Below are 275986 nucleotides of genomic sequence, written 5' to 3' on the forward strand. Positions count from 1 at the left end.
AGACTCGTACAGCTGAAAGTGCCAACAATATGCCAACTGCTCCAAAATCAAAAGTGACATTTAAAAATTGCAGCTGTAGCAGTGAACTGTGAGTGGCACAGTAGCAGGATGACTATGTATTGTTGGCATGGCGATAAGTACCCGTGTACACACGCTGACCCCACTAACACACATAGTAGAAGAAAAGAGCTGAGACAATATGCTTGATTTTCGGGCACAGCCACACATAGAAGGCGGGCCCCCTGAATAAATCTAAATCTAAATCCATACAAAAGCCTCCTGAGATGCTCAATTTTATATTAAATAATATCAAAATGTTTTGTTAAGCTATTTGTTCACTTTCCAAGACTCTCAAATAAATGATTTGCCTAACTTGTTTACAATAAGCCAGCCTTGTGTTTTTATGCTGTATGTGCACGCAATATAGCCCAAACTACCTGTATTTTCTGACGTCTCATTACCAGAGTGACATTTGTGCTGTCCTGTCGAGCCATCTGGATGCGTCCCACACATGTGAGAGAAACCAGCCTGGGTTTAGATCTGACTCACATCAAACAGCCTCTCTGCCCACACCCGCCTGCACGGGTAAACACATAAACGTTTAATAAAGATGGCCCAGAAAGAGTTGTTTCCAATATGTGACATTTAAAAATCTAGGCAGGTGACAAAGAGATTGAGACAAATGTTGACAGAAGCTATTCTCAACAACATACTCTCCAATTAAATGATAGCAGCTGATTGAAAACAGCCTGCAAATCTTGCGGTGAAGTCGGCAAGTTGAAATATCACCGTGTTGGTCGGGGAAAGTCCCCAAAGTGGAAAATGAAATGAAAAGCACTGCTTAGAACTTCATTGTCAAAATAAAAGATGGTCTCTTCTTTGCTAAGATGCTAGACTAATATTGTACAAGCAAGATTATTTATTTATTCTACTGTTAATGAATAAAAAAACTGCACACAACAATACAAAAAAATCAACACACAAAAAGCTAGTGTGTCTGCCTCGCAGTCAAGTTGTACTGGGCTCGACTTTCCACACAGAACTCCCTGTTTAGTGTTTGCGAGTTGTTGTATCGTCAGGTTAAATGAGAAGTCTAAATCAATTCTCGCTCAAACATCAGCTGTAATTCTCTCTGGCTCTATCAGACGCTGTTTGTAAAGTGGCCCACAAGGAAAAGTGCTAAAATGGAGGGGTGATTGTTTTTAGCTTTACTATGCAATATTCTTGCTATTGATTTTTGTTTTGTTATTCATAATGCCATTTGATTATGACCATTACTACTGTTATTAGAACAATGACCCCATTCAAAAACACATGAAATCAACAGGATTTTGCTTAAACAGTTCCGTGATGGGAAAATGAAGCTTCAAATGTGCTTCATAAACCAATAGTTGTATTTTTTGACTACTCAGAGTGGTACTGTTGATTTAAAAAAGGGCTTTAAGAAATGTAAAGTTAGTGTGCTTTCAGTTCAATGTTGAACAGAGAGTACCATCTTGAGCATTCAAAAAATATAACAACTGCTTCATGAAGCAAATTTGAAACTTCATTTTGGAGTGTTTATTAAACACTCCACAATTCATTGAAGTTTGAAAAAGACTGAAAAATTTAAGCTTGACTTGGTGACATGAATCAATTGAAAAAAACTCCTCATGTATCCAGCCCACTTATGTCAGGTATATTCAAGAATTAAAGAGGCTTCTAAAACACTGCATCTAAAACAATTGAATATTCAGATTTCAGAGCGAGCAGTGACATGCTGAGAGGATGCTATGAATGTCTCTCGACATTTATGAGGAGACCAAATACAGTTTCGCTATGAGTGAGTCAGCGCAGTTTAAAAAACAAAAAAAACAAAAAAAAAACATAAGCGTACAAACCCGCTTCCCTTGCGTGGGTCTGTAAATTTACCATGCTGAATAAATGCTCCTGGTGTGGAGCATGATGCATGTACCCTGTTGGTGTCATTGCTTTACCCTCTGCTGGGAATTCCGGCCTTGAGAGCCAGGCCGAACAAATGTCCATGTTCATGCAGGTACTGGAGTTGAATGTCACTGCCACGTTCACTGACATGCTAAAGCTCTCCTGCATGCAAGGTTTCTCTTTATTCTCCTTCATCTCTCTCTCTCTCTCTCTCTCTCGCTCACTCTCCCTCGTTCTCGCTCGCTCTCTCTCTCACCCCCCCACACTTCTCTCATCTATATTTGATTGCTCCCACTGTACCAACTTCATTTGCTTTCTGTGAATTATGAATGAGGCACAGAGTGGAGGCGCTTTTTCCTCTCCGCTGGTTTGATCCCCGATTAGCAGCGAACAGTGTTATCTGCACTATTCGTGAGCAGGCATTATGCTTCCGATGTGTGCCACGCGGTGAAGAAACCATGCCATCAAGCACTCTGCCTCACTCAGAGGAGGAATGAGAGCGTGGAAATAAATGTGTTCATTAGCATTCTTTAAAGCAAAGACAAGCATTTTATATTACACGCCCACGGCACACCTGCCAATTTGGTGATAGAAACTAGACTAGGATTTAGACTGTCTAAAAGCAGGTCTAAATTGTGGTGCAGGAGTTGTAATACAATTTTGTTTGATTTGGGCAAGGCACAGGCTCACAGATTCTTTGCTCTGCTGGTATGTGTGGTGGATGTCATCATATTTCACTCATAGGAAGCAATTCGTCAAATATTTTTTTTACCCATCATTAGTTTAATCTTTTTTTTACAATTATTACTTTAATCTTTAATAGACAAATGTATTTTTACTGTTATTATTTTCATCTTTTTTTTAAAAAATATTATTAACTATTATTAACTGCGGCACCACTGATGTGTGTGTGTTGGGTCATACAGACGCCTGACATTGAAATCAGTTTCTAAGTGCTCACTTGGCAACGTTACATCCTCCGCAAATGAAGATCTCCTGCAAGGACTCCAGTGTGTCCATCATACTTTCATTTGCCTCCCCCGCGCGGAATTCAAAATGAACAAGGGGAGCCGCTTCAATTGCTTGCCAATCAAGTCGCCTGTGTTCACTCTCACAACGACACAAACGACCATTTCTATCTGATAGTGTCTACGGATACACCAAAAGAAAGAAAACGCCATCCATACGAGGTATATTTTGTGCTACACTTCTGCTGAGCACAAAACGAAGGACCTTGTCGCATGACAATGAACCCGATGACACACAAAAGGGTGCATATATTGTACTTTGCTCCAAATCTCAAATCCACATACACAGAAACAAATCTTAACCAGGGCGGAATGCATGTTTTGATGTGCATGCCATGCGATGCACATGACCTGCTCTGCACAGCTCAATGGACTTTTCAAGCCAACACGCACACTCGCTCACACTCAGCTCAGACTTTGCCAAGATTATTAATAGCGTGTTGCAGTCTTGCAATGCGCCCGGGAAGTGCAAGGCAAGCAGTACAAAAACTCAAAGGATGACGTTGGGGTTTTTGGGGTGGGGGTAAGGTTACATCATCACATGTGTCACACACAATTCCTGGAAAAGCAAAGCTGACACGAGTGTCGTCCTCATTTACTATGCCAACCTCACACACACGAGCCATTCATGAAAACATTGAGATTTGCTGACACAGACATTGCACACAAACAGATAAAAGAGACACATTGTTAGCAGTCTGCCTTTGGACAATGTTTCATCTAACAGAAGGGTCTCGGTGTGGGCAACAGAGTGCTGATGACACAAAAGCTGTTCAACTTTTTGCTGCCTGATGGAATGGGAGTGTGTGTATTTGGAAAGACCATCGTGGCACTGGCAAGCACGCTAGTGAGAATTTGGAGGATGTGAAGTGAGGACGGCGTCTCCAACTGGATCGCAGGTGTGAAAAGCAACAACATCCTCTTTCTTTTCTCTTTTCCTTCCTGCCACCTCCTCCTCCCGCCTGCCTCTTTTGCTGGCCTCATCTAATAGATAAACGAGACAGGCCTAACACAGAGAGAGTCCCTGGGTGTCTGAAACGTTTGTGTTATCGAGACTGTCTGAGTCAGAACGAGTCTTGAACTGCAGAGGTAGCGACACAAAAGCACGGTTCTAAAGAGAGACCAGAATGGACAGGAGGGGAGGGGTTGAGAAAAGACTTAGACACACGAGTGCATGAGAATGAGCGTTGTACAGCAGGGAGTTGATGGAGATGGAGGAAGCTGCAGAGAACAGACGAGCACGAAAGAGAGAGTGTGTGAGTGAAATAGAGGGAGAGAGGAGGGGTAGGGTGTAAACAGCAGAGGGTTCACTGAGTTCGGCGCGCCGTCGCTCTGAGAGATGGGCATCAGAAATGGAAGCCCAGGAGGCTGTATAGTGCTGCGTGACTCACGTACTCAAACATACATTCACTTTTATGGTACATATGCACGCAGCCGCTCCGCCATAAGAAACGTTTCAACGCCGTTGAACCATTAAACATGTCCCAGGAGAACATTTGACTCCTTACAGAAAATGGGGCTTGTCTTTTTTTTTTTTTCTTTTTCATTATCACCATTCAATACATTTTTGTTAGCTTTAAAAGATGATCAAATCACAGCTTCCCTCAAATGCAAATAATGGAAAATATACAGTGATTATCACATTATGAGCACTTGCGCAATATAAGTGTGATAGCTGTCTCAAGTATTCCGTCTTTGTAAAGGTCTTTACCTTCAGAGAGGTATTCATTTAACAACAATTTCCCATGTTGTTGGACCATGTTAAGTTTGTATGTTAATAACATTCATGAGACCTTTTATTATTATTATTATTTTTAATTTATTTTGTAAAAATAATTTGACACGTTTATTTGCATAGACTTATTTAAAGTTCTTATTAATATCTGGTGTCAGCTTTGCAATTGACTGTATCATCATGTCAATATGTCAACATGGAGACAGACAACCATCCGCATTGACATTCAGTCACTAAGCGGAAAACTGAATAGTTAATTATGCATGGATTTTTTTATTGGCAAAAAATGAAAAATTCTAAAATGATTTATCATTAAAAATCATCATGTTGACTACATGAATATTTATATTTACAACTGTGCGCTTCAGAGATATTGTGTTGACACTTTAAAGTATGAACTACGGAAAAAATCAAAAAGGAATTTTGCACTTGACCGATGTAATGAAGACATTTTTATTTGCTACCCCATCACATATCAATTCAAAACAATGTTCATGACCACTAAATACATAGTGCCTTTTTTCAAAATTAAAAAAAAAAGAAAAAAATGCTGTGATGAGTCCAAGTGATACTACTCATTTCAAACAGCTTGTTTCCCCCCCACATGAGTCACTAGATCACATTTAGACACAGAAAAACTTGCGAAACTGACGTAACAAAAACACATCACGCAAACCGTCTCTCACAGGATGCATCATGCTCCTTTATAGCTTGCCACGAAATCTAGACATAGAGTATCAATCGTCGCCACTATACAGACAAGGTCAAACGATGTGCTTAATTTTTCCTCTTAAGAAGCTGCCACTTACTAGTACAGCACTAAGAAAGAATGCTTCAGAAAAATTTGCATGTATAGCCATATACAGTGTCTAATTCATGCTTGCCACTTTTGAAGAACAAAAGCTCCGCCACTGTTGCTTCTCTGTCTTGCAACATTTAGCAAACACCACAGAGATACTGTCTGAGGGCAATCTCAGCAGCAAACACAACACTGTCAGGCAGCCGGAATGCATGTTCGCTCGCGCCTGTGGCACTGGGATGTCTGTTGCCATGGTGATTCCCAGAATAACCCCACACAACAGTGATGTTTGATTGAATAAAGTTTGTGCGCTTCGACTTGACTGTCTCTGAGTTGTCGTCAGAGTCAGGGACACAATTACCTCAACCACTCCCGCCTGCGACACCCCCAAGCGAAATGCGTATGAAACATATATTTTGTTAGAAAGCTGATATATGGCTCACACATTGAGTTATGGCAAAAATAAATAAAATAAATGGGCAGGGCACCGTGCACGATGGAACGTTCTTACATGCATGCGCGTATTTAACACAGTGATTCACGAGCCACAACAGAAGCGACACTATAGAAAGCTGAGACAACACTGTTTCCCAGGGTAAGCCAGCACTGAGACGCACATGCACACAGAAAATCTTCAGAATTGATTCAGAAATATGCTGTTTCAATTTGTGTCAGCTCCCGTAAATACACGTTTTTTTTCTCATTTGTCATGAAAATTAAGGCTAAATATTTTTAGTCTATTTTTATTTTGTTTAATGTATTGGATTAATTTTTTTTTTCAAGTGACGCTGGAGTGTGAGACACTACTTTAGCCAGTAGATGTCAGGACTGTGTCACAATTAAACTGAGGGAATTTCAAGTGCGTGTGAATAATTTTTTTTTCATCTCCATTGTTTTCGTCATATGAAAATAAAACAATATTTTTTATATTCAACGAGAGAAAACTGCACTCTCTGTATGCTGAATATCAGGGAAGCTATTGTATATTTTAAATAGGGAAATAACATTTGAATTTACCATTATTGTACAGTACTTTCTTACAGCCAAGGTTGTTGTGCATTGCTGTATGGATAATGTTGAATTGATTACTTCACTGGTTCTTCTATATCAAACAATTTTCTTAGGTTCATTTACCTGACATGTTTCGGCGGGTTCTTTCGCCTTCATCAGAGTGACACTCTAAGAAAATTGTTTGATATAGAAGAACCAGTGAAGTAATTGAAAAAGAAAAAACAAGATGAACCTAGTACAACAAATGTTGAATTGAGTTTTAACTAATCTTTCAGGCTACATGTGATTTGAAATAAGAAAAAAAAAATAATGTTTCCAAAATGCTAAAAGGAAACACAAAAGTCAAAGTCAAAGTCTGCTTTATTGTCAATCTCTTCACATGCCAAGACACACAAAGAAATCGAAATTACGTTTCCACTATCCCACGGTGACGAGACATAGTACACGATATACATACAAGTAAACACAAAATAAAAACAAGAAGGCACAAACAATGAATAATAAGAGTGATGAATAAATAATAAATAAACAAATAACACAATAAATAAGAGGAGCAAAAGTTACTGCAGATGGGGATTAAACTCCCACTGTTCATAAAACCATATTCTACTGTCCAGTGCACATGTATGACAAAAATGCTATTTAAAATATGAATAAAATAGAAGCATACATACAAATATATGCTTTTAATATATTTCACATTTGATCATACATTTTCTATATAATGCATGTATAAAAGATCCACTGTCCTACCTGACCAAAATATCAGGTACAATAATTCATTTTGTACATTTTTTCCACAAAAATCAACTCAGCCATCCAGTACTAGAAAGCTGATAGCTACACTATCGCACCATCAGAATAGAAACACAACACGTAATTTATCGTGTGGCCTTAGACCGCAAAAAGATTCCCAGAAGGTGGTTGAACAACAGAGCCTGTTCCATCTTAAGAGGGACATAATTGGCTGTTAGAGGCCTCTTATTATGGCAGAAACCTGTAGGGGTCCATGATGCTAAATACTTGTTAACACGCCATGTGTGACGGTTGCTGTGCATCATTGTAGCAATGCATTTGTTGGGATTAGTTCATCTTGGTAATGGAGCCAACCTGTGCATTCATACTGTAATTACACGCTTGAGTATCTGTACTGTTGGTTGTGATTAAATTAAAATACTGCAAAAAAAGTTTTTGATGCTATTTCTGAAGGCTCTAATTACAATCTCATAGGGCAAAGCAAGAGACGGTTCACACATAGCGATTTCTTGGATTTACACCCAGCAGAGTGCTGATACAGTATGAAACACAGCTAGTGCAGTCTCAATCTTGGCATGTATATTTATTTTTCATACCGAGTATGGATTGCAGAAAATAAAATGATTCAAAGAACCATTACATTTACTGAGGATCTAAATAAAGTTACACAAGAATGTTTATTTTCACCATTTTACACGTCCATCCCTTCATTTTCCAAATGGCTTGAAATGAATTGAGGCAGTTTGTTTGTGTCAGAGTTGTTTTCTTATATACTTATATTAAAATTTACAACTGTTGTCCCAGACTGTTTTCAGGATAATCTTAACACATCCAATAAAAAATAACTAAATCATGTTTATTGTTCTGATAAAAGTCAAGTCCTAAATGTATTTATTTGTTTATTTATCTATTTATCCATTCATTCATTTATTTATTCAATAATATTTCTTCTTCTTCTTCGTATGGAGGAGATGGTTCTTTGAAAGTGTAGTTGTGTTAGTTAGCCAACTGACTAGAGTGTCATCTATGGAGGTCAGACCATGGGCCCCATTAGGATGGCGGTAGATGGGGCAAGATGTTATAACATGGTCTGCAGTCTGGGGCTCATTTTGTTTACCTCTTCGTGGTGAGCCCTGGAAACTGGATACTGTCTGACATGTCCAGGCTGAAAACGATACTTTGGAGTGGCTTTCGGGGTGGTGAAAGGATAGACCCTTGGAAACGAAAGCAAAAAGGTGTTTTAATAATACTAAGGTGTTAATACTATACATTATAAATGCCTCTAACCATATTCCTTTTTGGTATGTTCCTAAAGATTACGTAAAAAGCCTCCTGATCCTATGACCCCCTCATTATTACCAGTTGGTACAGGCCACAATGCCTACTTTCACTCACCCTGTCTCTAAGCTGCTGCACAGTGTGCAAGATTGTGTGTGTGCTTGTGGGAGAAAAAGAGAGAGCGGAGAGAGGCGAGGAGGGGGGGCAACAAGGATGCAAGTGTGAAGCAGCGTGAGGGGAACCGAGAAAGAACGACTGGGGCGATCACAAAGGAGAAAGGGAATCAGCAAGAGCAGATTAATCGTGTAGTTCTAATAGCCTGCTGCTAAAGTGTAGAGATGCAATGACTAGATGATCTGCTGTGACGCGCGCCCGCATCCTGTCCTGCAGCCTTGACAGGAGGTGACAAGACAAATTGACACACGCCGCTCCAACACTGCATCATGTCATCTACAGGGTCAACCAAACACAACAAACGCCTGGCGTGTAAGTAACCAAATCATATTGTTTGATTTAAGTGCGAGATTATGCAATGTGCGCAATTTGTACGTATACCTACTTATTCACCATCTTTCCTTTATCTTGATTTATTCTAATTGAGCTGAGGCTACGTATGTTTGATGACTTTGTTTTGCTTGTTCCTAGCTAATGTAAACAAGAACCAGCTCTCTATGCGTGAAAGATGTCTGTTGAACTTTGGAGCATACAGATTGTACCACTGTTCTAGAAAATATTGATACATTTATTGACTCATCAACAATTTGCTGTTTATTGCCATAAAAGTATTATTGCAGTTGTTCTGTCAACCTTTCTTTATAGGAGCAAGACCAACATAAAAACAGAAGAGGCGACCAACGTTTTGCTTTTTGAGTAACCTCACCAGTCAAAATATCACTTGACTTATATTTTAGCCTCTTTAAAAGGATAATGCTGGTGCCTTATATTTAATGTGGAAGGTAGAGCACGTACATAAATGGAGCCTACCAAAAGCCCTCGTTTTTCAGATGGCAGTGGGAAAGAGAAGAGCTCTGTTGCATTTAGCTGGATTGATGATCCTTAATGGCTTTGGGAATGTGGATTGAAGTGGCCTGGGAATACGCATCATGGCTGAAGATGCAATCACAGTTTGGGGTTTGGCGGGGATTTGGAAATGGAGGCAAAGTGCAGTGGAAATATCAGTACACAGATTATTATGGTTTACATTCATTCTAGCGACAAAGACAGTGTTCACATCAAGGAGCGTGTGGTGTTGGGGGTCGTGTGGTGTCATGCTGCCGTTGTGCAGTGATCTCACACATAAATGATTCAGCCTTGATGGTCTGCATTGGCTGTTCAGTCAACAGGGGGGGGGGGGGGGAGTGATTGGCTAATAGCAGTAATACCTAAAGATGATGAGACTGTGCACTGTAGAGAGCTGAGTCTCAATCTCACTAATCCCTTGGGGAGAAATAGAAGCTGCGGGTCGTCTAGGCGGAATGGAGCTGGAGATGGATGAGCTGTCAAATGTGACTGGAGTGAAAATACAATCCCTTTTCCAAACAACAACATAGTCACTTTTCCATGAAAGCATAAAAGCAATCACGGGATTTCCTCTTACTCGTCACAAGGGGGATCGAAAGCCTTATCATGTGATTGTTGGGTTCAATAGGAACTTTTGTTCCAAGCTTGCAGTGGCGCAGTTCCTCGGGCTCTTGATCTATGACTGCACCAATAAAACCACCCAGAGCAGCCAATGACGCATGTTATTAACTGTTTTCATCACAGATACAAGTCAAAGACAGTAGAGAGACACACCAATACAGTCTGAATACTCCAGTGAACAATCAATGCTTATTTTGACAGTAGATCAGGAAGGCACACCAGTTTAGACCCCCAAAATCAACCTCTTGTGAAAGATGTTTATATATTGTGTCACATTCCTCTACGTAGTAAATTGCTAACAGGCAGATCACAACATAGACTTGTCTGAGGACATTTAATTGACAATAGGTCAGATTACATAAAGCTCCATATGATACTCTCATCAATTTGTCTCAGCAAACATGCATGTAGATAGGTCTTGTACGGCGATGCACTATAGAAGGGTGCAGCTGAAGAAGTGTACCAGCATTACATAAGAGTAAGCCTAAGGCTATTATGATTCACGGTGGGCTTAGACGGAGAAGGAACTTAGAAGCCATTGGTCCTGACTCAGATCACAAATGTCATGGGAATTATGTGTCTTCTAAAATATCTAGATAAAATAATGTAACAAAATTGTAACTATATATATATATATATGCCGTAATAATGTTTATTTAATCTGTGGATAAATTATTCAATAGCCAAACTGATTAACAATTGTTTATTTTTGTCTGCAACATGTACCTACAGATTATTGTTTCCAGTTGTTTGTGTAGCTAACGCAAAAGTGAAATCCACAACTTTTTGTTTTGAGGTGGGCAATGGCTGAGCTAAAGGATGTAATCAATTTAATGTTGAAGACGTGTGGATAAAAATCGATTGTTGCATACACTCGAACATTCCAATAGTGGATGGACTCAAAGCCAAGCGCTGCACCTCCTTTTCTAAGTAATGTCTTAGAGGCACTATATAATATATATATATATATATATAATGAGGCACTTGGACAATAGCATCACACTTCGACAGCAGCCATCACAGCTTTTCTCGCTTCCTTGACCTGCCACAGTAAATCCTTTCCATGTGACCTGTGTTCAGCAGTCCAGATCAGGATAAAGCAGCAGCCTAACAAGGAATGAACCAGTCGTACCCAAGTACTAGCAAAATGCACCGTGCATTCCAAGGAAACGTGTCTGCCTGCTTATCGATCAAATTCACCCAAATCTCGTTACACTGCTTGCGCCAATAGTTAGAGGTGGTGCCGGCAGGTTTAAAATTGAGTCTATTTTTAGCCACTGAATTGTCAGGTATGGAAAAGCTCTTGGAACACCCAGAATTGCAAAGACATATGAACCAAATTCCCAAACAAGCTTTAACACTAGTTTTAACTTTTAAAGACATATAAAAAAACAGAACTCAGCAGCAAAGGAGGAAAGCATGGCAGAATATCTACTTGTGTCTGTGCAGAAATTTTGAAACTGTCAACACAGAAGAAGTAAAGCAAATTTTGATGAAGGTTCCAGCAGCATCCATTTGCTTTGGACTGTGTAAATATGCAAGTCATTCATGGGCACTCACTCATGAAACAGTACAATGTACATAACACTGGTGCACAGTGCACACTTTCAGACAAGATCACACACACTCACACACACATACGCACGCACATACACGAAAACGCGCTCTTGCACAAACGAATAAGAGCACTGGTGACATGAATCAAAGTGTCAGCCCATGCAGCCCAGTGGGGGCAGGCCCAATGTGTCAAGAATAATTTAGCACAGTTACACAACCAAAGCTGGTCAGTTGGGCAAAGCATCATACTAAAAAGGTGGACCTCAGGACAGATCTTCATCTATGTACGGTGGGTATAGTAGAAGGTTCACACACCACTTCTTAAATAAGCCAGGTTTTTGTGATATAAAAATTAGGTTATGGGATTTTTTTAAATATGTGCATGAATCCACACAAGCATAAGGAGAAATGTAAAAGATTAGAATCCAGATCCCAATATGAGAAAGGTTGCTATTAGTGTTTGCGACATGTGTTACAGCTTGACTTATTGTCGTTGTTCAGCGGAGACAGACAACTCCCAGAGAGTGTTGGACAACGATTCCACGCAGCATCTGAAACTGAGGGACAGACAACGCTTTTTTGAGGAGGTCTACCAGCAAGATGTGGATAACTACCTGCCCTCGGCTCACCTGCAGATTGATAGCAGGAAACGTAAGTGACAGTCGCAACTTTGGTTTAAGAAGAAAATACGCATTGGAGTTTTATAACAAACCACATAATGTAAGTTGGTATTCAAGCGATAGAACATAAACAGATAAGAGCCTTAATGGAGCCATTCACATCACAATGCCTCTCACGCATCACACAATGTTGAGCACTTCATAACGCAATTTGTGTTTGCAGCCCCCATGGGAAGTATCTCATCTATGGAGGTGAACGTGGATGTGCTAGAGCAAATGGACCTGATGGACATTTCGGACCAAGAGGCCCTAGATGTCTTCCTCAACTCCGGATCAGGAGGAGAGGAGGGAGAGCTAACATCCCCTCTACCAGGTGCACAGACAAATTCCAAATAACACTTTCAAATAAATACATTCTCTATACATGGCAATATTTTTTGTCTCCTCTAGGTGGCACTCTCTGTTCAACTGACATTGACTTGCCAATTTCTATAACACTTTATTTGAACCAACAGTGTCATCTAGAGAGTCCAAATCTACAACAACTGGTTCATGATGCAACTTTGAAGCTTCGTTTTCCTATCATGGGCATTTAAGAGCTTTTGTTTACAGATGGGGAGGATGAAGAGGATGAGGCGGATGAAGAGGCCGAGGTTGTCTACAGGGTGTGTCCACCATTGCAACGGCAAAATGAAGTCCACAACGGCTCCAAGTCTCGCATGTCATCGACATCATCGAGCTCCAGCGATGCGAGCGGGGGCGGAGCAGACACACCTGTAATCCAGTCGGATGACGAAGAAATCCATGCTGACACCCAACTGCTGACCTCTGTTCCCCATACTAGGGATGAAGAAACAGAGGACGAGGACGAGGAGGAGACATGCCTTCTGACTAAATCCAAACAAAGACTGAAATAGAGACAACAAGCTGTCCTCTCATTGTCTCATTTCATTTGCAGAGAAAACCGAGCATGATTCACCTGCTGTGATTTGTCCCCTTTGAAAACTTGTCGGTATTTATGCAAAAAGTGTATTCTTTACAACTTAAAGTACACATTTTCCCTCTCTTTGTTAATAGGAAAAAAACTGTCGGTTGAAGTTTGTGCTCTATGTTTCCGGATATTTAATGCAAATTACACTGTAGGAGTTTTTCACCGCCCACACATTAAAATATTCTGGCTGCTTGCTGCCTGAGGAGAATCTTCCTCCTGCTCATTTTGACTTCAAAGCAGCCATGGTAAACAAGGAAGGAAGATGTATGAAAGTGCATCTTCACTTTGTAGGTTTTAAAAAAAAACAATATAGCAAATAACACAAAACCCAATCTGTGGTGGGTTCTTCAATAATGTAAATAACTTAAGTCAAGATAACTATTTTTTTTTATGACAAACATTTTGCAGGGTGTACTGGTTGAAATAGCTCCGATGTAGTAAAGGTTAACTCTATTCTTATCCCCTAGTCATAGCAGGTTTTATGTTGCCATTACGCATCATTTTGAAAAAGATGGGTATGTTTCATTCCTAACACTGTCACGAATGGCACTCATGGAAAGTTTTGTAGCCATCGGTATGGGCCGTGATTTCTATTTTGTTTCACCAAATTTGCTAATTCATTTCTTCTAAATTGCTGTTCAGAGCAGTTATTTTTCTAAATTCCCCAAAGGTTTGGTAAAATTTCCGGTTGCGACTGTAAATACAGATTTTTACACAAAATTATTTTTCAATAAATGTATTGGTGAAACTCAACATTTGAATCACTGCCAAAACACTCTGATGACTATTTTAGCTATACTTGGTTGGCTTTTGTTAAAGTGGTAAATACGGGTCCTGCAATGTATGCAATTCGATAAACCTAAAAAAAGAGACTGTTAATCATTAATGTGGTTAAACTGAGAAAAATGATAGAAGTCATCATGGAAAGCTGATAAGGTGCATTTGAGGCTCAGCATAGATTTTTCATTTGATTTTAAAGACTGAATATTGTCGTTCTAATCTGTACGGCAAAAATAATGATCTGATCATATTTGCATTATGCATGATTTTACATCTCCACCACAAATAAGCCTGACCCTTGCTGCCAAACAGCACAAAAATAAAATGTGCATCTGTTTAATGTATTAAAACTCCCTTAAACAATCTTCTGAGACAAAGTAGTATATCCAAAAACACATTTCATTGAGCGAGTGGTAAAACCAGTTGTGAATGCATGCCTTTTTGTGACTATATGCTTTTCTGTTGTGCAACATCACTGTGTTGAAAGACTCGACTCAACCGACACCTGTTATTAATGGATAAGTACTTAATCTGACATGTTGTCCCTCTCCTCTGTGTGAAAAGACTTTTGAACAAAGCCCATGATGTCAGTGTGTATGAATTTGAGTGGTGCAGGAGAATATGGAACCGGGGAGCTCAACTGGACTTCTTGTTCATACGTTGCCATCCATCATTATAGAGAATGTGACCCATTTCTCAACTGCACTGTTACTATGTGTTACAACTTGTGCAGTTATTGAAGGTAGACTTTGATGTCATGCTGCAATAAGTATGTGGTTGTGGATTTAAAGATGTGTATGAAAGTTATTCAACTCACCAAGTTGGGGCATTTCCCAACACTTTGCAATCAAATTTTATGTGCATGTTGTTTCCTGTTTGGATGTTTTGCTCTCGTATGAATAAAAATGACAGAAATTATAAAAATTAACATGACTATTGACATGTTATTATTATTATTGTTATAATTATTGTTGTCATTGCTTTATTAGATTTTTTTTTCGTGCTTCAGACACAGTTGCCGGTAAATGCTAGTCCTACAATTCTGCCAAAAAAAAAAAAAGACTGTACACTATGCAGGGGATGCAAGAATCTCCTCTCTCATATTAGTCCTACTTGCTTTAAAAGGCACTTAAAGGGACATACAAGTAAAACGCAATACCACATAGATAAGCATAAGCAGTCAGGGCCTAATACTGACCGCCGTTTTGTTTACTTTGGTTTTACAAGTTTGTAATAGTTTATTGTTATATAGTTTTATAGTATAGTTTTATTTCGGTATTATTGGCGCCACTGCTTGTTTTCACTCCACAGACGCATGAGGCAGACATACTGAGCATTATAGTAAAAAAATAAATAAATAAAGCATATATTTTTGTTACGCATAAATAGCCCAAAGCCTCTTTATAGATCTGGACCAGTTTCTCAACCAAGACACCTCTTCTAGACAGATGGTACTTTCCATGCCGAGTGTGAAAGACACTTTGTCATTGATATCCATGATCTACTTCACAAATGCACAACAGCAAAAAGCTTATATTTTACATCAAGCTTGGACACAAACTACTACTACTAAGCCGCGGGTATAAAAAACCACAGGTGCCAAATCACGAGTAATGCGGGGGTCCGCTGTAATTATTACTGATCATGTCAATCAAAACCGAGCTTTGCTTATCTGTATAATTTTAATCGAGAATGTGCTTTTGGTTAGAACGCGCAGCTTTTGGCTGTACAGTTTCTCAAACAGCTTGGAACGTTGACATCAGACAAACAAGCCTTGGCAATCAATTTAAATATATTTATGTTTCCACTAAACTTTTTTTGTGAACTCAGAGTAGGAAATAAAACATGATGCGACCTTTGCTCCGATATGATTCACAAGAATAAAATACAATTCAGTATTTGCCTATTTGTACAGCTGATACAGACCAGACACCTGGTTACCTGATCTGACCCGAATGGAGTGCAGCTGAGCTGTGAGTATTATTTCTCAGAATGAAGGTATACAGCTCAGTTAACATTAACATCAGCACATGAACACTTCTCAGATATGAAAAGACTCAACACACACGCATAGCCGAACGACAACCCCAACTACATAGAGGTGAGTGTACGTAGCAAGATCCCACAATAAATACAGCGCCTGTGCGCAAACACTCCTTTGTCGAGTGAAGCAACTGCCTGCCTGCAGGCGCAGTGTGTTCTTGTGTATCAACGCCGATTACAAGACCATCACAGAGGACATCGAGCAGGGAGGATCAGGATGAAGACCTTTTCCGTGCTTTTGCTGGTAGGCACTCTAATTTTATGAAGCATAATATTGATTTCTCTGAATTCAAAATATGTTTCATCAACAATGCCACCCTACTACTTTGTGATGAAAAATTCCAAAGTACCGCAAATCCATAGGTAAACTTGTAAAGATTGTTTTGACGCAGAAAGAATGTAATTGATTAAATGTAGTCGTGGAAATCAGATTTTCTGCATAGATGTGTGCATTATTCTTTGCTGCTAGTAAATTTTGAACATGTTCATAAAAATTTTCCATCAGGAAAAAGTGTTCGCAACCGTTTGCAACCTTTTAGGAACACTAACAAAATACCAATATTGGTATGCTTGCAAGCACTCGCGGCTTAGTGAGATATGGACTTTAATACGCAAAGCAATTTGAAATCAGGAAAAGGGAAAAATTATTTTTAAGAGGATTACTTTATTACTTTACCAAAGTGCGAACATTTTCAGGAGCATGAATTATTTCCAAGATGGCCTTGACTGAAGTCAGTTATATTTGGGTTCACTTGTTTCTGTAGACTTTCGTCACATCTGCAGCAGCCTCTCAGAGAGGAAACAACATCCAGCTCGGCAAGCGGGTAACTTTCAATTTTAGAATTCTGTAAAAAACAAATATGAACCATTTGGTGTTTATGTTAAATGTGTGTTCAACAGGACATTTTGGTACGTTCCAAAAGGAGGTGGGTTTTGACGACAATTGACTTGGTTGAGGAAGACCCAGGGCCTTACCCCAAAAAAGTATCTCAGGTGAACTTTGAGAACAAAACCAAATCAGCAGAGCCAAACCAACTGCCAAAGTCTCAACTCCATTTTTTTTCTCTCTTTTTTTCATAGATATTCAACGACAAGACATACCAACACAATAACCACAAATATGTTATAAGAGGAATGGGCGTGGATGAGGAGCCGCTGGGCGTCTTCACGCTTGATGAGAAAAGCGGAATCATCTACGCCCACAAAGCCATCGACAGAGAGGAGCTCAGTTTCTTCCATGTGAGCTCAAACTGCATCATGAATTTACTTGACTTTTAACTTTACGACACGTATTCATCTACAGATCAAGTTTGACATTTTGGACAAACAAACGGGTAGAGCAATAGACCGAGAATTAGCATTTGACGTTGCCATAAAAGACATAAATGACAACGCACCCAAATTTATTCTTCCGCAAATGAGCGCTGATGTCAGGGAGGACACAGCGGAGGGTGAGTTTCGCCTCCAGTCATTGAACTCATATTACAGTAACTGTATAGTTATTCTATTCATCTATTTTTTGTGTGTGTGTATGTCATCCCTAAAATCCCATACCAAGGCTACTTGCCAATTAGAATCGAGGTAATTGACCCTGATGAAGAGAACACCCCAAACTCTACAGTCACCCTGAGTGTGATATCACAATCCCCGCAAGTTCCTAAAATTGACTTACACCAGATTGATCCCCGAATGGCTCAACTTACATTTAAAGGGTGTTTTGACTACGATGTAAGTGTCACTGACTTTTTCTCCTGATAATTAGGTTCGAAAATACGCAGAGTAATTTCTCCAAGTGACATGTATATATTTGTGTTATTCATATTTCAGAAATTCAAGAAATATGAAATAGTGCTTCAAGCGAATGATCACGGAAAACCCTCCTTGTCCTCCACCGCTGTTGTCACTCTCAATATTATTGACGCCAACAATCATCCACCAATATTCAAAGCAAGGAAGGCAAGGATGTTTGTTAATACTATCACTAATCAATTCACAAATCATAAAAATAAACTTTGTATGCTAATGGATACAAATGTTCTTCCTGTTCAGTATCAAGGTGAAATCCCTGAAATGGTCGAACGGGGCAATGTTTTAAGACTAGCAGTAGAGGACAAAGACACTCCAAAAACTCCTGGCTGGAGGGCCAAATACTTCATCATCAAAGGAAACGAGGAAAACAATTATAAAATTGAAACTGACCCTGACACTAATGAGGGGATTCTGAGTGTTATCAAGGTACACACACACACACAAGTCTTCCTTCAACCTTCAGATGCACCAGATCTGATGACATTGCAACTGTGCGTGTCCTTCAGGGTAAAGATTTTGAGAAATCAACCATTACAAATCTGCAGATTGGGGTAGAGAACGAGGAGCCACTATTTGTATGTCAAGACGCAGCGTCCAAGAACAAAGGCGGCGTTGATTCAGTTAACGTTACGATGAAAGTGATCGATGTCAACGACCCACCTCAGTTTGACAAAGATTCAGTTGATATATACGAGAAGGAAGAGGAGGAGCCGGGAAAGTTGCTATACACTCCAAAGGTTCATGATGCTGATTCGGATGTATCCAAAATTAGGTTGGTGTCAATCAGCATGCCTTCTGAAATAATAATCACATTTAACACTGGGAAATAACTATTTCATGCACAAAAGTAAATTTGTACGTTTAATAATATTGATGCAAAAATGACAAGGTAAGGGGTAAAACATGAGCCGAGAAAAAAAACACAACTGCACTTTTGTGGCTATTAATTTTTTAAATGCTAATTGTTATTTCTGATACCGCACATAGTATATATATATATATATATATATATATATATATATATATATATACACGTATATATACACACATGGTATGTATACTTTTTTTTTTTTTTTTTAGGTATGTCTTGTTAGACGACCCTGCTGATTGGGTGACCATTGATAAAACATCAGGAAAAATCACAACCACTAAGAAGATGGACAGAGAGTCACCGTTTGTTCACAATGACATTTACAAAATATTGATTGCAGCAATAGATGATGGTATAAAGAAAAATGCAATTTGGTCTCTGGTAAAAACAAAAACCAATGAAACATGTGACTCTTTTTTTTTTTTTGCTTTAACCAAGGTGAGCCTCCAGCCACAGGCACAAGCAGCATCTTGGTTCACCTTGTAGATATCAACGACAACAAGCCAAAGTTGCGCAATAATAGTGTGACAATGTGTGGAAACAAGGCCATGCTTGCTCCAAAGGATCTGGACTTGGATCCTTACAGTGGGCCCTTCACCATCTCACTAAAAAGTAATGATGCAAGACAATTACAGCGATGGAAAGTGGAGCCTAGCTCGGGTAAACTATTCGTCTTGTTTAAAAAAAAAAAAAAAAAATTCAAATTGACATACAAGCGCATACTTGGCTTTACCAGGTGAGGAAGTCGGGCTACTTAGCCTGAAGACACTCGCTTATGGCAATTACTTGGTGCCCCTCGTGATTGAAGACCAACAGGGCATAACTGGAGAGGAGACTGTTGTTGTAACCGTGTGCGACTGTGAAGGAGGAAACGTGTGTCGTCATAAAAAGCCGGTCTCGGCAAGTCTGGGACCGGCTGGCATTGGACTCATCATTGCAGCACTGCTTTTGGTTTTGTGTGAGTATTTTCATATTTGGCTACAACTGTGCTTAAAATTTAAAAAAAAAATACTGAATGAAGTAGAATTGTAATTTACAAGTTTAATTACTTAGTGTCCCCCCCCATAAATCAATCAAGAGATTGGTCATAATCCAGCCTGTTAAATTCTAAAATCCATCCATCTATTTTCTATACTGCTTGTCCAGTTTAGGTTCACGGGAATATTTAAATTAAATCATTTTTGTAGGAAAGGCTTGGAAAAAGCCTTTTACTCTTCACACTTGATAAGCATGGAAAATAAAGATTTGCTTATGAGATAAATTTAGTATGGACACATTTCAGAGTCCTGACTTCAACTCTAAAAACGAAACTCTCGAAAGATCAACTACAACAGCGATAGTGAGCCAAACATCACCGGCAGCTAACATCACGAACGCTCTCCTGGATAAAAAAACAAAACAAAACACAGAAGTGCGTTATTTCATTATTTCTTGGATTCCTACTTTTACCAAGAAAAATGAAAATGACCCTGCATTTGCAAAAACAAGTTATGGAAATGATATAATTTGCAATATGCCGCCAGGCAGCGTCAGAAGTCCTTGCTATCGCTGAGCAACATGTTCTTCGAAAAAACAGACGCTTTGTCTTTTATGTCTGCAGTAATCTTCTTCATCTTGAAGTGCGAATGTGGAGAACAGTTCAAGCACTTAGACGAGATACATCAAGATGAAGGTCACCAGACCTTAATCAAGTACAACCAAGAAGCAGGAGGCGCAGAATGCAAGGTGTGTTTCTATTTTTGCCGATTGTGTACTGTGGCTGCTAATTAGTCATTTATTTTATGATGCGCCTCTACTAGACTGCGCCATCTTTGCTGCTGACACCTTCAAAGGATTTTGTGATAAATGGACTAAAACAGGAAACGATGCAGGTAATCGCTCATCTGTCCTACTATTTCCTCATCGACCAGCTCAGAGTTGAATAACGGGCCGCAGGAAAACAAATACGATCACCACAAATATTATTCTCAAATATTTGCTTTATTCTATTTTTCTTTTCATCCAGATGGCTAGGATGACTCCGGTAATGATTGAAGACAACTTAGGGATGGTGAGTAACAAGGCAAAACTACATTATACAAAATATTAGCACATTTAATGATGGTGACACAACAATTTAATGTCAAAATGGTATTGACCTAATTTTCGTTTCGTTTCGTTTCGTTTCATTTATTTCAAACATGTGAAAAGAGAATATTAATATATTTGCCCAACAGATGAACTCTGACATGGCATCTATGGGCCAACAATATCACAGAGAGTCTTTCCGAGGCAACAATGGGTGCAACATAGTGAGTGTTTACAGCCAGATTTCTATTATTAACTATATTGGTGTTTGGGACTGCAGTAAACAGGCCAGGTTGCATCATGTCAGATTTTTAATCTAAATCAAATCATTCTCCATTTTATCTTTTTTATTTCAACTTCAGACACAACAAATTACTTTATAATCACAAAATAATGATCCATAGTCTTTTTGATTCATGATTCATAGTCTTCAGCGGGCCACTTATGATTGATTTTATGAGACAATGCTTCGGGACAGTTTAAATTTAGACGCAGGCCGCATTTGGCCCGCGGGCCGGAATTTGGTCCACATATTCCACACACACCTGACTATAAGGCGGCTTTTGTGAAGATTTGAGGTTTTTAGGTGCGCCTTATAGTCCGGAAAATACGGTACACATTTCCAGACAGGGTAAAACCAGGTCAATGAAGACTGAATAGCTGAAGTATTGTTAATTTTCTTTCTTTCAGTACGCTACACAGTCTGCAAACCAGAACATGTACCAGGTAAGTGTGACATTAACAATCATTTGAAGTCTCTTGGGACCACATATGGACTTTTGTGATTAGAGAGGCTCATTGCCATATCAACGGGCAAGCAGCTGGCTGACCCATCCTAACATTTCAGATTACCTCAACAAGGTAAGAAAGATTTTTGCATTACATCACTCTATAGTAAATAAAAATGGCACACATGTATTTTAATTTGCATACCCACAGAGACTGCAAATAATTGACGGAAACCCTGTCGACCACCCAGAATATCAACCGCATGCCTACGTCTATGAGGGAGAAGATAGCAGGTGTCGATCATTGGATGAGCTGTCCTTCAGCATCCGTGGAGAGGACTTTGAGTTTTTGAATGATTTGGGACCAAGGTTTAAGCCATTGGGGAGCATATGCAACCAAATTATGCAGGAAAAAAGCATACACATTTAAAAAGGGCTACACTGGACAATTATGTATTTGTTTGAAGTAATTACTGGCACCTTAGCATGTGAAGCCCTGTTGCTGCCTGGGGTGAGCACACGTGGTTGACGTGGTTGAAAAACCGGTCACCGGTTGGGGTTGGGAGGGGGGATAGCTCGGAAGCTTGTTGCTGGTTGGCCTCGATATACATTACATCAGCCGTCTGTTACATTGTATGAAAATGTCTGAATTTATTTGTTATTGGGATGGGGTGGGTGACCCTTACCCTGACCCCCCACCCCCCCCACGCCCCTGTCTCACACCATTGTTGCGAATTATTTTGGTAACAAAATAAGAATTATTCTTTCCAAAAATGTACCTTTGCTCTGAAAAGAATTTCTTCATGAGAAAAGAAGACTAAATACACTTTTTGTATACTTTCCCACTTGATTTGCATGAGAATAGGTTGAATTGCTTGTCTTTTTATTTCGGGTGCTCATTTTGTATTATTTCTATATCTTGGGAGTTTGAGTTCTCTCCGTGCCGGTTCTCAAGACAGCAGTATTTTCAAGCATATATTTGTTTATAAAGGCACATTTAACTAAATTGGTGTTTATTCTGACCAACCCAGGGGTGTATGTACCCAAGGTGTGACTCCAGCACTCCCTCGACCCCAGTGAGGAAAAACGGCTCAGAGAATCGATGGAATTTGACGTGCTATAGAAATAATCAGAGCAGATTCAGGATGGTGGTGATTCTGATTATCAGATGGCCTTTCATATTGACACTGTCTTTGTTCAGTATACAAACGCACTCGCCACACCTCGCAGTTATGTTTTGAGTTCGCTGTTAATCAGCATGCACTCTTATCATCGTATCAAAACTCATTTTTTCAGATGTGCTAATTCCTTTTGACACTGGTATGCAACAAGCCCAACCAAAGGATTATGAATTGCACAAGTGGGTGAGGTTCTGATGCAGTTTCCATCCGAAGCATAGCCGTGCAAGAAAGAGAAAATGTTCAGTTGGTGTTATCGCATCTCACTCTAATAACTCATTTCATTCATTGCACCTGACCCATATCATGAATGTTTTTTTTAGAAATAACTAACTGCTGTCTATGGTGAAGGTGTAATAGATACATGTCAGAATGATGTCTGAGTCATGCCAATGTTTTCTTTTCACACTGTTTGAATAACACTGCTGATGACATGAAGGAAACTTTTATCTTGGATTAAAAATTAACAACTCTCCAGTACACTGACCCACCTTTCAGTTGACAATAAAGTTTTTTTTTTCATTGTGACAAAGCACTTGAGATTCTTTGGAAATTCAATAAAAATTACTTAAGTAATCAGTTGTTGACCTTTGTTGTTGTTGTTTTTACATATTCAGTCGTGCAACATTCAAACCAAACCTGAAAAGTAATCAATGAAAACCTCCCGATACTGTCATAAGTATTACGTAGTTACAGGAACATTTTAATATTAGTGCAGGATTAGCTGACCAAATAGTTGTTCCTCAAACTTTTAATCGAAATATTTCCAAACCAGGAAATACTATTAATTATTATCCATTCAGCCTGAAAGCCGAATATCCCTTTTTCTGAAGGCATATTGTTTGAGGCCAGATTTTATTTAAGTGTCATTAGAGGATTTTTTTTCATTAGCAGCTAGGGCCATAAAATATCCTAGGACTATTCAAAATTGAACACTATTATGTAAACTATTCTGCTGTCTCACTACTGCAGATTTTGCATGTTCCCACTCACAGGTTCTGCTCAGCCTAAAAACCTGCCTGGCATGCCACTGCACAATTTTGTTGAATTAATGGCCAATTCGCTGACGGATTAACTTCTACAGCCTCAGCATCATACCTGGATATATTATGGAGACTTTTAACCTCAGTATTTTATTGATGCTGGTAAGAATGATCTTAGGAAAGCAGGCCTTAAGTGTGTGTGTGTGTGTGTGTGCGTGCGTGTGATGATATATAAAGAATAGATTAGCAAGACAGACTTGTAAAATAAAACTAAAAACAAACCAAAAAGTACTTTGAGTGGCTCAAATTCATAGAGTAAAATTATGTACATTTTAACTGTGAAATCTTTGCAGTGTTTGGGAAGGAACTGTGATACTGCAAATATTTCGCAGCGACAAAAGAGGAACTGGATCATTGATTCCTTTACTATTGATGAAGGCTATGAAGGACCTTTTCCATATTCCTTGGGCAAAGTGAGTACCGTTCTATCATTCAACATGTTGTACCCTATAACAACCAATCATTTACATGATGTTGTAATATTTGACTTTGTAAAGGTAAAAGTGGATAGAAAATCGGTACTTTTTAGGATACATGGAGAGGGTGTTGATATGGAACCAAGAGACATAATAGAAATCGATGAAAACACTGGAGAGATTACAGTGCATGGCCCTGTGGACTTTGAAAGATTCAAGTCCATTAAGGTTAGAGTGACGATGCAGTCAAGTTACAACATCCTGGGCTTAATTAGAATGAGAGTCGAAGTGACTGATTCACATTTTTGGGCCTTTGCATTGCAGCCGATATTCCAGGCAATCGACAGGATCAACAATTTAGTGTACACACAACTGGGAATCCACATTCAGATTATTGATGCAAATGACCACTCACCAGAGTTTGAACACGAAATGTACGAGATCACTGTAAAGGAGTCGACGTCACAAGGTAAGATTTTTGTAAAGTATGATTTGAGCGCACAATGGGAAAAATAAACAAAAACATTCTCTCTTTTACAGGTACTCGATTGATTGCTGTTCAGGCAGAAGATGCTGACACCGATCAAAATAAAAAATTTGATTTACGAATACTCTCAGTCACGCCCAGACCCCATGACCTGGAGTTCTACCTTCAGACACCTGATGCTCAAACTGGAACCATTTCCTTTAAAGGGTGTCTGGATTATGAAGTAAATCGGATTATGTCTGATTTTAAACATCAATTTTCTGAAACAGTGATCCTCCGTTCCCTGTTCAGCACAGTAACTCAGTGGTTACAAAAACATTTTAAACTCTAATTTGTTTAAACTCTGTGTGAGGTTTTCATTTTCTTTACCCATCCAGAAAGCAAAGAAATACACCATTTTGGTGGAAGCCAAAGACCATGGAAAACCAATCCAGCTCTCCAGCTCATGCACCGTCATAGTCAATATCGAAGATGAAAACAATCACCTTCCTGTCATCACAGGACACACTGTAAGCAGTTTCTGTTAGCTAGTACTGTAATGACACTACAAAACAAATTTCTCCTTTTCTTTACCGCAGGGTTCGGGAAAAGTGAAAGAAGGACTGAAAAATGTTCTTATTTTACGTCTTCAAGTCACTGACAAAGATAGAAGAGGTACAGCAGCATGGAGGGTGAAGTTTAGGCTCCACGGGGAAGCAAACAAAAGCTTCAGAATCATGACTGATTCAAACACAAATGAAGGGTTACTCTATGTTGAAAAGGTATTTTGCTCCCATGCCAAGTGCAATTGTTATGTTGACTAGAACAATTTTGATGGTTAAAGGGAAGACAGCCATGTTTTTATTGCTATCATAACTCAACAAGCATGTTGTCTTTATTATTGGTGTACGGTACCAATGTTGGATTGTTTTTACTTTATAGCTCATGAAAAGCCATATGGTGCATAATTCACATGGGAAAATGAAGCTTCAAATTTGCTTCATGAACCAGTAGTTGGATTTTTCTCACGCATCTAGATGGCACTCTGTTCTGCCTTTTCTTAAAGCCCTTTATTTAAACTCATTTTACACGACTGGTTCATGAAACAAATTTGAAGCTTGATTTTCCTATCAGTACACAACAGTAAACTTATATTCATTATTATTTTGTCATAGCCTCTGGATTATGAGACGAGTTCTCTGCAGACTCTGACCATCACAGCACACAATGAGATTCCATTTTTCTCATGTGCTGTGGTGAGACGGAGTACCACTAGTCTTTGGACATTGAAGACTCAGAGAGGTGCCATGACATCTGGTCAGTCCACATACGGTGCAAATGTGATAGTAGAAGATGTCAATGAACCGCCCATTTTTGATGAACCCCACAAGCAAGTTGCAATCGGTGAGAATATCGCTGCGGGACAGTATCTGGAGAAATTCACAGCGAGAGATCCTGATTTCAAGAAGGCCAACTCATTTGTGTAAGTCTTGAGGATAGTCACCTTGCAGATCAACATGATTTAAAATTAAGACATATTCCAGATATATGAAAGGGGAAGATCCAGCTGACTGGGTTACAGTGGACCCTCTGACAGGAGCCATCACCACATCCAAAATTCTAGACAGAGAATCACTCTACGTGAAGGACAATATCTACAAAGCCACAGTATGCGCTGTTGACGACGGTATGACCGCAAACAAGTTATAGACATTGAATTCTTTATTCAAAATAAATGTGTTGCCTTATTTTGGTCACCAGGTGTACCTCCAATGACAGGCACTGCAACGCTCAACATCATTATAAGTGATGACAATGATAATGCTCCAACCCTGGCTGAGAACCATATCGACATGTGCCAATCTGACGGTCCCGCTCAAGCCAGTATAACAGCTTTGGACCATGATGAAGACCCACACGGTGGCCCATTCCACTTTAGACTACATGGAGATATTACGGGCAGGTGGAAGATTGACCCGAATAAAGGTAAGGACCTTTTTGGGTGCTCCACAATGCACAAGATGTTCATTGTTACTATAACATATATAACAACTAATATAATCTCATTGGATACACGCAGGATTTTCAGTACATCTCGTGAAAGAGAACATTGTTCCTTCCGGATTATATGTGGTCCTCTTGGAAGTGTCAGACCTTCAGGGCAACGCTGCTGTTCACAACATCTCAGTTACTGTGTGTACCTGCTTACTAAAGGGAAAGCCAAATTGTCGCTCGGGTAAAGCTTCGAGCCCCACAGTAGGAAAAACAGTTGGGATTATTTCTTCTTGCTTAGTACCACTCACAGGTGAGGGCCATCACACATACATATTCTGTTCAGATGTACTCCTCTTTAGGTTGAACGGTAACGGGTGTGTGATGTTTTTATGCAGGTATTCCATTAACGGCATTTCTGAGGTCTCGTAAGAAGAAAAGAGAAAAGAGAGACACCTCGGAAGGTTTGGATATACCAGACAGTTCTGGACATCTAATGCGGTCTAACGCGGAGAACCTCGGACATGATTGTGAAGTATGTCAGAAAACTGAATTGACCCTCATCTTTAGACTCCGCCCCCTGTAATTTCAACATTGATTTGAATTATCTAACTCATTTTAATTTATGTGTCCGTGTATTGATTTATTGACTATCTATCAAGTTGACTAATTATCCACTAAAATAATGGCAATGGAACTTCATGAAAAATCTCAACAGGTGCCTCTTGAACCATTCACTGAAGAAGAACACACCAGAGAACCACTGAAAGCAATTTCGCCAATAGCGAGACAACAGGTAGATATTGTTTTGGAAATACATCCATAACATAATATATGCAACCCTGTATACTGTAAAGTATTTTTCAATCTATAAAGATTTTACTTTGGAGCCATTATCAATGGTTAAATATGTATTTATTCACAAGCTGACATAGCGAGTGAATCATTCAGAAGTATTATATCTATTTTCCTTTCACAGAATTGGGTAGGACAGAAACCAAGCAGACCCTTCTCAACCGATTTGTCCTACTTTATAGATGAGGTAATGCAGGGGATGCTTTGAGAATAATTGTCAATTTTGTGTCTATGTGAAGCCCTTTGAGACTGCTTGTGATTTAGGGCTATACAAATAAACTTGACTTGACTTGACGAGGTAATGACAACCACTTCATCTATCATCAATCCACTTGAGCCAGGGTCCTTCTATTTTGATTTTTTATATTCAGTTGAACAAATGCCCTTTTGTGGCCTTGTAGATGCTGAACTCTCTCCAAACAAAAGAGGATCTGGTTGATGACGTACCTCGTGTGTATGCTGAAGAGGGAGACCTGTACAATACCTCTGACCTTGATGCAGTTTCTGTCCCTGAAATTCCCTTTGAGCCAGACTGGGATCTAGATTTCACAATCCCATCCCCGACCTCACTTCAAATGCCGGATACAAGCACGACATATAACATAACTACATCTCATGAAATGCATAACCTTCAAAACAATACAGTGTTCCCAGTTGTAGGCAATATACTGAAAATAGACAAGAACAAGAAGTATAGGAGAAATCCATTATATCTGTAATTTTTGACAGGATAGGGCAGGGTTCGGCAACCCAAAATGTTCAAAGAGCCATATTGGCCCAAAAATACAAAATATATACCTGTCTGGAGCCGCAAAAATCTAAAAGACTTTTATAATGCAACATAGACTGTCAATACATAAGTTGCATGCCTACTATTAAAATAATAAAAAAATAAAATAATGGTATCCATTTGATCATTTCTTCTTGCGGCCCATTACAGTTCACGTACCTGCATAGCAGAGCTGTCTGTTGGATATCGGTCACGTCACACGACTCATCCATCACAGGCAATTGAGAAAAAGCTGGAGCTGAATTCATGTCCTTGATTTGCTGATCGGTGATATTGTTTGTGCGGAGAGGCATGAATGATCTCGGTTTTGTTTTGGAAGTCCCAAAATACGCACTTTATTATCTCCCGGGCTGCAACAACACTTGCATCAGTAGAGAGTTTGGAAATGCAATCCTCTTCTTGAAAGTGTTTTTTGGGTCCTCAAATTTCTCCACCAGCACTGCAATTGCACGTTTCCTCTCAGTTGCAACTGGGTGATCGGCAGCAAATTTAGCATGCTTTCGCTGAAAATGTCACTCCAAATTCCTCTTCTTGTTATTTGACAACTTCTCATTGCAAATCAAACATGCAGGCAATGCTTCAGCGTTGGCAATGAAAGTAAATTCTTTCTTTAAGCCTCTGTTCTTTAAGCCTCTGTCACTCACATACCTGTTTTCAACACACCTGTACTGTGTCGCAGGTTATGACGCAATTTTCCCATTTGGCGTCATTCTTAAATTCGGTATTTTTAATATATTTACAACTTCATACATTTTTACAGCATAAGAATGGTTGTGTCATGATTACCATATAAAAAGCACATTTAAAAAAACAGCAACAACACAAAAACAATATATTTTTCCATTTTCACGCATTTTTTGCAAAAATTCCAGGGAGCCGCTCGGGGCGTGCTAAAGAGCCGCGTGCGGCTCTGGAGCCGCGGGTTGCCGACCTTTGGAATAGGGTCACCAACACGGTGCCCGCGGGCACCAGGTCGCCCGCAGGGCTGTTCTAAAATTAGCTCAAATAGCAGCACTTATCAGTGAGCTGCATCTATCCATCTATTTTATTTTAGCTATTCTTGTCTAAATCACACTTACATGTGAACTGGAAATGACAATTAATAATACCACAGTTAAAGCAAAATTGAGCAAATTGGCTATTTCAGAAGTGTGTGTCAAACTGCCCTCCGTTTAAGAAAGGTTGGTGACCCCTGGATGAGATGAATTCTACATACAGTGATAAAAGCCAAACTCTTGCAATGTTGAACATTTACAATCTAGGATCTGCTGCCCCCAAGTGGTCAAATGACGCCATGAGCCTTTTGACAAGTTAATTCCTTGAAGTTGGAGTTTCTAAACGTCTTATCAAGTATAGAAAACGAATTAAATACCTTCAACGTTAGGTAATTGGTACAAGAGGTGACAATTTAGATGCTCTTTTCTGCTTGGGCAAGTACTTTAGCTGGAAATGGGACGGAAAAAAAAACCAATTAGCTCGGAGCCTTGGAGGACACAGCTTGAAAATGTTCCTATGGTCCAACTATTTTCAATATTTTTAGGGGGTAACAATGTTTCGTTCAGGTCTGTTTCGAGTATGTTTTTTCCCCCCCAAATAATTCTGTTGAACCAAAATTCAAAAGCAATTCCATGTTTTCACTGGTTAATTTTTGACAAATGTTCTTATTCTTTTTGTCAGATCCAAGTTTAGTATTCAAGTTTATTCAAGTTTCTGTGACCACTGTGGGTAACCAATATTGTCTATGCATGTATGAAAATAATCCTTGAAGTATTGCATCAATACACAGACTTGATTTGCAACATGTGATGTGCAGCCATGACTTTTAAGTAGTTTGTGGGCTTTATTTAACTTAGCGGGCAATTTACTGTAAACTTGTACAGAAATGGTAACATAAAATAGGCGATGCAATTGATCCCAAAATGCTGTATCTTTAGCAGTACAAGTCCTGGAACTCTTTTGACAAAGCTTGCATGTCTCTTAGTACTATCTTGTGGCTTTTCCTTCTGCTGTACTAGCATCTCCACGGAGATTTCCGTCATACAGCTCTCGAAGGTGAAGGATGAGTTCTTCTGTGTTGTGCCCGGTGAGAGCTGACACAGGAATGACTCTTTGGGTAACACGGCTCTTCAAGATCTCTAAGTTCTCCCGAGCTTCGCGAAGGTCTATTTTGTTGGCCACAATGACATGAGGCCGCTGGGACAGACCAGGCTCATACTGGTCCAGTTCATAGCGTAGGTGCTGGAGCTGATTCCAAGGCTCTGGAGAGGACGCGTCCAGAACAAAGAGCAGGAATCTGCAACGCTCAATGTGACGCAGGAAAGAGATGCCCAGGCCTCGATTTAGATGCGCTCCTTGAATGATTCCCGGGATGTCAGCAACTGTATCAAGCAGAACAGATATTTTGAAAAGCATGGCAATGATAGAAGTGAAAAATATTCACCACTTTGACATTATGTTTCAGCCTTAATCCAAAATTCAATAAATGTACTGACAAAATGTACTTCTTGCATTCCATCTGGTCTTTAGACAGTTTCAAATTACCGTAATTTTCGGACTATAAGTCGCACCGGAGTATAAGTCGCACCAGCCATAAAATGCCCAAAAAAGTGAAAAAAAACATATATATGTATATAAGTCGCTCCTGAGTATAAGTCGCCCCCCCACCCAAACTATGAAAAAAACCGCGACTTATAGTCCGAAAATTACGGTACTTTTGGTAAAAAAAAAATAAAAAATGAAGGTCACAGTCATGCAAAATGTACAATTAACACGATTAGGAAACTGGATTTTGGCTGCAAGTACGTTTGTTTGTTTTTATGATAATGTGGCAAAATCTAAAAAAACAAAACAAAACACTTTTTTTATTTTCATTTTGGGGCATTGTGTGGAGGAAAAAATGATTTTAGAATACATCTGCTATAAAATGTGGAAAAATTGAAGTCCTGCAAATAGTTTCCAGATGCACCACATAAAAATACTAATAATGATGCTGTTCGCTTGTCTACCTGCGACTTGCTCGTGATCCCTGTACTTGACAATTCCAACATGCGGGTTGAGTGTTGTGAAAGGGTAAGCAGCCACAGCTGGCCTGGCATTAGAGATGGCTCTCAAAAGAGAGGATTTGCCAGCATTTGGAAAACCAACCTGATGGAATAAACGTAATGAAATAAAATCTTTGACAAATATGAACAAAATGCATTATCCAACTCTTACCAGTCCAGCGTGGGCCATAGTGCGCAACTCGAGATGAAGGACTCTATCCTGGCCCGCAGTTCCAGTTGTTGCTGTCATTGGAGCCCGATTCTCATTGGAGAGAAAAAACCTGTTGCCTTTACCTCCGGAACCTCCACATACCGCCAGATAATCTTGACCATGCTCAGAGAGATCCACTAGTGTACTGCCATGCTCCTTCACCACAGTGCCAACTGGTACCTTAAAAACAAAATCAGGTGTCCCAGTGACTTTACAGTGACAAAGCAAGTTCCTAACTTTCTAGAATTTGAGAATTTCCATCAGGGCTCACACAAATAAAGGTTGGGCGGCCATTCCGACCATAACAGTTCTTGCTGCCACCTGACTGACCATCTTCGGCCATGTAGACAGAAACTATTTGAGCCAGAGACTTCACAAACCGATCGGCTGAAAGGAAAGAAATGTAAAATTTGGTTCAAACACATCTTGTGTGCAATATTGTGATGCAAATTTGGTTCGTACTATTGTCTCACCCTTAAAGGAGATGCTTCCTCCATCACCACCGTTTCCACCATCCGGTCCGCCCCACTCTTTTCGAGGCTCGCTGTGAAAGCTGCAAGCTCCTTTTCCGCCCGAACCAGCCAGCAGCCGCACACATTTGTGGTCTACAAAGTGACGAGTCTGGGTAGAAGTCAAAACAACATTTCGACGTGGTCTTGTGTTTGCTTTGTGTGAAGCACATTAACTTGATGATGATGATGATTATAGAACTTTATTTATCCCACAGCGGGGAAATTCACTTGTGTATAAAATGTGCTATATAAATAAAGACCCCTCGCCTTGCCTTACATTGAGACGAGATAATTATTTCATTATGCAGTAATTATTAGAGGGTACAAATATCGATTCATCAGTGCGTTGGCAATCCAACATCGATTAAGCAAGTTTTCTGAATCGTAAAGCGAATCCAAACGAATGGTCGGGATCATATGCAACAGCAGGTTGAGACACTTATGCGGAAAGAAGTTGCGATTGTACATTTTTAAACATTTTCCACGGTGAAACAGATTAAGTGCAAAGACTGTCAGGCGGCGGTCCTATATACATACATTCGTGTGAACTGCGACCCTTTAATTGTGAGGGTTAAATCGAATGTCAGAGGGATTCCCACAGACCTACCAGCTTCTTTTCGGAAATATCCCCTTTCCCTTGTTTGGCTCGGACATTAACATGCAGTGGAGCCGAGGAGCTGACATCTCTGCAGGGTACTTGCCGTCTCCTCGCCGCTAGAAGCAGACAGCAAGCGGCCAAGGTGGGTTTCTTCTGCGCTAAAAGGCATGCGAGTCCACAAGTTCTGTCTCGGGCAAGCCGAAGAAGACCTTGAAAGTTTGTTAATGTCGCTAGCATTTCGACACTTGCATCACCGCGTTTGTTTTCTACGATTGCATTGCTGAAAAAAAAAAGAAACCTTGGTCGAAATTGTGACTCGAACGGAAGGAAAACATACGACGGAAAGCCAGAGGGTCAAATCCTCTAGTGTTTTATGGAGGTTAGCGTCACCTATTGGTTTGGAGTATAAACCATTAGTACTATGCTATTCAACCCACCTACAAAATTGCAAACTGCAAAGTTATGAGAAATTGATAAATGGTATAATTATGTTGCGATTCCTGAAAAACATTGACATTAGGTATTTTGATTTATACTCTGGTTAAATGTTCAAACTTGAAAGTTAAAAATTTGTTCTAAATTTGGGGATAAAGGATAATTATTCCAGGTTTATAATAGTTGGTGTTTATTTGGAACTTAATAGTGCATTGGGTGGAGGAAATAAAACTACTTCATGCATGTTGGATGGAAAACTACATTTCTAGTTATTACTTCACTAAATTATCCCATTTCCTTTAGTGCTATCTACAAATCTGTATTAATGCAGAATTGCTTTCGCAAGGCACTCGAGTTGATGCCTACTTAAGTCAGTAAATCAAGGACACAGATAAATTAGGTATTTGGCATGTTTTGTCCATCCCTGTGCAGAAAGTCATCACCTGAAGGTCGAATAACTCAAAATGCCCGTTGTCAACCATGTATCACAACCGTTACTTTATGCACACTGTAGGATTGGACACTCACCTCAAGATTTATCAACACAAACCAGTCACAGTTTAGTTTTTTGTTTTGCATTTTGGATGCCTTGCCTCACTTTATGAAACCAATGAAAACATCTCCCATAGGAAACAAGATTCTTTTATGTCTTCCAAAGCATTTGATTAGGCTGTTTACCGTCTCCATCCAAAAAATGTGACCCTTTGTACAAAATGTTTCTGTTGCTATGTTTTTCAACCACAGGTGATTGTTAATGCAGTTTGTCTGCATTTTTCCTCCACATTGTGAGATAAGCAGCAAATACTAGACATCCTTATCGTTTATTTACATAAATTACACAAAGCAAAACAAAATTTCATAAGCTTCAATGTCATGTTAGCCTAATAGTTACACCTAAAAGTATTTCATGACCAGAAAAAAAAAAAGCAAAAAAGCACTCAAATCAAATTCTACAGGTCAAAAACAAAAAAAAAAAAAAAAAGAAAAAAAAAAAAAAAAGACAATGTGGGGGGGGGAAAAAAGCCCCTTGGACAATTGAGGAAAAGGAATTTTTAGAAAAACATAATCGTGTACTCAATAGCCATGCAGTCGCAGGCAAAACGTAATCAAGCCAAATGAAAAAGCTAGTAGTATGGGAATAACATTGTTAGTGCATCAAACACCCCCAAATAAATAGCATGCAAAGATGATCCTGCATGCAACTATACTTTCCTTTTTGATGTCACAAAAATCTGAAAAAAATATACTAGGAGCATCCATCAACCCTGACCTTCACAGCTGTTCATTACTGCTTCTTTAAGATATTCGAGTACGAGGTGTGCCTCGTCCCCTTCTTCCTGCATACCCCCCTCTGAAGCCTTGGCCCCTGCGGAACCATCCAGGGACCCCAAATGTCTCCAGATTGCGCTTACGCTCCTCTGCCCAGGTGAGTCTGAAATGTTGGGACACAAAAACACATGATTAGTTTAAAGACGACAGGGTGGGTTGGATTTTACAGACACGTCAATACCTATGTTTATTATCAGAGGAGATATTATCAAAGAAAGACTTTGCTTTGTCATAGTAGCATTTTGGTCCGGAATGATGATGCTCCTCCCTCTGACGTTCTTCAGTGCTTTGTTTTTCTCCATTATCATCATGTCCATCTGCAGATTAAAGTATCCAAGTAATGCGTGACAAGATAATACTCCAATTTCAAACTAGCTTATTTGTGCATGACAAATAGAAGCTAAACTTGTACTAGGTTGAGTAACCTGAGGTGGAATGGGTGAAGGATGAACCAACCTTTAATATTCAACCTTTTCTGCATCTCCTGCGCCAACTCTTTAATGAATTGTGCATTTGAGTAGTCAAAATCAAAATCCGTGTCAAATTTGAGGGTGGCTGAAGGAACCTTGCCCACCATCAACGGAGCCCTACTCCGGTTTCTGCGTCTTCGGGCACCTATAACTCAATCCAGATCACTTTAGTATTTGTTGTCAGACTCTTCTGTCATTTTAGGAATTTTTACCTCGGCGTCTGGTTGGAGGCCTGTTTCCATTCTGCTGCTGCTGAGAGGATTTTTGGAGGGGATCGGGCACACCAGGGCCCGACCTCCCTTTCAAACAAAAATGCATGTTTGTGGCAACATTGAGTAAATAACAGCACATGTAGAAATAGACTTAATACTCACTGCCTGATCCAATGGCCCTTCCAGTTGTTTCTCCTCTCATCTTCTCCAAGTGCTGACCTTGCTCCTGGGCAGCAGCCAAACCTCTCTTTCTAAACTCTTCCCCACGTAGAGTTTGAACTGCTTTTTCCACCATCGGACCTTTTTGAACATGCAAGCCTGGAAGGATGGTCCCTAAATTGGAAAGAAATGAGAATTGGAAAGCCTTTTAGAGCAAGTGTCAAATTAGATTAGATTTGCCATTGAGTTACCAAGGCCAAGCGCTGCAGCATACTGCTGGTTAAGAAGTGAACTGGCAGCAAGTTGGCTGTAGGCAGGCATCTGAAGTGGACCATACGGTCCAAGAGGTGAGTAGACACCTGACGGTCCTACACTTGACTGGCAAAAAGATCCTCAGCGTATCAATCTGATACATGCACGTATATAAATCATTTTTCATTACTCGACTGGTGTTAATTTGTCTACTATATGTTGGCAGTTAAGCATTGTAGGATTCCCAATTAAAATACACAATAAGCCCTAGAACACAAAAACAAATTAAAAACAGGACAGTGTGTAAACAATTACCCACTTGCACTATTGCTGGATCGTGAGGTAGGCCACTGAGCTTTGGAGCTTCACACAATGTGATATCTTTAATATCATTTCCACGGAAGGTGAGAAAATCAAAAATATCATCTTTGGGAGGTGTAGGTCTATCAGTAGGTCGTCCCTCGGTTCCAAAACATTTGACTATTTAGAAAAAAAAGAAATCAATAAGGTTTTATTGTTCCGGAGTATTCAAAAGGATTGCAGCCATTTTTACTCACCTTTTGCCAGCACAACTGTGGAGTTCACTTTGTCAATTGTATACAAAATCCCCTCATAGCGATTTTGGGCTTTTGAAAGTAGCCCTATTTTGCAGCCGATGTATGGCTTTGCAGAACTCATGGCTGCTTTTTGAAGGCCTCATCGGTGGTTCACAAGCTCAACTCACATGGTGCATGCAACAATGTGAAATTTGAAAGGTCTGCCACCAGCCAACCATAAGCCACGCCCACTGTTGTCTCATCACACCTGCGAAGGATGAGCCGCTGAATTTCTCATCCACAAATTTTTAGTTGTCAATGAATCATTCCATGGGCTATATATAAATAAACTTGACTTGACTTGACTTGACCACTGGTAACATGAATATAATAATTGGAATCAGGTCACATCTATTTAATTATTGAAATCAATGCTACTACAGCATTTAAATTGGCTCAATGGGTACTTTGTCTTCCTTACGATTAAGGCAGGAGTGGTATAAGTTCTCATACACTGTCGTGCAGAATCAACTCATTCACATGAGTAAAAGTAAAATAATAAAAACTTTTTAGTAAAAATTTACTTACTATGTATAAAAATCAAAATAGGTTGCTACTGTCCAATTTTGATAACATGGTACAATGAAAATACTAATTTGCGCACAACATACTTTTCTTTTATTACATTGTGTGGTTCTCATATTGACAAGAAGGTGAAAAAAATCACAGCACCCATGACTTTTACAAACTAAATTGTGAAGGAATGAAAAGAACTTCATCAACAGATCAGGAGGGTCCTGCAAGATGAATCTCGCAATGTTCTTGTCAGTCAGGAACTGTCAGATGCTCAGGACGTGGTGGACCAGCCACAACCAAATGTCCAAAACGTCCTGTTTTCTGCAGGTAGTCTCCCTAGGAACGATCATTTTCTTTCAATAGCTTGCTTGACGTGAGTCTGTGTTTGGTTGAAAAGCTACATTTTGGCTTGTATGGAAACAGAAATGAACCTATAGGCCCAAGTGGAAGATTATGTCACTATTGGCCCTTTTTTTGTACCAGGATAACTGTTTCACCATTAGTGAGGTAATCCTGCACATGAGCACATTAAATTCAACGAAATGTAAAACAAGAACATCTCAATGTGAGGTGCAGGTGCCATTATTGATACTCTGGCTCTCTCTAGTGGCAGTAAAAAAATCACTGAATAAAATGTTCAAACAGTATGCAACCAGAACACTAAAATAGGAGACCAGGACAGATATTTAAATGGCTCATGAATACTCTGCTTTTTCTTCTTGCAGGTATGGTTTTGGTGAAAGTGGACAGCTTCAGATAACAGACCTTGGCTCAGATTCAACCTCAAGACGCAGTCCCAAAATGCCAAGACACCACAGCACTTCCCAGCAATAGTGTCCTCTTGTACAACAGCAAGCAAAGATGGAACTTTTAGGCTCCAACCTTTTCTTCTTGCTGGCAAATGTCTACTTGGGCAGATGTGTAGATGCTGCCTTTATTGCTTCAAAATAATAAGACATTTTAATCAAAGAACAGTTTGTTCTCCACTATACCTTATTTGCATCCTTCTCAATAGTCGAGCTGTGACCGGGAAGAGATAAAAACAAAACATTTTCCAATAGACTTGGGCAAAATGTTCTCCATTGTGAAAATTAGGATTCTGAAGTGTGTCACATAAAGTCATGGTTTACTAAATGATTGCAATATCTGTTTTCTGCCTCGCAGCTCTGATTCAGAAGCCTTGTACCTCTGCCGTGCACTCAACCTGCACTGGTGGCCTCCACGCCGGCCTTTTCCCCCCTGTAGGTGCCAGCTCCTCAACTACCAGCACTCCTGCAATCAAAAGCGCCATTATTGGTCTGGCTCACAATAAACCCAAAATGGTAGTTTGGCTGCGTGTTTCAATTTAGCCAATGGCACAAAGAGTACATGCACGCGGGGAACCTAACGTGCTTTTGCTTCATTTGTCTAAATGTGAGCAGATCGTAACCCGGCAACAAAGGACGATGGGGAGATCTCAAATGATGCTGGCGCAGGCTCCAGTCGTTAGTCTCAGAGGACCGTCGCAGCGTTTTTGGATTGCCGCTGATGGTCAAACAGCTCAATTCAGGTGTTAATTTGGGGGTTTTCAGACCATTATGTTTCCTAAACCCGCCGACTTTAAAATGCAATTGGGATCTTGTGGATGCTCTTGCTGTTCGATTGTATCAGTGCATGAAAATAAGCTTTGGAATTCCTTTGTGGTTGAATTGATTTTTAGTGTTCACGCAGAAATGATTATTTTGTTTTACTTTTTTTTTTTCTCTCCAGAATCACTGGGAAATGTTGACTTTGGAGGTAAAAGGTGTTCAAGTCGTAAGACAAACTCCTCTACAAATGGCTCTGAAGAACAGGCTGCAGGAAATGGGCGGAGACACCACCAGGTCTCATGTCAGTTTTGATTTATGTAAAAATGTCAAAATATGTGCACTTACTTATTTCTTTTTCGAAAACACATTTTTAGTGCATGTATAAGAGTTTTTATTCTAAGTCAATGACATAGGGTGTGAAGCAAAACCAGTTTTTTTTTTCCAGTGCCAAGGGCTCTCTCTCGCATAAAAATGACCATTCAAGTACGGTATTCAAGAACGACTGAGTACAAGAAGTCATTTCAGACATTTTCTTTCACAAAAAATCAAAAACAATTTTTTTTTTAAAATTTTTATTATTGACGTACTATGTTTGTCCTGCATATTATTACAACCCCCCACCCCCTCGCAATAAAATAGGCCCATTCACATTGGAGCATTGGGAAGTATAAAATATGCATGTCCTTGGATTTTTTTTTATCCTAATAATTTTGCAGAATTTGGATTTGTTTTCCAGTTGCAATGCTTGTGTGCTATTTAGAGCATTAACTGTTGTTGATAACTAGTTACTATGGTTTGCTGGGAAAATCACCGAGATGACTTACAGAAACCTGAATGAGCAAATGAGTACAGTAAATGGAACTAACCCGAGATTTGAAAATGATCCAATACAATTTATTTATCCCTCTACTTCCACTGAACAGTCTCGGTCGCGACAAGAAGACTCAGACTGAAACAAAGAGCCAAAGAGATTTGTCCTCTACAGTACGTCGCCATAGCCACGTAACATTCTTTTTGCGGCGTGACGATGAATTTGTCTTGCTTGTAATCCAGATGCAACAGCAAGAGCTGGAGCAGATCAGGCAGCGGGAAGCCAATTTAACAGTGCTGGCGGCCAGTGGCCCCAGGAAACAGAGGAAAACGCTTCTCAAGGGTTCCGGCGCCGAAGTAGGCAATCTTTCAATGTCAAAGGCTTGATGTGTCTTATTTGGAATAAAGGACATTTTGTCCATTTTATGTTTCAGGGCACGGGGGTCAGGTCACAGTCAACCCAAGGGCTGCAGCGGTGGTGGCTCCGTAGAGCTAACGCGGCAGTGCATAACCTGCGGGAAAGCGGCGAAGGCCACTTGCACCTGTTCTTTAAAATCTTCCTAAAGTAGCACTTTTAGCAAAATGACTAAGCTCACTTACCTCAGCTTTGTGGAGCAGAGTTGGACGACTTTCTCGGCTCGTCTTTGATCTCTCGCTGTCATAATGAGACATCCGTCAGCAGGAAGAGAATTATCCGGAACACTGAAGAGACGGCACATTTCAAAAGCTTCCTCCGGGCTCAGGCCCTTTGTATTTTGAGAGATGGCGCAAATATCAGCGCAGTGCCCTGATTTCAGCATTCCCTTCAGCTCACTCACTCTTCAGCCACACGGCACATTAAAAAAAAAAAAAAAAAAGCTCTGCAGAACCGAGCACTTCAGATGCCATAGGCCCTAAAAGCAGCAACGCTCCATTTTTCTGAAACACTGCTGATTTTGTGAAAGTAAATGCTAAACCTTTTATCTACCATCATAATTGGAGCCTATTTTAGATAAAAATTTCCATCACACCCCCCTCCCCTACCAGAGCTGTATTTGTCACTCTGTTGTCTGCTGATCTGCCGTCTAATCCGGTCCATCCCAGCAGGATTTGCGAATGTTCTTTATCTATTGTGTCCAAGATAAAAGATTTGCAGAAGGACAATAAGGCAGAAATTTAAAAAATGATGTTGACGTTGAAGGCTTGCAGGCTGATGTTGACGATTAGCAGAGATTGGGAACGTCCTTCTCATCAGTGTCAAAGTGCTGACAAATCTGCAGTTTAGTCATTTCAAAAACATTGTCCATTAAAATAATGGTGAGGAATATGTTTAAGGAAACATGGCTACTATTACTTGTTGAGATAAAATGTCAAATGTATTTTTTGCACAAACAAATAATGACCTTTTGTATCGAATGAAATGTCTTTGTAAAATGTATTTCAATGTTAAGTTGATGCACAGAGTTATAGGTACTATATAGATGATTCCTCTAAGTCTCTTGTGACCAATTTTAAATGGTGTCTTGCTAGTGTTATAAACATTTTAGACACACTCTTTTTACATGTCCAGACTTGTTGCCCTGTTTTAAATTGATTGAATGAAAGATTAATATTTTAAAGTGCATTGCAATTATGTTCAGACCACTCAAATACTGACTTTATTTGCAAAATTTGTATTATGTAAAAAGCAGCGGACACAACCTCTTTTTAACCCCAGGCTCAATTTGACTGAGTTCAATGTTTATCACTAAATTTTGCTTCATATTTAATGGCTGGCTAATTTAATGGAGATGACTGAGTAAACATAAAATGAGCAATGTATATTTTCACTGTCCTGAGTTCTTTTTGGTCAGTTTCAATAGCATTTATATAGCTGAGTTGGCTTTATAACACCGTGTAAGAAATATTTCTAGGGCTATTTAGTTAGTCAAAAAGTACTGTAACTGACTCTTAAAAAAACTGTTTAATTTACAATCTCTTTTATCAATTTTAAATGGCATTGAACACAAAAGAAATATTTTGTTGAAGGTAAAATAAATTGAAAAATAACAGGAGGGTCAAATTGATGTTCAACATTTCGTTGTCAACACCATACACCATCATTGGCTCCTTAATCGGGCATTTTAGACGAATAAAAAAACCCTCAAGATTCCGCGCAATACCTCCACAGGAGGGCACTGTTGTATCATTTTTGACATACGAGTTGTTATACAGGGTATGACCTGCGACACAAATTGATAAATATTCTTCATCCGCTTTAACATTAAAAACTAGGTGCAAATGTAATCAAATGATGTTTCCTAATGCTCTCCATCTTAGGTTCAGCTTATGTGGTCATGGAAGCAGTGTAGTTTTCAACCCGAGAAAGATATTTACACCCACGTGCAGATGGACATCTTTCAGTCGTAGTCCACAGCACTGCCTCTCACTGATTAAGATTTGTTTGGTTTTGAGGATCAGGCTGTTGTTTACTCGGTTCTCTCCACTGGCAAAAATTTCTTCCACTGACAAAAATTTCTTGCACGTGCCAGGAAGGCGTTGTGTGGATGTTCAGACCTAAGCAAACTTCTAAGTCCGCTCCAATATGACTCGTCAGGCTGTATTTGCTCAAGCTACTCTGGGACAGCAAACTCATTTCCACAGTCTTGTTTGAGTTTGCATAATGAGAGCCTGCTGGCTGCTAGCAGGATAACACCATTGAGTGACAGCCATGAAGATTAATGAATAAATTACATATTCAGATATGTGCCTAAAGTTTGGTCTAGTCAATTTGTCATAGGATGAATCAGGCAACATTAAGCCACTGTGAGTCTTGCAGAGTCTTGCGTTTTGTTTACCTTGTAAATTTCTTTTAAAAATATGTTTAATGCATAGGTGAACGATTGTTTGTGGGGAGGAATTGTATTTTCTGCCCCAATGAGGCAATAAGGTGTGTTAGACTCGGTGATAAGCAGAACTGACAGCCCATGTTAAAATATTGTGGGACATGCCTCCATAAAAATTAAATGAGGAGCTATATACGTATGCGAGTATATATATACAATAAATATATATACGTATATATATATATATATATATATATATATATATATATACATACACACACACACACACACACACACACACACACACACACACACACACACACACACACACACACTGACTTCCAATGTGATGTCATGTACAAAATAGATCCATCTTTTGTGCCTGTTGCATTGCTTATTTTTACAAAAATAAAACGTTCAGGAATTCCCACTGTGATATCTCAGAAGCTAGAAAAGTTTTCATGTATATGCTGCTATAAAAAGCAAACGCAGATCACATGGCAGAGATGACGTTTGACTTCATTAGCCTATCGTAATATGAATGGAAATGCAGTCATTTCTTCGAAAAGGTCACCCACCAACCAGTCGGGAAAAAAAAATTGCTGATAAATGAGTCAACTTATAATATCATCAGGTCTCGCTTACTGCTGCCTCCTCACAGGCTTGATGTCATCTCATGGGATCATTTATGAGCAAAGCTCCCCATCATGCAGCATTTCCAAGTGATCATTCAAAAATAATTATGTTGTCTGCTAAATGGTCATATTAGCCTAGGTGAAACGAATGTCCCCGTACGAAATCCCCAGACAATCGCTAAACCATGTCGGTGTTATTCATTTTGACCGTACATATGCTGGGTATCGATTACATTCTTCAGCTGATTCTGGAGACAAAAGGACAAGCGAGCCAAGGCCCCCTGAGGTCCAAGAATCCTTCTCCTCCTGAATCCTCTGTGCATAATTGAACAAATCAACAATGAACATCTGTTGCCTGTTACAATGACCTACTTTAATTTTATCACCACGCACAAGAGGTCTGACAGCATCAGCATGCCACATCTGTTGGCCTTTCCGATTAGCTCACCAATTCCAGCGCACACTATATCACAATGAACCTAATTACTGTCTCCCATCTCTTTTTATGGAGCCTACAAACTGCAAGGCGTACACGAAAAAGAAAAGGCTCAATCAGTTACTCTTTGCTCATGTGTCGGCTCGTCTCGACTCACATCAGCATAATATTTGCTTTGCTTCAGGTCTGAGGATATGATGATATACATCGCCGTTTCAACTTGATTCACCCAACCAAAAACTGTTTTATATTTAGTTGTGTCATAAATAGATAAGTCACAAATATAAGTGCATATTTATTGATATCTGGTATGAGAAGCATAACTGATGCTAATATGATCTATTTTGGCTAGTGGCTTTTTTGTGGTGGCCTTGGCCACCCCTTGGCGGCACTCCTGCTCCAAATATCTTCAAAAGAATCTTATATCTTTCCATGAATGACATTGTTTATGATCTTGACCTTGTGCACGTTTGATGAGACATAGCCATTTCCTCCATTCACCTTTCATTTCGCATGAAATTAAATTTTGCGGAGGACTAATACATCCCAAAGAGAGAAAAATAAGGATCAATTGCAAAAAAAAAAGAAGAGAACTCTCAAAGGATCATTAGGCCTTTCAGTTTCAAACAGCGTGTGTGATCTTTCTGCAATGGGAAATCCAAACAATGTCCTTCCCACGTCTGTTAACATTGCCCAACAGAGTTGTTGTGCACCAAAGAGATGCGCAGAGCAGGGGAAGATGTCAAAGTAGCTCCATCAGGACAACATCTTGCAGCCCAGCGGAGGCGAGTCCTGACAGATGGCAGGCTCATGTTGACGCTGGGTGTACGTGCGTGATAGATCGCTACTCTGTGAATAAGTGCGGAGCCTAATATGATTTGGATGTAAGAATGGAATCTAAATTTAATTGTAGACCGTTCTACGGGCCCAGAGCTGCACTCCTTTATCTCCATCCCTTGCCTGCTATAATGCGGTTGGATGGCTGCAGCTTTTTTTTCAGCGGTGCGGTCTCACTGACCCGCAAGGGAACATTATCACCCCTTTTTTTTCGTAACACTAGAACACTCATCCTACCTACTGCTGCCAAGCAAACTGTGCTTCCTTTCAAGGCTCAGTCAATATAGGATCTGCTGGAAAGTTTGAAGTTTGTTTCCCTGTGTAGTTTAGTGTTACTCTTGACTGTTTGAACCTGCTTTCATTCCTCTTGAGAATTCACTCCCCCCACGATGGTGCCGTTGCTCCCTGGGAGGATTAGACGAGGAGTTCACTACGGGGTCACTGGGCAATCTGCATAACAGCACCCCACGGTGGGCAAAAAATAAAATAAAAATCAACATTGATGTAAGACAATAAAACTGATACCGTCTGCCCATGTGGTTGTTTTCTTTGGAATAATGGCATTAGATTTTGAGGACTGGAGATGTTTTCCATCCATGATGTCTCACGTTGGCCATATCTGAGTCCCGAGGCTGTCCGGTCGTCTGCTAAAGCCGCCATTAGATGAAGATTCAATCAGACTTGGGCCATTCTGTCTTGTTTTTTTTCCCCACATCCTCGGGCCATAGGAGACAAGATGAGAGAGTTTGTGGACACAAAAATGTAAACTTGACCACAATATTTTTGTAAGGTTTTAACAATGATACTGCGCAAGTCTCAGCTTTCCATATTGTGTTCTTATTTGTGCAATTGTCTAATTTATAACTGATTCACATTCGGTACCATAGTCACATATTTCCAAGTGCTTCCACGAGTATCACTAACAAAATAAATATCTTGAGATGCAAAAGCAGACAAAAGCGCCTTTTTGAGTGGCGTTTGCCTGTCGTGGTTCCCCGTGGCTTCCTCTCGCTGTTACAAAACTTGTTTGATGGCTTTAGCAAACACTCAATTGTCCAAGTTGTGGATGGGAGTGTGAACGGCTGTCAGATGTCTGAATGGATGTCGTTTGGGAAAGATTCCCATTTCTTTATGATACAGAACAAAATAACTGGAACAAGATGGACCTGAAGGGGAAAAAACTTGGTTTTAATACTCTTTTGCAAAACACATTTTGAGTTCTACATTTTGACAAGTTGAGGTGTGTATCAAAATGAAAGTTTATTTTCATCCAAAATCTGCAGAAAGGTAATTTCTTGGATCATTTTACTGGCATAACATGCTTAAGAGTGTATGGAAGGAGAACAAGTAACAAGATTTGGATTATGCTTGAATCGTCACCACAGTACACCACAGGCCTCCAAAACCAATTAATTTTGATTCTGTTTTAAGCGAGATTAGTTTTTAAAAATGCAATTTACATGCCCAAATCCATTCCCCAGAAAAAACATATTCATAACTTTTTTTCAATATGACAGTAATATATTAATGCAAATATAAACTTTAGCCAATTTGTATTTAATTTATGCTAGATGTTAGTATGCAAGATCATTTTGGCTGTTTTCTCAAAATTGTTATTATTCCAATGTTTTCATTAATTAGAATTCTAATTTCATTTTTATCTCCAACATGGAGAAAACTATGTAAATGTTGGAATTTGATACATAAGTTCTTTGACAGTGATGTCAGAAGTTATAATAATATATATACTTTTTACAGGACGATCAATATAACTAACTTTGTGTTCTTTCACATGTGTAATGGTAATCATTATTTTCTTGAACAAGAGCCAATTCCTCCTCCAGTCAGTCATGTGTGATATGATTCAATCTCTATCACCGATGCATGTATGGATCCATTCAAAGGCAAAAAGCAGCATGGTGTAGCATGCACGCTAATGTAACGGTCAACTGGATTAATCCGATGTGACCTGTTTGCTGCACCCTGAAGTTCAACCCGTTAGGCGCCAAGAGGTTTTTTTTTTTTTCTCACTTTGCTTGTAATGTAGAATAGCACATTTTAGCCTTTGTGAAAAGTCAAAAGGAAGCATCAGTAGTGTCATCCATACTGGACCAGTAGTTTCAATTTGCAGTTTGTCGAATTGAATTTTGAGACAACGCATTTGATTTAAGGAAGACAAATGCGTACAAGTGGAGAATGAATATTAAAATGTATTTCCATGAAGGAAGAAACCTTTTATAGCTTATTTTAGGTTTGCCTGTCTGACCCTTGAATTTAAAAATGTTTTGGAGGGAGAGAGGGGGGATGAAATACACGATTTGAATGTCTTGAGGCTGAATTGGTTAGTCAGAACATTTGATGTGTTGCAGCTGGCAAAGAATTCACATTCCCTGCGGGAGGACTGCCCCATCACACCCAATTGACAAAACAACTGACGTGATTGTGTTGATCATCCTGGATGATGTTTGTCCACAAAAAACTAATTTGGCAACGCTGGCAACATCTGCACATTAATTCTGTGACAACACAATTGTGCCAGTATTTTTAATTCTTACTAATCTTGTCTCCAAAATGAATGAGTCATTTCCAAAAATACACAGTAACTTGCAGTGTGTAAAATGATGGAGTGTACTACCGTAATTTTCGGACTATAAGTCGCACCGGAGTATAAGTCGCACCAGCCATAAAATGCCCAAAAAAGTGAAAAAAAACATATATATGTATATAAGTCGCTCCTGAGTATAAGTCGCCCCCCCACCTAAACTATGAAAAAAAACCGCGACTTATAGTCCGAAAATTACGGTATATATGTTTACAGATGGCTGATAATGTACATTTTATGTTTAATTAAAATGAAAATAAAATACCTTTAATTTAGGTCTTCAAGTAGTACTTTGAAAGCCCAACTTTCCGAGGACTGCATTATTTTTCTTTAAATTAAAGAGGTTACAACTACTTTAATTTTCCTTCTCTGTTAAACAGGAATGAAATTCCAGTTCATAAATAATTCTTATAAGTACAACAGGATAAGCATTTTCAATTTACAAATAAAACAATTGAGTGATGGGACGCAGGAATGGAGATGCAAGGACGAGAGACGAAGCAGTGTTTTTATCAGGAGGGGGATTTTTTTATTTATAACACACGTTGCTGAAAATGCTTTTTCCAGCTCAGCATCTATTTTACAATGTTGATCTGCAAGGCAGCGCATGTATACTGTACGGTATTTGGAAACCAAGATTGCAGTGGCACTACAAACACACGCTTGAAACAACAATCTTTTTTTTCTTCTGTTTTTCTTTTTTTTTTCTTTTTTACAAAATGGGTACAAACACCAATACAAAATGCTTGTGCTGTTGACAATTTACAAAAACGTCATATTTTTTTTTAGACATTAGACACCTGTGCAATTTTTAATAATACCTTTTCATCTCAAACTATGTTGATATGGTATGCCAGAACTCCATTTAGAATGCAACTTCGGTCATGCGGGTTGCGACATGTTTTCACGTTGGATGGTTACTCTTATAGAACTCATATCTGGCCATCATAAAAAAGACATGCAAAAAAGCTCCAGTCATACATTAAACTTGGTCTGCTTGGCGAGCAAATACTACATTATTTACATTTGGACTTGAGCAAGACATTTCAAAGGAAGCAACAGCCTCTGTTGCTAACGGGTCAGATGTGTCCATGGTCACAAATTTGTTGTCTATCCACTCACTTCAGATATTTAAACAGATTATTTCCATACGGCACAGTTGCAGTTTTTCAACATGCAACATGATCAGCGCCTTGTAATGAAAAGTCAACATACTGCATGTGTGTATGTGACGTGTTGTGTTAGTCCCTTAATTAGATCTAGATGTCTTCTTAAGGATTATAAATATGTCAAAGAACATCCCTTTGACCTCTGAGCGTGATGGAACCAGCAAAAGGACTGTTCGGGCTTTGCAGTGGAATAGCACTCACATACTGTATGTACAGTAAGGCCTAGAGGAGTGTGTGTGTGTGTGTGTGTGTATGTGTGCGTCTGTTAGACTGTACACGTCAGTTTCGAACGACGGACGGCTTCACGCTTTGTTCTGAAGAAGCTCAAGCGCAGCGGCGACAAGTATGGCTGTGTGAGCGCTCGCGAAACCGATCAGGTTCTCTTCACCATGGCTTTTTAGTGGTGAAAGCGACCTCATCGACTTGTTGGAGCGAGAAGGAGAGCGAAAACCACCCAGTCACTCACACCCGCGAGTCATGTTGACAAATGTATAAAAAAGGTTCTGTATATACAACGTTTACGTGTCAGACACAAATCACAGATAGCGGAGAGTAACAGCTGTGTTTATTTTGTGAGGATATTTGCGAGGTGGAGGAGGAACCGGATAGATAAGAGCTAATCCGGAAGCGAGTGTCGTTGCTCCTTGCCTCGACTCTGATTGCACTTTAAGCTGACAGCGGTCGGGAAAATCATCGCTGTCAAGTTCGGCGCCGCAAAGTGCAATCGGTACCTGTTTGCCTTTGAATCGTGAGATTCTGACCCTGTTCACCTCATTGATTATATCATGACCGTCGACAGGAACGTAGTTTCTGTTATGTCCCTCGCCAGAACCGTTTAAAATCGACAAATTTAGTTTCTCTTGCAAATGAGAAAATGTTTGAGGAGACGCATCGTTAGAGTTTTCCTCCAGGAATTCATCAATTCACAGCAAATCCAGTCATCTAGCTTCAAGCTAACTAGCACCGAGGAGTATTTTCCACCCACTCGTTTCTCAATGCTTTTGTATATTTGAATAATTTAAGCATAGCATTTAGAGATCTTTATTTCACTCCACCCTTGGAGTCATATAAAATATGATGACACAAGCCCATAAGCGGAGCTGCTGTTTCATTAAGTCTAAAACAAAAATATGTTCAGATGGAAAATGACTTTTAAAGAGTCTGTTTTAACAAGTCACCCTTGATATAGTGCTTCATAACTTCATAAACTTTTGCTCGCTCTAACTTCTTGATGAAAACTCTTGAACTTGCAGCCAGAAAATTTCAGGGGAACATTGCAGATGAATGTTGAAGTGTGCCTAAAGAGAGGCAGATTGAGGGGCTGAGAAATCCCTGGCTGAATCAATCACAGTGAGCATCAACATTTTATATATTTATAGACATTGTCAAGAAGTAACGGCAACTCCATCCAAGTAAGAACAAAACGATAGGCAGGCATAACAATTAAATTCCTTTTCAACGTTGGCATTTTTCTCCTTATTTAGGAAATGGAATGTAAAATGTTTGCGTGTGTCGATAAATATGCAAACCTTTCGATCTAAAAGGCCAAGTTTCCTTCATCAATACCGGACACGTGATTGGCCGGGACCGGGTGAAAAAATAAGAAGCTCAAAACAAACACAGCTGCTAGCGAAGCCACAAGAAACAAAGACACTTCTCCACGACAGTCCCGTCTTGGATTGCTGCGATTTCTATCATCACATTCAAGTTGGCTGCCATCTGAGGACACACCTTTATGATCTGAACAATTGTGGAATTGGTCCATTCCGGCCAAGTGTAGTGTACACCTACATGAACATGCCCTCATTTGCCGGTTGCAAGCTCATCTGAAAGCAGCACTGGCGCCTCAGCAAATACCGTAGCCCATAAGACAATGGCAAGGTCTGAGTTAAAGGGTCAGGAAAATGGAAACTAATCCTGAGTTCGAGGGAGTCTGTTAAAATATGCACCACTGAAGGCACTTTTTTTGGGAAACAACAGTGCTTCTATTCTAAGTAATTCAAGTTCAAGAAAGAATAAACCAGGGCCCTCCACACAGGAGAGACTGTCATATCAGGGTTCTTGTTTTTTTGCCCCCCCCCCCCCCACCCCACCCCACCCCAAGACAAAAATGCTCAAACTTAAAGCTTCTGCAGGGAGGCAGGCAGGGGCTGACAGCGAGAGGAAAGAGAAAACCTTCCGGAACAAGGAATGACTCTTGTTGTGGAGTGAAAATAAAATACAAAAATAAACAAAAAGCCACAGGGGAACAAAGGCACATACCAAAAACAAACCAACAACCTGACAAACAATTGAAAAAAATTGGGCACGAAAGACTTATGATAACCCAGCAACTCAATAATTCTGTTTCAGTCCAACGTGGAACAGCGCCAGACTTCTGGAGTTCTGATTGGTTGATCGGTGTTGACGGGACAGAGCATGGCAGGCCAGCTGGCGGGACGAAGGTGTGTGAGTGTGTGTGTGCTCACGTGAGACTTAATCCTCTTCCCCTCCTCCGTACATGTCGGCCAGCTTTTTGAAGCGGGGGCCCCAGTCGTTGAGGTAGTCGTAGTCCTGCTCCCCCGTACTGGAAGAGTTGAGAGAACTGACCGATCCCGTGGTGGAGCCGCTGCCCTCATAGTCAAAGACTAGCAGAGAGTCATAAGGGGGTGCAGTGGGGTCATTGTCAGCTGCCCGTAGCCCCTATACACAGGGAAGATTACGGATGGTCAGATTGTTGGATAAAAACAGATTTTTAATCAACTGGATGCAAATAATTGGCATTCTGGAGTGCCAGCCAGCCTTAGTGGCACCCCCTAGTGGTCATGGTAACTTGCCGTTGACAAAGCAGTATACAGGAAATTAATACAAGACAATAAAAGTTTATCTACGTAGCGCATTTCCATGGGGCATTATTGGGTAAAAAATATAGAATTGTGCCAAATGTGGATTTTTTTTGTGACTGAATGATGAAATGAATTGCTCTGAACATTTTGAATTTCAAAAGGGAATGAAACATCTGATATTTTGAACGTTCTGTTCCCAAACCCTACTCCAATTTCTACAATTGCTACAGTTTGTAAAGAGGGTCGTTCTGTATTTTGGATGTAGAAAACGAGTTGTGCATAAATAGCACAAATAACATAGTAAATCTTGATTCAGTTCATGTTGTTCTCGATGTCCCGGCAACTTCATGAATTATCGATAAATTGTGTTTTCAAGCAGCGCTTAAAATCCACCTGCTTCTAAGAATGAAAAAGGGACATTGAAGAGAAGGCCCCCTCCGTGAGTCGTCACCTTATCGTGGTGGAGGGATTTGCGTGTCCCAATGATCCTGGAAGCCATGTTGACTTGGGCTTCATGTCCCTGGTAGGGTCACCCATGGTAAAAGGGTCCTAGGTGAGGGGCCAGACAAAGCACGGCTCACAAAAACCCCTTATGACGATTAACAAAATTGGATTTGGTTTTCCCTCGCCCGGACGTGGGTCACCGGGGCCCCCCTTTGGAGCCAGGCCTGGAGTGGGGCCTCGAAGGCGAGCGTCTGGTGGCCGGGCCTTCGCCCATGGGGCGCAGCCCGAAAAGGGAGCATGGGTCCCCCTTCCCATGGGCTCACCCCCTGTGGGAGGGGCCAAAGGGGTTGGGTGCATAGTGAGCTGGGCGGCGGCCAAGGGCGGGGACCTTGGCGGTCCGATCCCCGGCTGCAGAAGCTGGCTCTAGGGACATGGAATGTTACCTCTCTGGCTGGAAAGGAGCCCGAGCTGGTGTGCGAGGCAGAAAAGTTCCAACTAGATATAGTCGGACTTGCCTCCACACACAGTTTGGGTTCTGGTACAAGTCGTCTCGAGAGGGGCTGGACTCTCTGCCACTCTGGAGTTACCCAAGGTGAAAAGCGTCGAGCAAGTGTGCGTATACTTATTGCCCCACGGCTGGGCGCCTGCACATTGGGGTTCACCCCGGTGAACGAAAGGGTAGCCTCCGGGTGGGGGGACGGGTCCTGACTGTTGTTTGTGCCTATGCATCAAGCGGCAGCTCAGAGTACCCACCCTTTTTGGAGTCCTTGGAAGGAGTGCTGGAGAGTGCTCCTTCTGGGGACTCCATCGTTCTACTGGGTGACTTCAATGCCCACGTGGGCAATGACAGTGAGACATGGAAGGGCGTGATTGGGAGGAACGTCCCCCCCGATCTGAACCCGAGCGGTGTTCTATTATTGGACTTCTGTGCTCGACACGGATTGTCAATAATGAACACCATCGGGAGTACGGGGTGCCGAACCAACTGATAAGGGCAGTTCAGTCCCTGTATCATCGATGCCAGAGCTTGGTCCGCATTTCCGGCAGTAAGTCGGATTCATTCCCAGTGAGGGTTGGACTCCGCCAAGGCTGCCCTTTGTCACCGATTCTGTTCATAACTTTTATGGACAGAATTTCTAGGCGCAGCCGAGGTGTTGAGGGTGTCCGGTTTGGGGACCTCAGCATTGCATCTCTGCTTTTTGCAGATGACGTGGTGCTGTTGGCTTCTTCAAGCCATAATCTCCAGCTCTCACTGGAGCGGTTGCCAGATGAGGTGGCTCGAGCATCTCACCAGGATGCCTCCTGGACGCCTCCCTGGGGAGGTGTTCCGGGCATGTCCCACTGGCAGGAGACCCCGTGGACGACCCAGGACGCGCTGGAAAGACTATGTCTCTCGGCTGGCCTGGGAACGCTTTGGGATCCCCCGGGATGAGCTGGACGAATTGGCTGGGGAGAGGGAAGTCTGGGAGTCCCTCCTAAAGATGCTGCCCCCGCGACCCGACCCCGGATAAGGAGAAGAAGATGGCTGGCTCCATCCACTTCACTGAAAGACAACGGATAGAAATCGAAACTGCCTCCATCCCGTGGGAGCCAGCGGGTGGCGGAAAAGCTGCGCGTTTGTTGTGTTTGTGTTTTACCAGCCGGCTGGAACAAGATCAGGTGTGTGTATGTTTAGTGTGCGTGTGTGTGTGAACGGGAGACAAGGTTGGATGGATCAAAGCCGAACAGCTGCCAACACCTCTGGAGTGTGAACGTGCTGTCACGAGTCTGTCAATCAGCATTTTCTCACATCAGAGTGCCGACATTCAAGTTGCGTGAGCGTGTTGGTGTTTGCGCGTGTAAAAATATAAAGCTGGCGTGATGAAGGAAGATGTAAACATATTGGACGTGAGAAAGTAAGGTCGAGATCGATAGTGAGTGAAAGGCCAGGCTAACACGTACGGCTCACTCTCACCTCATGGATAAAGTCTCCGATGTCGCCAGGGTGCGGTACAACAGGCCGGATGGGGTATTGGGATTCTGAGATAATGGGCCGCTCGTCCACCCTGCGGACGCCGGGAGGTTTGCTGATGATGTGCTCCAAAGAATCCGGCTGCTGCAGCTGGCTCAGGTCATAGTCCTACACAGCCACAGAGTGACACAGAGCTCGTCAGGGCACGGGAGGGCGGTTTCGAGTGCGGGCCTGAATGTTTTCCCCTGGGATCTCACCTGGTCCTCTTCTCCCCCTCCCTCTTCATCGTATTTCAGTATGTTGTCCCTGACATCATCCTCGGGGTCAATGAGCAGCTGTTTGATGTGCCTCTCCTTCTCTCGCCGCTTAATCCACACCACAAACAGCAAGACCATGCCTGCAAAGACACACAAACGCACAAATGGGAGAAAATGTCACGTCTGTACCGGTATTGTATAACGCAATCAATTTGAGATGATGATTGTTATTATTATTATTGAATGAAAAGCACTGTGGGGAGCCAGGTGCTTGAGCGAGGTACACAAAACTAAAGAGCTCCAAGATGTATACAATATAAACCTGTAAAGAACAGTCATTAAAAAAACTATAAAATCATACACAACATAAAACTCAATATGCTTAATATGCTGTAATTATAAGTGTAGCATTTAAAAGCAGTTACAGATAGAGTTCAACAGATTTAAAAGCAAAGAAGTAAAAAATAGCTTACTAAAATTATTAAAACATACAGTGCAAGAACTGAAAATTAATTGATATACTTTGAATTTCTATTCATTCGTCTTATTGCTCTATTTATGATTCTGATTTCAGGAAATTTCAGAAATATGCATGCACAGTTTGATATCATGAATATTCAGATGATTCCGAAATAAGGTCATGCAGCATCACAATCACTTTTTAAACTTATTATTTTACTTACTTTATCTTGTGGAAGTATCAAACTAATGAAGACAAGACATCATTGTAATGTTTAGAATAGAACACATGTTGTGTTTTTTAGAGTGCAAATGGTGCATTGATTATTTTGAAACAGTGAATGGAAAAAAAATCATGTTTGCAATTTTTTTTTTTTTCAAATTCATCCAATAAAAATTGATTGATTTTCAAAGTATTTTGCTATTTTTGTCATACCCAAAGAAATGTGACAAAAAATCTGAGTCATCTTTAATGACTAAGGAATTTGACTTCAATACTAAAGCAAAAAGGATGGAAAATATGCACAATTGTCGATGACTGAGAATGTAAGGTAGCGTTTGCGGGTGAAATTATCAGAGCAAATACATTGATTTATGTCTACCCAAGAGTTACGAGTGTTGGCAAGGCAGCATGAGCAAAAAAGGACAAAGCCGAACCAATCACAATCTTCCACATTAAAAATGTGTGTTGGCATGTACGCCACGTCAAAGAGCTGCAAGGTGTTGTGCGATATGCACGGCTGACACTCACTGAGCAGAATGATGATGCATATCAAGATGGAGATGATCGCGCCGGTCCCCAGGCCGGTGGCCGCCACGGCGCCCGCGGTAGTGCAGTCTCCGTTTGGATCACATGGACACACTTTGACTTTGATGACCGATCTATTGGACAAGGTTGGGTTTCCCGAGTCGGACACAGTTATCGGGACCTCGTACATGCCTGGCTCCAAATAGACCTGGTATCGCAGACTGAGGCGGGCATAGTTGCCTGTGCAGAGGAAGGAGAACAAGGCCAAAGCATTTATATAAGAGAGTGCTGTACACTGCCTACTTCATTAGTTATACCAACATCCATCCAGTTTAGATTAGACGTATATTGCTTGTCTTCATTTTGGTCAAATGATTTTGGGCCTATAGATAATTTAGAATTCGGGGGTGTCAAACTCTACAGAATCCAGTAAAATAAAGTTCAAACATTTTTACATTTATTTTAAAAGTGGGGTTTTAATATTTTTTTGCAATATCGCACTGTTATTAAAAAGGAAGACAATCTACAGTTTTGGTATTTCAACAAAAACATTGAATTGTCACATGAGTTGCCCCCGGGCCTTGAGTTTGACACCGGTGATTTTGATCAAAGTAAGCATGTTTTTTTTTTTTTTTTTTTTATGGGGGAGGAGATAGAAGCATATTCAGACATATTTGGATTTCCACTTACCACTGATTCGTGTAATTGTCCAGTTGTGTTTAATGCTGGAAGGATAACTAGGCAGCTCAAAGACAAAAGGCCCCGCATTGGAGTCGGTGTCGGCGTCAGCGGCAGTGATATTGACGCCGTTGACATTCTTGTTCATCTGCTCACAGATCTGAGACTCCTTGGGTATGAGCGCTGGGGGGTTGTCGTTAATATCTATCAGATAGATCTGCAGTGTGCCTGTGCCACTGGCTGCAGGAGAGCCTGAGAGCAAGAAAGGAAGGAGGAGAAAATCGGATCAAGTCAAAAGGAAAAGATGCCTTGAGAAGATGTGTGTTGTGAGAAGGTGGGGGGGAGGTTGGTGTTGTTTGGCCCCAGCAGTTTAAGGCTGACGGATTGGAGGCAAATAGCAAAAAAAAAAGATCGAAGGAGTGCAGAGCCTCAATGATGATGTTGCTAGAACGCGATGAGAATTTTTCAGTGTGACAGAAATACTTTTGACAGTGGTGCTCTCAAACTCCTCATTTCGCCTCGCAGGCAAATCAAACGCATCGGGGTCGATGAAGATGCGGCCGCGGCTCTTCCACTTGCCAAAAGATGCACATAACGATGACTGTAACGCAATCAAACAAGTCCTTGCCTGCGTCTGTTTATGTAACGGGGATACCTACGATAAAGGCATTTCTGTCATGGAGGACGAGTATGTTCGGATTTTGCTTTACTACTCCTTTATTCTCACATCTTACACATAGGATTAGAAAAAAAAATCTGTCTCATGTCTGTGAGACTGCACACTGCTGCTATAGCATCACTGGTTTCTTTTTTAGTTGTTTTCTTTTCACTTCAAAATCGTACCGCAAGTAACACATCAACTACAGTGATGAAGCACAACGTTTTGCATAATTTGTTTCGAGGTCTTTGTCTTTGACGTCAGTTGGAAGATATGAAAAATAAATCAATACAAATTCTAAAAAGAAAATATAAATTCTAAAAAGATATGTATACATTTTTGTTATTTCTTGCACTTCATGCTTTTTGCCATTGGAAGAGCATCAAACACCAACACCATTTAACAATTGCTAACTCACATTAAGAACTGCTGGTGGTAAACAATCATTTTTTTGTGGTTAAAATAATAGCTATTGTAAATGCGTGAATTTGTAAACAATGTAATCAGCAAATACATGTTTTGCTAAATGCGTAAATTACAACACTTTTCATTTATTAACTGGAATCATGGAAGAGAATTCATTGGAAACTATTCATGGTATCAAGGTGCGTCAAACAGAAAAAGACAGAAACTGTTCTACACACTAAGAAGCAAAGACAATCATAGTGAAACACACGTTCACATTTCCCCATTCCGCCGCTTTACTAATCCCAGCCATGTATGGGGAACAAGACGAAGCAGCTTGCCACGGTTGATAGGAGAATTATGTGGGTTTTAACCAGCTAAATAAATAATTATGTTTGTGTAAGTTCCTCAAAAGGATTTGTATTCGGTCCTTTCTGTGACAGCGGCTCAGGCATGTTGAGGCACGGTGAAAAGATGAGCGCTAAGTCTGGCAAGTGTCCTGCAAATCACATATTTGCGCATAAACAAAAGCGCGAGAAAGAAACTAGTGTAGAGTATGTGTGTAAGAAAGTGTGAGCGAGATTTGAAATCACGAGGATACACGCGTACCTGACATGGAACTGTCACAACCTCCCCCACGTCTGCTTGTATTACTCACGGTCTCCTTCCTAATTCTTTCCTAATCCAGCTCACCTTGTGACGGCTGGCGCATCTCAGCACCGCCTACAAAGTCAACATGTGCATAACCCTGAAGTGTCGCCGGCTCGCATCTGTCTCTGGCCATATTCTGTTATCGAGATGATCAGGTGGTAAAATAGTCACTTTTGGGGGAAAATAATGTTGACATCCATCCAGTTTTGAAATTGTGGTGTTGGTTGGAAGGCTGACTGACCGCTGACTGACTGCTGTAAGAAGGGCTTTATACAAACATGCATTTTTAAAGAAGCTATTGTTGCCTCGAGGAAATGGCTCTGGCATTAATATTGAATGAACGGGCCGGCAAATAAGAAGGAAATATTAAATTGCCGGCAAATTAAATGTCTCTCAGGTCCAACCTATAGGTGGGTGTCAAAGTGGCCTCGTCAGCATCTTCGGTTAAACAGCAGCAGGAGGCGAATGCACTTGTTGCTGTCGGTCATCGCAAATACACATCTTGATGTATTCTCATATTCAAATGAGCGCATTCAGACATGCATGCACTTTCAAATGAACCAATATTTCAAAGTAAACTAAACTTAAGGTAAACAGCCAGCTGCACAGCACCGATAAGGCATTTTGGGGAAAAAAGTGAAAGCAGTTGGGGGAGGAGGGGCTGCTTAGTCTGCACTTCCACTTGAGAAAAGGGGCAAACATATTGGTTTGCTGTGATTGAGTTTGCGCTCGTTTAAGCTTGAGGTTTGACTCTGAGGCAGAACAAATGATATATATATGTCAAATGGATTGCGAGAGAGGGAAGGAGAGAAGGAAGGAAAGAGGAGAGGATCAGCTAGCAACATGAATCCAAGATTCACGCTAACTCCTTCCTTCCTCGTCCTGATAACCTACCCAAATGCTTGCATTATTTTCTTATTTTAGAAAAACAAAGCAATTATCCATACAAGTAGTGCCACCTCTCCATTTCCGCAGAATGCATTCAAGCTTAAAGGAAAAAAATCTAAGCAGATTGTGACTGCAGGAGGTTCCCAAATGTAATCATATTTATAAACAATGTTATAGATTTTTGCCATTACATGTTCAATACATCAAGTAAAAAATTGACTGCCTTTATCTTATATTATATTTAAAAATAAAATAAACATTATTTTTTAAATGTAATGTAATTCAAAATGTAATTCAAAACAGTTTCTCATTTCATTCAATAAAAACTCTTAAAGACAAGCTCTCATTCATTTTATGCCCGTTAAATATTTATACATCTTACCGTTATCTGTTGCCAGGAAAGTGGCTTCGTATATGTTGTTTTTCACATAGTCAGACTCCCTGTCGAGGATGGCCGTGGTCACCACCTGCCCGTTGGTTCTGTTGATAGACAACCAGTCTGCGGGGTCATTCAGTTTGGAGTACCTAAAACCACGGGCGCAAGTCGATGGGAGAAGTTAGTGTGACTGTTTCCGTGTTTACAAGCAATTATACATATTCTCACCCGTGTGCATGTATGGATCTTATTTCACACACCGCCATTAAGTCATGAGTCCCTAACCTTCACAGAGTTTAATTCCTTATTGACTTCCCTTCCAGTGCTTACAGCCTCCAGTCGATTTCAGCCCATTTCTCGCTCCTATATACTACACATTGTACTCAATTACCTTCCTTGTTAAGCACTGCTGCAACTGCTTGTGCGTGGGATGCATTTACAGCAGCTGAAGTGTTTGCTTAAGGTAACGCAGTCACACTTTGCAAAGTCTGGGCGACGGCACATTCCGATCTGTGTGGTGACCTCTAAACATGAAAACAGGCTCAGGTAGTGTCTCCCGGGATAAAGGGCAAAGGCGGCAGAGCGGATCTTTTTCCCTACAGCATCCCCATCTCTGTCTGATCTGCCTGTTATTGTTTCTCATTTGTCGCTTTTGGCTCATTCCACGCTTTGAATTCTCTCTGATGTCTCTCCTGCCTGACCTCATCTCACTCTACTTCTATATTCATACATTTTCTTATCCCTGCCGGTACCTTCACATCCACAATGCATTCCTTTTGTGATGGAGTTCATCATCTTGCACCTTTTTTGGGGGTTGAACTCTCACTGTAGCTTGTTGGGCATCTTGGCCTTTAACAGCAAGTTTTCAGCGCCAATGGAATTGGATTTACAAAACAGCAAATTGGGGACAAAGGCCGTGGTGCCATTTGACACACACTTCAGCTTTTAAATCCATTCAAATTGAAATGGATTTGACCTCAACCTCAGTTTGTGCTAACTGAATTATAGTATGTACACCTTTTGTGCAGGCCAATGGTGTATTTGTGTTCAATCATCGTGCTTATATACATTTCGGTCTCACCTAGCAGTGAATCACGGCTTGGTATTGTATATTGGGAAGTAGTGGGGGTGGACAGGAGAACCTAATCTCTATCCTGCAGCAAGAGAGGCGGGATTGTCCTAGCAGGCAGTGGGCCTGATCCTGAGTGAACTAGCATGTTTCAAAGAGGGATAACAGAGATGACATTCCCACACTCTGAAGGTTTTCACACAGACCAGGCAAGCCCGTGGACACTACCTGGCGGACTGTGAAATGCTTAGCTGGAGTAACGTGGATCTATCGCAGCAGGGTTGCAGGGATAAACCAGTGAAACAAGGGGAAAGGGCTATTTTCTAGGAAGGAAGAAAAGGGGCTAAAAAAAAGGTGCCACCAGAATTACCAACATGGCTACATCATCTGCTCGTAAAAACCTCATCAAGAGCTAACCTATCGAGGCTCCGGAATTCATGTCTCTGGGGTTTTCCGTGGCTCAGTGGAGAGCTGACACACCAGCTAACTTTATTCTGAGCAAGTGGGGATCACACATAAAGTAGTTGGTGTGGGCTATGCTACAAATGGAGTTTATAGGGCGCTTGTCTGACTAAAAAAAAATTGTCCCACAAGACCTTTAAACAAACTTAATTCCAGTAACAATAAGTAGTATGAATAAATAGGTAAAGGCAGCACAGCACAGCAATAAAGTAGTAAGCATGCCTGTGACAGAGGAGCGAATGCTAGTTTCATCCCATTTCAATGTAGGGAGATGACTGACCTCTATGAAAGAAAATTCCCTTTCACAAAGTGGACAATGGAAACAATTGTTCGTATTGAACAGACCGTAATTATAAACTCAACAGCAGACAAGTGCAAGAGCAAATGTGAGGATGATTTCAAGATCATGATTGAGACGCTAAAAATATGGTGCTTGCTGGTATTTCATAATTTTACATCTTTTTTATTTTGCAAAGAAATAAAACATTCCCAACAGAAATGTGATAAAAAAAAAAGAAGATCAAAACTGACTCCAAACTACAACTTTAACTCTGACAACACACGACAACGACTGATCTGCAATGTCGGAAAGTGTCCACAAAAAGCCATGGCCAAGTGTTCTGCAGGAGAATAGAAATTCTGTCCACCTGGAGGTTTCTCTCATTTGGGACTTGCTTGGTATGCTGCTTATGATATGATTAGTCCTGGCAGCCGAGTGATCTTAGCAAGCAGCAGGAGGAAACCTGACATTTATTTTTCAAACCCCTGACCCAGAGGATGAAAAATGTATGCCTCCAGCTTAGCCAACGTGGTTTGGGTAATCATTTATGCCCGTGTCTCTGGTCCCGTGTCTCGACCTCACTAGTTCGGTGTCTGACAAGTGATGCATGATGCCATACGCACGCTCCTGCCAAGTACAGTCCACACTGCCTTCCTCCCATCCCCAACAGGATGCTGTCAGCATGTCTCTTCTTTGATCAGCACCTGTCAAGTTCAAACCTTGACCCAGAGTCAGCTACCATGCTCGACTGGCTTCTCATTCCCTCGATCAACCTGTATTCCGCTTTACCTTGAGCTCTTTCAACACCTTTTAAATCCTCTTTTTGTCTCATGTATCTTCCACTGACTGAGACATTGAGTGCTTTGTCGTATGCAGACGCGTATTATGAATCACACATTATACGAAATGCTTCAAGTGTGTGTCATGGTCGGCTTGCTGTTTGATGCATACGCAGATCAGCTGTGTAATGAAACATCAAAGTTTTCTAGTGGCAGCACGGTGATGCATGAGCATAGCATGTCTAACAGTCAAAAGGGTTCAAAACTCATTTTTGATATTTCTAGCTGATTTCTGTGGATCCTCATATTTCCTGTCACATATTATCCAAAAGTGTAAATGTGAATAATTGTTTGTCTCAGCTATATTAGGCTCCAGAAACACAATGTCACCTGGGGTGTGCCTCAGGGTTCAATGCTGTGCCCCATCCTCTTCCCTTTCTATCTGCTCCCCTTGGGCAAGCTCATCAGCAGATATGAGGTTTCCTAATATTATTATGCTTGCGACACGCAGCTATATATAATGACTATCCCCCACCTCTTCTGCATTGTAGACGAAGCTTAACTCCCCTGAATTAAACAGCTTTAAGCACACCACACCAGCTGCGCTCTTCTACCATTCCCAGTATTATCTCTGGCCAACTCATCTTCCTTTTGACAAGACTCCCATCTCACTTTTTACGCATTAAATACCCTCCACAAAAGTTCACGATAGAATTACAGGAGCATTGCGAAACTGCATCCTTCACTGGCCCTGGCTGAAGCAGAGAAGTTCATCCACATCGTCATCCATCCCCTCTAGGTAAGACTACTGCAACACACTCCTCTTCTGGATTCCAAATAAGCACATCCAGAGGCTCCAATACGTTAGTGCGGCCAGGATCCTGATGATGGCAACATCACCCCCATCCTGAATTATTTCTCTAAATTGAGTTTCCTTCCTCACCCACCAGTGCATTCACGGACACGCCTCCTAGAACCTCAAAGTCCTCCTCACAAATCCTCCGCTTTGCAACAACAAACATCCTCCAAGCCCCCAAAACTAAGATCTTTGTACACCATGGGCGATCGGGCTTTCTCTTTTGCAGCTCCCACACTGCGAAACGCCCTCCCGACCGCCCGAGGGCCCCGCATTCTACTGATGCCTTTCAACAAGATCTTAAGAATTCTTTTTACAAAAGCCTTATGCCAGCCATTCTTCTTCTTTTTAAAACATATTTTACTCTAAAGCGCTTTGAGAGTGCTGAGATACAAATACAATTCATTATCATGACACGCAGTGCTAGAAAATGGACGAGTGGAATTTTCTTAGATAGCAGAACAAAGGTTTAACAGAACAACATTTTGTAGCTGTAGAAAGAACAAAATCTCAAGACCAATTTGACTTTACAGATTATGCGTGGTGTGAAACAAAATGTCACATCATAAATTTAACATTTAATATTGTTTTTATCAGATTGTTTCTAAAAATCTCTAAACTGCTTTGTAGTGTGCTACTTTCTGGTACAGTTTATTTGCTTTCTCTATCCCATCAAGTGCTGTTAGACTTTCAATGAAAAAATAAAAAGCTGACGACTTTGGTAATTCGCAGAATTTTAGTGTAGCCTGAAATCATCTTGTTTTTATCAGATTGTTTCTAAAAATCTCTAAACTGCTTTGTAGTGTGCTACTTTCTGGTACATTTTATTTGCTTTCTCTATCCCATCAAGTGCTGTTAGACTTTCAATGAAAAAATAAAAAGCTGACGACTTTGGTAATTCGCAGAATTTTAGTGTAGCCTGAAATCATCTTCCATGAAATTTGCAAAACATGTTGTTTTCCTATAAAAAAATTATAAAAAAGTATGCCAGTCAGAGAGGGGCGAAATTATTCTTCATCAACGTTACTGCTGCACGAGAACATGCCAGGAAAAGATCACAATTGAGGAGCCCCTATAAAGTGACTACGTAGCATAAAGGCACATTATGCAGTTCTGCAGCTCTGTGAGGTATTCATACTAGGCAAATATTGCACGACATTAGAATTTGTGAGGTCAATATAAACTGATAATGCAATCTGGACTAAATTTGGCTTAGCAAGATGAATGTTTATTGCTTGACATTATCATAGAGAGAAGTTGAGCACAAAAAAAAGACCACTGTAGGTGGACACATGCTGTGTCAACTGTTAGGGCTCAAACCAATAACTTCTTTTACTTTCCCTTCTGCCTATTTTTACCGCTTTCATTCCACCTCACTGTGTGTGTGTGTGTGTATGCTCTATGGACAACCTAAAGAGCAAACACACAGGCACCCACACACATCCAATTAGCCCAGCGGCTATTACTTCCTATTAACCTTCAGAGCATCCCGACTCAGGATTCTCCATTGGCTCATAAACTCTGCATGGTTGTCTCAGAGAGATGGATGATACCTTAAATATAGTCCCCTTGTTGAACTCTAACCCCAAACTACTAGCAGTGAGGCTTTTTGGCCTGGCGCTATTGCATAGGGGAGATTTTCACAAGATGGCTGCTCATAATGTGAAACCTAAATGCTAAATGTCTTTTTCAAGGTCATTTTCTGTCAGCGTTCTGCAGTTTGTTTGATTCATTTTTGTTACAAAATGATCCCAACTACCTTTCTATAATTGGATGGATTGTACCTGATTGTTTGCTGCATCTGCAGTCGGTCGGGATCTGTGGCCGAAAAGGTTGTCAGACTCGTGCCGGCCGGAACGCCCTCCGCAAATCGGATGTGTTTCGGATTAGTGGGAAAGTAAGGGGCTTCGTTGACATCCTGCACAGATATGGTTACACCTGCTGTGGACTGAAAGGAGGACTGGATCCCACTAGCCAGATGGGCCTGGTTGGACACCACAACTGTCAACATGAAAGCTCGGTTCATCTCAAAGTCGACCGCCTAGAAGAAAGAGCACAACACAAGTTGTTGTTTGTTTTTTGCAATATTTTCATCATTTCTTTAATGTAAGGGTGTCAATGAACATAAATAACAACATTTTATCAAAATGTTTTATTCATGGGCCTCTCGGTGCGGGTTGGATTCCACCTCTGGCCCTCCCTGTGTGGTGTTTGCATGTTCTCCCCGTGCCCGCGTGGGTTTTCTCCAGGCACTCCGGTTTCCTCCCACATCTCAAAAACATGCTTGGTAGGCCGATTGAGCACTCCAAATTGCCCCAAGGTGTGAGTGCGGATGGTTGTTCGTCTCTGTGTGCCCTGTGATTGGCTGGCAACCGATTCAGGGTGTCTAATGCCTGATGACTGCTGGGATAGGCTCCAGCACGCCCTCGACCCCGGTGGGGACAAGCGGTATAGAAAATGGATGGATGGATGTTTAATTGATTATCAAGATTATTGTACTGCTCATTATTTCATTAATTCTAACGCAATAAACCCTCACGATGTGCAAAAAAACTTTTGTGAACTCACCTACTCACAAACTAAAATGGTTTGCTGAAAAACATACCTATTCATCTATTGCCATATTCTTCCCTCACACCTTAAGATGGCTGCCAAAACACCCTCCTCCTAAGGCATCATGTTACAGCTGATAGCCAGCTGGCTTGACAGCGAACGGCAGCGTGTTGGAAGATTTCAGTAGCGGCAAGACAAGCAGGTAAGGTGCTTTGCGGGGTCGACGCTGGAGAGAGCAGCATGGCATGCTTCTCAAGATGATGCAAAGAACGGTCAGGATTGCCATTGGCAGTGGTGGAAGTTTGCAGTTGATCAGTTGGAAGCAGCCGACTCATTTGAGCATGATTTTAAAGTATATTTAATTTGAAACAATATTAGCAATTTTGAACAATCTTCTATTCACATATATTGGTCTCTAAACCCTGCGAATGTTCGTGTATTAGCTGAAATGATCAAACATTAAAGATTTATTCTCAAGCAATTTTAAAACCGCGGTAAAAATATAATCTCTAACAGTCCATCCATCCATCCGTCCATCCATCCGTCCGCCTGTCCATCCATCATCCATCCATCCATCCGTCCGTCCGTCCGTCCGTCCATCCATCCATCCATTTTTTACTGCTTATACTATCCAGCTTTGTCAACTGTGGCTCCTTTGAGACACTTGTGATTAACTCTCAATTCGCAACAGTCGCAGCTGTACCAACATGCTGTGCACAAAACAATACAAAAACAATAATATAATCATAAATAACCAAGCTCTCTGTTCAAAATACTCCATTAATCATAGTAGATGTCATAATTGCAGCGCGTATGATGACATTCACGTACAAGCTTGTTAACTCCAAACTGTATAAGTTTGAACAAGCAACTAAAGGTTTCTAACAGACAGACATTTGACCATTGACGTGTGACACACATGCGGAAGTACATATTTGACTATTTGTACTCGCAATGATGCACACATATGCTCAAGAGAAGCTTATGACATTTATGTTTTCTCCTAATGAAGATTTCATGTGTAGTTTTCATCGCCAGAAGGAGACAAGTAAATAGAAATGAGATCAATGCGCACCTTGTTGGTAGAGTGATGCTTCGTCTAAACAGGCGAATGATGATTACCGCTGCAAGGCTAATATCTGCGTTGTGTGACGGTGATGCTAATGACTTACAACATCTGTATGGTGATTTGAGATGACACAGAGGCTGTGGTATTTAGCGTTCTAATAAAGCTTCTGGGTTGACATCACCTCAAAATGTGTTTGTGTACTTGTTTGCACCTAGGAAATATACAAACACGGGTTGGTGGTAGTGTCCGACCTCTGTGGCATACTGGAGCAAATTTAAAGGCCAGCGCTTTCATCTGCCGCTAGTTGTGTTCAGCACAAAAGTGAAAGCACACACGCACACAAATATATAAAAATATACAGTATATGAACCAGATTAGCCTGTATTTTAATTTTGACCTTAATTGAAACATTTGTTTACAAAGCTTTTAATTATGCTTCAATCAAATCCACACTGTTCAACAATATGCAAGTCAGAAAAACTTTTATTTAATACAGGGTCAAATTTGTTGTTGCTTCATTGTTTTTTTTTTATTTTGCCTATCTAGCTATTTTAAATTGAAATGAATGGTCTATATATTGTTATTAAAGCCTCAATTTCTAAAACATTGTCGGTCTTCAATAGAATATTTTCAGATACTTTTAAATTAAAAGTTTTAATATGCACTCTGACTTTTGGGTCAGGTTAATGTAATTATTATTCGTGTGGATTGCCTCATAAAATGTGAGGCAATTGCCCGAAACCCCTGATTTCCAGAGGCCCAATAAGATTTCTTTGTTTTAAAGTATTTACTTTGTTATTTAGCCTTAATTCACATTCTTCAAAAAAAAAAAACACATCAAAAAGCTTAATCTATCCAAGCTCCTGACACCCCCCCACTCAATCCCTTGTTTTGCAAAAAAATCCCCTCACCTAACCAGTAATCTCTCTTACTTCCACCATTCCACACAAGGATCCTGGCTCCTCCTAATTGTGTCCTCGCTTCACTTGACTACTCCTCCCCCCAACCTCTGTCATCTTTTGTGTTTATCATCATCTACGATTTACATATCTTAATGACTCACTGCGATCAAGACTCCCGTGTTTGTGTATTTCCAAACATTATTATTTTCACGTTTGTCTTTTTCCAAACCTATTATCCACACCCCGATATGCGAACGCCTTCTCATCATCTCCCCCGAGAGCTGTGTAAATGTGACAAGCCATGGTTAAGACCTTAGCCATTGTTTACAGATGAGCCGAGGTGCCCTGAGGGAGATTGTGCGTACCTGCTTGCGGTGAATTCTTATGCGCGAGCAGCACACTGGCAAAAATAAGAGGGCCTCTTATGATGTCTCGACTCTACCTATCACATTGATGTCTGATGTGACCCATTCCGCTTGCTGTTCCCTGGAGTGACTCGCTGTTTACCTTATGCGGCAGTCTATTTCTTGTCATTCCCAAGGGGAGTACTGTCTCTTCATTTATGATTTTCTGATAATATCCCGTGGGTCTCTACGGAAGCTCGCGGCTACTCGGCCGCCTGCTGAATTTTACATCAGGGAATGCACGGAATGGACAATGAAAGGCACTCATCTAGATAATGAAGAGAAGCAAAATGCCAATGTGCACGATTCAGGGTCCTGTGGGAATTTCATACAATGGCTATTGTTATTTCTTAAGCATTATTGTCAGATAGGAGATGAGATTTGCGGAACTCATGCGACATAAAGAAGCTATTTCAAGAAAATACATACAGTTGCTCATAGAGCAACACACACACGTCGTCAGCACACGCATGTACACACTGTAATGATTTTTTTTTTTGTTGCCTTCATAGTAAATGGGTTAAACAAGCTGGGCCAACCTTCGTCCGATCGGCTGAACACAGCAACAAGACAAATCATTCTTGTTTCTGTCGTTCACTACAGCAGGTATCCCATTATAAGCGTCTAAAGCTGCCGCCTCCGTAATTGGGAAATCAATAGCTTATTGCTACAGTGGTCCTGGCAGCCATTGTGTAAAGGTATGAGCGTGGGAGTTTTTCAAAAGGACTTCCAATCCTTCATTTTGGACAAGGAGGGTCATTCCAAAGGCAAAGACTGCAAACTGGCCCTCGTAAAGGTTCTGTGTTTGATTACTATTGTTTGATCACACTCGAACTAACGTTTAGATAAAGATAAGGGATTGGCTTACCTTTACCACAGTCACCATGCCATCATTGGTTACGGGGTCAGTGCGAATGGTGAAGTGCCCGGATGGATCGCCACTGATGATCCTGTAAATAGCATTCCAGTTGGGGGAATGCGGTTGGTCGGCATCGATCACCGTTAGGTTAGCCACCACCACATCCACCCGGTTCTCAGGAACCTCACCGGAAAACTGCAGGGGAGGGAAATAAATGTTACCTTGAAAAATGTTGCTTCCAAATCAATTTATTTTGACAAATGTCCTTGCGGGATATGTTGAGCTGTTGAGGTGCGGCAATTTGTTCAAAACATTTCTGTCTGCCATTTCTCTTAAGTGACGTCCTTTCAGCTTTCCAGGTGGAGTACGTTTAATAACTTTACTTTTGCTACCGCTGAGCCGCAAATGAACGCTAAACACAAATGCACATTGTCTGAAAGTTTCCTTCTTTTCTGCACTCCTTGTTCTCATTCATGCACATTTAATGTCCTCTCCCTTTGAAAGTCAGAAAAGAAGAGGAAGTGGAGACAGCCAAGAGGAGCCACCGGTGGAGGGGGGTAGAACATCTGTTTGAGCGTAAATGAGTGGCTTTTAGTTGTCTCCTCGCTGTGCTAACACGTGCTATGTCCTGATAAGCCTGATGACGAGTGAGCTGCTGTCTGTCAGATGTCTGTCACGGTGGGGATTGACCAAAGTTGGGGGATAAAGATGAACGGCAACGCGAAAACTCTGAGGTGATGGTGCATGGTCGACGGGTGATTACGTACTCGCGTTGACTCATCTGGAAGCAACAAGCATGAAGCGTCTCGGCGTCACCATGGGTAACAGACATGGTTGAAGCCACTGAGCCGCTTATGGGAGTGTATGATATCAAAGAGCAAAGCCCCAGACCAAACACTCCAACGGGTCGTAATACCCGACACAACCTTTCGCATCTAGCAGCAAACAGCTGACAGCTGTGGCTGGATTAGGGGCCTGTGTCTGAAAAGCTGTTCGGCGACTTGATGACATTCTTAAGACAACACACAGGTCCGGGTGGTCCTTTCCAACTGCTGCTATGAAATAAGGAGCAGCTTGACAGAGAAGCTATTGTGTGTATTCTTGTTTTGGTTCAATGATTCCCAAAATCTAAATCTGGCTTCACCGACTCTGAGTATCTATATGTGATATCTAAATTAGTGTGATGTCAGCATGATAAAAGATGGGTCGTCAAGTTAACATATATTTTCACTCACAATTCAAAGATTGACAATAACAATTATTCAACAAAGCTTTGCCGCTCAAAGACTGACTGCTTCATTTACAGTTGAAGCAAAATGAGGATTTAATTGATTTATTGTTTGCATAAAGAAATTATACTGGGAAATAAGGGAAATGAGTCAAAATTAGCCCAACTGTCAAAGGTAATAAAATGTTTAACACTCAATTTTGCACTCATGCACTGTAAAAAAAAAAAAAAAAAAAAGAAGGCGAGTCAACTTAAAATTTCAAGGCAATAAACTTCAATAAAATTTAAATTTGACAAGTATTTCAAGTTTTGCTGAGTGGAATTGTGATTTTGTCCCTTGCATTGTCTCCCTTAACTTAAAAAAATAAGTAAAAGCAACTTAGCAGATTGTTTAGGGGCAAACAACTTGCAAAGCCATAGTGTTGCCTTAAATGTCAATAATTTATTCACTAAAGATGTTCCAACTTAAAGTGCTGTTTCAGCACAAAAAAAAATATCAGTTGTATTTTTGTACATTGGGATGATAGTGCACTGTCTGCATAAACAAACAAGTAGTTCCCACACATCCATACTATTTTTAAATCATTTATTCTCTTCAGGGCTGTGGTGAGCTGAAGTCCACCAAACTTTGGGCAAAAGTTGGACGACAGGCCAGATTGGTTGGAAATTACCCAGTGTCAAGATATAGATTTTTCGAAATAGTACCAATGTTCAAAATGGTATTATTTAGAAATATACTGTATTTTTGTTGTGTTATATGAGCTGAACAATTACAATTTTTCACATTAGATGGCAAAAGGTACAATTAACCTGTGTAATGTATCCACATAACATTTCTTTCCAGATATGCACCGTGATATTTTTCAAACGTGTACCTTGGCTTATTAAAGGTTGGCAAACGATGTTTTGCAAGACCTGTGGCGTTTATAGCAGACACTAAATATTTGCATAATGCTTTGCCTTCTCAACCAAATGACTTTTATGCAAAGCTACCATCCAAAAAGGGCTGATTTACGATTCGATTGGGAGAAATTGCTCTGCTCACTAACCTCGGCTAAATTTGATCATCAGTAACCATGATGGCAATAACTTTGCTGTTTGGCAATGATTGAGATGCACTAAAAGCAAAAGTTAGAGAGTACTAATCTTTTACTGGCCACCAATATCAATGCACCCGCCGTCACAGTAGGCACTTTATGTAGGGACAGGAGGGTTTCCAGACCTGGGCTTCTAATTTACGACTGCTGGGAAAGAAATAAAATAGCTCCTGAGATGGAATAATTTGTCATTCACATCACTTTTTTTCCTTTGACCATCTTTTGGAAACCACAACACGGTGGTCCACTCAACTGCTTTGAGTGCTCTGACTGGGACATGTTCAAATCAGCAGCAACATATGACAATCAGATCAACATTGATGAGTACGCCATGACTGTGTCAGCCTACATCAACAAATGCTCCGAGGACGTCAGCACCACTAAGAACATCATCACCCGAGCCAACCAACGACCCTGGATGACTGAGGATGTACGTCATATGCTACGAGCACGGAACTCAGCCTTCAAGTCTGGCGACAAGGAGGCACTGAGGACAGCGAGAGCCAACTTGAACCGTGCCATCAGGCTAGCGAAGCGAAGCCACAGTCGGAAAATTCAGGATTTTTTCCACGACGCCAATAACACCAGGAGTATGTGGCAAGGCATACGGGCGATCACGGACTACAACTCACCCTCCCCCCCGGTGGGTGAGGTTGATGCTGACTTCCTAAATGGTCTAAATAACTTCTTTGGGCGTTTTGAGGCACTAAACAGCACTCCGGCAGTTAAAACTGTTCCCCACCAGGAAGAGGAGGTCCTCTGCCTTGACTCAGCCGACGTGTGGAAGACTCTGAGAAGAGTCAACCCACGTAAGGCCCCAGGCCCCGACAACATACCTGGGCGGGTGTTCAAGGAATGTGCAGGCCAGCTGGCTGGTGTCATCACAGACATTTTTAACATCTCGCTGGACCAAGCCAAAGTGCCAGTGTGCTTCAAGGCTGCCTCCATCATTCCGGTGCCGAAGAAACCTCAAATCACCTCATGGAATGACTACAGACCTGTGGCACTGACTCCCATCATGATGAAGTGCTTCGAAAGGCTGCTCAAAGATCACATCGTCTCCAGACTCCCCCCAACATTCGATCCGTTCCAGTTTGCCTACCGGCAGAACCGCTCCACTGAGGATGCCATCTCCTCCGTTCTTCACCTGAGCCTGGCTCACCTGGAGGAGAGGAACACCCACGTGCGGTTGCTGTTCCTGGACTTCAGCTCAGCGTTTAACACCATCATTCCACAACATCTGGTGGAAAAACTGGAACACCTGGGCTTCAGCACCCCCCTTCGGAACTGGCTGCTAGACTTCCTCACCAACAGACCTCAGTCAGTCCGGGTCGGACAGAACACCTCCGATGTCATCACCCTCAGCACAGGCTCCCCTCAGGGCTGCGTCCTGAGCCCCCTGCTGTTCACCCTGATGACACACGACTGCGCCCCCAGGTTCACCACCAATCACATCGTGAAGTTTGCAGACGACACAACGGTGGTGGGCCTCATCAGGGACAACAACGACCTGGACTACAGAGAGGAGGTGGAGCAGTTGGTGGGCTGGTGCAGAGGAAATATTCTGATCCTGAATGTGGAGAAGACGAAGGAGATCATCGTCGACTTCAGGAAGAACCAGCCTCACCACGCTCCACTGATCATCAACAGCTCAGCTGTGGAGGTGGTCAGCAGCACTAAATTCCTGGGAGTCCACATCACAGACGACCTCACCTGGACTGTGAACACCACAACACTGGTCAAGAGGGCACAGAAGCGCTTGTACTTCCTGCGGAGGATGAGGAGAGCCCACCTGCCCCCACCCATCATGAGGACGTTCTACCGAAGCACCATAGAGAGCATTCTGACAAGCTGTCTCTCGGTGTGGTGTGGAGGTTGCAGCGCCTCCGATTGGAAGAACCTGAGGAGAGTGGTGATGACAGCAGAGAGGATCATCGGGGCTCCTCTTCCCTCCATTCAGGACTTGTCATCCCAGCGCTGCGTGTCCCGAGCCCGAAATATTATCAGTGACCCATCACACCCCCACCATGGACTGTTCTCCCTGCTGCCCTCTGGGAAGAGGTTTCGCAGCATCCGCTGCAGGTCCACCAGGTTCTGCAATAGTTTTTTCCCTGCTGTCGTCAGACTGTTGAACATTCAAACGTAGCACTCCTCTGCACACTTGTAAATACTGTTTTTGTCTCCTGCACTGTTCACATACTTTATCACTGCTGCACCTTGTACTTTATAATTATCTTATTTCATATTTTTATATAGAATGTCACTTTTTTTTAACCAGCCGAAATACCTCTACATTGCTGAAAGCCGTATGCAACGAAATTTCGTTTTGTACACACCTAGTGTTGACAAAATGACAATAAAGTTCTGTCTAAGTCTAAGTCTAAGTCTAAGTCAACTCCCTACTTATCATGTTCTCCGTGCATGTTTTATTTTATTTTTAAATTCAGCTACCGTCTTGCCGAACATTTCCTTTATGTCTGACACATGCTTGCACATTGTTAACAGCCTTGGGGGTTAAATGCTAATGCTACATCCTGAGTGATCACCTCAAAGAGCTGCTTGATACCGCCAAGCTTATCGCCTTATAAGCCCAACTGGCCCATTGCTCACTTCTCCGCACATGAGAGACAGACTCGGTCCACTGCAGCAAATCATCTTTGCGTCTTTGACACAACACTTGTAACGTTCAATCAAAATCAACACGTACGATCGGTTACGCTTTCCAGCTCTTGACCAGACATTAGCATAGAGCCCCACTAAATATTGATTTTTGCACAACACAAAAGACAGCATGATAAAGTGAACCACACTTTTTAATAACCCTAAATCTCTTGTTTTTTATTCGTAAATAATTGATGGTTCAGCTGGACTGACACCCAGGCTGCTTCTAATCACCCCTCCCACCCAAAGCCGATATGATATATTACATCACAACACGGACTTTACTTTAGACTTTTCATTTTTAACTTTCATCTTTGTCTAATGTGTTCATTATTCTAAATATCACTATTATGACAACAATCATTAACCATTTTTCAGGCTCCGTGTTTGTAGTGATGAAAATCAATGATATGGATTAGTCATTTCCTTATGTGTGTGCACGTGTGATTTCCTCAGGAAATGAGAAAATAGTACTTGTTCCACTTAATACACTACAATAACTGTCTTCCCGATTTTCTCATTGTCATTCTCCTGACCATCTGCTTGATGCTCCCCGCTGATTTTCAAAACAACAGTCCATGAACACGACGTAACCACTTTGTGATAATTTTTTTGTGGATGCTCTTCGGAAATATTCAATGACATTCATGACGTGTTCTGAAAATGAACTCCAACTGTTATGACATGTTTGCTTATATAAACTATTTGGTTGTTAGTAGGAACATAACACTTTCAAAAAATAATTTCCATTTAACGTGATTTTCGGATTATAAGGCGCACCTAGAAATCCTTGAGTTTTCTTAAAAAGTTGCTTTCAAACAGAAGTCTGCAACTCACCGTCCTGGAGGTCAACATGGGCGGGTTGTCGTTTATGTCGGTGACAGTAATGATGGCGGTGGCCGTGTTTGAGAGACCAAAATTCAGGTTGCCCTCCATGTCTGTGGCTTGAACGATGATCGTATACTGGGACACTTTCTGTGAAGGTGAAAATAAAGGACAACAGTGTGCTTAGTGTTCAGTTTGAGGTACACAAATAACTTGGCCGTGTTTAAAACTCTCAATGACAGGCTTTTCATCTGACGGTATTGTAACCTCCTAAACTTGGCTTCATGCAATCTACAAGCTGTCTTCTCACAATATTGTTATCAGAGACATCGCCAAATTCAGTGTCACTGACGGGCAGATGCGGAGAGACGGCTACATCAGGCGAAGATTAATAGACGATCTGTGGAGCAATAGAATTAGGAATGATAAATGCTCGTTCACATCTTGAATGACACAATGTCACTTAACTGGAAGATGAAAAATGTGGCTGTTGTAGTTTTGTATGAGAGCTATTTTGTGAACGTCTGCATGTGCAGCCCCCTCCCTGCCTTGCCAACCGTTCTTCTTCTATATCCCCCCTCCCCCCTCTGTCTTTCCTACTGTCCCACGGTGCAGTTAATGGGCTGCGGGAAAGATGGAGCCCCACGACCGACTGGATAATGTGTCTTGTCACTGAAATTCCAAATTACATTTCCAGTGTCTCTCTAACCTGCTAATTACGAAGTAAATATCCCAATTAGGCCATGACGCCACATCAGGAAGGTTAGACAGCTTCTTTCGGGCTTTTGCTTTTGCCGCTAGACAAGATGCTGAACTTTACACACGCACCCTCATTACCTCACGTGCATAAACACACCACTCACAAACATGCCCGCACACACATATCTCTTCTTTGCGAGTCTTGTTTAGTGGTGGTGTGTGCTTGATTGTCCCATCAGCCAGCGTACGGCATGTACACAGCACTCACACTAATTAGACAAGGGAGTTATTATGTCGAGCTCCTCTGAACCTCTCAGCATAGCAACAACAGTGCAGCAACCTCAGCCTTCTCTGGAGGACTGCGGTCTATTACTGTCAACATGCTTTTAAAGGTCCAAGGCAGACCATTGGAGACTTTTAGAAGAGATTCAGTGTGGGAGTTTGGAAAGCAGGACGAGACATTTCACAAGGAAAGTACACAGTCGTGGAGGGTAAGAAGCAGTAGGGGATAAAGTTGAAGCACAGGGTATGGGGATTTCCAAAAATAGAAGCCTGTGTGTGTTTTTTTTTGTTGCTTGGTTTTTGTTGTTGTTGTTTTTGTAGAGTCTAAAATCCCAAACAACGAATCGAGAGAAAGGGGAAAAGGAAGCACAGAAAGTTTCACGGTTTCAAGGGGCTGAAGTAAGTGGACCGGTGTGTTGTGAAGTTTATGGTTTGAAGATGGGGATTTTTCTTTCCCTTGCAGGTTGGGAGAATTCTCATCTGCTCGAAAAAGAAATTGCTGGAGGAGAGAAAACAGGATTGTAATTCATATAGCAACTGAATTATACGTGTATATATGCAACCAAGCGCCTGTTAATAAATGAGTTTTCAAAATTACTTCGGTGCACACATTATATGTTCAACAAAGGCCATTATCGTGAATTTCAAATTTCCAAAGTTTTTTTACAACAAATTTTATTCAAGCTTTTATGGAAAATTGTCCTAATCTAAGAAAGAACTTGACTGACTTGTATAATGTTCAACACAAAATGGCCAAAGTAGCTAAAATCCAAATAAATGTTCCTTGGCTCCTCTGTGTGAGTCACAATGTCCAGTAATGTTTGCCTTTTTCAACCTTTCAGAGGAAAAGGTATACAGCAGAGGTTAAAGCTTACTATGAACGCAATAAATCAAGATTTTTCAATTACTTGTGGATTTTTGCAATACCAGTTTAGAACACATGAATAGCACGAACTCGCTGTAGCTTGAAGCTTCACAATTTCTTTTCAGACATTCAAGGATTTTTGTTCATGAATCATGTTCATTTGTCCTCAACCATCTCATAGAGACACTGAAAATAAAAGAAAATATTGCTCAATAGAGTGCGAAAGAAGTTTAATTTTGAAAGTAAAGTGTATTTGCTGCTTCTGTCAAAAGCAGCCATCTTGGTCATGTAACACAGGAAGCCCACGAGCTAGAAAAACAATTGAGAGGTTCTCTGAATGTTGCAAAGGCTCTAAACCTGATTCAAACGTTTCTTGACATGATGCCTGTCTGTCTCTACGGGTTTCACTTCATGAATGAACTATTTGTACTGTTTGCTTTGATTAAATTGCACTTCAGAAAAGTGTTTGTGTGCTTCTGCGAATACTTGATGCATGATGCTAGAAAAAGTCAATAGCTTCAAGTAACTCCGCTCTGAATTCAATTCAACTCATTCAAAAAGATGGCAAAAAGATAAAGTTGTGTATCCTTCAAGCAGAACTACTCAATGGGGGTTAGGATGGTGAAACAACAACTGGATGCAGGAGGTTTGTGGTTACACAATAGGTTATGCAGGCTCTATCAGCGGAGATATTTTCACCCCGTGTCCGGCTCCCATCCTGCTGGATGCATATTACGTTCCTATCTTCAATATCTAAAATTTACCCCAAATCTACTCTCGACTTTAAAGCCGGGGTCTTTCATTTCCTCTTCTTTTCCCTCCAGCATCTTCTGGTGTGTCATTTATCAAGTTTAGATGTTGTCATTACATGTTGTTGTTTTTTTGCAGACAGACAGATGTCAAGGGCATTCCTTCTCCACTATTCGCGCTCTATCCTTACCGTACATGCATGAGACACAGACTCAAGAGTGGCCGTCTGTAGCGTGATGTGTCGTTAATAGGTCTGTCAGTGGTGACAGGTAGGGAGGAGGATCTGTCTCACGGCTAAGTCACCGCCACGAGTCTCACAGTCTCAAACACCAAAATAAACATCTTGTCACAACTTTTCATGGCTCCGCAAGCAATTTGACTGGAGAAGAACAGTATTCAGAAAAAAGTGCGGACAAACTGCATGTGTGGGGTTATAAAATGTGTCTTGACTTTTGGACAGCTTTTGGGATTACTCCATAATAATTTGCAGAAAATATTGTGATGTGTGCCACGGGCCAGGGAAGAATATTACATTTTGGGGTTGATCCACATTTTTAAAGATTTCCTCCCTATCACTCTCCTCAGTGCATTTAAAATTTGCAGTCACATGTCGTTTAACATCTTGGAGGGGTTTCGATGTAAAAAAAATATGGCATTCATATATCACAAGCTTTTGAAGAAAAATACATCGATTTCCAGTAAGTGAAATTCATTTGCAATATTTTCGGAACTATAAAATCCACAGTCGTCTATCATCAAATTCCTGTGTGAGTTTCCACAGATAATATCCAAGGCACAGTCACCTTCACTTGCTGCTTATTCGTTGCTTCGTTAACCATAGTCCTCAGTTTGTTTTAAAAAATTATTGCAGCATAAAATTAATCACTGCATAGACGGATAGGTCAACAAGGGCCAGTTTAATGGCCACCGCGATCACCAGATCGCACGCACGCACGCACGCACGCACGCACGCACGCACGCACGCACGCACGCACGCACGCACGCACGCACGCACGCACGCACGCACGCACACACGGGCACGTGCTGAATGACATTTAAATTCACAAGACAATTGTGCCAACCAATTGATAATAAGGACCTCTGTGCCAAAGTGTGAAGTGCAGAAACTGCTGTAGACTATAGAAATGGCTAAATTCCAAGGGTCAGCAATTTGAGCGTATTATAGACTGTGTTTTATGGTAAGTTGCTTACATTCTAAAGATGTGGTTGCTTTGGTAACATGAAATTAAAGAAGATACATGGTGCAGAGAAAGTAAACATTTGGCTTAAAAAAATATATAGATAAAATATAAATAATATATATAAAATACAAATAATATATATATATATATATATATACACACACACACACACACACACACACATACATACCGTAATTTTCGGACTATAAGTCGTGGTTTTTTTTCATAGTTTGGGTGGGGGGGCGACTTATACTCAGGAGCGACTTATATACATATATATGTTTTTTTTTCACTTTTCTGGGCATTTTATGGCTGGTGTGACTTATACTCCGGTGCGACTTATAGTCCGAAAATTACGGTACATACACGCACGCACACACATCCTCGCCTTTGAATATTTCTAGGCCGAATTTTGGTACCAGTATGGCCCTGATGCAGAGTAATTCCTGAATGAGGAATGCAATAATTTCATCATCGTCATCACCATGGTGAAGATTTTAAAATAAAGAAAAATTTACATTTCAATCGCATATTGATTGGTGAATATAAAGAAATCATGTCCGAATACTTGAGGTTGAGTCTTTGGTCTGAATACCATCGAGTGACTCTTGTTAACTATATTGACCTTGCAAAAGACACAATTCTTGCAAAGCAATCACTGATTAGGGGCGAGGCAATCAAGTAACTTCTTATTTTGAAGATATGGAACAATGATTATTCAACATTTGAAGAGGTTAAAAAATATGACTCATTGGGCATTGCAAAAAAAAAAGATTCCTTGGAGTAAATCTACTGTATAAGCTATTTATTTTGAGAATGCATTATCACTATAAATAAATAAAATAAATAAGAAAAAAAGAAGTCAACAGTTTTTTGGTAGAATACGTACCTCTCGATCGAGACCAGGCGTCACGATCGTAATATGCCCAGTCTCAGCATTGATGGTGAACATATTTGGAATGGGACTGTGCGGTGTCTGGGACAGTATTCGATAGCGCACCATTCCATTGGCCGTCGTGTTGTCATCGGCATCGAAGGCAGACAGGTGCATTACGTCGGCGCCTGATGGAGACGCATAAAATTGTGTGAATGATTTATGAAATATACAATGGGGAACAATGTGAAAAAAAAATTGCAGTTATCGTAGATGATTGATGAACTGTACATAGGTGTGAATGTGAGAGCGAATGACTGGCGAGTCGCGACCGGGGCATGTTGTGGATGACCTTTCGGCAAAGGTCAGCATTGAGATACCAGAAATGGACAATGAATGAATGATTATAATTACTAAGGTTTTTGTTCCTGATCCTATCTTAGCCGACTTCCAATGAGGGAGTTTTTGTTTCTTTGTTTTTATTATGTCTCACATACAAAAGACAACATTGAGAAAAGAAAAAATCACCACGCGCACAGAACCTTAAAAATAACGAGTTGAAAATGTGTGGCAGTTAAAATGAATTGATTTTTTGCTTGAAATTAGTCATCAAGGCTCATCATCTTGAGTGGTGATATTTTGACTTTCAGACAACTTAAATTGTGAATTGTAAAAGGGTTCTGACGGTTACATTTTTTTAATTTAAATGGGTCAAAGGGTCAAATTTTACTGTAGAGAACAAGCGAGTGCAGTGTGACACCTTGAACTGTAAATGTTTACAGGTCACCTTTCAATGTTGAGGAAGATTGTCTAGTGAATGAACATTAGTTTATTTTACCTAAAAGTATTCATTCAGTGGGGAAAAATAGTTTGTTTACCTTCCACAACAATTCTGACATACTGTAACCATGGAGGATTACTCCCCACCACTCAATCTCCATTTCTGCCTGCTTCTCCCATGGCCAGTTGTAATTGACAGTGATAGTGATATCGCAGTAGTGACGGCCCCTGTCCGAGGATAATTGCAACCACAGCTCCTATTTCAAACTTCATTACATTTCAAAGCAACAATTTGTAAATGACGGGGCCAGGGGGAGGCCTCACAGCAAGAAGTAGAAGAGGTGAGTGAAGAATGAAGAAGAATAAAAAATGGATGGGCCCCTGCTCAATTTGGTTTAATGTGGAGGGACAATCAGTCCTTCACCCTACGTTTTTCTTGTGAAGATAAAGCGATAGATGGAAAGGAGATGAAGAATGCGTCACACATTGGCGAGGTAATTACATTAAGCCGCACTCTTAAGGGGTTTAACGCAAGCCCTTTGTGCGGGCGTCCTAAGCCGTGCCTGACAGGATTAAGTCCCTGTAATGACTCTTTAATTTGCAAACTAATTCAAGTCTGTAATTGGCCTTCCACCGAAACCACTGGAGCACAAAAAAATTCTAAAATTCCGTGTTGTATGATTATTGTTTCGTTGAATGGCGCACACACCACATAGACTTGTTGGCTGCACAGCAGAGACGGAAACCAAGAGAGTGAGAGGAAGAGAGCAATATATATATATATATAATAATAATATATATATAATAATAATATAGCACAATGTCTGTTCATCCATTTTTTATACCGCTTGTCCTCATTAGGGTCACGAGTGAACTAGCGCCTATCCCAGCTGACTTTGAAGCGAGGCGTGCACTGAAGACAGCCAATCACATGGCACACAGACAAATTAAAGAGTCTTCAGTGCATTTATGTGTTTTGGAATGCGAGAGGAAGAAATTGTCAGCAGCAAACATTCTTCAGTATGGATATCATGCTTCGATTGACTGTTTGATGCCATACTGGTACCTGGTTGTGAGCCTTCATCCACAGAGCCATTGTAGACTTGGTTCTTGAACTCCGGTCTGTTGTCGTTCATGTCGATGACAAAGATATACAGATCGATGGGGTTCTCCACCTTGTTTCCGTTCATGTCCACAGCATGTGCTCGGAGCTAGAAGACAAAGTTTCAATCAAGACCAATGATTGCCGATGTGCTGGGAGTTACCCGTGCCGAGGATCTATGACACAGGTGTCAAACCAAAGGCCAGTGGGCCAGATCCGGCCCACCACATCATTTTATGTGGCCCGCAAAGGCAAATCATGTTTCAACTCAATGTTTCTTGTTAAAATATCAAAACTGTAAATTCTCTTCTCTTTAAATAACAGTGAGATGTTAAAACATTTTTTTTTGTTTACAATCACACATTCAAAATAAATTAGAACATTGTTGAACTTTTTTATTTACTGGATTCTGTTGTGTGTCATTAATGGCCCCTCGAGGAAAACCATAACTAAGATGTTGCCCGCAACAAAAATAAGTTTGACACCCCTGCTCTATGATATGTTGTCTACTGACTTCATATCTAAAAGTTGTTGTTATCTCAGTAGAAAGTATACTAAGACTCTGTCTTCTTTTGGAAGCCGTGTCTGCAACTGTAAATCTGAGTCAGGATCACATTTAAGGCTAACAGTGCTCTGCCTGTTTGCATCTTGGAATAACAAACACAGTTGGCTCATCACAAATTCCCCTCAGCTGTGTTTGGATCAGGGAAGTGGATTTCGCCAGTAATCAAAACATGCTATACTTTTTTGACAGTTTTGCTTTCTCTGAAATCGAGTCAAAAAGAGGAATGTTAGGGATAGCAACGTGAGTAGATAGCTGAATAATCAGGGGAACACTGGGATCGGAGGATTTCCCCCGCTCCGCATGATAGGTGAAGGTCTACTTAACGGACTGAAGTGGTTCTTTCTAAAGCTGGACTCACTCGGTTCACCTTTAGTGGGATTGTTTGCATCTCCAGGCATGACTTATTCAGTGATATTCCAGTCTGCTGGAAACAATGTTGAGTTGATACCATGCAATGTGATGTTTTTTTTGTTTTTTTTATACTGCCGAATAAAAGTGCCTTATCCATTCTTTAAAAATGCCAGAAATCAAAAAGTCAGTTCAGAAATCAAAACGTCAGTGCAGCATACGAGGGCTCTCCCTCGTATGCAGCAAGGTGGAATTATCAAACGGGAGGTAAAACTCGGGGAATGAAAGCTACAACACCGGCGAAGGCTCAGGGGAAGAAGGAATAAAATCGGTGAAATCACTTTTAATTACGCTGTCGTGTATGGAGAATTGAGGTACTCTTTCATCTGAACTTAGCTGATGGGGAATATGCTTTTTGGCTACGACAGAAACATGAGAGTCAGATAAGTGAATTCGCCTGAAGGCTCATCGCAGCAGAATATAGAATACATCCGCAGCAGGATTCTTCTACTATAAGAGATGATCGTCTCCAGTAGGGCCCGTCCTCTCCTCGTCACCATTTGCTTCTATTCTCCACCTCCACTGAAATTGCATCTCCAGGTCTCCTGGAGGTTAATTTAACTTTACTCTCTTCTCTACATTGTCTGATCTGTCCATGCACTGCCATCCCATCTCGGCGGCTGAGAGCCAGGTCCTTTATCTCTGACCACTTTCCTCCCACCAGCCCACATGCGAGCGCACTCTTAATCCAATAGTACGGAGAGTTGGAGATTGCAATTATTTTTAAAAGGGGAATTCAAGCCTAAACGTTTCTTTGTGATAATGTTCTGTGCAGCCCGACTATTCAAAACACAGTGTTCTGATTAATGTTTAATTTGTGAAGTATGAATTAAACAGGCAGAATTCAACTTCTTTTTTTCAACAATTTGGCGCACATACAACATTTATTTAGGTTAACTTCTCTTTTAAAGAAGAGTAAATCTAATTCTGGATACACATTATAGTTGTCATCATGACACACATGAGGAGAAAAAGCAGAATGGACAGTGTCTTGTATTTGGAGACATTGTGATAGATATAACTACAGAAAAAGAATTTCTTAAGAATGTATGCGGTGGCATGGTTTTAATCTGTTTTTTTAACAAAATACATAAGATTTCTTTTCCCCATCTTTTAAATGAAATTTTGTTAAACAGATCAACTACAGTCAATCAGTTTTTTGACCGTATTAAATATGTGTAACTTGTAGAACTGTAGCTCTTTCAGCAACTAGTGTAAGAAGTCAACACAAGATAAAAATACACAGATCTTTATTGTGTCTCACCATGCAGTCATAGTTCACAACGGCCGCTTTCTCAACAACCGAAAGGGAGTCTTTGCCTCAGCAAATCAAGCTCATTGATTGGAGCTTCTTTTGGGAATCATTTCTAATTAAATAGGTCAGGGCTGCTTGGTTAACGAGTCTATAATATGGATGTGATAAGAGCTAACATTAATTTTGATACCTGGAACATAAAAGCCAATGCATCTGTGCTTAACCACATGAATCGATTACTATTTTATGACGGTACGATGTAGCTGGGTTCAAATCTTGACAAATATTTATCAGGCTGTTGAGTGTGTGCTTGTGTGTGATTAGATGGACTCACATGATATGACGACCGCTGTTCTCTATCCAGAGGTTTGGTGACAAACATTTTTCCAAGCACAGGGTCGATGTTGAAGACCTCATTAGGTGGCTGATCAGCTCCCATCCCAGTGATGCTGTATCGAATGGAGATATCTTGATCCTGGTCTGAACGAATCTGTGGCATCACAAGCAAAAAAATAATACATAATAAATAACATTTAGAGAGAATATTACGACACATGCGGTTACCACTTCTTTTGGTGCGATATGCGCAACTTTGTGAGGTGTTTATTATTCAAAGGCAAGCTTGTGATCTATGGCCTCTAAGTTTCCTAAGTCTGTCCTTGCACTGTGATTCTTGGCAACCTCATATTGGATATTATTCACAGAAAGCACTCGCGGGAAAAAAAGCACTGTTATGTTGACGTGCACACATATTTATCACAAAGTAGCATTTCAAGTCATGGCATGCTCAAGGACTCCGTTAGTGCTGCCGCAGGGATCAATCTGTTTGCAACAAAAAATTTATTTCAATATTTTGAAAGAAAAAGAAGAAATCAACATATATTTACTGTTAATTTCAGACTACAGGGTACCATACTGGGAAAAATATTAGATGGACAAGGATGGCTGGAAAAGGACAGAAGCGTGGAATTGCCAATGTGAAATAAACATTTTTGACTGGGCTGCGTCATTCAACTGCACTGCAACGTCGTTTGAATGTGCTGCAAAGTCATTTGAGCGTCTTGGCGAAGCCCATCGTAAAACGTAGGCTAAATGCTAAAAACAAAACTGAGATGAGATGATGTTGAGGACAAGGCTGAGAATAGATTGTAAAATCCCTTGTGAGAATAGGCAGAAACATGGAAAGTAAATACCAGGTGTGAACATATTAATGTAGAAGAGAGTATAGATTGTTACACACAGGTAAGTGCAGCGGGCTTGTGATCACACAAGTACAGAAAACCGGTGAGCCTTTTTCCCAAATCAATAACGCACTTCAGAGAAGACGTTGAAGTTGTCTTTCATCACAAGAGCAACCAATTTAGCCTCTCGTCTGCCACACCGGGAACGACGTGCCGTTGCCCAGAAGGAGCCCGAGCAACTAATAAGGCCATGGGAAGGATGTTCCCGTACAAGACAGGTGTCATCCTGCTTCTCCACGCTGGAGCAAAAAATACCTGTCACCATCACAGACACTGCCTATCATCTTCTCATCGCCAGCAACTCGAGTTGTGCCTCCGATCAACCCAAGGTGAAATATCAGCACGGTGCAGAAGGAGACGATAAGGAGCTGTCACAATATCCCGTCGGTGCTAATTGTGCCGGTGTGTATGGGCTGTTTTCTGCACCCTTGATAATTGACAAACAGCCAGTTCAACCCTGAAATGTGCACCCTCCTCACTTACTGTAGACAGATTGATTGTTAGAGAGATACTTAATTCATCCTCAAGGGTAATTCAATCCACCAGGAGACAAAGAACAGGCCAGAGAGCCAACTCTGGCTTCCTTGCGAGTCCCATTTGAAGATAAAAGCAATTATCGCACTTCCATACGTTTAAAGGCTTGTGGCTCAACCCCTGTTTCTCCTCCCCTCGCCTTGTCTCGACACTTTTCTCTCCCCCCCTCCTTCCCGACTCTTTACTCTGGCTCAGTGGTCCTCCGCCCATTTCGTCTGATCTCTCCCCTATGCTGTGCTCTCTCATCACTTTCACTTGCTTTGCTTCAGGTCTCTGTGAGAACAGACAGCATGCATGAAAAATGAAATTACTTCAGTCCGTTAGCTTCGGCAGTACAGAATAAATTTTGCCCAGATAGGAGGTGATGGCAGTCCTGAATTCCATTGGGGGTTTTCCTGTTCCTTTTGATTTTACTCTTGTTTTCAAGCGCTCTTGTTTGGGGTTGGGATTGTAACATGTTCCATTGTTGTTGTTTTTTTGACAATGTTTTTTTTTTATACAGGGCCATCAAAATATTTCTTTCGCCCATGTCCTTTGCATGCTACTGTGTTCAAATAATAAACGTCAAAGCAAGTTAGTTGTAGCACCTTATCAGTCATCTCTGAAAATTGCAGCTAGCGGGACATCATTTCAATTCATTATCTCATTTTGGGTTGTGTGGGAAATATCTAGACACTCAATTCAACGTCTCTGTGGGAATGATGCCCTCAGTCAATTATCATTAGCAGTTCATATAACGGATGGATGGATAATTCCTCAATTATATGTGTGTTGTCCATCCATTTGGCATCCTAAAGGCACGGTGGGTGTTCGGATTTCACACATTTAGCCAAAACACAAAGCTGACATTTCTTGAACATTTCATGGCTAATTATTCTCAAATAATGATATTAATGCAAACAATTGTTTTATTGCTCTTGCGTAATCATGTACTGGAAGAAACAGTACCGTCAATCGGCATTAGATAGCAGACAGACTGAGGAATGAAAAGACAACAAAGCAAAGACGGGCACGCCGTTTTGTTATGACGAGGCCGATCGGCTGTTGCGGTCTAGTTTCGGAGAATGACACCAGAGCCAATCTGGTGTTTGGTGAGACAATCTGTCACTCGCAGACAACAAAGTCATACGGAGCTGAGAGTCAGACCTCACACGGCTCTAAAACGCAACACTACTACAAAATATGGACCCCGACAGGAACAAACAGATGAATATGTTTTCCTCAACGGGATGTTAAAGCCTGACAGACACATGAAATACGCGACAGATATTGGACAACAAGTCACAGGAGGGCTGCCCTGCTCTCAAGTGCACCCTTCACAAGATGCAATGTTTGGAGAGGATTTATTTTATACAGCATACAAACATTATTGGACAGATTTTATATATAGTGTGTATTGCGATCCACTATATTTTCAGCCAAAGGGAGGATTATAGGCTCCAGTAACAGACGATTCAGTACAAATTGGTATATTTCCAAGAGGAATGATTTAATCTACTCACATTTTTTGAATCTAAAATGGTTTTGTGATTCAAATAAATTTCCCATTTGTTGCTACTCTTAATGGGAAGATTGTTGAAGCTTGCTAAAAAAAAAAAAAAAAAAAGTCACAATTCAATATCTTCACTATTTTTACCACAGTGCTTTTGTGAACAAAGATTAACAAATGGTGACACAGACCAGGACTTTAATTATCTCGGTGCTTTCGCCTTATTCCGAACAATACGCTTTTATATTTAAGGCGGGAAATAAAAAAAGAGAATAATAAAGATGCGTTCCGATTTATCGAGTCGCTTGGATAAGAGGGTACGCTCAATGTGCCTTTGTGCCAGTCGAATAATAGCTTGAGGCGATGCATGCGACTATATTAAAAGCCCATCTTTCGCATTCGTCGGAATAACATGGAGACATGGAAGTTAAGCAGTCGATGCCTTTTCCCGTTATTGCTGCATGAAAGTCGTCTGGTCTGTAATAGTGCAGGCTTACGGCAAATTAGAGGTGCTACTCTCCCCGGAGGTAACAATGTAATGACTCTCCCTTCTCCCGGGCACAGAAAATCAAAATAAAGCAGCAATTGTAGTGGCACACAAAGAGCGGCCCCACCGTCATGCTGTGGCGTTTCAGGGTTGGAGTGTCACGGCTTTCTATCCTCTGCCTTTGTTTCATTAGGGGATTTGATTAAATTGTGAAACAGGGGAATGTGATGGATGTATGAATAACTTCCCAAGTTGCTCCCAGAGGCTTGGACAAGGACAGAATCAAGGACCCCTCGGTACTCACGCTTCCTTCCCAGCAAACCCAATCTGGGTAATTAGAATAAAGAGCGTCAGGGACTTCAAGGATAGAAGGAGGCTACTATTGTTAAAGCCACATGCACAAGCACCTGTTTATGCAGAATACAAGCATCCATGCACACCAGAACACAGAAATGTAGACATCCTGTTAAGTAGCTAATGGTAAAAATATTTCCACGCTTTCTCTGTGCTGTTATCGTACCCGCATTACACCGCGCACATTGGGCTCCACAAAAATAGGTGCAGCGTGTTAAAGGCAGAGCCAGGCTTCAGGAGGAAGACTTTCTTACTTCAGCTAGGTGTCAAACTCATTTTTGTCGCATCATATTATAGTTTCCTTCTGAGGGCCATTATAACTGTCAACCCAAATAAATGTATATATGTCTCATATTATATACAGGCTACACAACAAACTGATAGTTTTGAAATCAGAGACTAGAAAAAACTTTTTAAAAGGATGAATGGTAATAAAAAAAAGCAACATCTCTATTTTTTAAAAGTGAAGACTATTTGCTTATTATTGTATTGACACAAAGTTGATGCACAATTTGTCTACACGAGCCAAATATAATTACACTGCGGGCCAAATTTGGCCCGTGGGCCAGAGTTTGACACCTCTGAGATAGAGGTTGTTGGACTCCACATCTGGGCAAATCATCTGATATTAAAAACATTTAGGGCAATGGGCAAAGGAAACAAATTAAAGGGACATCCAAAGGCATAGTACGTGTGAAAGCAGAGTGGTATCGAGGAAAGGTGTTTTATTAGAGCAGTTGGTACGCTCGATGTTGACCGGAAGCGTGACAAAATGCGGCTGCTCGCTCCCTGCCAAATTGAAGCGATGCGCCACTTCATTGCTATCTCTCATTAACACGGGCACACATGCTCGCACTGAGGGCCAATCTGCTAACCCGTGCGTACACACACACCACACACACTTACTGTACATACACTCTCTCTAAGCAGCACAGCCTCTTGGCGAGTCAAAATATTTCCGAGGGATGTTCTGGCCTTCACTCAAGCAGGCTTGCATAGGATTCTGTTTGGCAAACTCCACCTCAGCGAGGGTCCAGCTGTCATCTTGACAAATGAACCTTGGAAGAGCAAAGAGGTGCGCGTGTTTGTGCCAGTCATGCTCGCGTGTTTGCCGAGGAGTCACGGCAATGCATATTTGCCAGATCAAAAAGCGCTGGATCATGTGCACGACATGCAGATTGCTGTTCCACACCATACGGGTACATTGATTGAGATACATTAAAACTGGCAGAGGTCACTTCAGACAGAGTTCTCTTTAAAGCTAAGAGGACATAAATTATGTTTAGCAACTAGTTGAAACCACCTTAGAAAAAAAAAAAGCCCCGCTGAACCATAACATTGTCTCTCATGGGCCACAATGTCACGCATGGTGAAAGGAGCCATGCATCATTCCGTTTTTATGAACAATGTGGGACGTAAAAGCTTTATAGGGTGTTACAGGAAACAATCTTTTTCTTTTTTCCCCCTTGAAATGAAGAGCAGATAAAAATGTAAAAAGCTCAAGGGAGTACTGGGCAGATACCCTTAAAGTTAAAAGACAAGTTATAAAATACTGGCAAATTTCCATCTGGTGCTTTACTGTTTATCTTTTGAGACTCGGGCATAATGTCTTTACCATATGGGGATGGCGCTATTTCTTTGTACTGCAAAAAGATTTCCATGTCCGTGTGTTGGCAGGTAAAGAAACTCACCACAATGGAGAGCATTATACTTGCATGAGGAAACTTAGACCGACAAAAATAATGTGACCATGTTATTACGGTACATGCTTCAGTTTTGCTTTTCCTGATATTCTAGCACTAAGAGAGAAAGACAAAAAAACAGGAGCATGTTAAAGCAACGAAAGGTAGTTGTTTGACCTTGCACTAATACCAACCCCGCGTTGATGGCTTCTATAAAGACAGAAGTGCTGCCTGCTCGCCACCCACCTAATAACAGTGGACAAGACAGCACTACTGTAGTAATTGTCGCCTCCCTGCTAACATGTGCTGTTGTGTGCTTATACAAACAACTCACTAAAAATGATATTTATTTGACGACACGAATTTAAATGGTAATGTTGCTGATCTTAAAGGTTCTTTTGTCTTCTGTCACTCCCGTTATCTCTCAGTCTGACGTTCGTATGATAGATAGACGGACAGATGGACGGAGAGACAGACAGAGAGGATGGATAGATGGAGAGATGGAGAGATGGATAGATAGATAGATAGATAGATAGATAGATAGATAGATAGATAGATAGATAGATAGATAGATAGATAGATAGATAGATAGATAGATAGATAGATAGATAGATAGATAGATAGATAGATAGATAGATAGATAGATAGATAGAGTCAGGAGTGGTAGATAGTCAGAAGTGGTGGTTAAAGTTAGTTATTAATACACAGGACACTGACAAAAGATTTACTGATATTACCCTCCCCCACACACACACACACACATAAGTTATGCCACCATCACGCCCTCATGTTCTGAATATCTTCCCACCAGTTCGCTGCCCATTATTTTTTTTAATTTCTTTTGCGGAATGTAGATTTCTTTGGCTCCCCTTCATTCTGTCGATCCTTGAGGTCGCTGAGGCCGATTTCAGAGGGGAACCACACACAGGCTGTTTGTTAAGCTGTTATTTATCTCCTTCATAAAGTCCTCTTCATCTCCTATTAAACAGCCCAGAACTGTTGCCCTTGACTCTCACATAACTCTTATGTCTTTTGCTAAGAGATGATTTACTATTTAATTTCACACCGACTCAACCCGGGAGGGAGCCTGCCTTCTGCTGCCTGATGTCATATCAGAGGAGAATGTGTTTTCCGAGGGACTTTAGGCAAAATATGCGTGTTTGCGCACCATCAGAGTGCACATGAATAAGTGGGTGGGCTGATGTAGGTCTTTTTTGTTGTTTATTTTGACTTTTGGTAGAAGCTCAAGGCTTAGTTTTACGCCACAAACATTGCTGAAAAATGTTCTCTCTGTGAAATGAAATAAACCAAAGCTAAATGTGCCTTATGCAAATGTTAACAGCAGCTTCACTGCTCTTATTTTGAAATATTCATATATTAAAACACTGTGATTATATACAGAACTCATTTAATAGGAATCTTTGTCTAAGGAAGTTAATTAATGTCAACAAAGTGGTGACATTAATTATTGTGGGAAAGTAAAGAACTTGGCACGGTTCTGCTAAGCTCAGTTACCAATTGTTAAACAGAATAATTTTTGGAGTTGATCCATTTGGCATGAGAAAAAAAAAAGATTTGGTGGAAAATCTTCAGAGGCATACTAATAAACAGACTGGAAATAAAACCCAAGCTCGTAATTACATTTTTTTTGGTATGTTTGTTGCCTTTGCAAAACATTACAGTGATGTCGCAATACTTCTGGACCACCACGAACAAGAGTCAGACGTGGCGATCTCAGAATACAAAGCGGCTTGAATGCATCATCACGCGGCACTTTATTGTATTCCAAAATCCGTAATTCTCAATTAATCTTCTTTCGACTTTGAGAGATTTAAATGTATATATTTATTGAGGATACATTCTCCAAATTTCACACGTTATTGTTCATTATTTTGTCAAATAATAACATCAACAAAAAAAGCTAACTCAAGATAGTGTAACCCAGAATTATTGAATTTAAAGGTAAGCAAATATATATATCTGTGATTAAAAGTTACATTTAAACAAATGTGCCTTCTCTGTGATACATTCCACTTTTTCCATATGAGTTCATCTTTCTAGTTTCAATGAATAACATTTATCCCACCCAAAAACCTCCAAAAGCAATACTAAGGTCATTTTTCTGTCTCCAGAAAATGAATGATTTACATGTCAAAAGTACCTCTTTGTGTAAGATATTAATGTGTCCTAGCGCGCTCACCTCCTCTCTAATTGTGTCACGCTATTCAAAAGATGGTCAAATGGTTTTCATGGTCAAATGTTTCATTCATGAGCAAACACGTCAAACACGACGGAAAGGAATGTGTTCCTCTGACACAAAGGCGCCATTAGCCAATGTAACAATGTAAAGCACTCACATCTTTCTGCGTTGATGTCCTTATTCCATCACAAACTCATGGCTGGTTATCAACTTTCATGTCAGAACAGACATCTTTTTTTAATTGAGTTAGATTGTTTGTGACTTTCGTTCATATAAGGTTGAATGCGTGGCTTCCATTTGACAAAAATAATCTTTTCAGGAAATTATTTTTGTGTGCCAAACAAATCATCTGTGACCTGCTGTGACAATTGTTGACAGGACAAGATGGCCATCACAAAAAAAAACATTTTTATTACAGTTTGGGAACGATTGGTTTATTTAAGATTTATTAGCTGCTATGTTGACAACAACATATCTTAAATTTGATTTTCTAAAAGTCTCCTGTCAGCTTTACTACACAATAGGCAATTGTTTTACAAAATTACACTTGGGATCAGCTCCATTTATTGTGAGCGGGGGGGGGGGGGGGGGGGGGGGGGGGGGGGGGGGCTGTGGTGAGCATTGGAGTTGTCTTCAAAAGCATACCATTAAACCGAATATGGACACACAGCAAAAACCGAACCTCCTCATTTTTGTCAGAAGAATGAATTCCTTGGGAACCATCAAAGTTGAGCCTGTGCAAATCATCATGTTGATGATAGATGTGCAGATATTTCAGTCTGGAACAACGCGGCGAGCAGACATGCAAGGCAAGCCCTTGGATCCAACGCCGCTTAAATCCATCAACGTATCAATATCACGCTGTATATTTAGCCAAAATGCGGTTGTTTGAGCTGGAGCAAAACTTACATCAGGGGCTTGGAACGGAAATATAGAGAGTGAATACTCCAGGAGACTAAATCAAACAAAGAGCTTTAGCCAGCCAACATGGGTTATTGAGTAAAACAAATAAAATGCTGACACGACTGTTTGAGTTCCACACCCGAATGGACTAAAGTTTCTCTATTCTCACGCATTTCGAAAGACTCACATCCTTGCAAACAAATTTTATTGTAATGATTGCATATTGGCAGGAAGCCTGTCAACAGAGGAGCTTTAACACGTCTCAGCAGCAAATTTTTAAATATTTTATTTAGTGTTTAAGACAGACAAGTGAACAATATTTGAGAGAAATAGGCCTTTTGTGTCCATAGAAAAAGTCTTTCGAGGTCTGCTCATGAAAAGTGAGAGCGAAAACAAAAGTATTTTTATTAATATTACTGCTCAGTGTTTGAATGCGTTTGTGTACGAAAGGGAGGAGATGTGCAGGTACATATTTTGTTACTTTGGGAATTTAATGTGGAACTGGCTCGTATTGGCAGTTTCTAATTTTATGTCCTTATATTATTTTTTTATGTCAATAATTAGAATACATGTTGGAAAGCCAGTATTCCATTTTGTTTGTCATCTAAGTTAAATAAAACTAAGTTATCTGTTCTTTTAAATACAGTTATCATGGTGGATTTTGACATATTTTTTTTTTTTCATCCCATAACTCTGTGTGATACACAAGGATGCGAAAGAGTGGGTGGAAAATAAACACGAAAAAATGCAGCGAGTGATAAGGGAGCGTTAAAGACTTGCATGTTGTTTACTTCCTTGTTGACTCCACCAGAGGCACACGTTGTCCGTACTGACCAAATCAGCATGTGGCGTACTAAAACAAAGCCGTGTGAAAATGTGACAGGTACCTCGTGGCAATGTCTTTTATTTATTTATTTATTTATTTTTTGCTGAAGGGACAGGCATCCGGCAATGTCTTGTGACATCGCGTCTATAAGACGGGGTAAAAACAACAACAATGATCCTGACCTTTGAATAAATATTCTTTTGTTTTTCTTGGTCTCGCATTGTTGAACAGTGTGGAATTGATTAAAGAGTAATTAAAAGCTTTGAAAACAAATGTGTTATTTAACATCAAATTGAAATGTGGGCGTGTCTTTTTTTGGGGGTTCATGTTTTTACATCCAACTTCAGAGGAGCAAGTGCCTAACCAGACGTGATCCTCACTGGCACCAGATAATTGACTTTTGGGTATTTGCCAATTGTTCCAGGAATTATTTTCTACGTTTTCATCTGCCCCTCTCAATAATTCATCGTTTAAATTTTATCAGCTTTTTTTTTTAAGAATTTTGTAGATATTGACTGTTTTTTTTTTTACGTACCGCATGAGATATACTTGGCCCACTCTCCCCCCCTGTCCCAATGAAAAAGAATTCTAGCACCGCCAGTGCTCACTGGTATATTTAAGTAAACCTGTGGGCAGTTCCCCTAAAAAGGTGCACAGCTCTCCCAATGAACAAGTTCTTTATTGTACTGTGATCTTTAACTACTTTCACCACCCAGCTGTTTCTCCCATGCACTCATAAAAAACAGTGTGCAGTTTTGCTGTCTTGTATTCTCTTTGTTTTGGGACAAAGCCGACCTGTGACCAAAACGAAAACCCCCAAATTACGTACTTATACAAAGACAACAATGCAGCTCATGTTCTTTGTTTCCTTCTTGTCTCGTACAAGTAATTACAGTCTCTGTCTGTGCATGCTTAGTCTGTCTCTGCAGGAGGGAGATGGAAGAGATGAAGGGGGCAGTTACAGTGAAGGCGAGTCGGATGAGCAGCCGGCTCAATAGGTGGAGATGAGAAAAAGCATTTCTCTTTGGAAGTTGAAGAGAACAACACAAATTCTGTTCTAATTCTGTAGAGGCCTACATTGACTCTGGCATGCTTCGTTTCTGGTGTTTGGTTTTCTCAGTGTTTTTTTAGGGCTTGGGGAAAAATACAAAATAAAAAAATATTCATCTTCTGAACAGCTTATCCTCATGAGGGCGTGCTGGAGCCAATCCCAGCTGCCTGGTTTCAGTTCATTTCAAATCATTCATTAATTGAAAAACAATGGAATCGTGACCATAATGGTTCCATTAAAAGAGGAGATTCAATTTCAGATTACATGATCAGTCTGCATTTAATCATTTCATAATGTATCTCTCTCGATGACATCTTTGTTTCTACATAAATTCTCTATTTGGATCTGATCTACTCTCCTTTCCTTGTTCTGTATGCTTGCTTCTCTTTCTTCGACTTCCACTGTCTGTCTTTCAAGGGGGTTTTGTTGTCGCTGTCTGCCGGTGAAGCACAGCAGCCATTAATCACTGGTAAACACGAGCAGAGGACACCTCAGGGAGGGGAAAGTTCTCTCATTTCTGCTCTGAAAAATGATTTTCTCAATACACTCCATGGAGAGAGATATGGAAACTGGAGCACAGGTGCTGCCACAAACACAATAAGCATCACATAACGTATTGCAATCCACTCCAGATCTAATACAAGAGTCACAAATTTGTTCAAAGTGTGCTTTGCGCACTTATTTAACATATTTTTTAAAACTATAACACGCCGATGGTAAATAACCAATTCAATGATTTTAATTATTCATCATGAGAGGTTATGCTGGGTGTTTTAATTTGAAAGTCAAAAAGGCCTGCAGGTTCCCAATCTTTAAGGCCAACCATTAAAACCAACTTGCTGATATTATTACGTGTTCTATTCATGTAAAGAATAAATGCATTGTTTCACGACTAGAACCAACTATACTGCATAACGACTCATCAAGAAAGCCTTCCAGCACTCCCAAGAAAGACCAACTTCTCTCTATCGACCTTTTACCAATACACTGAGTTTAAACAAACGGTACTGTAGCTCCCAAAGATGCATAGAAAGAAACAAAATGTGTACTGGCTAATAGGGGAGTTGGTGGGTGTAATAGTTTGCCCATCAAATACTATAAAGCTGTTTATATAAATAGCGTATGTATGCAAATAACATCCATTTAACTCATATTACACAGTAATAATATCACATCAATTACCACTAGATTGTATGCATATTATCAGTCATCAATGTGATCAAAAGGCCAAAAATAAGCATGTAACTAGTGATAGGAAAATGAAGCTTCAAATTTGCTTCATGAACCAGCTGCTGCCTCCTCTAGATGGCAGTGTTGGCATACAGAAAGGGGTTTAAGAAATGGCAAGTCAGCGTGCTTTCAGACCAATGTTGAACAGTCTAATCGAGAAGAGTCAAAAAATATAACAACTGGTTCATGAATCAAAGCTGAAGGTTCATTTGTCCTTCACTACATGTAAAAAAACCTGAAGCTTGAGATAAGCATTCATTTATTTCTTGAACACTCTTGTTCAATATCTTGCAGTTCAGTGTTTGTTCATTGGATATTCCAAATCACCTGGAAGTGAAGCAAATTTCGACTTTCACATTCTCCCTTAAACTCAAAGGCAGTTAGTGAGAAGTGTATTAACAACAATTTCAGTATTGAGGAGTAGAAAAGAAGAGAAAGGCGGGAGGGAAAACACTATGCTGTGAACAATTACAAATACATTGGGAGAAAATGAGAAAGTTATAGGACAAGTAAAATTGAGTTTACCTGTGGTTTACTGAGCACAGATTAAATTTCGATTTTGAGGCACAACCTCACTTGCCCGTTGTGACAGGCCAACCCATGCTCAGCAAACGCAAACAATAAAGAGCACATCAAAAGTGGATTTTACTTGACAACCATTTATTTTTACCCTGTCAAACTTCTTGATGGAATTGTTGAGGTGTTTTTTGGTTAGTTTTATTTTATTTGCTGTTGTTCTTTTCTGGCAGGGAATTAAGGGTATAAGAGTACCAGAAGTAACGAGAACGTCTACCCCCTATGGACTGACGACATTGACTTTAAAGGATCAATATTGGACAAGATCAACACTTAAGCTCAGCCATTCACTGTACCTCAGTGAGCCCATTCCAAGAGAAGCCATGCAAGCCCTCGCTCTGCATGACATTACCTCCAGTTTCATAGACGAGCTTGTTTGTTGGGGATCAAGAGCAGATCAATGCTTTCGGGATGCTTTAGCCATCAAGTTGCTTCATCGTGGATATTTTTTAGCCTTCTTTCTTGTTTCAAGTGTGAGCTTTCTATTCCGATTGCAGTGGTATCGTGCTTCACATCAGCGACCACAGCTACTTAATGTACGAGTGATTTATTTTCTTCTGCTGAATACAAATATTTTCAGTCACCAGCATAAAACAAAGAAACTGGTCCCATGTTTTTGAAGTCAAGTGTGCTTGATTTCCATAGTTAAGAGATTCAAGTGGGAAAACTAAATACAGGAGGTCAAACCATGCCAAATGTTTAACAGCAGAAACCTGCTGACTTCATATTGGTTTAATTTTAAAAATCCTCCAGTGCCAGGCCAACAATTCCAGCTGTTTTATGAATAGGGGCGGAAAAGCCCAAATAACATCTTATTGAGCTCTGACACAATCTCAACTTTTTTCAAGACTACAAGTGTGGTCAATCATGCCCTGGAGCCACGTCAGGCTGAAAGTTTACAGGCCAGTCAGTGGGGGTCGTGACACCTGCCTCCTCCATAGCTGGCCTGATCAAAGTGGTGGTGCTGCAGACATGGAGGTGAGAGCTCCTGACAACACGCCTGCCCAACTGATGGCAACTGGGCTGAGGCGGGGAGAAGACGAGAAGTGGTGGGAGGGCGACTGTCTGCATGCCACTCAGCACCGCACTGGATGACAGAACGGCCCATTAGGGAAGAGAGTGACTTCACAGGCCATTAGGGAAGGCAGCACATGGCACATGGACCACTGAGGGATGGCAGAGCTCCAGGTAGGCAGAGGGGGAGATGCGATACAAAAACACGCGGCCTCTTAGGTAATCGCATAATAAATAGAACTGTCTTCTTAGTAAAGACGTCATGGTATGTTGACAGGAAAAACAGATAGACATCAACCTGGGGACCAGACAAATCAGGTAAAATGAAACTGGTACTATCAGAGTTGTCTCCTTGTTAAAAGCCTTTAAGGTTTTCAGTATGACTACTCTCATTAAAGATGGACGCCCAACACAGGCATCCAAATGCATCATTTTTATTTCATACATTCTCAGTCTTCTCTATGTCTCTTCAACCTGAATTAGTCTCTGCGGCCGATTTGTTGCAATTGTCTCGTATTACTGACAAGCTTTGCATTCTGAGATACCATAAAGCAATGGGGCAGATCCTCTTATTAAAAAGAAAACCGAACAAATGCTTCCCTTTTTAAAGTATGTTGTCTGAGATGGGACAGAAAAACGTTGCCGGTCTGCTGCTTTTCCCTCGTGGCCTGATAAAACCCGTATTGAAAAACAAAACAAAAAGAGAATATAAGACATCTTTTGCACCAAAAAAGATGAAGTGGGAGTCTTTTTTTGCAGACTGAGAGAAAAGCTGATAACACAATATTTCAGAAACTATTCCAAGACAAAGAAACATGAGAGATGGGAATGAAGTGGCGCTCTCTCAGAACGACATCTTTTTGAAGAATTACACCACAAGCGTGGCGATCACTAGGAGCGAGACAAATCTTGCAATCTCTCACACTGAATCTTTAACTCACATCACATTGTGTATTTGCATCCCTTTTCATTCCAGTTGCATTTATTTGCCTTGCCTGGGCCTCAGAATCGCTTTACAATTTGTTAAAGCTTGTTATTTACAAGCTCCGCGACCCGCCGCCCCCCTCCAAGAAAAAAAGTAGCAGGTGCTGGATTCAAATTGAAATGAATTGTTTAAAGATACAGTAACTATGAGCTGTTACTAGATAGATATATCTTGGCTTTTATTTATGAATGCATTTAGGAGAAAGCCATTTTTCACGTTGTAATTGTACTAGTACCAAAAGAAAAGTTGGAAAAGCCTCCAAGAAAACCATGAAAGTTTAACGAAGCAAAAAAATGATTTCATTGCAAACAGAATCTTTCTCAGATAGTGTTTGTTGCAACTTTGAAGTCTGTTCGATGTCTGCTAGAGAACTTTAAGACAGCTTTTTAATTCTTATTTTACGATGAATCTCACTTACACTGACGAGCATCTGCGGGAACGGTCCTCGAGAATTTTCAGCAACGTTGATTGGTGGGATCACCCAGTCTCGCTTTTGCCTTCGTAGACCCTTAGAGCTGTTTCTGCCTGTCCCGGAGAACATGATGACAGGAGGCGGGGCTTGGAATGCTTCCTTCTTCTCTTTCTTCTCAGCAACCTTTTCCTCTTTGGTTGTGACCTTTAAGACAACAAAAAGATCCAATTAGTGTAAGTAGGCCAATGTTCTTCCAGCTACTATTATACGAGGCTATTGTAATACAGTACTGGTTTATTAGAAAACTGTGCTCCGCAAAATTATGATCCACATACGGATCATATGCGGAGTGTATGAAAAAGTGTAATGATTTAAAAATGCTATTCTTATAAATATGGTGGGTTTTACCTTGGAAAACATTGTGATATTTTTTTTGAAATACCTCCATCAATATTACCAAGTACATTTGTTCAAAAAATATCCCCTGGGGAAATAAGCAATGACAGAGCTAGAGGGGAAGCCGTGGGGGCACTGGCCTGCCCTGAAATATGCTTGAAGTTCTTAGGTGTGAGGCCAAATAATAGATTTTTGGTTTCCGATTTATCCTAGAATGTTGTCCAATATTTCCATCTGTCCCCCATATGGAACATGTGAATAATCTTTATAAGAATTTTGGAAGAATTCTTTGGGTTTATATTTTTTTCACAAACACTTGAAATGTTTTTGCCTCCTCCATGCCCCCCCCCCCCCACCCCCTCCAGGAAAAAAAATCCAGTGGTAATAATTAAATCCGTCATCATTATAACTGATCAAAGCATTATGTCGCCATGAAAACAAAGCTGTTCAAGATAATAAGCGCAATTGTGTCAATGACCACCTATACAACCAATAAGCACAATTCTCATGATAACACTAATATTGGAAAGCTAGCCAATAAAAAATAAATAAATGAAACATTATAAAGGCTTGTGTAACAAAAAAAGAGCATCTGTACAGTACAAAAGTTAGAAAATAATTTTAACTCGGCTTCTTTTGAAGCTACCTTTACAAAATATGGCTGGGGTCATATCTCATTCACTGCCAGCCATGTTAAAATGAAACCCTGACGTCTATAGTTGTCAAACCAGTAAATGAGATATAATTGAAGGTTTGAAATAAGCAGTTTTAGACCACAGTTTGTGTGATAAAAATTTGCATTTTACGCCTCATACAAACACAGTGAACAGGAAAACAGCAAGCGGGCACAATGTCACACAAACAGGAAGTCAGAGGTCAAAGTGGGAAGAAGGCAGACGTGTGAGAGCATTTTAGATCTGTGAGATTCATGGTAATGTACCTTACTGACATAACATCAGTCCTGCAGACTGTAGGTCTTTTAAAGACTGCCAATCTGGTGTGTGTCATGTCTTACGACCCCGACACTGACCGTGCTCTTTGGTGGCAGCATGTGACGATTGGGCGGGTTCTGGTCAGTGTCAAACTTCTAATGTGGCCACTCAACCGGTCCAAGACAAGAATGAATTCATGACACCATGTCTGGTAATCTGACATAACGAGCATCGTCAACGGCAAAAAAAAGTCGTGCAGTCTGAGCTGTGCATTAATTATGACTACCGGCAAATTTGTGGCTTGTTTAGTACAAAGTTGACAATTACGCTATATGCCCGCGACCATATTTGCATCATACAGGGTGCTTATAAGTTTTACAGGGCTACTGGAGTTTTCCAACTAGCTCATTACCAACCTCTGGTCCTTTTTCTGGTCAATCAAACACATTTTATTGTTAAGGGATTCCGTAAGCATATGTTCAATTCTCTTGTAAAGCTGGGTTATTGGCTTGAGGACTCAATGATGCAACACATGCTCAAGGGCTACGTTATAGATGATGATCCAAAGGTTGTATCATATTGCTAATCCCAGGGATGTGTTGTGCAGCTATTTTATCAATGTATCTCAGGGACAGAGGGAAGGCAACACAAACATGTTAAGAATCTCGGCACAACCGTCGTTGCTGAGGCAGTGCATCACTTGTGCTCTCTATCTCAATCACTCTCCCCTGAGCTATCCCTTGCTCACATTCTCCCCCATGCCCTTCTCTTGCAGTGATATTGTTTTCCTCACTGACAGCTTGTTTCAATAACAGGATTCCTGTAGCACTGCTATGTGCAACGGCTGACGTGTAAAATAACAGCAGAGGTTTACTGAGTTGTGGCAAGAAGTAAACAATCTCATGCATTTACCACACTAATGACCAAAAGATTGTTCTCCATCGTCACATGCAAGTCAATGAATTTAAATACCAGCTATATATGCAAGAGGAAGGGTTCAATTGTTTTTTTTTGGTTTTGATTCATTTGGCTAATTTGACTTTTGTTTGCTTATTTCAAATTTTGCTTTCAACAAGATGTAGCTGCATATTTTACATGGAACGTTTGTCTTTCATTTTATGCGACCAAATCAAATTTCATTTCTCGAATCTTTTAACAGACTTGACAGTAGGTGTTTGGCAATATGAGAGAGAGAGAGAGAGAGAGACAGACAGACAGACAGACAGACAGACAGGCAGGCAGGCAGGCAGGCAGGCAGGCAGGCAGACAGAAACAATTATTTAGAGAAATGGAAACACAAAAAGTGTTTTCTCCTTGGCTCTGTCGTTGTTGTTTTTTTGCTTGTCAGGTCCTTCTGCACTTTGTCCTTGCATCTTGCCAGCAGAACAATACTTTCGAGGTTTACTTCATTAGAAAGACACAGAAGAGAAAAGCTTTTAAGACTTCAGCGTTCAAATGCGTGAAACAAGCATCCATATGGTATGTATTAGTTTGAGTGGGTGGTTTGAGGTGTGGTGTGCCAGGGGATGTGTTTAGTGTCTACGGCGTTTGATGTTCCCTTGAGAGATGTGTTGAAAAGCAACGTGGTAATTCAATTATCACAAAAATATTTACAGGCAAAATCTCGAAAGTAAAAAAAAGAATTAAAAAAAGGATGTCAATTTCAAGTCAAACATACACTACAGTTCATCCTCCTTGTATTGTGTGGAATATATTCCAGATTCACCCCAAAAACATGAAAGTCAATAATATGTAGAGACCATAACCGGTTTTCATTTTACCCCTTCATATGATCCCATTAAAATTCTAAATGTCTCACTCACAAATATTTAGGTAAATTCAGCTAACAAAATATGTACTTATTTTTCATTTCCTTTTCTTTTATTTTCTTTGGGGGGGAAAGCACTCCAGAAATGAAACATTTTCTATACAAGGAAGTAAATAGTAACATTTCCAGCAAACAGTTTCCTTTCACTCGTGTCCTAAATTCAACATTCTAGCAACATACCACCACACTGAACTAGCCAACAAAACACAACGCATGGCATTCTAAACAACTGCTCTACTGTTTGACAAGTTTGCCCAAACATGCACACCATTGTTTGCTTTCAGGCTTTGTCAGCAGACCACCATCTGAGAGACACAAGCCAGGTCTGTACAAATGTATTCTTTTTCTTCAGGGTTGTATCGAAGCTTGCTGGGGATAACTGCTCGGCATTGTTGCCTCACATCACGCTAGTGTTGCCAGAAAAAATGCATTTTGGGGAATGGATATCAAGAAATGTTGTGAGTAGCAGATCGGGACCCTGACCCTTCTTATTTACCTAAATAAACAATTCTTCTCATTTTTTTTTTACATGTGCATGAGGGATTTCCCTAAAGAGCAATCCTTAAGAAAAGATGGAGATAGATACTAAAGATGAACAGACATACACTGTGCAATTTTTTTAACCAAACCAAGGTGTGATACTGATCAAACCTTGCTGCTCATACAGTACGCTCTCCACTTTTCACTCTGACACAGAACAACTTCAGACACTGAACAAAGAAACAAATGCCTGCACAAGCATCCGCAAAAGTGCTGTCAGCTATCACAATTTTTTCTAACGGCAACCTCAGACATTCAATCGGCTTGACACGAGGGTGTATTATCCTGAGTGCTCACTTCTGACATGCAACTGATATGAGGTATCATGTGAATTGCCTCCATGGAAAATAGGAATGGTATCCACTGATCAAAATCGTAGATTGGTTAAAGATATGTGGTGGTTGTACTCACTTGATGAGGACTTTTAACATATTTGCAGAACTACCCTTGGAGAGACTAAACAATCAGTGCCTAAATTATTTCAGTGTTTTTATTTCATAGTAGGTTTTGACTGCTCAGCTTTAGTCAAAGGTGCATTTTCTTTTTTTTTTTTTTTGTCCAACCGGATCTCAGCTTTGATGTTTTGTTCACTTTCCAAGGCCTTCAGACTCAAAATTTTTGGCTGAGGACAAATAAAACACAACTGAAATTGTGTGTGTGTGCGTGTGCGTGTGTGTGTGTGCCAATCAGAATCAATTCAGATTCATCAAACGGGGCTTCAGCTGATGTCAGAATTTTTCCATCCTCTGCTTGGCTCTGCTTGTCTTGTTTCAACCCAGTAAAGGATTTATGACGCACTACGTATAATGGCTAGCACTGACTTTGATGCTGAGCATTCTTTCCCTAAATCCACTACTCGGGTGGGGGGTGCAAAAACATGCCCAACCAAAAGAAAAAGTGTGCATTATTTCACTGAGACATGACAATTTGAAATCATAACTCAGCACCCCCCCTCAAAAGAAAAACATTCCAGAACACACTTATCTATGCTGGATTGCTAAAAAGAACAAGAGCTACTGAGAGTGGAACGGTTGCAGCCCCCGTAGCAATGGTGCCTTCCGCCTGAGCCAGCTGGCGAGGAGCCCAGCTCTTCCTTTTCTCACCAGCGCTTCCCAAAAATTCTGCATGCTTTGATATCAACCGGGCCCTCACTACCTAGACATCTGTAAGTTATTATTCAACAGAGTGCAAAATACATAAAATGTTCTGTTGTCTTTGCGCTTTGCTTTCTGCTGCAGCTCTTGCTGCATATGGTACACGTTGGTCCTAATGTGAATCATGTTTGAACCGCGGCCCACTCGCTCACTTAACATTCTCCTCAGGATGGTTACATTAGTTGACTCAGTAGGAATGCTCACTTCCACTAATTGGCCGTGGCCCGAATAATTCCCTTTGTGTCTGTTTGAAAAGGAATTGACCTTATTTCCTCCTGCTGGGGCCAAGGAAGAAGAATTGTACTCCTTGAGATCATGTAGAATGGCTGTCAAATCCCTATTCAAAATAAGTTGATGTCCTTGGAAAAATTCCCTATTAACCAAGCCAGCGCACCATTTTTTTCCCCACCGTATATTTTCCCACGCTCGAATAAGTTTGGTCGTCGGTTCATGATGGAACCTCTTCACGAATGATCAGGTTGCAGAACACATTGCTGGTGATCCATGACAAATATTTGCGGATGCGGTGTAACTCACTTCCAGACAGTGCTGATTATTTATAATTTTTTTTGAATATCAGGTTAAAGTTGTTTATTATCAAGAATAACTTTGGTGTCATTTTTTATTGTGGCGAATTGAGATATGTTTAACATTCAACACGACCGTTGCTTGTCTTTTTTTTTGTGTCTGCCAACAGCGCAGGCTCAGTTCACTTCCTAATTAGCTATCGTTCCGTGTCACATCACAGTCACGGAGTTCATGGCTTTGCTGTCGGTGGTGTTGACCAAACACATGAGGATTTGTGCTCATAAATATTCAACAAGGTTAACATATATAATTATTAGCCCACAGCAATTTATCAGCACACACCACATGACCTATCTTTTAGAGACATTATTTGTGCTCTTTGATTGATTATGTGAGTACCCCGCTGTTAAACGGCAGAAATAAACAGTAAACATAATAAGAGGTAAATAGATCTCAGTTAAATAGCTGACGCTTTTGGGGCACTCGAAGCTTGGCGACAGTCGTTACCTGTCCTCTGAAAGCTGTTGATTAGAAGAGGACATGTCAAGGGCCTGTGGGGAATCCAAGGCATAGGATGATTTCCAATAACAGCTTACGGCTGCAATCATACTCTCCCCTTGTGGCAACATGATTTTATTACTTATAACCACTTTTTTTGTTGCATTCAATCTCTGACTTCCTCAAGCCCCAAGGAGTTTTGACCTCATTCCTGACTGCTAACGCCACGGCTGGTAGGACTGTAATATGAGGCTGAATCATTCGTTGATAATTAAAAATTGAAGTGGGATTCTGTTGTGGTAACTTACCTCATTTTCGTTTTGCTGAGGTGAAGCGGCGTCTATCGGTGCCAGCTGGATCACTGTCTTCCAGACATGAGAATGTGGACCACTTGCTGTTAGTTTAAACTGGACTGGCTCATCCATGGCAGCTCCATCTCCCTGAGCAAAGATGGACCCGTCTGTCCGCACACTGAAGTTTGGATCACCGCTCTCGAAAATCACCGCTTTGTTCCCGGCGCAGTCATCAAACTTGACTGTAGAAGAGAAGAGGAACATTAAAGAAATGTACACAGACACACTACACAGATTAGATGGATGCTCTCTTAATGTCAGATTTGGCTCAAATCCATTTCTCATTTAGGTTGAGCCTTCACAAGACTTTCAGTTCTTTCAGTGTCAATACATTTTTTTTTTTTACCAACAGATCAAACATTATGAAAAGACTAGCTTGATCCTAATTATCACCATAAAATCCATGATCAAATAACCACACACTAGCACCTGTGTAACCCGAAAATTAAAAAGAAAAAACAAAACCACAATTAATCTATTCACCATTCATTTTTGTTGCTGACAAACTGTCTCTAGTCCACATATTTATCATCAATATAATGAGTGGAATGAATATTTACTCGGAAAGTCGTTTTTTGTGCACCCCTAAAATTTCAGGTTAGAGCTACTGCGCTACAACAGCAAAAAATGTGTCTGAGCTTTAAATATTACAAGAATGTTGAGAAAACATCACAAATGGTTATCAAAACCCTAACCAAAAATAATCTTCCCACAATTCAATTTAATTCTACATAGTTTTCAGTCTCTGCCTTTGTTTGACCCTGTTCTTTTTTCACCAGTTATCTTCAAACACGAATAACATATTTGCAAACAAATCTATGACTTTCCATATTTTTATTTAGTTTCAGCCAATTTAAGTATAATTGGATAATTTCCCGTGGCACCCCTGATGACAACCATGTTCGAGAATCTCTGCACTAATCCATTTGGCTTTTTTTTTTTTTTTTTTTTTTTTAAATACCTAATAGACATACAGTCCACTTGCAATTCAGCCAGCTTTTTTTTTTTCCTTCAGGGGAAAATATTTTCTATATTCTCAGAAAGACAGCTACTTAATCATTTCGGCAGAAATATTCCAGAAAAAAAGTCACTGCTATGAAATAAAGGGATTGAATTAACATGCTGCCTTACGCATTCAAGCATTTTTGCTCTATGCGCACACTATTGATTCAAAACAGTTCCCAGACGCAGCGAATGAGCTTGCAATACAAAAGAGAGAGAATCATTGACCCACTCCTTTTTGTTTAACTATAATAGGATTTATATACTGTATATTAAACTGCAGTTATACCAGAAGCGTCTTTCATTTCAGTATATTATCCATCCCTATGATCTGCAATGGAATCGACACTCTTGAAGCAAGGATGAGTCAGAGACAAGTGCTTACAATGCTCTCCGATCTTTGCTCCTTTCCTGCCTCAAGGCACGCTATTCTCTCTGCGGGATTTAAATGTCTAGACACATTGCATGATCCCTGAGCTGAAAGCTGTCACTGTTGTCTTTTTTTACATACAGTAGTCTTCTCACGTCTGTCAGGCGGCAGAAACAAAAGCTTCCACTGCAAGTGGTCCGACTGACTTTTTGCTTTATTGGGCGTGTTTCCTGTGTCGCTATCCTTTCCTTGCAGACCAGACAGGCAGAAATCCACAGAGTTGACATTCTGTCCATTCAATATAAAGGTCTGGGTCCTGAATTAAACAGGAGGGGACAGGACGAGTTTGACAAATAGAAATGCAGAGTCTACAGAATTGAGATGTTATGAAAAAGTGAAATAATGTTGGGTTTGTGTCTGATCCTTCTTGAGGTTGGTGCAATGCTAATGAAGACAAAATATAACCTCACACCCGAATTAAAAGGAAAATCATAGTCAGTCAGTCATAACAGATTTTACCCCATCACAATTGACTTGGAAAGGAAATATTTAAACAAATTGGTCAATTAAGCGTTGTTTGTGGAAAGGTTAGCTGGCAAAACAGTTCATTTTGGCAATATGTAACAGGAATGCTATCAGGCTTATAAATATGGGACAACTCGGGCAAGCTTTTAATAGATGGTTACTTGAGTATCATCTTGGCGTGAATGTACGATCATCTTCTGCCCAGGGATGATTTGTGAGGCCCTGTGGAGTTAACTTGAGCAGAGGATTTTGCTCTTAGCTAATACACCAAAGACGTACAACTAATATACTATTTGAATTAGGATTTGCAAATTTCTTCAAATAATTTAAAATGACATTCAACATTAATCCTTGAAGTTTTCCAGCCCTACATGCTGTGACAACATGCCGACTGGAAGGTCACCTGCCATCTGACACGTGAACATGGAGGTAGGTAGGAGTCAATTGGGAAGGGCTATTTCTTTTTTTTTACATTGTAATACTAGGAAGAAGAAAAGCAAGATGATGTTTGTTACAATCAAACTAATAATAATGCAATGCGTCTCAATGGTTGAGACCTGCAATTGGATGGGGACTAGTTCAAGTTTAACTTTAGCGACCCTAGTGAGGACAAGTGCTATAGAAGATAGATGGACGAATGGATTTTCTTTTGAAATCAAAATCCTCCTGACAAGCCAAATTCCATATTGTCATATGTCAACGTCAAATTTTATGAGTAGTGAGAGAAAAAAGATTGGCTTATTCTAAAAACAAAAATGCAAGTTTTAACAAAGACAATATGAACTTTATGCACCTGTCCTCCCACAAAAAGGGAAAATACAGCAGCAAGAACCTGTTTTGCACCAATTACAGAAAGAAAGAATGCCAAGATTCCTGCATCAATACAAAACACCTCCACTAGCACCTCAGGTCGATACCGCTAAAAGAGGCCTTATATGAATGAGACAGTGCACAGAACCCCACTGGCACTGTGCTGCACCTAAACAACATCCAAGGCAAGGTGCCCACGCTGTGCATTGATCTAGTGCCTTCATGTTCAAACAGCTAGCCGGTCACATCTGCACAAATACTGAACATACCTGCACAAAACGCCACAGGAAAGATTTGTTTTTGTTTTTATAATCAAACAGGCTAGGTTTAGAAAACTAAACCATCACATTAAAATGATTGAGCCAAGACTTAAATTGCTTGCAACATATGATAGTGTTCCACACCAAGCAAATTTCACTCGCCTGTATCAACTGAACATCGGGGCCAATGATATTCACAAAAATAGAGGAAGTAGTTAGGAAACCTCCTTTGGACATACAAGGACATCATCTTAACATATATTTGCAATAAACGGATTGTATTCTCAAATATCTTTGTGCCCTTGAGTACCACGATAGGCAAAAGAATCAGATATGCCTTGAGTAAAAAAAACATGTTTTTTCTACATATTAAATTTAGAGAGCTGTATGGTTATCCCATTAATGTCTGCTTTTATCAGTTAGCGAGTAATGACCGATGCCCTTTTTTGACCAACAACCTCTTCTTTGCTGAAAAAGCCACAGTTTAACACGCCGAAAGGAAATTCATAGGCAGCCAGTATTTACCAAGGAAGACAGTTTGTCAAAAGATGGAACTAAACCCAACGCATGTGAACTGGGATTTAGGAAGACAGCCATGTTGTTTCTCAATTGGAGCGTGTCCAACTCGAAAAAGGACCTTTTAATTTCTCGCTGTTGCCTTTTTACTTAAAGGAGCCAAGCACAAAGAAAAAGTGAAAAAGAAGTGAAACCTGGTGATCCTGAAAGGGGATCCTTCCATCTGTGGTCCCTTCTCAAGGTTTCTCATTTTCCCCTGGCAGGGGTTTTTGAGTTTTTCCTTGCCCTTTTGGGAGCTTAAGATCAGGGGATGCTTTGAGAATAATTGTCAATTTTTGTCTATGTGAAGCCCTTTGAGACTGCTTGTGATTTAGGGCTATACAAATAAACTTGACTTGACTTGAAAGCCTCCGCAGAGAGGGAAAGAGCAATGCAAGATTTGAAAAGGTGGCATTCGGATAGGTGGTGAAACGAATTAAACATTAAAGAGGAGATCAAGCTCGTGGGGGCAGATTGCAAATGCGAGCTTGAAGATCTTGACCGAGCGCTAGATTAGTTGTGACTCGTTAAAACGTGGTGCGGAAACATTTTTCAGGTGACAGATGTCAGACTGGCTTTGAATTCTGCAAAGAAACAACTCAAAACAAACCTGATGACTGGCACTAACCCAGTGGAGACACATGATTGACCTTGAACTTCAACATTATCAGTTCCAGGGTCATATTGATGAAGATACAAACATGAACATTTGTACTTTTTAAGAGCTCACAAAGTCTTACAAAGTCTTAGTATGCAGATGGACATGAGTTCCTGCATGTATAAAATTGCAGAGCCCCCAATTCAAACTCAGGGCCTGGGAGGGCAGTGAGCGGATACATCCTGGTGCTAGCATTGTGATTCATGGAAGTGCTGCCACACTGGACTGGTTGTGGCTGCTCAGGTGGCTGTTAAAACAGGCTAACTGGGCCATGTTCCTGAGCGATCCAAGCAGATGGGTAGTGAGAATGAGATGAGAGACCAAGAGAGAGCAAATGAGTAAAGGGGGAGGGCGACAAGATGGGGATGAAGAGACAGATGCAAAAGATAAGTACGGCTACTTATTACACTTTCCACAGGGAGTGTGCAGTCTACATGAAGTGTGAAAGACTAAACAGCCAAGACCACTGTCCATAACCATAACTGCGAGGAGAGGACAAATATACTGTATGATAAAAGTACAATTCTGTTAAAAGCCCATTACAGAGAAATGAAGAGCTATCTCCATCCCTATATGCGTAATTGTTCACATTATAATCAGCTTATATAAAGAGCTTCTGCTTTTAGTAGTTTGACCCATGACCTACATTGAAATACAGCAGCGTAATAGGCCGACGTGTTCATTAAAAATATTTGATACCCTAAAGCTCTATGTAATATTCTTGTAAATCACCCACATGACATATTTTCTGTACTGGATTTGAAAATAAATAAGTAAAGCTGACATCACTGCAATGTTATGCACAATTTTAACATCGCATAATTATGGTTTAGTGGTTCTTTTATAACTCGAAGGAGTTCACACCATACTACACTGTGAGAATCTCTGTGCTAGGCTGTTGTTTAATACGTACTTGTTCTTCAGATGACCCTAAAAGCAAACCCGATTAATTCATTTAAAATGATGGTGAGTTCCCCACACTGTGCACACTAAGTTACATAACTAGTCAGCACCCTCTAAAATCTGAAGACTCCCACCCTGCATGACAGATTTCTATTACCGTTCATATTTGAACAGCTAGAAGGTTTTCAAAAGTACTTAAAAATATCAGATTTGAAGATGGGGAGCCAGAAAACACCACCAGCAACAATAACAAAGAAGACATGCTGATGTAAGCCTGTCCACTTTAGTTCTCGACATGGCTTTGATACCAGCAGCACACTCGTTGCACTCGTTGAAACTACGACATCCATTCTCGTGGTGTGGTTATGCGTACTTACTTAAACAGACCACAAGTGTACAGCATGCCTGTAGGGATACCATTATGTATACATAATACATACCCAACTCCAAAGGCTAGAGGCAGATAAAATATTCCAGTAATACAAAAAAATAACAATACCAAGTGTTTTCTTTGGAGATGAGCAGAAACATCTGCACTTGATGAAGCCCCTCAAAGCAAAACTGAAAACTCATAAATGCTTCATTACGTTTCTTTAAATGTAAAGTCTTTTGCTTTGAGACTGTATTGTGTGTTTGTGAAGAAATACACACAGCCTCTCACACACCCACAAACACACACCCACACCCACACACACTTAGAGGCAAACGAGGACATTACCAAATAGAAAAGAGATCGAGTCTTTTGGAAATTAAGTCTGGCTTTCGTGGTGATAAGTAAAAACGAAAGAGGACAGAAAAGAGAGAATGGGATGCGGCAGAAAAAAATCGCTTTGATGAACAGAAAAGCCCTTTGTTGGAAAACAAGAGAAAAAGAAATAACAGCATGAAATGAAGGCAGTATCTTGATCTACTTTTTATTTGCAAAAACTGTCTGGACAGCATAAAATCGAGCAGACAGACGCGTATTTCACAAGTCAAATGGTATAAGCCCGTGTTTGTATCCCCATAAACTCTTAGCATTTTAATTTGCTCAAGAATTAATGTTTGCCCAAATTTTGTATATCAAGACTGTGTTTCTATACAGCAATGTCAAGAACTCTGTCTGACCAAGCTGACTTAACGTAGCAGAGCTCTATCCTGAGGTGTGTGTGTGTGTGTGTGTGTGTGTGTGTGTGTGTGTGTGTGTGTGTGTGTGTGTGTGTGTGTGTGTGTGTGTGTCTGCGTGTGCGTGTATAGGCCAGTCTATTATTAATAGTGGTAGCAACGCTCGTAGTAAAATGAGATAAGAAAAGATCAGGGACGGGTGACGGCTGTTTTTGCAGGCGAACAGTTCACTTAAAGTAAGACTGCGGTTGTCAGCACTTTGCACCAAGTCAAACTCGGAAAATGTTTTCATGCATTGTAATTCCACTAACCTTGTCCAGACAACCCTGCAGAGTAGACCCAAGGTTGGAACAAAACACTATATTTGAAATGTTTTTGCTGTTGGTGTTCCCTCAGTGACCATTGCATTGCTATTTAATGCAGTTGTTATTACTTTAGGAAACAGAAGAAATAGTGATCGTTTAGATATACTGTACCGCATATAAAAAGCTTTGTAAAGGCCATACAAACCAAAGCACCCCCACCCCTCCCCGCAGTGTATGCCCGTAAGCACAAAATATGGTTGGTGTAAACATTTTCATAACATTTTTCTCTCAAGCTTGCCCAAGGAAGCAAACAGCATCAAATTGCTTTTCTCAACTGCTGGAAGAAGCGGAGTCTGTGTTTGCGCAATCTAATCAACATCTCTCGATCAAAACGTTTGAAAAGGTTCTGTTTTTCCTATTACAGGGGTCAAGGAATAAACCAGAAGAAACCCTCTAGCAGTTAAATTGCAGGAAAACACATGTAATTATAACATCTCAATGGAGGATACAGATTTTAGTGGTAAAATTACATGATATTCCCTCTCTTAACGAGGAAGTCAACCATCACATCTTTGTAAGAATATGTTTTGTGCAGCCCAACCAGTCGAAACACAGTGTTATGATTAAGGTTTTGTTTGTGGAGTATGAATTTAACAGACAGAATCCACCTGTTTTTTATCTAGCTCAAGCAACGGCCATTTTGCCACTTGCTATCAACTGAAAATGATATTACAGTTACCAGGTCTCAGGCCACACAACCAATTACGTCTCTGCTTCAGAAAACTGCTAAGTTGTGATTGGTTGTGACCTGAGACTGGGCAACTGTGATGTCATTTTCAGTCAACAGCAGATAGAAAAAATATGATTTAAAAAGACAACAACAACGAATGAAACAGGCCTGGATGAAAATGACAAAAGAATTTTGTTGCACAACCAGGATCAATGCAGTCTATCATTTTTTGTAACTCTGACTGAAAACTGCTCCAGCTGTCTCAGTTGGACCAAACTGGAATTCTTGGTTATTTTATGAGGCTGATTTGCTGTATTTGGCAGAGTGTCTTGAATCTGTAGAGGGTACAATAAAACCTTCACATTTGCCAGGCATTCTTGAGGCATATGTGCTGCTCAGTGTCCAAAAGCTCAGTGGTATTTCATTGGCCCTTCACCTGGTAACGAAACACTCAGCCAAAGACATCCAAGAATGCTTAAGAAAAAAAAGAAAAAAAAAGGTCTACTATCATCTAAATCCAGTTTGACCATCTGTAGAAGGAGCCGTCAAATGTGAAACAGCTGGTGCACTCTCATTGAAGGTTACAGAAATCTTTTGATTGCAGAGATTACATCAACTAAATAAACAATAAAATGTGCCTGACAAAATATCAAATCAATGTTTTCATTATTTTTGTCCATGCTGGTGTCATATTTATGAATGGAATCCCATGAGGTCCACTATACATGTCTACCTGTACCTTGGTCAAATACGCCTGCACCACAATTTAGACCTGGTTTCAACTGGTCTAAAGTCTAGTCTGCTTTTTTTTTTTTTTTGAAATGTCCAAGTCCCTTTCGTTCACAGCTTATTGTTTGTATAGTATTTATCTTAGTTGTTTTACACATCTTCATTCTAATTCCCGTAAGATTGAAAAGGATTTCCCACCATACATCTCCTATGATTTGAGGTCAACCGAGCATATCTGCCTGCAGGTCGTAGTACAAACATGATTGCGTAGGTGTGGTTAAGGAAGAAAATAGTGTCATCACGCAAGCAAAAGGAAGAACATTAGTCGCAGATGATTACTAACATTTGCCTGAGGGCATGTATGTGTCATTTTCTCTACGTGCATGAAATATGTTTCTAATGTGTTTGTGTCAAGCCAAATGCATCTCAAAGCTTACACATAATAACAAGGAAATGCCCACAAAAATAGATTAAAAAAAATGTTTCTGGCATACATTTATAACTTGTAATAGGTTGTATGGTGAAAATATTTCTCCAGTGGCTTTAAATTGTGCAGCACAGGAATGCTTTGAAGCTGATAAAGTACACACTGATATGGCAGCAACACCTTAACAACACCCTTTAAGGCACTTTTAAAGCAGAGTTGCTTGAAGAGGCAGCACACAGCCAAAATTACAGCCAGAATTCCGTTCTCGAGTGTGCAAACACAAACAGTAGTGAAACATCAGGGCAAATCTTGCTGTGCGCACGGGCCAATACAGGCGCTTTGTAAACAACACATATATCATTTGTCAGCCATGTGGCACTAACCTTCATTGTCGCTAATTGTTGTGCAATCTAGGAGAAAGCCCCGGAGCCAGCCCAAATTGAGAGGCTGCCACATGTGGTGTTTAGCCTGTATGAGTCAAGGCCAAGTGTGACTCGAAGGGTATTTGAGTAAGAGCCATCCATATCAATGCACACCTGTGCACTAGTTTGAATTGCATGGGTGTATTTTCTGCGGTCTGCTTTGTACAAAGGAAATAAATTAGCAGTGCTAGCAGTTTGCTCTGACAAGTCCTGTTAATGAGAACATCCTCAAGAGTCTTTTTGGACTACGGGAGAGAAACCAGAGGCTGTGATCATCTGTTCAGCCTGGAAGATGGCATAGAGGGAGGCAGGCTGAAAAACAGCACAGCGACCGCACAATTAGACCGCACCATCTGCAGCATCAGCGCAAATGCATAATTGGAAGTGGAAGAAGCAAGAACAAAGTTATGATCATGTTAAAAGGGGTGTAGACGAGATGAGAGTAGTTTAGGCAGTTAGGTACTGCTCAATGAAATATACGTACACTATATCATACATAAATTATTGTTTGCTGAAAAATAAAAACAGATACAAACATAACTCAAAAATAGTTTTGTCAAACTTTGGCGATAAATGCTTTTAATGGACGACAATAGTTTCAAATTGTATTTACTTATTATATTTTGTAAAATATTTTATATAAGTATTTTCAAATTTTATTTACTTAAGAAACAAGACCCACAGATGATGGATCTTTGTAATTAAAGCAAAATACTAAAACAGAAGTCGATATAGTTCCAAATAAAATGAAAAAGTACCGTTTTTTTCCGTGTATAATGCGCCCCCATGTATAATACGCACCCTAAAAATGGCATGTTGATGCTGGAAAAAAGCCTGTACCCATGTATAATACGCACCCAATTTTTTTTTTTTTTTTTTTTTTTTTTTTTTTTTTTTTTTTTTAAGTCCCAATGATCGTCACACACGCAGGGAGGCAATGGGTCCCATTTTTATAGTCTTTGGTATGGTCTTAACTAGGCTGGATGTATATTTTTTTGTTGGCGTTGATTTCTCCGACTGCCCATAAAGGCACCACCGCGATCAGATGAAAAGAGAGGAAAGTGACGTGCGGACATGTGAAAAAGGCGGCTCTGTATGGGAGAGACGTTGAAGAGGAATAAAAACACCCTTGGAAACCAAAACTTGCCCCTCGTGACTCGGAGCCGCAACAAATGTTTCGGATTTGTGTAGGGTACATTGTGACAGCAAACGAGCAGGTGATCGAGCAAGCGTCTGATACGAGAGCATTGCGTTCGTATGGAGCGTGTTTGAAGTGAACAGCAGAGACGAAAGGAACAAGGCAAAGTGTTGTGAAATAAAATATTACCTGTAATACGCATTTTGTTATTTGCTGATTGTATTAAACTATCACATTCATTGTCAGTCAAGAAGAGAAGAGGACTATTATCCCTTCTTTGACGAAATGACCAGAGCACAGTACAAACACACTATTGTCGGTCAGTTTTGTTGTACCATGATTTTCTTAAAAAAAAAAAAAAAAAAAAAAAAAAAAAAAATTTTGAAAAAAATTTAAAAAAAATTTGTACCCATGTATAATGCGCACCCCAGATTTTAGGACAATAAATTAGTTAAATTTTGCGCATTATACACGGAAAAAAACGGTATTTATGCTTCATCTCCAGTTAGAATTGAGACATATATTTGCTGAAGAGAAACCAAGTAGATGTGTTCTGAAATGCATCGGGAGCTTTGCAGAGGAGCCTTACCATGATTCATCGCAACAAAACTGCAAAAGCTTCTAATAATCGCTTTAGCTAATCCTTGCACGCTTCGGGCCAACAAGCATAGAGAGAGTGAAGGAGTGTTTTTCATTTATTTATTATTTTTTTTGGAAAGATGAACTAAGTGACGGTGCCAGTGTGGGTGCAACATGGTCATCATATCCATACAGATTCACCAACGCAATTCAAAAAACAAATTAATATGTAACATGCACAATTATCACTGTGACACTCCCGCTGTCGCATGATGGTATTTCTAGCCACAGAAAACAAAAAACAAGGGTGCTTGTAACTGCGACGGTTAATGTTTGCACAACTTCCTCAAAATGGGAAACCTGTCCTTGTTCAGGGTCCATCACAGCAGCGGGTTCTGCATAGAGAGAATTTGCAGTGTTTGCAAAAACTGTCATCACTGACCTCTCTGTGCGTGGTGCTCATATCAATTTTATCATGTGGGCCATAAAATTGCTCATAATCGTGCTGAAAATTGGATGGATGGATGGATGGATGGATGGATGGATGGATGGATGGATGGATGGATGGATGGATGGATGGATGGATGGATGGATGGACGGACGGACGGATAGATGGACTGACTTCATCATATCGCTCTTGATTGGCTCAGCTCCTCTTGTGACCCCCAAAGCAGAATCTATATCCAAGCATGTCCATCATTATCTGTCACGTTTTTGACACAATCACTGCCGCTCACTCTAAGACACCCCGTTTGCAAGGCTTCACTGGGGCTACTTCTATTCTTGGACTTTACATGCCAAAAGCAGAGTGAAAGCACATTTTACAGACAGACTGACACCTTGGTGGGACGTGGCCAACAGACATGGCCACGGGATCACCTCATTAGCATCCAAAGGTGCTCCGCTTTATGACAAGTGAGACTTGACTGCCCTGCTCACGCGAAATAATGAGCAAATATAACCTCTAATGGCTAAATATAGGTGACCGCACTCTCAGGAGAGAAGGGAGCTGTAGTTGTACACCGCGACGCAGTAAGTGAACCTTTACAAAGTTTGGTTGCAAAATGCGATTGCATAAAGTAAACAGTCGAGTTAAAGAGGAGGAAGTGATAGTTGAACAGTGTTTGATGAGAGCTTTTTAGCCTGTAGCTATGGAGCATTAGGCACAGATGAGCCACAGTCAGCTTGCACGCTGTTAATGCGGAACCCATTAAAACTGAACGATGAGTTATGATTGCCATTAAAGAGCAAATGATTCAGACTTCACAGCTGGATCGAAAAGGGCTGTGACTGCTGTACACTGTCCTTTTTAGCACACACAAAGGGCAATGGTGACAATCACTACGCCTAACCTGTCGAGTTATCCACTCGCAAGTTGGCATCGGGCAAGCAAATGGAGTTTTTTTTCTTTTTTTTTTCAAATATTTATAGAATAGAATGCCCTTTATTGTCAATTTACAACTTACAACAAAATTCGGATAGCTGCTCCCTTCCTAGTGCAAACATACAAAATTTAAAAAAGTATAAAAGGAAGTCTGACAATAAAAGTGAAAGATCTTATTTATAGTATAGGTATTAGTCCAAGAATGAAGGTTAAAAAATCTTATTTACAGTATGTTCAATGTTACATGAATGAGGTTTGTACAGAAAGTAAATAATAAATAGTGAATCGTTATTGCACATAGTTTTTAAAGGAGTGTCGGTGTTGTATTATCTATGGCAGTGGAAAACACCTTGTTTTCTTTCCTGAAATTAATTGTATCAATAAAACAGCAACATTCTGAATTGTTTGCTTTCAGTTATTTATTATATACGCAGCATTATTAGCTGCACTGGTTAGTACGTCCGTCTCACAGTACAGAGGATGCGGGTTTGATTCTGGCTCTGACTTTTCTGTGTGGGATTTACACGTTTCCCCTGTGCCTGTGTGGGTTTTCTCTAGATACTCCGGTTTCCTCCCACATTCCATATATGCATGGTAGGCCGATTGGACACTCCAAATTGTCCCTCGGTGTGATTGTGACCGTGAATGGTTGTTCGACTGCGTGCCCTCCAATTGCCTAGCGACCAAAGACTGCTGGGATAGACTCCCGACTCTCGTGAGGATAAGCGGTACGAAAGATGAATATATTTATTTTTGCTAATGATCTGCTGCTAGCCAGGGCCTAATTTATCTGGCAACGGTAGAGTAAGGGAAAATTAGCTTAGTTTTTTCCCACTTAAAGCATCATGGATGTTACACCATTGACAGAAATCTTTATCTTTATTTTGTGAAGGTAGCTTTGACCATTGTCTTGTTATTATGGCTTTGGCTATTTCTAGCCGAATAGAGAAAAGTAGCAGAAAGACAGGATCATATTTTACCCACCAAAGCCACAAAATGAATAATGGACAGAAGTGGAAATTTCATAAGGCTAACGCATTGACAGTTGAAACTTGCTTTTTGAAAGTGGGGGGATAAAGTCATGAAAGCGAGTCTAGTATAGCGCACATTATTAAGAATGTGTGGAAGGCATCTGTAACAGACCTCAACCATCGCTCTCCATCTAGGAGACCCAACAGTTAAGCGAAGCTGTGAGCAATTACTACAAAGCAAAAAAGTTCCCATCCAAGAACCTCTAATGAGATGTATTTCGGGTTGGACACAACTGCTAGATTGTTTGAATATACAGACCACAGTGAGATGGCCTCAACTGCGAGAGAGAGAAAAAAAAAAGGAGATATCAACAGCGCTAATTATCACCTCTGTTTAACACGAGGCAAACATTTCAAATGTGAATATGAAATGGTCTGCATGGGTTAGATTGAGTCATTTATTTTAGGTCCTGCTGGAGTGTAATTTGCGGTTGCTGACGGCCATGCTGTGCGGCGGATACCGGGCAGATGCTTTGTTACGACTAAACCAGCGAGGAGGACACTTAATACTCACAACTGGGAGACAGAAGGGGGTGGCTTGGGGAAGAAAACTTAAAAAGATGAGAGAAAAAAATGTTGCATAGGAAACAGATAATTAGATCTGTAACAACAGAGCACAATAACAGTGACAGCGGGAACGGAAATGCCGACATCAGATGAGATAAGACTATTGCGCCACTCTTTAAGTGATTCAAGCATTTCATAGATGATGCAGTCATATTTTAAAGAATCTAAGATCCACATTTTATGCTGTAAAATAAGCACAAAAATCTGAGCTTCATCAAGTCGATCGCTAACTGATAAATAGCACACAGTAAGATTGTAAAATCTGTTGCTGCTTCATTAGACTCCTCATTAAGGAGCTGTTTTCTAACAACACCATGGCTGACTATTTCACTCAATCCCACTTATAAGGCTGAGGGTCAAAAAGGGCCATCATTAGTTCTGTTACTTTTTTTTTCAGTTGCTTGAATCAGTGACCCAATCTAGGGTCAGACAGCCTCCGGTCACATCTTGCACGCTTGACCCCCTCTGATCTGAGCTTCACTGTACATTTGCATTGTCTTGATGCAGTAAATTGCTGCTTTTACTTTCCGTGACCCTCTCTGGCACTGTAATTAGAGCCAAGTCAAATAATTCCGAAATTCTACTCCTCTAAGTACTGCACATAGATTAATAAGACAACGGTAGGCTGGCAACACATTTTTAGAGTTGGAAATGAAAAGAAATGACATTTGCCATCTGCCAGAATAACATTTGTTTTAATGATGGGTACCATCCTGTCTTGCAGTCATGTCGTAAATAGCAAAATTGTTCTTACAGAAATGTTGTTGCATTCTATAGTCATGAATTCCTCAACAGTAATGTTAAACGGATGTGTTAGCCTACAGTACACCCCCCCCCCCTGATCTCTGTCTAATATGCTAACTTAGCCTGACAGTGCATCTCTCCTATCTGGGCTTCACTTGTATACCCGGATGCGTTCTGTGACTGAGACACAGAGGCGAGTAGTTCCCTTGATAAACACCCAAAGAGATTAATAACAGCAATCTTGGCTCAGACAGATAGCACAATAACTCACAATTATAATCCTTATGAATGGATGATTTATGTTGCGGCTGCTCAAGAGCAAGACATTACTTTTATTTTGGTGACTAATACCATGTAAACGAATGCTGAGGACATTTGTGGTCATGTGGCTGTTTCTAGTTTTGGATTGTTCAGTCTATGATTTATTTACGCTGGTTGCCACACAGATACAATTGATGCAATTAAATTTTGGATGATAAAGAATATAATAACTATTATCAGGGTCAAACAAGTCTAATTAGAAACTGTGCAGATTTCATAGTGAAGAAACATCAATTAACTTAAATAGTGACTAGTGTAGACAATTGGCACGGCGACTCAAAAGATGCCCTCCCTTGCCCACATAAAAAGCTTAAACTAATCAAGTTCTGGTCTTGTTGTCTTCTAGCAATATGTGACCTTGCCTTCGGCTACTCTTGGGTTGAGTTCCCTCTGAGGGTTTGAAGACACTTGCCAATTCAGAATAGAGTTGTCAATGACAAACCTGCAGGACATTGCGGCACAGCAGAGGATTGAGTCAAACTTGTCCAAAGAGAGGCTGATGAATTAAGAATGAGCTCACACAAGGGCTCAAAGGGCCCCCCTGTAGTACGTGTAGCCAGCTAGAGGGGGATTAAGGGAGATTGGAAGTTTAAAGGCACAGAGTTCCCAAAAAACGATTTTGTTTTTAGTTGTAATTCTACATTATCGTCTCATTTTTGTGTTTTGATGATGATTCTTTTCTTATCAAGAGTCCTGCTGAATCTCTGGTAACTTTAACATGGTTTTAGAAAAACATCAAGTTTAGAGAAGATGACATTTTACAACAGTCTGGCCACGTTTGTTTGTTAAAACATTAATAGTGAAACTACAGCAAAACAAAAAAGGCACATCAATGCGTTGCTGTCCTTTATGTTTTTTGATGAGCTGGCACATATATACGCCGTACATGTTCTAGGGTAATATCATTGAAGTACACCAATACTTGCACCTTTTTTTTTTTTTTGAGTTTGAAAGAGATAATGCAACCATCTGCTGCTTATCTTCAAAGATAGGTAAGCAGATGGATGTTAAATGACACAGTCTGTTCGCCTTCAATTATACGATGTGACTAGAGATTAAATGAGGAGATGTACTCTCATTTATCCCTGAATTGTCCTTGCGCCGCATCTCGGGGGCCAATAGAATCATGGGCATCACTAGAACAATTAAGTCTGCTTCCAGATGCTATCGGAGCTGCACAGTAAACAAGAGTAGATTAGGATGGGGCTCCAGGAAGTGGAATGAATCTCAGTCTAGGTCCGATAACGACACTCTTGTCTCCTTATCCTTGGCAGATAAAAGCAGTGCCGCTTGTGCACATCACACTTTGTTTGCTGGCTTCTGTTTTGCCAAGGTGATAAAAGGCGAAATGTAAACTTTTGGAATCCGTGTTGACTTTTAAGTCGATTTTTAGCCATCTCCCATAAATTGTAATAAAATAATAATGAAAATGCAGATGAGCTGTCTGACAGTTGATTTGTGAGCTCGTGCCAGTCCAGACGTGGCCAACGAGCGCTTCAAAACTTTCACAGCTCATCCCGTCAGATTAACAATCTGACATGCTCGACTCGGCTCCGGAGCTGCAAACGTCAACTTTTGTTTCATTCGTGACTTGTGATGGATTGATGAAATATGAACTCGCCTGTGAACTAAACAGAGAAAGAAGCTCATCCTCTCTTAATTTGAATTGAATTACAAAGTGATCAAAGGAAAATGATTGTAGTATTTGAAAAGAATCAGATTATGTTTCTAACGAGCTACATTTGTTATGCAACGTGCTGCCTTAGAAATGCTAAACATCAAGCTCTTGGAAGAGCGTAGGTGACCAGCAAATCTGACATAAAAGCAAAACTAGATTTTATTATTTGCATGTATGATTTTATTTAATGTAATAGACACAGGGCTACAACATCTCCTATTTTCGTTTGTGGTTTGATTTACGTTGTGTAGTATACAATTTTTTTTTCCATGAAGCAAAAGTCTCCCCAAGGGGTGACAAAACAGGAGCGCTGATGCCTAGCGGTTTATATTGAGACAATTAAATGAACAGGTGAGTTATAAAACACTGAGTTATCATTAAATATTTGTCACAGTCCATCAGTCTCAGTTTAATAAATGAGTTGAAACATTTACAACCGCTTTTACTCCGTCCATCACGTCTGTAAGTGAAAAACAACCCATTTGAATAATGTTTATTTATGGCTGTAGTTTCTTTTTTAACTTATACTAAAAAATATTTGGTAAGATGCTGTACAGGGTTTTACTATGTAACTGACACAAATATTGATAAATATATTGCGAAATAAACACCTCTGTCAATCAATGCAGACTTTTTTGTGTCCTGTAGCCTACTCAAAAACGACTCTTCATGAACTCAAAAAACACCACTGCTTCACACTTGACATTAATTTCCTCGGAACCTTTTTGCTATATCTTCTTGGCTGACAAACTAACAATAGCAAACACACAATTTCCCCGCTGGAGCTGAAAGCACTATGTGAACCTCAATATGCACGTCTTGCTCTCCTCTCAGACATCAACATCATGAATGGACTAATGTTCCGGCGCTGTTGTGAAGAGGTGCTCGGTGTGCCGTATAATAGTTCCGAGTACGACTGCACGGGGAGCTCGATGCACTCTTAGAGCCGTGAACTGTCATCCTTTATTGAAGACGACATGTACTCTTAGCGCGCAACACCGAGGGCTTTCTCCTCTGCTCCGTTGCTTTTAAACGCACCGCTGGGAGCACTGGCTGAAGCACATTAAACACATAGTTGCGCATACACTTTGATTTTGCCACATTAAACCACACTTGGATGGGGGATATTTAATGTGCACGCACGTACACGCACAGATTGAGCATCTCCCGGGTCATCCTTTTTTGACAATAATCCTCGTTGGAGATGGAGAGGCGGTGAAATGACAGCTGCAAGCATTTACTTGCAGTTTGTTAAGACCTTCCCCAAGTCAACATGAAAGGCTTATGGGTGGTTCTCCGAAAGGGTGGCCCAGAAGTGTGACATGAATAATAAAATAAAACTATGAATAATAACAAAATACAGTTGTTCAAAACCAGGTCAAAAGAATATATATATATAGTATACATATATACACATACATACACGTACATACATACACGCATACACACATACACACACACCAGACATTATTAGTCCTGTCTTATTGCAGGACCTGAAGGAGAATTAATGAAGTCGAACGGAGTAAAATTTTCACAATCATGATGCATATCTTTTATCTGGCCCAGGTTATTATTTCCCGCAGAAAGTATGTCAGATAATTTCAAGATAATCCATCAATTCTTCAAGTTATGTATCAAGTATTAAAGAATAGCTTGCTTTATTAGGCTATTTATGTGCTTCGCTTAATTTTACAGCAGAACAAATGATCTCAAGAGTGAATGGACGTGATTCAGTTACTAAAAATGATTAACCTTTGAAAGCCAGACTGTTTGCATTCCACCGCATACTTCACATCAACTATGAGAGTCAGTTTGAAAGACATACTTAAGCTAAACCGAGCCATTTTCACTTCAATCTTATTGTGCAGAGAGACTTGCAAGCCAGGGGAGTGAAATTCATTTCACATGGGTCCACAGTGAATAATCCAAACACATTTGGGCAACAAATGGGCAGCCCCACACCCATAAATGTGATTCAACTGGGCTGTTTTATGATCATAAACGTCTGGAATTCCATGCAGGCCACTTAGGAAGATTTTAAATTCATGCAACAGGAACAAGTGCATGCTGTTGATGGACTGTTTCATCTGATTTATCAGCCCCTGCTTGATCCTTCACGTTACAGTCCGGTGATGGATATTTAATGACGACTATTGATGTTTTATGACTCACTAATTTACTTGATGGTCTGGACATAAACTTTTAGACATCCTATAGCCGCGAAGCTGTTGTGACTTGGCAAGTGCATGCCCTCAGGAAGAGCGCTGACACCCATATGCATGTAGCAAAAAAATTCTAGGTGGAAAAGTTGGCAAATTGGCTCAATATTGTGATGGGAATAAACCTTAATGGATTTTACATTTATATCATTGTATCAAACTATGTCAAATAGCAATGGGAAAAAAAAATGCATCGTGTAGCATTCTTTCTATGCAGAAAACCACAGATGATAGTAAAAATGATACAAATATAAAAAATAGTCTAGTTGCTTCCTAGGGAGTGGTCAAATCAGATTGGGTAAAATGCATTAAATCTCACATTTCTTATTCAAAACACATTTTATGTAAATGCACAACACTTGCATAATACATTTAACTGCTATTAATAATTTGTGAAAACAAGCAAGTGGACAAATCATTTTACAGCAAATTGAAATCTGCGGAATGGAATACATACTCAAAGAAGCACATTGAGTGCTTCGAGTAAACACCGGACTCTCCTGAGATTGCTTTTTCTTTGTCATCCTGTTCTCTTCAAGGACTGCGGTAATAGAAGACGACGAGGTGCTACTGATGCCGAGGTGTACTTTTGGGTCACGTAGAGCTGAGATCAATAGTGACGGATCCATGTGTGCTGACAGGCCACGGCATATTCCTCCACGGAGTCTTTCTCTGGCCCCTGGCCCGATGAATGCTGACATCCAGAAACATGACACGACTCTGATAGACAAGCCTTTATGTGTGTGTAGGAGGATGGCTGCGGAAACAAAAGGACCTCCGTGGTTGCTGAAATCTATAAGAAATTCTCTCTGTGGGTGCAGTGTGCGCTAGCTAAGTCCAGTCTGGCTTGGGGGCTCAGATAGTGGGGATAATATTTCCTCCTGTCTGGATTCATCGTCCATTGCAGCTGGAATTCCTTTTACAGACAGCACGCACAAAATGATCCGCAAAGCAGCTCTGTTCCTTCCCTTCAGGCAGAGACATTTTCACAGACAGGTGCAACGACTTACGCTTGTGTGTGCGATGATGTGTACACGTCTGTTTTCCTCAGAATGCAATTATAGCGAGATTATAGCAGATGAGGTGCCGTTCAGAAATGGAAAATAAACAAGATGAACACAAGGATTAAAACTAAACACCGAAAATTGCTTATAGCCTATTCTCTGAAATCCTTTGTGCATCTTAAACGATTAGCATTTTTCTCGTGCGTGCAGGTGCCGATTTACTTCATTTTTTACATTCTGTTGACCATTTCTAAGGTTTACGTGTACTTAATCATCAACATTTCATTATGTTGTATTTTCTTGACTTGGCAATGCAGCATACAATTTGCAATGTTGTGTGGACCATCCTTGATAAGGAATTGAATGATGCTCGCTTAAAAATAAAGGTTCCCTTTCATTTTTAAATTTCATTGGTCTTGTTTGTGTTCTCTGACGTAATTATGACAGACATTCAGGGATGTGGTCCGATATTGAGACAACAGAGAATATTTTGCTTCAATCTTTGCTTCAAAAGCAAAAATAAAAAATTATTTCAACAAAATGAGAGGAACAGCAAGACAACGACCCATTGAGAAATTAATTGATATTTGCAGCCAGGCCTAGGGTGAGTAAAATGTAATTTTTGTTCAAATTACAGGAATGGTTACCAGTCGTCACTGTATTTTAGATGCTGGCCATTATAGTTGTTCATTTGAACTGTTCTGGTTCACACTCCCACCTTTCAGACTCAATCGTCCTTCTTTTGAAAAGAATAATGAACGGATAGTATTTATACAGTTTCTGCTGGATATATTGTGTGGCTTTAGTAGAGCATTTTTGTGTGTTAAAACAGCCGTTGTTTGTACACGCGTCAAGTGCGAAAAAAAATAAAAACATTTTAATATCACGCGATCGACCAATAGTGGCTTGGCGATCGACCGGTCGATCGCGATCGACGTATTGGGCACCCCTGTTCTAGAGTGTCTTATGCACAGAAATTGTTGAATTCAAAGACAATGACTGGCTTGAAATCAGGTTGGTTGTGTTCACTCCCACAACAGCGCAAACACCCCACTAGGATAATATAAAACGAAAAGCCTTCAAAAGAGCTTTTATTAACGCTAAACTGATTGTGAGTTGCAATTAACTTGATAAAATATTGGGACAACCGTATTTATATATCAAGTTAGAATGACAATTCTCGATGGATATTATCTCCTTGTGTTGTGAGACCAGGACGATTGCCTTGAAAATATATTGCAGTTTCTAAGTCTTTGTATATAAAATCGGAATGACAATTCTCGATGGATATTATCTCCTTGTGTTGTGAGACAAGGACGATTGCCTTGAAAATATATTTCACTTTCTAAGTTATATTTATCCAAACATTTCTGAAAACTCTCCAGATCTTCCTTTGATGAAATTGGAAACTAAGAAGTGATGCCAGTTCCTTATCAAGGCTAAACATTCCCATCGGACATATTTGGCTCAAAGTAGGGGTCAAAAGAAAACTATTTTTGCAAGTAGTCTGTCTTCACAGAACTGAAGTCAGATGCTGGGAGGAGCTTTCATCTGCTATGAGACTTGCTCAGACAGTTAGGTCTGCACACGTAAGCTCTGTGAATTAGAATTTTATTCCGTACAATATATCAACTACCTTTTAACAAGCCAACATAATATCACATTATTTCATTAATACTTTAATGAAGATGAGTCATAATGTTTTAAAGACAAATGTCATTATTCTACATGAGCAAACTCATCTTTTATCATTGAACTGGGGATGGCGCCTTTTATTTTACCCAGATCATGCTAAGATTTTCTCTTAAAGGCTAAGGAGCAAAGAGCAGGTGTTGCATGCTCCGTGTATGTACTGTCACTGGGAAACTCCCAATTAACACGGGTAGAATGTCAGACGTTGCATTTGAACTTTTGCCTCACACGATGTCGACACAGCAAACCGACGTCCGTTACAGATAGTTCAAATGACGTGCATGTCAGAAGAAAGTCCGTGTCAGACATGTCCGCCATTACTTCTGTCTGCCTTTGCCTCAAATACATTTTTTTCTTTTTGAGATGGAAATTACGTTTCAGCGCTGGGAGCCATGTAGTTATACTTCATTGGGATTCCTCAGGGTATAAACCAGTCTTAACACCTCCTGGCTCACTCCGATCCATTTTGGGCACACACATACACAAACGTACAAGAGCCCATTACAAAAGCGGTGAATGACACATTTATACTGGATTTGCATGCGGATGCAGATGATTCAGTCAGATGGCGAGGGAAAGCGATGTCAAACAGACAAGCCTCAAAAGGAGATACCAAGTCCCCCGTCTTCCTTTCTGTGAACTGACAGCCGCTGGCTTGATATACAAGCTGTGTCAGGATGTCAAAATCCACCGCCTGACACTGACTGCTGTTCTCAGCAGAAACATTAAGGAGCAATAGCACGGTTGGGCTTCTGGGAACACATAATATTGAAACAGTGCATACAGGTTTTGGTCTTTGCTTCTTCACAGGCATCAAATATTTTAAATCGAAAACTGTACACATGAGATAAAATACCGATTGCTTTTCTACTCTTTGTAAAGAAGCCTCCTATATTTCTTTGGCGTCTTTCATGTAAAGAGTGAACATTAATTGATTAATCGACAACAAATCAATTATCAAAGCCTCATCTTAATAATTGAGTAATCGTTTAAAGCTATTTTTTTTTAAATAAAATTTGTCCAAAATACCAGATTTCAGGCTCTCAAAAGTAATAATTCTTTGATTGCTCTATACCCTCATGAAATCAGACTGATTTACCCTTTGTGCTTCATCAAAATAAGACATTTGCAAATAACTGTTTTTACTTTGTAAAACAACAAGTCTTGTGTGATAGTGCTTATTTGGTGTTACGTTGATTTTTTTAATCACTAAATAATACCAAATAAGAAAAAGTACTTGTTTAACTGTAATAGGAAAAAATGGGTTTTGAATGTACTTTGAGGCAAATAAAATTGTATCCGATTATCCGTTTAGTCGATAATCTGGCGAATAATCAAATACTCTACAGAATAATCAATTCTATAAATATACAATAGCGACAGCCCTACTTTCGTCCATATTGCACTACTACTTTCTTCTAAACATTTTAACTACCATCATGGATTCCTTTCATTTTTCATCTCCATTTTACGATTACTTTCAATTTTATTAAAATTTATTTCAAATTTATTTATATAGACTCAACAGCTATTGGTCCCGGGCATTTGCAAAATTACAACGTTCTGTTTAAGTTTACAGTGAGATTTGGGGCTTGCAACAGAAACTTCTCTCTGCATCATTTATGGTCTGCTAAAATGACAGAACATATTTTTTCCACGTCAAGGATGATGTAGCCGGGCAGCTTAACGGCACACTGCAGTGAACAATTTGCAACCGCACATTAAACTCTTTTTGTTACTCAGGGCCAGGTGCCAAATATAGTGCAACTTTTGTGGCTTTTGCCATAATGATCGTGTCAAAAAGACTCAACATTTATTCTAGCCACAGCTCACAGCAACATGCGGAAGCGTGAATCATTTTAGCAGTGTTAGAATGACGATTAGTGGCGCTAGGGAAGAGGAGTGTGGAGGCGCTGCAAGGGAAGAGGAAGTTGATGAAGACTAGATTAGATTTTGAGGGAAAATATTATGAAGTTGTTATCTGGAAAAGCATGGTCCATTTGTGTCGCGCTTCTTTTGATAGAAAAGATAAGCAACTGCATGCAAATAGAGGTATTATACATTTCTTCATGACAGTGCAAAACGTTTTTTTTTTTCTTTTCAAATTCAGCTACTTCCAAAACTGTTCCAACTGCTGTCATGCATGTTGATGTTTATTCATTCACGAGGTATTCTCGGATATGTTTAGAGACTCCCTATTGCTACGCCCACCTGAGACACGGCAGAATCAGAGTTACACGTCCCACATCACACTAGCAAAGGCTTCAATCAGATGACACCAAGTGAGAGTTACAACAACAAAAAAAAAAAAAAATCATGGAATAGCTGAGAACTGGGAAAGCCGAAACTGAACTAACCAAATTTGGCTTCAGTAAATGTTATTAGGGATGCGTAAGGTAGAGAAGGTGCAAAATAAATGTGAATCGGCCTTGGATAAGAGGCCAATAACTCGACATCAGATATACTTCATGGCCAGTGTTCGCTTGGGTACGTTTTCTTCAGATCAGGGAACGGCAATTACGGAGCCACGTGAGTCAAAACTCTTGGCCACGCCCACATGCTAACCCTAATCCTTTACCACCTTAATTATATATTTAAATGAAAAAGTGAAATTATACTGTTTCTGCTCCTTGCCCTATTGCATTTTGTCATAATTAGGCAGTTAAACTTTAAGTAGTAGTCTTTTTTCATTAAGTCAAGATAAATATATTTAAATAGCCCTTAATAAAATAAAAGCCTTAAGGAGCTTCCACATGCTCACAGTGATTTTAAACCCCGGGATGTGGGGGGAAAAAGGAGAAACCTTGAGAAGGGGCTTCTGATGGGGAATCTCCCCCCCCTTCTCATTAACCACAATGTGGGTGAATTGTTAGTCTGACTGCCTAAGAGCTCAGAAGTTGTAGGTTCATATCTGGATTCTGAACTTCCTGTATGGAGTTCACACTTTCTGGCATAAAGTCAGCTGTGATAAACAGCAGCACACCAGCACAAATGAGGATAAGAATTTTTGTGCTCAGCATAAACAAACTTTTTCATGCTTCTCATACTAATGATTGGTCATCATCAGAGCCCTGAGCAAATGTGATGTCAATATCAGGGTGACTTACAAAGGCTTTGTGGTCTTCTGTAAATTCCCTTCGGTGTCGAGCATTCGAAAACTCAGCCTTTTCAGTGTGCGACAACAAAGTCTTGCTAACCTACATTCACCATGAATACTGCATACTCAAAATGGCCACTTGATCCCACGATATAAAACACACATTTTAAATCACAAAGAATATAAGTGCTTTTTAAGTTTCTGGGGACAAAGATCATCTCACTAGACGTTTTTTTTTTCCAGTCCATTTCTCTCACAGCGAATACATTGATCACTTTGCAGGGACCAACTGTTTTCAAGGCAGCTGTACTGTCGACACACAGATACACACAAACCCTCACGGATGAAAACAAGTCTTCAAAAATACAAAGCTCTCCGCTCTAACTATTGCTTACGTTCTTAACCTCAGACTGCAATATGTATGCCTTATTACTTCCCTTTTGTCTCATTCGCAACTGATCATAGGCAGCACAAACTAGGATCAATTATTCTTTGTAAAGTAAGAATGGGAACAAAAATCAAGCAAGATGGTTGCAGAAAAGATGGTTGCAGAAAAGATCCCTAGGTATATTTTTCTCCTTTGAGAAGAGACGAAGAAAGCCAATGAAAAGTGTTTGATCCTTGATATTCACTCTGTCAAACGCCATCCTTTCACATCGTTACTGTGTTTGAAGCTATTCAAGTATGAATGTGTTCTCAAAAGGAAAAAAAAAAACAGGTCACAGTAAATTGAAGCGTGTCATAGAAAAAAAAGATGATGAGACAAATACTATCATCTGCCCTTTTAACCCTGTTCCCTGCTCTTCCTGTCAAACAGTTAACAAGGGCATTAAATAGGTCAAAGGCAAGCGACACCGGAAGCAAAAACCTCACCGCGACCTTTCATTTTCTGCCACCTATAAAGAAACCAAAAGACGTGGGAGAAAGTATTCAAGGGGGCTAATGATTGCAACAATGAGCTTTTAAGGTAGCGATATAGGAAGTTAAAAGGGATAGAAAATAATAGTTCAGGTGGGACACATGATTGACAGCGAGAGGCAGAGGTTACAAACACAGCAAGCGCACGCTTCATTTCACCGTTACAAAGGAGTTCGGCACAGTGGTAGGGAAACCGCAGGGAGCTGGATGAAGTGAGAAGAATTGTCAGACCAATTAGTTGTACAGGTTGAGAGTTCAAAATCCCACTTCTGTTCACAGCATGCCTTAATATGCCAAAGGAAGAAGAGAGAAGTTAAAGGACAAACAAGACTCTTGCTGAAGATGACACAGCCAAGCAACCTTGAGCAGCACTTGGTTAAAACCTGCAACTAGTAATGTACTTTTTAATTATTATTTTTTTAGTACAGACATTCCTGAGTAAAAAAAATGCAATAAAATGACAAATAATATTTATAGGAAGTGTAAAAGTAGAGATTGATATTTTAGGTTGCTATTTCATTCCAGGAGAAGAAGATGGAGATAACATGAACACCAGAATATGCACAATCAATCATGTGGAGTCACATTAAAGTAGAAAGACTTCAGAAAGGATCACTACTAGCCATGTGGATAACCAAACAAAAGAGTTGGCAATGTTAAATGATGCTTATCCCTGCAACTTTTCCTTGGCCTCCCGACTGACAGGACTCTCAATCATATTTTTGTGGATAATGGACTTCACTGACTGGTGCTTGCATTCGAACACCATCAGCTGATTGTATCGTTTGGCAAGAATTCATAGTGAGTTAACTACTAAACAATCTTTTGTGATAAAACAATTTGATGTTCATCTCTATTATGATGTATTTTGTCAAGTGGAATTGGTTACCTTGAGCTTAAGAATGTGACCCAACCCCCCTCCCTCCCATCTTGAGCAGCAAATAAAAACTTCTCTACTTTGACCACTTTGTGTGCTTTGGAAATTGCATGGTAGCGGCATCACTCAATCTGGGACATGAGACTTTAATACTAGTCTTAGAATTGTTCACAGCACAGTTAGTTCATGAAACAGGCTGAGGTTGTGCATCAAATAGTAATACGGAGGGTGACCGAGACATCCGCAAAGTCCCAGACAGCAATATGGGGAATTATTATTATGTTTACTCTTTAAAGCCAGAGTGGTAGCAGGGGAAATCATTTAATCCTCTCTTCCATTGGCAATATTTTTCTGCCTGTCTTTTCTTTCTGCAGCTCAACATTTTTACTTAAGACTTTTAGAAAACAAACTCATATAGTGATAAATTAGGGGGAAAAAATAAAATCGAAACATTAATAGGGGCATATCAAACCTTAGTTTGGTGTTTAGGGCTGGATGAATTTCTGGTCCCTCAGGGGGAAAACCAATGAGGCATTACCTGCAGTGTCTCACATCCTCAAATAATGGAAGTCAGGAAGTTTCAAACTGAGAAAAATCATCTCTGCATGATAATACTATAAAACAGCTGAAACTTTGCCTGAACTGTAATCATGAGTCGATCTTTTAACTTTTTGCTTTATTATGCCTTAGCCATATTTAACTAGTTGTAACAAAGACATACGGGAAAGAAAAGTGTCGAATAAACATTTTTCACTGTGCTATGTCGTTCAAATGTACTGCAAAGTTGTTCCAACATACTGCAAAGTCATTTGAACAAGTTGATCAAGTCGTTTGAACCTAATGGTAAAATTGTTTGCTAAGCTAAATGTTAAGAAAATGCAGAACAAAAGAACAAGACTGGTCCATAAGTTTTTTTTTTTTGTGCAACCTTAGGATATTTCAATTGTTCCAACTGGACGCAAATGTATCAATGCATTAATAGCAAAATGGCAAACATTTTTTTTCTTTTTCTCACTTTAAAGTCAGAATTCTGAGAAAAAAAAGTCAGAATCCTGTCACCCCGCCTTTTTTTTTTTTCTTCACTGGCCCTCATCCTCTTCCGTAAAAAGCAAAGGTAAATGGGGATAGCCATTAGTTTTTTGGCAGTTCCAAGCTTCCGTACAATATTTTGATTCCTTACAATGTTGTTAAGTCTTCGTTTAACCAATACATTTGAATAGCTTTACCAAAATATTCATAGCCCAGTCAAAAATCTTTACGCCACGTTGCCAGTTCCATGCTTTTGTAAAGAACAACAATAGTTGCCATTTTGTTTTTGTGCAACTTACAATACATTTAATCATTGCATTCCCAAACAAGTGCGATTAAAACATTGATCACGAGCCAAGTGACAAACGATGTTCAGGACTATTTGGAGCTATGGGAACAAAGACGAAGGAAGCAAAAAAAAAAAAAAAAAAAAAATCAATGTTGCATGTACTGAAAGTTGGTTAGTCATGCTCGCGCTGCTTGGAATGGAAGAAAACAATGGGACCATTAGCCTCACTGGGTGGTAACATCCAGATAGAAGATCACACACTCCACATGAATAAACACGTAGCCACTGGCCATCACCCACTCCCTCCACAAGACTCTGCGATTCCGAAGTGAAGAAGTGGAAGAGAGGGTTAAGGTTAGCGGGTGTTCATCCATTTGAATTCCACAAGCGGCTGAAGTTGGAGTCTGTTCTCTGTTCTCTTCCCATCGCAGCATGCCTGGAGGCTGCAGAGAGCTTATTTACTGAAGCTGACACGCCAGAGCTCTAATTGCTGCACGGCCTTCTAAAGCTGCACGCCGCACTCATTCTCAACATGGACGACTCACGGAGAGGAACCAAGGTGTCCTGGTGGGGGATCACTGACCATGTCCACTTTCAAACACAACTGGGGTGCAGAGAGATGTATTGGATACACACAGAAACAAAGATTTTTTTTTTACCCTATTAAGAAAGCAAGCTTTTAAACTCTGAATAGACCAAAGTGAGAAGAAAGGGAGAACTTGTGCAGTCGCCCTGACAGAGAAAGCAGAGCCACACAGATAAAGCTTTATCTCCCACTTACCATATCTAAGCTTGTATTATATTTTAAAGAGGCAATATGCAATCTCATCTGGGTTGCCACAGTGATATAAAGCAAGAAAAAAAATGCATCGCTGCGATATTGCCTAATCCTTGGTTAATTGTTGAGATTATAAGGATTTGTGAATGCTTATGCCTTGACAAACACCTAAACTGGAACAAGTAGTGTCCCTCAGGAGGGTTTACACATTTTCCTCTGCTGTAAGTGAACGCTAAGCTGTGAGCGAGCTGCAAACAAATATGTTAATAGCTACAAGAATTAAAATTAGTGTTCCCTTGTAAAAAGAAAAAAATCATGTTTTAATCATGCTGTGGCATCAAATAAATATGTTTTGTGTTGTGAAAGTGTGAGTTATTCATGATTAAATTATAAAATAGTTGAAAGAGGCAGACATGCTGTCTTTTGGGTGGCGTACAAACACGTTTTTGTTCTTCCCCCCCCCGGCTGTCTGATTCACCACAAAGAGGAATCACCCATGTTGCATTCTCAATGTAGGTAAACCTTATTTTGGGACAGATCATCCAAAATGATATGAGCAGCATCTGACAGGCTGATTAATAATAAACAGTCTTGCCGTGCCAAAAAAAAAAAAAAAAATTAGCTATTTATGTTGATTGACCCAGGCTCCTCCCTCAGTGGCATTCTGGCACAGCTCTCTGCCACCTTACGGGCCTTCTCGGGTGCCAGTGCAGGTTAGCTGATGAATAATTCCCACCGGACATTAACAGCAAGAAGTAGGGCACAGGACTCAGCGGTGTGCCCCTCTTCCCACCCTTGCTCTGAATTCCCTTATCAGCAGGCTGTTAATATTAAATACAAGCTACATTTCGGGCTCTCCAGCTGAGGCCATGAGGTGGGAATGGGGATGGAGGTCAGGGGGGTAGGATGGAAATTGTGAGTTCATCAATTAATAGTTGTTGACAAAGTTTTATCACTATAAGAGTGTTCTGGAGTGGGGGGAATGATTCCACCACTATTCAAAATAAAGTGACAAATCAGGAAGCATTTTATAATTTACTGATTTGTTAGTAAGATAATTTCCAGTTCAATTATTATGATTACCGTTCAGTTTTCAAGGCCCCATTAATTTGCAGGTTTTTATTTGTGTGATTGCAGTTGTTACTTTTGTTTAACAATTCAAGTTTTTGTTGAATTTTACAAACATAAACATCAACAACAACATATGCATTACCCCACCCCAAAAAAGTCAAAACAAATAAATAAACCAACCAAACAAATGCCACAGGCAAAAAAGCTCAGAGTCACCGTGAGAATATCTTAAACTGTCAGGCGATCAAGTAATTTCCAGTACCTTAACATTATCCATGCCCAAGTCATAAGTCTCAAAGTAAGTTTCATAACTTTAAACACAGATCTATTGACCATAGTATTAGAAAGATTTATTATTATTATTATTATTATTATTTTTAGATAGACGGACTTTGGAAGAGTTGTTACTTATTTTAAATACATCTCTCTTTCTCAGTATTTATTTGCATTTGTATTGTTTTAAACTATTGTTTATATACTACATCTGAGACATCTGAGAAGGTGGATGATTTCTTCAAAACCTTGTGGAAATCTACAAAGCTAAAACTCTTGATAGCCCAGTTTGAAAAGACCAAGTGCCAGATCTTTGAGTTATATCTAATTCCAATAAGCGGTGGATGTCTGGATGGAGAATCTCAACAAAAAAATATTTATCTGTTCAGCACTTAGGGGGCTTTCCACAGATTATTTGACAGAGGGTTGAATTTTAATGATACAAACAGAGAAATTAAGCTGCTGTTCACATGAGAATTCCACCCATTCTTTCTCCACACTGTTTACTCTTTACACCCAAGCAATTTAGTCTGTGAATTCTTGCCATCCCCTGACAAGTTGCACAAGTTATAATGAGTAGGCGGGGTGGGGACTTTGTACCAGTGAACCAGAGATGTGTATGACAGAAATATGGATTGGGAGTGCCTTAAATGTTTGAATTCATCCTATTATTAGACTTGCTATCTTCTTTTCAGCAATTCTTGGATTCTTAGATGAAGGGGTGGCATTAACTATTTATGTTTGAGGTTTTTTATAGCTAACTGCCCTAATGCCTCTCACATTAGGCCTCACACAAAAAGTTCAAGTTTTAATAAATAGATATTAAAACTTTAACCGATATTAATAGTGCCAATTAAGGGAGGATAGCATAAAGCCATGCATCATTTTGAAACTGCCACAGCATTTCTGCTTCCTCCTCGTGCCCTTGCATTTTCCGCTGCTGATAAGCTTCCTTCTTTTTTTGTCCTGTATAGAAACCTTGAGAAAATACTCCTGGAAGCTTATATCTGCAGGACGGCATTTTAAAAAATTTATATAAATACGCTCGGTTGTATCCGTTTTTCAACATTTTTCATGACCTTCTCAAAAAAGCATGGCCTGCTAATTAGCACGAGACAGCTATTAGCAATAAGACTAGAAGCAACAGCTTCCCTTTCCCCTACCACACTCTTCAGAAAATGTCGTGGTGATGAAATGCACCACCATAAAGTTTATGTGGAGGTAAATGTACAAACGGGAAATGAAACCCCTTTATAGACGTCTCAAAACAGTTAACAGGAGCAAGCTAACAGACAGCTAGTTAGCTCCACAAGGATGGATGCAGCCTATGAAAACGGCAATAAATCATCTGGTAGCCCATCTGGAAATTACTGGGAGCAAAGCCAAAAGATATGAGACAGTGGTCAACAGCCAGACCTGATCAACAAATTAAAAAGAAATGAATGTCTCAACACCCAGGAAAAAAACAGTCATGGACTGTCTGCATCAAATAACAGGACATCCAACTGAAAAACACATTTGGTTCTGTATAAAAAAAAATGCTCATTGAACATAAATCTAGTAGGGTTCTTAGCTCTGCAAACTCAGTTAGTGGAGCCCAGAGTTCTAACTAAACATGGTGAGGCAGCATTTAGCTGATATGCTGCGCGCAAATGGAATAAGCTGCCAACATAAATGAAGTCAGCCGAAAATGAAAAAGCTTTCATAAATCCAGTTTAGCATCTCCCCTTGTTTTGCTGATTAGTCTTGCAAAGCATCTTTAAAAACATGTTATACAATCTTGTCCTTCCACTTTTCATTGTTTTAGTCATTTTAAAATGTTAGTAAATTTCTTTCCTGGGCTTTAAAATGACAAACGAATTTGTTTAAATGTTTTTAAATGTTATACTTTCAATTAAGGCGGCTCGGTGGAACACTGGGTAGCACGTCCGCCTCACAGTTAGGAGGGTGCAGGTTCAATTCCACCTCCGGCCCTCCCTGTGCGGAGTTTGCATGTTCTCCCCGGGCCCGCGTGGGTTTTCCCCGGGCACTCCGGTTTCCGCCCACATCCCAAAAACATGTTTGGTAGGCCGATTGAAGATTCCAAATTGTCCCTAGGTGCGAGTGCAAATGGTTGTTTGTCTCTGTGTGCCCTGCGATTGGCTGGCAACCGGTTCAGGGTGTCCCCCGATGACGGCTGGGATAGGCTCCAGCACGCCCGCGACCCCCGTGGGAACTAAGCGGTTCAGAAAATGGATGGATGGATGGATACTTTCAATTATGTGAAGAACATTGAGTTAACTCGTCTATGAAATGAGCTATATAAATGAGACTACCTTGCCTATTGTACTCTCTTCTTTTCACAAAAGGTACAATAGAAAGCAGCAAACAGCTGCAGACATTATGTAGAACCATAATGGAACTGTCATCATAATCAAGAACCCATCCGTAGACCACGAGACACACAGACTTTCCATAATCAATTCACTGAATACAAGTGACATGATGGTCTGATGGACCATCCATGGCCATGATTGATGACTAATATCACTTGTCAACCACAGCACGGTTCCCTCAGAAGTGTCAGGCGAAACCTTTTGTGTTTTAGTTAGCCATGAACGATTCATTTCGCTTTATGAAGTGGAACCTACGCCAAATGGTCATGCCAATAAAGACATGAACAAGTCCATCTTTGTTACCAAGGTATCAAGTGCATGCAGGCTCTTTTAACCAAAGCTTCATTTCACAGGTGACTGGGAAAGTCCATGTGCATATTTGCAGGCACTATGCGACGGTGGATCGACAATCAAGACACAGCAAGAAATAGAAAACAGGGAGAAAAGGGTGAAGAGTGCCTCGAAGAAAGACAGCAAGTGGTTCTGCTTCTTTGCTCCGGTGAGTCTCAATGTAATTGATTCTCATACCTCAAGAGATTTCCCACTGTTCCTCTTTTCCTTGGTCTTCCTGCTTCTATTACGTACCTGTCCGGAGGACGAACGATCTACACATTACCCATGAGTACCGTTGATCGCGACACGCGTCAGTGTCTCCGAGTGCTCGGGGACTTGGTGGGCCCAGTGCAGAGAAGTTGAAAAAACAGGACAGAGTCGATGGATATAGGAAGAAAGAACAGGAATTCAAGTAATGATCCAGGATAACAGTCATAGCTGTAGCAAAGAGGCTCGGAAATGTTACCGAGACTCTCTGTCCATACATGGAGAGATTTGGCGTCGATTTATTTTTTGATACCCTGAAATAACGATCAATAGAGGTTGTCCAGACAGAGAGGGTAAGATGTACATACTCATAAATGTTGAGCTCTCTTGACAGAATAAGAATAAATGTAGACATGAGAGCATTTGGTGCTAGAGAGGATGATGCAAAAGACTTCAATGGAGAAAAAGCTAAAAAAAAATTCTTGCGGCAACCATTAAAACTATTGTCGGAGGTTTGTGAACTTGAATGAAAATGTAAATGCACTTTTGCTACCTTCACCAACACTCAAACATTTGCCCCTCAGTGGCTCTAATTAAACAAAAAGATAATAAACTGTACAAAAATAAAAGCCTGGTTCTTGTCGTTCAAATTATTCTCACAGGTGAAATCCTGGGGGGGGGGTCACTCTTGGGGTGAACGAAAGCCGCCATTTTAATGAATGGAGCTCTTTATCTGGGCCTGAGTTATTACACACTGAGTGTCGGCACTTTGCGGGAGATTCCGTTTCCACGGCAGAAGTGGGACTAGTGGCCAGGGGAAAGAAGAAGTTCATGTATTTGGTGCCTTATTTTGTAACAGGGTATGACATCTCTGGCTTCTATCCTATAAAAAGCCCCAAAGCATGGTCAAGTATCTCTGACAAGTGCAGCATTAGTGTGGAAGGCTGCAGCAACAGTGTATGAGAGTAACACCAAGTGGGATTTTTTTTTTTTTAATTTTATGGGGCATTCATAGTGCCCAGTTGTACCTTGGATATGAACACAATCTTTATACAGTAGTGACAATGGTCGAACTTTGGTTTTTCAGACATTCAGAAAAAAACCTCGAATACATTTAATTCAATTTGTAGCACTGCTGTCGTGTCACCCATATTTACTGTTCATATGAATGCTATTTGATTGGTGAGATGATGTCACTAGTGAGTAGCACTCAAGGAAACTGTCATCTGACTAGCACTTCAAAGACACGAAAAGAAGAAGAAGAATGAAACAAAACCAAATAGATGGCAACAATTACTATTATTATCCGTTCATACAAACATGTTTACGTTGGTTAACAGAACCAGCACTTCTGTCTCAGCCACCTACAGTGCATGCTCACTTGTGATTATTGTTGACGGAAAATATTTGTTACAATGTCACCTATAAAACTCAGACTAATACCAAATTGCAAATTTCGATTGAATGAAAATCGCTTTCGGCTTCATTTGTAGTCGGAAGCGCCTGTTGACTCTTTTAGCAGCCAAGATTGATGAAATGATTAAAAAGAATGAAGAGAACACTTTTTTTATCCAAGTTGTTTTCATTCGCAAGAAATCATCCAAGGCTCCCTCCTCTTTTTTTTTTTTATTAGACAGCAAAATGCAAGAGAAAGAGTGACACAGGTTCACCCCAGCCTAGAGGACTGAGAATCTTTAGGTCAGGTCAGTCTTGGGGAAACAAGAATCTGACTGCGATCCCCTGAAGCATCAGGCCGTAATGTTCGGCTAGAATTATTTGCTGTGATTCCGATAAATATGACCACAACAGAAAACATTAGGTTGGGAGACGCCACAGAGCCATTGTACCTCAAATCTTAGTGCCCAAGGAAAACTGATAACAGCCTTTTAATGGGATAAAAACATCCAGTCCCATTCCCAGAATCTTCTTATCCTGGCTACCTGCAGGCAGCGCAGAGCTAGATGAGGATAGAGCCAGTCTAATCCTTCTGTTTCGCCTTTCTGTGGTTTCTTAGAGCTTCTCTGCTCCCCAGACGCAACCTGATGACTCTAATTGCCTTCCTCTGGCTGGAAGCATCGATGAGAAATGCTCAAAAGATGTGAGCTGCAAAACAGTATTAAAGCATGTAGAGGGCACATTCGTATTCACCTACATGCTAATGTCTCGTTATATACTTGGATGAACTGATCAGTAGACGCTAAAATATTTAAGAGGCCCTATAACGCTCTTCCATATATACTGAGCATAACATGGTATAAGAATGGTGTTGTGGAGAAAATATCATGAAGCAAATAATGTGTTAAAATGATACATTTGATTAATTGGACAGTTTGTTGTAATGGTCAAGCACTCACTTTTGCTTTGGGATTAATATGGTGGTCTATTTCTTCTCATTTTATCAATTGGTTGTGGGAGAAATATAAGCGCTCCCAAATTTTGTGGGGCACAAACACATTGCCAAACTCAATATGCTCCCCACCCCTTGCCCGACAAATCTTCTGAAATAGGTAGATAACTAAAGATTTATTGAGTTGTTGGGTCACACATACAAGTACCGTGTTTTCTGCACTATAAGGCGCACTGGATTATAAGGCGCACCTTCAATGAATGGCCCATTTTAAAACTTTGTCCATATATAAGATATATACATTTGGCCCGCGGCCCGGACTTTGGACACGCCTGCTGTAGTGGCTCAATATTGGTCCATATATAAGGCGCACCTGATTATAAGGCGCACTGTCGGCTTTTGAGAAAATTGGAGGTTTTTAGGTGCGCCTTATAATGCGGAAAATACAGTATACAAAAATTAAACAAAATAATTTCTGAATATTTGTCCAGTTTAACATCACAGACCATGAACAGAAAACAAGCAAACGCTGCATGCATCAAACGCAAAATATTAAAGTCAAACGACAACAACGACTTGCTGTATAAGGTGGCTGTGCTGGAATTTGTTGATTTAGGGGGGGTGGTTATTGTTAACATTTCAGCTTTAGGTGTTTACTGGCTAAATGCAAAGGCAGATCTTCGAGTTGTCTGAAGAACACGGAAGCAACAGCGACAAAAGATCAATCAAACAAATGCAACATGTCCCTGCACCAGCTGTCACTCTAATTACCTCCCGCCACTGTTATCTTTAGCATCAATTCTATGCTAATGTGCCAGGTGATAGTGGCAATGGCTGTGCGTGAATTCCACTTTCTCCTAACGAGCATCTGATTTCCATAGAGACCACAAACATATTTCTGTAGTAGCTACAGACCTTCTGTATGTGGAGTTAAGCTGTGTTCTGCATTCATGCCCTTGTGCTATTGTGCTGGTCTAGATTTTAATGGTCTATGCAGTTTACTCTTCAAATATTTCCACATGAATTATTAATGGCCGACAAGGGTTTGTTCACTAAGAATTAGCTTAGGCTATAACATATGGGCCGACCTGAGTACGATGTGTCTCTCCAGAGTAAACGAGCCAACTGGAAAGTTGTGTAGCATTGCTAACCCAGGTTGATATGCAGGTTTCTCTTGAGTGTCTTTAGTCTCCTCACTTGATATAAAATGCTAACGTTAGTCTGTTGAATTCATCCCATATCTGTACTTTAACAGCATGTTCATCACTTTTACTGCTTGTAAATGGGGAAATCCCGATCCTTCATTTTCAAATCCTTCATTTGGGAAAAAGCTAAATTCCCATTTTAGACTGGGGTATTAATGTGGAATTTTCTCCCTGATACAATAGATGAGGAATTGTTCTTTATAAACATTTCTAGGGATCGTTTTGGCGATATCAAAGGCCGCAGCGACAAAGTAGTAGCTTACCTTTGACTGTGATAGCATCGTTTACAGCTTTGGCTTTTATAGTTCTTAAACGAGATGGAAAGGCAATGCATAAATGAAGAAAACCTCAGTTCCAAATTCACTTTGACAGCGTCTTTGTAATTTTAATACACCACGTTGGTGACCTCTGGTGTCAAGGGTAGGGTGTCTTTCTCAAGGGTACCTGACAATAGTCAGATAGAAGAATAGCTCTCCCTTTTTGTATCATGTCAAGCATGTTTTATGGTTTGTTGATTTTTTTTCACAATTCTGCGGTGCATTTCATCTGATCCTTAAATGCCTACAGGCTTGACAGAGTAGCGCCACTGATAGCCGTTAGAGGAATTATAGGATCTGACTTCATTAGCCCTGTTAGCGCTAAGCTTCTTTACCCTCACTCATGCCTGGCTTAACCTGCATACTGATAAATGGTGAAGTGGAGAGAAGCAAAAGATAGGCGGAGACAAAGAGGGCTGACACTAAAGCAGTGCGGGGACAAAGGCATTTAGAGCATGAGGCAAAGGTGTCAAACTGGAGTACAGAGGATGAGAAGGGGAAGGGCGCGGCATAAAGCGTGTGAACCTGAGGCAGCAAAGGGGATGAAGCTCAGAGTTAGTGGCTGACTCGAGAGGGATTTAGAAGGAGAAAGCAGCAAAACAATCAATTAACTCAGATCATGGTTGATCAATTACTCATCTAGCGCATCAACATTCCAAGTAGTTTACTGACATTCTATCAAGAGCGTGTTGGAGAATTAACACTGACCTCTATGAACTCACGAGCAGCCGCACGCATGTTTGAGTTAACATGTGCATTCAAGCACATATGCACGGATGCTTGTCCTTAAGTGCATTCATTTGGTTTCCTTCTCACCAGGAAGTCTCAACACTAAGTCTTCTGCTCCCGTCGCTGGCAGAGCTTTTTGGCCGGCTTAACTACGCCCACAGCCCCCCGAGGGGACAGCCCGTGACGGATGGCTGCGCGTGTGACTCCGATTCGATTCAGTCCATTTGATAAATTTATTGCTGGCATTTTCAAAATGGAATTAGTGCGATGTCGCAGAGAGACTGTTTTTGCAGCACAGGTGGCAGAAATATACTTCATGTGGCAAAGAGGGGGGTGGGGCAGTTGGATAGGGATGTCACGGCGAGGGGGGCACAGCAAAACTAACGAAGGAGGTCGTGTTATGACAAGCTCATGTATTAATCATCTTATGGGTGGGGACAGAAGGAAAGGTTATTGGAAATCTGACTGCCACATGCCCTTCAGTCAAACAAGGAACAAGTAGCAATGTAGATTTTGAACAGTTGCGAGACAGACATCTATAAAGATTAATTGAGATGGATTGAGAAGTCAGCCGGAACAAATGTTCTACTATATCCATCATTCATACGCTAGCAAATATCAAATTCATATGCGAGCAGAGTCTTGTCGGTTCTATTTGTTGTTGTCCAAACTCTTTGCCCCAAGGTCTCGCGTCTCGTCAGCTCCATCAAAGTCACGTCTGTCAGTCATGTATGGACACACAAACAATATTTTTCACCACGGCAATAACACCGCAAGACTTGGAGAGTGTTTATAAATACTTCTGACTTAGTTGAACAGACAAAAGAAATCGGGCCAGCTATAGATGCACGGCAGCCACTTTAAGTGAGCACTCACTCATTGTCATGATGTGTGGCATTATTTATCTTCCTCCCATTCCGAAATATATGCGAGTGTGCCGGTGACGGGATGATGTACGCTATGCCGGCCCTTCAACATTCATCAGCTTGGCCACCCTACATCACTTACCTTTATAGGCCTGTGTGACAGTGTCATATACTGCCTATCATTGCATATAAGAGACGGAAAACAGTCTGTGTGTGTCTGTATATGAGGTGGGGTGGGGGTCATGGGCATGATACACGTCGCAAAAAATGTTGACTCTATAGCACTATGTACTGATACAACCTTTGAATTGTGCTTGGAATATTTGGAATAATAATCATGCTTGATTTAACATTATCCTTTATGACTTTTGACAGAAGACATTAAAACTATAAGTAGTAAATATAAGTCATAAAATCAATAAAGACCTAAAACTTATTGATTCAAGACACATTTGGATCATTTACAAAAAATGTAAACACAGAGTCATACAGAGCCCTCTTACCTTTCTGTGATGACACAATGGCACCTGCAGAAAGAAGAGAGAAGACACACATGAATGAATCATGCTGTAGTATCCACACAAATTCCAGTCATCAAATACAGGAAAAGCAATTGTTTTCTTATTTTACACGAGCCTGAATAAACATTAAAACAAATACCATACAGAAGGCGAGAGGTCCACACACATAAAAGACTAAACGGCTTTTCTATATTCAGAAGGAAGCAACCAGGTGGAGGATATGAGCAAAACACAAGGCAGAGAAGCCTTAAGTAGAGAGGCGAGAGTGGCCAGACCTCTATCTCTTAAACAATTCACCCCAAGCACCCTTGGACACTGCTGAAGAGCACTGAGACAGAGCAAATCAAATCCTTTCGGAAAGTATTTTAGACTATTTTTTTTTTTCCGAAAGCCGACAATCCATTGTCGGCCCATGGGATGTGCTCTTGGGCAGACAATAATGCATCGCTGCCCTGTTTTTACAATACAGAGCTTTTTTTTTTTTTAAACAACTAAGGGATATGTGTTTGTGAGAAAGAAAAATAATGAACAGTACATTGATCATGCTATTCTAATACCAGGTTGAGACTTGCATGTTTTGAAGTTTTTGAAGTGTTTGTGCCCATGGACAAAAAGTTTGCATTAAAAACAGAAAGGACTCTTGTGTATGCCAGAAGCTATGCTTCCCTAATAATAATAATAAATACTACTACTACTACAAATTATTATTATTATTATTATTATAACTATCATTATTATTGTAGAATCTGCAAAAAATCATCTAAATATGTTGATCTAGAAATTTTTTTGGGAGACGAACATTTTTCTTTCTAGATTTCAAGATTAACAAATGGGATTGCAAACAGGTCAAGGTGTACCCTAGCTCTCTTAGCTGGAAAAGGCTTCCGCTAACCCATGACCGTGAGGGTACTTGATAAATGGATGGGTGTCACTCAACATGGACCAGTCAAATAGATCATCAGGAGCACAAAGTACGGCCAAGCATTTCTGACAAGGCCAAATCTTATGCAGTCAGTCCCTTAGTGAAAGAAAAAAAAATGTGAGGAACTGTCATGTCATTGCCCAAAACACTTCCTTCTCCTCTTAGTTGCAGTTTGAAAGCACCACACTTCACAGCTATATCAGCAGCATAAAGTCAATGAATTTAAAGCCTAATTTGAAACGAATGTGTGAGTGACGTCCCGATTTGCCTTTGGGCCCGCGGCAGTACCCTTGTGGCTTGGAGTATTATGTAAAGTAGGCCATATGTCGACGCAGGTTTGCACATCCCAAAGGATGTGTGGAAGCCAAATAATGTTCAAGCATGCCTGGAGATGGAAAAGTTTTTACGTAATTTGCAAACTAAGAATAAATATACCGCAAATGTTTTTTTGTGTCTTCTTTGTGGATCATGAATACATCTAATTAAGTCAAACGGCATACTATGTTATGCTATATATGCTCAGTTAGTAAAGCATAGTCATCTCGAGATGTATATATTCATGATCCATTAAAATAACATTAATCAACCATGACTGAGTTGATACAAAGAAAACCAATAAACAAGTATCACATTTAAACATGAAAAATTGGTCAATTAGCTTTGCACTAATTAAAATTATGCGATTCTAAAGCACCAGGATGTACGTTTTCAGTGGTTGTCCTCTGAGTACCGCCCAAATTACTGCTGACAATCACACAGAAAGTGATTGTAGTAAAGTAAGACGATCCCAAATTAAAAGTCCTCTTTGGTGCTTGCACAAAGCATTTCTCACTTTTATTTTGGAAGAACACAGTAATAAGCATCAACTTTATTAGCGAGAGATGCTAACAACAGCATCAGCTAATTAGTGAGTTAATTATAATTCAACACTTTTTTTGTCTTTTCAATGGTCCATATAGAGATTTAACTAGAGTAGTTGAACTGACTTCTGTGTTTCCCACACTGTAACGTTGATCTCCGTGGACAGTAATTGGTACTCTTGTTTTTGACAAACCAAAAGACATTTGTGAGTAATGAAAGAAAGAACGAATCCATTTTGGTGCCGCAGCCCAACTCAGCTGAGATCCCAGCCGAAATCACTTATTGGAGTCAATCACACACCGCCTACACGCTATTCAGCAATGTGAAGGACCACACAATTCATGGCTGAAGATTGATTTGTGACACAAAAGGTATCTGTCATTTCATAAATCTGGCTACCTCACTTTTGTACGGTGATGTGTTTTGTTGCTCGGAACAAAAGACCGATTTTTAGATTTATGAATCAACATGATCTAATTTACCTGGAAACAGTCAAATACATAAGTATTAATTTTGCTTCGCGGAAAAGGTAGGTTTTCAGGTAATCAATTGTCAAGGATTGACTTTATCAAAGAACAGATTCCAATATTTGTCTACAAGTATCCGCTTCTTTTGGAAATACAAGTGCTGCTTCCATGGAGACCTGTGGAGAAGTGTCTATATGTACAAACCAGCAGAGCAACACACACTCATGTTACCTTTTGGACAGGGAATTTTGTCTTCCTGCTCATTACATACTAATGAGTTATCTATTAATGAAAATGGAAAGCATTTATTTTGTGAGCACAAAGGTTTCAGTTGGATTAATTACTGCACTGCAGCAGCAAAATGAAAACAGCAAGTACAGCATCAGTCTTGTGTGGCACATTAGCCATTAGCCAACTGTTATCAACGGCTGGCAAATGGCCCTGTGTGACTCGACGAGGAGCAAAAAACTCTTGTACGAGCAAATCAAACTTGAGGAGGAGTGCACTTTTGTCACACTCTTAATTACCGGCTGCATTTGTGTACTTTTACTCACAGTAAATCACTTTGGACAAGAAATGACAAAGTAAAATACATGAGTGTATTGCTAATTGCATTATATTTGTTGATTTGTCAGTTCAGAATTCATATCGTATTTTAAAATCATGGGGTCTTACTTTGATTTGAGAGTATAATAATCCAGAATTTTACATGCCTACTGTTTGTTGCTATGTTGTTGTTGTTGTTGTTTTTACAATTGAGTTGAGCCTATCTTTGGCATTTTGTCATGTTCATTTGTCTGTATTGCATTTCGAATTGGAATAAGACTCAATCTAATAGCCTGCTTAACAGCTTGATATCCCATCAGGCTCTCCTTGGAGAGGTCAGTCAGCAGGAAGGGGTACTGGGAGCGTGCCTAGGCTCTGGTCGCCTCAACAGATGGTTCTTGATCAGATATTAGAGCTCGGGCTGCGGGGTCGGTGAGCCGCAAGTGTTCGGCTCTGCCCGAGGGAACTACCCCCGTTTAAACCGCCTTGCTATAGCTCGAGTTCTGGTGCCAGGCCATTGGCTCAGATTTGCAGCCAGACTGCTTGGACACTGGGATGATGACAGACTGCAATCCTTAATCTGAGTAGAACATAACTGTGGTTACGTACTTTCACTTGGTCCGTTTGCCATGGGCCATTCTGATCGTAAAACGCGCGATGATCTTCCAACCGTCATCTTGAATGAATGGATCGGAACTGCCTGCGCATTGAGTTGCCTTGTGTACGTAATGTGCTGCATAAATAAAACTGCCTCGCCTTGCCTGTTGCTCGTCATGTACAAGGACAGATCATTAAATTAAAAATAAATGGTAGCTTGAGTCTCATATTAAAATTGAAAATTTTCCTTTGGGAGCATTTTAAACTACAGTAAATCCTGCTTATACATCCATTAATCTGCAGCCTCCTACATCAATAAAGCGAGATTGAAAGAATGGGTGGTGGTGGGGGGGTGAAACAACACCAGAAGCTTTATTTTTGCTTTCCCTGCGCCAGTGGTAGTCTAAACAAAAACAGCTTTAGATTTGACCTTCACTTACAGAACAGTGGTCCTCTCTCAGTTCTGACTGCCACCTGCAGATCAGAAAGGAAAGAAACCCTTCTTTCTTTTTCACATCCACTTTGTCTTATGAACATATACACAGCTATTTTATGTAGTGTATCATTTCCTGTGTTTTATATAGTGTTTATATATCTTTCACCCCATTTGTTGTTGTGAGATCTTTGCCTAGCGACACCCTTGGCAGGTTGGTCACTGAGTGAACAAAGCGTTATTTGCATATTATTGCAATACATTTCACTCTCCCCTTATCGGATGCAATTTTTTGTTTCAATAAATAGTGACCGCTGAAGAGTTTCTGATTCACTTTCTAATTTTGCTTTGCTTGAAATATTATCATAGGAAAAAATATTAAAAATGTGAAAGTGGACACAAAGGATTGGACATCTGTTCAGATTCAAATGGACACAAAAGTGAAAAAGGGCTTCAAACTGAACCTTTGGAGACAGTGTGCAGAAATAAAAAAATACATATCTGCTTTTAATCTTCCTCTTGAGGGCATGCATTATGCAGTATTCCCACTAGAGGTGAAAGGTTGCTATTTTCACAAAATGTCTATTGCATTGCTTCATATTAAATCAAACCACACAAATATTCCAAATGTAGTAACATCTCATTTTCACCCTTGGCGGTTTCTTAAGGACCTCAATAGCAACATAAATAGGATGCAGGGTGAAGAAAAGCTAATTATTTTTTTTTTTTCTTAGTCACAAACTACAAAAATATTGTAGAGCACTTTAAGCTTATATTGAAGCAGCTATAAATATTATGCAAATGTTGAACATGATATTGGTCTCTTAATTCCCTTATTTGCATATAGAAAAAATGTAAGTGGGGTATAATATTAGGAAGGGCTAAAGGCTCTCATTATTACTAACTAAGATGATATATATCATTTTTCAATGTACAATTAATCTGTATTTATTCAGAAAATGTAGTTCATGCATGTTCATGGTTCTTGGTCAGACACGCATATCTACACACACACACACACACACACACACAAAATGAAGAAAGATAAAACTAATATGAGTGGCCACTAAGTAAAAGATAACGTCATTTCAAGCTTATACGGCGGTACTGATATCATTTGAAGATAGCTGGTGTTTTTTTTCATCAGTTACTTGCGATGAGGATTATTAGATAAGAACAGCATCTCTCAGAGCCATCTTAAGATTCGTTACGATACCCTTTCAAATCTTATCGCTGTTCTCTATCAATAGTAATCACTGAAACCTTGAAGAAGACTGGTTGAAACTTTTGGCTTGTAAGAAAGTGATCAAGAAACAAGTATTCTTTTTCAACTGAACATTTCATGGAATGAATTATTCTAAGGAAAAACAACAACACTGCGTGTTTATCTCGACATCTCTCGGTAATTATTTGATAAAAACGGATTCACAGAATAGGAGAGAAATTGTTGCGGTATGTTGTAAAATAATTTATTCCAAAAGATGTTTTTAAACAATTACGTTGTGTTTTGTTTGACAAAGGACACACCTGCGCACTTCAAAATTTCAAGTGTGCAGCACTAACACTCGAAAACATTGCCTACATAATATTAAATTAGCGTACGCACTCTTTAAACTGTCCTAGTTTGTTCAGAGTTACAGAGACAGGGTGAGCTTTTGGAGCGAATGACGGTTGTATGAAAAGAAGAAGAAAGGTTGAGAGTCAAGTCAGTAAGAGCTGAAAGCTGTTTTATTACTTACAAGGTGGTGACAAGTGCAATTAGCAGCTCCCTAACTCAGCTAACAAATAGATATTTTGATAATGAAAGAAAGGAACGTGCCAAGTGACAACAGGGCCTGAAAAGAAAGTGCATATCCGTACGGATTTCAGGTGTATTTATTTGAAAGCAAAGCAACTGTCAGACATTCATTTTTAACACTAATGATAAACCCTTAGGGGAATGGATGGATGTTGACATGCTTTTCAAATGAAATGAAACTGTTTTCAAGAAAGAAACTCAAGTGCTAAGAAATTACTTTTTCTTACGTCGGCGTTATTCGGCTTAAAGGACGCAATAGTTGTCCTTGTGAAACATGTCTTTCTTCTTCGCTAAGGCTTTGGTGCGGAGGCGCGTTATCGTAAAGGAGAATAGGGTTGCGGCCGTAAGAATGATTGTCATTGCCGTCACAAAGCAGACTTCCTGCAGGTCTCCTTAGAGATAAGAACAAGCTGTCTATCCTGAGTTCACTGTTGTAAGGGTCGCTCTTCTTAATATGGTACATCTCGGATTGTCTGACACTGTGTTATTTCTTTGACCAACAGCATTAATTAGCTTTCCATTTTCTACGACAAATCCTAACCTTTAAATTGGCTACCGTATTTTCCGCACTATAAGGTGCGCCTTATAGTGCGGAAAATACGGTACTTATGATGATGCTCCTGTTATTTTGTTCATGGTTTCACAGAATTCCCAGAATAATGTCTTGCTTACTAGGGTATTAGGGTATCTTATTTATATAAACATGTAGAGTACATAACGCAAAGGGGGTTATGTGCGGCACATGAAGCGGCCCATGTTAGATTTAATAGAATATGGATTCCATTGCATTGTCATTGATCTGAGCAGGGCTGTGCACAGACCTTTGGAGAACTCAAAGTTGAAAAGAGGCCATTTTTTTAATTATTGTGGAAAGAATTTAAATATAACATGTGCGCAAACTGGATAAGTTGTAGTCATTCAATAGAAATTCAAAGCTCCCTATTGAACAATTGGGTACGGAAATTGAGAACTCCTTTTATGGATATGGTCGAGGTAGTGGCAGAATCCAAAGACGATGGATGGCGAGATTGTCAAATTTTGATTTGTTTAAGGCTACAAAATGGCAATCAAAACATTCTCAGAAGTACATAACCACTGAGAAACTGAAGGTTCAGTACCCGGACTATGAGGTGACCTGGGATAACGAAGGATATTGAAATGAACTGTAACAAAAAATATGATGGCCGCTCCTCCGCTGAGCTAGACTTTAACATTATAGATCATCTTCATCATGAATTTTTCAATGCCACAAATACATCCTGACACTATTAGGACTTATTTATCACAAAATATTCCAATTCTCAACTTCTCATGTATTTTTTGCTATTGAGGAGAACATTGACTTTAAATGACATTTGCTCATCCTGCACTCCCCTCCTTCATCCCCCACATATACTCAAGAACATAATTGACAGCCATTAAAATGAATGAGAATGTTTTCATTTTTTTTGCTTGAACTTCAAAAGATGTTGCTAAATATTCAATGCATGTTTTCCATGAAAGATTGTGGGGTGATCACAAGAAGATAAAAAATATTTATATTTGACATAATATTGAAAACAAATACGCAGGAATAAATAATGTTACAATATAGCTCCAAACAGACTTTCACAAACAAGCAGATGCTAATTAAAAAATTAAGAGGGGGGGAACAGAAGGCCACTTTGTGCATCAAGGCACCCATAGCTTCACTTCTCTGCATGTCCCTGGCTCTGAGTGAGTTCATTAAAACTTGCTATTAGGAATAATGTATTGGTTGTTAAAATAAATGTTGCTTTGGCATGTATTATAAAATCTTATCCATATCTTTAAACCTGAAGGAATTGTATTGTGAGTAGCATTTCAAATATTAGTAAATAGATCAAAACAATCATAGCGGGCGCCATGCAGGGTTGGACAATTTTGCAATTTCAGGTGGGCTTATTTTATTTTTTTAGCCGTGGCTGTCTTCTAAAACCTGCCTAGCAGGATACCGAGCAATCAAAGAACCTGCTCTGAATTCAGTAACAAAAAATAAAGGTCACCCTTAGAGCACCTTAATCAATGTGCTGCTGCTTATTAAAAAAAAAAATTAAAAATGCAATTATGAAGCAGCTCAGTATTGTATAGTCCCCTCGGCTGGAACCTCGGACCAGCAGTTTTGGAATATCATTCATTTTATGCACATAATAAATCAGGGGTCACCAGTCTTTTTGAAACTGAGAGCTACTTCTTATAAACTGATTTCCGAGAAGTGCTTCCAGTTTGATACACACTCAAAATAACAAAGAAATAATAAAACTAACTGGTAATTGGTTATTTTTTGCCATTGCTATTGTTTTCGGAAAAGCACTACAAGTAATACGGTCAGCTCACTGAGCTATTTTTAGAACAGCCCCTAAAAGCACCGTGGCACCCCTGTACTAAATGCTCTATGTTGAGTATTTGGATATTTGGAATCATACTAATTAGTACCCATACCAAACTCAAATATTTGATCTCGTGTGAGATGTTCGTCCTTCCATTTCACTGCATAATGACAAGTGTTGGTCATTGGAAGCTGTCATCCGTCTGAGTTTCCACTGATAATATACCGTAATTTTCGGACTATAAGTCGCACCGGAGTATAAGTCGCACCAGCCATAAAATGCCCAAAAAAGTGAAAAAAAACATATATATGTATATAAGTCGCTCCTGAGTATAAGTCGCCCCCCCACCCAAACTATGAAAAAAACCGCGACTTATAGTCCGAAAATTACGGTATATTAAAAACAGTACAAAGTCGATGAATGTTGTTTTTATTCACCTTCAATTGGGGTTTGTTTTAGCGAATATTCTTACAGCGTTCCCATGAATATTCAGGGTAGGAGCAGATGTAGCCCAACTGCATGCTGCAAGGCACTAATGGGAAGCCTACTTTCCTATGTGCCTGTTCATTTTGAAGTGGTAATGGGCTTAAGATGCGTGTAATTTCATGCTGATAGCGGATGTGGAAGAGTGCCGTACCTGAGTGCCTGGGATAAGGAAGCGGGACCCGCTTCTTGCCCAGTGCTACTGCTCACCAGCCGTGTTATCTTGTGTTTGATAAAGAAGCAGGTGTGATGCAGAAGTTGGATACTTAGAATCGTAGTAAAAGGGATGTCATTAAATTTTTTTTTTTTAAACGAGATGAACTGTTCAAACTTGACTTAATTACCACCTGTTTGGTTGGAGAAACTATTCAGATGAGCTTTACTTTTCTTTCTCTAATAAAGGGATGCAAATAGCAGAATATGCAATGGAACTTTCTAAGCAAACAAATGCACTGGCTCTCGATTAAGTCAAACTGAAAAGCAAAAATCAGGCAATAAGATTTGTTTATGTAGGAGGCTGGAAGGATGGATGACAGCCTCTGCGTCCTCTAAAGTCTCTTGTAGGCCACAGCTAAGTTCACCTTCATCTATCAGCTGCATCACCATGACCACTATAACTCATCACCTACACAACAAGATACGGAGTGTAAATGTGGAGGTGGAGAGCAAGGACGAGAGGGATAAAAAAAAAATATATATATAAAGATAAAGAAAATCGAGGATAGAATCACTGGTGCCCTTGCTTCGGATACAATAAATGATGATTTTAATAAATAGATGTGCAGATTAACTCTCCACATGAAGATAAATAGTGTGAGCGCACACTTATGTTTAAAGCTTACATTACAGCCGACTCAATTGCATTACCCGAGGCCACGTTGTCTGTCTTTATTGCGGCGGTCCTTGTCGATTTAAGTCGCTGATAAATTGATTATGCCTCAAGGCCACCTGCTGGGCACCGTCTGGCAACGATCAGACTCAATAGTAAATCAATAGCACATAAACCAGTCATCATTGCCCATACTGACCTTATCAAGGTATATGGAGATATAGATCACAGCTCAAATCTGCTCAACCAAAAAAAGGTTAATACAAGTTAATTTGTCCTCTTGGGAAAACCTGGATAAATGTCAACATTTGACCATCAAAACCTGGCTTGTTTCATAATTATCGTAGGAAACAGAGGGGACTTGACTGTCTTTGGAAAGAGATCGAGAGTATATGTCCTCTCTAATGCCATTGCAACAGCTCTCATTTTCTAGTTTTTTTTTTTTTTTAGAGATAGCTGGCAGATCATCACCGTGTGTTGACGTGTGTGTGCATCTCTGTGTAAACAGGTGCTGCAGATCTCCTGAGAGGTGTTCCACATACAGTCACCTTGAGCCAAGGCTGTGTCTTAATACGAAGAAGTGCGGAGCATAGGAAAGACCTGACACATAAAAAGGGTGGGGTGGGGGGGTTGTCCGCAGAGCACACGACAAAGTACCGTATTTTCCGGACTATAAGGTGCATTGGACTATAAGGCGCACCTTCAATGAATGGCCCATTTTAAAACTTTGTCCTTATACAAGGCGCACCATCAATGCATCATGTCAGATTTTTAATCCAAATCAAATCATTCTCCATTTTATCTTTTTTATTTCAACTTCAAATGCAACAAATCAACTTTATAATCACAAAATAATGATCCATAGTCTTTTTGAGTCATGATTCATAGTCTTCAGCGGGCCAGTTATGATTGATTTCATGACACAATGCTTAGGGCCAGTTTAAATTTAGGAATTTGGTCCATATATAAGGCACACCGGACTATAAGGCGCACTGTCGGCTTTTGAGAAAATGTTAGGTTTTTAGGTGCGCCTTATAGTCCGCAAAATACGGTAAGTCGCAAGAAACAACCAATGATGATAAAGCTCACACACAGTTATCCGTGTGGTATCAATCGGTCTGCTTGATGAATAATTTTGAATGGACACTGAACAGACAGACGGACTGTTGTCTCTCCCTCCAACTTCCACCCTCACACTGTGCGACCAATGCACAAATGCGGTCACTGGAGCAGAAAGATAAACCGAGAAAGCAAGCAGCGGGGAATGCGCAACAAAAATAACCTTAGTTACACATTTGGTGTCATTTATGTACAGTGTAAATCCTACTTTAATTAAGAGGAGCAAAACATTAGCGGCAAATGAGCTGTGATAATTCCACCTGCTTCCATCATCCTGCTTCCCAGTAGCTCTGCTTTTGCTTTGGGAGGAGGGGAGGCAGTGCCATGCAGTGTGGGGATTAGGAGTGTGACACCAATCCAAAGCTAAAGACTAAAACCAAATTAGTTAATGGTGCACAAACAAAGACGTAACCACATGCATCTGCTACTTGGAAAGAGTTGCTTCATGCAACGTGTTGAGAATTTAACAGGGAATTGTAAAGAGTTCAGAATTGGAACTGGACTGTTTCCAAGCAGCTTGACTGTCATGGTACGTGTATTGAGGTTCTCTCAAAAAACTGAGTCCACAACTGGGTCTCAGAGGCTGTTAAGATGAAGGATTACGTGATAGCATTGGCTCTCTCATGGTGAGAGGTGCCTGTGAAGATGCAGAAATACAAAGTCTGCCGAGTAGAGATATGAGTGTGGAGATAAGAAGCGCAGAGGAGATTGGCCCTTTATCATGTTTCAGAAGAGTGAAAGATGAGAGCCCGCGTCTCTGGGATGAGACCTACGGTATCTATGCCGTCTGACACACCTGTCAAGTGACGTCTCTTAGCTGCTTCGGCAAACTCGTCCGAGAGCTTAAGTATCTCTCGAGTGTTCTTTGTCATCTTCACAAGGAAAGTTAAAGCACCACTTTGTCATTTTCGTAACATGGTCCGAAAATGGAGTCGTAAACATGGCTGCCCCTGAAAGTGATTTTTTTCTTTTAATTCTCAACAATGTTCTCATCATCATCATCATCAATATGATTATTTTATTACTTATATCATTTGTATTTTGCCAACCATCCATAATCATAGAGGTGCAGAAATGTGTTGGGTCAACTTCACAAATGTAGACCAGCCCTTTAATAAATGCAGAATTTTTCCCATTGAGCTCTCGGAAATGGAACACAACCTGTTCTTTGTTATGTCATTCCATCTTCCAGTAGAAATGACATTTCATCTAAAATGAACCCTGTTGGAGAAACTACAAGCTGGAAAGGAGTTCAAGTAAAAAATATTTGCTTGTTGGTCCGTGTAGATATTTATTTTGGTTGTCCTGCCTGTGTCCTTGCAGGTTTATTAGATGACATTAGATGTGTACATTATTAATTTTTTTATTTCTCAAGATAATTCAGTTGGGCGAAGGTCAGCGTAGCGCCCTCTATTGATTAGCCGCCACTACTGCAATCACTCAATCGTTTTGTTGCACAAAAGATCATTTGGCAAATAAGTGTACAGCTGCAGCTGTTGTAAAATGTGCTCTGTAAGAAACAACTTTCATTGTATTGTATGGTATCATGTTTTTATACGTAATTTTATAACGCACAATTTGCAAACTCATAAATGACATTTGCACATGCTCCCTCCAGAACTCTTCTCTCTTAACCTTTGAATAGATGACCTTGTCTGATGGGGAATTAATTAGCCTATGTCCTTTTGATGCATGGTCACTTTTATGTATTATTGTTTGTAAACTACAAAGTAGCAGACGACACCATTAAAGTATTTCATCTGCAGTTAGAGTAAAATGCCCAAAAAGCATTTTAACCAATGACTTCATCAAAACTATCTCCGCTAAGAACATAATAAAAGCATTTCATTCTGCAGGCTAAACTGGGCAAATCAAAACCCCTCAAATTTCTCTTCATGTGCCCTCTGCCCCCTGAAATCGCTGTCTCAGATAAGTAATATATTCTGTGGAAAGGGTACATCTCCAAAAACAGGGCAATCACATTAAAAGCTAATGGGATACATAAAATCAAGAGCTCATGGGTGATGATTAATCAACTGATGAAAAGTACATGGCTTAAATCAGGTTGGATCAAATTAATCCCCAGTCAGCCACTGTTCTACTCCTCCGGGCAATTTAGTGCGAAAATACAATTATGGACTATACGTTACACCTGACTGGTTCATCTCAACTCCAGTTTCTCTGGGGTACCACATCATGCCTGTACACCCGATACTGCATACCCCTTCACTCGGGAGTGTGATGATAGGGGCAAATTATGTCCCACCTCCTCTGGGATGTTACTTTTGTATGTAAGATTGCCAAGTCAAGTGAAGTACGTTTTACTTATATTGTTTCAATCCAACACAGAGCGGTACAGTTCCAGGACTACACTCCTGACTTAAAACAGAAAGCCAACCACTGTGAGAGCGAGGATTTTTTTTCTTTTGGGCAGAGGAAAAGATATCGCAGAACAGCGACAAAATATTTCAAATCTCCAAATTTTTCAAAAAATGCTGATGAAGATTCATTTTATGTTTCCATGAGAAGGGATGGAAATGTGAAATAAAATTCCCATACAAAAATTGGAAAATACCTAAAAGACAACTGGGGGGGGTCCAAGCATATTTCAGGGGGAGGCAGTGCCCCGAGCAGCCCCCCTGTAGCTCCGCCACTGCAGCCAACTGAATTCCACAAGGCATTTTTATCCCTTGGCACATTGAAAAAATAGTAAAAGTATTTGTATTCAGAAATATTTCAACATGCTGTGCCTTTTGAAAAAACATCTGAATTATTGTAGAAAACAATTAATTGAAAAGACTATAATCATTATTATTTTAAGCATATTTTAATAGCACCCCGGTCACTTTTGCAAAGGTGTCACTCCGAGACTCACAATTACCTGCCAATGTCAAATCCATTTCTGTTTCTGCAACTCATCATGAAAACAGGGCTCTATATCCGGTCAGCCTGGCGAGGTCGAGAAACGTCCTCATTCTTGTAACATAAAACAATACTGCATCATTAATACATTATAAGACGACTTTACGTATCGCCTCAGTCGGCATGCATCTTTCCATTATGCTGTCAGCCACACCCAACTTTTTCTCCTCAATCATCTGAACTTGAAAGAATAATGGTCAGAAAAATAGATACAAGCAGAGAGCTTTGGAATAGCATCCTATTTTGAAATAGGCACTCAGAAAATTGAAATAAATATAAGAAATAGCTCTGAAGAGAAAGTTTGTGTCCAGTAAAGGAAGGACACAGATAAAAATCTTTTTATTTACTCGTCTATTACAACAAAGTAAGTGCTCATTTTCTTTCCGTTTGCTATCATTTGGGAAAACATCTCGATATTAAATGATGGAAATGAAATTTCAAGAGGGACTTGAATGCATTTAGATTTCTCTAAAGCCAACAACATATGTGTATGGCTGAGTGTTTTATCATGTGGTCACTCACGTTCTACTCCGAGCTCTAAATATTGGGGATTTGTGTTATTGATGTTTTTCAGCCTCATCCTGCTGACAAATGCAAAACAGCTTTCTTGTGTTAATGGCAAATAGATGATGTAAACAGACACTTCATGGGCGTCAAAGGGAGAAAACTAATAGCATGCCATTTGAAAATGCAGAGGGGAATCGGGGGAGAAATTATTGGATGACACAATCTGATGATAGAGAATTTCTACACTATAATCTTGCGCTCTGATCTTGATTCTTGCAAATCAATATGGACATGACCATGATGGAACATCTGAGCAGTCTTCTTGGTTTCTGCAGAGCAGTATTGACACTATCCATTAGTCGTCTCGTTTTTGAGGAAGTGGTTGCCCTTGAATGGAAATGGTTCCTACTTGATAATTAGCATTAGCCAATTGTTCAATGGTTCCTACTTGATAATTAGAAGTGTTATTCAAATTACATTTTGAATGTTCTTGCTCTCTCACTGACATTTATGGTCTTTAAAAAAAAAAACATGTTAGTTGGTTTGGAGGGGCTATTTACTGTTGTCTGATTTAATAATGCTTTTAGTGACATTAAATACTCGGGCTTTAAAAGATTAAATATTTAAATCAATTATTCTCAGGAAAATAGAATTATACATTTCCCCTGTGAATTATTCCAGAGAAAGAAACCTTCACAGTGCTGCCATGGTGACACAATCTCCCCTTAGATCAAATTGTACTTTGAACGTTTTTTTCTTTTTTTTACCCCTTCTGGAGATGAGAGCGACATTTTAAAAAGAATCGTCTGATGCTGAGTGAAATTGAAATTTGTGTGCCATCTCTTCATTTCATCTTCTGTGTCCGTTAAACCTAAATAACTTAATTTATTAACTTTAATTTAATGGCAAAATTCTTACAGGTTATAGTTTAACATTACAAAGTAATGGAAGGACTCATTGTCTATCCAGAATAAATGTGAAAGTAATGCATATTTGGTAATATATTGACTCAATTTTCATCCAGTCAGCAAGAAGAATCAAAAAACCTTTCGCATCGTGTCCCAGATTTTTTAACCATTTGCATAAAGTGCCACTTTAAATTATTCACAGCTGTTGTCTGAGTCGTCATATTTCAGGCGTCTGTACTTTGTATCTGCCATTTGGAGACACATTATCCTGACATTTCAAGATGTCAGTGATGTAATTGTGGGAACTGAGGTTGGTTAAAAAAAATGAATAGACCAATCAGTCTCCACTGAAAGAGGTGGAAGCTACATTAGGGCATGACTTATTTGTGATGAAAGTGAAATAATACACCAAACTTGCAAAAATCCAGCCCCAAAAAACGGTAAAGAGAAAACTGATCGTTTTCTCATTAAAGCAAGAACAAAGGACAGCACTCCAGCTTTTCTGGATGGAAGATTTTTGCTCACCCCAGCAAGAGACATTCACTGCTCGTTAAGATAACACCATGCAATTTATTCTTCTACTTTGTTTTCATCTGACTGGCTGCTAAGGATTGAGATAGGAAGTAAAGTCACATTTATTTGTCTGGACCTTAATCACAAAAGAGTCTCAAAGAGCTTCACAGATCCTCCAGTTGACAAATATTAGCGACATCCCCGTGTTTTGTCGGTCAGGTTAAATGATCAACACTTAACAGTTAAATTTAACACATACATACAATAACAGACAGACGATGGCAAAATAACTGCAACACTTGTTCAGGAAAAAAAATCATAATGTGTCAACAATAGTAGTAGCGAGAGCTCTTCTGCCTTCCTACACATCATCACCATTTGTCATGAACACTTGTGTAATTACAAAACCCTCCTTTTGCCTTTCAGCAAATACTAATGTATAATTTCATTAGGAAGCATTAAGCACTGTAGCTGGCCCTTCCTTCCGGTATGTGTGCATATTAGACTCAGTCCCTTGTGTGCATATAATGAAGTACGTGATGCATTTAAATTGTACAGCATATTGCACACATACGTAGTGATGTGTCAGCAATAAAATGATCCATTACAATCTTTATTCCTATTATTATTTTGCTGAAGGAAGTCAAACATAAAGACTACCAAGGATATCATTATAGTAGTTTTGTCTCACACGTGTATTGTTACACACCAGGGAAAAGCCTACAAAATAATCCAGGATAAGCTCCTCCGGTGAGTTATTGGAATTGCATGGCTCAGTGAGAGTCACTTCCCAACCCAGAGGTTTGGGGTTTGATCCCGGGATGTCGAGCAGGTCAAAATAATCTTAGAATTGAATTGAATCGTATAGAAGTGGATGGATGGATGGATGGATGGATGGATGGATGGATGGATGGATGGATGGATGGATGGATGGACGGACGGACGGACGGACGGACGGACGGACGGACGGACGGAGAGCCAGACGTACAGATGATGGATGATTAATTCAAGACCATGTTTTAAAAATTGGATGTAAAGCAACCTAATTCTGGAGTGTGGATCAAAACCCTTTCTTTATTCTTTTCCGACTTCCGCCATCGTTATCCAAGGAGTCATTTTGCTGAATAACTATTTCTGCATTAACATATTCTATTGTACACTTCCCTACTTTGTTATGCAGGAGCCAAGCATTGGTATTAAATATTAAACTCAAGTGCCAAGGAGAGAAGATATGTCACCTCTGTAATTGTACGTATGGGGGAAATAAATTCACATGAGCACATTCTATGCCTCTCCTATCTCTCTCGCTCTCTCACTCTCGCTATATATATATACGCGTGTATATATATATATATATATATATACACGTGTGTATATGGATACCGGAAACAACAGAGGATTGTCATGACGTTTAGCACAGTAACTGGTATTATTTTGCTGGGTTGGCACGTCCTGTTTCTGGTCCACTGCACTTGGCTTAATAGAGCTCTCAGTCAGCATATTCAAGAGATTTTTTTTTCTTGTGAATATAGTGTTATGATTTGAATCCTCTGTGACTGATGTGCATTTGAGTCCATCTGTTTGTTTTGCTATGCTGGGTTCTGTCAGAAATGTTCCAGTACACTCTGTGAGCGTGAACTTTGATGCTAAGTTAGGTTTTATTTAATTTTTTTACTGCAGTGTTGTATTGTAACAAGTGATGGGAAGATGAAGTTTCAAATTTGCTTCATGAACCAGTAGTTTTTGACTCTTCTGTATGGCACTGTTGGTATCAATAAAGAGCAAATATATGGTAAGTCAGTGTTGTTTTCATCTTATGGTGAACAGACAGTGTTAGCTAGAGGAGTCCAAAAATACAATAATTGGTTCATGAAGCAATTTTGAAGCTTCAATTTTCTATGACTAATTGTAACCATGAATTGTAGCATTGTATGGTGCATGTGACATTATTGCAACAAACCTGTAGAACAATAAATAAAAAGTAAAAAAAAAAAATGAATAGACGCAGGGTTCAAAAATTGAGAAAAAGTAGTGGCTTATAGTCCGGAAATTACAGTATATACACAACTTGTAATAAAGAAACATACATTTTCTAATTTGCGGTTAGGCACGGGGTTGACATAACAAAAGACGGGGGACGTTTAAGAGAATGAACAGAACAAAGAAAATGTTTTAGCTTCTAATTGCAGAGTGTGGTAACTGCAGGGCATATTTTTTTAACCTTAACACCTCCCAAAATAATAGCTCGAACAGCTTGTTCCGGCTCTGAAATATATATATATATAATTGGTGGGGAATTACCACTTGCGACGGAGAGAATATTAGCCTTCAGGGCCATCTTCAAATTAGGCTCTCCATGCTGCATATCTGATATTTTAAATAAGATTGGCGGGATCATTATCAAGGCAGACGACATCGCATTAACGTGTTGAGATAAACACTTGACTTTCAACTGATATTAAAGTGAATCTTAGCTTTTTTTTTCCCATCCAAGATCAGCAAATAAGGGCAGATTAGCATTTTTTTAATGACCTCACAAACCAATCACAAATTTCTCAATTCCTCCATATTTATTCCTCTATTCAATAACACAGGTATTGTCTAATGTTCATACAACAAAGCACAAGCGGATGTTTAGACACCAGGCATCTCTAAAAAAGAGAATTTACAATCTATAGTGCAGTTCTATTGTACTGTCAAATAAGCCAAGCAGCACTTTCCTTTCACTCAATTAATTCTCAGATTCAAAGCCTACCATGACTTCACGTTGTCATCAGCGTTAAGAAACATTTGCCTTTTGTTTTTAATTGTCACCATGCAGTTTGCTGACATGACAGACAGGGAGGGAGGGAAGAGAAATATGATTGACCAGGACTATAAATAGAAATGTGGTCCTACTTTTTGAGGATGACGGCACAATGGTGCCAAGGAACACAAACTAAAAACTGTACAAATATAATATTAACATGGGGATGCATTTACTTGCATTTAAATATGTGTGCAAAATCCATCTTTATTTTTGGTATGCTTTGATTTAGTTTTCTGTTGGTGGTGGAAATCTTTGTATCTCACATCCAGTATTGTTGGATGGCACTATTAACCCCACTTTCAAGAATTAGTACACTGTGTCGCTCTGATTTGTCCCTCCTGCCAATTGTGTGGATTGTTACCTACTCGAGTCTGCCCTCCCTAAACGCCCCCCCTTATTGCGAGCCAATTACAGGCACCGTTGTGACAACACAGACTGGATTAGTTGGCCCCCTTTTAAGTATCCGAATGGAAAGAGATGGAATGTAAAATGATATTCAAAAGGCAAAGTCAAAGACACTAAAACAGAGATGATGGCTGTGCAGTTTATTTGTCTTTATTTCCCACTTACTCTTTAAGTAAGCACAGTTGATTTAGTTTGGTCAGTAACAACTTCATCCAGCAGAGCAAGAATGAACATCTGAAAGCAGCTGGCATCAAAAGTCTCCCTCTATGTCCCTAACTTTAAGAGTAAGCAAGCACTGACTCCTTAGGTGCGTGCATTTAAAATTTTGTCTGCCATAACGTTGTAGATTTTGCTCATCTTGAAAGTATTTTGGGGAATTGTGAAAACTCTTACGCCTCTCAAACATTCCATAAAGCCACTCCCCTGAGACTTCCCTCAAACAAAATAACTCAGGTGTCCCCTTGGCACAAACACAAAAGTACCAGTATAATGTACTGGTGTGAATAATTTACAATCTGTGATTGTAAAACTCCCGCAGAATGTAAGTATTGTTACGTTTTTATCATGACAGATTTTGTGGTTGTCCCATTTAGCTGACGCTGGAGTGATAGTGATTTACATTGTGAAACCGCGCTGCACTGTTCTCAAGTCAAGATGGAGAGCTAATGGAAGCTCACACGGCTTTTATTAGCTGTGAAATCCAATGGCATCAAATATTAAACACTTCATTATGGAACACTGCTTGTCTTGTTCCACAGAACAGCCACTTAAACCTACAACAGCCTGGAGAAAATAAAGAGGAAAGCAATGTAAGATGACAGCAGTAATTATTTGGAATCTATTTTATAAGATGTGTTTGTCATGAGGAAATTGCGCTTGTGTACGTGTGGACAGGTTTGTGCAAACATCAGCATGCCACTCAACAATAAGCGGTGTTAATAATAAATCTTCATATATTAAAACAAACAAAATGCAGAGTGGGCTTAAAGTAGCGGTAAAGATTAATTGCTATGTTGGAGGAACTATTCATATGAATACTGCCTATTTGGAGTTCCAGGTTGATTTCCCTACTGGTGGGAGTATATAGCTCTAGCTGTGTGTCTTCGCTATGATCACATAAAAAAATATATTTTATCCATATTACTGCTACACCACCAGTTTGTGTTTAAAGTAAGTGGTCGAAAGTCGCCATTGGCAGTTTTCTCCTCAGACTAAGCCAACATTGGATTGACTACCGTATTTTCCGGACTGCAAGGCGTACCTAAAACCCTAAAATTTTCTCAAAAGCCGACAGTGCGCCTTATAGTCCGGTGCGCCTTGTATATGGACTTAGGAATTTGGTACAAATTTGGTTAAACTGGCCCGAAGCATTGTGTCATGAAATCAATCATAATTGGCCCGCTGAAGATTATGAATCATGACTCAAAAGGACTATGGATCATTATTTTGTGATTATAAAGTAATTTGTTGCGTCTGAAGTTGCAATAAAAAAGATAAAATGGAGAATGATTTGATTTGGATTAAAAATCTGACATGATGCATTAATCATGCGCCTTATAGTCCGGTGCGCCTTATATAAGGACAAAGTTTTAAAATGGGCCATTCATTGAAGGTGCGCCTTATAGTCCGGTGCGCCTTATAGTCCGGAAAATACGGTATTTGTTTCAATGTAAAAGTAATAGCAACTGCAAAAGCAAAGGTGACAAACAGAGAGAGGACAGAGAAAGAAATAGACGAGGTGCTGAGTGAGGCAAAGGACAGCAAGAGAATGAGATGGAATTGCAGAAGAAGCAGATGAAACATTTGTCGGGCCGCATGAGTGACAGCTCCACCGATGACCGAGGAATGATTTATCCCTGGACATGGTTCTGTCTGTCAGAGCATCAGAGGACATTAACATGAGAGAGCATGCTGAGAGCAGACAGATAGGAGCCTCACATCATCTGTCATGTATTTAAAAGTTGACCCTCAGGAAACAAGCAACTAATCATTCCCTGTCTACTAAAGCTCTCTTGTCCCCTAGAATGCAGAGCGTCCTCTGAGGGACCCATGGGCAGACTTTTTTCCCTTTTGGCAGTGCATGATGAGAAAATTAAGCATTTTTGTCTGAAAACTATCATGATACCACAAGCTTAGCACAAGCGTGGGAAAGTCCGCCCATTAGTTTACAGTACCTCTCATGATCCATCAGGTTGGATAGGGAGCATCAGTGCATATTTAAGTTTGCCTCTCGTGGTTTGAGTGTCATTGAAGTGCCTTTGTGCAAACTTCAGGAGCTGCCGAAGCTGAAGAAGCATTGTTTGAGGCTGTGTTTACATTCATCATCCGTTATTCTGCTCAGGACCAAGACAACCGAAAAAACAAGAGGCAGCGTTCTGGGTTATTTACGCTCGTAGGATTTTTTTATTTTTTTTTTAATTAGCTGAGGTATTAAAATTAAAATGTCAACTATATCCATCCATTTTCCAGACAGCTTATGCTCTTTGATTAATAGATCTAGTATTTGTTAACTACCCCAAAAGTAAAAAAATCAAACAGTGACAAAATTGACAAAACAGTCATCAATCACATTCAAAACTGACATCACAGAGTTGGCACCTACTTGTGGGTAAACAGAGACCCAGAAAGTTACACAACTTAAGACCATGGTGCCTCTTGCCCTCTGCACAATAACATATCAATGTAAATTATTTTGTTGCAGCGATGTCTGGTCAATGTTCCTGTGTTTCTTTTCACACATGTAGAGTTTCATGAAAATTAAAATCAATGTCAAACAATGTGCTTGGGTGCTCCTGGCAGTTAAAGGATTTTCCTTCACTCAGTGCTTTGGCCTTTGAACCCAAGTAACCAGAACAACCTGAGCCAAGATTGAGATCATAACCCAGCAGCTGTGAAAGCGTACTTTGCTGTAAACATACAAAAGAAAGTGCCGCTTCAAAGTATCACTGACATTTGTTTGACAGTCTCAGCTTTGAGACGGCAACCCAGACATTTTTATCAAGTCATTTCCATATTAGGATGATAAAAACAGTCGCAGAATAACAGCAATTACGCCTTGGGCCATGTGAGATGAAAGCTAAACGTGACGAGAAGGAAAAAGATGTGCTGATTGAGAGATAGAACAGTGGTAAGAAAAATGTGTGGGTGACCTCGAAGCACAAGTTACGTATCCTACCTTGCAGTGGATGAGCAGGACAGATTGAATTAGCTCGGGCTCTCATTAAATGACCCGGCAAGCGTGGCAGAACACGTCGCTGCAGCTCAATCGAGTGAAAAATGTCGGCTTGTTTACAAACTTCCACACATGACAACCGAGTTTGTTGATGATGAATATGGGAAGATTTAATTATCAGACGATAGAATAAAAAAAAGTCCAATCAATACCTTTATCTTCCGCTATTAGCGACAAATCATTTCTTCTCTTGCCAAAAATTATAATTATTATTAAGTTAAACAAGTCTTGACCTTAAGGGGCAGTGGATTATGATTGTGTTCCTCCATACGTAAACTGGACAGAGCCGATAATGAAGTCATAAAGAGAATCTATTCATTGCTCTCATCACTTAGAGCAAGCAGAGATGAGAAACATCGATTTTCTCCATGGCCCCTCGATCTTGTCTGCAGACTACCAACTATGTGCATCGATACACGCAGGCCCCGTTTAGCCATTGGGACCCTTCAAAAGGCAGAGGAGTGGTGGACGGAGTGGGGGTGTTTGTGCCCAGGGGTCATGTTTGAGGAAGCAGACTGCTGATCAGAAGTTCTGACTCCGAGTTAATAAGGATGAAAATGGGTCAAGAGATTTGCAAGACATTGATGATTCCAAAAAATGCATTTTTTAAAAGATGGAAACAAATTGGTTGGGCTTGATACCATCTGATGCTACTGTAGCTTTGGAATAAACTTATTATGTATAAAGTACTCGTCAAACACTGAATTACATTCCAAAACACATCAAAATGGGAACGTCTATTTTTAGGTATTTTTCCCCATTATTATATTTTTCTGGTGAAACGCAATACATAGAAACCCATCTATTTATGCTGACTTTGCTCTGCCTCTTTCAATTAACACGCATTGATGTGTTTACGTATTTTTGGAAGAAAAAGGAAAAAAAAAGATCTACAACAAGATAAGCACATCCGTAAAATGAGATTAGAAACACTTTTGATGATTACTGTACATGCCAGAGCAGCTACTTGGGATTTCTTTCATTCATTTCCAATGGGCATTTATTCATGGATTTTTTGGGGAGATGTGTTGCCTTTATAATACAAAATTTAAAAAGAATCAATCCAAACCACATTGTCACTTTAGCAACATTACCCGCACAGCATTCACCCTGAGTCCAATTAATTCGTTCTATGTGTGTATTTGTGCATCTAAAGCATTTACTACTACAAGCACAAGTTGCTTGTGTACCGGATCCGGCGGGTAATCATGGCACTGTCAGAGAATTGCCTTCCTCTAGCGGGCAAAGCACCATTAATATTTATAACATTCAAAATCAGCCCCACACTGAGCACCGTGGCAGCAATCAGCTCACTTTTTTTGTGATATCCCCATCCAGATCAATTGTGATTAGCATTTCAAGCGTTTGCCAGAGTCCACAAAGTCTCTTGCTGAACTTCTCACTGATCCCAGAGATGAAAGCAAAAAGCGAAGGGGAGGCGGAGGAACAAAACGCAGCTGACACCAAGTTAAAGTAAAAATAAAACATTTGCTGCATAAAAACTAAAGCAAAGGGAAGCTTGCTATTTATTTGCAAATGAAACAATTACTAAGTGTTTGGGTCTGAACTATTCGTCCAGCCACATGGAAAACTGGTTACGACAAAAACACCAGGAATTTGCAAGTGACATATCCAAGCATTAAAAGAAGGCTTTGGCACTCTGGCGAGCTCGTTTCGGTTTCTCCCCCACCGTGATGGTGCCATTTTATGAACCTTTGTGTGGACTGAGATCCTATTGTCTACCCCGAAAGACAAACCAATCTGCTTATCTCCAAACCCAGAGGGAACGAAGGCGTTTGTTTCCACAGATCGAAATAATACGCAGGAGAGGACAGTAACCTTCTGAACGACAAATGGCAAGGGGTGGGTGTGCCACGTGTGTTAGCGAGTGTGTGCTTATGCGCAAGAAGAAGAAAAAAAAAAAAGCTTTTGTTGGCCTCAGGGCCGCAGCCACAAATGTTCATTTGCCACAATGGTGCGGTTTGTTCTTTCTGCATTGTCATTTATCACACCGAGCTGCGGCTGCAGCCAAGGTCCCTGCAAAAGAGAACACAATAACTGCCCCAATCCATACAGTATGTATGAGTAAGCAGAACAGACACATGACGTAATGTAGGGTCTCCTCAAGAAAAAATAAATAAATAGTATGAGTGAAGCAGAGGCAGCACAACATTTACCGGATGCAGAATATTAATTTGTTCTCTCTGTATTATTTATGAGGAATGATTTGAGATGGATTTGAAAACCTCATCCCCTGAGCACAATGTGCAGCATCTGAAAACCATGGAAATGATAAACATCAGCATTCTGGAAAGGATGCATGGGGGAGGGGGAAGAGGTAGAAAAGAGGAGCAACTCCTTTGGGGAGTAGAAATGCTCTTAGCGGCTTTGGTGAAAATCAAGACTCGCCAAATGGAGCACTTTGAGGACATTCGCACTCAACTCTCTTGGCTCGCTTACTTTTGTTTGCTCAGCTCTTCGCTTGACTGGAATATCCTAATATCATAAGGCTTCCAAAAGGTATATCGAGGAACTTTTATTACTTGCGCTTGCAAGCAACACACACAAACACACAGGTGGGCCGCATACAGCAGCAAATCTTCAGCGTGGTGACCTTTTCACACAACTCATGTTCTTCATAAATATATTCTTTTTGGTGCTTGCCTTTCAATGCGTCTCTCTGCGAGCATCTGTGTCTGGATAGTCCACGTGTGCATCGCTCGCTACAGCGCCGCAGAGTTGACCTTTCAATCCTTGCCTTGTCCCAGATTAAAACAGACACCACCCTCTGCTATCGAGCCAACTGATATCCACAGTGACAGTCGCACACTTTACAACACGGACACAATCTCATAACAAGAGAAGATGCAAGCAGTTTGTGATTATCCATGCTTTATAAAAAAACAAAAAAATAAATAAAAAAAACTGGGGATTTGTGCTCGCCCTCGCCACGCATTGCTTTGGCAACCGTAGAGGGAAAAACAATTTAAAAGTTTGGATTCATGAGTTTTAGACAAAGCTTGCTTCACAAATAGATAGATTACCGTCTTCCAGCAGTTGTTACCCCACGGCACGTCTCATAATGAGCATAGCAACATCTTTATGAAAACAAGTCGGAAGACACAACCAGCAGAGCACTGACCAAAACAAAATGCACCAATTTAATGTTTGTTGCTGCAACTGTATATGTTATCATTAGCAGGGTTCTGATACACACAAATAATCCACCAAATGATTTTATTCAGACTTAAAACATGATTACTGGCTACACTCCACCACTTGAAAAAGGTACATCGCTAAAAGATGAACATCGACACTGTACAATAAAGCATATAATGAATCATAGAAAGCGTTTAAGTCTTAAATGCAACACCATTGTGTGCATCCGCCTCAGGTTGTTGTCATGGCGACAGTCAGACCAAATTTAGAACTTTCAATCTTGGTGTTTGTGTTTAAAAGAAAACAAACAAACAAATTGAACACTGACATCAAGAAGAAAACCACTTAAAACAGTTCACCATCGACTGAGTTCTGCGGTTCGTAGTTTTGAAAGTCTCTGCCCTTTTCTAAAAGTTTCCTACTTGCGCTCACAGAGGATTATTGGACCTATTGTTTGTGACGCAGGCCATTGGATACATCAGGTAATACACAGACAGCATCATAAATTTTGTCTTGGAACAAAAAATAGTATCAAATAACGCACCGGACAGGGAAAATTGCTTTGAAGAGCAAAGACACAAATGTATTCCAAGACTTAAAAAGTTAACATCAAACTTTTGCAAATTCTTGGAACAGGAAGGGGAAATAATAAAAATGAAAAAAAAAACAGACGCTTTCTGAATCTCCAGCCGCATGGGAGGAATATTTAACTTGTGCTCTGTAGTGCATAGTTCAGAGGAGAACTGTTTGTTACAGCCTTCAGAAAAGGTTGACTGAACAGTGATCTGATTTGAACAAGCTCTCGACAGACCAGACATACTCTTTTGAAAATCCGAGCAAAATTGCCCCAATCCAGCTCCTCCAGAAAACAGTTAATTGTTTTGCACGGCATTATGTAAAGACAAGAAGTTGGCGAAAATAAAAAAGCTGATCTTGATGAGGGTTTCTCATAAGCATGCCGATTTATTCATGCGCGAGCGTCAAGAGCGCTTCCTTTGGGAGAGCTGAGGTCAAAGACATTAGCTCCCAGCATTGAGTAAGTGCAGAGCATTTAAGAAACTGCTGGTGATGAACCCTGACGTCTCAAAGGACGCTCGTCTGAGAAGCACGCAAAGATAAAAGCACAACGTGAGCGTTTTGGCTCCGTTTGGTGTTATTAAAGAAATAATCTCACATATTTTGATGAAGATAACCGACACTGAATCGACATTAAAAAAGCAAAAAAAAAAAAAACACTAGCGACTTAACAAATTGATGTCCACAGGGATGTAAATGTGAACTTCATTTTAATTAAAGTAGGACATGTGTGCTTGCCACTGTATTTATTGTTAATAAACCTTTTTTTAAATTGCTTTTATGTTTCATGCAGTTTCAGAAATCCCCCTGGGCCGCTATCAAAGCCACGAAGGTCCTAATAATCAAAGCTCTGCTTGTTATGAACAAGTCAATATTCCTACAAAGACAGGAGTGCGGATTAAAACAACTTTCAAGCTGCTGATTCCACTGATTTGGTGCGCTGGTTTAATTATAAAAATGCTTTGGGTTCATATTGAATGTCAACAACATCTCATCTACGACACATAATGAGGTACCAGATTTACTACATGGACGGGTTTTTTTCAAGATCTGAGTATTTAGAAATTAAACTACTGCATACTTGCTTCCCATACAATTAGGTAGTTTAGAATCTCATTCACCACAGGGTATTGTCGAAATATTTCTTTGTCATTTGGTATTTTTAATGCAATTACAAACAGGCAGTTTTGCCGTTGTGGGCGTGAACACAGTTGACTTGCTTTCTATTAAATTCAACGCAGCAGAAGTGCACAAACTTTGTGGTACGCTATGCAACCTTTTTTACGCCTCACATTGGGTCATACAAGTAAATGGACCAAAGGGTCATTATCACGACCTTACATTGTCGCTAGCGAGTACCGCTAATTCCCTATCTGAAATACATTTTGTAAAACTAAATGAAAAAAGATGATGAGCAAACTATGAAGACATTTACTCAACAAATATGAAACAAGATCAAACAGCAAAGTGAATTCCTAAAATTGACCAAATATTTAAGTGCTGACTGTTTGCCTCCCGTGTATTTGCATGCAATTGTATATTCAGCAGAGGCAACTGGGGCCATCATCACTCCTCAACATCATTCAAGATGGCCCACGAGTAAATTGATGCTATGTGAATCGGATCCAACAGATAATGATTCAAGCAAAACACGGCAGGAGATCTAAAAAATAGGAAAGCTCAACAGTTATCATCTCCAGCCAAGGAACAGAACACGTTAGGCAAGTCTGCAAAGAGATGCGGGTGCAGACACGATGTGCGATGGCTCAGCTAGGTTTATGACGCCGCTCCCGGTAGCTGTCACCGTCTCTCCCTGGTGCTTTTTGGATCGAGCTGCTATGTGAGGTCAGCCATGTCGGTGGTGGTGCTCGGACCCCCCATGCTGCTTTCACACTGCCGTCAAAGCCACTGCTGGAGGTGAGCGTGTTCTTTAAGTGTTGCACGTTTCATTGACGGTCCCTTGTGTAAGCAAACACACCATCGACCACAATCCAATATCCACAAATCCACCATCCACAAATACAATCCTTACCCCAAAATAATACACCACAGCTGACCCTGATCGGAAGAATAGTATCAATAATGAAAATCATCATGTTGCCACAGCCAAAGGAGAGGCGAACCCATGAGTGCCGTATTTTCTGCACTATAAGGCGCACTGCATTATAAGGTGCACCTCCAGTGAATTTTTTTATTTGAGAAATGTTTTCATAAATAGGGCGCACCGGATTAAAAGGTGCATAGAATAGAAGCTACTGCATCAAACTGGGGTTGACTAGGGTTGCGGTATGCATCCACTAGATGATGCTGTTCTAAAGGGAATGTAAATACAGTCAATGAGGTAAAGTCCAGCTCCGTATGAAAGTGATACGGTTTGGTTTATGACTTGGTCCAGCAACCCCACTCATTTTTTATGGTCATAAACTTTCTTTATGTCAGGGTTTTCCAGATTATCTTGATCGTATGATTATGTTGGAATGTAACCTGTAATAAATAACCTAGCTTGTCCCATCCTACACAACGTCGTAAAACACCCCCTGCTATGTTTTGACTAGAGGTCAAGGGCTTTCTCTCTATCCAGTCCACTCTAACCCCCACCCTGTTTCTCTTAATAAAAATGCTCTTGCAAGAGGGCAGAGTCAGACCTCATTCGATCATCGCTGTACGCACAGCGACGAATGACTCTCCACCTGCAGGTGTTTAAAAGGGCATACTGTCTCCCGTGTGGTTCTTGCAAAATAAGTTAGAGTGAGCACCACTCAAAAAGCACACAAAAAGAAGCGAGTGTGTGCGTTGATGCGTAATGCGTTGATGAGCTTCTTAGCTTTGATGCCGGGCTTGCTGCGGTGAGGGGGGGGCGGTTCACTGTGACTGCCTCCCGATAGGCTTACATGTATGTCAATCAAGTGATTCTAGCCTATAGAATCATTTTTTTTTTTTTTTTTAAATGTCATGCGATCGACCAGTCGTAGCTTACTTTGGTGACGCCCCTGACCACGGTTGCCGTAATGCTGAAAGCGATGCGACTTTGTAATTTACTTGTCATACTAAAGCGTACTGAAACATTTTGGCAGAGCGCTGTGTACAACCAGTATGGATCAATAAATTTATGAATTGATCCATGCATTATAAGGGGCACTGTGGTTTTTGGATGAATTTTAAGTTTTTAAGTGTGCCTTGTAGTGCGGAAAATACGGTATGTCTTTGATTATTTCATTTCCTAATGTGCCATTATGCCCAATGGGCAAGTTGGAGTTGAAAGCAGTATATAAATTCAGAGACAAAGACTGACAGTTGCTTTCGGAATAGCTCTCTAGTGAGGTGTTAAGGCTGTTGTTGGTGAAGAAGATACATTGGAGTCACTTTTCTCGTTACAGCTATTACGTGTAAATCTGTCATTGTTTAGCTTTGTTAGCTGTGATATTTTTCAGGAAAATTAGGCTATTACACGTGATGCGGAACCTGCATGAGCCTTTCAGAAGGAATCAATGTACACAGGTGGGATTTTTCTGTGCGTGTGTGTGTGTGTGTGCTTGTTTGTATTCACACGGTGAAGTGCCTGCCCGCAAACAAATAGTCAGATGAGTAACACAGTTTGCGCCGGCCTCTAGTGTGATAAAATACTTGTCCGCCAATTGCTTTCAACACCAAGTGAGTGAGCCTTGTTAAACTATACACCCTGTAGCTTTTTGCTATTCCCAATTCCACTGCTACTGCCGCAATTTCTACATTTGATACTGCAGTAGTGTTGCTCAGATGAAGCCGCAGTGTTGTTGTTTTTTTATGACTGAGGTGGAAAAATAATTGCATAATTAATGAGCACAAAAATACTTTGAGCATTAATCTTTATGAAAGAAAATTCAATTCTTATAAGTGAACTGACTAATACATAGGAAGTGGTCTTTTCTTTAATACCTATTTTTTACAACCTCATCTCCTTAACTTCACCTCCAAACAGCTTAAAAAAATCAAGATGCATTTAAAATTCATTGGCTGTGTTGACACCCTGTGCCACAGCTGGTTCGGTTGGTAAATGAAAGAGTGTGAAATTAAACAAATTAATTCTGCTTTTTTTACTGGCTGACAGCCCTGCTATGTGTCGCTATAGCTCAGCGTGCGGCAAGGGATGAAGGTGGAAGAGGCACGGTAGAAGGGCAAAATCAGGTGACAACTGTCAGGCCCAGGCGTGATGCTCGACACTAAGCCTGAGGGGATACCAGCAGTGTAAAGATATTTGGAGATGGCAAATAGACAAGGACGGATGGGAGGAGATGTGGGATGTGATAAAGAGAAGAAAACAATAGATGGTAGTTGTGAAAAGGAAAAATGGTAGTGGAGGTGTGGTTCTTGCAAATTGCAAGTAACTGCTGCTGATGTGCTGCCTTTTCAATTACCCACAGCACAATTTCACAGGTCTAGAGCTAATGTGTCGCTGTCAGTATCATTTAGGCTTGCACTGCTCTCTGCCACAAACCTTCTGCATTCTCCTTCTCCAACTCCCACACCTTCTCCGTCACTTCCACAATCTCCGTCAGCTTTTGAATGGTTAAGCCTCGTCGTGTAAATATAGAATATTCCGCTGAGACATTTGCACTGGTAGTCTTGGAGGGTTGATTTTTATTGACCATGACGGTCAATGAGCTCATATGGTAAGAGCAAGGCAGGAGAAGTTTATGTGTTTAGCACATTTCATGTACTAGACAATTTAAAGTGCTTTGATGATGACAGGATTATTATTATTAGATGACTTTTTTAGACCTCCAGTTTTATGGAGGTCTAAAAGGAGAGAGTTGCAATAATCTAGACAGGAGCTGACAAGCCTGTGGACAAGGATTGCGGCAGTGTGAAAAGGGGTCAGGGAGGGGTGAAGGCAGTTGATGCTACATGAATGGAAGTAAGCGGACAGGGTAATGTTATTGATGTGGGATTGGGAGGTTAGTGTGCTGTCAAAGATGACACCCAGACTCTCAACCTGAGGGGGTAGGTGAGTATTTGTCTATGCTAAGGGAAAGAGTGATCTTGTTACTGATGACGGGAACTTCAGTTTGGTTGCCTTTTGTTTTGGGTTAATCTGGTTATTTTAGACATCTGTGATTGAGGTGGGTTGCAAAGTGGACGGTTAGAGGTAGAGCTGGATGTTCTCTGCATAACAATGGAAGTGAATATTAAATTTATGGAAACTTTTGTCAAACGGGAGCAGGTAAAATGATGACGAGGAGGGGCCCGGGATAGATCCCAGGGGAACAACTAAAGTGACGGTAGATGGAATGGATTTGAGTAGTATAAAGTGAGTGTGGCCAGAGAGGTAAGACGGAAACAAGCCCAACGGTGGGTGGGTGACACCGATGGAAATTTAAAATAAAAAATGTCAAAATGAAAAGCTCGACTGTGCATCGGCAAACTGAGCAAGCAGCCAGGCCTCACCTGCATTTTCAATGAGAAAAGATCAGGAGGAAAAGGCACCAAAGATATCTACATCATATTCTTCTGGATCTTTGTATAAATAGCTGTCAGCTGACAAATGACCTTGGTTTTTAGTATGGCCCATCTGGCGCTGAAAGCAATTTGCCAACAACCATGCATAGAGCAACTGGACTTGCGTGGTACTACATTATATTTAAATAACTTTCAGCACTACGTGAGTAATATACTGTACCTTACATGAGGAATGAATTTTAAAAAGAACAAGCTGCCGGTTAAGCAGTTTTGGAGGCTTTTGGACTTTAATTAACTGTCTGAGCATAATTAATTGTTCTTTCTGTTCTTTGTTAGCATTCAAGCGGCAACAAAAATATGATGCGATGCACCAGGGTAAAACTCCTATATTAATTTTGCCTCGGGGAATACTTGCATTTAAATGAAGCTATTTTGATAGAAATGTTGTTAATGTCAATGATAAAACAACAAATGTAAATAAGCATTAAAGCACACATGAGACATGCAGCCTCTGTTAAAGGTACACCATTAAAAGACTTATGGTTCATTAATGCACTGATACCAAACTGGCTTTTATTCAACGTTCCGACTCTGAATACTAGTCCAGTAGCCTTCACTGTGATGGGTTGGAGGGGTTAAAAGAATGGAGAGATAAAGGGGTTCACAGGGGGGTTCAGATGATTATTATTCATTTGGCCATGTTGTGAATAATTTATCTCTAAGATGAGGGGCAGCTCTGGGTTCATAATGAAGCATAAGTCAGTTTAAAAGACTTTCAACACTTTAAAAGACTTTCAAGACTGTATACTGGCAGCAATCTGCCAAAGAAAAGTATCTCTAACTTCTATCTTCCTGTACGCAAATGCATAACTCCATCAAACCACCATTAGTGACCCAAGGCGAGCTGCGTTAATCAAAGTTTAACCCAGCCCCTATCTTGATGGGATATGACCAACTCGTGGGGGTAGATAGTCGGGTGCCGTCATCTGGTGCATCGTCGGCCTGAGCAGCTGCAAGAATCTGTCAAGGAACTGAGTGCTGAGTCGGGGGAAAGAGAAGCAAAAGAGAGAGGGAAGAGAAGAAGCAAGATCCAGTCTGTAGTGCTTTGATAAGACTTATTGTTTCATTATCTCTCTCTTTCTTTCCCTTGAGGCCAAGTCCTGAGTTGGCAAGCAGACAGAGAAAGACACATACATATGCACATTTTTCAGTATTATGCACACTGGACAGATAAAAAAAAAAAAAAAAGTTGGAAAAGTCTGCTTATCACGTTAGCACTAATCTTTTTTAGGTTGTTTTACCTTTCACTTGCCTATTGAGCTCTCTAACACTTGTGCTTTTTAGGATCAAAGCTAGGTGACCTGGAGCCGCTCACAGTTGACTTTTGTGGTGTAATGATTCTTTCACAATCAACGTCAGCATTCGGTACAACAGGTCCAAGCATTTGAGAAAAGGACATGCAGTCAAGTGAGTCTCCTTTCTCACTCGTTTTGGATAAGAGGGATGTCTTCAAGTGTGGCTTGCAAAACACCACTTGAGGTATTGCACAGTATTTATTTTGACCAAACACCTATAACGGCTGAAATGGCTTCATTACATTTCTATTCATTTGAGTGGGCAAATAAAACCTCGATTTGCAAGCGTTCCAAACGGAGTCATGGAATGAATAAAAGTCATCACATAAAATTCCACTAGGTAGAATCAACATACAAAAAAAAGCAACTATGTGATCTTAACATCTTAGTATATTTGTACTAAACTAATTAAATGATACCCAAATATGATTAATATTTAAATGTTCACATACAGTATTGAAATCCAAATTATAACAGGGAAGTCGCATTTTTCAAACTGGATCACAACTGGACCATGAAAGGTGGGAGAAGAAATGAAAATGTGTGTGGAGAAACGGTGACATCAAAACATTAACAACCACTTGACTGCAAAAATATGAAGAGTAAAGAAAAGGGCAAGTCAACTGTGAGAGTAACCCAGTAATAGCATTGACATTTTTCAACACCATCTTTATCCTGCTCCACTTAAGTATGAGGTCCTAAAAGACAAATTTGTGAATTCATGTCTAACATATTATTGCAAATGTGCATTTTTCCTTTCTTTTAAAACGCAGGCAGGCCTCTCTCTCTCTCAAATGGCCCGCCTCCCTCGCAGAGTTAAACAGCAGGGGGTACTTGGCAGGAACCATGCGGCCGTCCTCATCCCTTCATATTTCATTAGCGCTTCCTGTTTGCACCCGCTCTCTCAACAAACTCCCTCAGGGATGTGCAACAAAGACAAAAAAAAAAGAAGATAGTGTGGGAGGGAAAAGGTTTGAAACAGCAGCATGCATAGACACATCTGTGGACTGGTTCCTCATCTACATGCAGCTGTTTTGGACAAAGGCTCCTGCTATTTTTGTTTATCGACTTGAAGCAGTTATCATTGTTTTAGTTTTAAATCACAAGCTTTTAAAAACATTTCAAAATGCTTAATACGTCCTGATTTTTAGGAGTAGGATGAAATGGATATGAAGTGGAGAGCGACACGAGTGATATCACAAAGATGTGTCAAACTGATTAATATTGTAAACTATCTAAAATGATTAATGCCCTTGGCAATTGCCTAGAGTAAAAGAGTTACAAGGATTCACTTGTTCCACAATCCTCTAAAAGTATTTTCAGGACTTTATCTCGCTCAGGAAATAGAAAACTATTTTTGGATGACGATAAACATTAATATTAAAAATCTTTGGCATGACTTGAGTTTTCCCCCTGCGTATGGGAAGGGTAAAATTCTAAAACACTAAATTGGCATTAGCACTAAAGAATGGGTTTTTTTTTATCAAAGAGAGAAACATGAAGTTCTGAAATTAACATATGATGTTGGGACATCAAGTGGGCAAGTCAATAATTGCCCTCTGCTGTGCACCATAAAAACAGGAATGAAGAGAATGCAAACAAAAATTATGCAAATTGCAAAATGGAGAGCAGCCTTTCCTCAATGAGGGCAGGGAATATGCTAACAAGAAGCCAGAAAAAAAAAAGACACAACGTGAAGATCAAGGATGAGGGCAATAATATGAGGAGGCATAAGAGTATGGAGAGCTAGCCTTGAACGGATTGACAAGTATCTAGTTATTTGCTGATTTGGCGCTTAGCAAAAGGCAACTCGAGAATGAAAACCTTATTTTCGAAATGCCTGTCTATTGTGGTGTACACACCCATGGCAATTGATAATACATCAAGAGAAATCAGTTCAGCGCTATGGTGTAACTGGCTCAAAATATACAAACACAGAAACACATTTCCCCTGGCCGCCATTCTTAAGAACTGCACTGGGTTCAAGTAGAGAGCACCCTGCATGCTAATGAGGGAGAAAACACACAAAACTAATGTTTGGAGTCCATTAAAAGGTTGATTTCAGGTAGCGCTGAGGCTAAGTGTACCAGCAGGCATTCGTTTGTGAACGTTTGTTTGTGGGTTGCAATTTAGGATTATTCGTAGAACCTTTAGTGAGACAGTAGGCAACGGAAGGCAATGTATGGAGTTGTGTTTTCTTAAAAGGATCAGCCTACCTCTATTGGGTGTGTATTCATACATAACACAAAATCCAACTTAAGACATACCGTATTTTCCGCACTCTAAGGCGCACCTAAAGACCTCCAATTTTCTCAAAAGCCGACAGTGCGCCTTATAATCCGGTGCGCCTTATATATGGACAAAGTTTTAAAATGGGCCATTCATTGAAGGTGCGCCTTGTAATCCAGTGCGCCTTATAGTGCAGAAAATACGGTAATCAAGTACTAGCAGACAACATATCAGTGAAGTCAACTCTATATGAACCTTTAATTTAGAAAGTATTGGCTTCTGAAAATCATTCTGTACTCTACAGGCTAAAGTAAAGAAAAATATCCCTCCCTGTTCAGAGATTTAAAAAAAAAAAATACAACTGGTTCATGAAGCACAGTTGAAGCTTCAATTGTCCATCACTACCTTACAGCCATGTTGAATTTCTGTTCTATGGACACTCGGCGAGTAAACTTCCTCAACTCTTTAAGAGCCCAGTCAAGTTCATGTGGCCATGCCAGTTACTTTCACATAACTTTACAAAATTGTGACTGTGACCTCACAGACAGACTGAATGCGCATTGAACCAAAACATATTCAGTAGCTCTAATTGCCTTCATCCTGGATTTACATGCTTTTCTGTGATTGGTCTTTAAAAAGCAGCACTTTCTCCCAAGTGGTGGGCAGAAAGCCACAGATGAGGTGCCACTCTGCAGGGAAATTGTCCTGAGGTGACTGGAAGCAAGCCAGAAGGGTATGTGGTATGTGGTGTGTCACTTTCATTTACTCCAAGCGCCCACACGCGGTTCATAATATTACAGTGAATCTGCTGAGTCGAGCGAGATAGGGAGCCATGTGAAAGTGGATTTGAACTACAGCTGACAAGCAAATGTGTGAGGCAATAATGGCACAGGTCTAATAAAGAATGCATCATTTCAGGCTTTCCTGAAGACCTGAGAATTAAGAAAATCTTCTTAGACTTCCACTCGTGGAAATGCAGCATCTTTGAAACTATTTATTGTCACCGGCTCATCCTATTGTAGGCCATCCGTATCTATCTTACGGACAGTGGCGGCTATTCCCAATAACTGTTATTTTAGCCCATTTACCTCACGGGACCGCATGATTATAAATGACAACTGTATCTCTCCAGCCACCCCCTAATTTGACGCCAAAGCTATCCAGAGAACCACAAAGAGTTTATCTTTTGTGCTGAATTGTCAGACTCCATTAAGTGCTGGGCCAGTCTTGAGCACATGTGGTTAACCAGGGAGGCTGCAGATTAAAACATGACTTTGCTTTATGTGAGTATAATCAGAGTGCACATCTGTGTCCCTGTCATTGATTTAATAACTCTGTCCATCCGCATAATTTCCATGAAACGTCTGCATCGACAGAACGTACTGTATTTTGGGACCTTGACATTCACTTGGTTTGTTTATTCCTTTTTAAGTATGTCAGAGAGAGAGAGAGAGAGAGAGAGAGAGAGAGAGAGAGAGAGAGCTTGATAGACAAGCTAGCTTAGATGGGTGGATGGATGGATGGATGGATGGATGGATGGATGGATGGATGGATGGATGGATGGATGGATGGATGGATGGATGGATGGATGGATGGATGGATGGATGGATGGATGGATGGATGGACAGATAGATGTAGATAGATATACGTAGATATAGCAAGCCTCACTTGGCGAAGATCAATAGTTATTTACTACTTCCAAGTGGCTCGAGACAAAGAAAAGAAAGAAGGCAAAAGAGAGAGGGTCAGTATGTGAGAGTCAAAGAGAGACGCTGAGTAACAGGGAAATCAATTCTGTGTACCAAAGAAAAAAAAAATCACCCAACACCAATGCTGCAAGGACATGAGAAAATGTCTGAGCTAAACAAAAAAAAAAACAATAAATGTCAAGCAATGTGTTATGTTATAATCACTTCATCCATCTTTTCATTGGTGTTGCACGCACCAAATGTTTGTGCTGCTTGGTTACTTAGTTATTCAGAGATAGTAATACCCGGTCTTGACTTGGATGATGTTGCCGGGTTACCAGCTACTTTGCAGAAGAAATGTCATCACACCTCTCTTAACCAAAGAATGTGTGGGAGGATAAACAAGGCAGGAATCAAACGCACGCGTGTAGGTGTCCGCCCGCCATGGTGAGTGTGCTGATAAAGGAAGGAAGGAAGAAAGGAAGGATGTTGGAAAGAAGGTGATAAGTTGAACAAACCTATCGAATGAGAAAAAGTGGTCTGAGGCCAAGACCTGGAAAACAAAATTATTTCTGCTGTTGCTTTGTCAGTTGCCTATGCTAGCTGGCTGTGGGTGGAAGTCAAGTATTGCCAGTAAATCTTCATACATCCAAACACAGTCCAAATTGTATGTTCGGGCCGCAGTAGGTTCTGGACTCCCTAGTAAATTAAAACTTTATGACCATGAATAAGTGTGAGACGTGGTTGAAAGATGTCACTCCATTCAAGTCATTATCAAGGTAGAAATTATGTTCAAATTATATCTAAATGAGTTAAATATTTTATTAGCAAATCTCAAATGACAGACACAACAAAAGAAAAACAAAGATATAATCTGTTGTACAGCTCTAACTCAAAATTGATAATCAATGTTATTTTCATGCAAAAGTGTGCCAATCAACACAAACAACATTGCTGATTTTATTTTAAAAAAAAAGGCTATTTGGTTTATTTTTGACGTGATGAAAAGTATTGATTTTGGAGATACAAGGATTTTGCCTCACACCGACAATATATGTATTAATTTATTTTAAACCTCATGGGCTTCTCCCGTATATGATAATGTATTATTTCTATTTTTTGTAAGGTTATCTTCACTACGTTGCGGTTGCATTATTTTCCCTTTAGACACATTAATTTAGCAGACAATTTGCTGTTCATAGTTGATAACTCCGTTGCGACGCGGTTAAAAGTGTACTGTACTACCACAGACATCTAATTTGGAGTAAGAAGAGAAACAAAATAATCAGCCACTATGAATTAGACATGGTGGTAGTTTTAACGCAGCCTTCTTGCTCAGCTGCTTTGTCTGTATTAAATATTTACACCAGCATCTTTATAGGCCATTGTTAATTACACATGACGACAACCAAAGGTCTCTTTCCAGAATTTGCTTGTCAACTTCAATTAGTTTATGCAGACTGCATTAGCGACGCCGATAGGTGATGTCATAAATTCCTTCTTCCAAAATGTTACCTGCGCCTTTTGTTAATCAGTTTCCATTTGCCATGTCTTGCTTTCTTATTTCAATGGCCAATCAGACCACGACTTGGTTAGCTTAATTCAGATTTAGTTTTTGTACAGGGTTTTGAATATTACATTTCTATTGCTTATGAGTCATCTTTGCAGGCTCTTGAATGTTATGTTGTTCTAAGATTCTGGCTTCATTTTTTCCTCAATCTTGGGTTTTTTCTTTGTCAGGCAACTTGTTTTTTTACAGTTCGAAAAATGGTCTAAATAAAAAAATATATATTTATTTTTCAGAGAATCCTGATATTTGACACAAAGTGGCCAATGTAGCAGTAGCCTGAATTAATTTTATTTATTTATTTATTTATTTATTATTTTACACAGGTTGGGCAATTTACTCTTAGAGATTATTTATTCACGTAACGCACACTAAATTTATGAGGTCTCCCGGGGTCAAAGAACAGGTGTTTTATTGTCCTTGACTGCAGAATTAATAATGCTACCAAATGTGTTTTCCATGCAAGTCCATCAACTAATAGAGTGGATCATATGTAATACTGAATTAGGTTATAAGATGAACTTTCCGTACTTTGGAATCTGAAGCTGTAAACGAGCTCCAACAATGCTACTGGATAAGATAAAATATCTCAGAGCTGAGAAATTGAATACCTGATATGGGACGCTGCCGTCCAAATGGAAGAAACCAACGCATTTATAAGTGAGTTGAGGGCAGTGGCCTTGTACGAAGGGTGGGGTGGGGGAGTCTAGGTAGTGTAAACACACAAGCATACATGGATTGGGCTAATATCCAGTTTGTTACTTCTCGCTTCAGCTACACGGCGGCTGCAACGCAATTTCTTCCAATTGACCTCACTGCCACTGGCACAATCACTCTCCACCGGCGACACAACGGCCCTGGAATACGGAGCAGTCTGCGCTGAAAAGAGGTGGGGATTGAACCGACCACGAAGCGGAAATGAGATGAATTAGAGAGCGAGGGGGAGGAGGCACGAGGAGGTGAAAGAGTGAATTTATTCGGTGGCGTAGTGGCAGTGACAAAGCACAACCATTTAGAGATCAGCTCAAGAGGAAATTACGAGCATTACAGCCAGCCCGGCTTGTTTCCGCACTTTTCTGTCTGGCTTTCAGTTGTTTCATTCTGACTGTTGGCATTAATGAAATGAAAATGTAAAACTATGAAGCTACTGCAAAACACACACACACAGATTTCCAGCCTCAGCTGGAATCGTGTCGGTGATTTAAACACGCATTACCACAATTATAAGATTCTGTCCGTATACAAATGTCGATAAGTAATGTTGCAATAACACAAACATGAGGGAATTGCCCAAAGGCCGGGAGGCAGAATTATGAGTCCAATAGTCCAGCCAAAGGCTAAAAGGTTTTATAACGGCAAAGGATTTCCAATAAAAGTGAAGTTGGAGCCCACTAAGAGCTGCACTCTAGTGTAATAGGATTAGTAGAAGTCGAGAGCACGGCCATCTTAACTCTTTATGTTGCAGAAATCGCTGAGAAGCATCTCTGCCATCGTCAATAAAGCTCTGCTGATGGAGCAACAAAGATCTTGACCTGCTTCATCACATGACCTGCAAGCGCGCACACACACACACACACACACACACACACACACACACACACACACACACACACGCATGCACGCACACACAAACACAGATGTGGCCGCCCTGTGGAGAAAGAACCAACCACAAGCTGTGGTTTCCATGTCCCCTCAACTTTGACAATATTCCCGGAAAGATGAGGAAAATGAGTATTACAGATGCGATTTAAATATTGAATTGCCTTTTGCCTCATTCTCCTTTCTGAGACAACCCCCCTGTCCCCTCTCCAAGTTCCCCTGCCGCCCTTGCTACTTTGCTTGCAGCAACTTCAGGGTGCCTGGGCTCTGTTTTTTTTGGTTTTTTTAAATTAAATTAGGCACAAGTGAGTTGATTGATTTGCGATCTGCTCTTTAGAGAAAACCAAGGTGCCAGGTAACATGAGGATTGGTGAAATATTGATTTATTTTTCCAAGGTGTAAAGTCACGGATGCTTTTTGTCCTTCATTCCTGTGATGCATTTCTTTCTCTGCCGTCCTGTGTTGGCTAAAACTGTCACAGTGAATGTTTGGCTCTCTATTAGAGACAGCAGATGTGCAGGGTATTCTCACTGGATATGTGTGTGGGAGCTCGTTGCTAACTTGGCATGTGCTCATGTTGTGTGACTCAGAGCACATACAGAATGTTTGAAGACACATGAACCTGCAGGATTTTTTTTTTTTAGCACACTTATTGACAATGCCATTTGTAGTTTGGTTTGAGCTTCCCCAAACTCCCAAAGGCTCAATGGGTCTTTCAAATTGAAAACATCACAGCAGATCCCCTGTGCTGTGGTACCATGATCCCCGCTCCTTTACCATATGAAGACAAACTGGGCTAGGGAAGGAGTAACCACTACTGGGAGTCCGACCGCTGGGGAACGGTGATTAATGAGTGATGGAATTGCAAGATTTATATTCACCACTCAGGGTAGGGAAGCTTGATGTAAATCAATCCCAGGTATCGAGAAGAATGGGGAGGGGGAGACAGGCAGCCGCTTCTTGGGGGACTGTGGGTATCTCTGAGCTAAGGTCATAATAAAAGCTAATTCAATATATTACTGCCGTATGTGAATGTATGCCGCCCGAAGACAAAAACGCTACACTGCCTCTACTTTTCAGAGGCCATGTCTTTTGACAGCTGGAGGTAAATAGATGAAAATAATTAACTTCTGCACATATTCTGGAAGTCAAAACAAATAATTTTGTGATGCTTATATTGGACTATTATTTGCATCTTGTTTTCTGACATACAGTATGTATACGCTCAAGCCATGTTTGATGTTTGATGATCATGCTAACATGTATTCTGGGTACTGTACTCGGGTTTTCTACATGATAAAAGTAAATTGTATAAAATTCCGTGCCAGTCAAAAATGTTTGCGTGTAACTAGTGCATTTTGCAATGTTATGATCTTGCAACACTAATGATGGCACATTAATATCAAATGGCGCCAAGACTGAGCTCGTCAACAACTGTCATGGTGACCCTGTTATTTGTTCCTCCACGCTCAGTCAGCTCGTCACTGTTCACTATGACTTCTGAGTCGAGTCCTAATTTTCAGCTCTCAAGAGTCAGCTCCGGCGCATGCTGTGACACTTGGGGAGGCCTTTCATGCCACTCTCACACACGGAGACTTTGTTTGCAGTCACACTCCGCCGGGACGTGCCATGAAAACAAAACGAGAGCTGCTTGGTTGCGGCTATCTCACTGTTGAAGCAGACGCACATATGTGATTAAGGGGATTCACACGTTGTGTCTTTCAAACAAACACTTATGGTAAACTACTGTGTAAACTATGGCACAAAGGAAGGATAAAATTAAATACAGAGTTTGGAAACTTAGCGACAGAACTGAATATGTAGGAGTGAGGGAGGCGGCATGAAAGATGCAAGGTGACTCAGAAATAAAAGGACAAGAACAAAGTGAGGTGACAGAGGAGATAGTACGAGAGTGAGACAGAGTGCAAAAGACAAGACAACGTGAGGGAAAGACTTGAAATGCAAAGAATCAGTCTTCACCAAGGAGATTTAGAATTCTTCTCGCCGTCCTGTCTGTGTATTGTCCGGCTTCTCGACTGTGAAGTTCGGCTTTTCTAAAGCTGTCACATAAGCATTCATTTGGGGCTTGAACATTTTCTTTTCCATTTCTGTTACTGCCTTTCGGAACTCAAAGTCCCTCTTTCTGCTCAGAGCACGGTTCTGCATGAGTGAGAGTTTTCACATCGTCCAACTTCAGTGCCAGCGTTCCCCCAATGGGGTCTGAAATAATATATATATTGAAAATCCACAGCTACTCTATAGATAATTTACAGTAAAGCTAATCATTCATAAACACACAGTGTGCCAATCCACCCGGTGATTCAATTCGAGCATGACTCCAACCAACTGCATTTGATGAAATACTCCAGCATCAAAAAAAAGACATGGGGTGAGTTTAATTAAACAATGCTAATGAGCAACTAATTGAAAGCTTTTCGATCAAAACAAGTCTGTAATTACCTGGAGCAGAGATGGATAATGAGCACACAACAATCACTGGCAGTCAGGCAACCCCACAGAGGCCTGAGCAGATCAATTCCCTTCTTATTAATAGACCACTCTTTTCTTTTTGCCTCCCAGACTCCCTTGGTGTGCTTGGCTGTGGCTCTTTCAAAGTAGCGTACCATTCAGATGACTGAGAAGTAACAAAGGACCTCAGTAGGAGGCACTTAAGGAGAATCCTTCATCAATCATGCTCAAAGGTGGAAAAGAACGCGCTATACTTATTCCGTTACAGTTCCACAACTCTTTGCTGACAGATCGTCAAGGTTGTTTGTCTTTCTGGCAAAACTCCTGGCTGCCGGGGTCAATGTCTTTGGAGAGCGCGGGAGTCACCATGTCAAAGTAGAGCTGATGTCAAGAAGTAAAGCGTAAACCGAAGCTTATTTCCAAAGTGCATCCCATCTGGGACAACACAGTTTGAGTGGGCATGTAGGCGTGACAGGTAAGTGTGTGAGCAAGGGATGAAAGACTGAAATATTACAAGTGTGAAATCCTACTGATAGACATAGAAGCCCAAGGGCCTGTTAGATAAGAAGGAAGAAACCATGACTGAAAGACAAAGGCATGAGAAAATGAACAGAACAGAGCAGCACATCTGAATAGAACAAATGGCCAGAAGGTAGAAAGTTAGCTGTGCGGGGCATGCAGAGATAAGAGAGATAAATAGATGGAAAGATTCTCTGGAATACTCTTCCTTTTGATCCCCCTAATTCAACAGACGCTATTTAGTCTGTTGACTTCTAGGGCCCCAACTAACGATTATTCTAATAAATAATGAATCAGTCGATTAATCAATTAACCGGATTGTTAAAATTTCAGTTTCCTTTCATTAAAAACAAGGTATTATTTGAAATTGACTATGCAGAAAATCCACAAAAGTAAAAGAATTAACATTCATTAATGGTTTGGTGTGCAAAATGCCTGCTAATAGGCGAAAATGATTTATTTTCATTCAACACAAAGTAAATGAGTGCTTTTATGATAAACTACAGACGTGAGAATATTTCCTGTGGAGAGGCTGAAATTATGAGGATTTGGGTCATTATAAATACAATTAGGTCAAAAAAAAACAAAAAAAGAATTGATTTATCATAATAATTGATGAATTGGATAATCGATAAGTGGTTGCTTAATCTCTATTGTTTCACCTCTAGTAATTAAAATATTAGATTTTGACTTTTACACAACACATACTACTAATAATTATTATCATCACTATTATTATTATTATTATTATTATTATTATTATTATTATTATTATTATTATTATTATTATTATTACCACCAAACTGAAAACTGCAGTGGGGCCGGTTCAAAGAAAATGCCTGGTGTAGAGCCATTTGCAAAATTCCCAAACACACAAAACAAGTCTTGCACTGGTGCAAAAATCACAATGTCGATTTTTACGCTTGATCACAGCTGCTCTGGCAATGAATATGGAGTCCTAAGAGTCTAAGCCAATCAAAGATTCATTAACAGAGTAATTAAGAGGTGTGGCCCTGCCCTGTTGCCTTATACACAACGCACGAGTACCCATAAGTCTGGCATATATCACAGCTGCATTTGAACAGCCAATATAAAAATCTCTGTATATGCATAAACACAGTACAAATACAGATAAATCCCCAAATACAGCACATTTCAACAATACCATGGCACAGATTCACCTCGTGTTCACGTTTGCTTCTGTCAAGTGATTTTAGTAAAGCTCCAGCTGCTCAAAATGGGATAAAACATCAGACCTGGGCTGGCAGCAACCTGCAATCACACAACATGCTTCTGCCTCTTTTCTCACCTCCTCTCATCTGCTTGCTTTTGCTTCCAGCCTCACAGCAAGGGGGAGGGCACGCCGATAAGGCTGCCTCCTCAGGAAATGGGCTATCACAGTTTGGCTATGCCTTTGCCTAGAATGTATGAAACAATTCAGTTCATCTGAAACTGAAAACCAGTCCGGGGTGTAGCGCCACCCAGCCTCTTGTTACCCGCGAGGAGCTAATGAGGACACGTGATCTAGATAATGGGTTCCGCTATATAAATGGCGTTATATACTGTCTTCAAACTTTTGACTGGTACTGTATGTGACATGTGAACAGAATAGTAACGATTGCCTATACCACTTAAGAAATCACTGGGGCAGTGGTGCAAATCTAAAGTTGAGAGTGGTTGACTGAAAAGTCAAGATTGGAAAATTTAAAACACTGTTTGTTCCCACTGGTGGATGTGATCATATCGGCTTAGCCAAAGTATGTTTTTCTGAATATCTTTATTAGATTTCTCCATGCAGCAAAGGTATACAAGATCAGTGATTTCAGAGCACCACCAATATTGGCAAGAAAATAGGTTTGGGCTGCATTTTTTTATATCTGCAATGCAGCATTATTTCAGTCAGAAAATAGAACAAAATAGAAAACGTGTATTGAATCATACCATACACTATTAAGATTCCCTCATCTGCAATTAGGGCAAATAAATATTTATTTTTGACAGACAGTTTTTCCCATCCTTAAAATGGAAGACAAAGTGTTGAAAAGAAACAAGAAAGAGGCTTCACGCCGTGTGTTTACATGCCTGGGAGACATGTTGCATGTCTGGGTTACACTGATGCTTTATGCTCTTTCTGGGGCACATCTCAACATGCCAGAGTCAAACTGGATCACAGATTAGGTACTCCGATCGGAACAGATGGTACTTTCACTCATTACCATTCAGGATCCTGTTTGATGGTGGAAAAAGAAGACAGTTCCAACAATTCGCAGGGTTGAAGACTTCAGCTTACAGAATTGTTTTTTTTTTAGCATTCTAAACAAGGTCACGTTTTATTAATGAAAATAGTCTACTTTGAAGTAGACTGTATAGCCTGAAGACCAAAAAAGGAAAGAGACTTCGGAGTGATTGACCCAGCTGACCTTGCAAAATATATAAATGTAGTATTATGAATATATGCTAAACTGCTGTATTACAATATTTAATACATCCATTTATTTCATAATAATTATTATTATATTAATATGTTTCTGTGATTAAAGTTTATCAATAAGGTACCAAGGTACAAACGTTTCTCCGGTTGTCGAAAAATATATTTTATACTTCTGATTTCATTATATTTTATGGCTTCAACCATAAAGGAAAAAACACATTAATTGGACGAGTAGTCCTAAATTATCGTTTATAACAGGGGTGTCAAACTAATTTTTTTTTGCGGGCTGCATTGTAGTCATAGCTTCTTTCGCAGGGACATTATGACTGTCAACCCAAATAAATGTATGAGCACCTCATAATATATACAGTAAAAGCTACAAAACAAACTGACAAATAACTCGTTTTCAAATCAGACGAGTAAAAACTGGTCAAATATTTAAAAGAAAAGATATTAAAAAGGAAGACAATTTGCAATTCTAGTAATGACACACAAATTTGATGCACAACTTGTCTTCGCGGGCCACATAAAATGATGTGGCGGGCCGTATCTGGCCCCCGTGCCTTGAGTTTGACACCAGTGGTTTATAATGTGGAAACGTCACCTATATCACCATTACTGATCAATTGGTGTAGACAACAGAGGGAGCAGCATGTTCCTTGATATGCTATATTGATATGCTATCTTGAGCAATGATACACCCAAAATGTCTGCCATAAAGAAGTACTCCACTGTTATGTATTCCTGGATGTGCTAGAGGATGGGAACTGATGATACATGAGTTTAGTTAGTAGAGCCTATAAGCAATATCAAATGAGTATTCTGGCTCCAATAGGCAGCATTGGCCCTCTGGGTCAAATAACAGGTCAAACCAAGACTTCCGAAGATGAAAGATCATTGCAGTCTCGTAACCCACTGGGTCTTACTATCATCACTAGATATGTTTTTCACAACATTGCCTTGGGATGGAATAAATGGACCTTTAGACCAAATAAATGGCTGGTCTGAAGAAGGCCTTGCTGCACTGCAATGAGGGCAGGACTTTATGAGTGGCTGCTGTTCAATAGTGATGACAATGTGATTTTATTTTAGTGGCCTCACCGTGACCTTTTCTGAATGTGACGTGAGCTCAGTCTTGAGCAGTAGCCACTGGAAAGATAGACAGTCAAGATGATGACTTCAGCTTGGATCACTTACACACAGGAAATGTTTTAAAATCAAGCATTTAACATCAGGAAGTTTAGAAAGGGGAACATCAACTTCTTATTGTTGATATTAGAACCCCCCCCCCCCTCCCCTCCACTAAAAAAATACAATTCAGCAAGTGCACAGAAGACTCAGGTATCCCATTAGCCTTTGAGTCGAAATGTCACTGGCTCCGCTGGCATTAACCCACCATCCAAACACAACACACACACACACACATGCAAACACACTTAGCAAACACCCAAAGATAAGGTGGAAGAATAAGCCGAAGGTCATATTGGACAATTACAATAAAACTATAATGGCTTTCTTCTCTCAGTCCCTGCTGGTCATGCAAGTTTGTCGAGACAACTCGAGATTCAAATGCTACAAATGACTGATGTTTGCAACTGAACATATAAAACTTAAAAAAGAAAGGTTTTTGGTGCGACAGCAAGACCGGTTTAGCACTAGCTGTAATGATGGCGGGGACGCCACACACACAATTGTTGACATCCACGTAGTGAGATATAAGTTCTGCTTCATTGACTCCCATCAAAGCAGTGAAGCACATTAATTACCATGGCGCAGAAAGAAGAAATGCCACAAATACTTCCACCACACATCAATCTGTACATATACAGTGCAAACAGTTCCATGAGCCTGCCAGATCAAGAAACATTGAGTAGTATAAGTGGTTGCAATTTCAAACCACCCACAGGGTCATGAATGCAACACAATGACTCTGAGCTATGACAAAATGGAATAAGAGTCATCTCAAACATATATATGTCTGGCCCTGAATTCTTTTAATGTTTGTATTTTTAACATTTAGTAGTACTATGAAAGGAGTGTTAATTGTTCCCAAGCAGCTTCACAACACATATCCAAACAACTCGCCATCTATTTATGTAGCAATCTGTTAAAGTATACACAGAGCACACATGCAGAGCTGCTTGGTCACACGGAATGATTTTTTTTTTTTTTGGCATAGATTAGTGTTCTGGCTGCGAGGGAAGGACAGGCCAATTTGTCAAGACAGAGCATGGAGCTAATCAAATGAAAGAAACGCCTACCAAAGTTAATATGAGCCAACAAACAGGACACCTCATTCATTAGTCTGCCTCTGTGGGACAAATTATTTCTCTGCTGACAGAAAGAACTTGACATCCATGCAATGACACACCAAGTACAACTTGTTCATCATGTGCTACTGATAATCTATGTTAGAAATAAAAATAAAAGTCAGACTCAACTTGTTAGGAAAAAAAAATGCTCAAGTGTTGACATAAATGATTTTTAACATTACAAAGTCACACACAAAGGGGGCGCTATCGAGAGATCTTGGATAGGGCGATGGTCATCACCACAGTTTGTGTATACGGTACTCATTTAAGAAAATCACCCTGGTACCACTAAGCAACTAAATTGAACATCACTAACTACCGCCCCTCCCAAATGCACACAATATATTTTGAGAGTGAGGAGCCATATTAAGGCTATGTGACTGGCAGCCACACTGAATGCGTTTGAATTAGCAATGACTCATTACACATGGCTCAGTGTAATGATGCAAAAATGAGACATAGTATTAAGTTCATTTGTTGCCATTTTGTCCATTTTCTGCAATGCTTGCTTTACGTTATCTGGGCAGTCATATGCAAGGTTTGTTGACATGGATACATCGTAATGCATGATGACCCCCAAAAAAAAAAATCAAACCTATATCCTTAAAACACAACAGCAACTTGACTGTAATTTCCGGACTATAAGACGTTACTTTTTGCGCAAGCTTTGGATTTTTCATGATTTTTATGACATTATTGTAAAATAATTTGTCACATAATAGAAATGAAGCCGTTTCATTCAAAATGGCTTATAGTCCGGTGCGGTTTATATATAAACAAAACAGGATGTGTGTGTATGTATATATATATATATATATATATAAAATCCTGTTTTGTCTATATATATATATATATATATATATATATATAGACAAAACAGGATTTTCTGCTAATTTTAACTAGTGCGGCTTATAGTCCAAAAATTACGGTAAATATAAAGTAAGACCAAACGCTTTCTAATTGGAAAAAAAAACGAAAGAGAGATCAGAAACTAAAAACAACAACAACAAAAACAAACCTGTTGGGTGCAAAAACGAGCGCTCAACCAGATTGGACAGTAACTTAAATTAGGAACTGGTGCTAAGCAATGATTCTGCAATGCACTCTGAAGAAACTCATGTGCTATCCCCAAAATGTCTTTGTGCTCAAATGCCTTCTTCATCTGATAATTTTTCCTCTTTCGCCCAGGGTGTCTGCCTGGGAGGCACTTCAGCATGAATCTCCCTTCGCTCTATCTCTTTGCCCATGTGCTGAATCAATTCTTAATAAACCATCTGAAGGCTTCCTCTGCTATACCTTTCATTTCCACCCCTCAAAGCTGCAGGGTAAATTAGCCTGCCAAGAGGATGAGAGCGTGCAAGCGGCAGAAGAAAGCACGAAGGGAGGAGGGGGTTGCAGGCACCCTACACCTACAATTAAATTAACAAATCTCTGTTCTTAATTAATCAGGGAATTACAAGTAGGTTTGGAGGTATGAGACGTGACTGACATGGCAAGTGCTTCTGCATTTGTTATGACTGCTGCAAATGAAAGCTAGGTAGAAACTATCCACAAAGCCCCCCCAGGCAGAAGAGCGAGACTGTTATCGCAAGTCTTTCTCGCCGTTATCTCCCTCTTCATTTTGTTCTTCCTCTCACAATTTTTGATGGTCTTCCTTCTTTCCATACGCTTCCATTTCCCTTACTCTGGCTTTCCGTTGATTATTCCCTATTATCCCTTCAATTCTCCTGCAATTCCATTCTACAATTTACTAGCTCTGAAACACCCCATATGCTTTCTAATGAGGTGTGGGACTGACAGCTGGATTAACCCATCGCTTTGTAATCGTTTCATTCCTGTGTTTTACCGTGTATGCGCGAGTAGGTGCATGCATAAATCCCAAGATGTGCGATATTTTGTGCATAGCCTTTCACAAAACTCACTTTCTAGCAGGGCGCTAAAGCATTGATTATCTCTACTGCACTAAAGTCAACCAACCAGAACAAAAAAAACTTCTCTCCGACACCGTTTCTGACATAAAATGGTCCAGGAGTAACATCCAAATGCAAATTTTGAACATGTCTGCTTTCCTGCCTGCCATTCTCTCAGTGTGGTACTCCTTCCTTCCCTCCTTTCTCCAGCGCTCTCACAGGCGCTTTTTCCCTCGACGGCCACCGGATTTCTTTTGTTTTTGATCATTCTCAGACTTAGAGCAATCCAACTTCTTTGCTTCAACAGTTTGCCAAGCCCAGAGGAGTATTGTAGGTCTTTTTATTACCTCCTTTGGCTCTTCTTCTAACGTGCTGAAAAAGACAATAGACAGACATAGCAGGCAAGAAGAAAGAAATTCTGCCCTGTGTGGTGTTCAAGGCATCGGCGCTCCAAAGCCTGAGCTATTATCACATAAGAAAAAAAGTATAGTCACTATGCCTGCAGTGTCACATGGTCAATTTCACTGCACTCTGCAGCTGTCCCACTAGCGGAGCTACAGGGAGGGGGGCTGCAGGGACATCCCCCCCCCCATCTTGAAATATTGTATGCTTGGAGCCCCAGGTGGCAGGGCAGAAAATTCACTTTTATTTTTTTTCTGGGATTTTTTTTGTAGGCACGTCTCATTGTTCGTGGTTGCAGCTAACAACGCTAATTGTCAGTCAACACTCTGGTTCAAGGGTTATATTTTCCAGCATTTTTTTGCAAAATGAGAAGGTGTTGGATTTGTATGTTCTTCACGGTACGTAAATTAAAAAATAAGTTTGTTTCTCAGTGTTTACTTGTAAACTGCAAATTACTGAGTGCACACAAACATTAAATCTTCTACTATAAATCAATTCAATTTTATTGAATTCTAGTGTCCTCTCACAATGAGAATGAATCTTAAAACTCAAAACATCTGTCTTGACATTAATCACGACACTGTTTGCAAAAAAGGAGATCTCTTACGCCTTTTGATTAATTACATGACTGACTTTGTGTTGGGCGACTTCAAGTCCTCCATGCTTTTCCTCCCGCATCCCCTGTGTTGCCTTCCCTTCCATAAGAATCAATTGTGCACTGAATTTAAGAAATTAATGTAGTCCATTCATACGGAGTTCAAGACTCAATTAGTGATCAGCAAACAGCCTCATCTCCTGGGGGGCTTCCATTGTAGCTTTCATTCTCCCATAACCAAGGCAAGGATTCTCCAAGCAAAGAGAATAACATATGAGATTGTAATGCTCTTGGAGTTTCCCCTGTCCACACTCCCCAAGAGATCAGATAAATGTCTTCTGGTTGATTAGAAGTGTGACGAACAGACATTAGCAATGTTGGTGTGATCCCTGACAAAATAATACAAGATGTATACTTGTAGTAACATTCAAAATCACGTCTATTGTTTCAGACAAGTACTTTGAATTAAAAGCGCAAAAGCTCTCGGGCAATCAATTGGTGTTGTCATTTTGCTGTTTTCAGACTACGGGCAACTCGAGGGTGCAGCTGCAATTGTTGACTCATCATTGCATTAATTGTCTTCACAGTGGCTTCGTTTCTAATTGAATCAATTAGGCTGTAATTAAAACGCCGCCAAAGCTAAACAGAGGCAGTGGGGGTGTAGGAAGCCCGTGGGCAGGAAGAGGAAGCCAGTGTTTCTTTGGGCTCAGGCCAAAGATAGGAGAAGTGGCAGGAGTGGAAAGCGGAGGAAAATAAATTCGAATTTGTTATGTAGCATCACAGAATTTTTTGGCTGTAAACTGTGTTCTTTGGTCCTTTTTTTTTTTAGAAATTGTGTCATTTGCTTAGTGGTTAGCACAGGGGTGTCAAACTCATTTTTTTTTGCAGGCCGCATTGTAGTCATAGCTTCTTTTGCAGGGCCATTTTGACTGTCAACCCAAATAAATGTATGAGCACCTCATAATATATACAGTAAAAGCTACAAAACAAACTGACAAATAACTCGTTTTCAAATCAGACGAGTAAAAACTGGTCAAATATTTAAAAAAACAGATAATTAAAAGTGAACACAATTTGAAATTCTAGTAATGACACACAAATTTGATGCACAATTTGTCTTTGCAGGCCACATAAAATCATGTGGCGGGCCGTATCTGGCCCTTGGGCCTTGAGTTTGACACCTGTGGGTTAGCACATCTGCCTTTCTGTCAAGAGGTTCTGGGTTTGCATCTCGTATCAGGCAACTTGTCTTGCGTGTATCGTTTTGCAATGGTATTATTTGGTAAATTTTCCCACACAGGGCCCGGCATTGGAAGACGGGGTGTGTAGAGTTTTTATATGTATGTGGGTCTAAAATCGACTGCATTTATGAAATTGTGCTTCAACCTCACTGAAGTTCGGTTTCGATATTTGGAGTCTTGTAAGAGTGTCCACTCTGTTATTACAGGCTATTTTAACAATGATCACACAACTACTAAACAGCTACTATGTTGATTCATTACTGTCTTATTACATTTTTCATCAAACCACACCAGACAAAACAGCCTTAACAAAATAAGTGCCCGTGTGTGTGTGCGTGCGTGCAAGAGGCAGACCAAAAGCCGCTAAATGTCCTTTTGTCATTTTACACCCTTCAAAGTCCATACAGACCATCTGTGCATTCGAGTACTAGTTCAAGCAGAGCTTTTAAATGCATTTAATGTCTGTGGGAGTGCCATAACCTTCGTCTTGTTGTACCCCCAAAGGCCCGTCAGACCAAGGCAGGAGGTCTCTTAATGTAGCAAGCAGATGACAAGGATACAGAGTTCAAGCACACCATGGAGTAACCCAATCTACAGGAAGCCACCCCACCAGTTTTGACTCTCCTCTCACCATACTTTGCCCCTTCTTTCAAAACAAAGTGTGGAGATGTCAAAAAAAGTCATTAAAAATAATGGCCTCCACCTGCTTGTTTTATTTCTTCCACCCTTTTCTGCCCCATCATCTCCTGCTTGCCTTTCTAATGAGCGATTTGAAAAAGGCTGGAGGACGCTCGCTACCTTAGCACACACAGCACGTTCAACCTTATACCGGCAAGTACAAGAAAAAAGACCAAAGTACATACATTTTGCAAAGTATTGATTTCCCAGGAACGTTGGTGTTTAACATTTAAGCTTATATGGCCAACTTAATTCAGCCAGCATGGAATCAATTCCAGTTCACTGTGTAGGTGTAAATGTGAATAATTGTTTCTCTCTCGATGTGACCCTGCAATTGACTTACGACCAGTCCCGGGTGTAATCTGGATTTCCCTCACAGTATATCCTGGTGACCCTGAACAGGATAAATAGTTGAAAACTGATGAATGTAGCGATGGCTATATGACATTCTTAAAATTTTAGTTTTGCGTTTTTCAGCTTTCAAAAAGATCGGCAGAAACTGCGCGCATCCATCATCTGTTATAAGTGTAACACTCAACACCTCCCACCACCCCAAATCACCCACCCTCCTTTCAGCAAACCACCCACACCCACCCGTCTGTCGGTATCCTCATAAATCACAAATGTCTAGACCTGAAGAGGGAAATAAAATGCCCAAGCATGTGTCTAAATCATCAAAATGGGCCTGTCTGGAAAATCCATGTACGATTCTTTAAACGTATTGTATGACTGCGGGACATTTTAACGGATTATTTCTAACAGTTCCCAGTGGTCCCATCACCCAAAGAGCATAAAGACGACCATTCGTGTAGAGTCTTCAGAACTTTCAACAAAAGCAAACTTGGTTTCTCATCTAGATAATTGCAATTCTATGACAAATGAATGTGTTCACTGTACATCTGCGTCTTGGCAAAAACGATATGATGTTTACAACAGGAGGTGCAGACAGAAGAAGAATTTCTGGTGCTATTTCATAGATCAGCAATTAAACTAACATTTAGATTTAGAAAAAAAAACACACAACAGAGAAAAAGGGGATTTTGCAAAAGGTAAGTGGAAAATGTGAACCTATAAATCTGCCAATAAAGACAAACAAAAAACAATAAAAGATTTAAGTCAGAGCCAAACGTGGCCAAAGGAGGCTGTATTTCAACAATATCCAATCTCCGCACGGGTGCTCGGCTACTATCGACCCAGATAATGCTGCAGTCTGTGTCATGCGACTCAGGGCAAAAGGTAAGCAGGAAATCAAAACAATGCAATTCTCTTTGAGGATAGAGTGGAGAGAAAACTGAGACATCGTCTATCCCAGCAGAGTGGTGCGCTCCTTTATTCATCCTCCTGTGAAACGATTTTTCAAAGCATACCACTATGCCCAAATCAAAGACTTATGTACTTTGCGGTTCTGCTGTAATGACTCTCAGTAGGAGGCAAAATAAACACACTTTGGTTCTTCAATAAGTCCTCATCTGAAAGCCGCGTGCATCAAAGAAAAATATAATTGCAATAAAAACGATAAGCTTCAAAATAATGTTGATTATCTCTCATTAATTAAGAGAATCTTCTCATGTAGTGACCCCTGGTCACCTACTTTACTGATCTGGTACATTATGAATGCAAAATCTCATCCGCCATCTTTAGCGTTTCCTCATAAAAGGCAGAAAGGACTGTGTGGTAGTGGACAGAATGAAGGCGTAGGTCACAACGATAGACCTTCAGTTTCAGTAGGACTTGAGATATTCCTACCTCAGTTGAATGGCAGAATATTGTGTGTTTAAGTGTGTGGGTGGATGTAAAATCTACAAGAATACAAGCAATCATGATGAATAGCAGCTTTTCAAGGACGTCATTAGTGCTAATTGTAACAAAACAATCTAAAGTTTGTTCAAATAAAGTAGTGCCTGCAGAAAAAAAGTCAAATATATTTGACGAGAAGCTTCACAGTACACATTAGCAGCCAGAGCCATAGCAGAGCAGGTCTTAATGTGTAATTCTTGTGATGGGAAAATGAAGCTTCAATTTTGCTTCATGAACCGGTTGTTGTGTTTTTTTTATTAGATCACATGCTCTCAACATTGGGCAGAAAGTACACTGACTTGCCGTTTCTTAAACCACTTTATTTAGCCCAACAGTGCCATGAAGAGAAGTAAATAAAAAATACAATTAGTTCATGAAGCACATTTGAAGCTTCATTTGGCCATCACCAGAACTACACTGCATACAACATTTCCATATCACTCTGGACAGACCACCAAACTAAGCGTATAAAGTTAGTTATCCATAAAATAAAATGAGAGTTTAACATTTCTAATCACGCATCTTAACATAAATAAGTGGCAGTGGTGGGTGGCTCGATTCAAATATTTATATTCATCCCAAGTCAGTATCAACATGTACTGGCATGATAAGATCGATACAGAAGTTCCAGTTTCGCTCTTGTATGCGGCACTCAATCAGGCGTCGGCCAGGTTGCCAGACTCATCGCTTCTATCGCAGCCCTGAGGAGGCACAGTTCGCATCCCTCCATCCCCCCTCCCCTCTTGTGTTGTGAGGTCACCAGAGTCTGCCATGTGACTTCCAGGAGCAGCGCAAACAAGCAAGCCTCCACCTTGTCTCCACACACCCATGCATTCACAGAAATACGGAGAAGCTTGCCGGACTCAAAAAGCCTTTGGGGATTGTTTAATTGTTTTCCCTTAATTTATTGCATTTTCGCCAGTTGTTTGTGTGTTTTTTGCAGAAAGAGAAATGATGTGCACTGAAGCAGAGAAATGCTATTTTTGTATTGAATTGCCTGAACACTCTTTTTACTTAAAAGTAATGTTTCTCAAACGTTTTGTTGTGAAGTCATAACCTTGAATAATTTATGAAAGTGAAAAGAAATCAAGAATCTCCAATGAAGGTAGAATTTGTAATTATTTTACATGGTAATTTCTAAACAGAACCTGGGACGCTGCTGACAATATGTGAAATAAATTATCTTCTATTTACCAAAAAATATGCAGTATCGCGCACCACTAACATCAACAGAATGTCTTTCAACAATGCTCATCTTCCAATTCCATTCAAACACACAACTTCAGTCACACACATAAAAGACAGCACACCACTCAATTCAAACACAGCAGAATGACCCACTAAGATGTCACCACGATTCCTGGAGCAGAATCAACAATGGAGGAGGACATTGGATAAGAATTGGTTAGCTGGCAGTGAAACTTGTCTGGGCCAAGTTACACATTGTTTTTCATTTGTAGGACACGAAATATCACAGCATTGTAGTATAGTACATGAAAATATTTTAAATGTACCATATTTCACTTGATAAAATGGAACTAAGTAGCAAAAGTGTGCCTCTCTGTCTTTGTGAGACAAATGTTGTTGTTTTTCTGATGGTCTGGGCTAACTTCTGAAGACCTGATTACTGTACATGGAAGTTATGAGGTTGCTTGACCTGCAAGCAAATTACTCCATGGCAGGAAAAATGCATTCAAAGCAGACGTCAATTTGAGCTTTTTTGTTCATCATGATGACTTTACCATACGTGTAGTACTTTTTCCCCTTTAAGTATAACCTTTTAATAAAAACATTTGACATTGGATAATTATAGGGAAGGTGTAGGGAAATAGGAAGAGCCTATCATTATCTCAGAGTGTGTGTGTGTGTGTGTGTGTGTGTGTGTGTGTGTGTGTGTGTGTGTGTGTGTGTGTGTGTGTGCGTGTGCGAGCAGAAAAGCTTTCATAGATCTAATAAAAAGAAGTAAGTATCCAACATGCTTGATTACAACTGTCAACTGTCTTTCCAGAGACAAGAATATCGATTACTCAATGATTTACAGCGCCATTACTATTCTGTGCAGGTGTCGTTCGGATACATTTCTGCATGAAAGACAAATTCACAAGTGTCACTTTTTCCAGACCTATGGAAGCTAAATCAAATCGCTCATTACACTTGCGGATTTCCGATGATTAAAGCCAGGAGTTCACCTGAATCACATAACCTTTGAACTCTAATCATAACCACACTATCACACACACGCACGCTTGTGTTCGGGCCATTTTTGTGCATCAAAGTAACTCCAAATGATAAATACATTATTGACCGCGTGTCTAGATTTTCCTCATCCTGGCGAAGGTCCTAGATCTGTCCTTTCCATTAATCCCCAAGTGGCTAACATGCATGTCCATGTGAGTGTGTGTGCTTTAATCAGGTTTTGGGAGCATGGATCTGTTTCTACTGGGACCTCTTGCAATTTGGGTATCAAAACCCAAAAAAGAAAACCACGGTTAGCATTATTGGAAACTTGTCAGATATCGGTCCCCATGTCGGAACTACGACACACATGCTTGTTCACGCCAACGGACAATAAAAATAACATATAGTAGCAAAAAAGCATTCGAGCTTGAACTGCTCTAAGCTAGGAGTTTCCATATACGGTCCTCGAGGACTGCTAACTAGCATGTTTTAGATATTTGCCTCCTCCAGCACATCTGATTCAAATGATCAGAATTGTTGAGTCTGTCAACACATGTTGAACAAAGGTGGAACATCGGCCAAAAACGCAGTACCTCTGAGGGAAGTTGTACAAAATGGGTAGGCTAATTACGAATGCACGGAAGGTCACCGACTTAAAAAAATAAAAAGACCAGACACAGCCACGGAATTACATTGAGATGGACGAAGCTATTAAGGCCACGGGTTGCCAAGACTGTGAAGCAGGCCATGTCATTAATTTAATTTAACACTAGCGAACAAAGTTGTACATGTTCTAGTCAAAGCAAACAACAGCAGATCTTCTTGGAGACAACCAGTAGCAATTTGCATGACTGGGTACCATGACCCATTTTTGGGTGTCCGAGCTCTTCAGTGCTCATAAACATACTGGACACTGAAATGGACCAGCAAGCTAATTTCTTTTGGCAAGACTCAAGAATCTGTCCTGATCAATAAAGTTTTATTTGATGAGAGTTCAGTCAGTAGTATTTTAGAGTAGCGGTGCGTGTGCAAAGTGTCCGTGAAAAGAAGTCAGTGGGTGGGATTCCAATGAGGAGCTTCGTGAGCATACGGTCCCCTCGATACATGGAAACCAGAACGTGTGTGTCTTGGCATTATTCCTGCCCCCAACTGACAGTTTTAGGTTAAACAATGTTATTATTAAAGCCCTCCCAGACCTCCACGCTTCCCTCCATTGTCACCCTTAGAGTCAATAAATCAAGTGTCTGAAGTGTGTCTACGTATATCCCTTATGGTATGCTTGCATCTGGCCTCTGCAGCTACAGTATGTTCTCAGGCACACGTGAAGGTGAAATGCAGCTTGACGTGTGTGTGTTTGTGCGTGTGTGTTAAAGTTAAAATATTCCTTTTTGTGTGATTGGCATGTATTTGACATAATGAGCCAAACATACCGAAGGTTTGAACTTGCAAAAAGAGTAGTGGTGGACCATAAAAAATGAAGCTTCAAATTTGCTTTTGAACCAGTTGTACAATTGGTTCATGAAGCAAATATGAAGCTTCATTTTTCCCATCACTAAAAATTATGCATGGACTTGATTGCTCATGCAAACAAATGTGGACGCTTCTTTTCTCACCAGGCCAGTTGATTTACATGTTCTGATAAGAAATTAAACAATAAACAAATTAATTTAGCGCAACACAATGAGGTTAATCAAACCTGAGATGAATTGCAATGGCTGACCTTCCCTATTTAAATAGCACATCAGAAAGGCGTGTGCATGTGTGTGTGCGCGTGGGTCTTGGCATCATTCCTCACAGTACACAAAGCATTGCCAATGTAGCAGAGGAGGTGGAGGCACTTTTCCCAATGTAAACATTTTTGAAATGCACTTCAACACTTCTTAATCCGTCACTTCAAACTTTGCTTTGCGCTTGAAGTTGTCTTCCAAATGAGCCATGGCCAAAAAACCACTTTTACACCTGTTGCCAACAGCGCGCACAATACAATAGAGTGAATGAAATGGCAATATTAGACAAATAGCATATAGGTTCTTTTGGGGGTGCCCATTATTTGCAATCATAGTAAATCCGGCCAAATGACTCTAAGACATGGAGTTATTTGACCAAAAAAAAAAGGTTTCAAATTGATTTGGACCATTTTTTAAAAACCAACAAAAATATAAACAACCGTTTACGGAAGAGGATTAGTGAAGTGAAGAAAAAAAAAACGAGGGGTGACAGGATTCTGACTTTTTTCTCAGAATTCTGACTTTAAATCATATCATAATCATAAAGTCAGAATTCTGAGAATAAAGTCAGAATTCCCACCTTCTGACTTTAAAGTCAGAATTCTGACTTTAAAGTCAGAGTTCTGAGAATAAAGTCAGAATTCTGAGAATAAAGTCAGAATTCTGACTTTAAAGTCTTTAAAGTCAGAAAGTGGGAATTCCGACTTTAAAGTCAGAATTCTGAGAAAAAAAGTCAGAATCCTGTCACCCCTCGTTTTTTTTTTGTTCACTGGCCCTAATCCTCTTCCGTAACACCGTACCATTTCGTTGCATTAAACTAAAATGCAAAATTAATTCTGATATCATGCCACAAGTCCCATAATTAGATGCTGTAAATTTAGAAAGGGCACAAAAAAGGGATTGAAGTAAATTAATAACTTGAGTTACCACATACACAGTCCTTTTAGATTGTCCACCATTGTTTCAGGCATGAGTGCATCTGACTGAGACCAAAGTGTATCATTGTTAAAGGATACAAGGCAGCAATACTCATATTATGACTTGTTTATGATTGTAGTGACACCCCCTGCTGGACCAAAGAGTTCACTACCACAAAGAAAGCAATCTCACGTCTAACAAGTGTACGCCTGTCATCCAATGTCATTTGCAGCCAAGAATCAACAGGATGAATTTTAAGACCGAGATCACTGCTGAAAAATGTCTACCTCTCACAATCTACACACTTATGCACACTGGAGGGAATTTGGACAGCTGTCTCCTAACTAGGATGATCCCGGGCAAAAAAAATTAGATACATACCTGTATACTGTGCAGTTGCTGACAACAGAGGTGAGACACAAAAGAACTATTGTATGCCCACAGCTAAACAATACAGCTGAGCAATGAGGGGGGAAAAAAGCAAAGGGATCAATAGAGAATTGCAATTAGCCCACATTGGCAGGAGCGGTGCCAGATTAGACACAGGATGTCGATTCCATTTCCTGCACTATCGGCTCGAAAACTTGCTGGGCTGGCTGTGTAATTGCAGCAACAAACGGAATCGCTTAAGACGTCGCGGTGTGATCGTGACAACGTATACTGTTAGATTAATCAATGTGGGGGTGAGAGGGGCGACCATGTAATGATATTCATATTGTACATGACTACTTCAGTTTCCACCATGACTCACATACATCATGTGATTAAATAAGTTAAACCCCAATTATAAAAAATAATCTGATATTCTTCTCATCACGCGACAGCAGGAATAGATTTCTCTTCTATTTGACTGCATTCTAAAGAAATGCATGCTTACCTTTACGTATGGCCTGGCCTTGAAGTATATCCCTTGGAATCAAGATGGAGTAGAAACTTTGTGAGAAGCCTGGTCGACAGTGACCTTTAGATGAAGGCTGGCCATTATTCACCTGGAAGGAATTGAACAGTGTGAGATGCTAATAATTGTAGAGTTTTTATTTTATTTTATTATTTCTTTGGTGCGGAGGCTGAACTGAAAGCATCAGGTAATAGTTGGCAATAAAGACTCAATGGTGGGGTTAACTGTCAAAAAAAAAAAGAAATCCATACGAGACTAAACAAATGAGGGTGCACATAGTGCGCGCTAACACAGCACAGAGCATGCGGCAAAAGTGGTTCAGGGAAGTTGACACTGCATGTGCCTAGAGTCCTAAATGAACAAACTTCATATCTATTAAAGCTATTCCCAGTGTCTGTAAATTAAATAACATAGCCCTGGGCATTAGAGCCACTGATAGTCACATTTCGGCGTCAAAGCTGGTGGCTGCATAGTGATGAATTAGAGCGCAGGGCATGGGGGGGGGGTAATAATGTTGGAGCACGCCGTTTTCTACATCACATACTGATAGTAACATCCTTGAAAATAAGCGATGACGAGGGTGTCGAAAGAACTCGATAGGTATAGTTGATGTCCTGCACCAATACGACCATTTCGAAAATGTGCAGCGATAAGTTGGACAAAGTGGGGGCGATTGCACGCCACGTTAACTACTAGAAGAGTTAAACACCAGATAGAGTGTGAACTCAAATAACCATTTCGCCCCGTAAATGCGCCGTGTTGCAGCTATATCCGCTTGATTCCGTACTTGCACCCTTTCATCGCGACAGATCAGAGCTTCGGGGGTGATCAATTCTAGCATCAATTAATATAGGATCTATTGTAGTTGTCTATTTGCCAAGTAAAAGTCATTTTGAAGCTGGCTGCAAAGTCATAATGATTGTGAGAAATCCGCGCCATCGCAGACGCGCACAGAGCGGACTGACTCCATCCAAACGCGTGACTTTATTCAGTATAAGGGTTGACACTTTGAAACGGCACCTAATATGCCCCTTAAAAAACTGCCACTTAGCAAAAAAAAAAAAAGAATAAAGAATCAATCTCACCCGGAATGTGTCAAGAAGAAGGGCTGCTGTCAGGACCAAAGCCAGGTCAGTCCTCATCGCGGCGGAAGAAGCGAGCGACTGCCACAGCAGCCTGGGCGAGGAACCAAAAAAAAGAAAAGGGGAAGCACTAAATCTTCTTCCCAAACTGTATCACGTCTCCTTTTCCTTTCCACTGTGGGGTCAGACTGTGTCGGAAGCTTCCTTGCTTGTGGGAGTGCAGCAACTCCTTAGTTTGCGCGACTCTTGTGTGCAGGTGAGCGCTTCACTCGGCACCAAAGCGCAGTCAGCGTCAGACACCGAGCTTCCCTCACAGCCTTCACAGCCCACACACACGCACACACATACAAACACACACACATATACACTATATACACACGCGCGCGCGCGCACACCACGCCCCTCCCTCTTAACACATGCACTTAAAGCAACTCCACCGGCCACGCTACTCTGCATTAGGTTTTTTTTTTGCATCCATCTCACTTTTCATCAGCAGGCCTACACTTTTGCAAGCTTTTGGTATATGAGACCCCATTCAACAAAGGGAAACGTAATGTGGTTGTGCGCTTGATATATTGATTGGCTGGGGATTTAAAATGCATAATTCAAGTGAAACTTTGGCACTTTATCTATCTGTCTGTCTATCCAGTTATTGATTGATTGATTTATTGAATATTTATTGATCCCCAGGGGAGGGGAAATTCAGGCCCCAGCAGTATCCATACCACAGAGTGGGTATACAAAAGACACACAGATGACATAAGCGCAACTCAACAGGCTCTCATAAGGCTGCCACACAACGATGCCTTGTCCCAGGAAGAAAAGAAATATATATATCTGATCCGAAGCGATACCGGTCATCATCGGTCGAGACCGGCGTAACTCTACGACGGCTTCCTGCTTATCCGGCCAGTGATGACTGGGTCCCTCGCCTTGGCCTTGCGGCCGCAACCCCTGTGGGGAGTCCGCTCCCTCATGCTCGTCGGAACCAATGACCTTTGCCATGCTAGCCCCATGGTGACCATCTGCACGTGCCCCGACTGGGTGCCCAGGACGCTGCTCACACGTTTGGCTGCTTTGTGATGTTTTCACCGATTCACGACCGCGGTCCATCGGGCGCCGTTGAACTGGACTGCCCTTACACCTGTCTATGGACCCCGTGGAGGCTATTTTGTGTGTTTTGGGGTGTTCTCTTGTATTGAGGGGTGCTGGATGGCCGCTGTTACTTTTTTTCCTTTGTCTTTTAGCTTTGATTTGCTTTGATGGCTTTTATCTTGAGCATTTTCTGACTTTCTTTGTGGCGCCGTTGTGTGGCAGCCTTATGAGAGCCTGTTGAGTTGCGCTTATGTCATCTGTGTGTCTTTTGTATACCCACTCTGTGGTATGGATACTGCTGGGGCCTGAATTTCCCCACCCCTGGGGATCAATAAATATTCAATCAATCAATCAATCTATCTATCTATCTATCTATCTATCTATCTATCTATCTATCTATCTATCTATCTATCTATCTATCTATCTATCTATCTATCTATCTATCTATCTATCTATCTATCTATCTATCTATCTATCCTATAGTATCTATCTAGTATCTAGCTATCCATTTAGCTATCGAGTATCTATCTCTCTAGTATCTATCTCTTTATCATCTATCATCTATCACCGATCACCGATCACCGATCATCTATCACCTATCACCTATCATCTAGTATCTAGTATCTAGTATCTGTCCCTCTGTCCGTCTATCTATCTATACTTTAAAAACGTCCACCTGTATAGTTTTGCAGCATTCCGTCTGTTTATTGTTTTTACGCCACCCACTTGTTTTTCTCTGTATTGTAAGCGTGTTTTTTTTACCTTGCTTGTTTTTCAAAGTTGAGTACAATCCAAAAATCACATTTTTGCTTAGACTAAAATGGTATAAAAGGATGTTCATTTTATGATGGTGTTAACACATAAGGTCAGGTAAGCATAAGTAATAAGACAGTGTCTATATCAGCTGTCCTCAACCACCAGAGTATGGACTGGTACCCAGCCACAGTCCATTTGTTGCGCAAGACTGAACAACAAATAATTTATTGATCATCAGTTTAAAAGAAGACATTTTGTTTAAAATTCAGGTGCATCCACCCCTGCCTCTGTCAAAATGCTCACCCCTGACAAAAAAAGTGAAAGTCTACGAGCTTGGAAAAATTTTCCCCCAAAAAAGTTTGGAGCTGCCTTGGAAAGTTAAACAAGTAAAATAATGAGATAGAGGAAAGGACAAAAATGCTGTATTTAATAGACAACACTGTCAGTCTTTCACAAGACACAGGTTTATTGCTAGTTGATTCGTACACACCAAAGCCTCTCTGCGTGATATGTCGTAACAGACTGGGAAATGAGGCAATGAAGCCATTAAAACTGCGTCGGCTCATGGAGCCCAAGCACCTGGCATTATAATCAGAATTAGAATCAGAATCAGCTATACTAGCCAAGTATGTAAAAAAAGCATACAAGGAATTTGTCTTACAGTATTACAACAATAAGCAAACTATAACCAACAGAACAATCAAAATACAGGCGTGCATGTGTAAGTGTGTTTTTCAATCATTACCTTTTGCACTCCCACTGCACCTTTGGTCCAATTCCCAAACCTTCATTTGGCAGGCAGTTTGTCTGAATACTTCCTTGAGTCTTTCAGGCCTTTTGGGAAATCTGTCCATGCAAGAAAAACGAGCCCGTCAGTAGGTACACGATTGATAAAACCATCCCGTCGCCATTAATTATGACAGGAGTAAATGGAGGAAATTAGGTGGGCTTGGTGTAGAGTAACAAAGTCTCTGCAAGGAGGAGGACAAGATGGATGGGTCAACAAATCATTATAATTTATGGCCCCATTTATATCTGATATTAACATGTGCTCTCATTCTGGATACATTAATTGGTTAATGACATCTACTCCATGGCTCTTTGCACTTTACTGCTAATAAAATGACTTATGAGATGTACTTAATGAGTGCTCATGTGACTGCAGGGTATCAGTATTTTAGTGAGCTAGATGAGGCTGGTGCATTGAGCAACAAACTCAGTACGTCCCAAGTAAAGAGCTGTGATGAATAGGTGGCGTTTGTCACAATACGTGCATCGGTTACAAACTGTTGAGTTTGTTTAGGTTTACCCGAATAGTACTTATTTGTAAACACAATTCAGTTCCCCAATCGCAACTATTTATTAGATGTGTAGCGTGAGTGTGCGTTCTCTCCAGATATTTATTAAATTGCCTGCTATTTTCTTTTCAAAGTTGGATACGCTCCACTTTAATGCTGTTCCAGACAGACTTCTGTGAAAAGTGTACTCAATCACCCAAACACTTTTTTCGATATTCCAATTAATCTTCGGATAGCAGAGCAACTAGTATAGCTTCGGTTAATGAATCCTCTTCTCTTTGTGACAAAAATAGAAGTGTAGGTAATTCGCCACCATGGAGACGATGACTATTTAACTATGTGTGACTGTACACCAAGTCTTTACCGTTCGTTTATTGGAAAAAGTCTGTAATTCTTGCTTTTAGCAATCAATGTGTTTTGATTAGGAGCAAACTGCACATTTTAACTCGCAAACTCTGACGTAAAAGCACATATTTCAAGCCTTGACTCTAGACATGATGTCCAAAACTTGATCGCAATGTCCAGCAAAAAACCCAAAGTTGTTTCTAATGGGGAGACAAATCCCAAAAGACAGAGAGGAGAGTATTCCAACTGCCTGTCTGTTCAATCCTTGTGAAGTTTAACGAGCAGTATCTTGAAACTGGTTGGCAGTTGGCTTGTGTATCAAACGCCGTGTCACTGACATCTTCACTGTGCCAAATAGCAGATGAACATCAATATGGCATCATTCGAAACGTACATATTTCCCCCTTTATGAGTCAGTTCTTGTTTTCTCACTGTAGACCCCCACCAGAGCTGTCAAGCACACTTTAATTTCCTTACGTTTAAAGTCGAGATCAAAGCGGATTAATTTATGGCTAATGCCAGGTGAGGCGTTTGGAAATTTTAACTTGAAGGCATTACATTGACGGTGTCACATAAAGTTCCAATGCTCCAATACAATGCTAATGAAAAGGGGGAAAATAATGGGTAAATTGAATCATCCTGCACAATATCTACCACATAAACTCAAACTCAATGTGGCAAGCCAAAAAGTTGCAACAACATGGGTGGGCAGGCGTTTAAGAGACCCAACTATTTGTATACAAGCAATTAAAAAATGTGATATTGATGACGCGTCACCTTTAAGGTTAGTTTCAGTATTTCCGACATCTTACATTTCTAATATTCCATTCATTATGGATCGCTTACACCGCCATTTGGACTCAATTTGACAGTGATAAAAAGTAAAAATATATCGCTCATTTACATCAATGATTCATATATCATCTAAGTAAAAAAGACAGCGCATAAACTCCCGAGCATCCTATTTGAAAGTCAAATTACGCCACAAAAAAATAAGAAGGGAGTTCAGTCATCAAATTCTGTCAGCAGAGCTTGTCAGGGCGGCAAGCAATCGGAACGCCTGCTATCTCCTAAACAGCATCTATCTGCCAGACTTGCCACTGTACCGTGCCGGGAGTTGTTCATTATGTCATCTTATATTACGCCATTCAAAATAGCCAAATAAACTCCAGCCCAGGGAGAAGTAAATAGGCAGGCAGCTTCCGTCTAATAGCAGTAAACAAGAGTCTGGGAGACAGGTTGGCTCGAAGTCAGAAGTAAGCATATTCTGAGGGGGCCTTGTCATCTTGCTTTTGGGATAATGATCCTTCCATTAGCCATCAAGATGCCAGCCATGTCCCATACACCAAAATTGTTAAGATGGGCTACCTCTTCCACAGCGATTTGGTGCTCGAAGTGAGGAAAATTCCACTCATTCCTGCCTCCACCCATTAAAGAATTGTATAGGTCATGATTTTGAAAACGTTATTTTTTTCCACAATGAGTGCATGATCTTTCCTGTTTATGCAGTTCACTGGGCTTTCCTTGTCTTGGTCCCAGCATCCTGTTCCATAGGTCATTTTTGACCCAAGAGACAAGGCGCTCACAGCGTGATGATAGATTAAAGATTTGCTGAGAGTTTTTTTAACAATGGCTAAGGGAAATTCAGACGTTAGAGCAATGTAGAATACCATTGTTCTCATCTTTGGATGGAGACACCGTTGAAAGAAATACAACGGGTGAACTGCAACAGACTGGTGGATGGGAATAGTCAGACATCCTAAAAACAGCTGCATCCATTCAGCCAAACAATGAGCGTCAGTTGCTGCTTGAATAAGCATTCAAATAGGTAGGAGGAGGTAGCATGATCACCATTTCAGACATGATTCACTCAAATCCTGTTCATCTGAAAAGAATTGTTGCAAGAATGAGTGAAGCATGCAAAATGGTATTCACATTCATCGTCATGGTGACCCCATTTCACGTTCAGGTGCGCTTGTCACGGGCAGGAATGGAGCAAGGCGAGGAGAGGGTGAGGGGAACAAACAAGCAGGAACATGTAGGAACAAACAGGGAGGCAAACTAATACGACGGACTAACAGAACGACAATGGGACTGACTGACCGACAGAAACAGAACTGACAGAGGCAGAGTAACAGGAGGAACCGACACACTAACAGAACAATCTGACCGGGGAGTGACACGCAGACAGGACTTATATACAAGACGGGTAACGAGAGGTAGGTCACGGCGATTACAGGTAGACACAGGAGGGGAGGGGCGAGTGCACAGAACGGAAACCATGATAAAACTGGCACACGAGGAAACGACCGGAGACGAGACGTGACAGCGCTATGGTATTGGCGAACCAGCTGTGGTAAATGCAATGATGTGTGAGAACCTGGCGACGGATGGACAAATATCTGACGAGTACGGAAGGAGAGGTGTTAAAATTATTCCTTGGCAGGATGAATTTTTAGCAGCTATGGGAGGCACTCGGCCGAGATGCCCCGAAGGCTGATAGGATGCTTTGATCAGAGATGGAGGGATACGGCTGTTAAAGATCCTCAGCTGTATGTTTCCCTTTCCATTTTCTTTATACGACTCTTTTCCCTGCTTTTCTTACTTCATTTCGCCTCCGCCAATCGTGAATCTTCTGCAAACTCTGGTCTGTGTGCAAGTTTAACAAAATTGCCAAAGAGATAGTATTTTTCACCAATCGTATCCAGACAAGGTAAATATATTTGTACACAAATAATAGGATAATAATAATAATAAATGAATAAATAAACAATGGGCTTTTAAATAGCAATTTGGCTCTTAGGTTCTCTTATTGTCTTTTCGAACTTCTGGAGCTTCCCTGACACAGAGCAACAGTAGTGAGTAAATTATTCCATTCACTTGTTTGAGCGTTTGCTCAATACACGTAAATAGCATCTTGGCGCTTGAAATAGATTAGTTTAAGGCCATACTAAATTATTAAACTATTCCCAGTGATGGAGTCCCCGTTCCCCTTTAAGTAAAGCAGACCTGTGGGGGTTCATACTTTGCCTCTGGTCATCAGACAAGTTCAGTAGGTAAATTGCCTTTGCCTGGAATGCTGCCACCGAATTCCAAATGAGGAAATGTAGATCTACCACGTGACCCGTTTTTCTTCCTGTGAACCAAGCGGTTCACCCGCTTTTCCAGACTAGATATGACCAAGTGGGCATAAAGACAGAGCGCCTGCCTGAGCCGCATGTAGCTTGGAGATGAAACAGTAACAGCACGTTGTAATGTATTAGAGAGTTTTCCTTCCATGAATCCTGATAGCATGTTATCTCAGCTCCTGTTCTTATTTTGTGTTTACTATGCATTGAGCTCTTCAGAAGTCTTACATGAGGTTTGAATACCTTTTCAGAAGGGGCGGGGCCTCTTTCTATTTCTCCTATTTTGCTACTATGGGTCGTTTAAGAGTCTTCTACACCCAATACACTCAATATAAATTTAAATTTCTTAGGTCACAGCGTATTGATGAATGGTCCTTGAATAGTAATTCAGACCAATTCAAGAGCCTGCCCTTTGAGGGATGTGTAACTGCATACTTACGCTGAATTGGTCGAGCCGAAATAATTGCTTGTAGCCATTTTTTTTTTTTCATTTTTGTGGCGCCTACAGTGGGTGTTCTATATGAAAAGAGAATGACTCTCTAAGCAAACAGTAATACAAGTGTCATGCTTTAGACAAGCATTTGGATGCTTTGGTTTTTTTCGCACCAAAGGCTTGGAATAGCAACAAGTGCTTCATTTGCACTTCTTTTCAGATTGTGCTTGGAATGTTTTTGAGAAAGAACTATTCTTAATGAGATGTGAGGCATCCTTGACCGTAGCTACCGCATCAAAACAAAACAAGAAATGATGAGAGTCGAGGATGTAAGGAGCTAAAACAAAACAAAACAAACGTTTTCAGTGAAACAGCTCACTTTTGTTTACGAGAGGCAGGTCAAATGGAAATTGAGGCACAAATTGAGTGTGGTCGCTTTTCCATTGCACATTTTCTGGCCGTGCCGTTACAAAGGAAGTACGGTTTCAGAATCTTCTCTGAGGTACTATTGAAAGACTGAGCATGTTCATATATTCCGAGCACAAAAAAATTACTCCTATATTTAATCTCGGTGAGTTATTAGTAATTCAAAAGCGATTTGACAGATGTAACAGCACAAAATGAATTCAATTATACTTCATTTCATGTCATTTTCAGATTCAAAGCAATTATTGTAGGTATAGGTGAGGCGCACCTTTCTTTTCTCAAGTGCAACACACAATCTTTTAAGGCACACGTGTCAAACTCAAGGCCCGGGGGCCAGATACGGCCCGCCACATCATTTTATGTGGCCCGCGAAGACAGATTGTGCATCAAATTAGTGTCATTACTAGAATTGCAAATTGTCTTTCTTTTTAATAATATCTTTTTTTTTAAATATTTGACCAATTTTTACTCGTCTGATTTGAAAACGAGTTATTTGTCAGTTTGTTTTGTAGCTTTGACTGTATATAATATGAGGTGCTCATACATTTATTTGGGTTGACAGTCATAATGGCCCTCCAAAAGAAGCTATGACTACAATGCGGCCCGTGAAAAAAATGAGTTTGACACCCCTGTTATAAGGGAACGTTAAAAGAAACTCTCAACCTTTAAAAGCCTGTCAATCCAAATTGCTCCATTTTGTCCGTCTAAGTGGACATAATAAAAATCTGTCTTTAAGCATAAAAATGACAACCTCAACATTTTTCTTGCTCTGATAAAGCATTGCGAGCAATCATTCAAGTACTTATTACCAATGATCAAGTTTCCATTAGGATCGCTTGGTGTTTTGCCGTTTCACCATACGTCTCGGTTTTTTTGTATCTCGGAGGAGTTTGAAATTCTGATGTTGAATTTTATTACCATTTTGGTTCCACTTCTGTATTATCATGAAAAAATGTAATTTCCTTGTTCCCCCTAATCTCCTATAGTGACATCAGTGGATGGGAATATTATGCCAACAATGCAGCTCTCAGATCAAGAGATTAATTATAATTTATAAATTTAATTATATATCAGGATCAGGTCATTTCAGATTTTCCTGTAGTCTTTATTTGTTTTTGACTTGCCAGCTCTACTTGTTAGCGAGCCTTCAGCAATCAAGATGCATTTACAGACCTTAAATGTTCTTGATTAAATTAAACATCAGGCAATCATGAAGAAAGGGATTTAGAGGCTATAATGGGTGATAACGTATTCCCCTATCTAGTCATCATCTAATTTAGGACATGGAGAAGTGAATGATGATCTTGTAGATTTGCAGTAAGGAAAAAACACATCTGCTTTTACATCTCTACTTGAGCTTTGATTTATGGCAAAATCATACAATGACCACGCCGTCGAAAATGCATTTTATTGATAGATGGGGATATTGTTAAAAGATTCAACAATTTTCTCAGAAGAAATTGCAAATTTAAATGCCGTGGTGTTACTCGGTTCGAATTCTTTCTTTCTCTAACCTTCGAGTAGAAATGTAATTGTCTGGTATTGAGATGAAATTCTGCCTGCACCCTTGGTGCCCGCTGTGCTCTGTAATAACAGTAAATATAAGAAATTGTTTACACATTGTATTCCCATGAATAATACATTCGATTGGGCAATTTTAGACCACTGACAGGGATGCTACAATTTGTATATGCTCGCAGTTGCACTACCAACCACCTCCAAGTTGTCTTAGGCCATATTACCCAACTTAACTTTATTGATAGAGCACTTTAAAAACAACTGCAGCTGAAACAAAACACTGCGCATAAAGACTTAACATTAAAAAGTAATGAAAATAATCCAAAGAATAATCAACAATAAACAGAGAGAAAGGAACATGACTGAAGTCTTTGTCTTGGTCAGTGTGTGTGTGCGTGCGTGCGTGCGTGCGTGCGTGCATGCGCCTTTTTCCAACCCGTCAAGTTGATGACATTTTTTGCTCTCGTTTTGTCGGCAGGCTTCCAAAAACAAGCCAATTGGATGAAAAAGGGCTTTCACGCATGGAGATTAAAGATGAACCATATAAGTAAGTAAATTTTATATACTTTTTTAATAACACAGATGGACTCCCCAAATAGAAATATTAGGTAGGAAATAAGCAATGTTCTGGAGCACCAGGATATGATTTCATTACAAGGGTATATCAAGAGCATATGTTAACATGTGCATTCAATGTGGCACTATTAACTCCTAGTGTTAGTCCTAATGTGCTCTTTGGATATAACATGAGCCATTGTGCGAATATTTGGATTCAATTGTTTTGTATGGTTGCATATTGTAGTAGCAGCAGAGCAATGAATGACATCCAGGATGTTACTGTCAGGTTTGCACAGGCACTGCTGACACAATATACACCGCCGCCAAAGATTAATTATATTTAAGATTTTGTTTTCTCCCCTTTTCCCTACCGTATTTTCCACACTATAAGGCGCACCTAAAAACCTCCAATTTTCTCAAAAGCCGACAGTGCGCTTCCGGTGCGCCTTATATATGGACCAATATGGATTCGTGGATGAGGACTAATTTATTAAAGTAAGCTTCACGTGTTTATTTTGTGTGTTGTGTGATATTAACGTTTGAGCAACGTTGAGTTATTGATATATTGTTTTCACTATTTCGAGTGTTACTATATTGTGATTGCATTAACGTTTGAGCAACGTTGAGTTATTTATTCTATGCGCCTTATAATCCGGTGCACTTTATATATGGACAAAGTTTTAAAATGGGCCATTTATTGAAGGTGCGCCTTATAATCCGGTGCACCTTACAGTGCAGAAAATACAGTATATATGTGTATGTATGTATATATATATATATATATATATATATATATATATATATAAAATTATTTTTTTCCCCTTGAAGTATTGTCATGTGACGACCATGCAGCGCAGCACCCTTTATTGAGTAGCAGCCACAGCTACACTGAGTACTCATGGCTTTGTTGTAACTTGTTGCTAAAACTAATTACATCAACCCAATTTCATCAGATGGGGAGGGGAAGGGCTGCGTAAGTGAGACAGGTGGAGGAGTCAGCCCAGGTACCTTTGATGTCAGCAATATGTCTTTGAAGCCCAGAAGGTCCATAATGTGCATTAAACATTTTTGTGCCCGAGTTCAACTGGAATAATTTCGCAGAGTACTCCAAAACTTTAAATCGGGATGGATACAGTGTGCAAAAGTGCATTTTTGGCCTTTTTACACTCTTTTCACTCGGCATTTTAGCAGCCACCAACAAGCAGAATTTAAATGCCTCATTTGAGACTCATTTGCGACGAAACTCGTATGACCTCTGTTAAGTACGCCATCACACCTGAGCCACTAAACATCGGACGTGATGTGCACAAGTGGGCTCCAGTACGATTGCTGGAATTGTAATTAGTGCATTTTGGTTTGGATCATCAAATATTCATACGGGAACCGATTCCACTGAGTGGCACCACTATTCACACACTGATTGCTAATGGAGCCTGGAGCTTTGTGCGTGTGCCTGTGGGTGGGAGGTGGGGGGGAGGTCTAAGTAAAATGAGATGTCAGATATATAAACATATGCAGTATGGCATCTTTATTAATTGTGAACCAAAATATGAAATGCAATTTCTTATTTTTTTTTATTTTTTTTGGGTTGGCTGTTTGTCAAATATTTAGCTTGCGCTACATTTGCTCCCACCCCGCATGGCCCTCTGTCCATAAAACCTAATAATGCTCCTCCTCATGCCAGCTAGAGCATGTGGAAAAAATTTAATTCTTGTTCAACCTAAGCGAAAATGCTCTCCCGCAAAACCCGTGTTATACTCTCCGCTCATAGTGAATGGTAAAAGGAGGAGGTATGGTTTTCTGAAATGAGCAACGAAATACACTGCAAAATAAATGCGACTCACTGTATAATAATCCTTAATCTCAAAAGTAGAGCAATGGTTTTTCATTCAGGTCGTTGGGAAATTAGAAGAAACCAAGAGACTGCAGCAGCACTCGCGGAAGCTCTGCTCTGCCGGCTGTAATAAATTGCCTGTTTATTACTTTACAGGAAATTAAACAGTGGACCAGGAAAGGCTGAACATTCAATTTAAACTCCCCAAGAAAAGAGGTGATTTTAAAAGGACCAATAAAGTCACTCAAGAATTCCAGAGGTCACCGAGATGTCTCAGGAAAAAGCATTTTTATTTGGTTCTTTTTGTTTCTTTAATGTCAAATGCTGCTTTCTAATCTATGCCATTATCAAAAAGCCTCCACACCGGTCCAAATAATCGATACCAGTCAATATCGGATTGATATTAGCATCATGAGGCTGATTCGGTAGCTTCAGTTTTGTACCCAGTCAGAGAATGATATGGACTTGTTTGAACCTGTCAACACTAAATTAAAGGTGCAAAAAATTATGTTTGTGTCTGTAATTAAAAAAAGCGTGTCTGGAATTAAAGAGTTCAAAATTTATTTGGGAAAAAATATTGTAAGACAGGCAAACTAATATCTAACTGACTGTGAGGTGGAAATGTTGGAAAGCTGCATTATCTGCTGGTTGCTTTTAGTTCTTGTCAAGGTTTGACTCAAGCACAAGCAAGGCAAGGTGAATCTACAGAAAATGTTTTCTTGTGCATTTTTTGACAGTCTGGAATACTTTTTTGTTGTGGTTGTGATGCAACAGCTACAATAGAGGTTATATGAAAATAGCAATGGCGATATCAATGGAATAAACTCAAACTATTTAGATCACCTTGGGGTGAGAGAGCCAACGTTGTGCTAAGTGAAAAGATTTCCACACATTGCAATCTTAGCTCCGGCCTCTGCGGCACAAACTGTACATTTGAGCTTATCATGAAGTATTGCTTTGGTATGAATAGCCCAATAAACAAATACACAAACATTGAATAATTCAACAATTCACGTTTTCATTTGTCTTCTATTCGGTGTATTCTCCGACTTGCAACTTTCATCTTAATTTAATTCGTCCATGGGTTGTGTTGTTCATATTCTCTCCAGTTTGGAGCATGACTCAATTTTCCATTTCTAGCTCCCCTGCTATGATGAGAAAATGATTACCTCTACACAGAGGGGATTCTCATCTGCTTTATTACACGCGTGGAAAAAGAAAAGTTCCACCATCACTGTTCTCTCATGACTCCCGCAGACCAAAGCAAAAAATAATAAATCACAAGGATTTTTTTTTTGTAATTTGATTTTATTCTGAATTACTTTTATCTTTCTTGGTGGTTGTGTAGTGGACTCGACAGGCCCTCAGTGGAGGAGAATTGAATCGTAAAGTTGCTAATGAATAAATATGACATTGCGTCTTTTTTTTTTCCCCTCCCCTTCTCCTTATCGAGGATTCCCAGAGAGAAGTGGAGAGGAATCTCGCTGATTACTGCAACGGCAGCTGACTTTCTTACAGCAGATGTCGTGCTGCCGATAAAGCATGCCATATCTACATAAAGGCAAATTTCCAACCTGTTGAGAGATAGCGCGCAAACTTACAGCCCTGCAGTTTGGCTTCAAGCCAGTTATTTTGGAATGTGATTCTGCTTAAGTGCGGCAATAATGTTTGCCGATGACATGAAGCATTGCTGCTAAGTCTGGTGTAGTGTAGCATATAAGTGTATTCTCCAACCATCAGAAGGTACAGTATATTATGCTTATATGGTGGAGTCTTAAGTGTTTTTTTAAATTATTGTTTGTCCAACAAGAACTAATTTCTACAAAGAAGGAAAAAAGAGGGCAGTAACATTCTCATTTCAAACAACAAAACAATGTATCCCACTAATTCTCCTTTGCTGATCTTCTGCTGTATCCAAAACAGTGGCAGAGCTAGAGGGCGGGCCGTGGGAACTCTGACAAAATAGTCTGCCCAGGTACCAGGCCAGATAATAAATCTTTGGTTATTTTTTTTTATTTTTCTGGGATTTTTTTTTCAACATTTCTACCTGTTCCACCATAAGGGAACACATTAATTCTTTATCAGCCTTTTCTGAAGAATTTGGAGGTTTGTAAAAAATGTTTTTGTATTGCAGACTCACCTCCCTATGCACCCCCGCCAGTAGTCCAAGAGGCTTACACATGTACTAGGCACTCCTTTACTTTGGAAATTGAATAATAATAATAATAATAATAATAATAATAATAATAATAATAATAATAATAATAACAGAGTAAAATGGCACAAGCTAGCTCTTAGTGATATTCAGGCATTCGTGCAAGAAATAACAGTGCTCTGTCCTCAGACTGGTCCTTTTGTGCAAATGGGCAATATATAAGAACAACCACAGGTCTCTGAGGGATAAATCGTCCTGCTTCTGCACAAACCCCAATAATTCAACACAACTTCAAAAAGGCGTTTGACTCGACACACAGAGGCAAGATAATAAAAATCTTAAAGTTCTACGGTGTCCCTCCAAACCTACTCCGGGCCATAGGGAGACAGTGGCACAAGAGCGAGGGTAATAGACGGCAACAGCAAGGAGTTTCACATCCTGGCGGGTGTGCTACAAGGGGACACCATCACCCCCTTCCTCTTCATTGTAGTCGTGGACTACGAACTAAGGCGAACAATGGATGGACGGGAGCAGGAACTTGATTTCACCATTGCACCTAGGAGGTTCCTGACATAACCATAGCAGACCTGCAATATGTGGATGATATCTGCCTATTGTCTGACCGGATGGAGCAAGCACAGGAATATCTGAGCAGAGTAGAGAGGGAGTGGAGTGTACCTTGGTTGCCCTTGATCTGAATGCTAAGAAAACCGAGGTTATCATCTTCAACATCTCCCCGTCACCACTGGTGACAATAGGGGAAAGCAATCTGAAGGACGTGGAAGCCCTTAAGTACCTGGTCTCATGGATAAACTCGACAGGACATGACCTAAGAGTGAGGAAGGCACGAGCATGGAAGTCTCTAAATGGCATGGCTAGTGTATGGAAATCCAAACTTCCCCGGAATATCAAGCTTTTGTTTTTGAGGCGACAGTGGAATCCGTTTTCCTATATGGCTGTGAAAGCTGGACCCTGACGGAAATCTCTGGATTGGTGCTACACCAGAATGCTGCGTGCGGTACTAAACACCAGCTGGAGTGAACATGTTACCAACGTACATCTGTATGGATGGTGACCGAGGCTGAGTAATAAAATAGCAGTCAGGAGAATGAGGCTCGCTGGTCACTGCCACAAGCACAGAGAACTCCCAGCCACGAGCATCGATCAAGTGGGCGTCCCACACCAACATATGTGGACATACTGAAGAGAAATGTGGGCATGGAAACTTCTGACGAGCTTGTGGGATGCATGGAGGATCGGATGAACTGGAAGCTCCGATGGAAGGCCCGTCTGAGGATGACTTAATGATGAACACCTTACCCAGCCTCATGCTCGACCTAGATTCTAGGTAATTGGATAAAAAAGGTAATTTTGCATAAGCCAAAACTAAGCCTGTCCCATATGATCGAGGAAGAAGATAATTTGGTACAAAAGAAAAGATGTCGTAACTTCTGGAAACAGCCTTGGCAAATTCGAACAAAATAAATTGTCTTCAAGAACAGGAGATTTCAGTGGGGCCAATTACAGTATTAGTATTCAGTGTCAAATGTAAAGTTGTGTCTTCCCGAGAATACAAGTATTTATTTAGACAGGACTAACAGAAGATACTATAATTAACACAATCCTGCAAAATCTGAATGATGGAAAATTGCTGCCTATCAAACTAACTCATATCAGCCTATTTCAGTGCCTACCTGATTGAAATACCGAGACGCCATTTATGAGCATACATTTTTTGCTAAATTTCACCTAGTACTTTATTTGCCAGGGTTTCACAAACAAGTGTTGTGTCTTCAATATAATCTAAACTGCTGTTGAAATTCGTAAAAATATTATATTGTGTTGGAAAATTGAATTAACTCCACAGCTGTGTTTTTCTCTTTCTATTCTGTTCTTTGTAGCTGCAATCGTGCTTACCATGTTAAACGTAACTTGTGACCAAAGAAGTGACAAATTAATACCGCACTCAAACTCTTCACTTGGACCGCTCTGATCAGACCTCCTAATCGTGGCACCAGATTAAATGTGTGGTGGTGATGTTTTATCTCTGATCCGAACATGCCGACTCAAAAGGCAAGTCCTCATCATTAGCCTCCAATCACGATTAACACTGACAAATAGTATCTTGAAAGAGATGAGAATGAGAGGACGGACCCTGTAATGATGCCTCCATCTAAAATCCCCTCATATCTGTTTTATCCTTATCTGAGAGTTGAAATAATTTCAGAAAGGTGGTTTCTGTCACCATTATGCTTCTGCAAGGTGAAATTTAACTCAACTCAAACAATGGGGGAGCAAGGATTGTTGTCGGTGCGCAAAATAAATAAATAAGCAAGTGTTGTTTTTCTCTGCTGTTTTTGTGTGATGCTGCTATAGAACAGACTCAGTGATGCAAAAGTGGAAGTGTGAAGATAACCACAGGAGCGAAAATGGAACTTTTTAATACCATGAAAGGCAGTGCTTGTGATGTATTGTAATATTTTGCCAAAGAGAGCATTTAAAAAAAATCACAACCAATTATCATGTAGCAATATAGCATAGTTATGAAAAAATATAAAAGCACAATTTTCAATTACATAATTTAATTAAGTCTGATAAAACAGTTGCTTTTCAAAAGAGGTTTCCGCTAAGTGAGAATGTACAGGTACACACCCCACATGGATTTAATTCCCACCAAGTGATTGTGTGAATGTAAGTGTGAAAATATGTCTGTCTCTATAGTATGTGTGCAAATTTTGACTGACGACCAGCCCCGAATGCCGTCCTCTTTTTGCCCTAAGCCTGCTCGGACAGGCACGACCTTGAACTGGATAAGACTTATAGAAAATGGATGGATAGATTCAGACCTACGCAAATGATTATATAGCAAATTTAGCAGGCACAATGTCAATCCACCTTTTCTTTACTGTTGAGCTCAGACTTTTAAAGCCGTCCTTTCGTGTTCCATTAAAATATTAGAAAGGTCAAGTACATCTGTTCAAATTCGGAAGAAAGATTAATTTCAAGTATTGGAGTCATGGATTTTTTGAGTTACATGAAATTGTTTTGAAATCTGAAGTTGACCAGCATCGCCCTTAAAATATTGCGTCTGATTTTGGAGGTTCAAATGCATACAAAAACATCACGTATGCCGATTTACTGGACTGTAAATTAAATTATGAGATGATCTAAAGGTGATATTTCACCCCCAAGCTTTTTAGACGAATGTTGTCGACTTTTTTGGGCTAATGATGGAAATCAATCATTCTAATCAGGGATGAAGAGAAGGCCCACTGAGAGGCTTATCAATATGCCTGCTTCAAAGGAGAGTGCTTACTTTGCAAGCAGAAGAGAAATCTTCAGATTCATGTGTCTGTTAGAAGAAAAGGACCTCGAAATGAAGACGCAAGGCTTTTGAGATAAAAGAAGAAGCAAAAAAAAAAAAAAAAAAGGATGTCTGAACTCTTTTCCCACCAGCACCTGGTTTTGGTCATTTTTCCTACTGTACATCAAAAAACACCGACATGCCTCTGACTCACTCAGCAATCTCATTGAAGGCAGCCAAGACAACCTTAAAATGTGGTTCTGCTGAAATAAAATGCATCTCCAGCATTTGACTGATTGGTCACACAATTTAATTAAAGATCAAAAGATGAGTCAATGTGGTCCATTTGTGTCGCTAACAAGCTCATTTTGTGTATTTTTTGCTGAGTAAAATGAAACAAGTATTCATTTTTAATAACACAAGTCTATTTTGGATAAATCTATAAATAATTAAATGGATCTGGAAGGCCCCTTTTTCATTGCCAAAATCGATAATTAGTACAGTGTGAAAGGCTGAGAGAAGATTGCTAACTATATTTTAAAACTGCAATGGTCACCAAAATGTACATGCACGTATCTACTCATGTCCAACCTATGAAATTATCACAGCAATATCCCTGTTGATATCCCTCTTGGCACTTGGGATTATGAAGGAAAAAAATGGTAATTAAATTATAAAACTGAGTCCGTTCTGGAGGGACTATTTTTCTGCATGCGTCATTTTTATGTGTGAACATTGGCCTTGATTTTGTAGGTGTGATAAAACAATGTTGTTGTTCTATACTGATCATCTAAAGAAAAGTTCACCAGTGAAATGAAAATTGATATATAAAAATACATTTAAAAAATAATAAATAAATAGATGAAAAGAAATGAGAATAACTAATAATCAAATACTTTTATTATTATTATTATTATATGTTTTGGGACTAACAGAAAAAACATTTAATTGACCATTCTTAGACTATTTCCGTCAGTTTCAACAGTTAACAGCATTTACTGTAAAAGTCTGCCTGAGGTTGGCCACAATAAAAAAAAAAAAAAATCCATTATTTCTGACCTCTCATTGGCTTCCTGTGACCAAACAATACAATGAAAAACTTCTACATGGCCTTGAGAAGTGGAAACTTGTTGTCGGGGTCACATATACACTGAAGAGCAAGCTGTCTAATTGGCTACTTATCACAATGACATTAAGACTTTCCAGCAGACAAGACTGCTGCCAAGTTGATTCCATCCAAGTTGACACCAGGCGGAGTGGGACCAAAGAAATCCGAGGAGAACATTTGGCAGAAATGCATATTAAAAAAAAATTTAAAAAATCATTCAGTGTTGCTTTTCATCTTAAGATCATTGAATGTGTCTCCTCTGATATTCCCTTCACTCATTCACCGATCTGCCAATTTATTTATGGATTTGGCTCAGAATCCAGTTGAGAATTCTTATCAGCCATCTCTCGAGGAATTCTGTCACATCTATATTTTTTTATTAGCTCAAACGGAACCGACTTGACATGTCCCCTTGAAGAAGACGTACACTTCCTCTGACGTCTAACTTCCTCTACAAACCTTTGAATGTGTGTCGCATTAACCCGTCAATAACATAAATCAAAATGTCCATGTTGAATCTCAGAAGCTAATCTAAGTACTTTCCGTACATTTTGAACTTCAAAATATGAAACCATCCGCTTTTTTTATCCCTTTCATTTACAGAAGAGACCCACATATACGTACATAAAGTAGTTCTCTTATGGTTCTTGAATTTTTTTAATTTGATCCAAAATAACAGAGCTTGAAATTCACTTCATGACAGCATTGCTGATGACATTTTCAGCGTAACATTTCCATATCCATTGATGCATGTTTACATACAGTATGTATCTAAATGTGTATATTTAGCCATTCTGCCATATTTTTATAGTCCACATGCTTGTCTGCAGGATATCTTATAGAGCCAAAATGAGTCAGAGATGCCAGTGCTGAACTGAAATCAATATTTACATGAGTAGGCTACTGCACCTTTGAATTGAAGTTGCATGTCTTGAACTTACATCAGCTTGGATCATTTCAGCGCAGAATTCTCAACCCAACTAACTTTTTCTCACACATATAAGGATGACTATACTGTATCTTAGGAGAAGCCATATTGATTCCAAAAGACAAAATGCCCAAGGTAGCAAAGGTCAACGGTTAAATCAATACAATATGTATATTACATTTGCATCCAATTTCCAGCAAACTTTCAGGGAATAAGGTTGAGTGTCCGATGATACGTACGGATTTTAAAAGCAGTCTTAGAAAAGATGGCCCACTGTAACCACGTAATGTCAGAGGTTGATTTGTTAGGTACTGTTTTCTCCCTTTTGGTCACTCCTCTGAGTCAGTGTTACAGAGGCCAAGCACATAGCAAGTCGTCTGGTTGGCTGTTTATCACTATGACATAAGGCTTGATAGAACCTTAAGAAGTTTAGGAGCTTTTTTTTTTAGAGGAGCAACTTGGTAATTATAAGGAGCAATTTCCAAGACTCCCGAAACTGGGATTTTATTAATCAATACATCTCAAATGCAATCAAATGCATTTGTTAAATCATCATCAGGGTTGTTGTTTTTTTTAATGTTGACTTTTTGTCTGTACACTGCACAGTACAAACCCACCTTATCTGATTTTAACTGTGATGTTCTGTAGATAAACCCAAATGTCCTTCAGGGTGCAAAATTGAAAAGAATTATTTTCACGGGAGATCTATTTTTATTTAAGGAAGCTTTTTGTTAAATCACATATGCTATGAAAAAACTCAGGTTGAAATTCAGTGGCAGTGATTTATTTGATTATTAAAGTGTTTATTGTTCAAGAGAAAAAGGATGGTACACAGAGATTGTCAACAAAGGAAAAGAGCAGAAATGTACTCCCCGGCCACAACAAATTACAGGAAAATGTCGGGCCAAAATGTACAACGCTTCTATTTGCGGTGTTTTAAAACTGTTTTATCACATACGTTTATTATATCATCACTTAAGGTTAAACTGTTTAAAATGCAGCTCAATACTTAATAGAGTTTACCCTACTAGCGGGTGCCGGGTCGTCCCACATAGGCTGACTCAGCAGTTTGTGGGCTGCCAGAGACGGTTTCAGTTTGGAATTCTAATCCTTTTAGTCGATCACATTTGCTTTACTTCCCACGTGAAATTTCATCAAATCCAACCAGAAACCCTCCGATGTTAAGATGTGTTACATAATGCGGTTAAAAACAGAGTGGATTGCATTAGAAACGCTTTTAGTTTCAGGCTGGTAATTGAAAAGAAAACGCTCATAAATCTGCTGTCAGCAGACTATTTCATTAATCTGAGTGGGGGCAGTTTAAGACTTAACTTCACTTTTAGTGAACACCACATGAAAGGTCACAAGATGTCTTTCCCAAGTAGGGGCAAAAAAAATGATGCTTTGGTTTTTGATATTACAATTAATAGACAATCTGACGTCTTGAAATTAATACAACTGAATTATATCAAATCTGAACTGATGAGCATAGCGGTTGGCAAATTTCACTTCTGAGGTTCAGGGTTCGACTCTATACTCTGATCAATGTGAGACATTTTCATATTCTCCCTTTTCTCAGATTATTCCGGATTCCTCCCGTACTCTAAAATCCTGAGGTTCATTGATGGCTCAAATTAATCCACAGGTGTGAATATAAGCGTGAATCATGGTTAGTTTTAGAGCTGTCCAAATTAATTGATTAATCGACAAGTAATCAATTATCATATGAATCGATTATTCGATTAGAGATATATTTTTTTTACCCTTGAATTAAACTCTAATGTCAGCCTCTCAACAGCAATTATTCATTAATTGTGTTTGTTCTTGGTAAATTAACCAGATTATCTTTTTTTGTGAAATCAAACCAAGACATTTGCAAATGTCTGCTTTTGCTTTGGCAAACAATAACCGCACCAGGAACTAATTCCGTTTCAAAATGTTTGGTGAGTACAACATGAATCCCTCTTGTTGTTTAATTGTTATTTAATTGTTTTATCATACAATACCAAATAAACAATAGTAAATGGGGGGAAATACTTTTGCAATACACTTTCATTCAAAAAAAAAAATATATCCGATATAATTACCGTATTTTCCGCCCTAAAAGGCGCACCGGGTTATAAGGCGCACCTTCAATGAACGGCCCATTTTAAAACTTTGTCCATATATAAGGCGCACCGGCTTATAAGGCGCATAAAATAGAAGCTATACTGCATCAAACTGAGGTTGACTAGGGTTGCGGTATGCATCCACTAGCCAATAACCAACGAGCCCTCTATAAACAATCGCGTTTCTCAAACGATCTCCTATAAAATGATCAGAACTGACTAAAGTTCGATCTAACGCATTGGTACTACTTACCTATGTTTCCCTTCCATATCGATCCGTCGATTTACTCGAAACATTAACAGAGCAGCCTATTTTGACATGAAATAGCCTGGTACGTATAGCAGCTATCGCAATAGCATTAGCCATCCGCAAAGTCTCACGAGCCTCAGCGAAGTGTAAACAATCGCGTTTCTCAACGATCTCCTATAAAATGATCGGAACTGACTAAAGTTCGATCCAACGCATTGGTACTACTTACCTATGTTTCCCTTCCATATCGATCCGTAGATTTACTCGAAACATTAACAGAGCAGCCTATTTTGACATGAAATAGCCTGGTACGTATAGCAGCTATCGCAATAGCATTAGCCATCCGCAAAGTCTCACGAGCCTCACCTCGCAATCTCCCATGAGCCTCAGCAAAGTGTAAACAATCGCGTTTCTCAAACGATCTCCTATAAAATGATCGGAACTGACTAAAGTTCGATCTAACGCATTGGTACTACTTACCTATGTTTCCCTTCCATATCGATCCGTAGATTTACTCGAAACATTAACAGAGCAGCCTATTTTGACATGAAATAGCCTGGTACGTATAGCAGCTATCGCAATAGCATTAGCCATCCGCAAAGTCTCACGAGCCTCACCTCGCAATCTCCCATGAGCCTCAGCAAAGTGTAAACAATCGCGTTTCTCAAACGATCTCCTATAAAATGATCGGAACTGACTAAAGTTCGATCCAACGCATTTGTACTACTTACCTATGTTTCCCTTCCATATCGATCCGTAGATTTACTCGAAACATTAACAGAGCAGCCTATTTTGACATGAAATAGCCTGGTACGTATAGCAGCTATCGCAATAGCATTAGCCATCCGCAAAGTCTCACGAGCCTCACCTCGCAATCTCCCATGAGCCTCAGCAAAGTGTAAACAATCGCGTTTCTCAAACGATCTCCTATAAAATGATCGGAACTGACTAAAGTTCGATCTAACGCATTGGTACTACTTACCTATGTTTCCCTTCCATATCGATCCGTAGATTTACTCGAAACATTAACAGAGCAGCCTATTTTGACATGAAATAGCCTGGTACGTATAGCAGCTATCGCAATAGCATTAGCCATCCGCAAAGTCTCACGAGCCTCACCTCGCAATCTCCCATGAGCCTCAGCAAAGTGTAAACAATCGCGTTTCTCAAACGATCTCCTATAAAATGATCGGAACTGACTAAAGTTCGATCTAACGCATTGGTACTACTTACCTATGTTTCCCTTCCATATCGATCCGTAGATTTACTCGAAACATTAACAGAGCAGCCTATTTTGACAGGAAATAGCCTCGCGGGTACAACAGCTATTCGGTGACGCCCCCTGACTACAGTTGCCGTAATGCTGGGAAGCGATGCGACCTTGTAATTTATTAGTCGTACTAAAACGTACTGAAACATTTTGGCAGAGCACTGTGTACAACCAGTATGGATCAACAAATTCATCAGTTGATCCATATATAAGGCGCACTGGCCTATAAGGCGCACTGTCGGCTTTTGAGAAAATTTTAGGTTTTTAGGTGCGCCTTTTAGGGCGGAAAATACGGTAATGAAGGAATCAATCTCGTAATTGATTCTAAATATATTCGTTAGTGACAGGCAGCCCTAGTCCAGGGCGGGACCTGCCTTTCAGTTGGGATAAACTCAAGATCACCCCAGTGAGAACGAGCTGTAGAAAATTGATAGATGAACTGATAAGATGAAATCAATAAATCACAGCAATTTATGTCTTCGCTATTTTTTCCATAAAAAGTCATTTATGGACTGAGGAAGTGAAATGTAGAGTTTCACTCAACTCTGTTGCAAGATTAAAGAAAGTGGGACATAAATGTAAAAATAAAGTTTTCTTTCTCAAAGAAATGATAAAACCAAATAGCCTCTGAGCAAAGACAAAATTGGTTGCTGGGGTCAAATTAATGGCCGTTGCGCTGTTATCGCACTCCCACTGAAGACCCAAATTATCAAATGACTGCAATAATCTGGTGTAAGCTTTCACAGTCAGTAACAACTTTTTTTTTCTCATTGTCACTTAAATGACCCACATCCGTTTTCCACCCACACTCGCCATCCTCACGATGCACTTAATGCTGCGGCACGTCTCCCGACCGAGCTTTGACAGCCGACAGAGAAACTGAGCAGATTTGCACCTCATGGTGATATTGCTTTTCATTTGTAAGCACACTGACCTACCTACTCACCTTGTCACCAAGGTTGACCTCAAGTCAGTAACAACATCATTAGCCCCTGTAGCCAATCATCATCTTGCATCTTAATCACGCTCCGACTGCGCCGCCTTTGACCCCAGCAATGAAGTCATAGAATATTTGAAGGCTCTGAATTATGAATTAACGTCCATATCTGTCAAAGTACCATCACTGTCATTTTAGAAGCATGACTGAACGGAGTCTTGAAAAACGAGCGACAGCAAATGCCTTAATCTCAATCGTCAAGTGACAGTTTATAATATTGACTTTATTTATAGAGCATCTAAAATAGTTACAAAGTGCTAACAGTGTAAACAAAACAAGAACAAAATCTATTTTCTACGCCGCTTGTCCTCATTAGGTTTGAGGGTGCTTCTATTATTTTTTTGTGTTATTTGTTTTTTTTTTATCCAATCAGATTTCAGCTTGAATCTGTTGCCAATGTGTTGAAAATTCTAACAACAAAGAAAGAACCTCTATGCAAATGAGCCTCATTGGTAAACAATGTAAGAACATGTAATGGCTGATACACTCATTCTCAACCACCTGTGTGTGTGTGTGTGTGTGTGTGTGTGTGTGTGTGTGTGTGTGTGTGTGTGTGTGTGTGTGTGTGTGTGTGTGTGTGTGTGTGTGTGTGTGTGCGTGCGTGCGTGCGTGCGTGCGTGCGTGCGTGCGTGCGTGCGTGCGTGCGTGCGTGCGTGCGTGCGTGTGTGTGTGTGTGTGAAAAAAAACTGTGTTTTTAGTCATATTTTTATTATCTGGCTTCTAATGTAAGGAAAAATACATCACTCTGCTTGTCTTATAAATTTGTAAATCTGCCTCACAACATACAAAAACATCCGCGCCCATTACCAATGCTGGGCCTTACTTATCTGGTCATAATGATGATGTCGCTTTTCAGGTTTCACATTCTGGTTATTCAAAAAAAACTCCTTCAGGTAGCTCTTCTGCACTACTACCCATACCGGAAAGAAAAAAATTACACAGGCACATCAAGCATCATTCATGGGTCCGTTGCCATCACATTAGTCAGACTGGGAGAAGAATCTTGAACGCACCACTGTTTTTAAGGTATTGTGAACATTTGCACCAAGCTAATCATCGTAGACTTACTCTCACTCGCTTACGTTTTCTCCCTCATAAAGTGTTATTTTTGCTTGGTAAATCCCCATGGGAAGCAATTTTCTTAAAAAATGCTTTTAAGCTCTTATTTCTGGAATTTTGTCCATCACCATCATACAAGCTTAAAGTTTTGAGTTACAATATGAGCCTGTAGATGGCCTCAAATGAGCTCCATAATTGTCATGCTTTTGTTCATGTTCAGAAATTCCACGAGTCTAATTCTGTCCCGTCTTGCAGAAAATTGAGCATCCTTCCTTCCAAAGCTAGGTTTCCTCCTTAAATCAAAACGCAACTTTTTGAGAAATGTTAGGGCTTTGAGGTGACATTTGAACCTAAAATTCACGATTATCTTGGCAGGTAAATTTAATTTGAGTTTGAACTTAAACATGTTGCAGTACTTCTTTGCAAAACTTGAAAGTTCTCCTAACATTAGAAGTGTTCTATCTGATCTAAAATAGAGCCACTAAATGTATTACATAATGTATTATGTATTGTGGTTTAAAAAAAAAGAATGAAACGGAGCATAAGTGCTCACCCCAGTCTGCACTAAACTGTCGTGTAGTTTATTCATTACAGCAGATCAAGTGAAGCAAGCCTAGAAACAACAATATCATTAGTGAGACAAGTGCATTTGTTTTGACAGTGTTGTTTACTTCCCAAATCATCTGGTCTCACTCTCTGTAAGTGTTCCGGCACTTTGCAAGTCCCTGGCTGTCTTGCAATGCGTCATGTTTACCATAATAATATTGGTATCTTGACGATTCATTAGGATTGTGAATTATGGGCCGAAGACTTTCTTACTATTCCCATATGTGCCCATGTGGTCAAAGTGAATTAAATTCATTCCATTTATTGTATCTCCTGCCATTCAAAATCTAGGAAATGATCTGTTGTCATCAACAACCCCCCTTTGGTAAATATCAGCACATAGTGCACCATGATGCATTGTCCTGCCAGCTGAAGCTTGTGGTGATAAAATCCATCAACATGATACAGTCAGCTATCAACTCTCACATTTTTTTTTTTTCCAGCAATGTGACATTTTGGCCTTTAAGTTATTAAAAGATTTGCTCCCTTACCACCCTGCCCTGAGAGTCTCTTCACCCAAGTCAGTGAGTCTATCTCCATATATTGGATACATTGGCATGCATTATTCATGACATTCCAAAGAGTGTGTTGGCCACTCTCCTGAAGCTCGTCTTCAGGCAAGAGATGTTCCTTGGATCGTCTTTTGTGGAAAAGAGGCCAAAGCGAGAGCAGAGGGAAGCACAAAATGAGAACACAACATCCGGCGGTATTTCGGCAAGGGACGCTTGTTCCGACTTCAGGGAGGTAATTAATTAACAACAACAAATATGTCCAGGCTGAGACTTCCAGGGCTACCCTATGGTGCCTCACATATCTGTCCAGGAAACGGATGACTGGCCTTGATGTATGTTAAGTGGGGGTCGGAAATAAGACTATGCTATCTGTCGGGCAAAAAAGTACAAAATGGAGTTTATGAGCGCGGACAAAAAAGCAATCATCCTTCACATAGAATGTTCACGGGCTGAGAGTTTTCATTTTTCACAGTCTGTCACAAATGGGAAATGGAGACATTTGTATTTGTTATAATTTTAGCAAATATTTGACTGTACGTATATCTTTCGGGATTTGAAGTGATATTTCATCATTAGAATGTAACTCGTTTACTCGTTAACTCAGTGTCACAAAATCGAGAAGCTTTTCATTGATTAAGATGGCTTTGAAATGTATACCGTATTGGCCCGAATATAAGACGGTGTTTTTGCATTGGGGGGGTCGTCTTACATTCGGGGTCTAGACATTATACCCATTCACAACGCTAGATGGCATACAATAAATACAATATGCACACTCACAGGCTTCAAAGCAAACTAAATCTAACACAGCTAACTGAGCCCACCATCATTTGAGAATGCACCCTGAACTCTTAACAAGCTTTTCGTTTCACAAACGCATCTAGGGGAAAAAGGAAACTAATTGGAGCGAGAGAGAAAAACAAAACGGCAAACAGCAAGCAAAGAAACAAACAAACTGCAAAGTAATTTGCTTAATGTTTTGTCTCGTCGCCTCTGCTGGAGCCCATCATGCTGGAGGTTTGACGTGCGGGGGGGATTCATATTTTCCATCAAAAGCTTTCACAGCCTTTAAGGAAAAAATGGTCTGTTTCTTCAGAGGGTCAAAGCAATTCGTCTCTTTTCTTAATTCATAATATGAACAAAACTCTTCTGGTATTCACCACAATGATGTCACTTCATGTGTTTAGCTAGCTCATATTCCAGTGTACTAGTCAACTATGAACGAATCCAGCACCCAAAGTGCAGAGGAGTCACATTATTGATCAAGCGGCACAACAGCCCGTCCATGCGTTTTGCCATTACACATGTATTGTATGCAAAGAGGAGCAATAGAGGCTGTTTTATTAGCTCCCTCAAACTCAATTTCCATGGCTGGCAGCTAAAGGTGTAAATCTGGCCTTATCTGGCCCCTGCATGCGCACTTCATATCCACACCCAGTGCCAGCAACAGATCTATAATTCATTGCCAAGCACATCCATGTTATTGGCTTCTCCATTTATTAGAAAATACAACACGGGAAAGAATTTAATGCAGTGTCGTCGAAACGCATCAGAAGGCAAAGAGGGTATGTTTCAACTCCCCGTGGACTACAAACTTCTTTGCAATGATATTAGGTTCAACCAGGAAAATATGCAGTGGATGAAACTTTACGTGCATTCATATTCTGCTGGGTACCTTTTATGTATCATTATGCCAGCAGGAGGGTTAACATTGGTTTGACCCCACAGGTGAAAGAGTGCTGTGTTTGACAGACGGTGAATTATTCCCCCAATTTGGATAATTGGATAACTTAGGTCGGGGCATATAAAACTAGAGACTTTAGCGGACCAAAGAAAGAAAATGAACATTTTAGACAGTTTAACAAGTATTTAGAAAATGTGCATTTCCGTGATTACTATTCCTTGGTATTTATATTCACTAGGTCTGAAGATGTATTGCATTACTATACTTCAATAAAATCATCATTGACCAATGGTAAAAATAAAATAAACTTATAATGTCATGTTTGCCTCACAGGCAGGAGTTCTGGGTTTGATTCTGGCTGTTCTCAAGCTTCCCATTTCCTCAAGAACATCACAGATGAATGAATGTTTCTTTTTAGGTAAGGAAAATTGATTTAGTTTTAAAACATGCAACAGTTTCATTATTGTGACTTTTACATTGTAGGTTTTCAAATCATTCACACAATGGACCTGCGCACACGCACACACACACACAATCATGATAGCTACTGCATGTATCTCATTCATTCATGCACCCAGACAAGGCTAACCTCAAATCTGTGATTTATTTGTGAATCAATTTTGAAAAAGCATATTGTCTCATTTCAATAAATTGCTTTGTGTGTAGATATGGTATGTAGTTATTATAATACAATGTACATAAACAATACAAAATGCAATACAAATGATAAGAGGTAATTAAAATGCCATCTTTCTGTTGCAAAAATTAATTTTGTGCACCAGCTGCCAACACATATCTGCCATTCCTAGGCAGGATTTGAAAATATATATAGATAAGAATGAAAGTATTATATCAATAATATAGTGACAGCATATATACATACATGATGAAACAAAAATGTTGCTATCATTAGGACCACTGTTGTCATTTCTGCTGTCTTTTTTGAAAAAGCAGCTTCTAGAATTCTCTGAATTTTTGCTTCATATGCTGTAAGCAAAACATGTTTTGCTAACTTGGCAACACTGCAGACATGTCGTAGCTATCTATGTGTGGTCACACCAAGGACCGGTGAGCAACTGAGGGAGGGGCCAGATGTGGCCCCCGGGCCGTACTTTGACGAAACCTGTTTTCACCCATGCCTAGCCTTGACATTCTGTTAAGGAATGACAGCAGAGTCTATTGCCCAAAGGGAACCACTCATTGCGCCTGACTCACATTATGGGTGTGGTGTAGAAGGATGAGGCACAGAGGCGTGAGCGGCTGGGTGGCCACGTTACACGTTTGTGTTGCTCTTGAGCATCTGGAGGCAATGACGCAGAACACAATTACAATTTTCATTTAGTGAATGCATGAGCGGACACTCCATGATGAGCATGTGACAAAACCCAGCATTAGTAGGATGCAGCAAACGTCCCCTAATATGCTTCAAGTGGGAAAGCAGGTGTCAACAAAAAACAATAAAATGAGACGCAAGTACGGACTTGCACATGTTTTGACTCCCAATAACGCAAATTTTACTATTCACTTTTAGCCACACCGCTTACAAAAGACACACCTTTTACAGCATACAAATTACCAAAGATAAGAAGTATTATGTGACCTCACCTCTCGCTAAGCTTCAAGCTACTGAACCTGTGCGAGGCCTAAAAATGCAGCGGTTCTATCTGAACCGGAAAACATTGTTTAAAGAATAACAAAGAACAGCACTAGAGGCTTATTTTATGACAGAACAATTCTCTTCACTCTTTTAGAAGAAACACTGACAGCTCACTCCATGCCCCAAACGGGACAAACAAAACACTAACGTAATATTTGGAATCATTAGAACGGAACAGCTGTTGATTTAATATTATGAACACTCATATGGAATCGGTTATATTATTGACAAGATGCCTATCTGGAGGTGACAATAAGCAGATCATAAGATTTCTTCAAATCGTAAGAGACAGGGAGAAAATTAAACTTCTTCCCCGAAAAAAAAAGAGCGCTAGAGAATAAGCTTAAGAAATATAAAGGGTAAATTCAATTCACTTCCCTTTGACCATTTGAAAGCCTTTGAATAGACAGGGAAATGATGGCTATCTCCGCTCAGACAAAGAAGCGCTGGAGTGCTTTAAAGGCGTTTCTTTTGTCATCTTAAGCAGGTCTTCTGAAGCTCCCTCGTGAGCTCCAAAGGGCTTAATAGAACTTTGGCTGATCAGTAATGGGCTCCAACAAATATACACAACTAAAAATAGCCCATTTGCACTTGCCCAATGAGTGAACCTGACTCTCAACAACTGCGGGAGTGCTTAAGTGGCGACCAGTTTAGCCTTATGAGTAAAAGAAGCAATGAGACAATGACCATATGCTGTATCTCTTACAGCCGTGGGGATGAACTCATGAATATTTAACAGGAGCTTGAGCTAAATTCATTTTAAATTAAAAGCATACATATTATATCCCTAGGGCGGCTCTCTGAAATATGTTCATGTTTATTCTTATGGTAGCTTTATTTTGAAAATGGCCAGTAGTTGTAACTACATAATAATCAATTCTTAATTCATTCTTAATTAAAAGATATAATATTACTATAGTAGTCGGCTACATTGAATTAATGAATATACTTTACACTTCTGCGGCTTTGTGAAAGAAATAAAAATGTACTGCCATAAAAAAACAAAAGCTACAGTTTACATGTAAAACGTTCCGAGGATGTGAAGAACTAGCAGGTGTCATATTGATGACATTTTTATTATTAAATTGACTGTTTTTTTGCAGGCCTTTTTTTCATGGTGCATTGTTTTTATTTGAGGAGACAATTAACACTTTTCTTCTTCATTTCATTCTGTTCAAAGAAGAAGGGAGAAGACAGGGGCAAAAGGGCAATTTGCCCTATCAAAGCATTTTATCTTTGTTTTTTCCATTTCATCTATTTACACGTCTCACCTGTCCTCTGTTGTCTCCGTTTCGGAACCTTTATCTACAAATACAAGTCTGTGTCTTCATGCTGAAATACCTTGCCTTCTGTGATGCCAGTATGTGCCTGCATTTGGTTTATTTCCCTCTTGTTTCCATCTCCCACTCAGTAGAAAAGTTATTTCTCTCTCTCAAGGTGTTTTGCCACAGTCAAGATTCTATTTTGCTAAAAATGTGTTGGCTGTTTTTAAGTAACCTCTTTGATAAAGTGTAAAATGCAAACCAGTTTCTGTTCAAATTCACCAATGTGCATGAATAATGTATCCGATAAAAAACGTCTTTGAGTGTCCAGAAAAGCACGGTATAAATCTGATGCATCGTTATTAACCATAATTACTATCATGAATGACCCATGTAATGAATCGGAATGCAGATGGTTGTGTCAGTTTACATTTAATACTTAAATGGGAAAATGAAACTTCAATTTTGCTTCATAAAACAGTTGTTCTATTTCTTGCCTCCTCTAGATGGCACTGTTGGTTTGAATAACAGAGGTTAAGAATTGACGAGGAGTCAAAAAATACAAATGGTTTATGTAGAACCTGTGTGCCCTAAATCACATGCTCAACGTAATGGTTCTGAAAGCAGTGCGTTGGCATAACAACAAGACACCTAGATATGTGGCCTTGTAAATCTTAAGGCTCGAACACAAGACAGTTACTAATATGTAACCTTGTGAACCGTAAAAAATGAAAATCAGAAATCACTGTATAGAATAACCTATATAATACAAGCATCGTCACTGGATTAGTATTTAAAAACAAAAGACTACATCTCCAAGCTCGTGATATAAATATATACTTTTTTTTCCTCGAGCGTTCGCCTTGTCATTGAAATGTGCTTTGCAATAATTTAATATGCTTCTTTTGTACAAAGATTATGATCATGGGATAAACAGCAGATGGGACGATGAAGAGCGTTACGGAAGTGGCATGCATCAAGCAAGCTTACACTCTGAATATTATTCCACACGCCTGAGAAATAATCCCCAACAGTGTTGTTTACACCTAACAAGTGTTAAATTTGTAACTCTAATCACAGGAAAGTGTGAAACCACAGCATTGTGTGCGGCAGCGTAATGTATGATGGAATACTATCATTGTTATTCAGCTCCAATCTCATTACCGCTATTCAACATTTCAATACAGCCAAGATGGAGATGGAAGCAATCAAAAACGCAACACATCAGAGAAAAAAAAATAGCAGCACACAGCTTTCATTCCTGAGCTTGCTTTTCCCCGTCACACAATGGCGTGTCTGCTGTGTATGAATAGGATGGCATAAATATTTCAAAAACCAACCAAAAAAAAACAAAACAGGCGTTGTCACACTCATAACAATGCAAACAATGTGTGTAAACACCTTTAGATTTCATGCATCTAAAATTACTTCCTCCAAGGAGGTTTTTTTTCCATCCAGAGGCAAAGTAATTCATTCAGTGAATGTTTCATCACGTGTCTGCCAGAGATGCTATTGAGAAATTACAGTGGCACCAATGAGTCAGGTGGCTCAGTGACAGTGGCCCGAGTGGAATCTAGGCGAGATGTATTGTTGTCTTGGAGGAATCTGGAATTGAATTCTGATTCACTGGAATATGATTTTTTAAAGCAAGGTTGCACTATCCCATGATAGATGACACGGAGACAGCAGTCACGCTGTACAGAGTACCGCAAAAGATACACTGAGTGCGGTCGGTCGGCCATACGTGACACAAGTGGGCTGCATACAGATGAGTTGTGAAAGGGTGGGATCGCTTGGCCATGCAGTACACACAACAAATATTGTAAAGGAGGCGTTTAACGGTATGTTTGAATAGAAATATATACAATGAACATCTTAGCTTTGGGGTCAAACTCATTTTCCTCAACGTTGTAGTTATGGATTGCCTCAGGTGTCTATTATTTACTGTGAAATTCATAAACGCTGAGGAAGAGAGCAAGAATAAGAGTGATAGAGGGAGAAGAAGGGGGAGAGAGGCGGGAGAGAGAGGTACAGAGAAGGAGGGAGAGAATGAGTGAGAAAGAAAGAGAGAGAGAGAGAGAGAGAGAGAGAGAGAGAGAGAGAGAGAGAGAGAGAGAGAGAGAGAGAGAGAGAGAGAGAGAGAGAGAGAGAGAGAGAGAGAGAGAGAGAGAGAGAGAGAGAGAGAGAGAGAGAGAGAGAGAGAGAGAGATTCAGCAACCCAAAATGTTCATAGAGCCACATTGGCTCAAAAAAAAACAAAAAACATACCTGTCGGTAGCCGCAAAAATCTAAAAGCCTTTTATAATGCAACATAGACTGTCAATACATAAGTTGTATGCCTACTATTAAAATAATTTAAAAAATAAAATAATGGTATCAATTTGATCATTTCTTCTTGCGGCCCATTACAGTTCACGTATCTGCATAGCAGAGCTGTCTGTTGGATATCGGTCACGTCACACGACTCATCCATCACAGGCAATTGAGAAAAAGCTGGAGCTGAATTGATGTCCTTGATTTGCTGATCGGTGATATTGTTTGTGCGGAGAGGCATGAATGATCTCGGTTTTGTTTTGGAAGTCCCAAAATACGCACTTTATTATCTCCCGGGCTGCAACAAAACTTGCATCAGTAGAAGAGTTTGGAGATGCAATCCACTTCTTGAAAGTGTTTTTTCGGTCCTCAAATTTCTCCACCAGCACTGCAATTGCACGTTTCCTCAATTTAGCATGCTTTAGCTGAAAATGTCGCTCCAAATTCCTCTTCTTGTTATTTGACAACTTCTCATTGCAAATCAAACATGCAGGCAATGCTTCAGCATTGGCAATGAAAGCAAATAGTCCATTCTTTCTCTAAGCCTCTGTTCTCATCAGCAATCTTTTTCTTTTTGCCTTTTGAATCCATGGCCCATCACTCACATACCTGTTTTCAACACACCTGTGCTGTGTCGCAGGCTCTGACCCAATTTTCCCATTTGGCGTCATTCTTAAATTCGGTATTTTTAATATATTTACAACTTCATACATTTTTACAGCATAAGAATAGTTGTGTCATGATTACCATATAAAAATCATATGTAAAAAAATAAAATAAACTACATATTTTTCCATTTTCACGCATTTTTGCAAAAATTCCAGGGAGCCGCTAGGGGTGTGCTAAAGAGCCGCATGCGGCTCTGCAGCCGCGGGTTGCCGACCCCTGTACTAGATGGATGGATCATTCATTTTCTCATCATGTAGAGAAAATATGGCATAACAGTGGCACTACCAAGAACTGGAGGTCCCTCCAAGATTGATAAAACAGCCAGAAGAAAACTGGCCAAGGAGGCTGCCAAGAAGCTGACACAGAACAGTGCAGAAATTACTGGCACAAAGTGGCGGTTTAGTACTTGTGACAAAAATCTAATCTTTTTCATGTTGAGGCTATGGTGGCAAGACAAAAGCATTATTTTACATAGATAAACATCCAAGGCTGGCTACATTTTCATAAACACACTTGAAATCTCCCAAACAGGTTGTAAAATGTGTTAGGGTACCATCAAACCAAGGTTGAGATTTGTGAAGAATATCAAAAGGTACTGTACGCTTGGCAGAAACACAACACTGCTTATCATAAAAAAAAAACATTCAAAGTGGAACTGGGGCCTTCAACAGGGTGGGGGGATTCATGTCCACTTTCAAATAGCAATCAGAGTTTGGACAAATTCTTCTGGCTTCAGCTAAAATGCAATTTTAAAAAAATCTCAGGAAAAGCAAACTGGAAAAGCTATACTTTATTTTGAGACAGGCACACCGAGGATTCCATTTAACACAAGTTTAAACGTGATGTTTAATTCTGAGAGCAGCCACATCCCCAATTACTGTATAAAAGGGTGTGCATACTTGTGCAACCACATTATCTCAGTTGGTGTTGTTCCTCCCATTAAAACGTTTTTTTCCAAACGATTTTCAAATGTTGGATGAAAGTTTGGAAATGTATATTTTCAATTTTTCAAAATCATAAATACCTGGCACAACAGGGGTGTGTAGACCTTTTTTAGACCTATTGCATGTACAACCCTCATGCCATTCACCTCTATTATAAATGAGTACAAACCTGCGCACTGCTGGACTGAAGAATAATTTCATTAAATGTTCATGATGTGGGGAAACACTGCTGAAATTTTAAAAATGTCCAAACAGAAAGCACTTCTGGACTGTCGACCTTGCCGAGCTGCACGAAGTCGTCACACCTGTCCCCTTTGGGCTTGTTACCTCACTGCAAATGACATTTCCCGTTTGCTCTTTAATTCTCCAACATTGATTCCCAGAAACACCTTGTGCAGTGTAATTTTTCTTCAATTTTATTAGTTTCATTATTTATCAGCCTACCACTGAAATGAACTCTGAAACCGGAAGCTGAAACACATCTATATTAATAAACGGGCTCACCACATGAGTGGAGTGCAGTTAGCAGAAGCCAAAGCGTAGTAGGTGATAGAAGGTTTAAGTGGTTGAAAAAGTTCTATTTCTGACCACTGAATCATTTGCTGTTGGTTGTGAGCTGTGGGTGATGAATTAGTGCTCTGTATGCTGGGAGGTCATCCACATGACATCAAGAGCGATTAGGGGCCTTGTCCCCAATGTTTCGGTCGACAATCGCTCTATTCTATCATCACATCTACACTTTTTTATCCATTCTCCAAACCCTTTGGGGTTTTTTTTTTTTTTTTGCTCATCAAACCATATCAATGTGCAGTCCTGAACAAGGTCACATTCCATTGGTAGATTACGCTCTTCCTGAGTGTTTCGACATACAGATGTATGAAATGCCCCCCAAAATAATAAGTGGGGCTGTTTCACATCCCTGAAGAGTCATCCATCATGATTAGATCTGACCCTGGAGGTAGGATCAGGTACGGGGGCTGAACCGACCCACACCGGATGAATCCACAGGTCCACAACTGCAGAAAGAAAGGCAGACGAGGGCTTGGACTCACCAATGGAGAGACTCAGGGGAAGCCATGGTTCTTTCCAGACACAGTCAATGCAGTTCACATTTTGTGTTTGTTTGCTTTGAAACAATTCTGTTTCAAATATTTGTATTGATCCATGGATGGAAATGGTTCACCACGGCCCGATTATAGGGTTTGTGCATTTGTGCCGCAGCACAGCTTTGCAAGTCAGTAGGTGTCTCAAAGCTTTGCTAGCCTAAAGGGGCTCTCATAATGCATGAGCAGGAGTCTCAGTGCCTGATCAGCAGAAAGATGACATTGATGCTCAGTCTCGCCATTCGTCCTACCCGGACTCCCCCTGCTTTATTACATGGAAAGATACCATCTTTAATTCTACTTCCTTTAAATAAAAAAAAAAAAGGGTCATTAAACTTCCATTCATGACGTTAATTACCTGATAAGGTTTGCTGAGGGAGGATGGACAGAAAGTCTTTCATTTTATTCAAAAATGCAGCGCTGTACATATTATTCACCTACATAATCATGCACTGAAAAGTAACAAGAGACATTCCTTAGGTTTCTTTGTGATGCCCTCAAAGCAGAATAATAGATTTCAGCAAGTACTGTACCAAGAACAACATACAAGTATGATTATAAATAATTCACCAAGCAAACTACAATTTTCTTTCCAACATTTTTTTTTATTTTTTATTATTATGGTATCAAATGGTGTTGTACATAAATTTGGCTGCAATAATAAATATTTAACTCATATTTTGAATCCGTGTAATTTAGTACCAATGTATTGTTTTTAGCAGGCCAATATTAAAATTTCATTAATTGCTGGTTAGGGCTAATCAAATAACATTTACCTTTCACTTCCTGAAGTAAAAACAATGCATGTTGTTCACTGGTTTTCTGTTTTGCTTGTTTGCTGATTAACCCCAAAAACATACAACAGCCATGAAAAAAAATCCAGTTTAAACTTCTTTCCCATTTCGTCAGCAACAAATAATACAGTGGTCTACATTTGCGAGCTTCCTTGCATGTCAATAGTAAGCCATCTGTTCTGGCTTCTGTAGCGAGTAAGGACCCAGCAGAGAATTATACCCACAGGATCTCAGATTTGGATGAACAAAGTACATCTAGGATGATCTAGAGACCCAGCAATGGTCAAATCATCATGTGACCATCCAACTGTGTCGGAAACAAAAAGTCAACTTTCTAAACTGAGCGTAAAGCATTGCTATTTTTCTGTTCTGCCCTGACTGTGCCCCTTGAGCCGACCTACTTATGACTCTCTGGAGAAGTAGGAGATCATGAGCAATCTGTGGGAATTCACAAGAGACTGCGGTATATGCTGCAGGTGTTTCAGCAGTAAATAGACAGAGAAAAACAATTAAGGATTTATCCTCAGCTGTTTATGGTAATTTACGGAAAACAATCAGACGCAAATCCAACACACAAAATGCAGCCCACAATTTCGGAAAAAAAATACTTTCTACTTCCCCCCATCATGTATTCACAAAACATACTGAAAAACATGCAAATGAGAAGACACACACACACATAAATGGAGTCTACTTGGTAAAATAAAATACATTTCAGGTTCAAAATAGGTTCCAGTGCAATTAGTTGGAAATTGGAAGGCAGGATTCATAACTGTCTTACTGCGGAGGAAGCGTCATCTACAAATTATAAGCTTCTGTTCACATTCCATTATTCTGTCACCGAACATGATTCATAAAGAACCACACAGCTTTGATTTGCCTTAAATGGTGAGTATGAATTATTCTTCTGACTTCCATCTACGTATGTGTTAATTATGTAAGCTGTTGAATGAGAGTCTTGTTTTAGGAGAAAAAGATGGACTTGATTGTGAATGGTATTTTTTTTATGTATACTTATAATGTACATACAATACATCTTTATTTGAAAATTGTTATGTCCTGAGGACATTCTGTCACAACTGTCACACTTGGGAACAAAATTACTAAGATAGATCCCGATAGCTAGGGGCGTGCAGAGAGCAGGGCCAAGGGGGCAGTGCCCCCCACACACATTCACCTGGGGGGATGTGGCACATACACTCCCCCCAACCCACACCGCTTAAACCAATCAATAACAGCTAAAAAAAAAAAAATTTCAAAGGGCCATGCTGCTGAGATTGAGTGCGCATAAAGTTCGAGATCTGTCCGCAGCGTCCTTCATCGAAAAAATTAATTTCGAAGGCATCTAAACGGCTGTTTGCCCCGGGTATGTAGAGTGCTTTGCACCCCACTGCAGACAGGCAGCATAATCAGCATAATTGGGCATTTCAAGTGCTTTACACAATACAGTCAATCATAATGAAATTTCTGTGGGAATGAAAGGCTGGATGCTTGTCACTCAACTGCAAAATTAACATTTATTATTATAAAAACAAAAAATCTGGGAAGTTGAAACCACCAATACAGAAAGCAATAGTTATGTTGTCTCATTTTATTCATAAATTTGCAGATTCCAAATTATATCTGGGTCTGTTAATTCAAACGCAAATCTGATCGCAAATATTTGCAGGAAGTGAAGAAATCATAGCCTCAAATTTTGCTCAACTAAGTCAGAAATATCTCCAAGATCCAGTGAAGAGGTTAAAGGTACCTTCTGAAATCCACTGCCAGAGTATTTATTTCTTCTGCCTTTCACTATACGTTGCTGGCATACAAGAAGAAAGATATACTATTTGCAAATTATATGCAAACTATTGGGACCCACAGAAATTGGATTTCTCTTGGTCCATAGAGAAAAAAAAAGATAGCTTAAATCCGACTGTCATTTTGTCTGTAAGAAAAGAAAGCAAATTGTGCTTGTGTAATGTCAAGCCAACCAGAGCGTCTAAAAAAAAAAATTCAAAAGAATGTCTCGGCCTACAAAGCAAACGTAAGGACACAAACAGAACAATAGGTGTATTTGAATATGCTGCACAAAACAGCCAAGATGATTTCTTTTTTGTCATTTTGCCAAAATTGATCCAATGGAGCAATGTCAAAGAATTTAGCACATATTTTAATAGCAACGCCCCAAAGCTGAAATCAATCTATCTTCCTGTCTCAGTTTTAAAACAGTTTTGATGTCGCTGTATATTTGCGGTGGCGTTAGACAAATTGTGCCGGTGTGCAATGTACATTCATTACATATTCTGACTGAACTGAGTGGGCCCTTCTCGTTTCATCATTTCGACAGTATCGGCAACTATTAAGCCCCCATCATTTTGATTTGTATTTTTAAATGTTCCAGTAACATCACTGATGTTCAGTTTTGTGAGCATGTTCTGCTTTTAATCCGCACATTTCTTTTATCGTGTCTGCTTCCATCGTCTGTCTCCAAGTGATGCCGGTGATGGGTGGGCTTCTGAGAAAGGGCATTAACGACCAAGGTCCCATATCTTTATATATACTCGGAAAACCAATTACTCTTGCTTGTTACTTATCGGTATATGGGCCATACAAAGCGCTCCCACGGGGCGTTCATGAAACTAGAAAAATTCACACCTGTATTGAATTACTGCATGGCCTTGGTAAAAAGTATGATTGGCTGGATGAATGTTGGTGTGCATCGCCGTCACTTGAACGAGAGCAATTGTACTGAAGTCTCTATGTCGGAGAATCCGTGTATTAGGTGAAAAACTCGTTAAAAAGCAGAGGTTCAGAAATTCAGGCATAAATATTGCAGCCTGCTCTGGTGCAAGTGGCCTTCAGGTTGTTTCATGTTTTACAAAGAATATCGACCTATGGTGTCAATTACGCGGTTGATATGTTTCTCCTGTTATCAACCATAACGCATCAGCATTCAGCTCAAAACATGCTTTTTATTACAATTACATGGTTTACTTTTGCAACGATCACTGATAAACTGTATTAATCAGCTGCTTATTACAGCAATGGAATTTATAAAATATCAAAATCCACAGATAGATAATGGAGAATTAAAACAGAGCAGCACAGTAGAAGATTGGTTAGAAATTTGGTTTATGTTAGGGTTGACAAATTATCTTGATCGTATGATTATGTTGGAATGTAGACTAGAATTATTCACTTTGTTAAAACCTTTCACCTTTCCTTGACTCTGGAAAGTTTCCACATTCAGTTGTTGAAACTTTCCAAATGGTGTGGAAACATTCTTGCTTAGTTAGTGAGTATCTAAAATGCTCCACTAGTTTCCACAACTTGAGCTAAGACCCTCTGCACTGATTAACCAGTTGCTGAGGTGACCACCAAACTTTTCCACTCTCGTCCACTCTCACCCCCACCCTGTTTTCTCTCAATAAATATGCCCTTGCGAGAGGCCTAAGTCAGACTGCGTTCAAACATCTCTGTCTGCTACCGTGACAAACGTTTTCTCCACTTGCAAGTGCTAAAAAGGCATACGGTCTCCCGTGTGGTTCTTGCAAATAAGTTAGAGTGAGCACCACTAACAGTTTACAGCAGGGGTGTCAAACGTATTTTTGTCGCAGGCCACTTTGTAGCTAGAGCTTTCCTCGGAGGAAATACGATTACTCACTTCGAAATCAGATGTCAAGTTTGTTCAGTTATTGTTAATAGAAGTTATTGTAAAAACATATATTTATTACACATGACAAATATTTATAAAATACGAGGGTCTTTGAAATTGACGGACATGATTTGCTTTCACGGGCCATATAAAATGGGCCTTATAAAATGATCTGGTGGGCCGGATTTGGTCCCCGGGCCTCGACTTTGACACCCATGGTTTACAGGTTTGTGCGGGTTTTACTCCTCATCTCTGCATTCCTTCTACAGTCTAAAAACATGTTTTCAGGTTCACATATGTATGATTGTGAGTGTGTTCCTGTGTGTTGTTCCTCTGATTGAATAGCAGGTGTTATATTTAAAGTTTCTCAAATGTTTGTATTTGGACTCATAGGGGCTTCCAAGGCCAGTTGGGTCAAGAGAGAGGAAACGGAGAGGTGGTGGGATGTCACAACAAAACATGGAACAACTTTACATTTACTTTTACCATCATGTAACCAGCCAACCTTGTGTGACAACTGTGATAGTGATCAAAAGTGGAGTAGACAGGCAGTTGGAGAATGATGGAGATGACCACAGAAAATGCGAAAAGACAGGTGGAGCAGACAGTCAGGCGGCACGCAAATAGAAAGTTCTTGCCGGTTGGTGTGTACCGTCAGATCTTGATGCTCACATTTCTTCTTGATGCCTTGCGATAGCTCTATTTTCATAATAAATTAGTGAAATGGACATTTTGCTAAGCCTTTGACAAGCACTGTGCTTGCCCACCTACAGCAGTGTATATAAATATTATATAAAAATTCTATATATACTATATATATATATATTTATATATGTGTCCAGTTTTTAAAGCCAAATTGAGTTGTTTTTAAGGCAGCATTTTTAAGGGTGGACATATTTAGACTGGAATTTGACTTTCTACTTCTTCATTGATCTTTTCATCTCTGAAGCTAATTTTGGCCCTCAAACAAAACACACACCACTCTAGGTTGAAAACCGGCATGATTGTTTTCCAGCGAGAGGCAGTCAAGCTTATGATGAGCTCTTGTTCTCGGTTTCACTTTCATTTTTTCCATTCCGCTGTTTTTGTCAGCAACTTCAACCTGGTTTGAAAGCCGACAATTAAGCTTCCTATCCGTTTGACCTCACACTGCTAATTTTAAAAACCAATCCCTGCATCGTCCTGCATCTTGTAGATTTAGAATTTTTTTTATGATCATATCAATGCTTCACGAGTAATAATGAGAACTATAAGAGGATTACATCAATGATGCTTCATTTCTCATTTACATGGTAAAGCTTTTCACATTAAGGCTATTTTACTAAATATAGTGTCTTCATGCCTTTTTGCAAGACACTTTGTCCTGTTTCCTCCTGATCAAATTCAGTAGATACGAAAAGGGGAAAAGCAGCCAGAGAGAAGTGCATTCTTCTCCTTTCAGTGTGAAGAATGGGCTCGGAGATGTGGTTAACAGACACGGCTGTCAGATTACTGGCTCCAGCTGCGGAGGACGAGGGAGGAGGCTCTCCCTAGCTCTGCCGTGTTTCGTCATGCTGAGCCGCCGAAAGGGTCAAAATGAGAGTTGCATCTCTTTTCACAGAAAGAAGGTATGCCACTGGCCAGGGCTAATTATTTCTTCTCCCTCTTTTTCCCATCACTGCTCAGTTCATCTCGTATGCTTACGTGACCCTCGGAGAAGTCACAGAGCATGATTGAAATAACTCGCCACCCATGGCGCCATTAAGTAAGACGTTCCCCTCTCTTCTTGCTCTCCTATTCCTTTTTTTTTTCCAATTCGAACATCAGTCTTCTCCACAGGCCACGAGGTTCATAATTCATAGTACCACTGAACTGCTCAAGCATATTTTCTGGAATAATTGTGCATTTTCTTCAGTTATTATAGTGCAACTACTTCATCATTTTAGATAAGACAATATCTCATTTTTTCTGCAGGGACTCCTGGCGTTGTAAAAACTTCATCAGTTGGAACACTGCCAGCCGTATATGTTACGGGGGATAGGGGGACTAATTGCACCCCCAGATTCATAACGACCACAATCCACCCTTCATCATTCTCACCATGTGAGGTAACTAAAATCTGAGGAAAAATGTTCTGTTTCAACTTACAACCTCTGTTGTGTTTAAGTTACACAAGAATGTGGGATTTTGTACTTCCAAATCTGCCGCCACCGAGACATGTTCTTAAAGTGATGTCATCACGTGCTGCACTACAGAAGCTAACTCTGACCAGAAGGTTTCCGAATTTGAAGGCAGAAAGGAGCGCTCCAAAAATGAAGTCCTTTGTATAAATGATTCTCATTTTGTTTTTCCCTAAATCTCGACAGTGTGGCTGAATACTGAGTTTGAGTCCAACATGTTTCTTATTATCTTTACCACTATGTCTGACCTATATTTGGTAGCTACAATACTTGACAAAGGAACAGGAAAAAAAATCCTTCCCTAGTGGTGTTAAACGTGTTTCAGAAATAATACCAGAAATGTTGCCCCTCCAGGCAATATGTGCTTCATTTTAATGACTTTCCATTGAAACGCTCTTCTCTATGAAAGAATCAAATGCGTAAATAGCATGGTGGGAAATGAATAACTGCACCACTGAGGAAAAAGTTAATCATTTTATTTGTGTTCAATCCCACTTCTATCAAAACGTATTGTTATAATTGTGTCCAGACCTGCAAAGTACATGTAGGGTGAGTTAAATGTCAAATCTACTCCAATTCGCATTTATTTGAAGGCTTGAAACCTTTCAGTGATGTGATCCCACCAACAACCACATCACGGAGAAAATGAAAGAAACCACCACTGTCATCCTCTTTGAACCAACCAAATGATATAGAACCCAAATCACATGTGTCTTGTTTGAGATTTGGATAAGAAATTAATGAGGTGTTTTAGTCATTTTTCAGCTTCGGCTGGTCTACCGCTAGAGTTCATAAAACTGTCAATATTAAAACTCCTTCCCGTAGTGGGTGTGATCACTTTCCACTCTTTCCACTTTCCCTCATGGCAAATCTCAATCCAAAAGACTCTGTAATTCATTTTCATCTTATTCACACAGAGATTCTGTTAGTCTCTTTGTGTTTCATGTCTTTTTCTACTATTATCACATAGACATCAAGTGTAATTTTTGAGGTGTTGGGTAAATTTACAGTATTTTTGACTGGTCATACAATTAGACTGGGGATCTGTTTGCTGCACTGCTCAGTAAACTTTGATGGCATTTGTTTTCATCTTCAAAGTTGCCACAGAGATGGAAGCGCAAACGTTTCCTTCTGATGTTTCCAAATTTCAGATTTGGATGCCAAATGAGTCGGTGATCAATTCAAGAGAGGCTGAAGAAAAATATTAACTTAGCATGCTGCATTTGTATACCAAGGACAAGACCAATTTCCATCGCACAAACAGTGTTTGGATTGCCATTGGTTGCTGGATTTTGGCTGCGCATTGTGGCTAATCATCTCCCGAAGTTTGGTCACACACTTTTTTTTTTTTCTTGTTAGAAAACACAAACTGCATGCGAGGCCAGTTGGGCCTCACGCAAACAGAGTGACGCAACTGAACCTGAATCAACTGAGCTATTGTGAACCAATTACTGTCAGTGACTCCCCAGACAATGCGCCTAAAAAAAAAAAAAACTGAAACTTTGTTTTTGTTTTTTAATCTGGAAGGTTTAGAGACTCCTTATAAACAGGACTGTATTGTTTTACATTGAACCTCAAACAAAAGAGCGTGTTTGTCAAAGAAGAAGTAGATTAGCAAACATAGAATATGTGAGCAGCTATTTTCAACATAATTACACTAAGTAAGGAGATGCTACATTTTAATTTTCAATCACACAGTCAGTGGTTTATTTTTCTAGAAGAAGACGATCCGATTTTTAGACTCCTTTCACGATGCCAGTGACAAACTCAAGCGCTGTTAGAGCTATGATTGGATGATTGAGAATTCGGGGATAGAATTTCCGCCGAGGGACAACTTGCCTGGGCAGCTATTTTAACGTGATTACATGATAATCATTTGTTGTCTTGATTGAAGAAATACCACAACTCATTAAAAATCACAGATAGTGGTCTGATGTAATAAATATAAAATATCTTTTAGGTTACAACATCAATTACTCACTTGTGATTAGATGATAGAGAATGTGGTACTCCTGCCTACTACGTGTGCAACAATGATTACGCGCAGTAAGAATGTTAAGACCATTCCGATAACCCCCCCCCCCCCCCCCATAAATTCTGTATCAGCAGGTCACCACAATTGTTCGTAAACCTCATCCTTGACCTCATCCACTTGAGGTTTCAATTTATTGTGTTAGTACCCGAGCCTGTACAAAAGTTAGTGTTAAGCAGTAGTTTGTTCATACGAGATGTACAGTGTATGAAACCAAGTTTTATTTTCTCTTCCCCAACTGCTGATGTTCTTTAGAAGACGATGCAAGTTTTACTTGGAACGATGTTCACGGATTTTGTTGAGCAAGCAAGTTGATGTTGGATTCGGTTGTCATCTCCTGGTTAAATGATGCATGAAAGTGAATATCCATCTCCTGCGATGTAAACCATATAATGGCAGCGTGACGCAAGCGTTGTAATAAATGAACGAATGATGAATCTCCTTGGCTGCGTGCACAAACGCTGAGAAAAGAAGTTTCAAGATCTCACTTTTTGGCTTGACCACAACATAGTTTTTTTTTATATCTACGTATATAATTTTATGTCAGTGCACTGTGTTGCATTCTATAAACACTTGACACACCCATGCCAATCCCAAAATGAAGGGAAACATTCTTCTAGGCTACCATTATGTGATGTAACAATCTTTTTTTATGGAAAAAAAAATATATATATATATATCAGAGACGGTTGAAAGATGGAAGAACACGGCAAAAAAATCACTCAGGGGAAAGTCTCCAGTTGCTACACACTGGATCGGAAATACTGCCACACTTAAAACCATCTCCTGAACACTTTATTGACTCTCTTAAATTGAAACTGTTGGACAATGGGGAGCAGATGGTTGGAGGGCAGGCATAAAGCTGAAAAGACAGCTGCTTAGTGAAAAGCATTTTTCAGTTTGTAAAAAAATGGATTGGAGCTGTATAAATAGTAAACGACGTGTTAATGTCATCTTTATGTCCATCGTTTTAAATTGGCGATAAAATACGTATATGTTCCATTCATTTATCCATTCAAATGCAATTTTATTGTTTTATCTGTGTGCACATCCATTCATGTGAGCTTGCGTGAAGGTCTTAAAAAACAAGGCAAGATCGCTGTCTCGGTTCTTCTGTTGATACGCAATACGGGGTTAATTACTTTTCTGACCTTCTACAGAGGCTAAAAAAAATATTTCAATCATAGCTGATAGGATAATGCTGAACAGTGAAAAATAAAACATAATGTTTCAAGTCTAATCTTATTTATAGCATACCTCCAGTGCTTATGAAATGTCTTTACAGGTCTGATTTGATGTTTGACAAATGCCCTGCAACAGTTGCACATCATCATAGATTCAATCAAATCAAAAATCTTTGTGTTTTGGTAATACTAAATATCTACTACAAGTCTTCACTAACATGTTAGCAAAAGCAAGTGACACCAAAAGACTTGATCGTTTAAGTTAACTTTCAAACTACATTTCCACAAATTACATGGGAATTTTAAATGGCACTTCTGCCTCAATAGATTGATTAGCTTAAATACTACATATGGAAAACACCATTTTCATCCCCGGCATTTGACATCAATAGTCGCAATATTTTAAAACCTTCCAGCAAACTTTTAACAACACATTTAATCCTATTATATAATAGGCATAAATTTGATTGGCAGAATTTTAGTCGCTCTGCATCAAATATACAGTATGCCTGCTATTGCTCAGTAAGGTCAATGATTTTAAGCACAATGATTGGTAGAGATTGGATTGATTTCATTTCAGAGAAAGTTAAAATGTCTATACATATATAATGTTCCTGACCCACTGTGTCAGCAGTTGTGTGTCGTGATCAGGAAATCACAGTGTTAGCTCAACTTCCCAAAGTCTTACAACGTTGTTGGTGTGTTGTCGCACAAGCCCTAACCCACACTTTGTTGTCCTTTGTAATTAAAGCTGTGTATTTATCTGTTACCCAGAGCTGGGGGCCAGCGGGGGCAGCTTTTAGCAGTTGCATCGTTGAGATATGACATGCTTATCGTCTGCAGCATAGAGGACAGAGCGTTCGTACAGCTAGTCATCATGAAAAGGCCAGCTAAAAAGAACTCAACTCCGACCTACAAAATAATTGCCCATTTAGGATGAGGTACACACGCAGGTTAATGGACATAATATAGTTAATAGCAATAATTAAGGACCACATTTAAAACATTACAAATGCAGCTCTTTTCCAATGAAGACTTTGCATTTTGCTAATAAATGTTATTCTGTTAATGGGTTTTAGACGACAAATGTCATACAGTTGTTAAAAAAATAACAAAATAAATAAAATGGATTCTTCAGAGTAAATATACCAATGCTACTCCAACTCGTTCATTGCTAGTATACTCAAGATTTTTTTTTTGTCCCTCATCTGTACACAGAAAGGCAATGATGCTCTTAAAGTGGATTATTGATCTGGTTGCAAACATTTACTGTAACCTCCAATAGCCCTCCATGAGAAATCTTGTTTTTATCATTAATTGATTATTCTTCACCAGACAGGAGGCATTGAGCACATAAGTGACGGAAGCATTGGAGCTGTTTTTTTCTGGCTCTGCCCTTATCAAGTTAGATTTTTCACGGTGAGAAAATAAAACAAGATAAAACCACAGCCTTTGGGAGCAACATTGAATAGCTTTGCTTGTGTTGATAGACAAACAAATACAGGACCGCTCATGATTACCAGAGATTATCCTCATCATAAAAAATAAAAAAAAACATTGATCCCTCCGGCAAAGAGCATAATCACATCAAGATCAATAAACACGGATTAAAGCAAAGCACCCTGATCCTTCAATATTTACAGGATAGCCAACAGAGGCATTACATCCCCAAGCTGTCTTGGTTTCATTCTTTGGAAGCTTCTAGAGAGACATTCATCATTCAAAAATGCAAAATCATTCAGTCTCTGGGAGCTACAATATTCTTTCAAATTAGGCAAACTCCATTGAGCCAGATATGATTTAATGGTTTGCTAATTGCAAAATAAAACATTGCCTGATGGCCTTCTGAACTTCGAACTCGTTCAGTCGTAACCCCACAATCAATATGAAAATATTTTTTTCCTGAGTGTTCTTTTAACTACTAGATCAGAATTTCCCAACCCTTTTTTTTTTTTTTTTTTTAATTCAGGCACTCGTTTTAATCTCACAAATAATATTGGGACCAAAAGATTGAATGCTGAACTAATGATTATATCGTCACAATTTATCTACAAAGCGACTTCGTGTCATGTTTAATACGTTCCTCCTATGTTATGTTCATATGAGACCTTTTGATGAACAATTTAAAATCCATCTGTGTGTTTTTAATAAATCACTCCTGTCACTCTGTGTCAATGTTTCGCAAAGTGTTTTGTCCTGGGGTCATCTCTGGAGCTTTTCATGCTGCCACTGCTTCTCCTTACGCCAGCTCCTCCTTTCCTTGTGGGTGTCAGCTGGAGAGACAGGCCACCCAACACCCCCACTGCCCCAAGAGAATCCGCAAGGTGAATTGGGGTTCAGCTGTGCCAAACATCGCCAAATGCGCTGGAATGGCTCACGTCTGACAGGTTGGGTCAGACACAGTATGTGTGTGTGTGTATTGACCTGCCTTGACTATGTAGGTCATTAATGACAAACAGATGGACGAAGTACAAATATAAATCGTGATTCAGGCAGGACCGTCCTGCCATTTCCAGCGTGAACGTAAAGCAATTTTCCCGAGACGCCTGCATTTCATCAAGTTGAACAGGCCAGAAGAGGTATTCTGAAACCCGACGCATATGCTATAACTTGAGAACAAGTGAAAAAGACAAGTAGGCTTGTCTGAGCCAGATTTTGGAAAGTCGTGAACAAATCGATTCATTTTGAAGACATTAAAATGTGACTGTGAGAATTTTCTTACCAGTCCATTCGGAGATTCAAAATTAGACAGAAATTATCAGTACAAATTTGTTTTTTTTCCCCAACACTACTCTCTCTCTCCAAGTGTTCAATTTCAAGCATTTTAAGATCTCAATATTGACTTGTACTCAGTAGGAAACCGTATTTGCGGCACACTATACAAATGCTAACGACAAGAATTATTTAAAATGCCAAATCGCTCAATATTTTATAAACAAGATTCTGTTGTTTACCGTTTGTAGTTTACATTAAGAAGTTAATGTGTGCCACCAAAACAAAAAGATTATCAAGAGACAAAATACTTTCCCTAGATGAAAAGAACATTTAAAGTGATTCTGTTCAAACATTGGAGTCCACTCCTGAGGGTGTGAATGACAGAATCTGAAAGAGGAAAGACGGAAAAGCGAGATAAAATAAAGAGATACGAGAACAGAGCAAAATGAAGAGATAACAGGATCAACAAATACAGGAAACTCATCTGCTGCACTGCATGAGTCCCTCAACCTGATCCAGTCCGCCACGATCCAGGTGTTCTGAACACCTGCTGACATTGGGGATGCACATGAAGGCTAAACAAGAAACCCTACAGTAGGATTTTTGCAGTCAGTCAAACCTGCAAAATCTCTTCATCCATTTTTAACATTTAATTTGTCTCCTTGGAAAAACAGAAAAGAAGCTGTTTTATAAAAAACGTGCGGCAGGATTTTTACCGGCTTTGACTGGGACTTGATGGGACTGCAAAACAAAAAGATCTTGACAGAGTTATTTTCTTTTGAATTCAGTAGTTTAAAAATAAGTTGAAACACATCACATGAATTGGACTCCGAAAACAATACGCCACCTAATTTTCTGCTTTTGTGTTAAACAAGTCTGACTTACTTTGTACTCTTCCTGTCATTTAAAATCAGCTACGCAGTTACCTAACATCGGCACTTTCACCTGAAAACTGTCTTGGAAAAAAAACTTCAGAGGCTGAGTACATGAGATTTTCATTTTGCTTTTCTGTTACAGTTCTACAGCATTTTATATTCATGTGGTGTTGTTCGGAATAATTATCCTGAAAGAAAAAAAAGTCTGGTCCAACAGTTAACGAGTGATAAATCTTCTATCAAACTTAATGACATTCTTAAAAAAAAAAAAGAATCTAACTTTCTGTGTGAACTGTTATTTCATTGTGATCTCCACCGGGCCCATTATGTTAAAAGCCTGCTCTAAAATTTAAATCCGCCTTCTCCCAAAGTGATAGCGAACCGAGCACTTAGCCGAGCGACCATCAGTCAACAATGGACTGACCTCGTAGCCGGCGCTGTCGGCACCTGGCGGCGACGGTCCTCGCGAGGCGGGCAGACCTTCGCTCGCCTAACAATTCCAGACAGGCCTCGGATTTACAAAGGCTACTCCCCCGACATTAGAAGACAGGCTGTTAGGAGACGCCGGGCTCTGATTCCATGTCAGCCTCAAAAGAAATTTAAACTGATGTTAAGTCTCAGAGATTAGAAACTCTTTTACAGCCTTAATCAGCCAAGCATTAGCGGCTAAAAAAAAAACATTTGATAGCAGTCTGCTAAGATTTTATTCAGATTCGGGCCACAGCAATCGCTGGTTGACACAAAAAAAACGGTTATTGAAAAGTCATGCTCTTAGACATACTGTATTTATTTTTGGAAAATGTGCAAGATCTTGTGCAAAATAGCTGCAAGCTGGCAAATAAGGAGCAAATTAATTCATAATTACCTTCATTGTTGAGAAACACATTTTTCATTCAATTACATGGACATACTGGAATGTTTTGATGCCATGAGGAGAATTATGATTTAGTTATTGATACATTTACAGTGCATATGTTGGCCATTGAAAATATGTGCGTGGGTGGACTGTGTATTACTTTAAATTGCTTGTGAATAATGTGTATGTTTTTGAAAGTCACCTCTGTTATCTCATCGGGCTGCTGTGATTCCCTAACGGGAAGCGTTTGCGATGATAATAAAAGCGTGTCCATGAAGAATTTAAAAAATGTAGCAAAATCTGCATGACAGCTCTTGTGAAAGTGTGCTTGCTAAGAAGGCATTTATGTATATTAACCCTGTAAAGTAGCCTCTTTAAATTCATGAGAATCAGCAAGTTTATTATCCCTGGTCACTGCTCAGCTTCCTTTCGCTCTATGTGAATAATCCCAACCAACACTTAACAACCACTACAGGTTCTTGTTCTCGTCAGTAAATGGAAAAGTTGCCCACTTCTCAGCCAACTTTCTCTGTCTATACCTGTATTGATAATGCGCCTGTGCAAAGTCATGGCATATTGTCTTTTCAGAGATATTACCATGGATTTCATCCACTGCATGCGTCTATCTGACACTCTGGAGTGCGGTTTTAACGATCCTTGTGGGTGTGCTGCTACGCTGATGATTACAAATTGTCACAAAGGTCAAGCTTGTTTGTGGACATGAAATAATGAGCTACAACAGCAGCAGAAACAATAAACACAAATACCGCTCTGCTTTCCGCAGTGACATTAACAGTCGGCTTTGTCAGAGCCGTCTCCTCGCTCTGCTAATTACAGTGGCGTGGCATGTGTGGGATGCGGGGTCGCAACGCCAAGTCCTGATTTTATGTGTTCATCTAACCATCCATCCATCCATCCATCCATCCATCCATCCATCCATCCATCCATCAATCATCTACTGTATCTAGCGAGCTATAGGCCATCCATCTGTGCATGCGTGCGTGCTTGCATGGAGGAAAGTCTTCCTATGGAGGAAAGTCTTGTGTGTTGTGTACAGAAGAAAGTATACGCTCGAAGAAAGGTTCAGGTGACCTTCTGAGAACAAGTGTTGATGTCAGCGTTTATTCTGTCACAGCACATTGAGCAGTGCTGTACAAACACACACTCTTCTTCTCTCACACACACACACACACACACACACACACACACACACACGCAAACACGCACACACACACACACACACACACACACCAAAAAGGAGCAAGGTAAGTGGGGTCCAGAGAAAAGTATGACAGAGTATGAGCATGATGGAGGGCACGCATCTAATATCATCAGAGGGTTCATGGAAGAGTAAGGGATGCTGAGAAAGCACATGAGATGAGGTATGATCTTTCACACGCACGCACACACACACACACACATGCACGCTCACAAGGAGTGGTGCTGATTTTTTTTTCCATGGCTCAGGCAACCGGTCAGCAGTAAAGTGTTTATCAAATAGGAAGAAGGCCTTTTTTGTGGAAAAGTGCATTTTCATAATAATATCAAATTGTTTTTACATCAGCATCATGAATTGTCATTTGTCATTTTTGATGTGGGTAGCGTGGGATCCTCTCAGTTCTAGAATCTAATCAGCAGCAAAAAGTTTAGGATATTTATTTTTTTCTATTTAGCGGTGTACGATGAGATTTTATATTTTATGTAAAATATGCAGCTTGGCTTCAACATTCTTTCACACTATATTTATTAAGCCTAATTGTTCCAACTCTCAAACCATTTAAGAATAAATAGCACCATTTGGTTATAATATGAGGACTTGGAAGAACTGCTCATTCTGTCCTTTGGTACCTAATCCAAAGAAAAACCTCTCGACTTCTACACAAGTTGCGCAAAAGACGACACCCCGAGTAGCTCAAGTCCTTGACTGCAGATTAACAGGTAATAGACTCTCTCGCGCATTGGCTACAGGGGCTGTTCTACAGTGGTTTACGGGCCGAACATCTCTCTGACCCGCGCCTCGGATGAGCCTGACGCCATGTTACATCAGACTAAACTGCAGCCTCAAACATTCATTTGCATTCCTAAAAGCAAGCAAATCAATTCGGGTAAATAAAAGTCTGAACACCCTGTGATGGAGCCACGGGAAGGAAACATGCACACCTAGTGTGCAGTCCTGGCACATGACGGAGATGCTTTTCTTATGCATGTGAGCTTGTGTTTACAACAGCTATGTTGTGAGTGTGGTTCCAATAATCACTGTTTTTTTTCTTCATCTCACTGTCGACAGAAGGGCCTGCACAAATGTGTTTAGAAACGGATCAGGAGTGTTTGTAATCTTAGTTTAGAGCGCGGATCTCAGGCTAGAATGCTGCACATACTCATGCAAGATGATCTCATTTCTTAACTAGATTATACACTGTCGGCAAATAAAATGCCTCAAGTAAACGACCAACTTTGAAATTAAAACTTACTGATGGAGGAAATTTAAGCAATTTTGGGGATTCGGGGTAGGGGACTACTGCTCTAGATTAAAAACGACGCTGTATGGTTTCTATGCGTTTCTAAAATAAAAAAATAAAAAAAAGGATAATCAAGAACAAAGAACCTGTTTTTGTTTTGTGTTTATTCAATCAACCTTGACTTGGATTACATTCGTAATTTTCTAGGAACACTGAAGAAAGTCTAGTATTTTTGTAATTTAACCTTCTGTGGTTGGTATTGTGCATTATTTATTTATTTAAGTTTTTTTTTAAATTCCTTTAGCACACACAAAATAACATAAATGTCATATGAAGAAAAAATTCAAAGAAAATAAAAACATGCGCAAGGAAGACTAGAAACCCTGACGGGCTCAGATTTCAAGTTAAAATTAAAGAAGGTTTTTATAAAAAATACATAATCAATCAATTAGCCTACCATTTTAAGTAGGATTGAAATCAATGTAGATTTAGATCTGTAACTCTAGGCCTTAAGTTTTAAATACAAACAAAAAAACAGTGCAACAGTGAGGCTGTCCTATTTTTGTAGGTTAAGTAGATGAACAGTTGAAAGTTGCTTATCTGTTATGGTGGTCACGTAACACCATGGACCCACTTGAACTAACCTTAAACCTCTAATTAAGAACATCTAAATGTTGGGTCCAGGCACGTCACTAAATGGTAGGCAAGGCAGACAATTGCTTAGAGCCCGCGAGCTGAAGGAAGCCTCGGGGGACAGCTGACATTGACCCGTATCACTGAATAAGCACTGCTTTAACAATGTAACAACAATAACTGTCTGTCAGGAACACCCGGAAAGGGGCTCGATTCTGACTAGCGGCAACGGCTGGTGGGCACCACCTCTGTCAAACGGCCAAAATGGGTCTATTTCAACGACATAACGCTAAACAGACATCTCTAATAGCCCCCACTAATATGTTGGAAATGTCTCCCTATAAATCATGACAAAATGAAACAACATTTCAATTAGGCCGCACAAAAAGAAAAAAAAAATTAAGGAAAAAAGCAGGTGGAAGCTGAGTCTGTTCCAGTTCCATCATGCATCACATATTATATATACACTAGTTAAGTTGACACACAATATAGCTATTTACATTTGTTTACAGACCAGGTACTATATATGCCAAGAGTGGCAAACTCATTTTTTGCAGGCAGCATCGTAGTCATAATTTCCCAAGTAAATGTATGAATGCTTCATAATATATACAGTACAGGCTACACAGCAAATTGATGAGTAACTATTTTTTAAATTATAGGTGATAAAATATTTTGAAAAGAATGGTAATAGAAATTGAGAGCGACATCTCTATTTTTTAAAAGTGAAGACCGTTTGTAATTTTAGTATTGGCACATGAACACATGAATGATTTGTCTTTGCGGACTACATAAAATTAAGACAGGCCGTATCTGGCTCCTGAGTCCTAAGTTTGACACCAATGATATACCATTGTTATAACCATTTGTTTGTAGTCATTTTTGCCCTGTGAGCCCATGTTTGGAATCTTGAAACAATCATATTTGATGAAGCCGAGACAGTGAGCATAAACGGTGGCATTTTGAAATTCTCTACTGTAATAAAGTGAAAAGCACAGTAGTAGCAGGGTTACCTGCAACGAACACTTCCATCTGGATTCAGCACAGCAAACCAAAGTAAAAATAACACCTCAAACATTTGGATCCTATTGTATTTTGAGGCACTTCAGTAAATAGTCAAACAAAAGCAAAACAAGGCAGGGAAAATAAGATAAAGGCAATGTTGAATTTCTAAATCGCGTTTAGCTTTTCTTGTTTTCCCTCCGTACTGTGTTTTTTCATGAGAACACAAGATACGGCAAACAACTGCTGTCAGCGAACATAGCAAATAAAATACGCAGTCAGTCCTCATTGTGAAGTCACAATGATGGATGATGATGCACTCTGGAAGTACTGTAAGAAATATACTTGAAAGTGCCGCTATTGCAAAGAAGAAAGAACACATGTTGAGTTTTCTCTCATCGTATAAAAACAATGAGGAAACAAAAAAAGTACATTTCTTGTTTTTGTTCACTGTCAACGAGAGGCTTTGCTAGCAAGCATCAGATAAATAATTATCTAATTGTATTTCAGATTTTTTTTCTTCTCTTAAATGCTACATGTCACCTCTTTTGTCTCAATTGTCAGTGATGCTATCGCAGTCTAAGTGATGCCGTTTAAGTGGCTCATTGTCATCAAGTTTCAGGGTTAATGTGAAGTGTGAGCTAATCCACTGGCCACTCAATACCTCTAACAGTCCATGAAATCTCTTGTGTTAGTAAACCCGGTGCACTGGCCCATATCTGAAATTGATCACTGTTCCCTTTGCCTTCTTCATGTCACGTAGCTGTAGCGGGCGAAGAATTGACAGACATCTGGCCGAAAGGATTAGCTAAAACCACCCGGGGACTCTGCAGAAAGTCTGTAAGGTTGTGCCTAATTAGTATATTGCATTGCTGAATCATCTGAATAGCAGGGGACAAATTAAAAATACAGTGAAATATTTTTCTTTGGAATTCACAAAAGCTGTAGCTTGTAGAGCTTCAAGATAATGTTCTTGTCATTCGGAGCTATATTATATAAAAATGGGTATCTACTACTGTTCAGAGTTATGTGAAGTGATTGTACACATTGTGCTGCGCATTTAAAAGTTAAAATGGTTTTAAAAGTCAATCTCCTCTACATTCATGAAGACTGCGTATAAAAGGAAAAAGAAAAGGAAAAAGAAAACAGGACAATAACAAAATGTCCCAAGCAAGTCGTAAATAACTTAAACAACAACAATTAGGACAGCTCGAAAAGGAGTAGGAAGAAGTTAAAGAACTTTTCAAATTGAAGATTACGTATAACCCTCACCTAAATTCCATTTTGGCAGTTAACAATTATTCACAGCATCTGTGTAAAGTAAACATGGAAAATAATCACTTATGCAGAGGTTGCCATGGACATGATGTTTGTGCCATTTTTTCCCCCCAAATTTCAAATGATCATAAAGAAAAGGCTGAAGGTCTCAGCAGGGCTTCAGTGCATTCACTCACCATTTGTTTGTTCAGGCAAGGAGGTCAGGACTCAAGTTGTGGATGTTGGAGAGTTAAGCTGAGTTGAATAAACTACACTGAGCTTTTAATAATGTGTAAACTGTCATCGTTGCGTTTAAAACTCTTATCTCACTGAGATTCCTGCTTGCATTTCTAGCTTATTGCCACTTTACCTGGGTCAAAACAGCCATCTTGCTTTTGACCTTTCACCCCATCAAGGAGAGCACGCCTCTAAGTGCAGTAGCCCTACCTGGTCAATAAGGGGCATACTAAACAAAAGAAAAGGTCAAAACTTCAACAACAGAACTGAACTTCAACAAAGTTACAACTTCTACAGTTTTTCATTTTTATTCCACAGACAAAATGAGTCAACATTTACACAAATGCATCACTCTCCCATGATAGACATGACTTTACTCATCATGTGTGGAAAAAAAATGCTGCATCAAGATTCTGCCTCAACTCAAAATTATGTTTTTTTTGGTTTGCCTTGACCTGGATGCCTTCAATGAATCAAAACAAACATATGGGCTACAAAAACATATTCTTGGGCGCTACCACATCCCTCATCAGAGGATACCATTGGGAGCTTCTCATTTTTGTATGTCAGCGTGTACTCCAGAGATTGTGTTTGAAATGGACGTTTTTGTTTTTTAGAGCTGGGAAATATGAAAGAAGAGAAACAGACATATCCTGAGTCTTTGGCCACGGTGCACACACACTCCCCATCATTAGAGCTTGTAAGCTTTTCCCACATCTTCAAAACCCCAGGCACCCAATTTATGTCATAGGCTTTGTATAGGAAAAACATCTCTAAGCCTGAATCTATCATCTTTATTATCTTCAGACACTATAAAGCTTCTCCAGAGCCATAGGAAGCATTTCTCAGAGATGTCGGTTTACCAATTTACCAAATGTAAGGGATTTTTTTCCCAAGTGCCCATTATTGGGAAATTAATTGACACATTGTTATGAGATCATCATTAGCACTTTAGAGGATACATTTCCATCATTTGTATGGCACTCTGGAAAAATGGCATTTAGACTCAGCAATATGATGCAAATATATAATCACTCTGCTTGGTTTGCTTTTATTTCACAAAATACTCAAATCTTAACGCAACACTCACATCTTTAAGGGTGCGTACAAGCCCTGGTACTAAGCTGGTTCAGGAGCTGAATGATTACAAACTGGAGTGTGGATTAACGCCACCCTTAATGGTTAAGTTAGAATGGTTAACAGCCTTGGAGAAATTACTCAAGTTAATTTTCAATATAAACGTTATTTTTGGATCTTTGATCTCACTGATTTAATTTCTAACTAGGGATAAAACTATAGATATAATATAGAATATAGTCATTTAAGATGAGGGTGACACGGTAAAGCAACGGATGGTCCATTCTACTGCATCATGATTTTAAATTGTATAATGTTCTCCCAGGAATTAAATGTATCTTTTATTCCCTCCTTTGTGACCCCCTCCTTTTAAAAAAAAATGATTAGAATGACACTTTGTATATTTAATGTGCTGCTGTACAATTATGTTGTTTTTAAGTAAATTTCTTTTTCAAGGTCAGACTGATAAAATTCAGAAATTAATTGAACATTTTTGGGGAAGTTTTAATTGGCTTTATTCATTGAAGCATTTGTAATTGTTTATTATATACTTTCCCATATCCAAGCACCCTTTATTAATAGATAGCTTTTGAAAATAACTCAATCGCTTGATTTGCTCCATTATTAATTGAAAAAAAAGGCCGTTCAAGTCTTTCAGTTATATGTTTCTGTTTTTTGTGTATCTTCGGACGGGGGGGATCTTTGCACGATTGTCAGTGATTGACAATTTGCAGTTTGACATCAAACGTGTACAGGCATATGTGCAGCAAATCTCCACGTATGCGTCTCCTCTCTCATCTGCAATCTGACACATTTCTGACAAGGATGGAGCGACTTCAGCCGCTTCTACCTGCCCCCCCCCCCCACACACACACACACCTCCCACCAACACCACGAGCAAATCTTTAAATCACTCCTACGCTCCCCTCCATCTGTCTAGTGATCTGCGGCTTCCTCTAAGCTAAATGCGGGGCGAGACGCCGCCTGGCTCGGCGACACATGACAAGTTCTTCAAGCTCTGATCCGTATTCTGTAAAGAATCATCATTAGTGGGGAAAAAGCATAGCCGTGTCGCTCGGGTTCACATCGCTTCATCGTCTCCCTTGCCACCTTCTTCTGAGGAGGAGGAGGCAAAACTAGAGAGTGGCGCCTTTCCTCCAATTACTTTCTCACTTATGCTTTCTATTAGCCATTTTTATTTCATTCTTTAATGAGCTGACCTTAACGAGCTCTGACAGCATGTCTGGCGTCTGGGCCCTCCCGTCACTGTCACCGAGGTGACCTCCTCCCATGTGACAAGCCGACGTCTAAATGAGGATGTGAGAGGCTTGTGAGCTATGTTTAACTAGCAGAGCACTTACGGAGACAGCTTGGCTTCACTTTTTTTTTTTTTTCTTCACGACGCTTGATTGTGGCGCGATTTTTGGGGTACGAGATAAAAAGCCAAGTTGACAAGCTGTCGGTTTGTCTGCTTGCAAGTTGAATAGGTGCTATCAAGAGGGAGCGGGGTGGGTGGGGAGGCTGGCGGAGCTCCTGTGATGTTGCAGACAATTGCACAGTTCCAGCGCTTTGTGTCATCTATCATGCTGTTTGTAAAGACTGTGCTACTCGCTTGCACTGAGAGAAAGGGAACACGAACAGCGTGAGTTCCATTTCCACCATGTTTAAATGAATTTAATTTCACATTAAACATCTTGAGGAGTAGTCATGACCTGATGAATCGCTGTTTGGTGAAAGCATTCTGTAAACACAGATTGTTGGACAAAACTGGTCAAGGCAAAGATAATAGGAACGATCATGCCCAATATATTCTTTAATTGTTGCTTTGGACTACAGTGAAAGCCTTTTACGTAAGTTAAAATGCCTCAGCAAAGTTTGGTAATTGTGATAAAGCATTTGTTTCTTACTCAAGGTTCACTGTTCTGTGGTCCAATTGTGCTCATTGGTGGAATTTTCTTTCTTTGGGTATCTTTGCAGATGAGCAAAGTTAGAAAGGCACCTTTGCGCCGTTGTGGGTGTGACCACAGTTGACCAATGCGGCTACCCTCATTCCCTTTAAAGTCAGTGTGCTACGCAGAGACTTATTTGTAAAGAAAATTCCATCGAAAATAAAGATAAACAACCAGTATTTTTTTTATCGGCTTTTGCTGTTTATCTTGTTAAAACTGTCAAAAAGTCTAAGTCAAAGTCTGCTTTATTGTCAATTTCTTCACATGCCAAGACGCACAAAGAAATCGAAATTACGTTCCCACTATCCCACGGTGACAAGACATAGTACACGATATACATACAAGTAAACAACACAAAAAATAAAAACAAGAAGGCACAAACAATGAATAAATAAGAGTGATGAATAAATAATAAATAAACAAATAACATAATAAATAAGAGGAGCAAAAATGGAGCAAGTGTGCATACAGCAGACAGTCAGAATATAGCGCAAAAGTACAGGACGCTACGCAGAAGGGGGGAGAGAGTTCAGGATCCTAACAGCCTGGAGTATGAAGCTGTTGGTGAGTCTGGTGGTGCGGGAGCGCACCACCAGACTCACCAACAGCTTCATACTCCAGGGCAGAAGATCAAACAAAGAGTGAGCGGGGTGTCTCACATCACTCACAATCGCGGTCGCCTTGCGGGTGAGACGGGAGGTGTAAATGTCCTTCAGGGAGGGGAGTGAAGCACCAATAATCTTACCAGCCGTGTTCACTATGCGCTGCAGGGCCTTCATGTTGTATTCAGTGCAGCTACCACTCAGTGCTTGTGTATCTCAAGAACAGTCCTTCAGTTGTTTTTGCAGACTAGTGTCCATGAGCATTCTATGGTCATATAAGAAGCTTGTACAAGGATTTGAAGCACACATCCAAAAAATAAAACCGATTTCAACCTGGCAATGATGCAAAACAAAGATGGGCCCATCGATAATTAAGTTTTTGTCCCAGCATTTGGTGTGTTCACTGCAGGATTCTTATTAGTCAGTGGAACCTGTAGTTCTCTCCTCTAAGTCAACACAACTCTCCGTCTATGCCATCATGTCTTAATTAGTCCCCCAATTACTTATGAAGGGGTGAGGGAGCGAGAGACATGCTGCATTCCGCGAGATATGAGGGCAAACTGAGGAACATCTCCATTCCGTAATTGACAAATCACTCATTAGAAACACTCAACTAGTCACAGGTTTTCTTTTGAAAATTCACCTACAAGCCCCCGACAGTTTTTCGACAGCTCTATTCCATATATTTCCATGGAAATTGCACAACTTTACTCACCAGTGCTCCTGCTTTGTTACAGATGAGATTTAGACACAATTCAGACTCACTTGGATCCAAGTGTCTCTCCTGGGTGTCAAAAATTCAACATTTGACAATAATCACACTCAGGGTGCTGTAACACACAAATAGTTCACCTTTTTGTTTCACGATGCGTAATTCTATATTTTTTCCTCACGTTTTTCTCACTGACCCGCATCGATGGCAAGAAAAGAATAAAGGGACAAGAGAAAGTGCTGCTCCATCGTTCCTTCCCAAAGGGGGCAGCTGGCCACCAAGCTGTGAGTAAGATGTGGTGTTTGAGGTGCATGCTGGGAGACTCTATGCTTCCAATGACAAGCCTGCTGCGTGCTCTGTCCCTGTGCCGGAAAGCATCCTTTTTGTCCTGACTACAAGCAGGAGTATGACAACCTGCAGAGATAATCGTCGGCCAGACGAGAGAAGTGATCAAAGTAACGTCACAGTTTTTTTTTTTGCCGATGTCAACCTTTGCCTGACTTACCGTAATTTTCGGACTATAAGTCGCACCGGAGTATAAGTCGCACCAGCCATAAAATGCCCAAAAAAGTGAAAAAAAACCCATATATATGTATATAAATCGCTCCTGAGTATAAGTCGCCCCCCCACCCAAACTATGAAAAAAAACCGCGACTTATAGTCCGAAAATTACGGTAATTTATAAAGGAAAAAAAAGATGAATGTGATCTCATTCAGTGTTGTTGTGTTCAAAGTACAACGCTGAGGGTTGTTGCTTATTCATTGTCCTTGTATTTATGACTTAAAAGTTAATTCCATGCAACAAGTTATGATGGAGTGATGGAGTGGGAAAAAAAAAGGTACGACACTGTTATTGACATTTCCCTCATGAGTAATATTCTTTAAAATGTCACACAGTTCCTTCACAGCAGAGGTGTTGAATGAAATTGCATGGGGCCATTTTGGTGTGGTTTTATCTGGAAAGTGTCATTAGCTTCAAAAAACTTTCATGTAAAAATATATTTTAATTAAAGCTTCAAATATTAGACTTGCCAAATTGACGGCACACCATGGATTGGATTTGTCATTCTTTTTTCCAAAGATGACAATTACTACTAATTGACGTTCAGATTATTACGGCCTCATTTTTATTCATGTTGCCTCTGCTATGCATACAAGTTTAGCCTGAACCAAAATCTGACAGGTGTGAACCTTTTCCTGAATCCACAGCTTCTGTCTTGACCTTGGAAGACTGTCGCGCTCAGCATCTTGCAATCAATCAGTAAAAGCAGAGGTGCATTCATGAGACTCCGTCAGGCTTTTCCTACTCGTGCAAAGCAATCACCTCCCTCGCTGTTTGTTGCATTGTAGCTCGCTATTAACTGAAGCCAAGGGATACTCACGGAACGTGGCCCCTCAGGGGAGAGATGAAAATCACTCATTTCTCTTCCTTGTCAAGTCCAATCACATGCTGCATCTCATAATAGAGAGAGAGAGAGAGAGAGAGAGAGAGAGAGAGAGAGAGAGAGAGAGAGAGAGAGAGAGAGAGAGAGAGAGAGAGAGAGAGAGAGAGAGAGAGAGAGAGAGAGAGAGACTTCCCCTTTGCCTTTCCTGTTTTGTGCAATGATGACGATATACACCCACGTCTGCCAACACGGTCAGCTGTTAGACTAAACCATTAAATCTAAAGTTTACCATCCAAACCTCAGAGGCCTAACCCAAAGCCCCAAACACATCACACAGAGGCAAGGAAGGATATTCCTCAGTCGATATTGATTCAAAGCGTCAGCAGTGAAGTGGTTCTTTTGAACCACCGTGATGGACTAAAATATAGTCTTTATCCTACTGAATTTCAGTTCTGTCAAATTGCAGCAATAGAATCAGGTTTTGCCTGTCTTTGGTCATGATTAGGGTTTTTAATATCTTATCATCTTCAGGAGGTAAAATGCAGGCTCTATTGGGTTAAGGTCTGGTGATTGACTTGGACAGTCTAAGCCCGCCCACTTTTCCCCCCGCTGAAGTCTTTTTGTTGTGTGTTATGGGTCATTATTATATATTGCATGATGAAGCTTCACTTGATTAGCATTTTTCTGTGAATTGCAAGCACAAAATGGCTTTGTGGGCTCCAGGATTCATTCCGCTGCTACTATTGAGAGCTACGTACATCATCAAGGTGGAGTCCATAGATTTTATTGTCAGTTTTACAACCTTTAATATGTTAATACACTTTTTATAAGGATGCACTGCCACTGTTCAGCTATTCTTGAGATACTAAAATGGTTTCACAGCTGATGCTGAACTTTTCCAGCAGAATGTTACACTGCCACGTTGGTATTTCCCTGCCAGGGGATGTCTCAATGAGAACCTGCCAAACAGATTGATGGGCCACGCTGGATAGGACGCGAGTGGCCGACAACGCCACCGAGCCTAACTGCCCGTAACCTCTGTCTTCATAGAGCAACGTTTATGTATCCCCACTTCTTGCAACCATGAGCAACAATTTTTTTTTCCACAGAAGCAGTATGCATGATCACTTCGGAAATTGGAAGGAGTTCAGACGATTGCATCAAGGTTTGCAGAGTAGAGGGGAGCGCATTAAATGTCTCTCCTGCTACCTAAATAAAATGTAAGAAATCATGCATCTGTAGTGGGTAGGTGTTTAACAAATAAAACAATAAATAAATAGAACAATAAATAAATATATAAAATAATAAAACAATAAATAAATAATTCCACCAACCATGGGGTAAGAGAAAACTGTTCGACATTCTTGTGGAAGAAAATCACACGGCATTTTGTGAGTGTGATGTTTGTTTTACAAAAACAAAGGCGTGACTAACTCAAGGGTGATCATTAGTAACCACATTTGACACATATTCTCTTTTGAAATCCATTCGGTAATTAGCATCCATTTTGAGACATGACTAGAAAAATATACTCATTGTACCCAAATGCGCATTCTTTTTATTCATGGAGAGTCATATTTGTAGAGTATTTAGAACTATATTTGTGGAATCAATCAAATTGAAGATATGATTAATGCCGCCTATGAAACACTAACGAAAATCTGCATTGAAGAGCAAATCACAAATTTAGCTCACTCAATGTACCAAATACTGCTTTAAATGTGCAAGTTAGCTGCCTCACTTAAACTTATGTCTTTCACCTTCCAACATTTCTTGACTGGATATATTTTTGAAGTCTGTTGAGTGCCACTTTCAATGCATTTTACTGAATGCAAAGAAGAATCAACTTCCAGATGGAAAAAGCAATGTGTTCTCAAAAAAGGAGTAAGTCTCCCTTTGCAACAAATCCACAGTCAATAAATTAGCTGAGTGGAAGAGACGAAGGCATATGGTGTGTCTGCAGAGTTACTATCTCTCTTTACAAGTCATCCATTTTCATTTCCAAGGAACCACCGGAGTGAGACCTTTTCATATTGACACATCTGCCACTGTTATATTTCAAGAGGATGCATGAAAACAGAATGATTTAGAATGGAAATGACATTCGGACACATTCTGAGTGATGCATTGCACTTGCTTGTCACCAACAGTCACTGATCTGCGATAAAAGTCCAAACTGGGCACAAAAGTCCAGAACCTCACACCCAGAATATCCCTGATTTTTTTTTGTCTTGTATCTCCAAGGCCTGCATCCTTTACTTAAAATCATCTTCCCTACCTATTTGAAGGGCACTGAGGGCATTCTGTCTTGTGGTGCCATTGGGTCACCTTGCGGGTATTAAGAGATTAAAGCACAGCAGCTCGGCTCATGGAAAGTTCTGATCTGTGATACACAGTCACCTTAATTGGCCGGGGTGGCAGGAAGTTCCCCACCATTACCAAGCCGTGAGCCGGTCAATGGTCAACCCTGTTGCGTCGACCCGCCTGTCATCCCGAAGGTCAATGCAGTAGACCGGGATGACAAAAAGAGCAAAAGATCAGGTCCGCAGTTTCAAGTTGGAGCAGGAAAGTCAGGGGGAAGAAAAGTTGGAGGCCTCCCTTCTTCCATTCATCATGTTGGAGTTTATTGTGGTGTCAGCAGCAGCGCGATGGAGCTGAGAATGTTTTTGTGATTAAATGAGAGAGAAATGGAGGGAAATCTGACACTTTTTAGCGGCATCGCATACTTTGGTGCGAAGATTGTATTTAACGAAAGACAGGGGGAAAAAAACATCAAGGCCTTGCTTAGAGGAAGACAAAAAATGTCCTCAAGTGGCAAATCTCACTCAATAAAGTTGCCCATCTAAAACGGTAATGTACTTCGTCGTCTGAGGTGGAACTCAGCCAGCCGATTTCTGCGGCAGACAGAAATAGGTGGAAAGCTGGAGGCGTTTTAGTGATTGAGATTTCATTTTGATGGGTCACGGCCTTTTCAGGTTGTATTAATTAAAATGCGATAGCTCATTCTGGCTTCCTCCACCATCTTTAACACAAACTGGTTGGGAAGCAAGGGCCAATGATGCTCTTTTGTTGCTCGTCAGAATGCTTTAAGCTCTTTTGAAAATCGAGTTGGTCTTTTCATAACACATCAATCTTCTCCAAGGACTTCCAATGCCTACATAGTTGATGAGAAATTATACAAATAAAACATGGGCTGTATTTTTCATCCATCCATCCATCCATGACTCAGCAAACTGAAATGATCCCCAATGCTAATATTCTTTCATTATTAAATCTCACCTGTGGGAGTGATGCAGAATGTAGCAAAACCATAATCCATCTCCGGATTTAAAAAAAGTTATATGTCATCTGTCAGCAGTCTCGGCAATAAATTAAACATTATTATGCTGCTGTGGTCATGATTGACTTGACGTTTGTCTAAATTTAACCTCGCCGCACCGCAAATGTGCACATCATCTTGAGGCAAGAAGGCTGTCAAATACTTTGCACAGTTGGATGCTTATTTACATGTAACTGCTTCAAACACAAGTTGTGTGCATTGGCGAACTTTATGCATTTGAAATGTTTCACTATTAACTGTTGAAATTAGCGCAAAATGGAGACCTGAGCCTTCCACCCTCTAATTCACTTACTGAGCGAATTCATATTAAACAGTCCCAAAATCACCTCCTGTAGGAGGTGCGATTACACCTGATTTGCACACACAGTGTAAAGTGCAGCACAGTGAATTTACATGAGTTGTCCTAACACCATCTTGTTCATTTAGACATGGTAGTACATGCACACGCCAACACAAAATTTGCACATTTTCAACAGAAAGACAGAACTCACTGTACTACCAACCTATCAAATTCAAAGAAACATTTGGAGTGGCAGGACAGTTTGTTAAGCCAATCAAAGTAGCATCGACTTGTGTGAAGCAGAGGTGCAACTAATGCAGGAGAGTCCTGAATTTTCAATTGCTGTATTGAGTCAGCTTATATTTTATTTAATATTTTTTCCATTGCATGTTTGAATAATGCACCTGGCCTAATTGGTTTGCTGATGTACTTGACCTTTTTTCTTTTGAATTTCATTTATGAAGCACAATTCACCATTGAAAATGTGGATTTCAAATTTTCTCTTCCTGGTATATTCAGTTGATTAGTCATGCACTTCAATTTTGTAATGTCCTAGAATTCAAATAATTTATTTGGAGACCTTCATCAGATATTAAATTCATCAAAAATCACAAAATCCTGTAATTATATTTTTTACAGATTATTTTCCTTTTCAACCCAAAATCAATTTGAATACACTACAAATATGTTTACAGGAAGCCAGTAATGACACAAACATTGGCACTTATTTTATTCTTTCTTTAATTGATGTAGCAGCAAAAACAAAAAAATAACACAGTGTATGAACATGTACTATAGCTTGAAGCTCCCTCCAGTTAATCTGTCATAGTTAGCCTGCCAGAATTCTTTCCATGATGCAATGAGATAAAATCTCACTCTTCTCCATCTGTGCATTGTCATCACCAAGTAAGGCATGAGAATAAGTAGGCATCTTCTCTCTCTCCTGTTGCTCTCTGCCTTCACAGCTCAGTCTAGGGATCTTGCACCAGGCCACCCTTGGATATAACCTTCAATATAGAACTGCTGCATGGTAAAATGATCAGACTTGGTTGAACACATTTTTCCTCTCATGTTTTTTCTAGCCCAAAGTGAGGTCTAACTGTGCACATGGGTTGAGGGGCGGGGTGGGGGGGTTGGCTTGGTAAATTTGTAGACATATGCTGGTAGAAATGGGCGTTTGCACCGTTGTGAGAGCGAACACAACAATTGATTCCAAACCAAACAAAGTTGTCTGATGTTAAGTTGGCATTTGGAGACTGCTTTCCTGGTGTCTGTGTGTCACTCACATCCCCCAACTTTTTCAACGGATACACTTTTGCGGCTCACGTTATTTTTAGTGCTTGTCCCGGCCTGACAAGAAAATGGATGGCGAGCTGTAAATGGCGTCCAAGTTGTAGTTTGGACAGCATCGTCTTAGTGCCTTGTTTACTGTTGTACACGAGTGGCACAAACCTTCGGACAAACTCCTTGTGTTTTTAAACATATTTGACCAGTAAAGATGATTCTGGATTTTGTGTTTTTGTGTCTTTAACCAACCTTGACATTTTCTGCAGTGCAAAGACAAAGACATCCACTGAGTTTGCAAATACCACAGCATCGTCAGTGAAGTCAAGGTCACATAACAATGAGATGATCTGGTTTTGTTCTGCGGTGTGTATTAAGAGCTGCTACCTCCAAGGTTAGCAAATATGGCTAATTTCAGTCTGTATAGTCTGTAGCAGCGTAAAAACCAAAATACAATCCTATAAATGAAACCACATCCACAATTACATGCACATGTGCACAAACGTGCGCACATTCAGGTTTATAAAAGTTTAGAGTACATATGAGTGGACACACACCTCCAGGTCCATCCCCAGGGGCCTCATTAACAGTGCTGAGCGAGACAAGAGCTCACTGTAGCCCAAGACAGCAAGAGACTATTGAGTGTACCAACAAAAGCCTCAAAGAGAACACACACACACACAGACTGCTGCACACAGCACAGGCACGGTGGACGCACAGGAACAAAGACGCTAAAATATAGAGCACAACTTCAATCTTTTATTCGATCACAACTTACAGCTTTATTTTTGTCCGGATGCTGGTCTGAGTCGCTGTTGTCTGCCATTAATCCCTCTGGGCTTTGGTCTTCCTCGTCCCACATTAAACAGAGCAACGATTGTACCGACTGTAGAGTTGCTGAGAAAAAAAAAATAGAGCTCACAATTACAACTCATAACATCCTCAATAACCGCTCAGAACTAACGCCTAAAACAATTTCCTCTGGTGATTGCACCCACTGCCGCAAAACCTGGAACGTTAATACGCAGGAACAACACACTGAGACAATCTGCAAGCGAATTTTCAGCACAGCATGGAAACTGTCTGCATGGAAAAGGCATCGTGATAAATATTACTGAGCCTTTTAATACACAATAGAGATGTGGGAAGCCTGGGGAGCCTATTCAAAAAGAGAGCATTACATTTAAAGAGAGAAACAAGGTAAAGAGAAGAACAAGCCAACGATGATAGCCGAAGCATCAGATCATCTTTACCATGGTGAGCATTAGATAGAAATCTGAATGCTGCTTGCTGCTTCTCTCAAGGCCAGCCAGTTTAAATAATCATGAGTGTGCCCGGGGGGACTGCTTGCTAAAGGAATGTATTTTCTAATTAGATAAAGCCACTTTTCCAATTTGCTAGCTACTTAACTATAAAGCATGGCGCTGAGCGAAGCCTCAGAGCTGTCTTGAGATGTGGCCAATCCCCGTCCCATCCAAGGCTCACAATCATATCACTGGGGAAACAATGCATTTTGCTCGGGCAATTGTTAACTATAAAGTCTGTGTTTGGGCTCCAGAAACAACTGAGGAGAATATCATTTTCATCTGAAGCCAAAACAGAATCAGATTGGCTTGAAGAGCCATTAGCAAACAGCGCATGCACTTTGGTTAACAGCAAATAAACAGATGAGGACAGTGAATGATTTCTCCTCAATTTCTTTTCATCACTCATTTTTATTCAAAAATAAAATTAAAATGAGCCAAATTATAAGCACAACTTTTTTCTAAGTAACACTTGTTGCTGGCTGGTGGTAAAGATGGCTTGACATTTAGTGTAAGGCCGAAAAAAAGTACTTTTACTTTTATTATGTTCAGTGACACATCCGTTTCTTGGTTTAGAATAATAAAGGTTTGCGGGTGTGTCCATCGCAAGCAATATGAATCCAACACTGTGACAGACGATGTTTCAACATAGTGGTAAATGTCACCCATGATTTCAAACATCCACGCATTTGTCTATAAATCCATTCATCCACTCCCACGCTAGAGCGTTCCGCGATTGAACCTCTGATAAGAAGCATCCTACAGCAATGGCCTACAAGGACCTCGCCACCGCTGTGACATTGTTGATCGGTGATGTGAGATCATCTCCTGTGTTGTGAGAAGTTACAGTTATTATAAATTGGGTGCTTGGGATGATCATGATGCATGTGATGATGTATGAAAGCGGTGAACCGGCATTTCAATGATGGTAGCTATTAGATCAAATTGAATGAAAATAGACTGAAAGTCTTCTAATGGTTTTGAGTAAAACTTCCCCCAAAGATATGATGAGAATCATGACTGTCGACCCATAATAGAATTAACACATGAGAAAATTAAATATACTCTGACTTGATCGGTTTCTTTTTTTTTTTTTTTTAATCGTGACAATTTCAGGCTCGACGAAGCTTATATTGGCCAATTTAGGCAGAGGTTAATAGGATCCTATCAGGGTTGGATTCTTCATTGGCCATAAAAACAAACGTCTTCCCGTCTGTTCTGCTTATCTATCCATCTATCTGTCTCGATAGCTTGCTATCTATCAGTTTGTTAAGAAACATTTGTGTCATCAGGCATGAGGACAAGCGTGAACACGGAGTGGTAGCTTCATTTCAAGGTTCATTGTTTCCGCTTAGACGTGAACTGCATGAACTTGTAGGTGCATTCATGGTCTAATTGGCAGTGAAGGATTGTGTTATTATTTATTTGTCTAGTTATTTGCCAGCTTAGACTTCTGGGGTCAATGAAGCAGAAAATTGCCGTGCAAATATATATTACACACCATACATGGTAGATTTGTTGTCTCCATAGAAACCGGTTTCCATTTTCTGTTGCTGAAGCAGACTGATTGATAAACTCGCTGTAAAAAAAAAAAAATCATGCATAAATAAAAAGATGACAAGTGGACATGTGATGCAGTGTTTACAAATTGACAGGAAGATACAGAAGGCTGTATTTACGTGAATAATAAATGAAGTAATGACCAGCTGAGGGGACATTTCAGCTGCAGCTGCTTTTCATGTGCATTTCATTCTCAACGCATATTGAGATGGTTGAACAAAGCAAATATGTAGTTGAAATGCTTCCAAGAGTAGCAGATAGAATTTCATTCAAGTTGGGTTTTCATATGTATGCACTGGTCATCATATAACAAATATGAATTCATATTGAGATGCATGAATGAACTGGAGAGTCTCCGTGGCATTGAAAAACAGCAAAAAAGGGGAACAGATTAGATTGTTCCAGAAGGCCCTGAGAAAGTGGTGGAGAAAAGAATAAGCTGTTTTGTGTACAATGTGTAATACCCTCTCCTCAGAATTTTAACATGGATTTCTTTCCTGGATATTATCACCATCGAGGTAGGTGCAGGAGCTCCTGTGTTTATCTTGATTGTCTTTTGACTGGCTGAAACCCACAAGCGTCCCGTAGTATCGGATAGATGTCTGCTCTGCAAATCCTCCATAAACCTTAATCCTTGTGTAGAATAAAACAGACGGATCCAAAAATGAAATGGTGGATGAGGAGTGATGATGAAACCCAGTCAGGGTATCTGCTCACAAGCTATTCATTTCCCAATCAGACATCCTTAGCGTGCACTCAATCTGCCTCCATTACAGAGTAGACGTGTCCCCTTGTGCGTTGTGCTCCGGTGTCAATCCCATCTGACACGTTGCGCTTACCTATGGTGTCACTGCAAAATGACAAATCTGCAACCCCAGTGGAACTTTTACCTGTGCTCATCATCGGCAGAAAATTGTCTTCTTTTCACTCGCCTGGCTCTATTTCATGCGGTCATTTGCAGGGCTGTAGGACACCGCCAGACCTTGTCAGCTCATTTCTAAGAGTTATTTAGGATTTTAAGTGAAATGAGAATGATCACAGTAGATTGTTTCTGTGGAAAAAATACAAATGCAACATTGTGTTGTTCTATTGACGTGTGTAAGTCTGACATGAGGTGTGTATATTTCAACAGTATATATCATATAATATGCATAGGAAGAACATCTCACATCTCCATGCAGAGGAGTGCAATATTATATTATTATTTTAATTATATTATATAGCATTACTAGTCTCCTGATCAAAACAGTCTCCTTAAAATACCATTAATAATTTTCTAAATTACCATCTTTGGAAATTGAAATAAGTGTAATTTATGAAGTCTTTACGTAATTATTAAGATATCATGGTATTTTAAAGCCTTGAGTATTATACAACTTGAGAATCATAGAAAATCAAATATTTTTGTTTAATCGTGGTGTGTGTCAGGAACCTATTTTGTGGAGTATGCTACGGTTACACTGTTTCCGGAAGCCGCGAATGCACCAAATGCCCAAATCTGTACTCTTGTTTTCTCACAGTCTATGAAGGTGTCTGACGGGGTTGCCAAGTTCTGAAGGCACATCACATTTCAGACCGCAGTTTAGCACGGAGGCCAGTATGTTCCCTCCTGGCCTGTTACGTTTTGTCAAGGCTCACTACGATTCGGACATGGATGCCGGGTAGCCTTGTGGCCAGCCCAGGCAGAGTCAAATGAAGTTCAAGGCCTGGCACCAGAGTCAACATCAGTTTACGGAGTTACTTGTACACTGCCACTCAGATCATATTTTATATTAGTTTGCTGTCAACAAATAATGCACTAATCCATCCTAAAGTTGTTCACAAACATTCAACACTAATCAGGCACGCCGCGGTGGGCATTTTGGAAAATTAAACACTCGGCTTAGCTTTTTGAAGAGTTACAAGTGGCAAATGTGTTGGGGTCTATTATGTTACTGTCAGGTTTTATGTTCATTTCATTTTTACAATGACTGACAAGAGTTTACATCTGTACGTGGACTGCTGTAGCAAATGTTCTGATAATTTAAACATCTCACCAGGCAGCCGCTGGAATCACAGACCGACAGTTTGCCTGCAGAGCCAGGCTGATACCCGCCCTAGTTTCTAATAATCTTTGACTGCTACAAATTGCCTATTCTGTTTGTTATTGTTATTTTGTTTTTAAAAAATGGTTTAGGGAGGGCGTCAGTTTAGTGTTACAACAATAGGTAATTCAACATTTTCTGCATAATCTCTTGTGCAAATGCAAACTTGTATTGCTACACACCATCTGTTGATCAATCTAAGCAACTACCTTAGGGCAACGAAAGATAGTCAGGGCACTAAACGGAAACTTATTTGTCCAATACTCTGTTTTATGACCAAATAATGAAAGAGCTAATGACTGCACTTTTTGGTTTAGTGCTAATTAACAGATGTTTGCACAGTTGCTCACTTAATGCCAGCAGAAGACTGTGCATGAATGCAGAATATGAAAAGAAAACAATTTCCAAGCACAAGTCTTTAGTTTGTTGTCTGAAAGACGCTGAACAAACATGGCAATCAAAAGTGTGTGAAGAACAAAAGCCATGATCAAACTAGTGGCTTGCATCAATTCCAGTCCAAGTCACAATCTCCCGAATCCGCATCTCTTCTGAAGACTAATTCTGCATTTTTCCAATCGGTCAATTTAGCGGCTGCTTTTATTAGGCACCAACACCGGACAATTAGTCTGTTTGCTTTTTCCATTGTCCAGCCCTTCGTGGCTCCTGAATGTTCATCGCTAAAATAAATTAGAAAAAGAAGGGACAATAAGGTAGCTTCAACTCCATTCAGCTTCCATTCTTCTACCAATCGGATCAAACGTATTTTCCAGCGTTATAACGATATATGTTCTCTGATAACTCCAAATTGGCCATACTAGTTGTGCATCAGATTCCGCTTAACTATTCCCTATACCACGTTTCACAGTCGCTCTTTTGAGTAGCTTGGCATCAACCATAGCCATTCCACTTGTCGTGTGCAGCCAGCTGTCACGGCCGACTGTCGGATCAATCCGGTTTGTCTGGGAAGCTGAAAATGTACAGATCGTCCTTAGCGCAGTGTTTCCGACGCTTCCTCCATGTTCCTCGAGATTCACTTTGTTGTTAGCGCTCCTCTCAGAAGGGAACTGACTGTGACTGGGAAATCAGATAAATGTTTAATGCTTTCATCGTATTATTGCATATACAAAAGAAATCGATATACGACTGGTATTGAATTCAAAAGTCAAGGATAATAACTTAACTTGCTGTAAAAAAGATTAATACAAATCTTAACATTATTTATCACGCATGAAATTCTGGTTCACACAGGATTTGCTTTTGCAGGCCACATAAAATGACAGAGTGGTCCAGATTTGGCCCCCGGGTGTTGAGTTTGACACCACTGCGTTAGATGTTTCAACCGGAAGAACGCAGCTATTAGGATTTTAGGACGAATGCCCGAAAGTATTTACATGCATAATGCGCTGAATACAGTGTGAAAGTCGAGTGCTGTGGAAGGAGAAAACAGCTACAGTCTCAGTAAGTGCATCACTCAGCTAAGTGCTGATAGCCTTATCATTAGGCGCCACAGAAAGCTTACAGCCAAACGCTGCACATCAGTGCACCGCTGCTTTTGTTTTTGTCTGTGAAAGAAAGCCACAGACCGACAGACAGAGATAGTCTGTAATGAGTTTTCTAAAAGTGTGATTTTTATGAATTCATCATAAAAAGAGTGAGTAAATGCAGGGACAGGGTGTTGTGTTTGAAATGAAAGGCAGGAGGGTAAAAGGAGGATGGAGAGAAGGAAATTGTGGAGCCTCTGGTGATGATACGGCCGATAACAGAAGCAAGTGTGTGTTTGTGGGGGTGGAAGGTTACTGTGGCCATGTTGTAAAATAAAATTTGACATTGATGTACGAGTCTGAAGTTGCCAAGACTGAACACACACACACACACAAAATATCTTAGTGCAGTTGAACCACAATGAGCTTCACAGGTCAGTTACTGCCTTTTGGGAAGTTCACATCAATCTTACTCGCCAACCAAAACGCCAAGAGATTCATTATTTAATGATCAGTCAATTCGTTTTACAGTCAGGACAATATAATGACAATAGGCGAATCCAGAGGACACTTATTGTTACTGATATCTATTATTTTTCTATAAATGTTTTTTAATTTTTTAGTTTTATGCTGAAAAGACAGTTTAAGTGCGCATTAAAGATGAGGATGGACTAATGAGAGCCTCTGAAAGATTCCAGCCCCAGCCTTCCTGTGTGGAGTTTGCATGTTCTCCCCGTGCCTGTGTGGTTTTCCTACGAGTGCACCGGTTTCCTACCATGGCATGTTAGACCGGTTGACCACTCCAAATTGTTTGTAGGTGTGCTTGCGAGTGTGAAAGGTTGTTTGTCGATGTGTGGCATGCAATTGGCTGGTGACCGGTTCATGGTGTACTCAGCCTACCGCCCCAGGAATCAGTGTCAGGAGTGAAATTATAGCCACACTATATTCCTACTAGTCTATAAATTTCTTGGGGTTGAGTCCTTCATCACACACAAGATATTTGGTCAGACCCTCTGACCCTGCAGAAGTGAGTTATTGGAGATTTGTCTTTTACGGATATTCATTCAGGCTTGCTGCCAGGCTGCGACGTCCAATGACAAAAGCTCAATTTTTCACAACTGTTCATTTTTTAGGGCCCCTGAAAATGTACAAAATGAAAGTGTATGCTTGGAATCAAAATGGCATTCAAATCTTAATTACAGAAGCACCTCTAGGCAGCTTTCGGGTGATCAGGAGGTTACGCGCTCAAATGCAAGAAGATGTGTCTGATCTTAAGATACTTTGTGGACACATCACACTGGTGCAGAACCAACTGGCTTTGTCTGGATTATTTTTAGATTCATTATGTCTGATTACCGCCGAAACCCAGCAGTACTTTGAAAAGCTCACTCGGCGATCCATTAAATTAACCAAAGACCTTTTAAATGAAGCAAATCAAAAGAGCGAAACTAACAATTAGTACAGCTCTGAGAATAGTATCGGCTGAGCTAAGGCAAAATCACGGCACAGGCGATTGGGCCTTGAGGATGAAAAGTTTGGGAAAGTGAAGAGAAAAAAAAATAATAAACTCCACGGAAACTTTCTTCAATTAAACCAAGGGAATATTGTCACTTCTATGTGTATGCTTATTTGAAGTCCAATATGTTTTAATGTCGCTAATATTAAAAAACAAAATAGCTGTTTGCTTCTTACTTAGTTTGCTTCTTCCTTTGATGAAACCGTTTTTAAATGAGCAAGAGATATTTGATCCCGTGAGTTTAAAGAAATGTCTACCACGAGGTGGGTAAAAAATATACGTATATATATTTTAAAAAAGTGTGCAAGCTGAAAACAAACAAAACAAAGAGCCTCGGTTGTCACCATTTCGACAGACATTGGGAAGAATTAGCCGCCAAAGCACTCAGAGGGAACAAAAGCGAGTTGGCTTTGTTATTTTAATGATCTGAAGGCTACAGCAGTAACT

General features: G+C 40.0%; 6 protein-coding genes and 3 long non-coding RNA genes across 14 annotated transcripts; 5 read left to right on the forward strand and 4 right to left on the reverse strand.

Moving 5' to 3' along the window:
• The first annotated feature begins 8649 nt into the window (after nucleotides 1-8649).
• Nucleotides 8650-15036, forward strand: LOC119116622 (dysbindin-like). The gene is made up of 4 exons (XM_037242129.1): nucleotides 8650-9016; nucleotides 12230-12379; nucleotides 12572-12721; nucleotides 12961-15036. The coding sequence occupies exons 1-4, from the start codon at nucleotides 8974-8976 to the stop codon at nucleotides 13263-13265; spliced, it is 648 nt and encodes a 215-aa protein (XP_037098024.1). The 5' UTR covers nucleotides 8650-8973; the 3' UTR covers nucleotides 13266-15036.
• Nucleotides 15037-16094: 1058 nt separating this feature from the next.
• LOC119117898 (cadherin-like protein 26) lies at nucleotides 16095-22643 on the forward strand. Of its 5 annotated transcripts, none has more exons than XM_037244541.1 (19): nucleotides 16095-16220; nucleotides 16308-16406; nucleotides 16927-16986; nucleotides 17063-17155; nucleotides 17243-17401; nucleotides 17466-17613; nucleotides 17721-17890; nucleotides 17990-18397; nucleotides 18478-18743; nucleotides 19052-19194; nucleotides 19281-19502; nucleotides 19579-19800; nucleotides 20440-20567; nucleotides 20642-20713; nucleotides 20848-20892; nucleotides 21059-21133; nucleotides 21600-21635; nucleotides 21699-21770; nucleotides 21849-22643. In XM_037244541.1, the coding sequence occupies exons 2-19, from the start codon at nucleotides 16380-16382 to the stop codon at nucleotides 22065-22067; spliced, it is 2565 nt and encodes an 854-aa protein (XP_037100436.1). In that variant the 5' UTR covers nucleotides 16095-16220; nucleotides 16308-16379; the 3' UTR covers nucleotides 22068-22643. The 5 variants fall into 5 exon arrangements, with proteins under 5 accessions (XP_037100436.1, XP_037100460.1, XP_037100428.1 ...); XM_037244557.1 differs by lacking the exon at nucleotides 16095-16220 and having other exon boundaries at nucleotides 16255-16406; nucleotides 17990-18118; nucleotides 18212-18397; XM_037244565.1 differs by lacking the exon at nucleotides 16095-16220 and having other exon boundaries at nucleotides 16253-16406; nucleotides 21889-22643.
• A 1179-nt stretch (nucleotides 22644-23822) lies between these two features.
• Nucleotides 23823-28486, forward strand: LOC119119418 (cadherin-2A-like). Of its 2 annotated transcripts, XM_037245746.1 has the most exons (15): nucleotides 23823-23960; nucleotides 24152-24271; nucleotides 24356-24502; nucleotides 24599-24743; nucleotides 24815-24984; nucleotides 25139-25270; nucleotides 25340-25522; nucleotides 25916-26223; nucleotides 26285-26427; nucleotides 26502-26726; nucleotides 26821-27045; nucleotides 27131-27267; nucleotides 27451-27528; nucleotides 27712-27774; nucleotides 27989-28485. In XM_037245746.1, the coding sequence occupies exons 1-15, from the start codon at nucleotides 23925-23927 to the stop codon at nucleotides 28304-28306; spliced, it is 2430 nt and encodes an 809-aa protein (XP_037101641.1). In that variant the 5' UTR covers nucleotides 23823-23924; the 3' UTR covers nucleotides 28307-28485. The 2 variants fall into 2 exon arrangements, with proteins under 2 accessions (XP_037101641.1, XP_037101642.1); XM_037245747.1 differs by lacking the exon at nucleotides 24356-24502 and having other exon boundaries at nucleotides 27989-28486.
• A 1659-nt stretch (nucleotides 28487-30145) lies between these two features.
• mtg2 (mitochondrial ribosome-associated GTPase 2) lies at nucleotides 30146-33086 on the reverse strand. Its single transcript, XM_037244802.1, has 6 exons — nucleotides 32749-33086; nucleotides 32103-32250; nucleotides 31901-32016; nucleotides 31591-31809; nucleotides 31383-31521; nucleotides 30146-30755 (listed from the first exon to the last, which is right to left on the reverse strand). The coding sequence occupies exons 1-6, from the start codon at nucleotides 32974-32976 to the stop codon at nucleotides 30361-30363; spliced, it is 1245 nt and encodes a 414-aa protein (XP_037100697.1). The 5' UTR covers nucleotides 32977-33086; the 3' UTR covers nucleotides 30146-30360.
• A 1093-nt stretch (nucleotides 33087-34179) lies between these two features.
• lsm14b (LSM family member 14B) lies at nucleotides 34180-37832 on the reverse strand. The gene is made up of 8 exons (XM_037245837.1): nucleotides 36154-37832; nucleotides 35916-36076; nucleotides 35596-35722; nucleotides 35348-35518; nucleotides 35186-35272; nucleotides 34960-35118; nucleotides 34685-34820; nucleotides 34180-34606 (listed from the first exon to the last, which is right to left on the reverse strand). The coding sequence occupies exons 1-8, from the start codon at nucleotides 36272-36274 to the stop codon at nucleotides 34471-34473; spliced, it is 1098 nt and encodes a 365-aa protein (XP_037101732.1). The 5' UTR covers nucleotides 36275-37832; the 3' UTR covers nucleotides 34180-34470.
• A 9074-nt stretch (nucleotides 37833-46906) lies between these two features.
• Nucleotides 46907-202140, reverse strand: LOC119119173 (cadherin-4-like). The gene is made up of 17 exons (XM_037245690.1): nucleotides 201806-202140; nucleotides 200700-200811; nucleotides 141320-141343; nucleotides 102904-103130; nucleotides 96726-96923; nucleotides 82070-82225; nucleotides 79472-79616; nucleotides 77641-77813; nucleotides 72966-73103; nucleotides 67152-67337; nucleotides 63140-63396; nucleotides 57916-58058; nucleotides 54944-55183; nucleotides 54257-54493; nucleotides 53047-53186; nucleotides 52793-52957; nucleotides 46907-50251 (listed from the first exon to the last, which is right to left on the reverse strand). Exons 1-17 carry the CDS (start codon nucleotides 201860-201862, stop codon nucleotides 50045-50047), a joined length of 2805 nt encoding a protein of 934 aa, XP_037101585.1. The 5' UTR covers nucleotides 201863-202140; the 3' UTR covers nucleotides 46907-50044.
• Nucleotides 55755-57909, reverse strand: LOC119119200. Its single transcript, XR_005097167.1, has 2 exons — nucleotides 56604-57909; nucleotides 55755-56493 (listed from the first exon to the last, which is right to left on the reverse strand). It is a non-coding gene; the product is annotated as an uncharacterized LOC119119200 (long non-coding RNA).
• Nucleotides 158055-158347, forward strand: LOC119119189. The gene is made up of 2 exons (XR_005097159.1): nucleotides 158055-158151; nucleotides 158242-158347. It is a non-coding gene; the product is annotated as an uncharacterized LOC119119189 (long non-coding RNA).
• A 5440-nt stretch (nucleotides 202141-207580) lies between the features above and the next one.
• Nucleotides 207581-214166, forward strand: LOC119139042. The gene is made up of 3 exons (XR_005101290.1): nucleotides 207581-207652; nucleotides 211280-211348; nucleotides 213350-214166. It is a non-coding gene; the product is annotated as an uncharacterized LOC119139042 (long non-coding RNA).
• The last annotated feature ends 61820 nt before the right edge of the window (nucleotides 214167-275986 follow it).

This window comes from Syngnathus acus, chromosome 2 (assembly GCF_901709675.1).
Source record: "Syngnathus acus chromosome 2, fSynAcu1.2, whole genome shotgun sequence".
In the NCBI taxonomy this organism is placed as follows: Eukaryota; Metazoa; Chordata; class Actinopteri; order Syngnathiformes; family Syngnathidae; genus Syngnathus; species Syngnathus acus.

Coding starts and splice junctions, on each gene's coding strand:
- LOC119116622 (XM_037242129.1), top strand. CDS start 8,974: ATGTCATCTACAGGGTCAACCAAACACAACAAACGCCTGGCGT. Junction 9,017..12,229: donor ACACAACAAACGCCTGGCGT/GTAAGTAACCAA, acceptor GTCGTTGTTCAG/CGGAGACAGACAACTCCCAG. Junction 12,722..12,960: donor GCTAACATCCCCTCTACCAG/GTGCACAGACAA, acceptor TTTTGTTTACAG/ATGGGGAGGATGAAGAGGAT.
- LOC119117898 (XM_037244541.1), top strand. CDS start 16,380: ATGAAGACCTTTTCCGTGCTTTTGCTG. Junction 17,156..17,242: donor ACCCCAAAAAAGTATCTCAG/GTGAACTTTGAG, acceptor TTTTTTTCATAG/ATATTCAACGACAAGACATA. Junction 20,568..20,641: donor CAGGAGGCGCAGAATGCAAG/GTGTGTTTCTAT, acceptor CGCCTCTACTAG/ACTGCGCCATCTTTGCTGCT.
- LOC119119418 (XM_037245746.1), top strand. CDS start 23,925: ATGGAGACTTTTAACCTCAGTATTTTATTGATGCTG. Junction 24,272..24,355: donor TTCCATATTCCTTGGGCAAA/GTGAGTACCGTT, acceptor GACTTTGTAAAG/GTAAAAGTGGATAGAAAATC. Junction 24,985..25,138: donor AAGGGTGTCTGGATTATGAA/GTAAATCGGATT, acceptor TTACCCATCCAG/AAAGCAAAGAAATACACCAT.
- mtg2 (XM_037244802.1), bottom strand. CDS start 32,976: ATGCTAGCGACATTAACAAACTTTCAAGGTCTTCTTCGGCTTGCCCGA. Junction 32,251..32,748: donor ATATTTCCGAAAAGAAGCTG/GTAGGTCTGTGG, acceptor ACTTCTACCCAG/ACTCGTCACTTTGTAGACCA. Junction 32,017..32,102: donor AGGAAGCATCTCCTTTAAGG/GTGAGACAATAG, acceptor CTTTCCTTTCAG/CCGATCGGTTTGTGAAGTCT.
- lsm14b (XM_037245837.1), bottom strand. CDS start 36,274: ATGAGTTCTGCAAAGCCATACATCGGCTGCAAAATAGGGCTACTTTCA. Junction 35,519..35,595: donor TGCTGCAGCGCTTGGCCTTG/GTAACTCAATGG, acceptor TTTCCAATTTAG/GGACCATCCTTCCAGGCTTG. Junction 34,821..34,959: donor GAAAAGGTTGAATATTAAAG/GTTGGTTCATCC, acceptor TTTAATCTGCAG/ATGGACATGATGATAATGGA.
- LOC119119173 (XM_037245690.1), bottom strand. CDS start 201,862: ATGAGGACTGACCTGGCTTTGGTCCTGACAGCAGCCCTTCTTCTTGAC. Junction 200,812..201,805: donor TTCTTCTTGACACATTCCGG/GTGAGATTGATT, acceptor AATTCCTTCCAG/GTGAATAATGGCCAGCCTTC. Junction 52,958..53,046: donor GAGGGGGAGAAGAGGACCAG/GTGAGATCCCAG, acceptor GTGGCTGTGTAG/GACTATGACCTGAGCCAGCT.